Source organism: Thamnophis elegans, chromosome 5 (genome assembly GCF_009769535.1).
Source record: "Thamnophis elegans isolate rThaEle1 chromosome 5, rThaEle1.pri, whole genome shotgun sequence".
Classification (NCBI taxonomy): Eukaryota; Metazoa; Chordata; class Lepidosauria; order Squamata; family Colubridae; genus Thamnophis; species Thamnophis elegans.
Genome location: NC_045545.1, coordinates 84,044,491 through 84,331,598, shown reverse-complemented (window position 1 = coordinate 84,331,598; position 287,108 = coordinate 84,044,491). Strand labels below are relative to the sequence as shown.

At 41.8% G+C, this 287,108-nt stretch overlaps 3 protein-coding genes across 6 annotated transcripts; 1 reads left to right on the top strand and 2 right to left on the bottom strand.

The window, feature by feature from the left end:
• Positions 1-43,300: 43,300 nt before the first annotated feature.
• Positions 43,301-63,485, bottom strand: RAE1 (ribonucleic acid export 1). Of its 3 annotated transcripts, XM_032218121.1 has the most exons (14): positions 63,401-63,485; positions 61,268-61,364; positions 60,506-60,610; positions 59,768-59,860; positions 59,166-59,252; positions 58,249-58,335; positions 57,397-57,468; positions 57,026-57,133; positions 56,401-56,507; positions 56,213-56,288; positions 54,346-54,540; positions 51,910-51,995; positions 49,583-49,616; positions 43,301-44,345 (listed from the first exon to the last, which is right to left on the bottom strand). In XM_032218121.1, the coding sequence occupies exons 2-13, from the start codon at positions 61,355-61,357 to the stop codon at positions 49,613-49,615; spliced, it is 1,110 nt and encodes a 369-aa protein (XP_032074012.1). In that variant the 5' UTR covers positions 61,358-61,364; positions 63,401-63,485; the 3' UTR covers positions 43,301-44,345; positions 49,583-49,612. The 3 variants fall into 3 exon arrangements, with proteins under 3 accessions (XP_032074012.1, XP_032074013.1, XP_032074014.1); XM_032218122.1 differs by lacking the exon at positions 49,583-49,616; XM_032218123.1 differs by lacking the exons at positions 43,301-44,345; positions 49,583-49,616 and having other exon boundaries at positions 51,908-51,995.
• A 1,809-nt stretch (positions 63,486-65,294) lies between these two features.
• SPO11 (SPO11 initiator of meiotic double stranded breaks) lies at positions 65,295-88,451 on the bottom strand (the record flags this gene model as incomplete). The annotated part of the gene is made up of 13 exons (XM_032218608.1): positions 65,295-65,414; positions 66,793-66,904; positions 68,812-68,888; positions 71,058-71,095; positions 71,579-71,678; positions 74,949-75,058; positions 75,266-75,299; positions 76,280-76,366; positions 77,365-77,473; positions 78,683-78,749; positions 80,301-80,389; positions 84,074-84,187; positions 88,327-88,451. Coding segments are annotated over 13 exons (1,182 nt in total), but the record flags the coding sequence as incomplete, so codon positions are not given.
• Positions 88,452-139,302: 50,851 nt separating this feature from the next.
• BMP7 (bone morphogenetic protein 7) lies at positions 139,303-255,304 on the top strand. 2 transcript variants are annotated; one of them, XM_032217334.1, is made up of 7 exons: positions 139,303-140,460; positions 221,052-221,244; positions 233,457-233,605; positions 238,738-238,935; positions 241,353-241,429; positions 244,872-244,982; positions 253,714-255,304. In XM_032217334.1, exons 1-7 carry the CDS (start codon positions 140,034-140,036, stop codon positions 253,861-253,863), a joined length of 1,305 nt encoding a protein of 434 aa, XP_032073225.1. In that variant the 5' UTR covers positions 139,303-140,033; the 3' UTR covers positions 253,864-255,304. The 2 variants fall into 2 exon arrangements, with proteins under 2 accessions (XP_032073225.1, XP_032073224.1); XM_032217333.1 differs by having other exon boundaries at positions 238,738-238,950.
• Positions 255,305-287,108: the final 31,804 nt, after the last annotated feature.

Below are 287,108 nucleotides of genomic sequence, written 5' to 3'. Positions count from 1 at the left end.
GACCCTAAAAGAACAGGGGCCTGTCAGGGCGGTTACGGTGGCTGGAACCCATTGAGTAGCCCCTGAGAATGCCCGGGCCCAGACTGCGTCCCCCAGTTTAAACGAACGGGGAGTGAGAACCCCCAGGTTGCTCGGCTGATCCCCTGAATAGAGCGGGTGAAGCCTATCCAGGGGAGTCCGCAGACGCCGGCCCATCAAGAGCTCCGCGGGGCTTCGGTTGGTTGTTGGGCAGGGAGTGGAATGCTGGCTTAGCAGGTAAGCCGCCACTCTCGCCTGCCAGTCGCCCCGGTCTATGCGGCCCAGGGCCTCCTTTGCTGAGCGGACCGCCCGCTCCGCCCGGCCATTGCTGGCCGGGTGGTACAGGGCTATGGGCGCGTGCCGGATCCCTTGCTCGGCCAGGAACTCTTGAAATGTGGTGGACATAAATTGGGGCCCATTGTCCGAAACTACTAGGTCTGGCAACCCGTGGGTTGCGAATAGCCTTCTCAAGGCCCGGACCGTCCTCTCGGCCGTGGTGGAGCCCATCAGGACCAGCTCCACCCAGCGGGAGTAGGCGTCCACCACAATCAAGAAATTCTGGCCGTGGAAGGGACCAGCAAAGTCAATGTGGAGGCGTGACCATGGGCCTCTCGGAGCCTCCCACTCGCGAGCAGACCCAGCGGGAGGGTTGGGCCTGGACTGTTGACATGGGGTGCAGCGGCCTACATAGGCCGCTATCTCTGAGTCCAGCAAGGGCCACCAGACATAGCTATGGGCCAATGCCTTCATCCGCGCTATGCCTGGGTGATCCTTATGGAGCAGAGACAGAACTTGTGGTCGAAGTGCTTCGGGGATCACTACTCAATCCCCCCAAACGAGGCACCCCCCGTGGAGGGAGAGCTCCGCTTGTCTAGATTTAAAGGGCCGGAAGCCCTCTGCCACCTTGTCTGTGGGCCATCCCCTCAAGACCCAGGAAGCGACCTGGGAGAGGATTGGATCGGCCTTAGTGTAGGCCGCGACATCCGCGGCAGAGATGGGAAGGCCGGAAGACGCGATGGTGAGGATAGAGAGGCTGGGCACAGGGGCGGTATCTGTCTCCGGCAAGGGGCAGCGGCTCAGGGCATCAGCGTGCCCTAGCTGCTTGCCCGGACGGTACTGCAGCGTATACGAGTACGCTGCGAGGAACTCCGTCCAGCGAGTCATGCGGGGGGAGAGGATGGGGGGGTCGGCTTGTCACCCGCCAGAAGCCCAAGGAGTGGCTTATGGTCAGTGACAAGAGTGAAAGGCCGACCATAGAGGTAATCATGGAACCTCTTAATCCCGGACACTGCAGCCAGAGCCTCCTTGTCGATCTGGCTGTAATTTCGCTCCGCCGAGGAGAGTGTCCGGGAATAAAAGGCCACGGGGGCCTCCGAGCCATTCGGGAGGACATGGCTCAGGACCGCCCCGACCCCGTAGGGGGAGGCGTCACACGCTAACGTCAGGGGCATCCTGTCATTGTATTGAATCAGGACTGCCGCTGACGTCAGAGTTTCTTTGACAGCCGCGAACGCATGCGCTTCGCGGCTCCCCCAGCGCCAGGCCGTGGATCGGTCGAGCAACCGATGAAGCGGCTCGGCTAGTGACGCCTTGTGAGGTATGAAGGGGGCGTAGAAATTCAGGAGCCCTAGGAACGCCTGCAGCTCCGCCTTGGAGGTGGGTGCCGGGGCGTTCCTAATGGCTGCAACCTTTGAAGGCGTGGGGTGGATGCCTTGGGCATCAATCATGAAGCCCAAGAATTCCACCCTAGGGACAGCAAACGAGCATTTGCTGCGCTTAAGTTTTAGGCCCGCGCCCCTGAAACGACTGAGGACCTTCCTGAGTATCTCGATGAGTTCTGAGCGGCTGGAAGCAGCGATCAGAACATCATCGAAATACGGTACAATGCCCGGTAGCCCATGGAGCAACTGCTCCATGAGGCTCTGGAAGATCCCCGGGGCTACGGAAACGCCGAATTGAAGGCGGCGACAACGGAAAGCCCCACGATGGGTGACGATGGTCTGAGCAGCCGCCGCATCGTCATCCACCGGGAGCTGTTGATAGGCCTGCGCCATATCCAGTTTGGTGAATGTGCAACCCTGCCCCAGGGAGTGGAGCAGGTGTTGCACTACAGGGACTGGATAGGGGTTTGCCTGAAGGGCCAAGTTGATCGTCGACTTGTAGTCGGCGCAGATCCTCACCGACCCGTCTGGCTTGATTGGGAGGACAATGGGTGTCTCCCAACGAGAATGGTCCACGGGCTCGATGACTTCCTGCGCCAACAATTTATCAAGTTCGGCGTCAACCTTGGCCCTCAAGGCAAAGGGCACCCTGCGGGCTTTCAGCCTAATAGGAGCAACCTGAGGATCTAGGCTTAAAGAGATGGGGGTGCCTTTATAGCAGCCGAGCTGGCCATCGAAGACATCAGCAAATTCCTTTAATATGTCTTCTATGGAAGAGGGGACTACCCGGTGCACCCCCCCAATGGACAATCCCAGGGCAGGGAACCAATCCAGGCCCAGGAGGGCCGGTAGGTCGTCCCTAACAATTAGGATGGGCAATTTCCCTTGGAATGGCCCGTAGCGCACTGATATAGGGAAAGAGCCCAGAGTGGGAATTAATTTCCCTTGGTAGTCCCGCAGGGAAACCTCCGCGGGCAGCAAGTGGCTCTATCTTCTTCTCTCCGGTCTGGGTGAGCGGAAAACTCCCAAAAAATACTAACGACCCGGCTCGAGACTATGCAGGAGGGAGCCCCAGCGGGAGAGCGACATTTGGGGTACCTGAACCATCGTTTATTTGGAGAGTTGTCGCGACTGAGCAGCCTCCGGGCCAGGAAATCACCCGCAGCATTTCTGACAACGTTCGGCGGCATAAACCAAGATCATGGCGGCGGCACGCTGACGGCGCCGTCTTTGGAGGCTTCTTTTTACAATCTTAGCCCCGTTCCCTCCGTCGACTATGAGGAGCCTTGGAAGGTGCTTGGCAGCTGTGACTCTAATTTTGGGGAGGCGGTAGGTGATTTGAAACGGCGCTGGACGAAGCTGGGCAGTCGGTTTGCTTGCTGCGACCGCTGCCTCTTTAAGCGCCCCCCCCCCCCCTGTTCTATCGGCTCTGCTGGCTTGCGAAACGCGGCGCCCTCGGCTCCTTTTGACAATCTTTGTTTGCTCTCTTATGCTATATGAACTTTAGACTATCCCAGAGAAGGGGCTGGCTTGGCAGAATATTGGGCGAGATTGGGGAGTTGTCTTTGCTGCTTCCATGGCCCCTTTTGGATGCCCCCCCCCTTCGCCCCATTTGAACTGGCCTTCCCTTTGGTGTGGCCTGTCCTGTGTGATTTTTCCACAGCTTCGGGGCCTCTCTGCCACCTGGCCCCCTTTATTTATAGTAGCTGGATGCCTGGACTTGCAATCTGGCCACCTAGTGGGTTTATTATCATCTATGGAGGCCCAGAGATGTCATCTCAACCCTTTCAGAGGAAACCCTTCCGGCTTAGGGCACAGTTTCTGGGACGTGGAGGAAGGGAGAGGGACGGAATACCCCTCTCTGGACTGCTCCCCCCCATTGAACTGCTCCCCCCCATTGAACTCAATGAACTCTTGCCAGAACTCCCACCAGATTTGTAGAAGAGAAGACTAAGACAATTAAGACCTTATACAAGCCTTATACGCTTTTTGCACACTGCGCAATTTTTAATTTTTAAATTTAAAATTTTTTATTTTAAATTGGTATGATGAGTGTATGAGACTGCATGTGACTGAGTGAAAGCGCCCACTTTTATTATCCTATATTGTTGTATTTGTGTGTTTTTAATTATCACGTGGGGACTGTCTGAGTGAACGAATGAGTGTGTCTGATTCGGAGGGCCTGACCGGGAATGCGGGAGCTATAGGTGTGGTTGGGGGAACCACGGACACGGGAGTGGGTCGGAGCATTACGGTCATAACGGGGAGGGGCAGATATGGCGGGGACTTTAGGGCTGGCCATTACCGGGGAAGGAGGGTTCGCTATGTTGCAGCGATCCCTCCTTCCGGCCCTATGGGTCCCACTCCGAGGCCAGATGGCGCGAGTAGTCAGGACCCTGGTCTCCGGCTGTTGTCGCTAAATGCCAGGTCTGTTGTTCACAAGGCTCCCCTCGTCCGAGACTTAATTTTAGACGAGGGGGCAGACCTGGCATGTATTACTGAAACCTGGCTGGGCCCGGAGGGAGGAGTCCCCCTCGTAGAGATGTGCCCAGAAGGATTTCAGGTGCTTCATCAGCCGAGAGCTCAGAGAAGGGGTGGGGGTGTGGCTATTGTCATTCGGGAGTCTTTGGTTCCTCGTAGGATCCCTGCTCCGGAGCTTGTCGGGTGTGAGTGCCTGCTGGTGAAGCTGGACCTCAAGGGTCAAGTGGGTCTGCTGCTAACGTACCTGCCTCCCAACAGCGTTGCAGCAGCCCTCCCCTCGCTCCTCGAGTTGGTAGCCGAGCTGGCAGTTGAGTTCCCCAGGCTTATGGTCCTGGGGGATTTCAATTTGCCTACGCTCGGTGAACACTCGGATGGGGCGCAGGAGTTCATGGCTTCCATGACAGCCATGGGCTTGACCCAGATAATTCGGGGCCCAACTCACTCTGCGGGTCACACGCTCGACCTCGTATTCCTCTCGGAGCAGTGGACTTGTGATCTTGGTCTGAGGGGTAATGAGATCATACCCCTGTCGTGGTCAGACCACTGCCTACTGAGGCTTGACTTCCGAAGACCAAACCCCCACTGTAGGGAGGAGGAACCGACCAAGTGGTTCCGCCCCAGGCGACTTATGGACCCTTTGAGGTTCCAGACGGAGCTTGGGGTTATTCCTGATACTCTCGCCCACAGTCCGGTAGAGACTCTGGCTGCCGCCTGGCATTCGGCAGCATCGGAGACCCTCGACCGGATTGCGCCACTACGGCCCCTCCGAGGCGGCGGATCCCGGAGGCCTCCTTGGTTCACCGAGGAGCTCCGGGAGAGGAAGCGCCGGAGGAGACGCCTAGAGCACCTGTGGAGGTCCGATAAATCCGGACCGAACCGAGCACTTTTAACAACCTGCACCAAGGATTACATCAGGGCACTTAGGGCAGCAAAGAGATCTTATATTGCCACCTTGGTTGCGTCCGCCGAGTCCCGTCCAGCCGCCCTGTTTAGGATAACCCGCTCCCTCTTAAATAAGAGGGATACGGGGGACCCCTTGCAGGGTAGGGCTGAGGATTATGCCCAGTTCTTGGCGGACAAAGTTGCTCGGTTTCGGTTGGATTTGGACTCCACCTTTGCAGAGCCAGCCGAGGCACGAGAGGACGATTTGGTTGACCATCGCTGGGTTGAGTTTCAGGATGTTACTCCCGGGGACGTGGACAAGGCCATGAGGGCTGTGAGTGCCTCCACCTGTGTACTGGACCCGTGTCCCTCCTGGCTGGTTGCTAACAGCAGGGAGGTGACACGGGGCTGGATCCAAGCGGTTATTACCGCCTCGCTTCGGGAGGGGCAGTTCCCCGCCGCACTTAAAACGGCGGTGGTGAGACCCCTCCTGAAGAAACCATCTTTGGATCCAGCCGTACTTAACAACTATCGTCCAGTCTCCAACCTCCCCTTTATTGGGAAGGTTGTTGAGAAGGTGGTGGCCTGCCAGCTCCAGCGGTCCTTGGAGGAAGCCGATTACCTGGACCCCTTCCAGTCCGGCTTCAGACCTGGTTACAGCACAGAAACCGCTTTGGTCGCATTGACCGATGATCTCTGGAGAGCCAGGGATGGAGGCTATGCCTCCATCTTGGTTCTCCTCGACCTCTCGGCGGCTTTCGATACCATCGACCATGGTATCCTTCTGCGACGACTGCGGGAGGTGGGGGTGGGAGGCACTGTTTTACGGTGGTTCTCCTCCTACCTCTCGGACAGGTCGCAGTCGGTGTTGGTCGGGGGTCAGAGATCGACCACGAGGCCCCTATCATATGGGGTGCCGCAGGGGTCGGTCCTGTCCCCCGTACTATTTAACATCTACATGAAACCGCTGGGCGAGATCATTCGGAGGCACGGGATAAGATACCACCAATATGCGGACGATACGCAGCTGTATCTGTCCGCCCCGTGCCAACTCAATGAAGCGGTGGACGTGATGAGCCGGGGTCTTGAAGCCGTTAGGGACTGGATGCGGGCTAACAAGCTTGTACTCAACCCAGAAAAGACCGAGTGGCTGTTGTGTTTCCCTCCCAAAAATTTGGCTAGTGTTCCAACGATCAGGCTGGGGGGTCAAAATTTACACCCCTCAGACAGGGTTCGCAACCTGGGAGTCCTCCTGGATCCACAGCTGACTTTTGATCACCACCTGTCGGCTGTGACCAGGGGGGCATTTGCCCAGGTTCGCCTGGTGCGCCAGTTGCGACCCTACCTGAATCGGGAGGCTCTCACAACAGTCACTCGCGCCCTCGTGACCTCTAGGCTGGAATACTGCAACGTGCTCTACATGGGGCTGCCCTTGAAGAGCATTCGGCGGCTTCAGCTAGTCCAGAATGCGGCCGCGCGAGTGATCGTGGGTGCACCTCGGTTCGCCCACATAACACCTATCCTCCGCGAGCTGCACTGGCTACCTGTTGGCCTCCGTGTGCGCTTCAAGGTGCTTCTTACTACCTATAAAGCCCTTCATGGTAGTGGATCTGCGTACTTGGGAGACCGCCTTCTGCCAATTACCTCCTCTCGACCCATAAGATCCCACAGATTAGGCCTCCTCCGAGTGCCATCTGCCAGCCAGTGTCGGCTGGCAACTACGCGGAGGAGAGCCTTTTCTGTAGCAGCTCCGACCCTCTGGAACGATCTCCCCGTGGAGATTCGTACCCTCACCACCCTTCAGACCTTCCGCACAGCCCTCAAGATCTGGCTATCCCGCCAGGCCTGGGGGTAAAGACCATAGTTTGCCCCCGCCCGAATGTTGAATGAATGTTGTTTGATCTTAACTACATATTGTATTTTTATGTTATTGTACGTCTTCCCCTCCCATAAGTTGTTAGCTGCCCTGAGTCCCCTCAGGGAAAAGGGCGGCCTATAAATAAACGCAACTAAACTAAACTAAACTTTTGGACAGAGGCGGGAGAAAAGGGACCAGGGCAAAAGAGACCGGGAAGAGCCAGAGTCCACCTCCATCCGGCAAGGCTGACCTTCCAGCTGGACGGAGGCTGCGACCTTCCGGGCTCCCGCAGCGGCTTGGTTAGCTAAACAGTCAGAAGCATTCGGCTGACAGGTGGAGTAGCAGTCTTCAGCCCGCCGAGCGGGCCGCGGCTGCTGGCGGCGCGGCTACGCCTGGGACCGTCCCGTAGGTTGCAGGAACGACGGTGCCGGCAGGAGGGCCCTGCAGACTTTAGCCAGGTGGCCTTCCCCCTTGCATCTGAGGCAGATAGCGGTGCGGAAAGGGCAGGCCGTGCGGGTGTGACGGCCACCACAACCGCAGCAGGGCACATTCGTAGCGGGTTGCGCTGCTGACTGCGGCTTGGGCTTTCGTTTAGGCTGTGCCCTCATTTGTCCCACAACGTCTTCCTCCGGGTCTTCAAAGGGCAGCTCGTCATCAATCATATGGGTTTGCGTTGGTGGCTCCGGAGGTGGCCGGTCCGGCGCAGCAAGCTGTAGCCGCTCGATATCAGCCGTGGACTGCTCCGAGAGCTCGGCTGCTCTGGCAGTCTCCACGGCCTGGAGCAAGGTGATATGGTGGTTGCGGAACATGCGGCTCCGCAGGTTGACGTCGCGGACCCCGCACACAAACTGTTCCACAAGATTCTCCTCTAAATTAGAAAAGTCACATTGAGCGGTCACCGTGCGCAACGACTCGAGGAATTGACTTATGGATTCGTTTTTCTTCTGGACCCGGCGGCGAAAAGCAAAACGGCGTGCGATGACAGATGGGGTGGGAGCGTAGTGGTTTTTTAGTCTTGACATAAGTTCGTCCCACCCCAGCTTGTATGCTGGCCTCGGGGCGGCCAGGGCTCTTGCGGAGGCGAACATTGTAGGTTCGCAGCAGGAGAGGAAGAAGCTGCATTTTTCCTCCTCAGTCTGTGCCTGGTTTTTTGATGCTATCAAGTAGCATTCAAACCTCTCCATAAAACCCTCCCAGGATTCTCCGGCAGAACCAAAGGGGGCGAACGGAGGAAGCGCAGAAGTCATCTTGGTGGCGAGAGAGATGGATGAAGGGAATGGAAAAAAAAATATCTTTCTTCTTCCGAGCAGTGTTCGTTGCCGGCTTTGAGCGGCAGCAGCTAACTACCCCTCTCTCTCTCTTTCACCCTAGCGTCGCGGAATCGCCAATCCCATCCTCGTCGCCAGTTTTGAAGACTGAAGGAGGGACGCGACAACCAGGGTGAGAAACTAACTTCTTTTATTCACAGGCAACTATGACAGCGATTCGAAAAGGCGCGGTGCGGGCTTCGGGGGGAGGAGCCTGCCGCCGTCGGGAGCTCAACGAAGCTCCTGTCAGGATTCTGGTTCGTATATCTTATAAGATCTATAGATATCTCCCCTTTCTGGCAGAAAGGGGCAGGGAGAAGGTCAGTCGTTAGGATCTCTTTGTAATTCATAGCTTTTTTTTGCTGTGAATGGAGAAGAGGTTCAACATTAGCTGAGCCTTTACTCCGGCCAGTTTTCCGCGCTGCCTTTTTGCAGCCCTAGGCAGATTGCCCCCCCCCCCAGGACAAAGCTAAGCTATTTAAAAGTCAATCCGGGCGGGGACCATTCCTGAGGAATTTCTTCTATTACTATCTAAAATACCAGCTTCAATTTCGCAAAAGGCTCCCTTTCTTTTTTAGCTGCGTCACAAGATGGCGATCTTGTAGCTTTTGTGTTTGATGTGACGTACTTAGTCAGCCCTACCCTCCTGAAGGCTTCTCCGTACTAATTGCTAAAAGATTAACTGAGGGGAGCAGAGACTTTGATTTTTGGCTCGCTTGATTGCTTGTCTTTTATTTTTACTCTGGAATGGCTCCCAAATCTAAACAGAAGCGCTTCCTTAATAACATATCTCCAAAAACTGCTATGAAGCCGCTACCCTTGCCTCCTACACCCTCCACGGGAGATTTGTTAACACAAGAATTTCTTCTCAAAACGCTTAATGATTTCAGACAGGAAATTAATCAACTGATATCGGATTTATATGATCAATTTGATGCTAAAATTGCTCAGGCAAAGAAGGATATGATCGGAGTAATGACAGTCATGACAGATTATATTGCTGAAACGGAGGACAAATTGGAACTTTTGGAAGAAACTAACCTTAATTTGATATCCAAAATTCAAACGTTACAACAGGAAATTGAAAATGCTCAAAAACAACTTGTCATGATAAATTATAATAAGACTGCCTTTGCAATAAGAGTTAGAGGACTGTGTGAAAACCAACAGGAGAATTTGAAACAGATCTTCTTTGAGGCTTTCAGCCGCTTGGTGGGAAGTCCGGGATTTAACTTTGATTGGCAGATTCAAAGAATTTACCGCCAGAATTCGTGGGTAGCAAAACAGCGACAGCTTCCGAGGGACATAATTATATACTTTACCACAAGGGAATCCAGAAATGAGATAATACAGAGGCTTTACAGCAAGAGGTTGAGAATTGATGGACAGGACTTGATTGTTTTTAAAGAGATACCATCTCAAATATTAAGAACAAGGAGAGAGTACGCCTTCTTAACCGAAGAACTCAGAAATTCTCAGATTCCATACAAATGGGAAGTCCCAGCTGGTATTACAGTTACATTTGGCAACCAAAAACACCGCATTAATTCTGTCTGTGAAGCCCGAGAATTTTACTACGAGACCCTGAAGGCGGGACTTCCTGATTCATCCGGACCTGGAGAGAGACAAGGAGAAGGAGAAGACAAACAGCGAGACACGTGGCTACAAGGCGGAGGGTGTTGCTTTCCTCTTCCGGAAGGGCAGAAGACTAAAGAATAAAGACTTAGCGATGTTCTTAAAGCTTTATGATTTCCGTCTGGGGAGACATGGAGATTGAAAGAAGCGTTGCTGATTGTGGACACATATTGTATATAAGATTTGTCTGAACTCTAACTCAAATTGCGCATGAATTATTTTCCTAGGCGAGGAGAGCGGAGATTGCGATCTTTTTGAGTTGTGGTCTGGGACGAACGGAGTTGGGAGGCGCGTGGGAGAGGGAAGGGTAGCGAAAGCTTAATTAGACTACCTGGGGCTAGAATGCAAGCTGATGTTTGTTTGAGTTGCTATTTCAATATAAGGTCAAGAAAGATTGGTCGGAGAGTCTTCAGGAAAGTGGAGTAAATATGGGAGGAGCAATGGATGCGGATAAAATATATATGTCGATATGGATAAAGGCAGGGTGGAAGGTAAAAAATTTACATGTGGAGGTGGGTAAGGATAGAAAGGGAGGTGTTGGAAATGAAAAATGAAAGAAGTACTTGAGTTTAATGGTTTTATAGAAAGGTTTGGATATTCGGATAAAAAAGAGATAAATTAAAGGTCTGAATAGATAGACAAAGCAATGAGACTTTTAGTTGGGGAATCCTAATTGATCAACTTACCTGGCTCTAATACAGTTTGAAACCCTGCAAGTAGTAAAATAACCGAAATTTGGAATGAGCTACATTGTTTAAGATTTACAGATAATGGGAAGCTGTGTTAACGTAGTGGGTTTATTGACCCTTCTTGTTTCTCCTTTCTTTTTGTGTGTGTGTGTGTGTGTTTTTTTATTTTTTAGTTTTTACTATTCTCTTTTTTTTTTTTGGCTTTACTTTTATTTTATTTTTTTAATTTTAAAGTTAGCTGGCCTTATTATACTCAAATGCTTGTTAAAGAATTATGCCGGGTATGGGACCTGCGAAGCCGTAAGGGGGTTAGGGAGGGGGGATTATAGGGGGGAGGGGGGAGGGTGGAATTACAGTTTCAATTCTTAGAACAATAAGAATTCACTTGTATACTGCGGCTTGTTTTTCTTTTTTCTTTTTTTCTTTTTTTCTTTTAACAAACTGAATTGTATGGATACACCAAAGCGAGGAGAAGAGGGAAAGAGGAGGGAGAAGTAAAGAGGGAGTGAGAGGGAATGTAAGGAGGGTGAGATGGAGGGAGGGGGAGATGTCTGAGGGGGAAGGGAAGTAGAAGAGGGGAATGCTGGAGGGGTGAAATGAAAGTTGGAGGGGGAGAAGAGAGGGTGTATGGGGGAATGATGTTGGGTTTTTTTTTTTCTCTCTTTTTTTTATGCACAGTATATAAGTGATTGTATAAAATGAAAATGAAAATGAAATAAATAAAATGTATTTAAAAAAAAAAAAAAGAAAAAAAGAAAAGGCGCGGTGCGCGCCAAGGTATTTATATAAACACAATAACCAATAGGAACCCGGGACTTGGGCAGCAACTGCTGTCAAGTCCCGGTCCAATCAACAGTAACTTTCGGCCGGCAACAGCTCCTGCTGCGTCCCGGCCAATCAGGAAGCAGCAGGCTGTTGCTGGCCTCCGAGAAGGTGCTGAACTAGCTGAGCCTAATTTACATGGCTCATTAATATTTAACATATCCAAGTAGCTTCTTCAGTCTGCGCAAGTTGGTTAGGAGAACTCCATTACATCCCCACCCCCAAATGGTTTCATTTGTCACTTAATTTGAATAGGCCCATTAGGTGAGTAGACAGAAAGTCATTAAGAGTCATTGCTCCTAACTCCTTTCTCCTAGGTGTGTTAGGGAAGGAACACCACAGGACCAGAATCAGCAGTATACCTTCATTTAAAGACAAGGACACTCTTTTGAGGACAATAAAGTTCATATTTTGGACACAGGAGACAGATGGTTTAAGAGATGAGTGAAGGAATCTACTGATGCCAAGTAGAAAATCATGGAGGCCTCAGACCCAACCTGTCCCCCTTTTTAATACTGTTTTTTCATCATTCCCTGGGAAAATTAAGACGACTTCACGCTGTAGGAAGAAATATCCATCTGGTTCAGTTCCAAGCTGGAAGAAAGACACTGGAGACAAAATGGAGGCTGGAGGCTGATTGGAAAGAGGGTCCATTTATTGATGAAGCAAAACCACATGAGTTCTGAGCAACTGACCACATGGAGTTGAGAGTGAGGGATTTTTTTACCTTCTCTTGGGCTTTGCACTTGAGCTTCCTGTTCCTGTGCAGGAACATGTATTCTATTGGCTGTTGTCAGATTCCTATGGCACCATGTAGGGGTTATAGCTGGCTCTATAGGTTAAAGTACAAATCCTAGGAGTTTGTCTGAGCACCCAGGTTTGATTGAGGTTTCTTAGGGTGATGCAGTGAAGAGGCTTGTATTTTGAAAGGGTAATTCCTATTGTGGCTTAATGATTTTTTCTTATGTTGGATCTTGGGTGAGGGTATTTGCTTATGAATAGAGCTATCTATCTCTTAAGTGTTGACATTTGCTGAGCGATATGAAGAAAGGTGGGGGCTGTTTTCTCCCTCCAAAAACATGTTTCTCCATTTCTCATCCAGGGAAATATAATATTCTGCTTTTTAAATATTTCTCAAGATATTTCATTCTTCTAGGGCGGTGGGTGGCTTCCCACAACAGGTTTACCAGAGAGGACACACCTAACCATCCACCTAGGATAAAGGATTTAGCAGACTCTTAATGACTCTCTGCCTACTCTCCTAGCAAGCCTATTCGGATTAGGTGGGAAATTAAAGATTCACATAGGGTGGCCCTAAACAGACTACTCAGAAGCTACTCAGATAAGCAGGAAATGTTTCAAACCAAAAAGGAGAAGTTCAGTCGCTATGACTCAACTTTAGACAACTCCACCTGGATGACACAAAAACTTCACTGACGTGTTTCAGAGAGGTGCACAAATGGGATCACTGAACCTGAAGCAGAGGCTCCTTGGTAAATCAAACTGTGTGCTCTAAAATAGAACTGATGCAGGGGAAAAAAATGGAAGAAAAATAAAACGGGCAGAGGAACCCTGAAATATGAAGCCACGTTTGGTCATTTGACACAGTTCCCCTATCTATCGTCCCCAAGCCGCCCTCTGTGCTAGTTGAGCCTTGCCTACTTCACAAGATAGGGTAAGGAGATGGCGCAGGAAATGGCGCAGACACGTGTACCTACATTTCATCAGGTTTTATTTATTTATTTTTATTTATTATTTATCAAGCATATATAAGATAACAGATATAAGTGTAAACATGATTATGAATACATGAAATGAATATGAATACAAGAGAATATTAGGACAGGGATGGTAGGCACACTGGTACACTTATGCACGCCCCTTAAAGACCTCTGAGGAATGGGGTGAGGTCGACAGTAGAGAGTCCAAGGTTAAAGTTTTGGGGGTTTGGGGGAAGAAACCACAGAGACAGGTAGTGCATTCCAGGCATTGACCACTCTGTTACTGAAGTCGTATTTTCTGCAGTCAGGTTTGGAGCGGTTTACTTTAAGTTTGTATCTATTGTGAGCTCTTGTTATTGTGGTTGAAGCTGAAGTAGTCATTGACAGGTAGGACATTGCAGCAGATAATTTTAGGTACCACGCTTAGGTCGGATCGAAAATGGTGAAGTTCTGAGTTGTCTTAAGGCCAAAATTTCAAGCCTGGTTGCATAAGGTATTCTGTTGCGAACAAAGGAGTGGAGCACTTTTCCTGAAATATCTCTGTGCTTGCTCAATTGTATTAATTTTTTGATACAATTAAAATTAAAGAGCCCCCTTTTGTGGAACGAATATTTATGTGAACGGGGGGTGGGGGAGGGAGACAATTGGCTTTATATGCATGCCAGATAACCCGCACGTTGAACAGTAGTGGGACATTCTCCAATTTACAGCTTAAAACGGAAAACGATTTGAACGGTTGGACTTTCCCGCCTGCGGATCATGGACTCTCCCGCTGAAACTACATTCCCCAGCAGCCACCGCGAGAGCGGCTAGTCTCCTTTCCCCCACTTCGCGAATATGAAAGCCGAGAAATCAACGGAGCAATTTGCAAGGAGGCGGGAGAAGAGGAGGTGGGGAAGGAGCGCCTAATTTGACTAAGAAATGCACCTTTTGCAAAGCAAATTGTGAGGGGTTTTTTGGTCGAGAAGCCTGCCGTTGGAAACCGCCTTAGGAGAGGCTTTGTTTGAAATCATTTTTTTTTTTGGGGGGGGGGGGGTTAAAGGGGAAATTTTGCGGAAATCGCGATGCCCAATATTTGCATAATATTTGGAGAAGGTCAAAGGGAGATTTTGGCGGGACGGGGATCGCGAGGAGAGGCTGCCTCCCCCCCCTTTAATTATAAATTAATTACAAAGGCAAGAGAGAAAGGGGGAGCTGCCCAAAGCGTATTTTTCCTACAGGGCTTGGTATTAAAGAGCTGAAATTATTTATAAACTTACTATATGGTACAACATCACGTGAACTTTTAAGAAACACACAAAAACACCGAGGGAAAAAAACCACCAACATTATTTTAAGAGAATAGCACTTCCTCTTAATTTTCTTTGGGTTCACACGGTGCTCTAAAACCACAAAGTAATCATGACCTAAGTGCACACCTGGCTAGGGAACAAAACCATTGTTAACTAGTGTGGTTGATTGTGTAAACTCAAGCTGCCGTTTGGCTTAGCCGGATGTATGACTCCAGGAACAGAACACACATTTAGTTTTTAACTTAAGTCTGCTCAGCTTGTAATGTTCAGCCATTTTTGCAACTTATATCTTTTGCACTTAGTGGTTTGTGTCAACTCATTTTTGCTTAATTCAAACCTATGATTAAGATCCCAGAGCTTAGTGTGATACATGACTTACTGCCTTGAACCTGTTGGAATAAATGTCCTGGGTTCAGCTCCAAGTGGGGAAAAAGACACTGGAAACATGGAGGCTGTTTGGAAAGATGGTTTAATGGTAGACAGGATTACATGCTTCCAGATGTTGGGTGAATAAGAAAAGAGGGCGAGATGCTGAAAACTCCTGGTTTTATGCCCTCTCTGACCTTTGATCTTGATCTTGCATTCTGATTGTTTTCAGACTCCCATGGGGCCATGCTGGGACAACTCTCTAGGCTGTGTTTTGAGTCCAAGTTTGGTTGAGCATTGCTTCTTCCCAGGTGCCCTGTGGTGAGATGGGTAATACTATCATGCCTTAATCCCATCACTTTAGGAAGGGGGAGATCTTTGTTATGTAGAATAGACTGCCTCAGGCCTTTTAATGGCCCATTGACAAAGGTGGGGGCTATTAAGAGTGAGTCTGTTTCCTGTCTTATCCAGAGAAATATAATATTCTGCCTTTTCAATATTTCCCAGGATATTTCATTTTTCTAGGAGAAGGGTGGGTTTTAACTTCCTGCAAACCATTTGCACTAGTTTTTGGGAGATAATTTTCGAACTTCTTTCTTTTGTCTAACTTGAAGAAAAGTTGCAGCCATCAGGCATTGATGGAACAGACTTAGGGCACCTAACTAACCAACTAACTTAATATGGAGGTTTTGGTTAGTTATTGCCTTGCATGACTTATTAAAAAAAATCTAATTTGCAAGCAAGAATGGAAGTCCTGGGATGATCCGGCCCTTATGCATGTCACGAAATTGGCTGTTATGGGACAAGGATGAAACCTAAGTAAACATCAGGCACAGCTTCAAATCTTGATTAGAATTTGGATATGGGACATCATTGCTTCCAGACATTGTGAATACCCCAACACTGGAAGTCTTTAAGATGATGTTGGATAGCCATTTGTTTGGAACGGTATAGGGTTTTCTGCCTAGGCCGGGAGTTGGACTAGAAGACCTCCAAGGTCCCTTCCAACTATTGTATTGTATTGTATTGTATTGTATTAGGTAAACTGGATCTGGGTGGATGTGGGAACATCTTAAAAGAAAATAACAATTTCTCTATTTTGCCAAGATCCCAAAATGGAAGGGTCATATGTAGCTTGATAGAAAGGGGATTTATTTTTTCCTCCTCTGCCATGGGAGGGACAGGCTCCAATGTTTAATTGGCGATCTAAATAGTTTGCTTGCCAAAGACGTTTGAGACAGGCTATGTGAAATTGAGGGATGCGGTGGCTAAGATGCTGAGCTTGTCAATCAGAAAGTTTGGCAGTTCGAATCCCTAGCGCTTGTAACGGAGTGAGCTCCTGTTACTTGTCCCAGCTTCTGCCAACCTCGCAGTTCGAAAGCTTGTAAAAAATGCAAGTAAAAAAATAGGGACCACCTTTGGTGGGAAGGTAACAGCTTTCCGTGCGCCTTTGGTATATAGTCATGCTGGCCACATGACCAAGGAAACATCTTCGGACAGCGCTGGTTCTTTGGCTTCGAAACGGAGATGAGCACTGCCCCTTAGAGTCAGGAACAATTAGCACATCTGTGCAAGGGGGAAATTGCTATAGTTCTTAGTTTTACACATCTGCATAATGCACGGTTTATGTAGCAGAAATCTAGGACTTTGTGCTCAGCAGAAAAGAGTGCTTATAATTTACTTACATTCCTGGCTGCAAATCTTTATAATTCTTCATTTAAATCTGCCTTCCTGGGATTTATAGCCTGAAATGACTGTGTTTGGATGAAGAAACCAGTTTCTTCAGAAGAAGAATAGCTGAATCAAGTTAAGATCGCTTTAATGCTTTTTTCCCCTCTTTCTAGTTCACAAACCAGATTTTCCCCCATCATTATTTATAGCAGCAGCATTGAGATTTCAAAGGGCATAGTGCATTTAAGGCGATCTAGAAAAGCAGAGACAAAAAGAAAAAACCCTTGGATACAGCAAGGCTGCTGCTTCAAACTGAAAAGGATTTAGAGTACCTTTTTTCAAGATGCCTGATAGCCTGGAGACTAACATCCATCTAGATCTCCTGTTCTTCCCACTAAATACAATACAATACAATACAATAGCAGAGTTGGAAGGAACCTTGAAGGTCTTCTAGTCCAACCCCCTGCCTACACCACTTCAGACAAATGGTTATCCAACAAACATCTTCTTAAAGACTTCCAGTGTTGGGGCATTCACAACTTCTGGAGGCAAGTTGTTCCACTGATGAATTGTTCTAACTGTCAGGAAATTTCTCAGTTCTGTTGCTTCTCTCTTCGATTAGTTTCCACCCATTGCTTCTGTTCTACCCTCAGGTGCCTTGGAAAATAGTTTGACTCCCTCTTCTTTGTGGCAACCCCTGAGATATTGGGACACTGCTATCATGTCTCCCCTAGTCCTTCTTTCTATTAAACTAGACATACCCGGTTCCTGCAACCGTTTTTCATATGTTTTAGTCTCCAGTCCCCTAATCATCTTTGTTGCTCTTCTCTGCACTCTTTCCAGAGTCTCCACATCTTTTCTACATCGTGGTGACCAACACTGAAAGCAGTATTCCAAGTGTGGCCTTACCAAGGCATTATAAAATGGTATTAACACTTCACGTGATCTTGATTCTATCCCTCTGTTTATGCAGCCTAGAACTGTGTTGACTTTTTTGGCAGCTGCTGCACACTGCTGGCTCATATTTAAATGGTTGTCCACTAGGACTCCAAGATCCCTTTCACAGTTACTACTGTTGAGCAAGGTACCACCTATACTGTACCTGTGCATTTCGTTTTTCTTGCCTAAATGTAGAACCTTACTCTTTTCCCCATTGAATTTCATTTTATTAGATAGTGCCCAATGTTCAAGTTTGTCAAGATCCTTCTGTATCTTTAGCCTATCTTCTGGAGTGTTGGCTATTCCTGCCAGCTTGGTATCATCTGCAAATTTCATGAGTTCCCCATTTATTCCCTCATCCAAATCATTGATGAAGATGTTGAAGAGTACTGGGCCCAAAACAGAGCCTTGTGGTACTCCACTGCATACTTCCCTCCATGAAGATGCAGTTCCATTGAGGACTGAACGTTGAGTGCGGTTAGTCAGCCAGTTACAAATCCATCTGGTGGTGATGCTGTCTAACCCACATTCTTCTACTTTATCTAGTAGTAGTTATGGTCTACCTTACTGAAGTCCAAGTAAACTATATCGATGGCATTCCTCTGGCCCATTAATTTTGTCACATTATCAAAGAATGCAATAAGATTAGTCTGTCATGATCTGTTTTTGACAAACCCATGTTGGCTTTTGGCTATTACTTTGTTTGCTTCTAGGTGTTCGCTAATTCGTTGCTTGATAATCTTTTCCAGAATCTTTCCTGCTATTGAGGTCAGTCTGTAGTTTCCTGGATCTGTTTTTTCCCTTTATTGAAGATGGGAACCACATCAGCTCTTTTCCAGTCCTCTGGTAGTTCCCCAGTGCTCCAGGATCTCTGAAAGATATAGTTCAGTGGTTCTGAGATCTCGTCTGCCAGTTCCTTCAGAACCCTGGGGTGTAATCCATCCGGTCCTGGTGATTTGAACACGTCTAGGGTAGACAGGTGCTCACTTATCATTTTCTTCCCTATTTCAATTTGTGTTCCTAATCTGATTTTTGTGGTGCAGTTTTTGATAGGTTGGACTGTTTTATCCCTTTGTGTAAAGACAAATGCAAAACACGAGTTAAATAGTTCTGCTTTCTCCCTGTTGCTTGTCACCTTCTTGCCACTTTCTTCCAGCAATGGACCAATTGTTTCCTTAACTTTTTTCTTGTTTTTAGCATGTTGGAAGAAGCTTTTTTTGTTATTTTTTACTTTTGTGGCAAGCCTTTCTTCATTGTGAGCCTTAGCTTTCCTCACCTCATCTTTACAGGCTCAGGCTATTTGCTGATATTCTGCTTTAGTTATGTCCCACCCCCTTTCCACTTTTTATACTTATCTTTTTTGTCTTTCAATTTGTCAGATAGTTCTTTATGCAGTTTTTTCTTTTGGGAGATGTTATTTTTCTTCTTCATTGGTATTGTGCTAGACTGGGATTTTGTAATCTCATTTTTCAAAATTTCCCAAGCTTCTTGAGTTGTTTTCCCCTTGAGGATTCTCATCCATGGAATTTTTCCCAAGCTCTCTCTAAGTTTATTGAAATTAGCTCTCTTAAAGTCCAAGACTCTAGTTTGAGTTTGTTCTACTACTTGTGTTTGCATAGTGTTGAATTCCAATATTGCATGGTCACTTGCCCCCAGGGTTCCTGTGGCTTCTATCATTTCTTCTCTGTTAGTGAGAATTAAGTCCAATATGGCTGATCCCCTTGTTCCCTTCTCTACTTTTTGGGAAACAAAGTTGTCTGCTAGGTTTGTTAGGAACCTGTTGGATCTTCCACTTGGTGCAGAGTTTGTTTCCCAGTTGATGTCAGGGTAGTTAAAATCCCCCACTACTATTGTGGTGTGCTTCCTACATACCTTAGTTAGCTGACTAGCAAAAAGTTCATCTATTTCTTCTGCTTGGTTGGGTGGCCTGTAGTATAGACCTATGGCAATGTTTCCCCCCCTCCCCAACCTTTAATATTGACCAAAATGCATTCAAAATAGTTCTCATCGTTGTGCTCTATTTCTGTAGAGAGGTAAGTATTTATTATATATAGTGCAACTCCACCTCCTCTTTTATTTGGTCTATTTCTTTTAAATAATTTAAATCCTTCTAGCTGTATGTTCCATTTGTCGGTTTCATCCTACCAAATTTCTGTAATGGCAACAATATCGTATCTGCCCTCTTTTACTTGAATTTCTAATTCGCCCTGTTTATTCCTCATACTCTGTGCATTGGTGTATAGACATTTGAGTCCATTTTGATTGACCCTGTGTATACCGTCTACATAACCTGTGTTATGCCTGACTGCCCCTATTTTCTTGCCACTTGTATGATTCATGCACATAGTATGGCACTCACTATTAAATGCTTGGTTTTGCTTGACAGCGGGAGTGATAATCTTACCCGCACAAACATCTATGTTACATGCACTGATAACCCTATGAATTTTAGATTGCTGGGGACAGAAATGTTCTGTATCAATTAATTCTCTGTCCCCGCTGTTCAGTTTAAATGTTTATCCAGAAAATCTGTGAATTTAATGCCAAGTAACTCAGTCCCTTTCTTGGATGGGTGCAAACCATCTCTTTTGTACAGTTTTTCATTGGACCAGCTGCAGACATCATAACTAATACAACCAAAGCCTTCCCTTTTACACCACTCCTTTAGCCACACATTAAACTCTGCTACACACTGGCCCTTCCCTTTTTGTTCCTTATATACTGGTAAAGCCTCTGAAAAGATAAGCCTACAACCTATACTACTAAGTTCATACCCCGAGCTCTGGAAATCATTCTTCACAGAAAGTACATCTTTTTGGGACAGATCAATAGTGCCAAGATGTATAATAGCAGCAACATCACAGTCCTTACTTGCATTCTTGACTATCTTAAGAATACGCCTCTTGTGTCTGTTTGCAGTAGCACCTGGCAGACACCTGACCTCTTTTAAAACCTCCATATCCTTTCCTAAATTTATATCCCTTATGATTGAATCACCAACCAGGTGACTTCTCTTTTTGCATATCTTGCTCTTCTTGTGCGACTGATGTGTGATACCTGGTTCCCCATTTCGCCTTTCCAAAGGAAATTCTTCATTTTGGACCACGATCCCCCACTTATTTGAGTCATCATTATCACAACTACCTTGACTTGTCTCTTTAGTGTCCCCATTAGGGTCAGCAAGGGCGCTATATCTGTTATGCTGGGTCACAGCAAAAGCTTTGTGTTTATGGTTCACAGCTCTCACCCTGCCAGATCCCACGGTTGTCCAGACTGCTCTTCTCCTGCGGGATCTTTGCGGTAGGGGGAGCTGATAGCGCGGCATCTCCATAGAGTGGAATGACCGAATTGGACACCTAATTTTTGCTTAAAGAGCACAGATTAGAGATTTTAGATAGATAATCTGTCTATGTAGACTAGTAATTTGTTTACAAAGGGTACAATATCCAAATTTGGAAAGAGTACTGCGAATGACAGGTGCAAGACAGCTATTACATTGAACTAAACCGGTCATTTTGAAATAAATAAAATCGCAATTTCAAGTGCCCTAATCCAGAATGTATTATTACTATTTTGGTTTATGGACATATGATTCACGGGCCACTACCTACTCCTCTTTTTCTCTCTGCTTCTCCCCCCCTTCCAGCCAGCAGCTCCAGTCACCAGCCACAGGAAAGTTCAAATGAAATGAGTAAATCTTGTAGTGGAGTTCATGAATAAATCTCGTAGTGGAGTTCATAACTGCTGCCCCTGGGGTTATTACATCATTATAGTCTTACATTCCTTTTTAGGAAAGAAATCTAGTGTTAGAATTTGGGGCTGTGAACATGTGAAGCTTCCTTGTAGATTCTTGGAGAAGTCCTCTAAAGATGGAGGAAAGACATTAGGAAAAATAAACCACACTGAACATACGGAAGAACTGAGGGGTTATGTGTGGCATCCCAGTATCTCTGTGGGACCCGTTTGCTATTGTTTGCTATTTTTTAATAGCTCGTTTGCTATTTTTTGGCTTCTTCAAATTATTTTAATTAACAAATTGACAAGCTGGCATGCTGCAAAATGAGAGTCGGTTTGGTCAGGGGTGAAATCAACTTACCTTCGCTACCGGTTCAGGAATATGAGCGAGCAAACACTCCTTCCTCTCCTATTTCCCCACCTCTGCGCGTGTGCAGGACCTTCGATTTCTGACAATCAGCTGTGACACACAATTTAAATTAGCTAGAAAGCAGGAAATCCAACCTTCTATCTAATATAAATTGCGCGTCACAGCTGATCGTTGGAAATACTGGTTCGCCTGAACCATTTTTTAAAACTGCTGCTTCAGGTGAACTGGTAGCATTTTTACTACTGGTTCTGGCGAACCGGTCCAAACCAGTAGCATTTCACCCCTGGGTTTGATATAGTTTGATATAGTGGTTTAAGATCCCAGCCTAGCATGAAAAACCATCTGGATGACTTTGAGCCAGTCATTCTCTCAGCCTAATTTATCGTTGGGAAATAGGAGAGGAAGGAGTATTAGGTATATTCACCACCTTGAGTTGTACAGGTAGTCTTCAACTTACAACAGTTCATTTAGTGACTGTTCGAAGTTACAACAACACTGAAAAAAGTGACTTGTGACCATTTTTTCACACTGATGAGTTTTGCAGCATCCCTACAGTCTCGCGATCAAAATTCAGACACTTGGCAATTGACTCTTATTTATTATGGTTGCAGTGTGCCAAGAAGCTGTGATCCTCTTTTGTGACCTTCTGACAAGCAAAGTCAAAGGGGAAAGCCAGTTTCACTTAACAACTGTGACAAGAAGGGTCGTAAAATGGGGCAAAATTCACTTAGCAAATGTCTCACTTAGCAACAAAGTTGGGGCTTAATTGTGGTCGTAAGTTGAGGACTACCTGCATATGAAAAGAAAGGTGAATTTCATAAGGTTTCTGAATAAATAAAAATGATGGATGGATACAATCTATTGCTTAGTTGGGTATGTCTACTTACCTAGAATTAAGACAGATGAGCAGGTGTAGTAGAATATGAGTATAAATGTTTGGGTATGGGAATATGTGGGGGTATCATGACAAACCAGAACTTTTGAATTCTGTAACTCATGTCCAGGGGTGGGATTCAAATTTTTGTATTACTAGTTCTGTGGCCGTGGCTTCGTAGGCATGGTGTGGCTTGGTGGGCGTGGCAGAGGCAGGATAGTGCAAAATCTTAATTCCCTCCCGACTCCTTGGGAAGAATACTGCAAAATCCCCATTCCTCCCCAGCCAACTAACCTGTTTTCAAAAGCTGCAGCTGCAGGGCAACAAAAGAAGACCCAGCTGATCAGCTGGGACTCGGGAGGCAGAGAATAGATGAGGGCGGGGCCAGCCAGAGGTGGTATTTGCCAATTCTCCGAATTACTCAAAATTTCCGCTTTTCCGGTTTGCGAAAACCAGTCAGAACCGTCTGAATGCCACCTCTGCTCATGTCTGTTGTTATCTGAATGGGAACATGCCACCAAGGCCATTTCACGGAGGACCCATAATGGTTCCTGCAATTTGAGATGTCTTCATTTGAAAATCAGAGACCCCTGTGGTTTCTTTGCTCTGCTTAATGTGAGGGAAGCAGGTGATTTCACCAGCCCACTATGAAGAAACAATTAACTTAGGAGTATCTAGCTGAGAATCTCCTTGGCTTCATCCCCCAGCCTCATTTTACAACTGCAAAATAGGTGTTTTTGCCTTTCCCCAGCCCTGCTGAAGCCTGCAGAGTGCTGCTGGGGGCTGGGGAGGCAAAAATGCCTCAGTTTTCTGTCTGTTTTTTTGCAAAAATGGGATGCAGGGGCGGGGCTTCGGGAGGCCGAAAATGGGTGTATTCGGTGTATAAGATGCACCAAGATGCATTTCCATGCTCTTTTTTGGGGGGGGAGGTGCATCTTATACTCTGAAAAACACGGTACTTTGGTGATGTGAGAAGCTCTATATCAGGTAGGACAAAATTGCCCGTGCTGTGGAAAACGTGGATGGAAACCCCCACCCCCCCATTCATAAAGTTAGAAGTTAGGGTTAGTTGTCGCTGTGGGCGGTTATATGATCAATAAAGAGAAGTTAAAATGCTATGGTCAAGTGGTATCTGCTGACTTCAAAGCGAGATGGGGCTGCATGTAGCTATTGATCTTGACAGCTCTTTCTTATGAGAAAAACAGGCATTCCTGGAATACCAACAGCTGAAAATCACCCATGGAAGAGACGTTTTTAACCCTCCTGCCTATATTGGTGAGCTTTCTGAAAGCATCTAGCTGACTAATGTGAGACACCATGCTGAGTTAGATTGTCTGTTAGCCTAACACAGCAGGACTCCGTATGTTCTTACAAGTTGGAGATGAGATTATTATTATTTCTTCTTTAAAACCTTCAGAGTCTCCTTTTCCTTCAAATAATTCCTTCTGCAACAAAGGACCTAGTTACTGAATGTGTATGGAGATTCTCAGTCATCCAAGCAGTGACGTGCAGTCAGGGGAGGCAGGGGAGGCAGAGCCTCACCACTATCATCATGAAAATAAAAAAAATGTAAAAGGAAAAAGATTGAGGTAGTTGCTGCCAGAGTCACAGTGGATGACTCTGCTTAGTGCTTAACTGTTTAAAAAAGCCTCTTAAAAAGTGCCTTCTACAGGAGGAGGCGGGAGAACCACGTGCCTCATTTAGTCTGACTTTATGATCACTCGAGCAGAGTTAAGCAAGGGTTAAAATCCGAAAAATTCCTTATGTAGATGAGGCACTTGGTTCTCTTGCCTCCTCCTGTAGAGGGCATTTTTTTAGAGGCTTTTAGTTAAGCAGAGTCATCCATTGGGAACTCTGGCAGCAGCTAACCCAGCCTGACCTCAGCAGCTCTTGCCTTTTTCCTTTTACATTTTTACATTTTCATGGCGTCAGGCAAGAGCAGAATTGAAATTCTCTGTGATTGTGAAACAGCTGGAAAAGGTATGTGGGTTGGAGGGACACCTCTATGTCGGACATAGTGCCGGGTGGGGCCAAAAGCTGCTTTCTTTCTTTTTGCCTCACCAACCATAAACCTCACTGCATCACTGCATCCAAGTCATGGTTGTCCCAAAGGTGCTTTTTTTTTTCAAGAGGCAACTGGATTGGACTTTCTGGTTTTTCTTTGAAGATGTTTCGCTTCTCATCCAAGAAGCTTCTTCAGCACTGACTGGATGGTGGGGAATGGAAGGATTTATACTCCTTGCAGACAATTGACCATTTTTATGTTCTTTTAGCGAGTCAAGTTGTTAAGGCTACCTGGAGGTTTATCTGTGTCATCAAGGACACCTGAGTGATGCAAATGGGTGTGTAGCCTTCTTGGAACTGTTGAAAGGACTGTGTTGTAGACTGGAGATAATGATGTCGTCAGATGATGATAAACGTCTTCAAAGAAAAACAAAGTCCAGTTGCGTCCTTGGAGGGGAAGAAAAGCTCCTTTGGGACCTAGCTGCTGAGGATCTGGGCTATCATTGGGGGTTAGCTTATCAATGGGGCAGGTTCTGTACCTTTACCACACCAATATGATGCTTTGTTAATTATGCTCTGTAAATGCTTTGCGCTTTGCCTTTATTTTAATGACCCCAGATATGCACCAAAGTGTTGAGGGAAGCAGCAGGAAAGACCCTTCCTTTCTCAAGAATTCCACCTGATTTCCGGAGCCTAAAAGAACCGTCAAATATCTTCAGCTGGCAATGTTGGGTGGAGTTGCATCAAGGCTTTCCTTCCCTCTATCGACTAAGAGAGATGGGCTATGAGAAAACGGCTCATGGGTCCCAGCGTTAACTCCGTTACTCCCTACTAACTTTTCATGGTCTGAGGTTGGCTGCAGTGATCTTCTCTGGCGCTTCCTCTCCCAGATGCTTTTGCGTGGCTTATTGGAATCGCTGCCCCCGTGGACTGCAGGGCCTTGATTACTGCCGCCCCTGCTCTGGTTAAGGGAGATTTTGTTCTCCAGCATTTCCTTCCTGGAGATGGTCTGAGAGGTTGGAAAAGCTGGGTTGGGTTGCTCAGGACGGTGTTCTGCTCTAGGGTGGGGTGGACTGACCAGATAGACATAGACCTCTGCTTGCTGTGCGGCTGGCAAGTGCTGATGCCACTCTAGGCCAAGACGAGGTTGATGACCTCTGGGAGAATGTGGGTAGACATATTCCTCAGCATTGAGGTGGGTTCTAGATGCCATATCTGGAGCAAAGGTAGAATACAGCACCCGCCGGGGACCAGGTAAGATTGGGCTGGGGATGAAATTGGTCTCACTGGTTGGATGATGAAAGGGCTCATGGGGTTGAGTCAAGTGGTGGGGAGCAGGCCCATCTGTGTTTAGGCCCACCGAGCGAGTCAAGAAGCGTTGCCCATGGGAACTACCTCCTGTCACTTCCGAACTCTGCAGCTTATCGCCTGTGGCCCTTTGGTGACTCCTTGCCAAAACGCCATAGTTGGCTGAACTGTTTACCGTGTCAGGGGTGCGTACTGGTGAGCTGAAGCTGAAGCGGACCCAGGAAGCCACCGATCCCACAGGACACGCTGGCTGGGGAGTCTCGGGGTCAGACAAGTGGGAGCTTCCTTGGCTGTCCTGGAGGTGTTGTTGGCTCTTATGCCAACTGGCTTTCTTGTCATCTGTGTCATGGTGGCTTGACCATTCCCCAGAATAGTAGGCCTTGTTTTTCCTTCCCAGCTGAGTGCAGAAGGCTTTGGACTCGTGCGGGTTGCCGATTTTCACAGTCACTTTCACAGGATCTACAATGCAACGGAAGCGCAGGGTTGAGGGCTTTTTCTGGCTCCTGAAAAGGGCCGATTCTTTCCATAGCCTCTTGCTGCTGGAGAGAATCTTCATGGTTTTGAGCAGTCGGCTGCCTGCAATCCAAGGAGAAGCAGCCTAAAAAACCTTGAAAATGGGCAAGAAAATCACGAAGGGCGTCTCCCGGATAGAGGTGTGTGGTTGTCCCAAAGGTGCTTTTTCAAGAGGCAACTGGATGTTTCGTTTCTCATCCAAGAAGCTTCTTCAGCTCTGACAGGATAGTGGGGAATGGATGTCAGAGCTGAAGACTCTTCTTGGATGAGAAGGGAAACGTCTTCAAAGGAAAACCGGAAAGTCCGGTTGTCTCTTGGAAAAAAAAAAGAGATGCCTTTGGAATAGCTAGAGGTGTAATTCAGCAATATCCTTGCTGAGTTACCTCTCCCAGCATCTCTGGGAACTTGCCTGATAAAGCTGTGTACCCACAATTTATTGAATTCTTGACTGAGCAATAGTCAAGAGCTAGTCAATGAATGTGAGATTGGTGGGACAGGAAAGACCATTTTTTCCTAGAATTCTCTGGAAGAGCAGTGAAGAGAACGCGAAACAAACCCACAGTTGATCCATAGGCTCAGCAGGGTGATCTCCCTGGACCTGGGGGCGGGGGGGATCATGTGCTAAGCCACCTACTATCCCGATGACCCCTAGCTGTGGGGTTAATTGCTGACTGTGGAAAGTGGCTATGAGCCACCATTGGAAATTAGCAAGTACAATGTAGATACTTCCTTATTCACACTCTCTGAATCACTCATGTGCTCGTTCTATTGTTCTAACCAGTCAGCTGGCTAGGATGTGATGGGCATTGTAGTCTAAGCATCTGCAAGGCACCTGTGTGGCAAAAGTGGATCTTAACGATTAGCTCACAATCTAATCTTAAGGCCATTTCCCATTTGCACCTAACCACAATGTCAAACATTGTCAAGCATCCTCCCCTCCCCCCGCCCCCGGCTTTGTCCCCTAAAACCTTTCCAATCTTCTCCCTCACTCATGAGTGAGACAGCTGTGTGCCATCCTTAGCTGTGCAGTGAACAGTTATTTCCCCTATTCAGATAGACGTTGTGCATGATCTATTACGCTTCGTCACCAATCATTGTCCAAGGTGAACAACTGTGGGTAGAGTTGGAATTAATTTTTATTCTTTCAAGCTAATGGGGGGGAACTCCTCCCCCCCCCACTCCTTGACCAGCCTCATCTGCCCCATTATTCTACTTCCAGAGAGTAGAAACATGATGATGCCAGTAGCATTACATTGTTCAGCTGGCTGTGTGATAAGTGCTTTAAAGCAGGGGTCTCCAACCTTGGCAACTTTAAGCCTGGTGGACTTCAACTCCCAGAATCCCCCAGCTGGGGAATTCTGGGAGTTGAAGTCCTCCAGGCTTAAAGTTGCCAAGATTGGAGACCCTTGCTTGAAAGGCCATAGCTAAAATAGTAATAATGGAATGACGGGACCAAACCCTCCTGACCCTCACCTCCCCATTGCCAAAATACTCATAAATTTGACATTTGTTGCCTAGATGAAGAAAGGTGTGTGTTTGGGTGTGAATTGAATAGAACTGAAGTATTCTAAATAAGCATCCCTATGACTCAGCTGCCTTCATTACTCTGACTTATTTTACTCGCTCTTTCAAACAAGTCAACTTTATCCAAATGGAGTGAAGGGGAGACTGAAGATGACAGGGCCCTGCAGCCACAGACATTTCTCCTGTTCTACTGCAGCCCCATGATTGGCGGATGTAAGCAGGAGGAGAAGAGCAAAGCCCGAGGAATCAGCCACTTGCTGCTGCTTATCACACGCAGAGACAAAATCAGGATGGCACAGTTCATCAGTGAGTCAAGGCAGGATAGGGATCTGTATTAGGGATAACTACCTAATTTTTTAATATTTTTTTTTTGCCATTTCAAGCAACAGCCCTTTGTATCAGCAGTAGAGAAAGGCCCTCGGGTCATTTTCCCCAATGCATTACACCTGGTGGTGACACAAGCATGCGTTGGCAATCTCAATTTTGTTTCCAGTTCAAGGATGAGATAGTTTTGGGATTTCATTTAAAGGGAAATATTTTCAGTTCAGGGGTGAAATGAGGCTGCTGTCTCTGAGCTCGGTTGTTTGCTTGCAGATATTTCATTACCCAAACTAGGTATAACCAGTGATAGCAGTCTTAATTCTTTTGGGTTTTTTTGTAGGTATTGTGATCTGTCCACAATAACCGTGGTTCAGCCTTTGCTAGTAGGATGATGATAGTCTGCCCCCCCTTTTTTTTTTGCTTGTGAGGGCTGCTCTATCCTCTGCTGTAAATTGATCCAGTTCTCGTCATCTTTCTGGTCTGTGGAAGGATGATTTGTCTCAGGGGTGAGTTCCGGCTGCTGCTCCTGCCGGTTCGTTCTGAGATGCGCTGTGGATGCGTACGTGCTTTGTGGTGCTCATGCGCAGTATTAAAAAAAAAACAGCTTCCGCGCATGCGCAGAAGCAAAAAACAAGATGGTGGCGCCATAGGCCAGTTTGGGGGCGTGGCAGGCCAAGTTACTACCTACTCGGCTGAACCGGTCTGAAGCAGTAGGAGCCCACCTCTGGTTTGTCTGATGTTTTCTTGGACCTCTGGGAAGTTTAAGCAGTTTTAAATGCTCCTTCTAAGGCTGCCAAGAATTTCAGGTCATTGACATCGCCTCTGGTTATAGTGGAGGCCTTTCGGTAGAATTCTGTGTTCCGCAGTGGAGAGTGGGCGGCTGGACTACTAGCTCTGATTAACATTTTGGGTAATGAAATGTTTGCAAGAAAACAACTAAGTTCAAAGCACCAAGGACCCCTCATCTTGGGTTTTCCTTAGCTTTACCCATGGTTAAAGTCAGGGGTGGGCTTCAAAAGTTTTAGCAAGGGTGGGTGTGACCATGGTGGGTGTGGCTTAGTCGGCCTCCTGTACCACGGTGGGGTGTGTGTGGCATTTTTGCCCTCTGGAGACTCCAGAAACTTTCCTCAAGCCTCTGGGAGGGTGGAAATGGCCTCCCCAGGTTCTGGAGGCCTCCTCCCCGAACTTCCAGTAGGCCCGTTTTTCGTTGTCCCCAAGCCTCTGTGCACACCCTGCACCTACCTGCATCCAAAACGGGCCAGGTGGAGACTCCTGAGAGGGGCGGGGTGGGATTTGGGGGTTCTCCGAATTGCAAAGAATCTTAGCTAGAGGTTCTCCTGAACCCCCGTGAAGTAATGTACAATTTCCTGAGACTCTTCACTCCTCAGCTGTTTCTTTGACTAGGATCTTTTGGTATTTTTGATTATGAATTGCCCGAGTTTTCTGTGACCTAGTTCATAGCTTGTATTAAGCCAAGTTTACTGAATGCTGTATTGAATAAGTTACGGTTGTGTGATTTTGTGCAGCATGTTAAAGCAAAACCCACTAGAGCTCATTACAACTTCATGTCATATGTGAGTTTAGCTGATGATTTTTGAAGGCTGGAGAGAAAAGATTGGCTGGGGGAAAAGAAAAGGGAATTTGGTTGCTTCCCTCCTACTTTTTATGCATCTATAAAGTACCTTTCTTGAAGAAAGAGTCATATATTTTCCTCAGGAATGGGGGAAAGGTAATCCATAACTGAAGAGAGAGAGAGAGAGAGAGAGAGAGAGAAAGCATGGCATTAAATTAAGTAACTTAACATATTGAAATATTTTAGGCCTTTCCCAATGTTTCATTGCTCATCAGACCCCTAACCAAGTTTTCTGGTGCTATTGAGTAAAATTGGAATAACTTAAGTCAAACTATATGAGATGATGCTGTGGTTATTTTCCATCTAGCTGACTGCCCAGAACTCCTGCAATTATAACATAAGAATTAGCTGGAATAGGAAGAATAGGCAGCCCAGAGAACAGGCCTTTGCTGACTTCCAAGGCTTCCTCCTCCTATTCATTTCCTGAGTAGAAAGCAAATACTATCTTCTAATAAAAAGGACAAAATATAGATGCTGTTGGAGACCGGTGTTGTGGCCAACCAGTGGCCAGCAGAGCTGGCAGCAGATTCGGACAGTGAGGAGGTTGGGGAGGAACGTGGGCCAGTCCTGGAGTCTGGGGAAAATATACTCTATATATTCCCATCCTTTGCCCGGATCTGCTATTTGTCTCTTTGAGTTGAGCAGCTGTATAAATGCAGTTGGCTTATATTCCTCTCCTTTATCTGGTTCTGTTTCTTCTCACTTTAATTCCTATTCATATTTTTGCAGGGCCAAAATGCTGGCAAATCGAAGCCTGTTGTGTTAGAAGCTTTTTGTGGGTTAGAGGAATAGTGTTTCTGTAATTGTTGAAAGGCTAACATACTCTTAATATTAAATGTCCATCTCTCTTGACTCTCATAGGTGAAAGCAAAGTGTAATAGGTATCTTAGTAGTCAGTCAGTCCTGAATATTTTTTAGAAAATTGAATTATTGGGCAATCTGTGCATTTATCTCCTATGTCTCATTTTTTTTGATTCTGAGGCAATTCAGAATTTTCTTTGTAAGGAAAATCTTTATTAGAGGTCTTTTTAGCAGAACCCCTTTTTCTTATTATTGTTTGTTTAAAAAGTAAAACTTTGTTGGGTCAACTTGATACTTAGAACTTCAAGTCCCCTTTGCCTTCTTGGCAGCCATTTAGAAGTGGTTTTCATCGCAATCTTGCCAAGTTTCTTTCACTCCCCATTCTAGATCTATTGTGCTGATCCTCTAGTGCAGGGGTGGGTGTCAAACTCACGAGCCGGATGTGTCACGCTCTGGCCACACCCGCCTCTGCTTTAGCAAAGAGGGGAAAAAAGTTGTGATATGTCACGTGACGACGTCTCATTGTGAGTTTGACACCCCTGCTCTAAATGATACGTATCCAATCAGGTCTGAGACCCCTTTTTTTCCCCTGGGATTAACCAAATTGGCTTCCTGTTGTAATATGCTGCAGATTGATCGTTGTTAGTGCTCACCAGTGGTGGGATTCACTTACCTTCCCTATGTGAGCAAGCGTGCATGCGCAGTGCTCGCACATTACATCAGGGCGGGTGGGCGGAGCCTCCTGCAGCCACCACTACCAGTTCTCCCAGATCAGAGAGAACCCGCTGAATATCACCTCGGATGCTCAATATTTACTTGTTTTGTAATCCCAGACCTAATTCATGCCTTCACCACCATCACCCAGGAAAGAACAAACCTTGTTTTAACTATGATTATTTGCTTGTAGAAGAAACCGCTCAGCAGAAAGGCTTCTATCCAGAAGAGAGATCCAGTAGAGAAGCTCATAGACGCCTCAGTGCCTTAATGCCCAGTGACACTCACCCAATGCCCACAATTCGGATGGCCATATTCCCTGCAGCCCATCCAGCTTGTGAGGACCTGCGTTAACACCCACCTGATTCATTTTGCTTACCAAGGCAATCAGTTTAACGGCATATTCCAGTAAAGCAAAAAGGCCCAACACAATCAGAACGGTGGCTAAGAGTTTCTGATGGGTCTCACCAAAAGGGAGGCAACTGTTGTAAATCTTGTCCCCTGGCACAGCCATGGTTGGTAAGGGAAGAAAAAAACAAAAATGGGCAAGCTGAGAATCAGAAGAGCATCTTCCTTATCATGGCTGTGTTGCCAGCTGCAGCCACAGCGCCAGCTGGCAGCCGTGGAAGCTCTCCAAAGGGTGGATAAGTCCAACCCTCTGCACAAGCCTTTGTGACAGATTCCCTGTGTCATTTCTTCACTGGTGAGTCAAGCCAGAATTGTCTTGGTTGACCAATCAGAAGTCTTCTGCAAGGCTACAAGAGGTCTTCATCCATTGGATAAGAGGTCATACCATATAGGTCTTTGAAGCTTAGGGGTTGGTGGACAACCTAAGGGGACGTTCTTTTCAAATCATGCTAAGCCAGTGTTTCTCAACCTTGGCGACTTTAAGTCCTGTGGACTTCAACTCCCAGAATTCCCCAGCCAGCTATGCTGGCTGGGGGATTCTGGGAGTTGAAGTCCACAGGTCTTAAAGTCGCCAAGGTTGAGAAACACTGTGCTAAGCTGTAGTGACTGTGTTAACATCCCGTACTCAAGGAAGAACCCCATCATGTGAACCACTGAGGTCAGGAGGAAGCGTCATGTCCACTTACCGTATTTTTCCGTTTACAAGACGCCCCCGTGTATAGGATGCGCCCTACTTTTCTTACCCAAAATTCAGAAATCAATATGTTAAACATTAAGTAGAAGACATTTATTTTGCAGAGTAAGACATTCGCTTACCGGTACCTTTAAAAAAAATAAAAAATCTAACATTTTTATGGGCTCAGAACACTCTGACATTACCGCTCCCCGTCGCCTGTGGCTACATGCGCTCTGTAGCATCAGTTGACATCAGTTATAACAAGCTCATGATTGGAGGAAACCTGTTAGCTTGTCTCTGCAATCAGAAGTTTCGCTCGGGAGGCTACATAATCTCAATCTCTGTTCTCCTGAGAAATACTGCTCTGGAAGGTGTAATCTCGTCTCCAACTCCCTCGGCTTCTTCCCTCCTTTATTTTTTTTTATTAACAAACATGTAAAATAAACACACACAAAACTTAGACGTACATCACATTTACACAATACAATATGAACAGGAGCTTCCTGTTCTTTCTAATAGCAATTATCAATCGATACCACTCACCTTATACTATTTCCCCTTCTATTGTATTTCATTTGGATTTCACCATTCTTAACCCTCTTATTTTATTCATAACTATTATTTTTTGAGTTTTGTTATGTTCCTTCATTGATTCTTGTTTCTTTCCTCCATCCACCTATACCATTTATCCCATATCTGGTAGAATTCTGACTCTTCTTTTCCCTGGATTTCTTTAGTTAGTTTGTCCATTTCAGCACAATCCATAACCTTTCTTATTATTTCATCTTCGCTTGGAATTAATTTATTTTTCCATTTGGGCAATGGAATCCTTGCCGCTGTAATTACATACTGGATTTTTTTTTTTTTGTATTTCGCAGACATTATTCCTAATAATAAAACTTCAGGTTTCCATTCTATTTTAACCCCCGTTATTGCCTCCAGCCAATTGTTGGTCCTTTTCCAAAACTTTTAGCCTCCTCACTGGTCCACCATAAATGGTAATATGTTCCGTGTATTGATTCGCATTTCCAACATTTTGGTCCTTCCCCTCCTTTAATGCCTCTTTCATATCTTCCCCAAGGTCCTCTCTCAATTTCTTTACAGGATCTGCTTAATAGGCATGCCATTCAGCCCATGTCTAATGAGTATACTAATTAAAAGCTTACACGGAATTTGTCAATTTTATTTTCATTTCCTTATCTTGCCTTACCTCATTTGGATGGTAAGATGACCGGGAACAAATCTGAGACTGGTGGCCTCAAAATGGTGCGGTGGCCTAGAGATAGAGCTCTCTCTGGGCACAATGAGAATATAACTGCTGAACAAAACTCCACATTGGTGACAGGAAGGGCATCCGGCCATTAAGCACTCTGTTAACTACATTCAGTTGCCCAGACTCCATCCTGCAAAATATTATGGGGTCGTTAAAAGATGGTGATGATCCTCTGCCTCACTCTTCATTGGCCTTCAATTTTGCTCCAATCATTTTGGCTAGAGATTTCCAGAATTTGTAGCCAGCCAGCACCCCAACTGGAGATCATTTTAATGGGAAACACTAAAGATGTAAAGCAACTGTCATTCCTGCTGAGTTTTAGATCTTTGCCAGAATAGCTTTTTAAATGGGTTCTGCTTATTTCTGCAATTCTTTTGTTATTTGTCTGTGGTCTATTTGCTTTTAAACATTTTTTATTTATTTATTAAAAAAACATTTAAGAAACAAAATGAGAGACGACGTAAAAGAAACCAGAAAAAGGCACATCGTGGATGGTAAATAAAATAGAGAATGTACTATTGACAAAAGATTTAAAATTCATTATTCCACGGATTGAATATATTAAACTAGATTTAATAAATCATCTTGAGAAACCACTGGAAATCACTGCGAAACACTAAACATTCATTCCAAGATGCTTCTGGTGCCCAAGCAAATCTGTAGGCCTATTTAAAATGATTTGATCGTGAATTGTGAAGCCAGCCTTATAAATACAGGTAGTCCTTGATTTACAACAGTTCATTTTGTGACCGTTCAAAGTTACATCATCGCTGCAAAAAGGGACTTAGCAATCATTTTTCACACTTACGACCATTGCAGCATCCCCATGCACACATGATTTACATTCAGATGCTTCATGAATGACTCACATTGATGATCACTGCTGTGTCCCGGGGTCATGTGGTCCCCTTTTGCAAAGTCAAAGGGGAAACCAGATTCTCTTAACAAACCTGCTACTTGAAGAGGCATGGTGGCACAGTGGTTAGAATGCAGCACTACTTTTGCTGACTGCCGGCTGCCTGCAATTTGGCAGTTCGAATCTCACCAGGCTCAAGGTTGACTCAGCCTTCCATCCTTCTGAGGTCGGTAAAATGAGGACCCAGATTGATGGGGGCAAATATGCTGACTCTGTAAACCGCTTAGAGAGGGCTGTAAACTACTGTGAAGTCTAAGTGCTAGTGCTATTGCTATTCAGTATTTTACTTAACAAATGTGGCAAGAGAAGCTGTAAAATGGGGCATAAAATTACTCACTTAAAAAATTTCTCGCTTAACAACCTAAATTTTGGGCTCAATTGTGGTCGTAAGTTGAAGACTACCTGTATGATGAAATCTCTTTCCAAGCATCATACTGAATCAAGCTGAAATTTGCCCCAAATGTCTGCGCAGAAAAAGGGCCTTCACTATCAATGAGCATTTGCTGAGCATTGATATCTAGCTGATCCCAGGTTTGTTCCATTTTTGGTTTCCACTTTTTAGGAGTTTGTACAGGTAGCCCTCAACCACAATTGAGCCCACAATTTCTGTTTTTAAGCAAGACAATCGTTAAATGGGTTCTGCCTCATTTTGCTGCCTTTCTTGCTGCAGATGTTAAGTGAATCCCTGCAGTTGTTAGTTCATAACCTGGTTAGCGAATCTGGCTTCCCTATCAACTTTGCTTGTCAGAAGGTCGCAAAAGGAAAACACATGACCCCGGGACACTGCAACCGTCATAACTACATGTCAAGTGCCAAGCATCTGAATTTTGAACACAAGATATGGGAATGTTGTTGTGGTCATAAGTGTGAACATGGTCATAAGTTACTTTTTTCAGTGCCATTGTAACTCTGGTTACTGAATGAATGGTTGTAAGTCAAAGACTATCTGTATTACATATCATAAATACATGTTTTTTTTTTGGGGGGGGGGAAATAGGCATTGCATATTTGGGATACAAAAAGCTAAGTGACCCTGATTGACACCAGAGAGTTTTAGTGTCTCCTTACTGCCACCTCATGAGCATTCAAGTGTTTGCAGTTGAGGTATGGCAATACCTACAAAAATAATCTAGTTGCTTAGATAAAATAGAACGAGCTGGAAGGGACCTTGGAGGTCTTCTAGATCATCCCCCTGCTCAAGTAGGCGAACCTATACTATTTCAGATAAATGACTGTCCAGTCTCTTCTTAAAAACCTCCAGTGATGGAGCGTCCACGATTCCTGAAGGCACGTTGTTCCACTGGTTAATTGTCCTCACTGTTAGGAAGTTTCTCCAAATTGCTTCTCTCTTTGGTTAGTTTCCAACCATTGTTTCTTGTCCTGCCCTCCGGTGCTTTGGAGAATAATTTGACCCCCCCTCTTCTTTGTGGCAGCCCCTCAAATACTGGAATGCTGCTATCATGTCACCCCTAATTCTTCTTTTCTTTAGACTAGCCAGACCCAAATCCTGCAGCTGTTCTTCATATGTTTTAGTCTCCAGGCCTTTGATTATCTTAGTTGCTCTTCTCTGTACTTTTTCCAAAGTCTCCACATCTTTTTTGTAGTATGGTGACCAAAATTGGTTGTAGTATTCCAGGTATGTGGTCCTATTAGGGTTTTATAAAGTGGAACTAATACTTCATGTGATCTTGACTTTATGTCTCTGTTTATACAACCCAGGGTTGTATTAGCTTTTATGGCTGCTGCTGCACACTGCTTAAAAGACCACCAATGTATATTAGCAATTTTTACCCTCTCAGGCTTGTAACTTTTGGTACGTATTATCGGGCTTGCAATATCATTTGTAAGTCAAGCACAAGATGCAACAGCTGGCATTGTTGCCTTCCTAAAGGGAAGAGTTGTTTAATTACTTAGCATATGCATTCATCTCAGGGTGACATTACTTACTCAGTGCTTATGTAGAATGTTCCTTTGTCTTTCAGTTCCTTCAGATCAGTGATTCTCAATCTTGGGAACTTTAAGATATGTGGCCGTCAACTCCCAGAACATTGAATTAAAGTTCCCAAGTTTGGAAAAGACTCTTATTGTATCACTTGCAAACCAATTCCTGATTTAGAGTACATAATGCTTCAAAATACTCATACCACACAGACATCTCACAAAGTGCAAGAGCTACAGGAGATATCTAGTGTGCTGTGACAGGGAATTGGGAAAAGAAATCCCAACATTCAAGCCTACTTGAGCCACCAAAGCTTTTAGTAGGAGAGCCAAGCGAGTCTATGGTGGTATCTTAGGGTTCAACATCAACTAGCCAGACTAGTCATTGTATTAAGTCGGCTGCAGAACATGAAAGCTTTCACCTGTTCATTAAATTGGTCATGTGGAATAGAAGCTACCTGGTCGCGCTTGGAACAGTTCTGCTCTTAGCCCAGCCTAGTTCACGGAGTTGATGGTGTGTGGATTACAAGACCCTCAAGGTCCCTTCCAACTCTCTCTCTCTCTCACTGTGTGTGTCTTGGAGGAAGGTAATATGTGGGAATGCCTTGAGACAAGAGAAAGATCTATAATCTTTGTATCATCAGCTCTCATTTAGCTCTCATCAGCTAGCCATACACTTACTGGGATTCAAATGAGAGCTGATGAGAGCTAAATAGCTTGAAATAGATCTATACTAGTCTCCCTTTATTTATTTATCAGCACAAATATAACACAAATATAACAAAGGCAACAGTAAAAATATTGGGTTTCTGTCGTGATGGACTCTTGTGACGAGCCGATTGACAGATAATGGAAGCAGTTAGCTAGCTTCCTCCCATAATTGGGGCATACCAGGGGTTGTGACACTATATATATATATATATATATATATATATATATATATATATATATATATATATATATATATATATATATATATATATATATATATATATATATATGTATGTTATATTTATGCTGATAAATAAATAAAGGGAGACTAGTATAGATCTATTTCAAGCTATTTAGCTTTAATAGATCTATACTAGTCTCCCTTTATTTATTTATCAGCATAAATATAACAAATGTAACAAAAAAGGCAACAGTAAAAAAATATTGGGTTTCTGTCTGGATAGTCTCTTGTGACGAGCCTAATGACAGAGAGTGGAAGTGTGACCTTCCTCCCATACTTGGGCATACCAGGGGTTGTGACTTTAAATATATATATATATATATATATATATATATATATATGTATGTATGTATGTATGTATGTATGTATGTATGTATGTATGTATGTATGTGGTGTGTGTGTGTGTGTGCATACACACGCACACACAAACATACATACATACATACATACATATATATATATGTTTTTTATTTGTGCTGATAAATAAATAAATATCAGCACAAATAAAAAGCACAAATATAACAAAGGCAACAGTAAAAATATTGGGTTTCTGTTGTGATAGACTCTTGTGACGAGCCGATTGACAGAGAATGGAAGCAGTTAACTTCCTCCCATAATTGGGGCATACCAGGGGATGTGACACTATATATATATATATCCCTAACAAAACATTTTCTGGATCTTGAGCCTATCTTTCAAAGTGTTGGTTAGTGATCTGCAAATTGGATGAATTCCCCTTCTACCCCATTATCTAAATCATTTATGAAGATATTGTAGAGTACTGGGGCTAAGATAGTACCATACTGCATACTTCCTTCCACATAGATGTAGGTTCTATTGAGGACTACACATTGCATATTGTCAGCCAGTTACAAATTCATATGAAGATGCTGTCTATCCACATTTTCTCTTATCAAGAAGTAGGTTGCGGTCTACTGAAATCCAAGCATACTACATCCCCCGCATTTCACTGCCCCACTAATTTTGTCACTTTGTCAAAGAATGCAGTAAGATTTGTTTGGCATGCAAACATCTTAGAAGGGGCATTTTTTAGTTTCTTGTATTATAAAGACAGGGTTGGGGTGAGATTTATTTTCAGTTTTGCAAGATTCTCTTAATATAACCTTACAATCAAGTGCTTCTGGGTATGCTTTTTGTCTGGATTACCTCACAAGGCAGACAAGGAGTGAAATTGAAGAGGTTTTGAATGAAAAGCAGGATATAAATGTAGCAATATCCCAAATTACATTTGTAATTATAAAGGGCATTTTGTTTTTTACTTTCCTGAAACCTGCGTTTCTCACACAAGTACATACACACCTCTGCTGATAACAAATGCATGCCCTTTTAAGTTCTGATGTTTATGTACTCAAAATGGCACTTCCAATGCCAAATGGCACCTTGACAAAAAGGAGGAAGTGAGTGTTGCATGCTGTTGTGGAACTATAGAAAATGTTAGGAAATGAGAAAGGACAGAGGAAGTGCTCTCATCTCTCAGTCAAATGAAGGATATACGGCTTGCTATTGGGATTGTCTAAAGTTTGGAGGGTTGGGAATGGAAAGCTATGTTGAAAAATCTTTGGCAGGCTGAACATATCACCTCCCAGTATTTCATTGCAAGTTCAGCATGTAAATAAAACAATTCTTCTTTTGAAGAAATTACTGTGTCTCAAGACACAGTAATTTGAGAGTAAAGTTGAGAGAAAAGGTTATTCTTATAAATAGCTTTAGGAGGTATCTAAATTCATCCTGGAACACCAGAAGGAAGCATCTGAATTTGCTGAGACTGTCGTCTTTAATTACCAGGAAAACCAAAACAAGGAATCTGACTTGTGGGTGGTTCCAGCTTCCTAAGCTTGATAAGCACCTAAAGCAGCTGGAGTTTTTAATTTTAATTTCCTGTAGTTTTATTTAACTTTTATTAGTTTAAGCTGATTAGGCCAAGCCTTCCAAACTTTCCCTTTTCAACCTGCAATAGATACAAATGCTGCCATCTTCCGGCTCAAGTAAAGTTTACAGTATCAACAATACTTCTTTTAAAAATTTGAAAATTCTTTAAAACATTTTTTTATCATTCATCCATATTTTTTTTGAAATTTACAGAGTGGGCAGTTAAATTTCTGAAAAACGGTTTTTCAGTGCCAGGCCAAATATCACATACACACGCATATATAAAAAAACAATTTCATAGAAAAGACTACCGTAATCAAAAGAAAAAAAGGAGAGAGAAAAGTGCATTAATCTACTTATTCATGCTTAGAAGGCACACTGCTTTCTTAGAAATTACGTTGCTTAGGAAGAACGTGTGGCACTTGCATGTTGCTTGAATCCCATCCATCACTTGTTTCTCTATTGGTTAAAAGTTTTTAATATCTATATAAATTAAAATGTAAATGTTCGTTTGTTCAAAATCTTAAATCTCTGAAAGTTCTTCATCAATTGCTTTGAAATTTTGATACAATGCTGCATTCGAATATGCGCATTTTTATATACCTACTATTATATAGATGTCACACCCGTGACAGGTAAAAACATGTTTTGAAAACCAGCGCCATCTGTTGGACGTAAAAGCAACACACACTATACTAAATATTTCACGATTCCATTTCAATGTTTCTGATTGCATTGTTATATTGAATTTTCATAGATTTCAATATATTTTCATTTTGATTTAAATATTTCATGTGACATTGCATTGGAATTGAGCTGTGTCGTTTACCATAGCGTTCATTTCGTGAGTATAGTATATTCGGAACAGTTCAGCCTCTCTCCAGCTTCGTCCCGACGGTCCCTTTATATGTGTGGCTGGGCTGTGGCCACACCCTTTCCCCTTTCTGCCCCACCTCCAATGAGCTTCGGCCATTTTCGCCAAGGGGAACCAAAGTCCTTCGGCCTCCGCCTCCCCTCTCTCCTCTGGCCAGGCCTTTGCTGTCTGTGGCGGGGCGGCGCCTGCGCCATCCCTCGGCCACCTCTCCCCGCCCTTAAGCTGGCTGGCCCCGTGTGCTCTCCACCCCCCCCTCACAACGAACGAGCTACGGCCTCACCAAGGCTGCTCTGACGGGCGGCGGTGTCAGCCTGAGGCGCAGTGGGGCTGGGGTGGCTGCTGGGTGCCCCGTGAGGCAGCGGCTGCAGCATCTCTGGATTGGGCCACAGCTGGTGGGGGCTGCCTCGTGTCTGTATCGCCAGGGGCTGTTCCTTCCTCCTCCTCAGGGGACGCTGGATGCCTCCTCTCACCACTGCCACTGAGGGAAGCTGGGGTGGGGGCCTCCTCCTCTCCTTCTCAGCTCAGCCGGGGCGGCACCTGAGGGAGGCATCACCATCATCAATGGCCGCATCGGGCCTTCCTCCCGCAGGCCCCAATTCAGCAGCAGCTGCAGCAGTAGCCTGACTCAGCGGCAGAGGCCCGAGAGAGTAAGAAGATGGTGCAGCCTGCGATGCTGCCTCGGTGGGCTGGCAGCAGCAGCAGCAGCACTGACTTGGAGGACTTCCCACCTGGCCTGCTGGCCCAGCCGATGCCGCCTCCACCACTGCCTTTCTCGATCCCCTCCTGCCCTTCCGGGATGCCTCCGCTGCAGAGCCCAGTGCTGTTCTTGCAGGGAGGCGTCGTCGGTCCAGCAGGCTCCCAGTTGAAGTGTGGCTTTCAGATCACCAGCGTGACCCCGGCACAGATCTCGGCCAGCCTCAGCTCCAACAACAGCATTGCCGAAGACACAGAAAGGTACGACGATCTGGACAAGTCGCACACCAAGGACTTCTCCTCAGAGATCCTGGACATCTTGCTCTCCTGGTCCTATTTGGGGGAGCCTGAGCGCAGCTCCTCCGAGATGCTCAACAACTTCCATGAGGCCGACACACCCAGCACCGTCTTCCCCACCAGCCTCGACTTGCCAGCAGCCCCGGGGCCTGACCAATGGCAGCACCCACCCGCCTACACCACTACACCCACAGGGGACACCCCCAGCCTCCCTCCCATGCTGGGGTCCCCCCACCCATGCCTGGAGGGGCCCCATCCAGCCCGCCGTTCCAGAGGCTGACCGTTGTGGGGAGCTTGGAGGATGCCAGGCAGGGGCCTGTGGGAGCATCCTCCATGGCAGCTCTGTAGATGTAGGGGGAGCCATGGCCGGTGCAGCGAGTGGCAGGGATCGCCTGGTGGGCAAGACCCTCATGAACCTTGCCACTGTTGGCAACGGGATGGCCCTGCCTGGAGGGAACCACCATGGGAATGTTTCTTTCTTCACATGCTGTTGGTAAATGTGCCCGGTCCAACGTCTTTCCAGCAATTGAAAATTGTTTCTCACATGGACAATTATATGTTGCGTGTTCTAGAGTTGGCAAACCAGACAATCTCTACATCTGCACAGACAATGGAACAACAAAAAATATTGCATACCCACAAGCATTGTGAAATTAAACATATTAGAAACTTGTGCTTTCTTTTTTCCATTTAACCAGACTGGGCCACAGCAACGCGTGGCCGGGTACAGCTAGTAGTTATATAAAAACTCCTTTTATAACCCTACAATCCTTGCTCGGGATAGAATTGTGGCTCCTGGATGGAGCTGAACATTTACTGGCTGGATGCCCTTCCTGATGCCTACACATAGATTTACAGATATTATCACCTTGCTTTAGTGGAAATTCCAGTTTTTAGTAAAGTTGTAGTGTTTCTGATTTGATCCTTAAAAGTATCTCAAAGGGATTGGGGTTTGCACAACTGATTTATTTATGTAACATTTTCAGTTGTTCAAGCAAAGCTCACTGCCATGTTGTATACCAGTTAACACAAATATCTGTAACAAAATGAGTATCAGTTAAAAACAAGTATAACAATTATTCAATAAGTGTAATGATTAATTGGCCTCATATTTATTGTGCTCTTTCAGTCGCTGTAATCATTCTGTCCCAAAAGCCCAAGGACTCTGCAATGGCTTAAAACAGCTACTCCTACTATGGAATTTGTACTTACCAAAATATTGGGGACACGTGTAGTCAAGTTGGGACTGGAATTTTGGTTATGAAATGATTCAGTCATTAAATGAGTCATCATGTGACCAGACCCATTTTGAATGCAAAGTTCCCAGTGGACTTTGCTTGTTGGGAGCAGACTGGGAAGGTTACAAATCGTGGTCTTGTGATTGCAGGACTCCACAACCGCTGTAAATGAGTTGGTTGCCAAGAGCCCAAATCGCCATCAGGTGACCGTGGGGTGTGGGTGAAGCGATGGTCATAACTTTGAGGACAAGTCATCGCCTTTTCCAAGGCTGTTGTAACTTTGAACTGTCATTGAATGATCTTAAGTCAAGGACCACTTGTACAGTTGAATGGCAAGATCAGCAAATGTGTATTAAGTTGATGGGGCAAACTGATTTCCGAAGCAACTTGAATGCAGATTTAAACAATTAGTAGAGAAAGGATAACATTTTTTCTGGGACCTTGCCATTTGCGATCCGTCTACAAGAAATCATCAACAGAGGAAAAGTTATACTGTAGATTTCTTCCAATACCTCTCTATCCAGATAAAGAAGAGTAAGTCATATGGTCAATCACCTACAACGAGGAAGAAATATTTTTATTCTATTTGCTCTTCATGAGACTTCAGTCTGCTTATACTACACATAACACTAGGGTGCAATGCTGGTGGTAGAAGAGCTCTATTAATCCTTGTTTTGTCAGCAGTGCCCCAAAACTGCCATTTATGAACATGTGGGAGGAATTATTAAAATTATCGCACTAGCAGTCCCTATATAATATTTTTAATACCTAGCAAGAACTGATCAATAAAAGATGAGTGCCAGAAACAAGAGGAAAAAAGGCAAGTTATTGTTTTGTGTGTGTGTGTGTGTGTGGTAAGGTAACAAATTCCCTAGGAAACAACAGGGTATAGAGTAGAATCCTCATGGTGAAAATTGTAAAATAAAACTTTTCTGCCATAAGCAAAACCAATATTTTTGTGAAATCATCACGCAGGTTCATCATTTCTCCACATAGTTTTGTCATAGTGTGGCAACCTATTTCAGAAATGGTTAATCTGCATTTTCTAATTTATTGTCTTTTCTGTATCACTTTGGGGCAATTAAGAGGTTCCGACAAGATGCCCAACTTTTATTTTAAATCATGGACCACTTGCAAATTGTTAGACAGCTTAGCGAGCCTCTTAGCAAACAGTTCAAATTCCAGCATGTACATATCTCGTATAGAAAAAAAAAATGCTGCTTTATTCAGTAGCACCATCATTGTTGAAAGAAACGTGTGAAAACCTGGGGCCTGAAGTTTAAGGGTTAATTCAACCAGGCTATGAAGTCTGTTCTGAGAAAATAAATCAAGGCCAAAGCATAAATAATAGTTGACTTTTCGATAGATTTCTTGAATGGAGTTCATTGGACCACAATGAAAAATCACCACTGAAGACACCTACACATTGTGCTGAAGATGATCAATGATAACAACCAGATAAGGACACTTGCTTAACTTTCTACTGCAATATACATCAAGGTAAACTTTTAAAGAACTTATAAAGATGGTATAAGAACCAGAACCAAGTTGGGGCAAAAATGTAAGAATCCCAACCGTGGTGAAAAGAACCGAAAATATTTTGTTCATGATTTTATAACTGTTCATATAATATGAACCTTTGAGAGATCTAAAATAAAATATTTTAAGCTGCTGTTTTTTTCCTGTTAAATATTCCACAATTCTGTTGGAGGAGGGAGGCAGTGCTGTTGTCATGCATAGTGTGATCCTATGCATAATTACTTGAAATTATGCCACAGGTTATAGGCCCACAGCCTTCAAGTACAGGTAGGAACAAAATGGCCAATGTACAACACTTAAAGTGAATGCAGTTCCCATAAAAAGAACACATTTTTAAAAACGAGGGAAAGGAAGAGACAACTGAGCATTTCTTTCTTTTCTTTTCTTTCTTTTTTTGATTTTTCTTATTTTGGCCTCAAAATAAGGCCGCACAAGGAAGAAGCCCAACTGACAGGCACGGTTAGTTAAGTTTCTGGTAGAAATTCCTTCCTCAGTTGAAGTTCTTGTGGCACCTTCAAAATAAAAAGGAACACAAGGATTTGTAAGAAAGGTTGCTTTAGAAATCATCTAATCCAAGAATGGGCACAAGGGTCCAAACATTTATTTTATGAACCAACTAACTCACAGTGTTAGAAATGGAAATGATAATTATTATGCTAAGATAAAACTGATCAATTCATTCCTACAAAATCTGTAACATTGTTTTGTTAAGATTCATTTATATATAATAATACATTATAAGAATAATTTTATTTAGCTTTGATGGTAATACTCTACTTCACAACTCCAAATTGTACTCTCCTATTACAGGTAGTCTTCAACTTACAAATATAGTTGAGACCAGAATTATCTTAAGTTGTGCAGGCCATTAAGCAAATCGTCACATGATCAACTAGATTTTCTGACATTTTTGTGGCAGCCATTAAGTGAATCAACATGGTCATTAAGTGAAAGCCACAGTCATTAAACAAATCCATTGTCTACAATAGGAATTCCCCCCCTGGAAACTGGGAGTAAAGGCCATCTGGCAAAGTCATAAATCAGGGTCATATGACAACAGGACACTACAAATCGCTACAAATGTGAGCTGGGCACCAAAAATGGATTATGTGCACAATTGTTGGAACTTTGAATTCTGGTCATAAGAACATTTGGGGGGGGGGGGGGGCTTACATCAAACATTTGCTAAGCAGCTGGTCATACATTAAGGAGTACCTGCTTAACAGGGCTGAGAAATATTTCAGATTTAAAAGGGAAAATCTTCTTTGGAACATGGTACCTGTTGGCAACTCCTAAAACTAAATACATGAAGCTCAGAGTGGAAGAATGATTCTTAGAAAAGATGTATTTTGCTGAATTAACTACAATTACTCAGTATGTTCCCCGCTACCCTTGATTTACCAGCAAGCGGTGCAAACTAAAATTTTGGGCTCTTTTGAAGATCTATTATTCTGAGATGCACACAAATAACTGATCTCTAAGCACATGCTTCAGCACCTTTTCCATGAACCTGAGCAGCTGCTAGAAAAATATAAAGAACAAAGCACAATTTTCAAAGCTGACAATATTATATACACACAAACACATTCATACTAAAAAGCTCAATTAAAAGGGTCTCACAATATTGTGAGTGCCTTTTGTTACTTTCTTTACGAAACATCTTAATTTGGCCTTAAGAGCACCCAACGTAGCATCGTAGATGCATTTACATCCTCAATGAAGCAAATCCTTGTTTTAGCACGTAAGTGAAGCTTCTCAAAATCATTCTTCAGAACTCAGCAATTAAAAAAAAGGAAAGAAACCCAGTCTGCCAAAAGCTTTACATCAGAAATGTAAAAGAACTTGAAATATATGAATTCCTTTAGACTGTTCTAATATTGTCCAAACATATATATGAGAAGGTACAGCATGATGCAGGGCACCTTTGAAAAAAAGCTTTGTGAACAAGCTTTTCTTTATGGCTACAGAACATTTTTGCAACATAAATGCTAGCAGAAACACACACATAATAAGCCAGTTTTAAAAGACAAAACATAATCAAACCTATGATATTCAATGGTAAATTATACTTTCAAGAAGATGTATTTTTAAGATGAAACATTTGAAAAGAAAATTGGCAAAAATGTAATTTAAATATCGCTCTTTTCTAAGTCCACATACTTACAATTTAAATCAGTCCATGTTGATGTTCTTGCTGTATCTCAAGTACTCAATACACTTTATAAAAAAACAGTATTTCTCCCTTGCTTCCAGTAACAGTATGTCAACCACGTATTAGAGTAAGTAATTCCAATTCATTCTCTCTCTCTCTCTCTCTCTCTCTCTCTAATCTAATCATCTAAATCTATCTACAGTATCTATGAACTGCACATGCTTGCGCTTGCTGACTTTTAAATGATTGACCTCAAATGAATAGTAATATTGGTTGTTCTTGCTTAACAATGGTAATTGGGACTCACCAGTGCAATAGTAAAGCACAATATCACATGGCAGTGTCTCCATTTACCATCAATAAGCAAGGACCACGCAGCTCATTAAGTGAGGCCCTCAAATGGCCGTTGGCTTCCAACCTCCCGCCAGCTTCCTCCACTGACTTTGCTAATGGGAGGCCAGGAGGAAAGGTGAAAATTGCAATCACATAAAAATGCATGACACTGCAGCTGTTGGAAATCTGGGTCAGTTGCTGAGCGGCTGGATCGTGATCACGTGACTGTGGGGCGGGGGGGGGGTATACTATAATAGCTAGAATTTCAAGCACTGGTCTTATTCAGTGCTGTTACAAGTTTCAACAGTCACTAAATGAGTGCTCGTTAAACAAAGACTCCATTGTATAGTTTACATTATTTTAAAAAGCACATTTAAGAAAACGCACACATACACAGAGTCCATGGCATGGCCTTAACTCCAGCATTTGCTGTATTGGAGCAAAATAGGCATGCTCTCCCCTCACATGTATTTTCCAGATAGACAAAAACTCCTTGAGAACTTGAGGAGGAAAGACAGAAGAGGAAACATTTGGTTTCTTTTATTTTCTCTCAAGGGCTCAGCTCCCTCCCATTATGGGCGTGTTGGAAACTGATGTCTGAGACACCATTTGTGATTTTTATCAGTACTCAATTCCCTATTCCATCCATTTGTCATTGCTCGGTATATTTGGCTACGTAATGTTAAATAGATATTGTACATTTTCTTATTTTTTTAAAAAATATTGGTGCTTTTGCCTTCTTTTAAAAGCAGGGGTAACTATTTTCTGTCACACATCTTAAAAGTTACTAGGCCCTGCAGATGATGCTACAGAACTTCCTATTCCATTACTACCAGTATTAGTGCTACTACTACTACCACCACCACCACCATTATACCTGGTTTTCAGGAAAGTAACTGCTCAAATTGAGATGCTCCCTCTCTCTTGTAAGCCAATACTAATGGAAGAAGAGCCAGCTCACATCATTTCCTTCCCTTGGAAAGACAACTGGTGGCAGTAGAAAAGTACTATGTAAGTGGTGCACCAGAAAATGTAGACCCTACGATGTTATCACTCTTAGACAACTTTTGAGAAAGGAGAGAGATTTTTCTATGAGCAGTCACAATCTGTCATGGCATCACAGAAAATATATCCTTTTCAAAAAAGGAAGAAAAAAATAACTAACAAAAACAACAATAATGAAGAAAACTAGACTGTAAAAACTGAAGTTCTATTAAATCTTTTCATCGATATGAAAAAGGCCAATTGAATGTTTCTTTAGAGAAAGGATTCTTCTACCTTATGAAGCAGTGACTTGATCCATTCACCTTATTTTAATAGATGGGAGTGGCTAGACTCCTGATGAAGATTTTACAGAGAAGACAACCATGCATAAGAAATAATGATATTTAAGGTATCTTGGTTCCGCCCCATTAAAGCACTTCACCTAGCACTTTCCCTAGAAGCCCAACAAATCATTGGTAGCCCAAATTAATAATCTGCCAATCTGCTTCTAAACCATTTGTAGTTTCAGAACCATTTTAAAAAGCAATGAATTGCAGAAGTTGAAATGAGACGTGACAAAATTGCAGGCAACTGTGGTTAAGCTCTCAGTTTGGAATTATAGTAGCACATGGCACATCTGCTGACATTTCTTAATGACTGTAGTAAATTAATAAGCATTATTGTTAAACACTAACTTCCATTCATTTGATGATAGCCTACTCCACCAATAGCATAGCAACTGGATTCTGGTTCATATTTTACTTTTGTTGTTTACCTAAAAGTGCCATTGTAAAGAAGCTATGTCTTAAAGTCAAATACCTGGAATTTATATTTGCAAAAAAGTAAGGCTGATACTACAATGCCAAAACTTAGTATCATAATTAGCTTTTGAAAAAATAGCTATCAACATAATGCCTGATTTGTCTATTCGTTTATTTTGCATAAAGCAAAGTTATCTTGCAAAGCCTGTTACAATTATTAATAGTTCAAATCTCTTGAATAAAAAGCACTATATTAATTGTGTGTTTTATAATGTATTACTCTAAAAAAACCAACTTTTACATAAATACAGATAGTCCTCAACATGGCAGAACTTCCATCGCTAAATGATGTGGTCATAAAGTGCAACCACATTGCTTAGCAACAGCAATATCTGCATGGATCACAAAGGGTGTGCAAGAGGCGGGGCATGGGTCATGAAGCATAGTGTGAGGCAGTCAGGAAGAGTGTGTGAGAGAGTGAGGAAGGGTATGGCACAGGTCAGGGAGGTGCAGCAATGGTTGGGGAATAGTCCCCTGAGCACGAGTACAGAAGGTCTGGGGAGGTTGTTCAGGGGAAGGAGACTTACCCCAGTAATTTGCAACCTTCCTGTTGGCTTCTCCACTGACTTTCTGAGGTAGCCGTCAGAGAAGGTTACAAATAGCAATCAGGAGGATCCAGGGCATTTCCAACTGTGTGAAACAGTTGCATAGCATCCAGTCTGCGAGAATGATCATAGGGATGCTGCAAGGGCTGGAATAACCATGATATAATTCATTCAGCGTAGCTGTAACTTCAAATACTCGCTGAATGAATGGTCACGGGTAGAGGACTATAACTATAGTCTAGTGCAGTGATCCCCAACCCCCGGTCCGCGGAGTACCTGGCACCGGGCCGCGCAGCGGCCGGGGGCCATGATCGCTTCAGCGGCCGGGGGCCATGATCGCTGCAGCGGCCGGGGGCCATGATCGCTGCAGCGGCCGGGGGCCATGATCGCTGCAGCGGCCGGGGGCCATAGTTTCTTTCTGTATGCAAATTAGGGCTAACTGGCACAAGGGGTGTTACTGGACCGCTGGTGGCACTCTGACGTCACCAGCGGCCCACCTCCCCCCTGTGTCCAGCGCCGCCCTTCTCATTCCTTTTCAGCGCTTCAGCGCTGGCCGATTCCTGAAAAAAACCTAAGAGCGCCTGCGCAGCTACGTAGGGCTAGCGTAGACAGCGCTAGTAGCGTAGCCTTGCACTTTATATTTATGTAATTGTATTTTATTTTGTAAGGCATGTTTAAATACAATAAAATAAAAATTGTTTAATCAAAACAATCTGATATATAAACAATCAATGTGTTGTCGCGAACAACGTCCCCCCACCCCTGCGCGCGCTCAGCGGGCCACGGTAAAATTATCAAAGGCTGACTGGTCCGCGGCGATAAAAAGGTTGGGGACCACTGGTCTAGTGAAACCAGGAGTACAATGCTCTGCATGAGTAATAGGGGTCACACACATAAACACAAAGAATGGTTACCTGCTAGAATCATAATGACTTCCATAAGATTTAACTGCAAAAATGAAAAACGCTTTTTTTATAATCAGAAAGAGTATACATTTAGTCTATATTACATTAGTTACAGTTCAGCACTCCGACACAAACATTTAAATATTTATGAGCCACTGTCTATGATCTAAAACAGCGCAATCAGATTCTTGCCATAAGCAGTAGATTAGGGGGCAGATCTGTTCTTCCTAAAAGCCTACTGCATGCAAAGCTGATTTCAAAATATTGGCATATACAAGTATTGATGCAGTCAGAGCTTCAGCATGCCAAATATGCATTTTCTTGTGGCCTTCACAGTGAAACTCTGGATTGATTTGAACAAAATACCGGGCATGCACATACCTGCCTAACTGCAGAAAGAATTCTCTGTAGTCCTACATCTAATCTCACAGATTCACATCAAAACAATCTATGGCTCTGTTGGGAGACATTTATGTTATGTGAACCTGAAGGTAACCTTTTAACAGTGGGTAGAAGAGGGTCATTATAGGAGATGCTAAGAAATCAAGAATCCTTGTAAGATACTAAACAGCATGAAAACATGTTGATTAAATTTCTTTCAAATTCAATTCTAGCAAGCACCCTCAGTTAAAACAGTATTAGCTAACATTGTTCTCATCAGATCCCTTCTAATCTCAACACAAATAGGAGATAGTATTGGGATGAACTGTCTGAAGCTGCACAAATTAACTTTTTAACTTAATGTTAGCCAACCAGGAACAACAGACATGCACACTTTATGTAGTAGCACAACCGTGTAGTTATTGAACTGAAAAGTGTAGCAAGATTACACGATGCATAGATAAGCATAGACTTCTCATTTACAGTGAAGTTAGTGATTGCCCTCTCTTAGAAGCAGATATATATATTAAAGAAGAGTCTGCTAAATAATTAGTAAGAGCAATTGCCAGCTGCCTTTATTTCACTGCCTAACTCCAGATTATAAGCATTTGACCATTCGCCTATTAATGTAAAAAACATATTAATTCAAATCAGTTTTATTTAAATAGTAGCAAATATTACAACATATGAACTTACAGAGATTGAATTGACAGAAATATCATCATATACAAGTTCTACAGTTTTGCTCCCATTCTTTATAAATAGCTACAGCATCAACCTTGAAAGAACAGTCCTTTGGCAGTCACACAGAAGATTCCAAAATGAAAACAAACCTCAACTGAAATAACATTATAAAAGTCTCCAAACCATTTCTATTTGGTGGTATTCTGATTTGATCCCCATGCTTGATGATGTTGAAACTGGCATAAAAATGCTGAGGGCAAACTGTTATTCTACTTGGGATATATCTGCGGGGATGGGACACCCCTGCATTTACAGTAGGGCACTGATTGGTTTACAGAAATAATCATATGCAACTGAGTCACAGAAGATATTCTAAAACACTGGTCCTTCATTTTTGTTGATACCACACAAGCATGGGCACAGTGCAATGTTAACATCTGTCCTGTTCATTCACTCATTGTCACTTAATGCAGACCCACAGAAATGGAAGGCAGGGTTCTAAGATTTAAAATTTTACAAAGATATACAGTATCATATGCTGCTTCTACATGATAAAGAGCATCAAGGCCAATAATTATCCTTTAAGGCATTGCCTAAAATTTCCAAGTTATGGTTGCATGCTAGAATTGCCCTCATCTCAAATATATATAGGCTTGGTCTAGCTTGGGATTTTTAATCACAAATTTATTGTTCACATTCATAGGTAGAAAAATAATGTATACAGAATAAAAATAAGAACACATTATTTTGTTCTAAGTGGACAGTCGTTTAATATTAAATTTTACATTTTCATTATAAAAAGAAAAATCATTGCCTTGAGATTTCATTGAAATAGAAAGCTGACCTATAAATATAACAATAAAATACACAAAAAGACTTCACTCACAACTGTCTTTTTAGGTTTATTTCCTTGATCCCAATTGTTAGCCTTTCTTTTATGGAATTCCATCAAGGAAACAAAAAAGAAAGGTGGGGATCTCTCAGATTTTCTGCAGTATTCATAATATGTTTTTCAAACTGACAAGTACCTTTAAAAGATGCAACTATTGTCTCTTGATCCAAAATGCAAGGATTTTGCCTCTATTAAGAAAAAGGACACATCTTCATGCACATGTCAGGCATTCCTTGCAAGGTAATTTTCCAGCCAACCAAATGTGCTTTGATGTTAGTTACAGAATGTCCTGCAAAGAATGAATAGGCAACTCCAAGGAGACTAAAGGAGAACAGGTGGCAGGAAAACAACATGGAATAATGGACAGAGTTATACTCACTACTTTTTATTTCTAGGTTTTAGTTCTTCAGCAGCATTGCGCAGAAATATATAGTTTTTCTTTTGGGGATTATAGAATTCATGTCCCTGGGGAGTAAAAAGGTTGAACACAACATTACATATAAACCTGAATCACGACATTATAAAATCAGGCACACAATATTTGTGATATTCAATTAAATTTTTCTTCATAATTACTGAGCAATCATTAATGCTATAGAAACCTTTAACTCAGAGTAAAGACCAGTTGTTCCTCAACTTAAAACTCTATGTGAAAATATATATTTGAAAAGTGGTTCCCCATTTAAATATCCATGTAAGGGCATTAAGAGATATTCTAATTGTAAGAGAAGTTAAACTCAGACGGTCAGCTAAAAAGCAAGATTGAAGAGAAACTAAGATTGAAGAGAATAAAACAATTGCTAAGTGACAGAAATGCCAATCCCAATTGCTGTTGTAATCTGAAGACTACCTGAGATTCTATCACCAATAGAGTGAAAGGAAAAGGAGAAATTATGTATTTGTATATAGTAAGAAAGAATAGATCTATTCATACTATGGCTAATGTACTAATTTTTCCAACAATCCTTGTTATCTATCATCGGAATACATAACACAACTGTAACAGATCTATAGGAGGTTTGGTATTTTCACCTTCTTACCTGTGCCACTTGTTAAAATTTGCAATTAAAACTTAATACTGATTTTCTACTTGGTACCAGGTCTTGCGCCACCTTAAGATGGGAGTTCAGTGGCATCAAAATGTTGAGGTGGAATCTGATGAGAATTCTTTTCTGAATCATGTACTATGCTTAATGCCTGTCATTAGCAGACATCTGAAAAATAAGTTTTCCTTACAAAAATGTGATTGGTATTCTGGAAGATTTCACATTTGCTAACGTAGTAGCTAATCACAATATTCTGTCATATTAGCAGTTATACAGGTAGCCCTCACTTAACAACCACTGTTCAGTGACCATTGAAAGCTAGGACAGCACTGAGCAATAGGTATTTATGACTAGTTCTTGGAGTTGTGACCACTGCAGTGCCCCCATGGTAATGTGGTCAATTGCTAGTTGATACCGTGTTTCCCTGAAAATAAGACAGGGTCTTATTTTCTATTGACCCCCAAAATATTGATTGGGCCTTATTATCCGAGGGGGGGGGCACTTATTGTTTTGGGGTTGCCGGGTAGCTGCTCTCTTGCGAGCAGGAGCCTGAAGAGCCAGGCACAGCCTCAGAGGCAAACGGTTGTGTTGCGCCGTTGCAGCAGCATAACATACCAGCCATGAGGTGACTACGCTCACGAGCAGCCACCTGGCAACCCGCCTTTCCAGCCGATCAGAGCGCCACTCACAGATGCAATGATATCCCAAAGGTGGTAAGCCGAGTGGTGTTCTGCCCTCCCCCTAGCTCCCACGGCTTGGCGCATTCAGGATACCCTTAGGTCAGTGCATGGCACTCTGCCCAGCTGGAAAAGGAGGCTGTTCCCCAGCTCGTGTGCCTCCCAGCCTCACCATGCCCTGGCCCAGCTCTCCCTGCAGGGCCAGGGTGCCGCAGCACTCCGAATATAACCTATTCTCTGGCTTCTAAACTCTGGAGATCCGCAGCGGAATCTTCTGGCAGCGGCCGCTCTGGGAGTACGCTCTAAGGTTGTGGGCTAGCTGGTGGGAGAGCGTATTCCCAGAGTGTACAACCATAGAGCGTATTCCCAGAGTGGCAACTTCCAGAAGACTCGGCATTCTACCTCCGTGCTTTGGGAGCCGCAGAAAGAGTCAGGTAGCTGCGGCGGCAGCAGAGGTGCCCTGGCTCTATAGGGAGAGTTAGGCAAGGGCATCGTGAGGCTGGGAGGCACACGAGTGGGGAGCTGAAAACCCACTTGTGCAACCCCCCTCTCCAGCCATGCAGAGCCCCAGTCACTGACCTAGGGGCATTCCGAAGGTGCCAAGCAGCAGGAGCTGGAGGGCGGTGAACAGCCGCTCATGCGGTTTGGTGATACCCCTAGGTCAGTGAATGGCACTGTGCCCGGCTGGAAAGGGGGTTTGTCGGGCGGCTGCTGCAACACGCAACATAGCCATTCGACCCTGAGGCTATGCCCGGCTCTTCGGGAGCCCGCTCGCAAGAGAGCAACCCCCTGGCAACCCCCCTCTCCAGCTGGGCACAGCACGACTCACCAACCTAGTGGTATCCTAAAGGTGCCAAGCAACGCGAGCCTTTGCCCCACTCCCACCCCGTTCCTGCGGCTCGGCACCTTTGGGCTACCGACAGGTCGGTGAGTGGTGCTCTGCATGGCTGGAGGGGGGTTGTCCAGGGGGTTTATTTTCAGGGGAGGGCTTACATTTTTGCCCACCTGAAAAATGTGGCATTGCCTTATTATCAGGACATGTCATATTTTTGGGGAAACACGGTAGAAATTATCTTAAGCAAACTCAATTACCTTTGACCAGTCATAACTAGAAGCATATGCAAATATGTTGCCATTATGGTTGAAGCAACAAGCAGATATCGGCTGGTCTAGCTGTTCAGATGTTTTTAGCTTTGTCCGCGCATCTTTATCCCAGAAACTGAATCTGCCATCAGACCCCACAGTTGCAAGAGTGCCGTGGGCAGGATGGAAGGCAATCCCATTTACCTGTTAAGTAAAAGTTAAAGTATAATTTGAATGTTCACATGCTCTCAGTAATGAAGATTGAAGCCCCACCTTACCAAGCTTATAATTTAAAAAGTATGAGAAAAAAGCTTTGTAGTTGTGGCACAAAAAAGTTCCAAATAATAGCTCCACTTTACTCTGCAACAATCAAATCCAGGTCCAATTCTGGCACTTTATTTTAGGAAAGATTTACAATAATTGGAATCAGTTCAGTTAAGTGAAATAAGAATGAACTGGAAACCTAAGAGAGACAGAAGGATCTGAAAATATTTAACCTCGGGACAAGACTAAGAGTCATATGGCAGCACTCTTCAAATACTTGAAATGATATATCACAAAAGAAAAGCACAACCTGTTATCTACTATTTCGGAATTCCACCAAATAGTGGATTCAATATACAGAAAAGCAAAGCCCAAGCGAATGTTAGGGAAAAAAACAACTCTTCCTAACTGTTAAAGCAGTTTGATAATGGCTGCAATTGCTAAATACAGTGGCCTCTCCTTGCTGGTTGCGTTCAAGTGGAAAGTAGACAGTTATCTGTCAGAAATACTTTAGGTTAGCTTCCCATGGATTCAGAGTCCATCTCATGGACTGGATTCAGAGAATACACCTTTGAACAACATGATTCTTAAACAGCCAGTATTCTTCACAACTGGTTTAGTAATCTGAGTTTAGATTCAGCAATATATGGTAGGCTGCCAACTGCAAACTCTGCTTTAGACAATGAGAGACAGTATTGCTTTCCCATATAGAGTAGTGATTAAAGCACTCACTTCCATTACTTTTCTCACCATATTTTATTCTTGTAAAATGATTGCAATTAATTTATAAGGGAAAGAATGATGGGAGCCATTGGTCAAGTAATGCAAGCATTTGAAGTAGGAAGGATTGTTCTTTTCATTTCCTCAAGCTAAAGCATAATTGCTTTATCTGTAGAATTTTAATCAGAACCAAGGCATACTGTAACTTCTTTTTCTTTTGTATTAGCAAAATTCTGAATCCTACTTATCAAATAAATTAGAGCAGTGATGACTAAACTTTTTGCTGTTGGGTGCCAAAAATGCGAGTGCACCCATAATGCAAATGCCCTGCCTCATGCGTATGTGCACACAACACCCTCCCATGCTCCCCCCCCCCCCCCAATGCATGCCGCACTACTTACCTCCAAGCTGACCTTGGTATTTCCTCCTGGGGGTTGGGGGAGGCCATTTTTCACCCTCTCCAGGCTTCAGGAAAGCCTCCAGAGCAGCTCCCCTGCCCCCTGGAAGCTGGAAATGGATCGTTTCCGAACTTCCGGTAGGCTCGTTGGGCCCATTTTTGCCCTTCCCTGGCTTCAGAGGCTTTCCTGAAACATGGGGAGGGTGAAAATGTCCCCACCCGCCTTCTAGAAGGCCGAAAATAAGATGGCGGCAGGTGCATGTACTTGTGTGCCGACAGATATGGTTGTGTGTGCCACCTGTGGCACGCGTGCCATAGATTTGCCATCACGTTACTAGAGCTTGTCAGAGTAGGTTTCCACTCAGATGTGTGATACTAAGTGAAAATGTACTGATTTGAAAACAGCAATTCTTTTTGTAATTTATTATAAATATCCATTTTTCTCCTTTAATTTGTCCTAGAGGAAACTTACTGTACAACATACAAAATACTTACTGCATAGATATCCTGAGGCGCAGAGGTGTTTGTACCATTGGATCGATGGCATTTGAAGGTAAAGTTGTCTTTGGCGCTGAAAAAAAATGCATTCTTTCACTTCACATTGCATGCAACACAGAGTTATTCTAAAAGCCTGCACTTCTTGGAATTCAAAAGTAAACAGGAGATCATTGCCAAATACTTACGGATTTGGTGGATTAATATAATGAATGGCAACTCTTCCTTCAATACTTCCAAGGGCAAAGCCTGTTGGTTTGTTCACTTTGTCTTTGAAAATAGCCACACAGCGATGCTAAATAAAAGGGACTGTATTTTAATCAGTACTTTCATATATGGCAGTTACAGCTTTCTAATTATCCCATTAGAAATAAGAAACCAATGCTAGCATTCAGGTAGTCCTTAATTTACAACAATTTAGTGACTGTTCAAAGTTACAATGTCACTGAAAAAGTGACGTCATCCACACATACGACCATTGCAGTATCCTCAAGGTCAAGTGATCAAAATTCAATTGCTTGGCAACTGACTCATATTTATGATAGCTGCAGTGTTCCGGGATCATGTGATCACCCTTTGCGACCTTCTGACAAGCCAAGTCAGAAGCAGATTTACTTAACTGTGTTGCTAACTTAACAACTCTAGTGATTCACTTAACTGTGGCAAGATAGATCGTAAAATGGGGCAAAATTCACTTAACAGATGTCTCTCCTACCAATAGAAATTTTAGACTGAATTGTATTTGTATGTTGAGGACGATCTGTTACAATTAAAAACAAGCCATACTGGGGAAATCAAGAAAACTCAGGTTACCTGATGTTTAAGTGGAGAGTCTATCCTTCTAAATTCAGAAGGCTGATTCTCTAACTGGTAAACTATCAAGCCCCTTTCTGCAGTAGCAACAACAGCCATGGGATATATCTAAAACAGGAGAAATTGTGTGAGAGTACAGACAGAGTTATGTAGTAAAAAGTGTTTTATTTCACATTCACACCTAAACAGGAAAGTATTTAATACAAAATTCAATCACATGCTTTTTTCCTGCAGTAACTGTACATCTATTTCATTATCATAACACATAATACAAATACCACTAATTACCACAATATAGAGAAAAGACTGATAGTCAAGCATGGCATGATTCTAACAAATCAAGGCCCGAAGGCTTCTGAAATTCATCTTACCACATCAGCACAATAGCATCGTTCAGGCAACTGTAGCATCATCATTGGAGTGGGTGTTCGTGTATCCCAAAACTTAAAAAAAAAAAGTTCAATAAGGCCTCAACAAATTCTTTTATATAGTAGCAGAACGATCATTCATCATTTCACTTTGAAAAGCCTCCAAACCCTAACCAAAATTGATTCAGGAAATATAATATAATGAATGTGGGAGGCTGAAGGTACAAATGAGCAAATGGTTGAATAAGTCATGCTTGGGCTCAGTTCTTACCTTTTCAACTGAATGAATAAGGATCAATTCAAAAGACTTGCAAGCATTTTTTATATTGGAATTTGATATACTTAGATAAGATTCTTTTTGGTGGAACTCTCAATATTGACCTCTACCATTTGAAGTGCTTTAAGCATGGCCCAGTTTCTGAAAATGTACTTTTTTATTGATATAGATAATTCTCTGGAGCATTCATCTGTATTTTTTATTATGCTTAAAAAACTGCATTTTTAAAAAGCATTGCTAAAAAAGTGTTACAAATATAATAGACAAAAACAATTGCTCCTAATTGCAAAAAGTTCAAAGCATTTCATATATATCCATTATAATACCCAGAAATATATTGGCACTAACTTGGAAAGAATATGTTAAATGGATATTGTGGAATAGAGACTTCTCTCAATAAATTACTTGAATCAACCATTAGATTTCACCCTCAAGTACATTCACTTGGAAATAAGCCTGACATTTACAGGAATGCATTACACTTTATTCTAGTACGTACTAGCAATTTTTTCCATAATAATTATTACACAGAACTGCATAAAACCTTTTTACACATCAAAAAAACATACAAGTCTTACCTTTAATGTTTTATCCCAACTTCCAGTCATCACACAACTATAATTTGGTGCTTTAATCCAATGGATGGTCTTTACAGGAGCTTCATGCTAAATAATGTTTAAAAGAATTCTTTAATCAATTTCCATTCATGCAATTACAGATTTCACTTTTCTGTAAAAAAAAAATGGCCTAGCCTTGCTTTTGTAATCCCTTTGGTAAGGCTCTTACTTCTTTCCTGTGCTCTTCCATTTAATATCGACTTGTTACATTTTTGGTCCCATTAAAAACACATCACGTTTTAATTCAAACCCACAGATCTCACTCCATTAGCACCAAGTTCATTATATTTAAGTTCATAGTTTTCAAATATCTGGAAACTACCTCATAGAGAAGGAATAATTTGAAAAGTGTATATTACATTCCAATAAAAAAATATAATCATTTTTTTATTCCACTTAAGAAAAAAGTGTCTTAGGGATAAGACTGTGTAATCAAAGCATCATGTATACTTTCTTCCCACGCAGTTCCATCATTTAAAATATTGACAAAGATTTGTATCCTTTCTTAGAAATTAGAATTAAGTGAGGCCACTTTAGTATACATCAGTGGTCCCCAACCTTTCCTACTCCAGACCGGCAGCAGGGGGGTGGGGTATGGTTTTACGCATGCACCCTAATCCTGCGCATGTCAAAATGGAGCTTTGTGTGCTTGCCCGTTTGGTTTCCAACAGGCAACAGACTAGTTCTGATCCACAGACCAGAGGTTGAGGACTCCTGGTATGCACAGTCACTCAGTTTGAGTATTCTGCATTCTGCAAGGAAACTTTTAAGTACTGTTTCTAATAAGCTGTCCCCCTCCATTTTGTGGGAGAAACGTTCATCAAAAGCTTTGTGTTGAATTTGTTACAAAGAAAACAATGTCCATTTGAAAATTGTACCTGTGCGATTTGTATTGCTTGATTGCTGTTAAGATCCCACATTTTGGCAGTTTTATCACAAGACCCTGTGAAAACTTTACTTCCGTCCTATTAAACAACAGAGAACAAAAAAACCCTATGTACTCCATAATGCATACTGAGGGTGGAGACATTTTAAAAAGAAATACAGGTAGTCCTCGATTACAGTTCATTTAGTGATAATTCAAAGTTACAATGGCACTGAAAAAAGTGACTTATGACTATTTTTCATAGTTACGTCCTCTGCAACATTCCCAGAATCATGTGATCAAAATTCTAAGAACCATGTTACTAACTTATTAACTGTATTGATTCACTTAACAACTGTGGAAAGAAAGGCCATAAAATGAGACAAAACTCATGTAATAAATGTCTGTTATTTGGGCTCAATTGTGGTCATAGGTTGAGGACTACCTGTACTGTGATTTTCAATGGTTAAACCTCTAAAATAGGGGTGTTTTTCTCATTCCAGGATAATTTCCTCCACTATTGCTTTCAGACAGTGGTTTTGATCTCACACGCCTCCTCCTCTGAAAACCACTATAAAATTTTAAGTACATCTCTTCCAAAATAATGGAACTTACATCACTCCAGCAAACATCTAGTACTGGTCCTGTATGCATCTGTTGGGCTTTTGGAATAGTTTGCCCGTTGTCTTGGATTTCCCAACAACGAACCTGAAATAAATGGAGACTTTTGTAAATATGAATTAAATAGCACTTGAATGTAAGTATTTTACCCTGTCTTTTTAACAATTAAGTACATTTAGCTTTATAAAAATGCAACAAGGTGTTAAGATTACACTACATCCCCCCCACCGAAGCTCAATTCAAGGCCTTTGAGATCAATTTATATAGTAACTGGGCCACACTTCTCTTAGTAGTTTTCCATTCCATGAGAGAATGGTTCATTAAATAGAAAACTGAAACTGGTTTTTTGATGAAACAGATACCAGCTCATAGAAGCCCAAGCAGCAATACCACCTTGCTCCAGATTTAGATATTGTAAACTATTTTTCAAATTTAGTGCATCAGTTAATAGAAATTTGATGAAATGAAATCAATTAGTAGTCCAGTCCTGAAATTTTTACCTAACTCATTTCCATTTTACTACTTTAAAACAAACTATTAAATTGCAGCACTTCTTCACTGCTAATACTTTGCTACAAGCTCACTTTGTCTCATAGAGGATGCAGTTACCTTAACCATTTCCCACTTATGGATATCACATTTTGTCTGCTAGATGCAGTCATTTTCCTTGCCGGAAATGCAGGGAAAGCTGAACGCATGATATGCCTCTATCTATTTTCATTTGTTACTTACATCATTTGCCCATGATCCTGCAATAAGGAAATTACCCGGCAATGTTGGTGGGCTGAAAGCCAAACAACCTATGCTGTCATCAGGTGGAGAAGTAACTTCAATATCCTGGAAAAAAGTCAAAGTTAAACATGTTGTAAACACATACACTTTTCAAAAATCCAATTAGAAGAGTCAAATTGAGAGTACACTTCTACAATGGGAAAAAAACCTTAGAAAAATAAAATTACAGTTTTCTCCAATAAATATCATTGTATCAAAAATGATATGCTACAGAAAACATACCCACATAACCTAAAATTGATGTTTTGTAAGCAAAAGGTAAATATCAATTAAATATAACACTTTATAAGATCAATATACTACTCTTTCTCCTTTCCTTTCTTTGGTCAAAGAACCTATTAAATTTTTTAAAGCTATCGAAGTTTGCATACTTCAAAAGTAAAATGGAAATATGAAATGTCAAGCTCTTTTAAAAAATAGCAGAGGCTTGTGTCTTTGTGTGAGGTCTAAAGCACTTTTTTCTGAATATTCTTAAGGCTCTACAACTGTAGTAGCTATTTGAATGACAGTTCTAACAGCTACTTTATTGCAGTCTCAAAATCTCACAGCAATAATGCATAAACTTAAACCAATATTTGAATTCAGCCAAAGGAATTATACACATACACTAATAGGCAAACCTGCCATCTCTTAAATTTAATAATTTTCAAAATATTTATGTGAAGTGATTTAGTTTTTCTCATGGCATCCAGAACTTAATACCTTCATTGGGTTGTGATTATCTGTAGCAGTGCTGCCAAACATGCTGGTGCCTCCAGTTCCAAATCCTGATGTTGACCCAAACAAACTCATCTTGGTCCTGTTATAAGAATGCAAATGAATTTCTGGAAGTTATTTATTATACAGGGTGTTCAAAAATCAATATAACATATTAAATAACTCTTATTGATAATATAGGCTGCTTTTATAATTGAAAACAGTTTACATATAAATAAATGTAAAAACACCATCACCACATGCCTCATTTTTCATCTGCAGTTACTCTCTAGACAGGTGATATCTGTCGTAGGCTTAAGGCCCTTTCCAGCACATTATTATTTACAGTACTTGTAAAATCTTTAGTCTGAAACCTTATCTAGCTTAAACTTCAAAGTTGCTTGTTGTGAGACATACATGGGCTTAAGCACTCCAGTATCTTCTACAACCTATTTAATCTTGGGTTTATACTTTCAACTGAAATTTATTTAATCTGTATATACTAGCCACATTATCTTTTTATTTTTAATGGGGAGAGCTTTCTTTACAAATTTTAATGTTTCTTAAAGTACATTATATTACAATACATTCTAGGACAGCCAATAAATAATACTTCGCTGAATGGAACATGTCCTTGGGCAGAATCATAAGGGTATTCCTTAGATGGGAATTAGAGCTACTTTGATGCAAGGATTTGAGTACTGGGAGACAGTGAGTTTGAACAGATCCCACTCCCTCCCCTCTGCCTCTGCCCCTCCCCTCATGTCATTAGATTTTAATGTTTGGTTTTAATTTATTTATGTTTTAATGTATATGTATACATTTTTTATGATTGTGAGCTGCCCAGAGTTACCCTGTGGTAAGATGGGTGGCCAATAAAAAAGGAAGGAAGGAAGGAGGGAGGGAAGGAGGGAGGGAGGGAAGGAAGGAAGGAAGGCTCTCTTAGGCATGTCCCAAAAGTGCTTTTTCAAGAGGCAACTGGACTTTCTTGTTTTTTTTTCCTTTTTGAAGATGTTTTACTTCCTTTCCAAGAAGCTTCTTCATCTCTGACGGGATAGTGGGGAATGGAAGGATTACTATCCTGTCAGAGCTGAAGAAGCTTCCTGGATGAGAAGCAAAATGTCTTCAAAAAGAAAAAAACAAGAAAGTCCAGTTGCCTCCTGAAACAGCACCTTTGGGACCACCATGACCTAGATGACTGAGAATCTCTACAGACTCTCTTGGGCATAAAAGATTGGGTGACGTCTGGTCAGTCACTCTCAACGAAACCCACCTCATAGGAGAAGTAGTATTTATATATTTCTCATCTTGAGATAGATCTATCTATCCATCCATTTATTTTTTTAAATTTGGCAACTTTAGAATGGCAAGACCTCGACTCCCAGAATTTCCCAACCAGCAATCAGGCTGAAGAATTGTGTTAAAGTTGCCAAATTTGGAGGAAAAAAAACTGGTATAGTTTTGGTCCCATTGCAATCAATAGGGTCGCCCTTCTGAAGCGATGTGGATGTTACCATTAGATCATTCCGGTATGGACTCAGTAGTACTCTTGACAGCAGGATTTTGGGTTTCCATGGGAACCAAAATGTCCCGTTGGGTGGCCAATTTTACAATAGAATAGAATATTCTGTTATTTTAATTCAGAAAGTCTCCCTTCAGACTCAGCGAGTCTCCCCCCCACCCAAACCCAGCCCTTTGCCTGACTGATGGACAGCGAGGACCCAGATCGTATCTGTCTTCCTATCTCGCCACGAGTGGGGACTGCAGGTCCAATAACCTCAGGTGAGCCGGCTGGGAATTATGGGGAGCGGTCCAACGCACCGAAAGACGGGGTGCCGGTTAAGGGAAGAGCACGCCCGACTAGGATGCGGTAGAGGGCAGGCGCCTGCTCTCTTCCGATCAGAGTTGGGGAAGTAAAGGAAGCTATTTAGCTCGTAGTTTTAACGGCGCGCCATCCGCCTCAACGGTCCTCAGAAAAGGACAGGGACCCAGAGAGCGAAGCAGGAGGATGGACGGAGCCCTGGCCGACGTTAAGCCGCCTCGCCTCTCTCGGAAACCATTTTCCGGAGGGGAGACTTATCCGAAGAGGCAGACACGCGACTCGGCCCTGCCGAGAGGAGGGAAAAAAATTACACCCACCTATCAATCCTCCACTTCCCTCAAGCCAACACGCCGGTCGGGACGGTTGGGATTATCCGCGAAGCCTAGGCCCTTCTTCACTGCGCATGCGCCAAGCCAGGTTCGTTCTCATTCGTCCACAGAACTGGCGGGTTAGTGGTGGGGCGTGACGTGTCGGCGTTTGTCCATTTCGCTGGGTGGGCGATCTTCTTGCTGCGCGTGCTGTAAAAGTAGCTGGTCAGACTTGGGGTCTCGGGCTGTGCTAGATGCTCACTCTCTCAGCCTCCTGACCCGCCTCACAGTGCTTTAAAGCCCTCTCTAAGTGGTTTACAGGGCCAGCATATTGCCCCCAACAATCTGGGTCCTCATTTTACCCACTTCAGAAGGATGGAAGGTTGAGTCAGCCTTGAGTCGGTGTCCCAAAGGTGCTTTGTCAAGAGGCAACTGGGCTTTCTGGATTTTTTTTGAAGACGTTCAAAGAAAAAAAGAGCTGAAGAAGCTTCTTGGATGAGAAGTGAAATGTCTTCAAAGAAAAACCAGAAACTCCAGTTGCCACCTGAAAAAGCACCTTTGGGATAACCATGACCTGGATGATTGTGAATCTCCAGAGACACTTGAGTCGGTGAGATTCGAACTGTGGATGCTAATGATTCCATATGTATCCCAAAGGTGCTTTTTTCAAGGAGCAACTGGACTTTCTAGGGTTTTTTTCTTTGAAGACGTTTCACTTCTCATCCAAGAAGCTTCTTTGGCTCTGGCCGAATGGTGGGGAATGGAAGGATTTATACTCCTTGCACACAGCTGGTTATTTGCATTCTTTTTACAAAGTTGTTGAGGCCACTTGGAGCTTTCTTCAATCAGAACAGAAGAAGCTTGGATGAGAAGCGAAACATCTTCAAAGAAAAACCAGAAAGTCTAGTTGCCTCTTGGAAAAAAGCACCTTTGGGACAACCATAACCTGGATGACAGAGAATCTCCATAGAGGATTGCATCTGAAGTGTGTTAATGGATCTTTCACCGTTGCTTCACTATTGTCAAAAGACATATTAGTCACAGGTAGCCTTTGACTTACAACACTTCATTTGGTGACCTTTTGAAGTTACATAGGCACTGCAAAAATTGACTTTGACCATTTTTCACACAACCTTTGTAGTATCCCCATGATCATGTGATCAACATTCAGATGCTTAGCAACTGCTTCATATTTATGAACGTTGCAGTGTCCCATAGTCATGTGATCACCTTTTTCAACCTTTTGACAAGCAAAATAGGAAAGCCAGATTCACTGAACAACCATGTTATCAGCTGCACTTAACAACTCTAGCAAGAAAAGTTGTAAAAATGGGGGAAATGCATTTAACAAATGTCTCACTCATCAACAGAAATTTAAGGCGTAAGTTGAGGACTACCTGAATATAACTGTTCCCTCCTTTTGGAAGAAGGGTATAGTCACAAATTTAAACTAGGGGGAATAATGATAAAGACTTTCTTACTTGATTTATTATAATTTTATATCATATTTTTAAACTCAATACATTATAAACAAATCCTTTTTATTAATTAGTAAACTGATAAAGCATTTGTGAAACAATATTACTATCCTTTTGTCATCTGTATTTTTTCTTTGAAACATGCAATTATAAAATGTGAAAACTAATTAGAATAGATCAGAAATCATTCTTCCTATCAAAAAGGAAAATTAAAGAGAATACTAATTCACATAGAAAATATTTTACATAACTGAAAATTTTGTATGACCTGCCTTAACACCTCTGAAATAAATTATAGTCCATTAGGAATGTAGTCCATCTATACCTTCTCTTTTGTTTCCTTATATGTTCTACATCTTTTCACTTTTTTAATATTTATATTCTGTCAAAATACTCATTAAACATCTTTAAAAGTGTCCTGGTATTCATATCCATCCACCGAATTGTAGCTTGTTTGGCAAATATATCCTGGAAAGATAATCTGTTGAAAATGAAGCGAGAGCTTGAATTTCAGCCTTCATTTTAGATGTTTCCATAATATCTAACTGTAAAAGAAAAGCATTGGAAATTAACATTTCAATCAACATTAATATAGATGCATCATTCAAAAGACAAGCATTTTATGCTATGTATTCCACATTATAAATATAAAATGTAAATTACAAAATAAAACATAAAAATACAAAAATACAGACTATCAGAGGTTATTTTACTACAGTATTGTGCCAGATGAATTGCCTGTTGCCTCTCTGTCCTCATTTACATCTTTTAAATCTAGCACATTGTCAGGACAAGTCAAGCCTATACATCTCAGACATTTCCTTTAGCCATAGGCAGCTACTAAATGCCAATGTTCTTTGCCTTTTTAGGTAGGCATTTAAGCCTCAACTGTGTTATAGCATGAGACAACTTTCCACTGTCCTCTTCTACACTAGAATATGTAAAGTCCTCTGGAAGCACACCTTGTTTTGCCCTTACGCAGGAAGGCATGTTTAGACCTGCTTCTAATCATTAAGACATTTTATCCAGTTCAAAGGTGCTTAGGCCAAAGCTATATTATGCAGATCTGTTTTTAAACTATTTCTTGATTCAAATATCAAAATTACGTTTTTTAAAAATTATTTAGGCTGGCGAGCTAATGCTTATGTTGAACAGCAGAGAGGAGCACCTGAGTTCTGGAGTTCTTTTCAATTCTTTTCTAATACTAACAGAGACAAGTAGAATTCCATAAACCCAGCGGTATTATCCTCTAGGTCCATGAGGCAACACAAACATGTCAGCATGGATTTTCTGTGTCTGTATTGCCAGACTCCCACAATTTACCAGCACACTTTACAAGGGATCTCAAGTGGATAGTCTACTTCTGTAGCTATGCTAACATTTCACACTAGGCTGCAGCTCTGGATGTATCAAGAAGACTTTCCCACTAAAACCAAGGGCTGCCATCACATGTAACGGCTGACGTGGATGTTGACACACTGTATAAAGGATTTGTGGGATCCCTGCATAGAACACACCATAAGGGAACATAACTTGCCAACATGGCTGCTGGCATACTGTTCAGAGGAGAGTGGACTGGAATGACATACATGCCCCAGTCAAGTAGCCAATAGATGATGGACAAATTATTGTATAATCAGTTCATTGCTGTCAAATGCAACATATCATCTAAGATCAAAGAAACGTTGAAGAAAACACTAGTTAAATTTCGGCTCAGAGCAACCAGTCCCTTGACATCAGCTATGGGCTGAAGATAACAGGAAGGCTCATGTGGAGTTATTTAATTAGTCATTCTCAAGTTAAAGAGGGCACATATACAGTAGTTGCATTACGTAATAGAACTCTAACAGCAGAATATAAATGAATCTGCTGTTAAAACTGCTTACAATATAAAATACAGAATTTATTATGATCTATACTTACTTCTTTTTTCCAGGCTGACTCATGAGCAGTGTATGGTCTTGCCTGTAAAGCAGTTAGTTTACTCTGATCTTCTTTAGTCAGTGGAATTAGTGCACTCTTAGGAACATTCAGTCTAAAAAAACAGTTTGATTAGTCTGTGCTTATTTTTACAGTTAAAGCTTATTTTTATTTTTCATAAATATGAAACTGAAATAAAAATCTAATAAGATTAATACTGTCAAATATTAATGTTCAACTAAAGCCTTTGCACATTTTAGGGACCATGAAGTGTTACTTACCAGTAGCTTATCATATAGTTGGAACACTAACATACTTAATGTGTCTCCTTGCCACGTTTCATTAGTTAGTGCTTGCCTGTTTTGTAATTTTGCTACAGGGAAAGGAACAAAGGAGGATGATAGTTCAGGATGCTTCATATCTGCTCTAATACTCTTAGAAACTGGTGTTGTCTTTTGCTACACATTTGGGACATTATCCATTTTTCCCCTCATCCAGGCATTGAGATAGAGTCACTAGTGCTTCTTAAGACCTAGATATGATAAAATGGTAGATAATACTGTTCTACAGTGGAACGTGTGTTTAAAATTTAAATTAAAGTGGGCAGAGAAAGCCCTCCTGTCATATCTCCAACATGCAGAAAATCAGATAGAGCATATCTGTATTCTTGCATGAACATACTGCCCAAATGGCAGGTTTTTAAATTGTATGATTATTCCTTAAATAATTCATTTTTACAGTCTGAAATACAATTATTAAATGAAAGCCTACTATTTGAGCTGCATATTTTAATGTTTGAGCAAAAACAGATTTGGAAATGAGTTGATAGCATTGTTCCAATATTTGAGGAGTTCTTACAAAAATGAGAGGGTCAAACTATTTTCCAGGCAAGACAATGGTTGGAAGCTAACCAAGGAAAGAAGCAACCTAGAACTAAGAAGAAATTTCTTAATGGTGTGAGCAATCAACCAGCGGAGAGGCTTGCCTTCAGAAGTTGTGAGTGTTCCATCACTGGAGACTTTTAAGAAGAGACTGGGTAGCCAATTGTCTGGAGAGGTGTGGGGACTCCTGCTTGAAGAGCGGATTGAACTAGAAGTCTCCAAGATCCCTTCCAACTCTATTCTATGTTCTATCACTCAGCATTTCATGTTATTTGGAAGAGACTTGGAAGTTCTGGAAGAAATCTCTAATAGATCAGAATATATATTGTAAGCATGGGACTTGAAATTCTTAAGTTAAATTGGTATGTATTTACTGTTTATTTCTACATTTATACAGGTAGTCTTTGACTGAGCCCCAAATTTATGTTGCTAAATAAGACAGTTGAGTTTTGCCCCATTTTACGACCTTCCTTACCACAGCTATTAAGTGAATTACTGCAATTGTTAAGTTAGTGACACGGTTGTTAAGTGAATCTGGCTTCCCTATTGACTTTGCTTGTCAGAAAGTCACAAAGGGTGTTCACATGACTATGGGACACTGCAACGGTCATAAATATGAATCAGTTGCCAAGCTTCTGAATTTTGATCATGTGACCACGGGGGATGCTGCAATGATTGTAAGTGTGAAAAACCATTATAAATCACTTTTTCAGTGCCATTGTAACTTTGTACAGTCATTAAATGAACTGTTGTAAGTCTAGGACTACCTATACTTATTAAATCATGGAATATACATAGTTTTATATGCCACAACTGAATGAAAAATTGTAAATAAGTCAAAGCTCCAGTCAAGCAAGACTCTTACATGTATGAGGGTCTTCAGAAATTGTGGGTGCTCCATCACTGGAGGTTTTTAAGAAGAAGCTGGACAGTCACTTATCTGAAATGGTATAGGTATTCCTGCTTGAGCACTAGAAGACCTCCAAGATCCCTTCCAGCTCTATTCTAATTATCCTGCCGCCTTGTCCCTTGTAAATTTGTGCAGAATAAATCAATAGAACTCTTCTAACTATTAAGAAAAAAATGAACTTTTTTTTTGCTTTTTTTAAAAACTAAAAGTATGATAGTTAGAAAAACTAACCGATAAACGTCAGATGGAAGGAGGCCAAGCCATCTTACAGCTGGAACTGTGAGGCGATGGGCTTCAAACGACATTGACTGAAATGTGAAATCACAATCTTTTTGCTCAATATATCTGTTATAGTAGACTTAATATAAAATAAGGCTTTTAATGATTAATATCATTGTAGGCATATCTACTCTGATTGATTGATTATTTGCCATCAAGTCATTATTGACACAGCATCCAAATAGATACGTAGATTGATACTCTCCATGAGCCTCTCCTTAACTTGGTCCTTCAGTTCTTCCAATTGTGTATACACAGCTGGTGTAGCTGAGTCTATCCACCTTGCTGCTGGTTATCCTCTTAGAATTGTCTACTTGGAAATTTTATTATTTTTATCCTCCAAATTGTGGGAGTGCTAATTGATTAGATAATGGGAGAATCAAGTTCTCTTTTTCACTGCATTATTTGAATCAACTCTTTTAAAATTTCGTGATAAAAATTATGGGTTACATCCATTTATGAATTAATGTGTTCTGTATTAGACCAAAGCAAAACAGAAAGCATATTCAAAATAAAATAAAAAACCACTTCTTTATGTGGCAATAGCAGTTAAATTAGCCAAAGGGGACAACAACAAATGTTACAGTATGCAATGGAGCCTAATTCTCTTCTTCTCTGATGTGCAAAGTGAGCATTTGTGGGGTGAGGCAACATGTGGGAGTGTGTATATTCATTTCTCTCTCTGCAAGATTTTGATGAACTGCTTTTACACCACATCAGATGTAGAAAGATATCTGCTAATCAAGTAAGGAAATACAGTTAAGGGGAAGGGCTGTTGAAGAAATACCTTCCATTCCAAGCTTAGGTATTCTAAATGCTTCCAGTACCATAGGCATGCAATGCTGCAGCAAACATTATGGTTGGGTATTCTATATTTGTGGCTCAACTTGTTATTCCTTACCGAAGGGAAGAGGGAGTTAAGCATTTTCCCAAAACCGTATATTGATGTGTCATAGCTAACCTTGTGCTTGATTATTAAAAAAAAAAAAAATTGGAAAGATTTGGGATGGAATGATATTTACCTCACAGACTAGGAGTGAAATTGAGCTATACCTCAGTTGAATAACTACTATAAATATGCCCTAAAAGTTTTCTTCACTGAAATATTTAATAACAAAAATGGTTTCATGTTGTGTGAACACTTTTTATACTTATTCTCTTCTCAGAATAGAGAAGATTGGGTGGTCCCAAGGTTGAGGCACCAAGAACACCCAGGTTTTTCTGTCTATCCTTTTGTAGATTTTAGACTTTGGGCCAATGACTGTTCCAACCCAGAAGTGTTGAGGGGAAAATAGGAGAAAGGAATATTATGTATACCATCTTTAGCTTCTGAGTATGAGAGCGGTATTCTGTAATCTAATAAGTAAACAATAACATATTAATGACACATAGGATAAGTGTTTTTTTTGAAGTACCATAAATCAATGTGACTCTGTTTTGCATAAGTTTTCCGTCTTCTTATTTTAAGACCTAGGTGTTGTCGTGATACAAATTTTAACCAGTTAAAACTTTTTTTATACTTTCCTATCTTTAATCCATCAACTTTTCAATCTAATTTTGTTTCGCCATCCATGCAGGCTTAACATTCTCATTATATCTCTCAGCCTGCTCTTTTAAAATTCTTTTACCCTTTTTATTCTTCAACCATAACAGTTAAAGTATGACATGCAATTCAACTCCCCCCCCCCCATGAAAGCATAGGCAAATAGTTGTCAACAAGATACAAGTGTTCTCTTGATTTGTCTCTCTAGAAATCTTGTGGTTCCATAGATTAAGATATGACTGTAGTCTGAATTGGAGTTTCTCCTGGCTTCCATGTTACTACTGATTATTGTCCCCCACTCCCTGCCAAGTTTATTTTTATTTTTTAAAAACATACTGATTATTTTTAATGCCAGTAGGAGTCTCTCTTGCTCTGAATGAACTGCCAGTATATTTTTGACCTTTTTATCTAACTTGCAATTCTACCTGCCAGAATTCTCAACATATGAATTGATGTTCTAATTGTGTGACCAATCCCAATCAGTTTGGTTTCAAACCAATTTTGCAATTCCAAGCCAAAATATGAGAAAGAGATAAAGTATGTGTGTGCGCGCACACATGCGCGTGCGCACACACACACACATGTGCAAACACATGCTGTTACATTTCATTCACTGTGAAATAATATGACAAGTTTAAATTTAATAAAAACTTACCACAGATCCATATTTGTAGATACTCATTATTTCAATACCTGTACAGAAACAATATTTCCCAGTTATTTTTTACAATGTTTTAGCAATGAATTCCAAATGAATTAATTAATTCCAAGTATATGCATGACAAAGTTGTCCCAGAGAAGACACAGAGTTTTAAAGTTCCTAGTCAGTAGCAATGGAGAAAAAGAAAAAAGAAATGAAAGAAAGTGAAGAAAATAGAATATAGTAGAATGTCTGAAGGAAGAGAAAAAGACTCTTGTATGAAAAAGTATTAGTGATGGATTAATCTCCCAATAGAATGAACTGTAAATGAACTGGCTAATTTGAAGCAGAATGAAAAATGCATTCCAAAATGCAACAGAACTATGTTGAATGGGAAGTATGGAAAAAGTGGCATGTAAAATAAAGATGAAAAAAATATTAAGCAAACAGCAAGATAATTTGCAAAATCTGAGAAGTGCAGTGTACTTTTTACAAAGGGTATAGAAACCCTTTTTGCAAAGGGTATAGAAACTTACCATGTGGGTCAGCATCCATGAGAGCAAAGATTGGTATATGACAAGTATCCCATAATTTTCTGATTAGTAGTCTTGTATTGATATCTGGTACACCTTTTCCCTGAAGAAATAATTACTATATTTACAACAATGACACATTTTTCAATATCTGTTTAGACACAGTTGTACTACTCAGCAAAATCCTTCATTACAGAATTCCCAATTCAGCTTCCAATGAGTATAATCTTTTTTTTTTTACAATTGTTCATATTAAATGAATGAAACATTAATACAAATACATTAAAATATACACCAATAAAATTAATTTCTAAAAGGTGTATTAAAAATGGTGAAAAACAGGAATTAAGACATAACATACAGTGCTAATTAAAAGAATTTTTAAAAATCTAAAAAGTAAACCTGCTTTTAGATACAAATCAGGCAGGTATCACCATTTAGAAGACTTGCAAAAATTAAAAAAAAAAGTATTTCCACTGTCTCAAAGTACATATGGATAAATGCCAAGAGGATTTCATTGTGTAATGCAGGTAATGATAAGGTGATAACCCATCTGAAAGGTTTGCCTTGGTCCCCACACTGCTCTAGTCAGGGTCTGGATGGGAGTGAACAAACTCGCACTCAATCCTGACAAGACCGAGTGGCTGAGGATGTTGCCCCCCAAGGACAGTCCAGATATTCCATCTCTAAGCCTGGGGGTGAAACTTTACACCCCTCAGAGAGGGTCCGCAACTTGGGTGTCCTCCTGGACCCGCAGCTGACATTAGAACATCACTTGTCAGCTGTGACTAGGGGGACCTTTGCCCAGGTCCATCTGGTGCACCAGTTGAGCCCCTATCTGGATCGAGAGGCACTTCAAACGGTCACTCACGCCCTTGTCACCTCAAGACTCGACTACTGTAACACGCTCTACATGGGGCTGCCCCTGAAAAGTGTTCGGAGACTACAATTGGTCCAGAATGCAGCCGCATGAGCGATATTGGGTGTACCAAGATACACCCACGTTACACCTATCCTCCGCGAGCTGCACTGGCTCCCTATCGGTCTCCGAACGCGTTTCAAGGTGCTGGTTATTACCTTTAAAGCCCTACATGGCCTAGGACCCGGATATCTGCGAGACCGTCTTCTGCCGCATACCTCCCAATGGCCAATAAGATTACACAGGGTGGGCCTTCTCCAGGTGCTGTCGACCAGACAATGTCGTCTGGTGGCTCCCCGGGGGAGGGCCTTCTCTGTAGCCGCTCCAACCCTATGGAATGATCTACCCCCAGAGATCCAGATCCTCTCACGGCCTTCTGAAAGGTTACCAAAACCTGGCTATTCCGGCAGGCCTGGGGCTGTTGACCTCATGAATGAGGTCCAGCCCCGCCTAGATTGAGTGCATGAAGTGATCTTCTAATCTGTTTTTTTTCTCTATTTTAAATTCTTTATTTTAAAAAAAAATGTATTTCTGTAAGCCGCCCGGAGTCCTTCGGGATTGGGCGGCCTATAAATTTATTAAATATTTAAATACATACTTAAATACTTAAATACTTAGTCACACCCCTGACTAGAGATAGTAACTCTTCCCACATATTTTATATCCACTAAATTCTGAATTCAGAGCATATTCACACACAATGAAAACTGGAATTCTGCTCTGCACACACCAGCTTTCTTTACCTATGAACCTACTGGTCACTGTGGACAATAGACACAGAGACAGTCATTGGAAGGATTCTGTACGTTTATCTTCATTCCTTCTCTAAAAAGACCCAGTTAGCACATCTCCATGTAACATATATCCTTTTGATTAGATTAGCATTCTCAGGGATTTCATCACTTTATTTTCTCTCTCTCTCTCTGTTCTCTTTTTCTTTTCCCTGTGATCATACACTTCAGGTACTTCTCTGGGCCACTCTTTTTCCATAATGTAAGCTCACATGACAAATTCTTATCCATAGATAAAATAACTAAGGCTTTTCTATCACAGAATTATTTTCTAAATAAAGCTTATCTTTATTTTCTTTCATACAAGCACCGGTCTCAAGAATACCTTCAGTTACACTCCTAACTTTAGTGTTTCTCTTCCCATGCATTCTTTCCACTATATAAAGCTCTCTGCTATCCAACAATGCATTGTTGTTGGAACTAATGGAGGCCAACTGAAGCCAGTTAAATCTCTGTTAAGTAGGAAAGTGCTTTTGTGCCTTAATGACAAAGATAAATCTGCAACCCCTCCAAAGCGTGCACTTGACCCTTAGAGCAATGTGGCATTGCTGATATACTGTAGGTTTTTTCCTATATTTTCCTGGATAGGCAAACCACTAAGCTTCTACTTTAACTAGACTCAGCTTTAACTCGTCAGCTATCTGTCAGTACAGTCCCACAATCAAACACTATTGATTAAGGTTTTCAGATGATATATTTCTGTCTGCAGCTAAGTCTTCAGAAGATGAAAAAAGGAAAGGTGACAAAACTAGTCTAGGGAGACATAGCTCTTGCTATTTTAGCCTGAATCAGAACCTTTTTTCTATTACTTCTGCAGAGTATGAGAAGAAGTATAAGCCTTCAAGCTGACCGTGCTACTGTGTGAAAGCCGTGTAAATATGAGGCTGAAACCCTGGCTTTGGGGGAATAATGGGCACCAGTTATTACTTAATGATATGGCTGGACTTGTGTGGTTTGACCATAAATAAACAAATGGTTTACCAAGCAAATGGTTGGAGATAACACTTGCAATCTCCTGTATTACCTCTCCTGACTTGGAAAACCAGACTTGTTGAGATTTACCTGTTCTTGCTGATTATTGCTTCTTCCTGACTTCTTCCAACATGAAGTGCTACTAGGTACATCAGATTTGGCTTAACAGTACTGCTTACATTATTCCTTTGGAATGATTTTGTGGTGATGACCATGTTGTCATTTTGGGATGATAGGATAATCCCTCCATGTTACCCCAGGAATAGAACAGAACAGCCTATGATCACCATGCTGGTGCCACTGCATGCTTAACATCTGAATTACTTCACTTACCAGTTTCACATGGCATGGAAAATAACATAACAGCCCCAAAGCACAAATGTCATTGTGGTTGAGCAGAAATTTAGCACCATTTTCTCAAAAAATAATCTAGCTATCAGTAGAATCACTATAACATATTAAACAAGGTATTTACAAGAAGGGCATAATTGATAGCATTGAAAATTGCTGAAATGAATTCAGGAGACTTTTAACAGGATTATGCTTTCAGATTATATTGGTAGTAGTCCACCTCATAGTATGACCAAGGCAGTTTTCCTTCTGAAACCAGATACAATTGAATTGAAATGCATCTGGATAATTAGGTTTATTTGAAATGATTGGATTTGCTTAGAAAAATGTAAACTTGTACCGTAATTATTATACTTGGGGACATTTTACAGCAGAAGTTGTCATCTAACAGTCTCTGAAAAGTTGCATCTTTTTCTATAATTAGAATAAATTTTGCATCTGTAATCAGATCTGTAAAGTTAAAGGGTTCAAGAAAATATACTGGAATTTAATTGCACTACATAAAGTATTGGAAATTATATAATTTTCTGTTACTATAATGTGAACAATTATAGCATCAGCGATGCCACTTTATATGGAATCTTTAGTAAATTTTGTATTCGAGTCTTCATTTTGTTTTTTAATTTCTTTAATCTATACATTTTGCTTAAAGGATACTTCTTATTCCTTCTACATTAGATGGTACAGGTGTCTAAAAAAACAGACATCAAATTGTTTTAGAAACTGAGGAAAATCATTCTTTCAAATAAATTAGACAATAAAAAGCAAAAGTAAATTTCTAAAAGTATTTTCCAAAACAATAAACTATAATAATTCTTCATTACTTTGTAAGTGTTATAGTTTTATATGTTAACACACTAATTCTAACCATCCTTCAAGAGTTATTACCTTATAGTGGTGATGGGGCTAATACATTAGAAATACTTTATGAATTGGGATTTTATTTGATTAAATAAAATCCATTGGAGAAAGAAAAGCAACCCTCTCTAGTATTTTGCTAGTAAAATAGTAAAAACATTCACAACTCAGAGGTAAGGTGAAGACTGCATAATTGCAGAAAAAGATTTTTCCACAATGTGCACTAATTAGGTACAAGTTAAAAAAGTACAGATAGTCAGTTCAGTAAAATTATATCCAAGCATCAATAATTTGATTATCATATTAGACAACCAATGGATATAAATACTGGTTTTTCTCTTATTGAATATATACATGGATGCCATGAACTATTTGAGAGCTAAAGTATAATTTCTCTAAATTTGGGATAATTCAATGTGAATTCTTTCTCTAGAGATTTAAACATACTATACTTAATGCTATTGTAGATTGTCATATTGAAAATAATTATGCAGACTGCACTAATTCTATCCATTTTTGATGGAATGGATGAACAACAATAATTATACAATATCTACAATATAAACACTGAGAATGTGTTTGCGATCCTGAATTTACCAGCAATTATGAAAAAGAGGATTTTTTGTAATTTTGCAAAAAATCATTTTTGTCTATTTTTTTTAAAAGACCTGAAGTGGGAAATGTTGCTCCTGAATAAAAAATTACAGGGCCTCATAATGCATTGAGCAAAAACATGTAATCTATGTACTTCAACTAGAATAAAGAAATGTGCACCTTATATAAAATCGCGAAATAATAATGAATTATACATACTGTGGTACTACAAGTACAATTTACTTTTGTACCATCCTCCTCAATATAACTAAGATTACCAGCAATACACCCTTTGCTAGTGGAGAGCTGCAAAGAAAAAAAATAGTAATTTCAGATAATAATTATATAGTCACCAGGATAATATATCTAATCATTATTTATAGGCTAGATGGGAAAAAATGTTTATCCTAAATGAACATAAATGATGTGATAGTGTTCTTAATTACTGTAGTCACAGGAAATTTTATCAGTTCTTGGATTGGCTGAATTTAATATTGCCTTAGGGAACTATTTCCTCAGGTTCATAAATAGCATGACTTATTTCCATACCAATTTGACATTTATAGAAAATTGACCACTATCCTCCAAATTGTCTTTTCTATACAATATTTAAGTTCTTTAATAACCGATCCCTCAAAACCATGCAACTGCATTTTTTTGTTTAGCAAATGGGAAAAGTTTAGGAAGTTTTCTGGCAGTGACAGACTTGCTGGAGCATAGGAGGATGATATCTCCCTTTTGAACTATAATACTTAAACAATAGGCTGAAATGTTTCTTTTTCAAGGTGGATTATAGTGTAAGTGAGCAGTCACAGAAAGAGCAAATAAGAATTATTTTCTTTTGGCTATACTGTATAATTTGCTTCCGGAGTGTCATTAGAGAAAGGAAATGACAAAAGACCACCCCATATTTGTTACATATTTTTATATATATATATATATATATATATATATATATATATATATATATATATATATATATATATATATATATATATATATATATATATATATATATACACACACACACACACACACATACATATTATATATATATATATATATATATATATATATATATATATATATATATATATATATATATATATAATACACACACACACACACACACACACACTTTATTCCCCTTTCTGTGATTTGCAACTGCCAACAAATCTATTCTTTAGATATGACTTTTCTATTTTTATTTTATCATGTCTATCTGTGTTTACTATTGTGGAAAATTAATAAAAATAGTATTTTGTACTTATTATAGATCATGTAAGAGATATTTAATACTTAACAATATGTAGAGTCCTTCTGGGTATCTTGATCATACAGCAAATGTCATTTATAATATTGTCCACAACCCTCTGGTTACCAAAAAGTACTGTATCAGTGTAAAAGATATCTCTGTCAGAATAAAATGTAGTTTTAAAATAAAATAATGACAGTCTCAAGAGATTTCAATGCTACTTAGAAAATAGTACTCATGAATATTTAGCAAAGGGCATCCCATAAGTATTGCCTGTGGACATTGTCCCACTCTTCTGTCATCTTCTTTGAATTTTATGTTTTGTCTCTTCTAAATGGAACCCACAATAATTAAAAATTGTAGGGAAAATCCCTAAGGGAGTGTTCAGGACTATTCTTATGCAGAATATTTCAACAATGATTTTTACAAGTTGTCAGAGTTTGTGGAGTTAAGATGCAACCAAAAAAGGAGCTGGTTACTTTCTCTTCTACCATGAGAGAGGATAAAAGCTTAGGAAGTGACATGGAAAATGATGAATCCTGATTTGAGATGCTTAGAGAAAAATTTAAATGTAATAAATATTATTTTTGATGTAGGCTAACTTACTAAACTGCTCTTGTGGCATCTGTAAAGTTTGGATTTGATTATGGAATAAATGATTCCTTTCATTCTCTTATTGGTAATCATTAAATGAATAAAATTTGGTCAACCATACTAATTTATCTGAAACTTGAAACAGCTATTCTGGCGTCATAAAAACACAGCAGTCTTGTAGGCTAATTAGATAATCTCAGATGTAATATATTTAGTAGAACCACTTTCAAAAATATTTCAGAATGGTGAAGTAGATTTTGTTTCAATGAATAACTTTACTGCTTCAATATTTCAAACAATATCATGGTAGTGAAGATCACAATAGAAATGCTATCACAGAGGCTATGTTTGTACAGCACAAATAAGCTTTTATGAAATTAATTCACTTTTGCACAATAAGTTCACAGGGTAGGAATCACATCATAGGCGTCTGTTACAAGCCACAGCATCAAAATGTATAGTATATGTCAATATACTAATGATATAGAATTTTTGCCAAGACATCTAACACAAGTATTACATAATTTTGTGTGATGTCGTTAAAATGCAAGTATCATTTGATACCTCTTGAAGTTGTTTCTATGAAATTTTAATTGGCAGTAGGAATAACTGAAGAATATTCACTACTAAGACAATAGTTCTATAAAAAGGCAGAAATGTAGTTTGAGTAAGTTTCCCAGACTTGACTCTCACTAATTCTCACAAAGATAAAGTGAATAAATATTGTATATGTTTATTTTAACCTTACAAATACATATAAATATGATTATTACCTTTTTGTTGCATACGTGTTTGTCTGAACCATCTTGTAAATTATAGATAATATTTTAAGACACAAAGCTGAAACATAAAGCAAAACCTCATACAGTTGCCACCTGAAACATTTGCATCCCTTGTATTTTATCTTCAAGTTCTTGGCATACAAATTATTTCTCTTACTGTTGGCATTATTTGCAAAGATATGACAACCTAGTCTAAATTTTATCTGACAGTAAGGCTTTATGTCAACACCTCAGTTGATGAAAACCACAACAAACAATGGAAATCAATATTTATTCACTTACTCGGTGACAACCATAGCATAGAAAAATTGCAACCTGTAATAAAAAGGCTTAAATGGTAAAGAGCATGAATTAATAAATGAAATAAAAATGAAATGAAAGAAAAATACTTATAGTGTGTGTTTGTGGAACTAAGAGAAAGGGAAAGTATATAATCAATCTGAAGAAAGGGATAATATAGAGTACAATTGTCGAATACATGCACAGAAGTGAAGGTATTCGAAGATTTAATTGAATAAAAGAACTAAAAGATGTCAGAAAATATGAACTGAGGTAATCAGGATTATTGTAGAGGTATAAGTTGGAAACACTGTAGAGGAATCCATAGGTTGGTAATAAGTTTATGTTATCCTCCAGGGAATGGTGATAATGGAAGAAGTTTTTTGGGGAAAAAAATATTCCGAATAAATGTGATCCGGAAGGGAAAAAAAAGAACCAGGTGACATGAAGAGCAATAGCAATAGCAATATAGCAATAGCAGTAGACTTATATACCGCTTCATAGGCCTTTCAGGCCTCTCTAAGCGGTTTACAGAGAGTCAGCATATTGCCCCCAACAATCTGGGTCCTCATTTTACCCACCTCGGAAGGATGGAAGGCTGAGTCAACCCTGAGCCGGTGAGATTTGAACCACTGACCTGCTGATCTGGCAGTAGCCTGCAGTGCTGCATTTAACCACTGCGCCACCTTGGCTCTTGAGAATAGGAATACCTATGGGAATGATATAAAAGTGTAGAAACAGTGACTGAGGCATTTGGAGATCTAGAAGCTTTGTGTGAGAAACATACATTGAAGAGTTTGTGTCAAATAAAACAGATAAAAAGGAAGTTATAAATAATGTGAGAATGTTGAAGAATGCTAAGGCTTCATGTGTAGATGGCGTAATGGAAAATACATTAAAATATGGAGATGGATTCACTTTGGTATGGCTTATGATTTCTTTAAAATATATACAATGACTGCATCTCTGCTTATCAATAGGAACAATGCCATAATTATACCACTATGCGAAAAAAGAGAAACAAGAATGCATGCAAAATTACAGGAGGATTACCTTATTATGTACATCCAGGAAGTTTTAACCCAAATATATTTTAGCAACTCGCTTATTTCTTTATTATTCTTACTAAATAGACTTGCAAAGCTTTGGATTTTATGAAACAAAGTTTATGCTTCAAATCAAAACAAATTGTTGTACAAGTTATCGTGACACAAAGAGGACAAAAGTGGATCCCAATTAAATGATCAGATTCATTTGTGCATTCTTTGAATTGGAATGAAATGTTTTTGAACTAAATAGCTCAATATATTGCTGAGTTTCTTTAACTTACCAAACTTTGGTGCTGATTTAGGACTGTCACTTCTTATTTGCTGTGTGGTGCAATTAGATATCATCTGCAAACCTACAGCCTCTGTAAAACTAATTTTGAAAACCAAGCAGGAATTTAAAATAAGAACTAATAATCTGATATTTTATTCATCAGGATTGGTAGTATTACATAAAAGTCAAGAATATTTTTTGCACTAAAGATTAGAGGAAAAAAGATAAAATGTGCAGGTAATCCTCAATTTATGACCACAATGGAGCCTAATATTTCCAGGCCACTAGATGGCTATCAGTAGATGTACTAAGCCTTAAAAGCAGGGAAATATTGAAGTTTCATTGTATTTACCACTTCAAGTTAATTCTCAATATGGGTTTTGAATTATAAAAACCAGTTTGTCTTTCTCTTCATCTTTCTCCAATGGAGCTCCAGATGTCTCACCTGGTGCTCCATCTCCCAATCAAACAAGATCCACCCCAAGACCAACACCCAGGGAGTACACAATGGGTGTTTAGGGAAATGCACAGTATAGTATAATACAGGGAGATACACAGAGAAAGGCTTCATAGGGATGGTACAATCCAAGCCCCTGCCACCACTATTCCAAGAAGTGACTAAAGCCTCAGTCAAACTGCCCTCCTCAGAGAAAATCCCCAAATCTCAAACTTTCTCTGAAATTCCACAGGATTCATAAATGTAGGGACAAAGATTCTCTCCTTGGTGGAGAGAAGCAGTTACCATTACCTACACAAAAGGGTCTGAAACATTTTTAAAGTCCAGAATGAAACACATTCTGTACACTCCTGTTTATTTAATGGATTGAAATCCTGTTTATATCTGTTACTTTGCCTATAGACATAGACTTTGTATGGATAAGTATAATGAAATATGGGGCTCATTTATACAAAATATTAGGAAACAGTTATTAATGCTGTGTTTTGCTATTTAAAGTCACTACTTTTTATATCCTTAAGGTGGCAGAAGATACTACATTATAAAATCATAATAAATCTTCCAGTCTTAGAAAACTTGTGATTTCTCAAGGTACTGAAATGAATCCAGAGTAAGTTAGTCATCATGTTTAATTTCATTTTACTTCAGTGGTTGCATAGAAAACTCTTGTCATTTAAATTTGATACAAATTACAGTCAAATTTCAGTTTTCCTTATATTTAGAAAGAATGTGATTAGGTAACATGATTAGGTAATAGCATTACATATAAAATTATTTTGGTTTGCTTTATTATGTATATAAACAAAAATCAAGTGAATCTAAACTCAGAAGTGGGTTATTTTCTTTCTACTTATTTTCTTTGGGCTTAAACTTTGATTTCCAGTTAATTAGTCCAGCTCTTATTGTATTTATTTCATAGTACTCAAGGAGGTGAACAGACTTCAAAATTTCCTATTCTAAAATTCACAAACCCAGACTAAATTAACTCCAACAAAACATGTTAGCAAAACTTTTAGTTATAGATGGAGCTAGAGTTGCAATGTTTAATCTATCATGTAGCTGTCAACCCTGAAGCTGACCTGGCTGAAGCCATCTAGGAGCTTCAGTGCTGCCACACTGGAGCGAGGGAAAGAGGGGGCGGGATTAGAGATAGCTGGGGTTCTGTAGTCAAAATAAAATTCTTTCGCCTGGGAACCAGGGACGTTCTCACAACTGGCTGGAGGAAGGAGGAGTGATGTCACCAGACGAGCAGATGCTGCATTGATTGGGCCATGTGACTGATTGTTTGGGGTTGGGGGAAAAACTTTTAATTAGGTGAAAACCAAGGGGTTGCTCAGAGTTGGTTTTCACCACATATGTGCCAATTTGATATTTCCAATAAAGCTATTCTTTGAGGATTCCAAATGCCTCGGAGTTTTGCTTGCGACGGAACTATTTCTTGGAACCCTGACATTAACTTTTGGTTATGCAGCAGTTCTTGAAACTTCTAATTGTGAAATTTTATTCTATCATCAATGTGGTCTTTCCCAAATTTTAGTAGACTAAAACTGAATATATAAAATTGAATAATAGCAATAATAATTTTCACATTACCAAATGTAATACAGTTTAAGTCAATTGCAAATTTCTGAATTTTAAAATTCAAAAACATATTATGTAGCTGCATAATAAACGAAGTGAAAACATAGAATAAATTCTTCACTAGTATTATACCTCTTGGATTTCTGGTGCCCTTTCTTCTTTCATAGCAGTTAAAACATTTTTTTTTTTAAATAGATAATAAAAAAGACACATCTATTAACAATTCTATATTTTTAGATCTTTATTGATGAGATTCAGGAATAGTTCTGTCATACTGACCTGCCTATAATCTGTAAACCCTAGTATCAATATTCCACACTATCATTTAAAACAATTCTTTGATTTACTAGATTTTTTTTTTCTTTTCTGTCAGTCATCTCCATTGCCTTCCATATTAAGCTAACAGTTGGAATTAATATTTAATTTCCTGAATAGTGAGCACTTAATTGGCAGCTGATTTGTTTCCATGTCATTCCTTGTTACTAAGAAGTGTTACAGAGGTGGTATTCAGCAGGTTCTGACCAGTTCTGGCGAATCGGTAGTGGAAATTTTGAGTAGTTCGGAGAACTGGTAAATACCACCACTGACAGGCCCCGCCCCCATCTATTCTCTGCCTTCCGAGTCCCAGCTGATCGGGAGGAAATGGGGATTTTGCAGTAACCTTTCCCTGGAGTGGGGTGGGAATGGAGATTTTACAGAATCCTTCCCCTGCCATGCCCACCAAGCCACAGCCACCAAGCCAAGCCACACCTACCAAGCCACACCCAGAGAACCAGTAGTAAAACATTTTAATCCCCCATTGGTGTTACTAGTGTCACTAATGGCACTTCCATGCTTTACCTCCTCTTCTCCTGAGAACATCGGTCAGCTGGCTAGTACAAACTCAAATAAGCTGATCATTAGGAGTGTAAAAAGCAGAATTTGATCAATACCCACTCCAAATTACACAAAGTTCTGAAGTTTCAAAAAAGCTCCTATTTTCACCTTACACAGATATTTGTCAACCCTCAGTTCTGTTGATAAATTGAACAGCTCCTGCCAGGAGGGGAAATTCCTAAAAGTGTCAGCATAAGTAAGCCCTGCAGTAAGGATTTGGGGTGAAGCAAAAGGGAAGAATACCTGTTCACAATTTCTGTAAAGCATCAGCATTTCAATGGAAAGACTATTTTAGTGATACTTTAAAATATGCTGCAGGTAAACCAGAAATAAACTGAAGCTTTGCTGTTCATGAGTAGGTACAGTACAGTGGTGGGATTCAACATAGTTTTTTTTGCTACTGTTTCTGTACGCCTGGCTTGCTGCTTGTGGCAGGGGAAGGATACTGTAAAATCTCCATTCCCACCCCACTCCAGGGGAAGGTTACTGTTAAATCCCCATTCCCTCCCGATCAGCTGGGACTCAGAGGCAGAGAATAGATGGGGGCGGGGCCAGTCAGAAGTGGCATTTACTGGTTCTCCGAATCACTCAAAATTTCCACTACCAGTTCTCCAGAACTGGTCAGAACCTGCTGTATACCACCTCTGGTACAGAATTAGATTCTGATTCAAAAACTATAGAATTGCTTGAGTCTAATCTAATCCTTGAGAATGTAGGTTGTTAACCAAAAGTTTTCATGTTATCTTTGGCACTTGCAATTTAAATCAAAGGTTGCAAATTTAATCAGATGTAATAAATATATAAATATACAATTCGTATTTTACCCATCATGTTTGCATAAAATACATTAGCAAGCATGGTTTACTTACTGTATATTTCCCCAATCAGATCTGTTTCTTAAGATAAGAATAGGTGCTTTATTTCTGGACAAACTCATGATAACATCTTCAATAACATTTTCTATTGCTCTCAGTACCTCGGAGCTGAAAGATGTTACAAGATATAATTTCATACAGATGGTATATCATTTCCCAAGTTTCCCAAAATATTTTTCACTATTGCCTTCTAACTATTTTTTTTTGAGATTGCTGAAGATTCTAGAAACATTTCATAGTGCTTTGTCTTGCTTCCAGTAGTAGAAATCAGTTCATATGTTTAAGTTTCAGCCTTAAGAAGTACATTTCTAGCCAGTCCTCACAAGCTTTTTTCATCAAGCCAAATATTTGGATCAACTGATTTAAAACAACTATGATTAATGTTTTTCAATCATATGATGTAATATTAGCTTTGGCCAGAGTTTGACTTAACTTGTTTTTAAATGCTGTAAACTTAAAATAAAAGTTCAAGGATATAATATAAGTACTTCCTCTCTACCATAGCACATTAACCTTTTGATCTGACACTTTGAATGAGTGCCTGTGGTTTTTAATTATATGAAGGTTTTGGCTGGATAAGAACATTGTGTGTGTGGCAGGGGGAGGCGAAATGTATCATAAGCTGAAGTAAGTGCATTAGTACTGCTCTCTCTCTCTCTTGTGTATGTCTGTGGGTATATTTTGATGGAGGGGATAGGCACACACACACATACACACACACACACACTGTATGTATGTATGTATGTATGTATGTATGTATGTTACTTTCTTAGATGGGAACTCAGCAATTTAATGAATGACCAAATTTAGTGTTTCTTCGCTGCTATTTTTGAGTGCTTTTTAAATATAATTTTAGAGGTATTGTTATGAGGACTAATATTTGTAATAATATTATATTTAAAAAGATTAGGGGATAGCTTTCTCTACTTATTGCTCATGTTTTAGATTGAAATGTTTTGGAATAAAATTGAGTTAATAGAAATGGACAGCCCTGGTATTATTGATTAGCCACTCCTTTTTCTAAGTTATTTCACTTCTTTCAGTACTTACAGTTATAATAATTAATGATCCATGTATAGTAAACAATATTATTGTTCTCTGTAAACCACATCATTTAACCAGACAGATTTCTATTTAATCTTTAGAAATGTGTAAATAAGTAATGAGGTTCAGATGGTAGATCCAGGTTTCATGTGCAGGCTTAAGATCTAAGGGTTTTGGAGCCAACAAGTTTGAGAGCATTTTAAATATAGGAAGAGAAATATTTGATAGACATACTCATTCAAACAAATTGCACAAGTTCCTTCCTACGTTTTAGCTCTCACTGCTTAAAAATGAAGTAATCCTCAATAAAAAGTGATATGACTAGTCAAAGAAAAAGTTAAAAAGAAAAAAAAACACAACACCTCAGCAGTAATTAAAGACAAATCTAAACTGTTGAACGGCAAAGAACTACAGTGTATATCACACAAGGATAAAGCTTGTCAGCTCATTTCCAACAAGTCACAGCATGAGCATTATTTTTCTTTTGGCAACAGAAATAGAAATATTATTTCACAACAGAAATTTTAAAAGATGCAGAATTAATCTCTTGTAATATGTTTGTTTCAGTAAATCTGGGTTAGGACTTATTATTTCAAATTAAATACTAAAATATTAAATTGTTCGTGGCAATTGTATCAGATGACAAAGTCCTTAAATTAGAAAATAATAGCATTCCCAATTTCATTTGGGGAATGCAAATTTTCAAATGATTTGCTTGTATGTGCAAAAAGAATAATTCAAAGCATTAGAGCTGATTATGTATAATTTATTTATTTATTTTTTTATTAATATAAATAGAAAGAGCAACATGTTCAAAATCCATAAAGACAGTATGTTGTCGGGTTACAATTATTTTGAGTAATATTCATCATGATAATAATAATCATCGTATTCTCTAATAGTAATTTCATAATGACAGTTCTTTTCCCTCATAATATTAATGCATATTAATTGTTAATATTAATAAAATTAATAAGTTACAGAAATCAACCCTAATATTAAAATTAATATTTCTCTTGTACTTTTAGGGAGTTCTAACTCCTGTTTCTCTCATTTAGCCATTTATAAAACAGATTCCATACCTCAAAATATTCAGTGCCTCCCTTTTCTTTAATTTCAAATGTTAGTTTATGTACAATTAATATAGCCAATCATTACAGATGTTACAGTGAATAATGCTAATGAAAGTAACAAATGCAAGCTATATTTCAAATAGAAATCCATATTTCAATTTTTACATTTATTTGATTTATTTATTAAATTTTTATGCCACCATCTCCTCTACAAGGTGAATCTGGACAGCTTATTATTTCTTTGTTGGTATACCTAAAAGCAAAATTATTTACTAGATATTGAAGATATTTTCAAAAAAATTTAAAACAATATCACTATTCGGATCGTATGTTATTGTATATATTTATGTTATAGCTAGTGGGTTTAATGTTGTTATTTTACATGATTCAATCAATCTTTTATGAATGCATTAATTTAAATTTTTAGGGTGATAAATAATGATAAATATAAACCATATAAACAGAAGCTCTTTGAGGGTCCCCCCTAATTTTTAAAAGTAGGAAGGGATCCTAAGAGCAAAAAGCTTAAGAAGCATTGTGCAGGAACTCCTTGACTTATGCCTACAACTGAGCCCAAATTTTATGTTGTTAAATGAGACATTTGTTAAGTGGGTTTTGTCCCATTTTATGACTTTTCTTGCCACAGTTGTTAAATGAATCATTACAGTTGTTAGTAACACAGTTGTTAAGTGAAAGTGGCTTCCCTATTGACTCTGCTTGTCAGGTCGCAAAAGGGGATTACATGACCCTGGGACACTGCAACCGTCATAAATACGAGCCAGTTGCCAAGCATTCCTATTTTAATCATGTGATCATGGGGATGCTGCAATGGTCATAAGTGAAAAATGGGTATGTCACTTTTTTCAGTGCTGTTGTAATTTTGAATGGCCACTAAACGAACTGTTGTAAGTCGAGGACAACTTGTACTAAGGATTGGAAATGGATAAAAAGCAAAGAAAGCTTGCAGATGTGGTACTGTGCAACTCCATGTCCTAGCATAGAGTCTTTCTCCATTTTCTTCCTCCAGTATTTACTAGTCATTTATAAATGACACTGAGAATTTGCAAGGGAGCCTCACATTTTCAAAACAGAAGCAATAATAAAGCAGCCACTACAATACAGAAACATAGAAAACTGATGTTAGGAAAAGACACAGCAGTCCGTTGAGTCTTCTTTTGCGGGTTTTTTTTCCCCTTATTATTTTTATTTTTTATTTTATTATTTTAATTTTATTTTTTTACCTTTTTTTGTCAAATGATAGACTTGTGTTTATCCATTATCTCCACTGGAAGTTGTTTCCCAGCTTCCATAGAATAATAGACACAGATTTTAACAGAAACAGATTTGAACTGATTTAAATATCAGCTATTTTTTTAAAGTCAGCATACTTTTTAGAGCATGTTGTTAAACTAACATTTTACACTTCCTGGAGAAGAAAAAAATCTCAACTGCCTAAAAATTGAGCTTTTAAGACCTAAAGTGTTTCAAATAAAAGCTTTAGAAGCAGCGTAATAAAAATTGCTTTTGCTGTTCCCAATCATGGATATCCTTGTATGCCACGAAAGTGTGAAAATATTTATGCGTAGCTGATGCATTTTCACCAGACTAAACTCATTAAATCCTCTTACTTCAGAACAAGTACAGGTAATCCTTGCTTGGCGACTGTTCATAGTTAAGACAGTGATGAAAAAAATAACTACATGATGAATTCTTGCATTTACAGCATCCCTAACTCAGTAAAGCAAAGAAAAGTTGATGTAAAACGAAGCACAGTTGCGGTTACACTTAGCAACCATCTTCCCAGTCCCAATTATGGTCAGTAAACGAGGACTACCTGTATTCCTGCTATTATGTGGTAACAGAAAATTGGGTTCCTGCTCTATCTTTTTGAAGTAGCCTCTGAAGGATGTCAATCCCTTTGGTGAGGTCTGACATGGTCTGTTACCTGGAGTGACAGACATTTGTGGGTTATTTTTTGAGGCAGCCATGGGAATTTAATGAGGATGCTAGTGAGAAAGGGCTTCAGCAACAACTAGCCACTTCAACCATCTTTTGACAAGATTCTCTCTGTCTTGGTTCATATCATAACAGACTCAAATTATAATCTGGGTTGAGTTAGGATGACATTACCTAGGGATTTCACAACTGAAGCTGGCCACATGGGGTGGTTTTGCTGAAGTTTTCCTGAGGGCCAACTGGTGTTGATCCAATAAAGTGAACAAAGACCAGTCTGTCTCTGTCGAACAAGCCATAAGGAAATAAACAACAATTTAAACCAAAAACAGGAGAGAACAACTTGTCACACTCAACCCATGGAAAAAAAGCAGATTCAGACTGAAAGTCTGGCTCTATCCTTATCTCTCTATCTTGCCTCAGAAAAAAAACAGCCAATCAAATCATGGTAAAGGTGGGCCTAGTCTGCTTGCTGGGTGCAGTGTGGACACACCTGGTTATACTCTGAGGGCTGAGGAAGATTTTTTTAAAAAAAAAAAAAGCCTTCAGTGTTACTAGCGTATATATTTCCCAGATGTGGTCATCAGGGCCTGGATTAACCATGGCTGTAGTGAGTTGATTGGGGGGGGGGGGGGCTCCTGTTCTTTGCAGGGGACTGATTTGGCTAGTATTTGCAGTGTTCAGGTCTCTGTTATCCCATACTTTCTAGGATACATGCACATTCTTTTACTTTTGTAAAGATTTAATCTGTTTAGTCTTTCCTCCTGAGGTAATGAAAGCCATAAAGCTTTGGCTTTCTTCTTTCAGAAGTTGGGGAGACATTTGCAGCTCCAATTCTCCCCCACCTCAACTTGCTTCAGAAGAATTAGTACCACACAGTGTTTCTTAACACTGGCCACTTTAAGTCGGGTGGACTTCAACTTCCAGAATTCCCCATACTGGCTGAGGAATTCGACAGCGGACATCTACACTTCTTAAAAGTTGTTGAGGTTAAGAAAAGTTAAGATAAAATGGATTGACTATATACAAAATAAATACGGGACCAAGAAACTCCAGTTAGCCTATGCTTAAGATCAGAAATGATTTAAATTGTTTAAAGTTAGTTCAGCAAGAAGAAGCTAAGGTCAATGTAGAATGTCATTAATTTCTTTATTTCTTTTTTTCCCAATAGATTTTAGACTGTGTTTGTTAAAAATCCATACCGTGTACGGGTTCTGGGAAGTCGGGGGGGTAAGGAGGAGGGGGGTGGGGGGGAGGGTGGAGGGTGGAGGGGTATGCATTAGGCTAGACAAGAATTTGGTGGTAAACTAGAATTATTTTGACACACAAAAAATTGTACTTCGATCTCTTACTGATTAAGGAATGATGAAATGTTTGTTTTAAAAGAAATAAAACTTTTGAACCTGAAAAAAAAAAGTTAAGATAAAGAACGATATAGCGAGATTAAGTGGGAATGCCACACACGTCTCTGAAATATGAGCTATAAATGTCTATTTAAATAGACCCTATCAACTGTACTTTTTATTTGACACAGGCATATTTATTTGGTTGTTTACTTAAAAAAACAAATATTTGCCCTAAGGCCCTAAAGTACATGAATCTTCAGATTTAGCAGCAACACTTGTATCCTGCCACAGAATCATCCCTATTGTGGATGAATTATAATATTTTAAATAAATACATTAAGAAAATACTTTCCCCCCCATCCTTGCCATTTTAACTGTTAGTTTCTGCCATAAAAGAAAAGTAAAAGTGCAGTTAATAAACAGCTCAAATAAATGAATACTTTTATATTTTACACACTTGCATCATTAGATATAATCAGTAATGACAGGAAGTATTTATTAAAGCCCCTATAGTCCTTTTTAAGAACTCATTCACTCTCTTCCTCACTTTCTACATATACAGATTTCCTTGATCTACAAACTGATAAATATGTGTCAGGAACGTAAATAACAAATCGACAAATTAAGGAGGCGGTTTGAAGATTTCTGTTGCATTGTGTTGTCAGTTATCATGACTCCAATGTGGAATATCATTTCCTGCTTTCTTGCCCTGAATAGAGTAAATATCAATACAATATGTATTTAAATTATTGTTCCAGCTAAACCTGAAAATATAAAGATCAAATGGTAGAAAAATATAAGTGAAATGGTTTTCATTACTCAGATTACAGAAGTCAAGTGTGACCTATTTAACTTCCTTGTCCAGCAATGGTAATTCTGGTCTCAATTGTCATAAATTGAAGGCTACCTATATCATGTACAATCCATAATTTGTTAGATTAAAGAATATATCAGTGTAGAAACAGTTTAATTGCTTGACTCATCTTCTGTACTAAAATTGTGATTACTGTTTGCCAAAAGAATATTGTTTTTATGTTCACAAGAGTTTCCTAATGAGATCTGAAGAAATGTAAAGGAAATCCAACTGATAACCATGAAATCTTCATGACTGTGAGAAAAGTCCTCCATTGCAGTAACATGATTTGATTGAATAAATTAGCTGCGAATGGGAACTAAACTTATCACTTGCTGCTTATGTGGAAAGAGAGATGCTGATCTTTTTAATGAACAAAGCCTCTAGTATAGAAAAAGGAGACAAAAAGTCACTCATAGCAAAGAGCATAAAACAGGCATATCCTTTCTGATTTGACATGCCTCGCTTAAAGAAGAAAATCCAATATATTTTAAGATTACCCAACATTTGAATGAGAACCACCTGCAAGTAATTTAGTAATGGCAGCGAAGCCAATACAATAGATTGACTTTATTTCCAGACCATTGTTCTTGGTTTTATATCTTTAAACCACTTACAAATCTAACATGACCTTTCCTTAACAAAAAGGAACTTTATGCTTATCTCAAAAATGCAAGATACTTCCACTACTACGTAGCATGAAAATATATCAAGGCGATAGTAATGTTAAAGGAACTATAGGAAAATATATATCTTCACAGCAGTTTGCAATGTTTTGTGTGAAATAATACATGTTCCCACTTTTCTGAAATTTAAACAACAGTGTTTTTCATTGTTCCTTTTTGCATCATGAGATTAAACATTTTAGAGTTACCAAAGACTCAAGCCACACCAAATATGCAATGTACAAAGCATATTTCTTAAGCTTTTCAAAATTTTAATATTGGATGACTGGAAAGATGGAAGTGTGAAATTACACAATTTAAAACAATTGGTTTAAATTCAGCAGACTACAGGCCCTCAACTTATGATCACAATTGAGCCTAACATTTCTGTTGCTCAGCGAAACATTAGTTAAGTGAGTTTTGCCCCATTTTACAACCTTTCTTGACAGAGTTGTTAAGTGATTCGCTGCTGTTATTAACTTAGTGGAATTGGCTTCCCCGCTTGTAAGAAGGTCACAAAAGGTGATCACATGATCATGGGACATTGCCACCATCATAAATATGACTTAGTTGCCAAGCATCTGAATTTTGATCACATGACTATGGGGATGCTGAAAGGGTCACAAGTATAAAAAATGGTCATAAGTCACTTTTTTCAGTGCTATTGTAATTTTGAATGGTCACAGAATGAACTGTTGTTAAGTCAAGGACTATCTGTAGATCCTTAGCATAGTGAAGGTTACAGTAGAAGACTTTTTTCCTCACAGCAAAATCCACTTACAAATGTTTTTGATTAATGGATTCTGAAGTGAAATGAAAATTTTACCTGTGATGGTTTAATGATGCGTTCTCATCAATAAGCAACCACAGGTAGTCCTTGATTTACAACCGCAATTGAGCCCAACATTTCTCTTGCTAACTGAGACATTTGTTAAGTGAATTTTGCCCCATTTTATAACCTTTCTTGCCACAGTTGTTAAGGGAATCACTTAGTTGTAAGTTATTAACTTGGTTATTAAGTGAATCTGGCTTCTCCATTGACTTTACTTGTTAGAAGGTTACAAAAGGTGACCACATGATCCTGGGACACTGCAACCATCATAAATATGAATCAGTGCTAAACAGCAGCTGAATTTTGATCACATCACCATGGGGGATACTGCAATTGTCATAAGTGTGAAAAATGGTCATAAGCCCCTAATTGTAGTGCCACTGTAACTTCAAATGGTCAGTTTGCAAAACTGTATTAAGAACAGAAATATCTTAAATGGAAATTTCAGCAAACCGGCTTTTTTATTGTAAGGAAAGCTGATAAACTTTTTGTTATGGTGGTTGTGTTATATCTGTCTTTTATTATGTTCTTTTTTTCAGTTTCTGTAAGTTGGTGAAATATAGAATTACTTCAAGAATTCAAAATTGTCCAAAATAATTTCAGATACAGGCTGCTTGCAATTATACTTGTATCAAATCGCTGAAATGAAGGGTGTGGTTCTGTTAGAATTTAAACACTCAGAATTGAGGGTGGAATAGAAACTTGCATTACCAACTACCTAATAATGCCTGGAGAAATCAAGCTAAAATAATGCAACACCCTAGATTGGCAACAATGCTTTGCAGGCCTTCAAATAATGAGCAAGGTGTGGTGTCTATTAAATCTAGATACATATGAACTTTGTTCAAATATATGTAAGGCAGTCCCTTTTAAGTAGGAATATTAGTAACATAAAGAGACACCGTTGAATTGAACCAAATTCTGAGTCACTACACGGACAATTTTTTAAAAAATCAATGCAGAATTAGTTTGTCATTAATTCATTTAGATTAATTAAAATCCTTCCAATCTAAGTTATAGTCCTGGGATTTCCTTGTGGTCTCCCATCTACGATTTTACCAAGTTCTGACTCTATTTAGTTTTTCACAATTAGCCAAGACTGGGTAGTTGTTGTCACTACTTAGTCAAAGGATATAATTGGGCAAAAAAATTAGACAATTGTGCAATTGCTCCGCTTCATTCACAAAAATTTACAAGTAATTATATGGTGCCTTCTGTCTGGTGAGGAATAGTTCCTCTGGAACATCAATTGGGGTTTTATAAATAAGGTATGCTATTCTGAACCCCTAGAAAAATGCCAAAATATTCAGTCAACATCTTGATTTGTGGAACAGACATGTACACAACTATGAAAAAATGTTTGATATTGCCACCCCCTTGAGAGAGACCATGTTAAGGAACGGTTACTGCAAGGATTCCAGGAATGCTGCTTTACTGTTATGGGATGTATTAATAGAATTTTCCATCAATTGCTTCAACCCAGTAGCTTTTTTCATTTTTTTATGACCTGGTTTAATTGCAGAACCACTTGCAGTTGATGCTGCAACAATGCCTCAAGAGCTTCTTCTACAGACAACAAGGTACTCCAAGAACCCCTTGCCATTTTGAAGGTCTAAAACAGGGTGTCAAACTCAAGGTCCATGGGCCGGATTTTGCCCATGTTGCGCTTAGATCTGGCCACAGGGCTGTCCTGAAAACAATGAAGAACTGGCCCGCAGTGCTTCTGCCAGCAAAAACGGAGTTCGTGAGAACCATTTGCAGCCTTCACCAACTCTGTTTTCGGCTGTGATGACCTCCTGCAGCCCTCTGCCAGCCAAAACTGAGCCCAGGAGGGCTGTGTGCAACCCTCCCAGGCTCTGTTTTCACTGGCAGAGATCTGCAGGATGTCAAGCTGCCCATGCCCACCCTAGTCATACCCCCTCCCCCCCTCCCTGAGGTCAAACACAACCCTGATGCAGCCCTCAATGAAATTGAGTTTGACACCTCTGGTCTAAAAGTATGATTCAATGCCTCTCTGATCAGAGAATAGTGAGTTTTTTCAAGTTGGATAGCCACCCTTTGAGATAGGCCAGATCAAAAGTAGACACATGAGGGGATACTAGAAATGCTACTTGAATCATTGGAGTATATATTATCAGGATCTTAAAATCTTTCCTCAAAACCTTCACTGCCTATTTTCAAGAATAACGAAAGTGGGTATCAGTCCTTCAAAATAGACCAGATCAGGAATTGGCTACCACGAGGAGTACTTAAATTTTACTTTATTGTTGCTAGACAAGGCATCATAATTTTGAGAGCCTGCCAGAATTCCTTTTGTCCTCTCTTACTACACAGAGATTCAAGGTTGGGTTATTTTGAGTATCTTTCTTGCGCTTCTTTCACAGGGCTGAGATTTACTGTTGCTTTTATCTATGAATGGCTCTGCATTCCTTGACTATCTGCACATCCCTCTACCCCGAAGCCATTTCTTTTCTCATGCTTTCTACTTTCCCAGGGATGAATGACCATTTTCTCCCTCCTTCTTCCTTCTTAAGGTGAACACTAAAGTCCTCTATAGATACCTTCAAATTTTTCATTTAAGCAAAATGTTAAAGGAGGAGGTTGGGAACCAGGAACAGCTTGGCTTCCAGAATTCTTTCTAAATTCTTAATAATTCCTCATTAGGGCTTAAGAAAGGTGTCGGCACCAACTTTCCCAGGCAATGAGTCACTCAAAGGATTGTTGGGAGATTTCCACATACACCCCAAATCTTTTTTTCTTTTTGACAACTCCTAGTTAGCTCTAGTGCAGTGTTTCTCAACTTTAGCCTCTTGAAGATGTGTGGACTTCAGCTCCCAGAATTCTGGGAGATGTCCACACATCTTCAAGAGGCCAAGGTTGAGAAACACTGATCTAGTGTATTGTAGAGTCTGTGCTTACTGAGCTTTGTCGTTTACTTGTCGACATTTCATTACCCAACTAGTTAACATTTTCTGAAGAGAGCACTAAGTCGTCTTCTTCTTCTTCTTCTTCTTCTTCTCCTTCTCCTTCTCCTCCTCCTCCTCCTCCCTCCTCCCTCCTCCCTCCTCCCTCCTCCCTCCTCCCTCCTCCCTCCTCCCTCCTCCTCTTCTTCCTCCTCCTCCTCTTTTATCTTCTTCTTGAATTCCCGCAAGTGCAGGGTCCAAAGAGCACTAAGGATTCCATGTTTCAATCTAAACTACAAATATTCTCTTCTATTAATCTAGTATATTTCAGGTCGCAATCTTCCTTATGTTTGCTTCTCTCTCAACACAAGATTTGGTAGTGTACTTTTCAATTTTTAGAGAGTTGTTCTAACAAACAAAAATAATTACATAATTTATATAAAACTGATTTGGAAAGAATAAAAAAAAAAGTGAAGAGGAAAGAAAGAAGGCATGACAATAACAATAGCAATAGCACTTAGACTTATATCTGTATATTGACAGTGCTTTTACAGCCCTCTCTAAGCGGTTTACAGAGTCAGCATATTGCCCCCAACAATTTGGGTCCTCATTTTACCCACCTTGGAAGGATGGAAGACTGAGTCAACCTTGAGCCTGGTGAGATTTGAACTGCCAAATTGCAGGCAGCCGGCAGGCAGCAGAAGTAGCCTGCAGTACTGTACTCTAACCACCTCATCATCATGGCAGAATGATGGTATTAAAATCAGTTAGACTTTCATAGTTAAGAATCCTAAGATGAACAAGGGGAAGAGAAACATTTGAATAAACATCCTATAGATTTAAATTTGCACCAGGCACAATGTGCATATGAAAGCTCATGTGGCTGATTCCACATAAAAAAAAAAACATTCCGTAATTTTTTTGAATTTATCATTTTCAATGCTAACTAAAATGTGTACAATGGAGCACAAAGGAAGAGAGTTGTAAGAAAAAGGATGGAGATTAATTTTGTATGAAGTAGTCAGGAAAAAAATCTGTAGAGGTCAAACTGGAAGGGTTGGAGGGAGGTTTATTTTAGCTTGGTTATCTTTATACTGCAATAAAAAGTACTATAGGCATTTCTCACCTCATCCTTCAAATAAATTTAAAACTGGGGACTTTGAAAAGTTGAAATCACACAGGAAAAGCTTCATTATTTCATTTAATTTTTCAGAGGCATTACCAAAAAATGCATTTCAATCTGCTGAGACACCTAGATATTAATATCCTTTTTGTTTAATAAATGCTTGGAATGTTTTCTTGAGTACCGTTTTTAAAATGAGAGGAAATACGTTTCACTTTCACTTTTTAGAACAGACTGTTTTTTGTCTGTCTGTAACTCTTTCTTTTCTCCCGGCTTAGAACAAACACAAATGACTCAGACAGATGTCTTTGTTAAAAAACATATGCCATATATGGACTTGAAGAAAAGCATGACTTTTCTTTGTGGTTGACAGTGGGAAACTATGAGGGAATCTGGACTGATTAGCTCCATGAATTTTGCTTTCAAATGCTATTTTTTTCCTTGAATTATTAACTGTTCTATCATGAAACTGCTATAAGGCCAATATAAAGACAAAAGATTGGTGCGTTGACCTCTTCATTGAGGTCAAGAAGCTCAACACACCTTCAGATTAATCAAGTGTATCTCTAATCCATGAGCTAGGTATTTCATCCAAAGTTTAGATTTGATTTGATCAGGGTAATTCAAAACACAATGTAATTTTCATCTAACATAGAATAGAAGGACCTGAAACAGCTCCTTTAGATTCTGGATTAAGATAGAATTAAGATGGGATTCTGAACATGTATTTATTTAAATAAATGATTGTGGATGGGGGGTGGGGAAGATTGCTCAGATATACAGTATTTCAAAGGCAGTATGTACTTTAATAGTCATGCTAAAATGCATTTTTTTAAAATTTACCAGCAGCATAAGTAGCAAGCTACTGAAGTTGTTTTGTGTGTCCTGTGTGTTGTCTTAAAGAAGTTTTGTCCCATCCTGACTTCAGTTTGAAATGAATACTGATTCAGGGGATGTATTCAATTCCTAGAAAAAAAAAAGCTAAGAATATCAATCAATCAGAATAGAGCTGGAAGGGATTTTGGAGGTCTTCTAGACCAACCCCTTGGTCAAGCAGGAGAGCCTATATAATTTGAGACAAGTGACTGTCCAGTCTCTTCTTAAAAACCTCTAGGGATGAAGCACCCACAATTTCAGAAGGCAAGGTATTCCACCGGTTAATTATCCTTGCTGTTAGGAAATTTCTCCATAATTCTAGGTTGCTTCTCTCCTTGATTAATTTCCGTTCATTGTTTCTGCTCTTGACATATGGTGCTTTGGAAAATAAATTGATCAGAAAGTAAATATTGATCAGAAAATAAAGCAATTCACTTATTTAAAACGTTTGCATTGCCCACATTATACCAAACTCTGGGCATCTCCCAATCAAGAATTAAAATATAAGAAAACCATATAAAACTATTAAAACGTTAGACATTAAAAACAAAATCCTGACACCAAGTCAAGCTTCCGAAATGCAGGTCACCTCATCCTATCATCTCATCTTGGGTGAGAAGATAAGCCATTTATGGGTAAAGAGTTAGAATAAACAGGTCCAAATCTGTTGTAGATCACTGTGCAACTTCTTTTTTTTCCGTCAGTTCTGTTAGAGTGTGGGCATGGAGGTTGGCAAGTATCAGTTAGTGTTAGCAGAGTACAGTGATTAACATATTAGACTAGGTTCAAGGAGACATAATCAAAACTCCTTCAGTCATGATGCTCATTGAATTACTTTGAGTAAGACTCAATTCAACCTGCTTCATGAAGTATCTTTGTGTAATAAACCTAAGAAAGGTATCTATACGTAAAAACTTTAATATATAATAAATTGGATGGATGGATGGATGGATGGATGGATGGATGGATGGATGGATGCATGGGTAGATAAGACAGATAGAGATAAGGTAAATGTCTCTATCACCAAGGGTGCTTGAAAAAGCAGTAGGTAGGTAGGTGGGTAGGTAGATAGATAATCAATCTTAGTCCTTCCCTATGTGTGTGTGGTTTCTGGCAGGTATACAAACAGATAGACTTATACAGGTAGTCCTCGACTTACAACAGTTCATTTAATGACTGTTCAAAGTTACAACAACACTGAAAAATGGGACTTATGATCGTTTTTCACAGTTATTACCTTTTCAGCATTCCCATGATCATGTGATCAAAATTCAGATGCTTGACAACTGGTTCATATTTATGACGGTTGCAATGTTCTAAGGTCATGTGATCAGCTTTTGTGAACTTCTGGCAAGCAAAGTCAATGGGGAAGCCAAATTCACTTACCAACTGTATAACTAACTTATTAACTGTAATGATTCACTTAACTGTGGAAAGAAAAGTGGTAAAATGGGGCAAAACTCACTTAAAAAATGTCTCACTTAACAACAGAAATTTTGGGCTCAATTATGATAATAAGTTGAGGACTACCTGTTATGAACAATTACAGTAGTTTCAGTTGGCGTTGTCTGTTGTGATGGGTATTCCAGAGAACTTTTGTCTGTATTTATTCATATATATTTTTTGTGGTGGTGATGATGGAGAAATTATCATTTTGGAGCATTGTTCTTTTGGGTAAATATAGGAAAAACATATTAAGGTTCATCCATATTTACTATAAATTGCATTAAATACAGGTAGTCCTCAACTTACAATCACAATTGAACCCATCGACTTTGCTTATCAGAAGGTCACAAAAGGGTGGCGCAATACTGGAAGAAGGAAGATTTGCCTACTATTCAAGAATGGATATTGAAAGTAACAAACCTAGCTGAGATGGCTAAAATATCAGCATATCTCAAGGACCATTCAAACGAGAGATATAAACTGGAGTGGAGAAGATGGATTGACTATACTCAAAATAAATATGGGACTAAGAAATTTCAGATAGCTTATGACTGAAGAAACAAGGAATGATATAATCTGTTTAGAGCTAGCCTAGCAAGGAGGAGTTAAAGCTCAAATGAAAGATGATATTAACTTTTTTAAAGTTTATTTTAGTATGTTTTTGTTAAAGATTTATACCCTGTAATGGTTCTGGGAAGTCGGGGGGGAGGGGGGTTGGGGGGGGAGGGAAGCACCAAAATACAAATTCCTTGTGTGTCCAATCACACTTGGCCAATAAAGAATTCTATTCCAAAAGGGGAACACATGACTCTGAGACACTGCAACTGTCATAAATGTGAATCAGTTGTCAAGCATCTGAATGTAATTCACATGGGGATGCTGCAAAGATCATAAATGTGAAAAAAATGATCATAAGTCACTTTTTTCAGTGACCTTGAAACTTTGAGTTGTCATTAAATGAATGGTTGCAAGTCGGGGACTACCTGTGCTTCTTCTGCAAACTGTAATATAAATTATAATTCTGGAAGACATGCTGCTTTGAAATGTAGTACAGGTTCAGAGAATTGTAAATGTGACTCCCAAAGACTGGATTATACATTCATTGCTTCAATCATAGCAAGTAATGTGCAAACTAGATTATTCATCAGAATTCCATACCACACAAGTGCTATTTGATTCCTGGTAAAAAATAAAATTTTTTTGGATTTGGATTTTATTAAACATTTATATGCCGCCCTTTTCCCTGAGGGGACTCAGGGCGGCTTACAACAATGGAGGGAAGGGAGTGCAAGACAAGACTTAAAAAGAAAAAGAAACGTGAATAAAAGAAATTAACCATAAAAACACACCATTAAAATTCAAATTGTTGACTGAATCGGTCATTGTTGTAATGACATATATGAAGATATTTAACCCACTAAAACATAATCTAATTGTTATCAATTTGGCAGAATTTTCTTTCAAAATAAGCTTATAACCCCTTTAAATTGAATTTAAATTAAATCAAGAAAATATATTGTCACACTGGAGGTCCTCATTACTTTCTGGGATCTGAAAAGCTCTTCTAAAAAGCATTCTTCATCTCAACATCCTCCAGATGAACTGGGACAACATTTCCAGCAGAGTGCCAACCTCCCCCATAATGGGAGGGATAATGTGCTAAGCATATGTAGCAGCAGGAACTCTGAATTATATTGTTTCTAGTATGGTTGACATGTCCCTGTGCTTGGCTGCTATGTACATACCAGGAAATGTTGGGGCTGTCCTGCAAAAAGGCCTCCTACAAGCTCAGTGCTAGGACAGAGAAACAATCAGTAGTAGGAATGAAAATATTGAGACTGCCCTAACAGCAGAAACGTTTAGAAAGACGCTGGGAAAAGGCAAACTCTTAATTTTACATTAGCATGTTCTCTGTCCACACATCTTTTACATGGACCTACTTGAAGCTTCTTTAAGGCAATATTTAAACCATGTGGATTAAAAATAATGGTAAAATCTAATGCTAATCGGATGGCTTATATTAGCAATTTAAAAAAAAATGCAGTAATGCTTTTACACATTCCTAATCTAAAGTGTAACTGAATTCTATTCTATTCTTTAGATTAAACTATGAGCATCAACAATTAACAATTAACTAATAGTGATACTTTCTTTCATTAACATATTCCTCTGAAGCAGTGGTGGGCTGCCGCCGGTTCAGACTTGTTCAGGCAAAACGGTAGTGTCAACGATCAGTTGGCCGCGCCCACCTGCGCCATATCCTGTCCTATATTTCCTTTTTTCTGGCTGGCTCAGCTGATTCATGCAGCACAGCTGATTTCCATGGCTCCGCTGTTCTACTTACTAGGGATTCCTTAGAAAGTAAGTAGCTGAGCTTCAAATTATTGTATTTTGAACGCTGTGCGCAAATGTGTTAGGTGCGCACATGCGCAATCACCGAACCGGTTGTTAAACCAGTTTCAGTTCACCCCTGCTCTGAAGTACTGTTTATGGTATCAGTGGGAAAGTTTCTGTTGTTTTTATTACCGTGTTTTCCCAAAAATATGACCTGTCCTGAAACTAAGGCCTTGCCACATTTTTCTGGTGGGCAAAAATATAAGCCCTCCCCCGCAAATAAGCCCCCTGGACCTCTGGCAGGCAGAGTGCCACTCACCAACCTAGCAGTATCCCGAAGATGCCAAGCTGCGGGAACCAGGGGGGGCACCTCTGGCCAGGCAGAGTGCCACTCACCAACCTAGCAGTATCCCGAAGATGCCAAGCTGCAGGAACCAGGGGGGGCAAAGGTGATCACGTTGCTTGGCGCCTCCGGGATACCCTAGGTAGGTGAGCAGTGCTGTGCCCAGCTGAAGAGGGGGTGCCAGGCAGCTGCTCTCTTGCGAACGGGCTCCCAAAGAGCCAGGCACAGCCTCAGGGGCGAACGGCTGTGTTGCGCTGTCGCAGCAGCACAGCACAGCAGCCATGAAGCAACCACACTCACGAGCAGCCACCTGGCAACCCCCCCTTTCCAGCCGGGCACAGACCTAGGGGTATCGCCAAGCCACATGAGTGTATGCTCTGGGAGTATGCTCTGCCGGCAGCCAACTCACAACCATAGAGCATATGCCCAGAGCAGCAACTGCTGGAAGATTTGGTTTGGAAGCTGCCGAAAAAGCCATGCTGGGATGGTGGCGGCAGTGGCAGCGGAGGTGCTCTGGCTCTGCGGGGAGAGCTGGGCCAGGACATCGTGAGGCTGGGAGGCATGCAAGCGGGTGTGGAACAGCTGCTCACACAAACCCCTCTCCAGCTGTGCAGAGCGCCTTTCACTGGCAATTCGAAGGCGCCAAGCTGCAAGAGCCGGGTGGCGGCAAACAGGTGCTCACGCGGCTTGGCGATACTCCTAGGTCAGTGAAAGGTGCTGTGCCTGGCTGGAAAGGGGGTTTTCTGGGTGGCTGCTCCTGAGTGTGGTTGCTTCATGGCTGCTGTGTTGCGCTGCTGTGACAGCGCAACACAGCTGTTCGCCACTGAGGCTCTGCCTGGCTGTTTGGGAACCCAATCACAAGAGAGCAGCCACCCGGCAACCCCAAAACAATAAGCCCTTCCCTGATAATAAGGCCCAAGCCATATTTTGTGTGTAAAAAGAAAATAAGACACTGTCTTATTTTCAGGGAAACATGGTATTTCTAGTATTTAAAAGTGTAAGGCATCTGGAGTTGTTTTGGAGTTAGCTGGCCTTTAAAATCAATCAATCTAAATAAATAAAAATCCCAAGATTTGTTGATACAAGCTCCATGTATTCCAAAAGAGTTCTCTAAGGGATTTAGATGCTAGTTTATAAGTGGAGGCTTGTAAATTGTCTTCAAAATGGATTGTTCACAGTTTCCCCAATCTGCTGTAAATCTATAAATTCTTTATGTGGAGCAAAAAAATATATCTTCTAACAGAATTTATCCTGTCTGAGCTGAGAAATATCCTTTGAAGATATAATCTTTTCATATATAACCCAAATAAAGTACACATGGGAGATCTTTGGACATTAGTGTTTCTGATAAATTGGTAATTTATTTCAACTATTACCGGTAATTCCAATTCCCAATTCCAATTTGAATTGTAAACATAAGCCAAACTGAGTTCAAAGGATTGACTGTTGTGTATGTATTTAGAGTCTCTAAATGTACACAATCTTTTCTGAATAGATAAGAAAGCAATTCTTGCTATAACTATTCCGAAAGCAGGTATTCATTCTTAAACATTTAAGACAATCAAAGATTTATCCATAAAGAAATATGAAGTTTTCTACAGATGTATAAAATAAAAATATAATAAGTAGATTAAAGCATATTGATTTATTTTAATTATATTTAACTAGATATTTTATTCATTCCAATTTATTTATACATTTACATTTTATCTAAAGTGTGTCTTGAACTCAGAAATGAATGGCAACGTAATATTTAAATTTAATAAATTAAAATCAGTTATTGTTTCATGGCATCTTGTCTGCTGCAGTGGTGGGTTCCAGGCAGTATGGCCAGGAACGGGCGTACCGGTGGCAGCCGACCACCATACCAGAATGGTGTTTCGGTGGGCCACTCACCCACCTGCATTCCTTACCTCTTTTTGAGGGAAACAGGCCAATTGCACACACACACAGAGCATACGGCGCCTGCGTGACCTTTCCGAGAAGCTGGGGCATCGCAGGGTGGTGGCATGCGCATGAATGCACAGCACGTGTGCTGGTTGCAGCGCACCGGTTGCAACGGGATCCGGAACCCACCACTGGTCTGCTGGATTGAGAGACGGCTTCAATAAAAGTTTAGATTCCTATAATTAGGTGCTATTCATTTCTGGTGATTCTTGGCCATGGCCCCTATTTTCTCTCTAGTATTTAGTTAGTAGTTCAGATTGAATAAAACTCTGGGCTTCATTTTTAAAGAAATTTTGATGTGATTAGGATAATAAAACAATTAATCGGTAGTTTTTTTCTTCTTCTTCGCTCACTATCCATGGGAAGAAATTAGACAGATTGCTCCATCTTCTTGGTTGATGTCCTTCACCGATATAAACTGTAGGGGGCACCTTGTACACTTTGTTGGAAAAATCTAGCTGGTAGAATACATCAAAACAAGACTTCTACAAAATTAAATGGAATATTCTACGTGGTAATTCCATGAAATGATCTGAGATAGTAAGGTTTCTAATGAAACAGGGACTACCTGCAAATGGTTTGCAGTGGATGATCTCCTCTTCTTATTTAAGTAATAAATTTATTTAATCCCAGTTCAATATTATTTCATCTTGGATTTCCTTCAGTTTTCAATTACTGTATATAATAATATAAATTAGACTGGATTGTCCTTGGAAAAGTTTTTCTTGGGCATCCTCTTAGTGTTTTGTATTGTAGTATGCCATTTTATTGCAATGTCTGTACTTTAACTCTTTTATTGTAGAAGGGAATGTAAACTGCTAAAGGTCCTGTTGAATTGAAGTAGCACAGAAATTCCAATAAATAAATAAAAATAATAATTGGGTTGCCAGGTTTTTTTTTATAAAGTGTCTTACATAATTAACTCATTATTTTTTAAAAAATGAACTGTTACTCTGAGAAATGGGAATTTATGCCTGTCACATATATTAACCAATCAGCGTCATGTATGATTTTTTAAAATATCAGAACAAAAGTAACAAGCACATAGTGGGTCAGTTCAGTAGCCAGTAAATTCTTAAAAAGTTTAGATCACCTTGTGACAAAAGAGATATTGCTTATATTAGGATCCTTATATTTTAATACATACCTGCTTTTCTAATCATGGGCCATGCGATGCCTCAAGCCAACTTTTTCCCTAAAATTCAAACTAACAGAAAAAGGAAAAAAAAACCCATAAACCCTTAGCACTAACTTCATGTTAGGAGGAAATTGCTACAGAGATCAAACAGGTTAGATTCACTAGGAGACAGCATTGTTTCATCTGGATAAAGCTATTCTTTGAATACCTTTGGTATCCCATTTTTTTGAAACTGGTATACCTTTTACAAGTGACAGGCTAAATTGTAAAATAAAAATGAAGAAAAGATGTAGAATAATTTGAAATGGTATGATTCCTTAGGAGCAACGTAGAAGCTATCAACTGGATATGTAGATACTTAACCATTATTACTCTACAAATGATTCATAAATACTTTTAAGATTTTCATGGTTAGACGTTTGATTAACAAATGCAGCATATATAAAATATATGTACATATCACGGCAATATGCATAATAATGTAAGATTACAAGACTGGATATATGTTTGGCTCAATGCAAATCTATATCTACCAAAAGTTGTTTCAAAACCAATCTGGTTCAACTGGTTTTCTCCCCCCCCCCACTCCACTTAAAGTCATTCACCTCATTCAGCGAAGTGACGTTCAAAGTAATACAATGCTAGCTTAGGAAATGAAAAGAGGAAAAAAAGGGGGGGGGGAACCCAATTGTGTATGTCGTTTCTCCAGAGCACAATTTGCCATTGAAAACAGGATCCTATTATTTTACAGGTGAGCTGGTTATCTCCAGTGTGTTGACTAAATAGGGAAAAGACTCTTAGGTGGTTTGTAGAAATGTCTAAATCCTTCACAAACCCTGTGGCTGTAAACTACATTCCAGCCTGTGAAACCAGGAAATATATGAAAAATAATTTCTTACCTTGGCGTAGCTTATCATATTTTTTAAAAAGCACAGCCCCCCCCCCCCCCCGTTTCCTCCTCAAGGCTACGGTAATTCAAGGCTCACTTACAAAAAAAAAAAACCCTCAATAATTTGATAATAAATTAATAGGCTAAGCTTTCAGTTGCACAATTAACAGATGTCCTGAAAGAACATTGCTGGGGTTACAGCCAAAGTATTAGTAAGGTTACGTCTTTTTCAGACAATCCCCTTTTCTGTTTTACTCTAATGCTCAAGTAATCCTGACCAAAACAAAGAAAATCACATCGGACCAAAATCAAATAGGCCAGTTTGTAACTTGGTCAGTTTTCTGAATCCAACATGGCTATTTATTTGATAATTCATGAGTCACCTAATGTGAAATACGAATCCAGTAAAATGTTTTGTCCCTACTTAATGGGAATCTTGAAGAAATGTTGATGCTGCATGAAAAACTTATACCTCTGGCTTTGTCTTGCTGCTATTCTCTTCTATCCATCTATCTTGTTACCCCTCTAGCAAGTGGGGAATTCCCTAGGGTTGAAATGTTCAGCTTAAAAAACTTTTTTTTCATCATGCATATTATTTCCCCCCAGAAATCAATAAATTCAGCCCTGTAACTTTACCTAGACAAACCATAGAAATACATTTAACTATTGTGTTGCAAAAAAACCTTTTTAATAGAGAAAAAAAAAATCCACCAGTTGTACCTGGTGGTTAAGGCATCAGGCTAGAAACCAAGAGACTGGAGGTTCTAGTCCAATTGGCTACTCTGATCCAGTCACTCTCTCTCAGTCCAGCCAACCTAACAGGGTTGTTGTTCTGGGGAAAATACGAGGGGAAGGAGTATTAGTTATGTTGCTGCCTTGGGTTATAAATACAAGTGGGATAAAAATAAATAAATAATGAAATACAGTATCACTATTTAAGTTGTAAGGCAGTAATATAAATTAAAATGAAAATAATAAATAATAATAATAATAATACCAATTGTGATTGGAATAGCACCTAAAGGACTTCCTCAATATCTGGAAATATTGAATTTATCAGACCTGAACATCCTAATTTTACAAAAAAAACAACAGCCCAACAACAACAACAAAAATCCCTACCTGCCTATATTAGATGTTACTTTAATCATTCTTGGGTCCTTGGTTAGAACTTGCATTATTAAGTTTCCACCAGTCTTAGACTGTTATTCTGTTATGGATTACCCACCTATAATAATGCTTTTCATTTTGAATCATTATAATGAGGCTAGTACTAATTACCTATACTGATTGCAGTGAAGGAAAACATCTCCCCCTGAGCTAAAATAGATTCCTTGTGATTATAGGGATATCTTCATGTAGTTCTTTTGGCAACAATTCAGAAGTGATTATTTTACTACTTTCTTCCAGGATGCTCCTCCTCCCCCCACCTTCCAGTTTAATAGATTGTTGCTTGTATCTTATAATTTATACTGATGTTTCCTAGTATGATTTGATTGCTTATTTGTACCCTATGACTATCATTAAGTTTTGTACCTTATGATTCATGATGAATGTATCTTTTATTTTATGTCCACTGAGAGCATATGCACCAAAGACAAATTCCTTGTGTGTCCAATCACACTTGACCAATAAAGAGTTCTGTTCTGTTCTGGTCTAGTCTAATCTAGTCGTCTATCCTATCCTATCCTATCCTATCCCATCCCATCCCATCCCATCCCATCCCATCCCATCCTATCCTATTCTATAGTGTCAGCGTTCCAAATATCATGCAGAATTAAATCAGAGTCCAAGGCAGAGCTATCCTTAAAGTTCCAATTTAATAAGACAAACATGTTGGCAACAAACTGTGGAATCCCAATTCTAAAAGCTTCCTGGGATTCCACCCAGTTGAAAGTTCATGATCTTATCCCCACACCCATAAATCCATCACATGGTCCAATCTTCTTCGGCCACGCTGGGATCTCCATCCAGCTGGTTCTGGTCAGGTGCAGAGGTGCGGAGACAAAAGATGACCTTGGGTTTCTAGAAAGGAATGACAACAACACATTCCATAATTCTACTCCTGTCTATTCCCCCTCCAATTACTACACTAATGAAACAGCATAATGAAATAATAGAGTGTGTGGCAGGCTAAAGATCTTAAAAAGGAATATAACTACAGGCCTGACATATAGATCTTTGAGATTTTCTGGTATTCCCTTCAGAATCTTAGTCAAGTCCACCAATACTAACTTTTTCAAGATCGCTCTGTCAGCTCAATGCTACCACCGATTCTAAATGTGATAAATATTCTGAAATCTTAATTTTTTCTATTCATGTTAAATATTGCTGAATTTGCTTAAACCAAGAGAGAGGGAAAACTACAAATATATATGATAATGTTGTGACATATGTTCTGTCCCATATTTGTTTCTGATCTCATGATTTAAGATTGGGCATGTCTTCTGTTGTGATGTCATAATGTATGTTGCATAATTTTGGTGTTACCGTAACTAGGAATATTCACAAATGTGTCAAAACTTGAGTTCAATCAAGCATTCCACTAATTCTAGATAATCTTTAGTTTGTATTTTCAATGTAATTCCCACCGAAATGTTATTGATCCAAATATCTGCAATAGTAATATTTTAATATTACTTTTCCCCCTGTCCCATCCCACTCCAGATGTTGGATTCTCTACATTTTAGTACATCTACTTTTACATAATTTCTTTTTATTAGAGTTTATTGTGATATAGAATACAAATGGAAATAAAGATCAGTAAACGAGGGTAAGGTAAAAAGAAAAAGTTTTTTAAAAGCAGTGAATTTCAACTCTTTTTGGTGCAGTAGAATACAAAAATACAGTTACAAGCACACATTCTTTGCTTTACATTTATGATATATACAAGCCATTTCTACAACAATGAAGTTAATTTAGTCGTCAAAACCTAAGATCCAATTTTCATTTTTCTCTTTTGAGCATAAAGCCCAGAAGCGATTTCCAAGTGGAAATGAAACCGGATAACTCCGCCAACTCCAATACTTTTTCTATCCATTCTTCCATTCTAGGAATTGACATGTCTTTCCATCTTTGCATATATAAGATTCTCGCCGCTCTCAATATATACAATAACAAAGTTCCAAATTTTCTTTCGTGTTCTTTATCCAACACCCCTAAAAAAGAAAATTGGTATCAGCTTTACATTTTTTCTGAATTAAGACAAAAATTTGGCCCCGGTATTTCATAACTCACTACATCTTCTAAGCTGAAGGGAAGTTTGAATTCCTTTGAAAAAATACCTCCAAATTATTTTCCTTTTTATAATTAACACTGTGTTCATTGTTTACTTAGTTAAAGCACAGCAAGGATACAGAACCCACATCTGGTAAACCACAATCTGGTAAATCAGAGCTGAAATGCATGGGGATTGATTCTTTGAACAAGTTGTAATGATATTCCTTTTCACACTTTTTTCCACCAGATGTGAACTAACACAAATGTTTTGCAGATAAACCCGCTTTTTCTTATTAGGAGCAAGATTCCCCATTAAGGCTTGGTGATGATAAAATCTCTGAAGGTGCTAAATATGACAGGGATGATCAACTGATTATGTATAGTTACAGATTAATAAGATACAATGATTGCTTTGATATGGATTTATTACCTAATTAACTATTTACCTTTTTAATAAGTTACAGGGGCACAAAAGGTGATGAAGGGCCCCCCCGCAATAAAATAGTCCATTAAGATAATTCATTAACATTACAAAGAGGGCTGCAGCTTTTATTGGTGCCAGCCAACGTCTGGGAAAGTGTAAGCTGCATTACCACAGGAAATTCTTTATGCCAAATGTGTGCTGATAGAATCTAAAAACTGTTTTCCATAGATAATATCCTCCCCTTTTTTTTTGACATGTTACCCAACCAGATTTACATGAAGGCTTTGTGCAGTTTTTGTGCCTTGGGCCCAAAAGAGAGTTATCTTATCTTCCTAACACCAGAGATATTGGAGGAGGGTAATAATATAATTCAAGCGTTAAAAATTCATCGTTCTCTTTGAAGCAGCTCAGATGGAATGTCGAACCACTGGTTGCACTAGCAGATAATTTGGGGGAGAGTGCAATAAACAATGGATGGTGGCTACGAAGGCCAAGACTTGATTAAATATATGCAAAATGAAAAGAAGTATAATGTGATAATTTCTGGACAAATGATAACAGGTAACTGAGGGGGTTTCCTTTAAAAAGCAAGAAATAACACCATGCTTTTAAACAGTGATTTAGAACTCTACAGGTAGTCCTCGACTTACAACCACAATTGAGCCCAGATTTTCTGCATTTGTTAAGTGAGTTTTGCCATAGTTGTTAAGTGAATCGCTGCAGTCAGTATGTGAATAACAAAGTGAATCTGGCTTCCCTGACGATTGTGCTTGTCAAAAGGTTGCAAAAGGTGATCACATGACCCCAGGACATTGCAAGCCTCATATATGCGGGTCAAGCATTTGAATTTTGATCATGTGAACATGGAGATGCTATGAGGGTCAGAAGTGTGAAAAACGGTTGTAAGTCACTTTTTTCAGTGCCATTGTAACTTTGGTCACTACATGAACTGTTGTAATTCAAGGACTACCAGGTGTATCCTGCCTTTGCAAAGCTTGGGTTACAAATTGATCAATCTTTCCATAGTATTAGCCAACAGGACTTGTTTTTCATTCTTGTCATTGCAAATTCCTGTGCAGTGTACCAGTGACTTTCAGAAAATATAATAGAAGAAGGCATTTTTGACTCTGCTTTTTGGTGATCTCTACTCTGGAGCACAAAGGAGAATTCTACTTATGGTTTCCCAAAACAGAACTTAGCATTGACTAGTGATTTTGTTGAAGATATTATTTCACATCCCAAGTATAAGGCTCTAAACCAGGGTTATCTAACCTCGGCAACTTTAAGACTTGTGGACTTCAACTCCCAGAATTCCCCAGCAAGCAGGGAGTTGAAGAGCACAGATCTTGAAATGGCCATGGTTGGACACCTCTGCTCTAAACCATAACACAAGTTATTTGGCTTAGTATGCTGTGTAAATCCATCCCCCAATTTTTATAAACCATATTTCCCAAGATAGTGTGTTTCATAATTCCTCTCATCTGGTTTAGTCAATAATAATAATAATAACCCTGCTTAATGGAAATTAGAATTAGAAAATTCTTCATTGGCCAAGTGTAATCGGACACAAAAGGGTGGGCAGGGATAGACAATGATTGGACACACAAATGATTTAACTATCTTGAATCTCAAGTATAGTAAGACAGATATAATTTGAGTGTCGACATTTAAAAATCTTGCCCAACCCATTTTCTGGGTGATCTTGAACTAATCATTGTCTTTCAGCCTAACTTCATTCATATAATTGTTGGGAAGGACATAAGGACTAAATGACTATTTATTATTTCATTGTCTTTTGTACAAAGCAGGCAGTCAAATGTTCACCACTTCAATCTGTCCCCAATATAGAAATATTTATCAGCAGAGGGATCATATTCTGATGATTTAGGAGGGTTGAAATCAGTTGGACCTTTTATACTTGAGGAAGTCTTTGAAAATGATCCTTACCTAGAGTGGCAAATTGATGTTGAACTGATATACCTTAACTAATGATGATAGTACATTGGATCAAAGGAAGAAGTCCATAATACCCAACAGGCAAATGACTAAACAATAACTTAGGCCTATTGCTGACATTCCTTTTGAATATAGATCAAAGAGATAAAAAGAGGTGCTTCTTTTTTTAACAAAAGAAAATGATAACATTTAAGAACCCTACAAATTTAATTTCATAATTTTGTCCTGAATAAATTTCAAATTTCTGTGAGCTTCTCTGACAGTTTTTTGTTTTTTTAAAAGAAAATATGGTAAAGTGTTTTCAAACATATCTAGAAATCTGTCTGGAATTTCCAAATTGTCTTTGAAGCCAAAGCCAACAGACCGTAGTCAAGTTTAGTCAACCATTTATCAGAAAGCTTCACAAGTAAACAGCTGTCTTTTGGACCAAAGACTTTGAAGTTAAGAGAGGCAACAGGTGACATAGTTTAATCTTAGAAAGCTATAATATACGACACCTTAACTGGTCCATTTTGTCCCCAAATAAATTATAAACGTATACAAATGAGCATATTGCTGCACAATACAAAGCCTCTGAGCTTTTTATATTAAATGGAATCAGCCAGCTGTGTTGTTTGGGCCTGATGACTCTGCCAACTATTCATTTTTGTCTTCTGAAGTGAGGCCCCATCCATTTTTCAGGCATCATCTTCAGATCTGAGAGCTCACTTCCTGTCATAGTAGCCCTTTCAAGACTGAAGTCAAAATCTGACGCATTCAGATTTTCATGCAGAGAGATTATGGGGTCCTTTTAGCATAGTGTTGCATGCTTCCAGATTAATTGTAGGTGATTCTTAAATATTCACATTTTCTACTTCCTCCCCCCACAACTTTCTAGTAATTAAAGGTAAAGGTTCTTCTCATACGTATGTGCTAGTTGTTCCTGACTTTAGGGGGCGGTGTTCATCTGAAGACCATGGTCATGTGGCTGGCATCACTAAATGCCGAAGGCACACGGAACGCTGTTACCTTCCCACCAAAGGTGGTTCCTATTTTTCTATTTGCATTTTTACCTGCTTTCGAACTGCTAGATTGGCAGAAGTTGGGACAAGTAACAGGAGCTCACTCCATTACGCAGTGCTAGGGATTTGAACCACTGAACTGTCTTAGCCACTGAGCCACTGCACCCCTGTCATTCTACTATTCTTTCTTCTTTCTTTCTTTCTTTCTTTCTTTTTTCTTCTTCTTTCTTCTTCTCTCTCTCTCTCTCTCCTCTCTCTCTCTCTCTCTCTCTCTCTCTCTCTCTCTCTCTCTCTCTCTCTCTCTCTCTCAGTTCTAGTCCTTACTTATTCTCAACCCCCCATCAAAAACAACAACAAAACCCCAAAATCCAATGTCTGTCCATCTCTATGATTTTCTACTCTGCCTACATATGATTTATCCTTGCCATGAGACTGGTCTTTGTCCTCTTGATTTACATCTCCATCATCCTGTGGTCCTGACTTGTGCTGCTTCCTTAAACTGTAACATTAACCACAGACAGAAGCTGGGAGTATTTCAAACATAACCCCATCTTAACAGGTCCGTTCTAGCACAGACAATCTGCAGATACAGCATGATCTCACCCAGTTTTAGTCATCATGCTGCAATATGAATGCAAGAAAAGCTACTGGTATTTTAAACCGTCTGTAAAACTGGACACATTTAATCTCTGAGGCAAGGCATATTGCAAACATCAGATCTTGAAGGAATTATTCACACAGTGAGAAAGAAGTGTGTAGTGAGTCAGTTCGTGTCCTGATATAAACCTGATTATACCAAGCAACTGGATCTCATGAGTTCACAACGTTCCTGACTCTTTTCTGAAGAAGTTAGATTTTTCCTACGGCACTTTAAACCAATGGCAGTTCATCTCCCATCCAAATGAATATACCTATCATTAAATCAATCATCACTTCTTAATCACTGGGGAAAAAAAACAAGACATTCAGGTATGAGCTTCCTTTCTCTTTATTTGTCTTTGCAAGGTCACCCTGTTCATTATTCAGAAACTTCTATACCATCAAACAAGAATGGGGGTTAAGTGAAAGTTATTCATCAGCTTTGTAATCCCTCTATTACATAAATATCGATTTCTCTGACAGGTACTAATTTTCTATGGAAAATGGGCATGAATTCAAGTCATGAGAAAGCTTGGATTTGACAGAAGTTAAACAGTCTGAGTTGATCTATGTAGGCATCTATTTTCCTATAGATTTCTCTACACCCAAGCACCAATTCCCATTTCATTCTTCCTCTTCCTCTAATCCAGAGGTTGCTCTATATTCGTGATGGCGAACCTATGGCATACATGCCACAGGTGGCACAAGGAGTCATTTGTTGGGGCATGCAAGGCATTGTCCTGTCAGCCCCAGTGTGCATGTGCAGGCTGGTCAGCTGACTTTCGCCTTCCGGAGGCTTCCCTGAAGCCTCTGGAAGGAGATAAATGGTCCTATGGGCAACCCGGATGTTCAGGAGTGGACTTTTGGGTGGCCCATAGGGCCATTTTTTTCGCCCTCCGGAGGTTTCAAGGAAGCCTCTGGAGGGCCTCTGGGCGAGCTGGAGAGGCCGTTTTCACCCTCTCCAGGCTCCTAGAAAGCCTCTGGAGCCTGGGGAAGGCGAAAAACGGGTCAATCGATACAGAAAGTGGGGGGGAGGGCAGGGATCGCACATGCATGCGTGGGGGGGTCAAGTGCACCACGGGGGTGCATAAACAGAATTATGGTGTGGGCACACCCACGCACGACCTCCCTGCGCTCCCCCTGCTTTTGGCACGCGATGGCAAAAAGGTCTGCTCTATATCCTTTGCTTAATTTCACTGGTCTCTCATTTATCATCACGGAAGACTCAAATGCAGGAAGTCCCCAATGGCACTTGAGCAACATCTGCACATCAGCACGGAAGACTCAAATGCAGGAAGCCCCCAATGGCACTTGAGCAACATCTGCCCAACAACGTGAACATCAATTCCCAATGGAAACCAAATGGGTCGCTGAACACTCAGTTATAGGAAAACATGTAAATGATACCACAGAAAGGTGCCAGGCTTTGAACTGCCACATCAGCAACAGACAATCCTGAACAGGATTCGCACCTCACATGGCGTCTGCTGGGACTCTCCGTATAAATGGGGCATAGCATCCTCCTCTCGGTGTGACTGTGGGGTCCCACATCAAACTGTAAATCATACACGTCTGTAAGTGAGACCCTACACTGCACCAGTATCTGATTTTTAAAAAATATAATGATACTGCGCTTCAATGGTGAGATGGCCTAGACCATGATGGCTAACCTTTTTGACCATCAAGGAAAGAAAAATCACTTATCTGGATCCCCAGTGTTTGAGATCACCTTGTTTCCTATGTGATTATTAGCATTAAATTCCACATGCCTTTACTTGCAGTCTTTTATTTAAAAGTGAAATGAAGGCCCTAAGGCAAAATTTTATTTATAGGATGATTTACATTTTCCCCCTTTTGCTCTTGGCTTTTGGAACCTATTTCTCTGTACCCAGTTTATGAGACCACCAACATGGTGTAAAGAGCTAGCAAACTCTGAGAGTTTCTACTTCGTGTTCTGCTCTGTTTGGCCTTTTGAAAGGGACTTAGTGCAAGGCCCTGTGAATTAGTAGCACTGCTGGTACAGGAGATCATTAGCAATAGTTTGGTCTGAACAAAAGGCGGTTTGTTCCCATTGTCTTGTCACTGGATATCTTAAAATGCAGAAGAATCATATTAATTGTCTAACTATATAAATTCGCCTACAGTGTTCAAGGAAAAGTTACCACTTATTACTGAAAAGCTGGATACTTTATTAAAGAAGAGTTCCATATAGTAAGTACGGTTCTGTTTGCTGGTATTTTATAAAAAATATATGAAAAAAGTGAAGAACTCTACTTTTGTAAACGAATTTATAGGTAGCCGGATCACTCTCTCTTATACCACACTTCAATGTGCACAAAGATAAAAGCTCTCTACATTTTACATGAATTACAGTAACAAATCAGACAGTAGTGCAGACATTATGCTGAATATTTCCCCCCGATAAATTTCTTTAACTACATAACTAAAAAAAGATACTTCAGGTTGTTCCTTTCTGTAACCAACCACTTCCTTTAGGCCAGGGTTGTCAAACGCGCGGCATCATGTTGTCATGTGACGTATCATGACTTTTTCCCCATTTGCTAAACCGGGGTGGGGTATGTGTGGATGGCCAGCGCATGATGCATCCAGACCATGGGCTGTGAGTTTGACACCCCTGCTAAGGGGTGGAAAATGAAGACATTATGGACTAGTGCCTTCCCTAAATACCTGTTACAGAACTTATGTGTATCATATTCACATCATACCAATTTTTTTTAGGGCAAGCAACATTATACAAAAAATAGAAAAAGAAACAATTAAACAAAAGAAATTAAAGCTGTAATAGAAAGGAAATGGTAACATAAACATCTTTTCTCCAACACCAGCCTTGGTGCCTCTCTAGGTCTATGTTTTATCTTTGCAGACTGTCTTGTTTCCATCATGTCTGTACCCGAATTCACACACTGCCTTCTGTTCTTTAAATATAAAACTTCTGAATAGATGAGCATTTTAAAATGGTACATGGGCCAAAGATTTTTTTTCTTTTACGACTCTATAATTCCTTTTATCAGAGTGGAATCAGGGCGACTGAGTGGAGCTGAGCATTTACTGGACAGATGCCCTTCCTGATGCCTCTGTGGAGTTCACAGCAGATACTTTCTCTTTGTATCCTGATAGAGAAACATCTGTCACTGCCTAAGATGGAACTCTCAACCTTCCAACTGGGAGGTGAGCATCTTTACTTCCAGGCCAACGTGCCACTCTACCTTCATAGATAAAGAATAAAAGATGAAATTTCATCACTCATTTGCACCTCGTATACTTTTTCCTTTGCTACTGAAAGGGAAACATCTTTTTGATTCAACTCTAATGGATTATCCCTACAGGCAGCAAAATTTTTCATTGGGAAACAAAAAGCTTAGAAAAAAGAATAAGAATTAATCAGCTGAACTATTTCATTTTATACCGTAGGTGAATGTTTCAACTTTCTTAGTACCACAGTTACCCCCTCCCCACACATTTCAGATTATAAATCTTCAAGAAGAAGTAATATACAATTTAGATTAAACCAAATTAAAATGTTAAAAATACAGCCAATGTTGCAAAGTATTTTGAACAAACCTCCTCAGGATGTATTCATTCATTTTCTATTCCCTGCATATTCACCATTACACATCCACAAATCAAATCTATAGAAGCACAATGTAAGTCTCACTTAAAACAATAGGAAAGTATGATAGCATCCTGTACAAATGATGTGGGCAAAGCAAAGATATACTCTCCCAAAGCTTATCAGAACAGCCACGTTTTAATATCTTTATGGAAGATGACTAAGCGAAGGCCAGCTAGATCTTAGAAATAAGATTGTTGGGACAGCAATGAAGAAATGGTGTTTTCATGACTTATCTTAAACTAAAGGTACCTGGAGTATCTTTCTTCTTTTTTTTTTTGGTTCAAAAGTTTCATTTCTTTTAAAACAAACATTTCATCATCAATCAGTAAGACATCGAAGTACAATTTTTGTGTGTCGAAATAGTTCTAGTTTACCACCAAATTCTTGTCTAGCCTAATGTATACCCCTCCCTCCCCCCCCTCCCCCCTCCTCCTTCCCCCCCCCGACTTCCCAGAACCCGTACACGGTATGGATTTTTAACAAACACAGTCTAAAATCTATTGAGAAAAAAGAGATAAAGAAATTAATGACATCTCTACATTGATCTTAGCTTCTTCTTGCTGAGCTAACTTTAAACAATTTAAATCATTTCTGATCTTAAGCATAGGCTAACTGGAATTTCTTGGTCCCGTATTTATTTTGTATATAGTCAATCCATTTTTTCCAGTCTCATTTATATCTCTCATTTGAGTGATCTTTAAGATATGCCGATATTTTAGCCATCTCGGCTAAGTTTGTAACTTTCAATGTCCATTCTTGAGTTGTAGGCAAGTCTTCCTTCTTCCAGTATTGCGCCACCAACAGTCTTGCTGCCGTTATTAGGTGCAGAATCAAGTTAGTCTCTACCACTGTAAAGTCAGTACATATACATGGAGTATCTTCTTAGGAGCAAATGGAAAACTAGTCAGAAGCTACTGGCCCTGAAGTTCCAAAATCAGTGCTAGGGTCTTAGCTTTCTATCACTACATGGATACACAAAGCCTAACCACCACCACTCCACCTTGTGGGCTGGATTCCTAAACCTGGGCTGTTGTTTTGTTTTGTTTTTAACGTTTGGAAAAATTTTTTTTTTAAAAAAGCAGGTCTTTACAAGTGGTTCAAGTCTTCTAAGATAAAAGGGAAAGCTTGTTGGCAGGAAAATCAGTGTCTTATTTATTTATGAATAAATGGTAGGGATGATCTGGCAGATGCAAATCGGGAACCAACTTGATTATATCTTAAAGCTAATTAGATTCAAGTTGCCAAAATCCAGACCAAAACAGATGGCGGCTAAAAGTGAATTTCTGCCATCTAGCAGTCCTCCAGATATTTTCAGTCCCAATCTGGCAGCCTTATTCTTTATATGGCCCTTCATGAGTTTAAGAAACACACTTCAGTGATCAGCCTTCCTACCCAAGGTCATGGGAGGACAGGTAAACTTGTCTAGAAACCTAAACATTGGTTAGAGATGTGTAAATGTTAGATCCTCAATTAGATCCCTATACTTAACATGAACCTGACTCATACAAATGTTGCATCTTTTGCGGTTCTTTTAGTTACACAGAAGAAAAATGTACGCTTTTTTCTTTAAAGAAAGCAATTCCTGCTCTTTATTTTTTTAAAAAAAAAATAATCATCCCTTTTAACCTGGGATGTACTTCCAGATGAAATGTTGATTGTGTAAGCAGTCTACATTGTACAGCATAGATACCTTTAGAAGTGAAGTGAAGATGACAGGGCACTGGGGTCTTATGAGGGTGAATTTCCAATATTCCTTTACTTTGTAAAAAGAAAAAAGAAAAGAAAAGAAAATGATACATGAAAAATAGAAACAGCTAGTATATGGAGCCATCAACCTGAAGGATGCTCAAGATTGTGTTATTGTTACCAGTGCAATAACAGGCATGGTAACTCCCATGGTAAATAGTAACTATTTCGCTGGTCACTTAATAATTTTGCCTTCAATCCCTTCTTTGAAGGATTCTCTAGATGGGGATATCTTGTTCTGATAATTAGCAAACTTTGCATTAAGCTTGTTAAAGTAATTATATGCCTACCGCCAGTGCTTCCCATAGGCTCTTAAGGCCTTTCCTATGTAAATGTCTTCCAATGAAAATGAATCCATTTGAGCTCTTTTGATCTCAAAAACTGGGAAAGGCAAGCACTCCGTTTTAGATAAGTTTGAGATTGGTGTGCAAAAAGGGGAAATATTTAAGGACATTTGTTCAGGTGGTTCTCCTTGTTATTTTGAAATGCATCTATTATTTATTAGATTTGTATTCCACTTTTATTACTTTATAAGTAACTCAAGGCAGCAAATATACCCAATATTCTTTCCTCCTATTTTCTCCACTGCAATAAGCCCGTGAGGTGGGTTGAGAAAAAATGACTGTCTCAAGGTTATCCAACTGGCTTCCATGCCAAAGGCAGGACTAGAATCCTGGTGATTGGTCCAAAGTGACGCAGGTGGCTTTCATGTCTAAGGTGGGTATACAACTCAGATTCTCCTGGTTTCTAGGACATCACCCTAACCAAAATGACTCTTATCCTACCGCCGACACATGGTTGATGTGAGTGAAACATCACTCACACTTTACGGTCCAATGGAGGGAGTACAGAGCTGCCTGCACACTGCAGAAGCAAAATAGGAAGCAATCAGAATTCTGAAACAAAACGGATGGTCGGGTGGGAGCAGTGGTGGGTTTCAAAAAATTTTGGAACCTACTCTGTGGGTGTGGCCTCCTTTGTGGGAGTGGCTTGCCGGCCATGTGACATAGTGGGAGTGGCTTGCTGGCCATGTGACATAGTGGGAGTGGCTTGCTGGCCATGTGTTTTCTCTCCTCTCCTTCCTTTTGTCTCTCTGTCCCTTTTTTCTTTTTTTTCTTTCATCTCTCTCTCACTCTTTTCTTTCTTTTTTCTTTTTTCATTTCTTTCTTTCTTCCTTTCTTTCTCTTTCTCTCTCTCTGTATCAGTCTGTCTGTCTGTGTGTTGGGGGGGCAGTGGTGGGTTTCAAAAAATTTTGGAACCTCTTCTGTAGGTGTGGCCTGCTTTCCGGGTCCACTGGTGGAACCTCTTCTAACCGGTTCGGTAGATTTGACGAACCGGTTCTACCGAATAGGTGCGAACTGGTAGGAACCCACCTCTGGGTGGGAGGGGGCTGAGTAGCCTCTTTTCCCATCATGGGTTTCCTTTAGGCAGGTTATTTTTCCCAGCAAGGACTTTGCTATTAGAGCTAATCCCTGGAAGAAGGAGAAAGAAGGAATTTGGGAAGGAACAAAGAAAAAGAAAGAAAGAAAGAAAGAAAGAAAGAAAGAAAGAAAGAAAGAAAGCGAGCCTATTTTTTTACGTTATTGTTTTATTTGTAAAGTTTTATGGCTCCTACTTTTTTTTCTGGGGAAATCCCATTCTTCAAAGCACATGTTTGCTTGCAGAAACAAGTTTTAGGGAAACTGTAAAAGTTTTGAAGAGGTATCATTTTACCCCAAATGATTAAAGAAGTCCTACGGGAGAGAAAATATAAAATGGTCCATGGAGGTAAGAATCTGATAGGTAGCTAGCTGAAAACTGGCTGATGATTGGAAAGATGAAGCAGAAAACCAGGAGTGGCGTAACCTGGAAAAAGGCATCGTGAAGTCAGTTGCACCCTGAGGAGTAGCACTTTAGATTTCACTGTTTTGTGGATAGCCACAAAACTGTGTACTAACAGGTGTCTGCGGGGTACAATAAAAAAAGTCAAGCTAGTGGCCACAGTGATGCCATCAAAAGCTCTGCCTGCAATGCTGTTGAGCTACCTTTTTTTTTAAAATCACACCTGTGGATATCCTGGTTTCAAAACTGAGCGTTCAAAAACACTTTCTCGGTCTCTAATGTTCAGTTGTGAAATCACAACAGTTATTTACCCTTCTGTTACTAGTCTATAGTCTTAGCTTTAAATATATTAGTTATATTTCAATTGATTTGATTTTGATTTCCCAACCTTTATTTTTGACCAAAACAAGCCACCCTACAGTACATATTTTAAACATCAACTTCTGAGCTTTCAGTTCCATTTAAAACTGTTTCTACTGGTAATGAGATTTAACTGCCTTTTAGTGTGGGGTAGAGTTGGTAGGGGGAAATTCCCACAGCTCCATTAGAAACAGAGAACATTCAGCTATCACCTTTGAAAATGTGATAGCCATATTTCCAGTAGTCTAACCCTTGAGTGTTAGTCAAGAGTGGTTGTCTTGGGAGTTAATGGTGTGCAGATTCTCTGTGAGATTATAGCATAAATGATAAACATGACAAGTGTTGCATGAAGAATGGCCATCACCCCCCACCCCCCTGCCATTATGGAGCTTCCTTTCTTCAGAAAGCCAGTCTTCACTTGTCCAGGGCATCTAAGAAATAAGCCAACATCATATACTGATGTAGGATGAAGGCAAAGAATAAGGGGTTATTGCCTGCAATAGAACTAGATAAGTGGCAGAAACTATCAGACAGAAATGTTAAATTGATTATGTCAACTGCATATAAAAAAAATGTACAAATATTTTATAGATGGCACTTTGCAACGGCAAGATTGGGTAAAATTTATAAAAATAGATCTGCTAAATGTTGGAAATGTAATCAACCCTAGGTTCATACTATCATATGTGGTGGACCTGCCCAAAAGCTAAAAGGTTTTGGACAAAAACACATACTCAGTTGGAAAAAATGATAAAGCAGCATATTCACCTGAAACCTGAAATATTTTTGGTGGGCATTCTACTGGAAAAATATGAAAAAAAGACTATATATCTGGTTTTAGAGATATCAACTGCAGCTAGAATTGTATTTGCGCAACGATGGAAAAATGACGAAACACGGTCAGATGAGAGTGTAATTAAGAAAATATTAGAACACGCAGAAATATACAGATTAACGCTCATTATTAAGGATAAAAAAGAAACTGAATATTTCTTGACATGGGAGGTATTTTACCAATGGTTAGACAATAGAAACAGAAGTTAGAAAGGAGGAGATATAAAAAGAGGAAATGTTAATGTGGAGAGAATTTGATGATGAAGATGTTATTTACTACTGTAATTATATTGATATATAGTTATATTATTAATATTATTGTGATGAATATTATAACAAATATGTGGATTTTGATTGTCCAAAATCCAGATCTCACACGGTTTGGTGGAAATGGAAAGTACTATACTTTTCTGAATATAAGACACCCCCTAAAAGAGGGTGGAAATGTTGATGTGTCTTGAATACGGCCATTTTTGGCCTCCCCAGCCTCGGCCCACGTGTCCAGTTTTCAGCAAAAACGGTGTGCACAGGGGGTTTGGAAGGCCTGCAGAGTGCTTCTGGGGACTGGGGAGAGCAAAAATGACATACCTGGGGGGGGGGGTTGGGAGGGCAAAAACGGGCCCATTTTCACCCATTTTTCATAAAAAATGGGACTCCCAGAGACTTGGGAGGCCTGTAGAGTACTCTTGGGGGCTGGAGTGACCAAAAACCGGACACACAGAGGCAAAAATCTATTTTTTTTTTCTCTTCAAAATCTTGGTGCGTCTTATAATCCAGTGCGTTTTATAATCCGGTGTGTTTTATAGTCCCAAAAATATGGTAATATAAATAAAATAAATAAAACATGAAATTAAGAATAAGATCCCTGGGGGAGGGGAAAAAGGAAGTATTGCTGACCTGGTCATATGGCCTGAGTGAACTCTGCACGGAGGCAGTTCAGGGCTGGTGTTTGTAATCTCTGGGAAAGATCAGAAATAACAACTGCCAGCTCATGGGTTGCTTCATCTTGGAAGACACTTGGAGAGGGCTAAAAAGGAAGGTGGTACAGAAGAGAAACTGGTTTTCTCCTGTTGTTCTGGAATGAGTTCATGGATGTGTAATATTCCCAGTGAACTGCTTTCATTGTCTGGAAGCTTATGAGCGAGGAATGTTTCCCAATTACTGCTAACAGCATAAATGCATTCTTACAAGTTTGAAAACAACTTGGGAAAGACATAAACAGGCTTTGTGTTTTCTTTTAAGTATACCTAGAAGTGCACGTCTCCCCTACAAGTAAATTGCTATATCTGATTAATTCTTATTCTTTTTTCTAAGCTTTTTGTTTCCCAATGAAAAAAGAAAGTGGGTCTCCTGTCTCTTTAAGAAAACTGTCCCTAAGCAAATGTTAAATGCTAAGGGATGGAGTGGCTCAGTGGCTAAGATGCTGAGCTTGTCGATCAGTTCAGTGGTTCAAATGCCTAGCGCCGCATAACGGAGTGAGCTCCCATTACTTATCCCAGTTTCTGCCAACCTAGCAGTTTGAAAGCATGTAAAAATGCAAGTAGAAAAAATGGGAACCACCTTTGGTAGTGTAGGAAGTTATCACCCAGCCCTCTCCCAGAAAAATGAAATATCCTAGGAAATATTGAAAAGGCAGAATATTTCTCTGGATGTGAAAAGAAAGAAACATGTTTTAAAAGACAGAATGGCTGCCTACAGCTTCCTACCCATCCCCACTTTGTCAATGGGCCATTAAGAAGGCCAAGCTAGTCCCTTTACATAATAAAGACCTCTCCACTTCAGCTCCAGGGGGATGGGACTAAACCATTATAATATTGGCACTTTACCCAACTCACCACATGGCATCTGAGAACTCAACCAAACCTGGTTTCAAAATGCAGCCTAGAGGGTTGCCCCTGCATGGCCCCATGGGAGTCTGACAACCAATCAGAATACAAGCTCAAGATCAATGGCCAGAGAGGGCATAAAACCAGGGACTCAGCATCTCCGTTCTCCCTTCTCTTTTCTCCACCAACATTGAAGCATGTGATCACCTTTTCTGTTCAGGACTCAAGCCATGTGGTCCTGTCCACCAATAAACCATCTTTCCAAGCAGCCTCCATGTCTCCAGGGTCTTTTTCCCCACTTGGAGCCGAACCCAGAAGGACATTTCTTTCATCAGTAGGAAGGTAATAGCGTTCCTTTGGCGTTTAGTCATGTTGGCCACATGACCACAAAGACATCTTTGGACAGCACTGGCTCTTTGGCTTTGAAATGGAGATGAGCACCGCCCCGTAGAGTCAGGAATGACTAGCACATATGTGCGAGGGGAACTTTTACCTTTAAGCAAATGTTAAAGAGGTGCAGCGAGACATGTAAGCCAAGCTTGCTCAAATTTCTTTTTCTAGAAAACTATTAGAAATGCTGTATATCTGTCTCTATCCTGCTGAATAGGCAAGATCTAGCAAAACTACACATTTAGGAGTGTGACCCGTCAAAACCGCGCTCGACTAAGCCGCGTCCGATTAAACCGCGTCGCTGACGTCATCAACAGGGCGACAACAGCCAGCGCGGAGAAAGAAGGGCGCTTTAAATAGCGCTTTGAAAGCAAGCCGATTCAACTTAAGGTAAGGGTTAGGTTTAGGGTTAGGTTTAGGGTTAGGTTAAGGGTTAGGGTTAGGGTTAGGGTTAGGGTTAGATTAAGGGTTAGGGTTAGGGTTAGGTTTAGGGTTAGGTTAAGGGTTAGGATTAGGTTTAGGGTTGGGTTAGGTTTAGGTTTAGGGGTTAATTTTAGGTTTAGGGTTTACAGCGTGCTTCTGTCTCCGCGCTATTGTCGCCCTGTTGATGACGTCAGCTACGCGGTTTAGTTGGACGCGGTTTAGTCGAGCGCGGTTTGTGGTGGAACCATTTAGGAGAGTTCCATAGAGAAGGTTATTCTAGCACATTTGGTTTGGTGTCATTTTGCTATTGTTTCTAAAACTCCACAAACCAGACTGGAAGCTCCTAATGTAAATTTTATAGCAGTTTCACTGGACTGGAGACATGGCCTGAGGAGATATGAAGCTACTGAAGCCAGGCCTATTTTGGTCTCAACAGGAGATCATGTGTGAATTGCCAGGAAGGCATCTTGGGAGCCAAAGCTTGGGTATAAACCCCAAAGATGCTTTTTCAAAAGGTAACTGGACTTTGTTTTTCCTTTTGCTTTTTGCTTTTCATCCAAGAAGCTTCTTCAATTCTGAAGCTTCATAACTGAAGATGCTTCTTGGATGCAAAGTGAAATGTCTTCAAGGAAAAACAAAGTCCAGTTACCTTTTGAAAAAGCACCTTTGCGACAACTGTGATCTGGATAACTGAGAATCTCTGTAGACCCTTGGGTATTAACCGTGGTGGGATTCAGTCAGTTCGCACCTATTGGGGAGAATCGATTGTTAACGTTCTAAGTAGTTCGGAGAACCGGTTGTTGGAAGAAATATCATTTTGTTTTTTTCCACTTTACAGGGCTAATCCTGTAAGGAAGGAAAGATTCTGGTGTTGTTTCTAGCCTAATCTTTATTGCCCTGCCTACAGAAACTCCCTCTCTGGTTAACCCTTATTACATTGTCACAGCTGAGGCGAAGCACCCATCCAAGTGAGTGATGTTGAGTTGGCCACACCCACCTAGTCACATGACCACTGAGCCACACCTACCCAGCTGGTCATTAGGTGTGGTTTGGTTTATTGGATTTATATGCCACCCTTCTCCCAAGGGCTCAGGGCAGCGTACAACATAAAAAAAAAAACAATATTACAAACGTTAAAAGAATTAAATAGAATATAAAAAAAAAAAACCCAATTAAGATTAACAATAACATTTTTTTAAAAAAATCGATTAAAATTAACAATTAAATTAATCCTTTATTTTATTCTGTTCAGGCCAGGCCGGCTTCCTGGAAAAGCCAACTTTTTAGGGCACGTCGGAAGGACCGGAGGTCGGGGATTATACAAAGCTCCGGGGGCAGCTCATTCCAGAGGGAAGGCACTCCCACAGAGAAGGCTCTCCCCCTGGGGGTCACTAGCCGACACTGTCTGGCCGACGGCACCCTGAGGAGGCCAACTCTGTGGGATCGCACTGGACGGTGGGAGGCTACCGGTGGCAGTAGGTGGTCTCGCAGAGAACCGGTTGTTAAATTATTTTGAATCCCACCACTGGGTATTAATGAATAAACCTTTCTGCAAAGTGCAAGAGGAGATTATGAATTCTGGGTTAAAGAACTTTATTTTTCCAATTACCAACTTTTCCTGCTCAATGTATATGGTTGCCTAGGCTGCTACTAAAAGCGCAAGAGCAGAGCCAGTAAATAGAAAAGGGAGCAACTTTGTCTGCAAGCTATTACAGGATTCTTTCCCACCTGGTGACTTGCAGATGTGTTTGGCTGTAACTCTCCAAAGGCCCAGCTCACTGGGAATGTAGCTGCTGAAAACATCTGGAGGACACCAGATCGTGGAGGTTACTTTAGCAGGCAGAGTTGAGACATCCCTCAGAGTATTATTTCTCTCCTGCATTGTACAGTAAGATGAGAAGAAAGGGAGAGCCAACAAACTCTTTGCTATTCTCCCAGGATAACTCTCTTAAAGGTAAAGGTTCCTCTCGCACATATGTGCTAGTCGTTCCTGACTCTAGGGGACGGCACTCATCTCCGTTTCAAAGCCAAAGAGCCAGCGCTGTCCGAAGATGTCTCTGTGGTCATGTGGCCGGCATGACTAAATGCAGAAGGTGCGCAGAATGCTGTTACCTTCCCACCAAGGGTGGTCCCTAATTTTCTACTCGCCTTTTTACATACTTTCGAACTGCTAGGTTGGCAGAAGCTGGGACAAGTAATGGGAGCTCACTTTGTTACGCGGCACTAGGGATTTGAACCGCCGAACTACTGACATTTCTGATCAACAAGCTCAGTGTCTTAGTCACTGAGCCACCGCGTCCCTACTGGATAACGCTCTTATCCAGTGTTAAGATCTTCTTTTTCCCCTTTCTATAATTTTAGCTGGATTGGGCATAATATTTCAAGGGCACCAGGCATAACAGAGGCAAATCTGTATTTGTAACAAGCAAGCCAATAAAATAAGCAGAAATATAATCCCCAATCTTGGGAAATAAGTATTCCATTCTATTCCCAGATACTCTATTGTCTACTTGACCCTCTGTATTGACCCAATCCTAGGTTTAAAGGGCAACAAAGATAACCAAGGAACTGTATATGGAATCATTCAATAAAATGGAAAGACCTAGGCATTTTAGCCTTGAGAAAAGATGGATGACTACAGCCATAACAGCACTCTTCAAATACGTTAAAGGGTATCAGTAGAAGATCATCTGCCTTGTTCTCTTTCTTTCTAGAGTCTAAGATTAAAATAATAATGCTAATTTACTGGATTAGAAAATCTTCCAAAGCAAATTAACATTTTTACAATGGAATCAACGTTTCATAGAAGTGTTTGGCTTTCCTAAAAGCATGGCTATATGTAAGTGGGGGCTAAACAACCATCAGTATTAAAATGCTTTAATCTGGATTTGTCCCCTGAACAGAGGATTAGACCCAACGTTCCTTCTATCTCTATGAAGGATCCACTTCTGGTACATTTCATTACATAGTCATTGTTTGTTCCATGTTCTTTTCTATCCTTGAAGGCCATGCATGAAATAAGAACATATAGAGTAGCCTTATAATGGGCGAGTTCATAATAAATTACTAAGGTATGGACCATAAGTTTTCCTAGGTTCTCATACCATGTGGTCTCATAAAACACAGATTACATAGTAGCAAGGGCATATTCACATGAGAGAAATCAGTTGGTGCCCAAAGATACTTTTTACAAAAGGCAACGGGGCTTTCTTGATTTCTGTTACTTTGAAAACATTTCACTTCTCAACGAAGAAAATTCTTCAGTTCAGACCTAAGAAGCTTCTTGGATGAGAAGTGAAATCTTTTCAAAGGAAAACCCAAGAAAGTCCAGTGGTCTTTTGGAAAAAGCACCTTTGGGGCAATCATGAGCTGGATGATTGAGCATCCCATAGACGTATGGCAATGTACAAAATACAAATTTGCCTATTATCATTTGGTTGACAGTGGCTTTCCAAAATGCAATCCAAATTCTTTTTCAGGGTTAAACTTCAGACCCTGGGGCCTAATGTTGGAACATTAATAGGCAAAGTATTCCTTCATAGTACTTGATGACATCTGTTTGCTATGCTAATATAGAATTCTGAATAATTCTAGTTTATTGTGAAAAACTTAATAGTTCTTACTTGCCCGGGCTGGCAATGGGAATACTAGTTCCTTGAAGTTTGTTGGGTATGGTGTACCTAAGTGAGAATTGGAATCAAAAATAAAATGGCTTCCGGTTTTGACTTTTCAGGAAAACAAAGCAGAATTTCCCAAATCATGCTAAACGGGGAAGTAAATTTTTATATTGTCTGGATAAAACTGATCTAGTTGCAGCTGAGGAGACACTAGTTAAAATGTTTGAGGATATCAGATGGCTGACTTTTGAATAGATAAACCACATCCACGACTTGTTTAGCAGCTACTCTGAACATGTGAAAAATATTCTGCATTTAGGCAGGAAAAAAAGATGCACAGGTGCAAGGTCAGTGCTGGTATTCAGCAGGTTCTGACCAGTTCTGGAGAACCGGTAGCGAAAATTTTGAGTAGTTTGGAGAACTGGTAAATACCACCTCCGACTGGCCCTGCCCCCATCTATTCTCTGCTTCCCGAGTCCCATCTGATCAGGAGGGAATGGAGATTTTACAGTATCCTTTCTCTGGAGTGGGGAAGGAATGGAGATTTTGCAGTAACCTTCCCCGCCACGCCCACCAAGCCACACCACACCCACCAAGCCACCCCCACAGAACCAGTAGTAAAAAATTTGAATCCCACCACTATGCAAGATTGGTGATACCAGGCTTAGCAAGTACCCTTGCTAGAAGGATTTGGTTGTCTTGGTAGACCACAAGTTAAGCTGAAGCCAACAATGTGCCATGGCTGCCAAAAGATCCAATGCACTTCGATTTAATAGAGCTGTCATGTCAAAATCATGAGAAGTGATAGCACTGCTCTGTGTTGCACTGATTGGATCGCACCTGGAATACTGTGTCCAGTTTTGGCTGCCACAATACAAAGGGGCATTGAGAACCTGGAAAGATTGTGGAGAACAGTGAAAAGATGGTAAGGGATGTGGAGGCTAAATCTCACGAAAAGCAGATCTTTGGTAATGTTAAGCTTAAAGAAGAGAAGGGAGACATAATAGCAGTCTTTCATGCATGAAGTGATGCTACACAGAAGACGGTGTGGATTTATTGCCTGAGACCACCTCAGGGTAAAACAAGAACCAATGGATGGGAACTTCACAGGGGAACATCCAAACTTGAAATAAGGAGGAATTTCCCGTCTGGGAGAGCTAGTACACAATGGAATCAGGCTCTCCTCTGAAGTTGTATGTGCTCCATCAACAGACATTTTCAAGAAAAGATTAGATGCCCATTTGTCTGGGATATGCAGAAAGATTCCTGCATTGGGCTGGGGTCGCAGTAAAAAACCTCCAGGGTCTTCCAGCCCTATGATTCTCCTGCGAAGAGGATGAGACAAATGGCTAAGCAGTATGGGTCAGCAAGATGATCAATCAATCAATCAATCAATCATCTTTTATTGTCTCTCTTTAGAAATTGTTGTATGTCACTACATGGGATCCATTATCATGATGGTAGTGTTTCCAAACAGTGCATTAGATATACAGTTAGTAATCCCCTATACCAGGGGTCTCCAACCTTGGCAACTTTAAGACCTGTGGATTTCAACTGGATTCAACTGTGGATTTCAACAGCCGGCTGAGGAATTCTGGAAGTTGAAGTCCACAGGTCTTAAAGTTGCCAAGGTTGGAGACCCCTGCCGTAGACAATCTGTTAGAAAAATAGAATAGTAGCTATAACTATGACATTCCAGCTCTAGCCCTTTTTCCACCTGTGTCATGTAATTCATGTAAACAAAGAACAATACTTTGATCATACAGTGGTGGCTACTATTTGACGTATTTTACTTCATGCCCCACCCTTACCCCACAGACACCTTTCTGCTCTCCAAGGTGCCTTTTAGGTGACCACAAAAATCAGATTAGAAAGCTCTTTTGGCTTTGCACTGGGATGAGGAAAGATAAACTACTGCTGAACTTTTTATCAGGCACATTAGTCAGAAAGCTGGGAACTGGGCTATGAATACATTGGTTGCAGTGTTGCAAGCCAATCAATAGTTAATGCTTCAGGACATGTGTGGCATAATATATTTACTCATATTGGCTGGTGTTTATTTTCAGCATTTTTCTATTCATTGGCAGAAGAACTAATATAAGAAATAGTACATATCAAATCCATTTATTAATATTCCAAAGCTGTCTGCTTCAATTGATAGTAGTTTCTGAAGTCTCAGGGAATGGCCTTCAAGGCCATATAGAGGTACGGGTAGGGCAGAGTTAAATGAATCATTAGCAGTGGTGAAATTCAATTTTTTTTATTACCGGTTCTGTGGTTGTGGCTTGGCGGGCTTGGCAGGAGAAGGATACTGCGAAATCCCCATTCCCTCCTCACTCCTTGGAGAAGGATATTGCAAAATCTCCATTCCCACACCATTCTGGGGCCAGCCAGAGGTGGTTTGCCGGTTCTTTGAACTTCTCAAAATTTTCGCTACCGGTTCTCGAGAATCTGTCTGAACTTGCTGAATTTCACCCCTGGTAATCAGCCTAATCCTTACGTTCCCACTAATGGTGTAAGTCCAACCCCTCTTGAAATCCGTTGACCTTATCTGGCACCAATTTAGCATTGAATTTTAACAGATTAGATTCTTTGTAAAGGCTTCAGCAATAAATCTTCTTAATTGCAACTTAACTTTTGATCCTGATTCTTTGTGCCCGTCACAACTGTAATTGTTGGCCTCCCAGAGTTGTTCTGTAGTAAGATGGATGGCCAATAAATTTAATAATATATAAGTTGAACCTGGCAATTCAAGAGATTGTAAACAGGGATCTATTTTTCTTCAGTTTATTAAACAAATGCAATGGCCTTAAAGATCATGTTGCAGTTGTTAGCAAAATCTGGCAAAATGATCATAAAATCCAGTCACATGTGCAAGGGGTGATATTGGACCTTCAAAACTGGGTCATAAGTATCTTTTTGTGGGTCTGTTGGAACTTTGAACAGTCACCAAGTGACCAGTTGTAAGTTGAGAATTACCTGTATGCAAATGTTTTTGAGGTGAAATTGTCCAACAGTTGAAGCATCTTTTGAGCCTCAGAACATTTGATCTGGCCTTTTAATGAGTTGTTCTAACTTCATTGGAAGACTTACAGGCTCACAACTTTACAGTCAGAATGAGTTGATTTGAGGTCAGGACACTTCCATTAAGTCAGAAGAGCTTCTTCTGATCTCAGAACATCTTTGGTGAAGTCAGAACCGCTAAGGTTGAGATGAACCATTTCAAGGTTGGATCCAATCTCAGCATATTTTCTGCCTCAAGTATTTATTCCATTGCATAGGATGTCTAATCATTTATAGGTATTTAAATGGTTAGGCTCACAAAAGGATTAAGGGAGTGTTTTGGTTATTACTCAGTCAGTTGCAATATTTTAAAGGCAATTATAGAACTAAATATGCAATGTCTGATCATGAACCAAAGAATGGGTTCTCACAGAGGTTAACAGTCATGGAAAACTATGTCCTTAGAAAACTGGGAAGTACCAGAAACCATGGGTCAATTCTTCTTGATAAAAAGATTATTTCTCAGCAGCCTTGATGACTAGAATTATGTTACTAAACAATTCAGCATTTATCAACATGGTGCAAAGAACTGGTGACCTTTGTAAAACATGTTTAGTTTGTATGCCTAACCTGACAGGAACATGGAAAAAAATGACATTACACCAATTTTAAATTCCACATTTTGTCTAGATTATTGGGCAATGCAGTCAGAAATGAGGGTCTGAAAGAAAATGGGAAATACTTAGGCCTGCTCATGTTTCCAATAATCCAATTTTATAATTATTAAAGTAGATAAACCTGGCTTCTACTACCTATGTCCTGTTTCTAAATATTGGAATTCCAGTTTAAGGAATGAATGATCAAAGGCTGGAATTCTGTTTCGTAATAGTTTCCTAAACAGTGTTTCCTAAGAATTACATCTGAGCTTTCTGGGAAAAAAACTTTAATAGGTCCAATTACTTCAAACAGTGAATTCAAGCACCAATTACGTCAAGGGGAAAAAAAGAAATTGGTTTATAGGAAGTACAGTAATTCTGCATGAACACAACTAGGGTAAGGATATTGAGAGACTGATCTGTAATAATCTGATCAGGTTGGCCCAGAATGTGGTTAGCCCATGCTAACTTTAGGCACACTGCAGTGACATTGCTCAGTGGTGGGTTTCACATTTTGTTATCACTGGTTCGCCACGCTTGCTCGCTTCCATGCATGTGCCCGGACTTCCGTGCATGTGTTTTACTCATGCGTGCACCTTCCCACATGCGCCCCGCCTCAAAAATGTTCCTAAATAGGATGGCATAGAGCCGGGGGGGAGTGGGGGAGGGCCCACCGCGATTTCTGCTACCAGTTTGGGCAAACCGATCCAAACCGGCTGAATATTATCTCTGACATTGCTGCTTTGTGAGTTACAGTGGCTCCCATTTGGGTGCAAGAAGACCAGAGTGGGTTCCTGCCAGTTCTGACCTTTCTATAGAAGAGGTTCCACAACTCTACAATGCCATTTAGAACCGGTTCCAGCTGCCTCCCCCCACCCGTCCACACATAATCAAGATGAAGAGCGAGAGGAGGAATTCTGGGAGTTGAAGTCCACAAGTCGTAAGCTGTCAAGTTTGAACACCCCTGGGGTTTTTTTCCCCAAAGGGTTAGGGGTGCAAGGTTGTAACTTGACAGCTTTAAGACTTTAAGACGTGCTTCAAACGCCAGAGTTTCTGAGCCAACATTTTGGTTGCTAAGCAAGAGCGTTAAGTGAGTTTCACTACATTTACAAGTTGGCCACGGCCACCTAGTCACATGGCCAGCAAGCCACTCCCACAAAGCAGGCCACACCTACAGAAGAGGTTCAAATTTTTTTAAACCCACCACTGGTAGGCATGGGACCTACATGGCATGGGACCAAGTTATTTGTGGAGCAAACTAATCCTGGTGGTTTCTTCTGCCTGCCAGATCCAGCAGAATGGGCAGCTCTGGGACAGGGTTGCCTTGACTCCTTGGAAGCGTGCCTCCTCTGCCATGATGCTTGCCTTATGGGGGAAAAAAATTCTCCCAGACATTTGGATAGCTGGAAGGTTTGGAGACCTGGCTGGGATACTAATGAAGCTCAGCAGACATGTGTAGGATGTATTGGCAAGCTGTTTTTACAGCTTGGTCTCAACGTGACTGTTTTAATTGATATGTGTGTTCTGTTTAATTTTTTTGTTTCACTGTGACAGGCGAATGCCAACCCGTCTTAAATCTAAGATTTACAGACAACCATCCTCCCCTATGGAATGTGAATGTTCCATGGATATTGGGCATCTCCCTTCTTGACATCACAAATGACACCACTCGACCATTTTGGTGTGGCACCAATTATAGAGAAGTGAGAGAAGGCCAGTTCCACTGGTATGGACATGTCCTGAGAGCAGCACCTTCCATCATTGCCAAAGTGCCTACCAACTAGAAGTCAATGGCCGGTGACCTCGTGGGGCGTCCAAAACAGAGATGGCAAGACACCATCAACAAAGATATGCACGCTGTGGCCTGCGCCATGGGGATGCAGCTGACATGCAAGTGGCACTCAATGATCCGAAAAGCGGACCCTGCACTTGGGAGAAGAAGATTATTTATTTTATTTTTGTTTACTGCCCGGAGCTGCAGTACAATACAGATCCCAGATCACATCGGGAGGAATTCCCTTCGTATTTATTTGCGTTTAGATATGTATGTATTTACTCATGAAAAACCCTGGAGAAGGAGTGAAGAGACACTGGAAGAGTATAAAAAGAAGAAAGGTGGCCAGTTATTTAAATTCAATTTCTCCAAAGTTCTATAGGAATTTTCAGATATATATATATTAGATATATATATATATATATCTAATATATATATAATATATATATATATATATATATATATATATATGAATCAATCTATCTATCTATCTATCTATCTACCTACCTACCTACCTACCTACTACCTACCTACTACCTACCTACCTATCTATCTATCTAATTAAGTCACAACCCTGGTATGCCCAAATATGGGAGGAAGTTCATACTTCCATTCTCTGCTTCATTCGTCCGTCACAGAGACCCATCCAGACAGAACCAATATTTTTAACTATTGCCTTTTTGTTACATTACCAACTTAGTAACAATGATTGCCTTTGCAGATGGTTCAATAGATTTGAAATAAGAGGACAATGGGTAGTAATCCTTAAGGGTGACCTGACTGAGAAGTCTATAATCATGAACAATAGGAACTAAGCTATCACTTAGAGATGAACATTGCCAATGCAGATGCCAAAGATTTTGAAGGGAGAATAAACCCCCTTTTGAAATTGTCATCAGGATGGCTAACTTGAATACACATCGGAATCCAGGATTCCGGTTTTAATTTAATAGTACAACCATGTGCTTGATGAGGAAGCAAATGCATTGCCTCCTCCACAAATATAACAGCAAATTGTGACTATTTGTCTAGAACATCAGCCCCCAATCTTTTGGGCACAAGGGACCGGTTTCTGTGGAGAGAGGTTTTCCCCAGATCTGCTGCCGATATTTCACGTGCTGCCTGCATCCTGCAAATGGAGTTTCACTTCTTTGCACGGCCTGGTTTCTGGCATGCTGTGGCCCAGAGCAGGTCCACAACCAGGAGTTGGGGACCCATGGTCTAGTAGTATAGCCTTTATTGTCGTTGTACATCATGTATACAACAAATTTGTTTTAGCCTTACTGTCCATGACAATAAATATAAACAACATAAATAGTATAAATAATAATCCCTATGCAATAATAGGGGGGGGGGAAGAAAAACTAGTCATACGTTTCCGCATGTGCATGGAGTGATTGTGGTAAGGTAGAAGAGTCTCTGTGCTGGGCCACTGGAGGAAGAGCAGTGGCCTTGCTATAGATGTTGAGATTTTGTGGATGACAGAGAGAAATACTTGTGCCTAGACCATGTCTAGAATATATAACTGCAGCCACTTGATTCCCAAGGCAACAGGTCTTTGCTAGGAAGCAGTTTTATACAGTGCAAAAGCTTTGTGTGATCTTCTATCATCAACTGCAATGGGTTAGTACACCACAACACACCTGTTGTCTGGGGGCATTAATTTAACTTCGATCTATACAATTAGTGGTTGTTCCTCTGTCTACAAGAAGAGAAAGTTGTCCTTTCTAACCTGAATCTAAACAAAGAAGAACAGGGACAATAAAGTGTGCTTGCCTGCTGTTGGCCATCTGAGCTCTCCTTAATTGTTTCCCAAGAGTTCCAATTGTCCTTGGGAACTCTTGAGAGAAAGAGAGGCCTATGACGTTTCCTGACACTGTGCTGTTGAAGCAAGTGGAGTATTTGCTATTGCTTACTAGCTATATGACCTGTAGATCTCTGCAGGATCTGATTATACATACCTGAGAGCATCAAATAAAATCATAAACCTGGTTCCCTTGTTTCTTTCTTGATGACAGAGATCTTTTGATTAATCCATTTTCATGGATTACACTGGATTCCCAAGAGGTCATTGAGAGGAGATATGGGAGAAGGGATAACCTAAAACCTTGCCGGTTCTCCCCTGCATCAACTCAGCCATCAATTATAACAATTCATCCGAAATTATCTGGGGTGCCCTGTCTCACCAGTTCATCTCTCAATTCATCAGCAAGCCCTTCTCTAAATCGGTCACTAGAGCCAAATCATTCTATCTCACATATTTGGAAATAATTTAAAAACCGTTATATTCAGCTGTACTCCACATTGCAGATTTCATGGTGGTGGCCACTCGTTTCATGGCATTTTGAAAGAAATGTCTAAATCTTTGCTTGGCATTTTGATAATTCTCCAGCACGTAGATGATTGCCCTCAAAAATAGGTATGGCCCATTTGGCTACTCTTCATTCAGCAACTGAGCACAAAAGTCACTTTAGTGTGATTAGTGTGACCAGGGAGAAACTCTGCTGGCCAACCAGGGGTAGGTTGCTAATCCCGTTCCAACCGGTTTTGGTTGGAACGGGGCCGGCGGCGTCCTCGTGCACGCGCGCAGTCACGCACATGTCTTAACGCCTGCGTGATGCTCCAGCTGCTCGCGGAGACTCGCGCAGGCGCTGTATGTGCCATCCACCTGCTCGCGGAGAATCACGCAGGCGCTGTATGTGCCATGCACCTGCGTGGAAGCGCAGAAGCCTTCAAAGACCGGTAAGGAGCGCGGGCAGGTGGGTGGGCCCTTCGCCGTTCCTGGAAGTTACTTACTTCCGGGTTCGCCGACCAACCTGTTCGTGGGGACCGCCGCAAACCGGTTGAAAACCCACCCCTGTGGCCAACCTACTATAAACAGTTCATACCGAGTAGTGAAGGTCAGGAATTGGTCCTGGTCTCCTCTGAATTTCTCTGATAAAGCTCCCATGAGAACTCACAAATGCTGGTGCTGTATGGCTGGCTGCTATGCTGCTGCTGCTGACTGAGGTTAATCCTCTCCCAACTGTTGTGGTAATTGCATCATGGTATTTTGCAAGTTAGTTACTTATCTGTTGTAGGTGTTGCAATCGCACTGTAGCAAGGTGCTCAGCAGATAGTGGGGTGTCATGAGAATTGGTGCCATTTCTACAGAGAAAACTGAGATCTTATGTGTCTTATATAAGAGCCTTGCAAGATTAAAGTTAGCTCCACTAAGTAGACCAGCCCAGAAAATCAACTCCATAGGAAGATTAGAACTACCTTTATTGAGACCGAGTACAACAATAGGGACATGGTGGCTCAGTGGCTAAGACGCTGAGCTTGTCGATCAAAAAGGTCAGCAGTTTGATGGTTCGAATCCCTAGTGCCGCGTAATGGAGTGAGTTCCCTACTTGTCCCAGCTTCTGCTAGCCTAGCAGTTCAAAGCATGTAAAAATGCAAGTAGAAAAATAGGAACCACCTTTGATGGGAAGGTAACAGTGTTCCGTGCGCCTTTGCTGTTTAGTCATGCCAGCCACTTGACCACGGAGACATCTTCGGACAGTGCTGGCTCTTTGGCGTTGAAACAGAGATGAGCACTGCCACTTAGTGTCGGGAACGACTAGCACATATGTGCAAGGGAACGTTTACCTTTACACCAATATAATTTTGCAAGTCTAATTATGTATATCTCTTCCCACTTCTTATACCACAGAAAATCAAGGGTGGTATCTGTCTGAGGTGCTTCCAGCTATTGTATTAAATTCTCAGGGATTAAAACATAAGTGTAAGTAACAGTTCTTGGATCTTTCCATCAAAGTCATCTCCCTTACTTTCCATAATTCCTTCCCTTTCTGTAAAAAACCATCAGTAGATTTAATAAATCTTCATCCAAGCTGAAAAAGAGGACTTTCCCTTCTCCTTTTTATGGAAAGTTGCGATAGAAGGTATTTCAATCCAGTTAGGATATAGTAGGATATAATAAGATGACAGTCCCAACATGCTTTTTCAAGAGGCAACTGGACTTTCTTCATTTTTCTTCAGTTGTGAACTGAAGAAGCTTCTTGGATGAGAAGCAAAAACGTCTTCAAGGAAAAAACGAAGAAAGTCCAGTTGTCTCTTGAAAAAAGCACCTTGGGACCACCACCATGACCTCGATGACTCAGAATCTTCACAGATACTAAGGTGGCACTGATCACACATGTAGATGATCTCAGCTTTCCTTTCCAACTTTCCTTAATATCTTAGTACTCTTCAATATCATTAGTCATGATATCTTCCTGGACCAGCTCAGGCATGAGATAGTAGGGCCTCGTTTTGGAGTCCTTCTCTTCCTTTATCCAAGGTCAATTCCTGTTGGTGTTCAGAGTCAAGAGATCTAGACTGAAGCTTCTGCTCTACAGAGTGCCTCATTCTCTTCCATTCCTACTCAGTAACAATATGCAACCTCTGGGGAGATAATTAGCATGGGCTAAATGTATAGATAATTCAAAGTTATATATCTCAACCCCTAGCTGACCAGATGACGATGTTAAGGCTCTTTCCTGAATCTGGAGGCTCTGCATGAGGAAGAAACTCAGTGGCTGTGTGTTTAGGAACATTCTCCCCCAGGAGAAACATTCACTGTTGGTTCTGGATTGGGTACCATTCTCTCAAATAAACGGGTGCACAATTTGGATAACTTATTGGACCCTTGAAGAGCAGATGGCAAATGCAGCCAAGAGGGGCTTTGCACAAATCCATTTTGAGTACTTATTGCTCTTCCCTGGATTAGGAGGTCCTGCTCCACCCACTTCTGCCTTGGTCATAGGTCTGCAATTGAAGACTAGTTTGAGTTTGAGTTTGATTTTATTTATATGCCGCCCTATTCCCTGCGGGACTCAGGGCGGCGCACAAACCCAAGGAGGGAAAGGGGAACACAAAAACTACAAATACAAGGCATTAAAAAAACAACCAACAGCCACACGATTCGAGAGGGGAAGGGAACTCATCAACCTCAGGCCTGCCGACACAGCCGGTTTTTAACGGCTTTTCGGAAGGCCTGGAGAGAGGTGAGGGTCCGAATCTCTGCGGGGAGTTCGTTCCAAAGGTCCGGAGCTCCCACAGAGAAGGCCCTCCCCGGGTAGTAGCCAGATGACATTGGCTGGTGGACGGAACCGGAGGAGGCCTGCCCTGTGTGATCTAATGGGTCTTTGGGAGGTAATTGGCAGCAGGCGGTCTCTCAAGTACCCAACTACCTAGAACCTACAATATTGGGTTATTGGTAGAGCTGCCTATTTCAATTTATCCCTGGTTTTTCAACCAGCTGCATCAATGCTTTCTTCTTCCTTTTTTAATTTGTATCCTGCTTTTCTTATTTTTACAAATAATATTATTATTGTTACAAGGAGGTGAACATACCCAACACCTACCTCCTCCTATTTTCTCCACAACAACCACCTTGTGAGGCGGGTTGGGCTGAGAGAGAATGACTGGTCTCAACCCACCCAGCTGGGTTTCACGGCTAAGACCAGACTTGAACTCATATCATCTTCTGTTTCTAGCCTGGTGCCTTAACCACTAGACCAAATTGGGTCTCTTTGGGGCTCCTCTTTGAAACAAAGCCATCTGACGGGACCGTCTCATGTTGTAAGACTGGTCCACGGAGAAGCAGATGACCTAAAGTGCAGATGGTCCCAATCCTTCTGTGCTTTTGCAAGGCTCTTTTTCCCTGGGCACTGGAGTGGGTGGTGGGTGGGATTGATGAGCTTATTCTGAAAAAGGGTAGCAGTATGATTGGATTGCCTTGATATTTTTATTATTTTTGGAGGGGGAAGGGGGGCTGTGACTTCTTTTTAATTCAATATTAAAAGTTCCAAGTCACGATTGCAAGTGAAGGATACATGTACATTTGATGAAATGAATTCCCAACTTTAATTAACTGCTAAGAAATATATTACTAGGTGATAAACCACTTTCAATAAAATTAACTTGTCACCTAAATCTTATTTGGCAAATAGCTCCTAAACTTGGCACCAATGAAGCAAAATTATAAAATGTAAAGGTGTGTGTGTGGGGGGAGAAACCCTCATATCACCACACATGTTTAATCATAACAGCATTGGAGTTTAAATAGCTCCATATACATTTTTAAGTGTAAGTCGACATAATACTTTTTAACCAAAATTCGAATTCATTCTCACTTGGCAATGTAATTTATTAGAAACATATAATCGAATAAAGAAACTAGACAGAAAAGGAATGAAGAACAAATAATAATAATAATCAGCTAAATTAATCCACTGCTCAGTATGTAAAAATATGCCCTGCCTATATCTGAAAAGTCATGGGAACAACACAAAGTGGAAAAAGTTACTGAAAATGTGACAGTGAAGATCTTGTGGGACTTTCAAATACAAACAGATCGTCATTTGGAGTACAACATGCCAGATATCACGGTTGTTGAGCGCCGAAGCGTACAGTTTATTGATATCGCTGTTCCTGGAGATACCAGAGTTGAAGAAAAAGAACTGGAAAAAAATCATGAAATATCGCAACCTGGCCATCGAAACTACACGGCTATGGATGAAGCATGTAACAGTGATACCCATTGTCATCGGGGCACTTGGTACCATGTCCAAGAATTTTACAAGATACATCAACAAAGCTTCCTGCAATAACATCAGCGGAACTGCAAATAACTGCACTACTCAGAACATCATATATTTTAAGAAGATACTTGGTTGATACCTAGGACGCTGGCAGCAACCCGTATCAACCATTAGCACTAGTCAATGGTATTTGTGACACATCTTTAAATGTTCAGTTGATTGAGTTTCATGTTTAATGAATAAAAGAATTAATAATAATTAAAAAAAATAAAATAGGACAATTTTTTTTAAAAAAAGAACGCACTTTACAAAAAATCAGGCTAGCTTGTCAGTAAAGGAAGAAAGAAAAGAAAAATTACATTTAGAGAGAATTCAGGTTCTTAGCAGAACAGCCAAAACATCCCCTTCCTGCTCTGGAGAATCAAGTCCTGCGTGGAACTGACCGCTGGTTCAGCGCTTCCCCACCCCCACCCCACTCCAAACCCTGCCGCCCACGACGCCCGCCCACGCGCTCACCTGGGAGCAAACTACGCAAGTGGGCTTCGCTCCTTTGGGAACGCCCAGGGACGGGCTGCGCGCATCTACAAAACAAGTGTCTCTCTTCCCTTTCGCCAGATGGGGCAGGCCCTCCACGGAACCACCCGCCACGAGTTTGCGTGTGCGCACCGCGCTCATTATTATCCAAAGCCAGTCGGGGTATTGTGTGTGTGTGTGAGAGTGAAGGACCGGAGGCGGGGAAATCGAGAGGGCTCGCTTGGAAATGCCTCCCAGCCAACGTCGGAGCCCGGCGAGGAAAAAGACTTGACTCTCCTCTCCTGGCGGCTTTTCTCCCAGACATTTTGGGGAGGCAGCGAGGAAGAAGCCAGCTCCGCCCCCTGAGCGCCCGAGCTGCCGCCTGTTGCTTCGCAAAAACTTCAGCAGTTCAAAAACTCCTGGACTGGCGGCCAGACGCGCACAGGAGTGGAGCGGCCGGGCGAAGGAGCGCGGTGCCCGCCAGAAGCGGCGAGGTGGGGTGGGAGGCGGGGATCGGTCGATCGCCTTTCTTTACCCCCCCTCCCCGTGTATGGATTTTGCCAACTGAGCCGCTTCCCGCCGCGATCGCCCGGGCTTATCATGTGCGCCTCGAGGTCGGCTTCCCAGGGCAGCTCCCGAGCCGAGTGATCCCTCCGCGGGGCGCTCCGCTCCGCTGCCCCCTTTCTATTTTAATGGTCAGCTTTTTCCTCCGGCCGCCGCCGCCGCCGCTCAGCCCGTTGTCTTCCTAGATCTACACGCACACACACACACACCCGTGACGGAGATGCACGCGGCGGGGTGGTTCAAGCAGCTGGCCGCTGCCTCCCGGATCGTCTGGATCCTCCTCTGGACTTTGGAGCTGCGGTGCGCCCTGGCGGACTTCACCCTGGAGAACGAGGTGCACTCGAGTTTCATCCACCGGAGGCTCCGGAGCCAGGAGCGCCGGGAGATGCAGCGGGAGATCCTGTCCATCCTGGGCTTGCCCCACCGGCCGAGGCCCCACTTGCACGGCAAGCACAACTCGGCTCCTATGTTCATGCTGGACCTCTACAATGCGATGTCGGTGGAGGAAGAGGGCCCCAGCGAAAGCGGCGAAGGGTTCTCCTACCCTTACAAGCCCATCTTCAGTACTCAGGGGCCACCCCTGGCCAGCCTGCAGGACAGCAATTTCCTCACCGAGGCAGATATGGTCATGAGCTTCGTGAATATGGGTGAGTCGCTGGCTGATGGTGGAAAGGGGTTTCGGAGCGCTTGGTTAGAAGGTGGTGGAGGTAGGAGGTGGTTCTTGGGAAGCCTGATGGAGGTGGGAGCAGCATCTGGTCCTAGGAACCCCAAGGCTGGTGACCTACCAGAGATCTTTGGGCACTGAGGATACTTGTCCTAGATTCCCAGGTACAGGTCCCTGACTATCTGGCAGAGGCAGCCATCTTCTTCCCTGCCCCATGCTGATCTGAGGTATTGTGGGAAACAAAAATGACCCACAGTAATTGGGTCATTAAGGGCCTGCTTAAACCTGAACCTAGCCTTCCAGCAACCTTCTTTTTTCCTTATGGCTGGCATGAATCAGTCAGGAATTGTTGTTTATCTTCCTTCCAGACTTTTACTTCATTACTCACAGGTAAAAAAACTGAACTTTTTTTTTTAAAAAAAAGATATCCTTTCTTACAGCTTCTTGGATTCTCTGTTGAGTAAAAAGAATTTTGTTGGGTATTTTTCAAATGCTTGGATTTTCTCACCATTATAAAGTTAGCTTTATCTCCAGGACATTTCTAATCCTCACATCAACCACATTTGACAATAGTGTCCCTATAGATATATTTGGCATGGTGTCTTCAGTGTATATATTTCCTGATGTTGTGAAGGCCAAATCTGTGAATTGGGACCCCTGTCCAACTTGGCACTTAGAAAGGAAAGTAGAACTAGCGTTTATGTTATTTCTTAAAACCACAATTAGATCAAAAGGGTGGATATTCCCAAGTTTGGTTGGGGTCATGAACAAATAGGGGAGATATCCTCTCCAAAATCTTTTTGTAAATCAATGTGAATTCTTACTGAGGTGCATTTAATCCAACCATATATCTTGTACAGTGATAAAAGGGTTGACTTGTTGGATTTGTTGAATTTCAGCAACTTTCCCCTCTAGATATGAGCCCTATTGGATTAATGGGTAACCAATTGTTGAGTGATCTTTAAGTGCTCTTCAAGCCTATTACAATTTTTTCAAACTACCCCTTGAAATCTTGCAATTAGTTGGCCTTAAAGGACCTTATAAAGTGCACCTGCATGAATCTAAAGTTGCAATACCACACACATTAATTTGGGAATCAGTGGCGCTGCCTTTAGTGTATGAAAACAGAGGACTGAGACGGATGGCAAATGGCAGGACTTTAACTAGTGAAATTAATTAATTTGTAATAACTGAACCCATTATGTTGCACACTTGCAATAAGGTAGCCGGACAAACACTTCACTTAGTCCTTGAGTCATCCAATGGACAGGTGACATTTTCTGCATTTTAATAATGAATATTGTTGGGTTAGAGTCTTCTGATAATGAAATCTTGACTATGCCCCTCCTCCCCCCAAACATTGAATTTCTTCTACTTAAAATATATGAATATAACATTCAATCTTTGTTGTGGAGAAATGTGATGATACCATAGCCTCATCTAATCCACTGATTTAGATGTCCAGTTTAGGATTGTTAAAATAGCCTCATATATGTTAAGTGTGAACAAAAGTTTGCTAAGAGATAGCAACTGCTTATCAAGATGTTTGCGGAATTAGTAGCTCCCAGTTTTATTTGCTGTCTTGAACTGTTGTGCATCATAAATGAATTAATCACAGTTTTATGAATACACTCTGGAAATTGCTCAGAGATACATTTGCATAAGATAACAGTTGATTATTGTTATCTTACACATTATCACATATGCACTTCTAGTTCTCTCCCAGTAGTTTTGCAATGATGGTGAGTTCAATCCTGGGTCTGAGATCCCATGGTTTAGGTCATAGCTTGTAAGTGTATGTTAAAGGATTTGGATCATATTGAAGAGCAATGGAGTTGTTGCAGAAGCATCTATAAATGGAAAAGTCCCCATGGAAAGAAGAAAGCTCAGAGCTGTTCTAAAAAACTAGCTTGCTTTATTCAATGATTTTTTTTTCAATCTGGTTTTTAGTCCACAAATTCATAACATATGATGCACCTTTTCAAATGAGGAAAAAGGTTTTGGGGGGGGGCAGGGGGGGGGAGAGACGAAGCAGGTTGTTGATTTGGAACTTAATGACCTTAGAAAAATTTCCTGATAGTTCCTTGTTTGCTGTGGCTTTTTATGAGCAAAGCCTGAGCACATGGCATTGGGCTTAAACAAATTAAAGGAAACTTTTCTTTTTGGCTAGGCTGACTTTTGTTTTAATGGAGAGTTATTATTCATGGGGGTTTCTCTTCGTTTGTTAATGGGGTTGAATAAACCAGCTGGATTTGAGTAGAATACTCTTTAGGGCAAAGTTCTATTTAAAATGTATAATTATAGGTACGAGTTTCTGTGTATCTGTTTTTAGCCTAGATCACGTGTTGTCTGTGAAACCACCGCATGTACAGATTGGATGTCTCTGAATCCACACCAAATCTTTCTAGAAGTTCAGAACAGAGGGAACTTTAAACCATTCCCCCTTCCCCAACCACCCAGCTTGGCCTAAACAAAATCATAAAGAGGGACACACCCTTTGCATATGAAATGCCACAAATGATAGCCGGATTCTTCTTTCTTATTGCAACATGAGGTGCAGCGGCCTAGGGCTTGCTTTCTGATTCTCCAAATGTCCACCCAGCTAAGAAAGTTGACTACCACAAGATCATTTTGGAAAATGGTACATGGACAGTCAATGAAGGGAAGAGGGCTTAAAGGTCAGAAAAGCATGAGGGAATTTAAAGCTGGGTGGAAATTCTGGGAGATGAATACCTGGTCAATACTGGGCCGGGGAAAGTTGCTTTAAGAATGCCTATTTGAGCAATGAAGTCAACTAACCACATTATGAGTTAACATGTGTGAACTTAGCCTACATGAAAGTTTAAGCAATTTTTATCACAGCATACTAAGGAATTCTGGTAGTTAAAGTCCATACATCTTCAAGCGGACAAAGTTGAGACACACTGCAATCAACCAGTAAAAACTGTTTGTGGTCTGAACCAACGGTCACCAACTGGTGGTCCATGGACCACTGATTATCCATGAGAAAATTTTGGTGGTCTGCAGAAAAAATTATTTGCATTTTTTTATATTGCACTAAATACTATTCATCTTTTAAAAAAGTCATATTAGTGGTCCGCGGGATTTAAAATTATGAATTTAGTGGTCCCTGCAATCTGAAAGGTTGGTGACCCATGGTCTGAACTAACAGCCTATATGAATTTGGATGGGGAAGGAAATCCTTGTTCGTAAACTGTTTGCTCAGATTGTGTGTGAATTATTCTAGTAATGAATGCACTTTTACTATCACACAATCCAATGAACCAAACATAACCCAACGTGAACACGCGGCTGGTGAAGCCACACATACAGATACATACATCTTTTAAATAAAATCTAAAATTATCCAATTTTATGATGTCATGTTAACTGGTCATTTAACTGAATTAAATGTATGGTGTGAACACAGTTCTAGGAAAAAGTAGCACAGCATAGCATTTCCAGCATAGCTGGCTGGGAAATTTGGGGGAGTTTCAGTCCACACATCTTCAAACTACCAAGGTTGACAAGCACTGTGTCTATGGGAAATCATCTAATCATCTCCCCTTTTCAATCCATGAAAAACTACCATTCTGTTATGTCACCGATATGGATCGGACTACACGGTAGCAGGGAATATGCTATTCTGGAAATAATGATTGTATCATAGTGGTCTTTTTTAGTGTAGTTTTTCATCCGTAAGCCGATAGGAAAGATTCAGTAGTTTTCACATAGGCAGGTGGAATGAAGTGAGTTTTCTCTGCATGGGTTTGTTCCCTTGTCAAGAATGCATGCCAGGACATGTTTAAGAAAGGACATAGATCTCTAATAGCTTTCTTCATCCTTGTGTACACCTTTCATCCCATTATAGCTGCAGGTCTTTCATCTCTGTAGGACAAAGGCCATCTTGTTTATAGACTTGTTAATGAATTAAGAGTTAGACTCATTGCTCACCAGACTCTATAGTCAAGCCCAGCACCTGTTTTTGGAGCCTACAGATTTCTGTTGACAGTGAAAATTAGAAGATCTATTGTCAGGAAGATTTCCACCCCTCTTTTAATTGAAAGCTTTCCATAGCAATCTTTCAAAATTTCAGCCTCAGTATTAAACTGTGCCATGGTTGGGAAAAAAGATACCCTTGCGGGCATTGTGTTTCCCAGGTTAGGGTCCTGTTACATATGTTGAACTATTGCAGCAAGGAAGCGTCATAACACAAAACCGAAAATGTATTGCCGTGAGGAACTGTTATAGCACTAAAAAGGTGGTATGTAGTTAAAAGGTTGAAACAAAGCGACTCTATATTTGAAATAACTCAGTGTAATTTATTCTCTCTCTCTTTGTGTGTGTGTGTGTGTTTTAAATTAGATCTTTTTCTCACTTTTCTATGCCTCAGCTACTAAAAGCTAAAGAATGAGTTTTCAAGAAGGTGCAAAGTGGGTGAGCTTTGCAGGGATTGGTGAAGATTTAAAAGATTTTGCATTAGGAACAAATAATCCTTTATAAAAAAGACAGAGTGGCTTTGTAAGTTGTAAAGAAGCATCAAAAGATAAAGAAGGAATAAATGGTGCTTATTTTTTCTCTTGCTATGGTTAAGTAATTCTGTAATGCACTGTAAGATACATTGCTTTTCTTATGCCACTAATTTCTTTGGTCATTCATATTGTGTCATCCTTACCAGATAGATCAGACAGAAAACACCACTTTATTGTAAAATTACATGAACAGAATCTTGCAAGTCTGAAAGCACATTGCTCCCACCATCTTCTTAATACATGTAGTCCTTAACTTACAACAGTTCACGTAGTGACAGTTCAAAGTTACAAAGGCACTGAAACAAGTGAGTTATGACCATTTTTCACACTTATGACTGATGAAAGAAATGTCCTTTTGGGTTCGGCTCCAAGTGGGGAAAAAAGACACTGGAGACATGGAGGCTGCTTGGAAAGATGGTTTAATGGTGGACAACACTACATGGCTTGAGGTGATCACCTGCTTCAATGTTGGTGGAGAAAAGAGAAGGGCTGACTAAGATGCTGAGTCCCTGGTTTTATTCCCCTCTGGCATTTGATCTGAGCTTGTATTCTGATTGGTTGTTAGACTCCCATGGGGCCATGCAGGGGCAACTCTCTAGGTTGCATTTTGAATCCAGGTTTGGTTGAGTTCTCAGATGCCATGTGATGAGTTGGTAAAGGGCCAATATTATCATGTCTTAATCCCATCCCCTGGAGCTGAAGGGGAGAACTCTTTATTATGTAAAGGGGACTAGCTTGGCCTTAATGGCCCATTGACAAAGTGGGGATGGGCAGGAAGCTACAGGGAGCTATTCTGTCTTTTAAAACATGTTACTTCCTTTTCACATCCAGAGAAATATTCTGCCTTTTCAATATTTTCTAGGATATTTCATTTTTCTGGGAGAGGGCTGGGTGATAACTTCCTACATGACCATTTCAGTATCCCCATGGTCACGCGATTTACATTCCTGAGTCATGTGATCACCCTTTGCAACCTTCTGACGAGCAAAGCCAATGGGGAGACCAGATGCACTTAACAACAGGCTACTAACTTAACTGCAATGATTCACTTAACAACTGTGGCAGGAAAAGTTGTAAAATGGGGCAAAACTCACTTAACACATTTCTCACTTAGCAACATAAATTTGGGGCTTAATTGTGGTCATAAGTTGAGGACTACCTGTACCTGAGAAACTTAGGGAGAATCCCTTCTGTGCCTCTTGTCCCACCCATTATTCAGCTGCAGGCTATGCTGTCTTTTATCTGATTATTCCCCAGGCAGCCTCTCTTCATCCTGTCTCCCAAGGTCTTTCCACACACCATTACACATTGGTTTGCTCAGAAGGGAATTATGTGAAGAGAATACATGCATACAGTGCATGATTTTTTATTTATGGAGATCCTATCATACAGAAACCCTTCCAACTTCCTTATTTATTTCATGCTTTCCATCTTCCTTGCCTCCATTATAACTTCAGAATGAGTTTGTGTTTGGGGAGTTCTGAAGGTTCTGAAACTAGATGTCCTCAGGCATAGTTTGAGTCACTAGTTCAAAAGCAGGGAACTTATAATTCTCCAGACCTGAGTAGTCCTAGCATGTAAAGAGTAAAGGAGGATGATCTTGATGGTAAATATGCATATACAATATTTCCTTAGCTTTTTTTTAAAGTGCCCATATACCATTGCATATACTTGTGGATAAGTGCATCAAAACAGAGGTTGAGGATCAAATCAGAGGTTGAGAAGAGGACCAAAACAGAGGTTGAGAAGAGGGCCAAATCAGAGGTTGAGTAGGGGACCAAATCAGAGGTTAAGAAGAGGACCAAATCAGAGGTTGAGAAGGGGATCAAATCAGAGGTTGAGAAGAGGACCAAATCAGAGGTTGAGAAGGGGATCAAATCAGAGGTTGAGAAGAGGACCAAATCAGAGATTGAGAAGGGGATCAAATCAGAGGTTGAGAAGAGGACCAAATCAGAGGTTGAGAAGGGGATCAAATCAGAGGTTGAGAAGAGGACCAAATCAGAGATTGAGAAGGGGATCAAATCAGAGGTTGAGAAGAGGACCAAATCAGAAGTTGAGAAGAGGACCAAATCAGAGGTTGAAAGAGGACCAAATCAGAAGTTGAGAAGAGGACCAAATCAGAGGTTAAGAAGAGGACCAAATCAGAGGTTGAGAAGGGGATCAAATCAGAGGTTGAGAAGAGGACCAAATCAGAGGTTGAGAAGGGGATCAAATCAGAGGTTGAGAAGAGGACCAAATCAGAGATTGAGAAGGGGATCAAATCAGAGGTTGAGAAGAGGACCAAATCAGAAGTTGAGAAGAGGACCAAATCAGAGGTTGAAAGAGGACCAAATCAGAAGTTGAGAAGAGGACCAAATCAGAGGTTGAGAAGAGGACCAAATCAGAGGTTGAAAAGAGGACCAAATCAGAGATTGAGAAGGGGATCAAATCAGAGGTTGAGAAGAGGACCAAATCAGAGGTTGAAAAGAGGACCAAATCAGAGATTGAGAAGGGGACCAAATCAGAGGTTAAGAAGAGGACCAAATCAGAAGTTGAGAAGAGGGCCAAATCAGAGGTTGAGAAGAGGACCAAATCAGAGGTTGAGAAGAGGACCAAATCAGAGGTTGAGAAGAGGACCAAATCAGAGGTTGAGAAGGGGACCAAATCAGAGGTTGAGAAGGGGACCAAATCAGAGGTTAAGAAGAGGACAAATCAGAGGTTGAGAAGAGGACCAAATCAGAGGTTGAGAAGAGGACCAAATCAGAGGTTGAGAAGAGGACCAAATCAGAGGTTGAAAGAGGACCAAATCAGGTTGAGAAGATCAGACTTGCAAGATTCTGTTATTGTAGTCCACCTTAATAAAAGTATGTTTTAGACTTCTGTACATTTGGGGTAGTCTACATTGTTGGACTGAGATCCAGAAAATACAGGGATGTAGAAAGAAAAAATAGTCTGCCAGGTAGAGAGAGCTACAAGTTATCCAGTCTCATCACATTGGCAGTGCTTCGTATAAATTGGCGAAGAGAACATCACCTGGATTGTTGCTTTGAAATTCCATAAGAACAGAAAGCAAGTGCTTGGCTGTTACCTCGCAACCATGGTTTGCTTCCTTTACCTCAAAACAGCCCCTAAGCAATTCTTCAGATCGTTGGCTTTCCCAGAGCCGCAAGGAAACAAAACTTTTCCATGAAAGAAGAGACTCATACCACCTGCACCCTCCATAGATAATATGTAAATAGCTGGAAGAAAACAAGATGTTTCTTTTGCATTCAAGAGACACCCAGATTGAAACCTATACACTTTCTGGAATCAGTGGACGCTTGCAATGAATTTGGTTCCTTCAATCTGGTGTTCTTTGGATATTGGACTTGTAGTCAAAGAACTCTTGGGGGAACCGGCTTGAATGAAAGTGGTCATTCTTGAGAATCCAGCCTTCTTCCCCCCCCCCCCCCCCGCACAATACAACAACCGCCAAGCAAATGTGTTTCTAATTCATATTCCAGTATAAGCCTTTCTCAATCTGGTGTCCATGCTCGGTTGGGATGATGGGAACTGGAGTGTGAATCAGTGCTTCTCATGGAGGGAAAATCTCATTGTAAAGGCCTTCTGGAGAAATCCATTTCCTAAAGGGAAGAATGCTGTACTAGAAAGCAAAAGCGGTTCCATAACAATAACAGTAACAATAATTCAAGCCGTAACTCCATCGTGCTTGCTCGGAACAGAATTCAAAATGTCTTCCCGAATTCTTCTACAAACGTAATGCAAAATATTAAAATTTAAATGCTAAGATCGGAAACTAAAAAAACACAGATCTTAGAGCCGTGATGGCGAACCTATGGCATGCATTCCACAGGTGACATCCGGAACCCTCTCTACGAGCATGTGAGCCGTCACCCAGTTCAGCTTCATTCAATATAAAGTTATACATTTATATTGTGTGTGAACAGAGTTAATTCTGGGTATCACTCATATTAATCCAATTCCCAATAACAATATTAGTAATCTCTTACCACATTTCTCAAATTTAAGTAATCTTTATTATATTGTCCAAACATATATATTCAAAAAATGCGTAACTCTTCATCTTTATCTCTACCTTCATCTATATCTTTCTTGTTCTATCTAAACGTTTCTCTATTATATATGAACAAATGTAACTAAGTTTCATTTATATTGATCCAGTTTATGCTAACATTGTTAATAATTTATCAAGTTTATATAATCCTCATTATATTATTTATATATCTCCTCTTTGGTACTTCAGTTCTTATCCATTTTTCCATTTTAATCCAATTCACAATAACAGTATGTACAAAGTTAACCCAATATCACATTAACACATTAACATTTATTATTACTATTATTGTTGCCTTGGAAAAGGCAGTTGAGCATTGTAAAACACTCTGTGGCAGCAAGTTCTCCCCGACATTACCAGCAGAAAGCCTCGTAGCAGGAGTGTCCATTACTGAATCAAGAGTCAGACTGAAGCCAAAATTTCCGGACTACAGGTTCTGTCATTTGGAGCAGGTGGGAAGCTGAAGTTTGTGAGTATAATGGTTGTTATCACTGGTAATTATTGTTTTGCCATGGCTCATGGGAACCAGCTTGGACTTGCCCACTAGAAAAAATACAGAACAACAGAAGGAAAGGAAAAATGATTGCTTCTTAGAGGAAACAGAAAAATCCTGAAATTGTACAGCAGAAGTGAAAAGCAGTTGTTGAGAAGAAATCTCTTCCGGCAGGAGCGAAATCGTCTGCAATGACAGAGATGACCTAATAATGTTGAAGCATCCCAAAACACAGGGTCTATGAAGATGCCTTTCAGAAGGTCAGGGGGGTTGGAGCTGTCCGAATTCTGTTGGGAAGCTATTCCACAGAACACAACACTGCGACAGAGAAGCAATTGTCGAGAGTCAGTGAGTACAGTAGTTAAGATGTTGGACTAGGAGTAGAAAGAACAAGATTCTAACGATCCTTTAGGCTTGGAGCAGGCAACTGAGTAACTTTGGGCCAATTATTCTCTTTAATAGCAATAGCACTTAGACTTATATACTGTTTCACGGTGCTTTACAGCCCTCTCTAAGCAGTTTACCGAGCCTTCAACTTTCACTTTCAACTTTCACAGCTTTGAAAGTTGGACCATAAGAAAGGTTGAGCGCCAAAGAATTGAGGCCTTTGAACTATGGTGCTGGAGAAGACTCCTGCGAGTCCCTTGGACTGTAAGGTGATCAAACCAATCAGTCCTAGAGGAGATCAACCCTGACTGCTCTTTAGAAAGCCAGATCCTGAAGATGAAACTTAAATACTTTGGCCACCTAATGAGAAAGAAGGACTCACTGGAGAAGAGCCTAATGCTGGGAACAATTGAGGGCAAAAGAAGAAGGGGAGAATAGAGAATGAAGTGGCTGGATGGAGTCACTGAAGCAGGTGTGAGCTTAAATGGACTCCAGAGGATGGTAGAGAACAGGAAGGCCTGGAGGAACATTGTCCATGGGATTGCGATGGGTCAGACACGACTTCGCAACTAACAACAACAAGAATCATCTGGGTCTTCATTTTATCGACCTTAGAAGGATGGAAGGCTGAGTCAACCTTGAGCCAATGAGAATCGAACTGCTGAAAAACTGCGGGCCTGCAGTAGCCTGCAGTACTGTATTCTAACCACTGTGCCATCACATCTCTTTTAAGCCCTACACGGGGAAGTTGCAAACTATCTTAGCTACCAGCATACACTGGACCCAATGTGATAAATTATAGTCCATAACCTTCAAGGGAAGACACCCTCATGGAATGATCGGGGATGATGATGATGACGAAAGAAAACAGATTTTTCTGCCTCAGCTGGAGACCTCATGCAACAGATCTAAGAACTACGCCTCATTATTTTTCATTACTAATAAAATAATAATATAAGCTCACACAGGTGATTTTAGTGATCTGCTTGCAATGAGATATCATCCTGGCAGATTTATGAATGGTCTTTGATGTTCTGATGAGCCCCTTGTAAAGGTTTGCTAATTTTTTTGCTTTGCTTGAGCAAATCTAGTTTTGTTTGGATTGAAAGAAGATTGGTATGGAGGTTTTTCCCCCTCCCCTCCTCATTCCACAGCCTTCTTGGTTTTACATTTAACAAGGCTTCCACCAACAGCTGCCTGCAGTGCTTTCCCACCTGCTTGGAGCTTTCCCACCTGCATGTCTTTGATGGTTTCCTTTCAGGCCCAGTCTCGGTGAAAAATGCTGTCAGTTCCAGTCGCTTCATTGACAACTCTCAAACTCGTTAAATGCGTGATTAAGTCAGTAAGTGAAGGAGGTGGGAATGGGAAAATTAGTCATTCTTGGAAAGAGCATAGAAAAGTGGCTTTGGTTCATGTGAACGAAGATGCTTAAGAAACCCTGGAATTTCAGTTTACTTCATACGAGTGGTGGGTTCTGGATCCCGGTGCAAAGGGGCCGGGTGTCCACCACATAAATGTGCGCGGCACGCGTGCACATGTGCAGCACACACATTTCATTTCATTTTATTGAGTTTGTATGCCGCCCTATTCCCAAGAGACTCGGGTGGCTAACAATAAAAAAGGGAGGGGATACAAAAAATAAAATAAAAACAACAATTTAAAATTCTACAACAGCCGTAACCTCGAATGGGGCTGGATAGTTCAACAGCACCAGGCCTGCCGGAACAGCCAGGTCTTAACTGCTTTGCGGAAGGCCGGAAGGGTAGTAAGGGTCCAGATCTCCACGGGGAGATCGTTCCAGAGGGCCGGAGCAGCCACAGAGAAGGCCCTCCCCCGAGGAGTCGCTAGCCGACATTGGCCGGCAGATGGAATTCAGAGGAGGCCTAGTCTGTGGGATCTAATAGGTCTTTGGGAGGTAACTGGTAGGAGGCGATCTCTCAAGTACCCAGGTCTGATACCATGTAGGGCTTTAAAAGTGATGACTAGCACCTTGAAGCGTGTCCGGAGACCAATGGGCAGCCAGTGCAGCTCGCAGAGGATAGGTGTAACGTGGGTGTACCGAGGTGCACCCACAATTGCTCGCGCGGCTGCGTTCTGGACAAGCTGAAGTCTTTGAACACTCTTCAAGGGCAGTCCCATGTAGAGCGTGTTACAGTAGTCCAGTCTTGAGGTGACGAGAGCATGAGTGACTATCCGAAGGGCCTCCCAATCCATGTAGGGCCACAATTGGTGCACCAGGCGAACCTGGACAAAGGTCCCCCTGGTCACAGCCGACAGATGATGTTCTAAAGTCAGCTGTGGATCCAGGAGGACTCCCAAATTGTGAGCCCTCTCTGAGGGGCGTATAATTTCACCCCCCAGGCTGAGAGATGGAATAGCTGGACCATCTTTGGGAGGGAGCATCAATAGTCACTCGGTCTTGTCGGGATTGAGCGTCAGCTTGTTCGTTCCCATCCAGACCCTGACAGCCTCCAGGCACTGGCACATCACTTCTACCGCTTCACTGAGTTGGCATGGGGCGGACAGATACAACTGTGTATCGTCCACATATTGATGATATTTAATCACCCAGCGGCTTCATGTAGATGTTGAATAGGAGGGGGGACAGGACCGAACCCTGCGGCACCCCATAATTGAGGGGCCTAGGGGTCGATCTCTGCCCTCCGACCAACACCGACTGCAACCTGTCCGAGAGGTAGGAGGAAAACCACCGAAGAATGGTGCCTCCCACTCCCACCTCCTGCAACTGTCGCAGAAGGATACCATGGTCGATGGTATCGAAGGCCGCGGAGAGGCCAAGAAGCACCAGGATAGAGGAGTGACCCCTATCCCTGGCTCACCAGAGATCAGCGATCAGCGCGACCAAAGCAGTTTCCATGCTGTAACCAGGCCTGAAGCCGGACTGAAAGGGATCCAGATAATCGGTTTCATCCAAGGACCATCGGAGTTGAAAGGCCACCACTTTCTCAACAACCTTCCCAACAAAGGGGAGGTTGGAGACTGGACGATAGTTACTCAAGATGGCTGGATCCAGAGAAGGTTTCTTCAGGACCGCATCCTTTAGGAGGTGCGGGAAGGACCCCTCCCGGAGAGAGGTGTTAACTATCATCTGGATCCAGTCACGTGTCACCTCCCTGCTGGCCGAGACCAGCCAGGAGGGGCACGGGTCCAGTATACCAGTTGAGGCACTCACCGCTCCCATGGCCTTGTCCACTTCCTCAGGAGCGACAAGTTGAAACTCGCTCCATAAAATTCGCTCAAGACCTTACCTTGGTGTACATGCGTACTTACCACCCGCTGTGCTCTGCGACGCCTCCGCAGTGCTCCAGCTGCTCGGTGGAGCGTCGCGCAGGAGCCATACGCTCTGTGTGCATGTGCAGAAGCCCCGAAAACCTCAAATACCGGTAAGGAGCATGGGTAGGCGAGTGGGCCCTCCGGAGCACCATACCGGAACGGTACCTGTAGCTCCCAGCAGGCACCGGTATGCCCGTACCGGTTGTAACCCAGCACTGCTTCATACCATGTGGCAGCCTCTTTCTCTCCCCCGTCTTTTCCCCCAGGTACAAGTATTTGGCATTAGAAAATCCATCTTTTTGCCCCATTTAATAACAAGCTTATAACATGTAGGGTATTAGAGTTTTCCTTCTACAACCATGTAGGGCAGGGGTGTCCAATCATGGATATTTTAAGACTTGTGGACTTCAACTCCCAGAATTCCGTAGCCAGGCTAGCTGGGGAATTCTGGGAGTTGAAGTTCACAAGTCTTAAAGTACCAAGGTTTGGACACCCCTGGTGTAGGAGAAAGGAGGGGGGGCACTCTCCTTTGGGGATTATTTTGTGAAGGGAATGTAAGGGGACAAGCATTTGCAGCTGTAACCTGGCTTGTGTTAAAATTTGGAAAAAGCTGCCTTGCATTCCATCTCACTACAGGCCTTCCTTGGTGTACAGCCAAAGGTTAATATAGATGTCGCAAAGTTTCTCTCCCCCTCAAAATCCTCCTCCCTCCCCACTTTAGAGCGCTTCAGATATACGAGTATGTATACAGCTGTGTTTGTAGTAACCCTTTCATATTCGCCCTTTTTAAACGGCATTTTCTTGCTTGTATAAATCAAAAGATTTTCTGAAGGATATTTGACCTGCATTTGAACTTATTTGATCTTTGCGCATTTCCCACTTGAAACAAAGCAGATTAAATCTTGGCCCTGAAAAGGCCAAGGATCACATGATGTGGTCTATACCTCAGGATAAACATCCCCCCCCCCCCACACACACACTCCACCCACCCCCCTGGCTATCCTTTTAAGCTTCTCTGCTTGTTTTGAAAGCATGGACGGTTGAATCGGTTCCTTATACCCTGGGGTTTATAACCCCCTAGAGATTTAAATGAAAGAGGTTCAGTGTAAAATATTATGTTATCATTCTAACAGAAGGAATGATATTAATAAGAATAAGTCAATAGGTACTTTTGCTTTGTGTCAGAATGTAGAAATCATAAGAACTCAGAATAGAGGAAAACTTCACGGTGTGTGGTTCTCCAGTGTTCCTGTGTTTGCAGCATTTACCTATGTATGTATTAAATTTATATGCCTCCCATCTTACTCTGAAAAGTGACTCTCAACCCCTTGGTAATTTCCATTTATTGCTGATAGGATTTGGATTCCAACTACAATCTAGAAGTCATCAGTTTCTCAGTCCTGGCTTGGGGATAGGCACTTAGGAAGCAGTGTTCCTTAGAATCACGATTCCTATAAGATTGGAGTTGGATCATATAACTCCGCTCTGCACCAGGTAGTAAAACCACAAATCTGATAGGCAAAATAAGTAAGGAGTAAGCTAAATGAGCAACACTGTCATGCGCCAGGAAAATCAGGAGATTCAGGCAGTTCAAATGAATATAAAGATTTATTGCAAGCTCTCTACAAGAATCTGATCAACTAGTAGTCAAGGAAAATGCCTGGGAAATAAGAGAGGCATTCAAGATGGGCTGAACTTAAATCTATTGTGGGCAGCCCTTTCCTTGGACTCAGCCTGGTTGTCATCTACAAACACATTAGATTGTCTACCATTTTTATTTTATTTTTTTGCTTTAGAACTTCTGGTGAAGAAGAGTTTTGAGACTTGGAAAGAGTTATGAAGTATGTTTGGACCATACTGGAAAAGATAAATATGGCCAGACTAACTCATGCCTTAATCAGTACTCAATTCAGATGTTCGATACAAGAAACCATACAGCGAATTCAAAGGGCAACAGCAAAATGCTTTCCAGGATATGCCAAACCAGATCATGTTAGGCTGGTCTGATATTATCTTTGGTGATCAATGTCACCTTTATTTTGTGTGATAATAATGAGGTACACAAACATGACTTGATGTGCTGTATATTACTTGTTTTTTTTAGCATGTGTACTTAGGTGGCAATAGAGTTAAATTCGCATCTGGTGTTAGCTTATCCAAAATAAATCTTTAACATTTCAGAGAATATATGTTTTGAATGTTCTGGGCTAAAAATGGGACAGCTTACCTTTTGCCCTCAGAGTAATTGGTTGAACATTTCAAGGAAAAGAATGAGCAAAGTTCTACGCACACTTAACGTCAAAAACATTCTGACTTCAAACCATTCCCATGATTGGGATGAGGCATCCCATGTAGATTTTTTTCTCCTTGTAATGTCTCAGTACAGGAATTATTTTCCATATTTTTAACACAAAGGAAAGCCCTGAAATACTTAACAACCTCATCCTGCGTTTTTAACAGAAATGCTTCTGCTTTTTCCCCCTGTCCAAATTCTTTTCCCTTGCTCTCACATAGCAGTTCCAGTTCACCCTATGATAATCACAGAATGGCATTTATCTTCTCATTTTCTGATATGAATTTTTTCCTCTGTAGAAATCACTATATTAATAGATTTGATAGACCTTGTTCAGTATTTTCTTTTGAAATTTTGCTTTGGAAATATTGCACTGGGCATCGGTTCTGATATTCTCACATTTAAAAAAACTGATAAAATAAACAGTTCCCTGTGTTGCATGGAGAAGGGAAGCAATGAATAACTCTTTGGTGGAGATGATTGCTGCTTCACACAAAATTAGCAAGGTGTGGCAGAAAAGGTTGCCATTGTTATTATTGGTTGATTTTAAAAACACATTGCACTATCAAACCACAGCTGGTGTGTACATCCTTGGGTGCTGAAATATCTAAAATTTAAAAGAGCAGTTTGTTGAGTAGAAAAAGGTTGCCTTAGTTGATGGTTTAGGTAGTTCCACTAGCTTGGAACTAGGATTAATCATGGTCAATGTAGAGCCTTTAAATCAGTGGGCTTAAGGTGGCTTTATTGATTTCAATGGATACATGACTAAGGAAGGATTGATATACCAACTAAACCACAAGCTAATTTCACAGTCTTGGTTTATGCCAAGGGTGGGGAACTTTGGCCCTTTTATGACTTATGGACTTCAACTCCCAGAATTCTAGGACTTGAAATCCACCATAAAGGGGCCATAGTTCCCCGCCTCTGGTTTACACAATAAGGCTTAATATATTCCCTAAATAGAGGGCATTATGCTATTCTCTATATAGGTTGTCTGAAGGGTGCTTCACATAAGCATTCACAAGAGAAGCAACCATCATAGCATTCCTACGGAGCCGAGGTGGCGCAGTGGTTAGGGTGCAGTACTGCAGGCCACTTCAGCTGACTGTTATCTGCAGTTCAGCGGTTCAAATCTCACCGGCTCAAGGTTGACTCAGCCTTCCATCCTTCTGAGGTGGGTGAAATGAGGACCCAGACTGTGGGGGCAATTTGCTGACTCAATTTGCTAAAAATCTGTAAACCGCTTAGAGAGGGCTGAAAGCCCTATGAAGCGGTATATAAGTCTAATAAATAAATAAATAAATAAATGGTCAAGTGATCAGAAATAAACTACTTGGGAACTGATCTGTATATATGACAGGATCACCTGGCTGCCATTGGCAATATCCTATGATCGCCTGGTTGCCATTTGTGACCTTCCCAGCCAGCTCCTGACAAGCAAAATGGAGGAAACTGGATTCTCTTCTATCAGTAACTAGTTTCTTTGATTCAGTTATGTGATATGATATCTATGGGAAATAGCAATAGCACGTAGACCTACCGTATATACCACTTCACAGTGCTTTACAACCTTTTTTAAGCTGTTTGTAGGCAGTATATTGCCCCCAATAATGTGGGTTCTCATTTTACTCACCTCGGAAGGATGGAAGGCTGAGTCAACCTTGAGCCTGGTGAGATTCGAACTGCCAAATTGCAGGCAACCGGCAGTCAGCAGAAGTAGCCTGCAGTACTGCACTCTAACCACTGCGCCACTGTGGAAATGTCCTCGTTTAGTCATATTAGAAGTAAAATTACTATTTGTGACATGTTAATGAGGTGTAAATAACTTCAAAAGAGGAGTAAATATTTTTTTTAAATGGTCTTCATACCAGCTTGTGGAAGAGAAAGAAGAACAAAACAAATATAACAACAATTTTTCTTTCAACAGGTGAGCATCCATTTCAGAGTGAAGGTGGCTCTAAGTTAGAATGAGATGAGAAAAGGTTTGAAAGAACTAATAGAAATATTTCATTAGGACCAAAAGTGAGTCCAGATAAGTGGAAAAATCTTGCATATTGTCTCAAAAGGAAGTAAATAAGTGAGTTTAGTCTGCATTTAGGATTGCCTCCACATGGAATCAAACCCATTGTCTTGGGGGGGAAAAGTTGACTTGACACGGATTGACCTAATCATTATCAATCTGCTTTGAAGTGGTTTTTTCCTTAAATCCCTGCACTTTTATCCCTCTCATTCATCTTTTACCTGAAAGTGCTTCGGTATATGCCTTCTCCTCAAATGAATAACTAATTTGAATAGACATTATACTTACGAGAAGGATCCAGGTTGAGTAATGCCAGTTAATGTAGAATTTGAAAAAAACATTGGCCCAGCTTTCTTTCTTTCCATCATGACATAATGATCATTACAGCCAGGCAATAGTGAATTAATGCTTATTGTAGTCTGTAACCCATGCACTGGCACAAATGACTTATCCCAAAATGAAACCACAACTTTTGTAATAGATTGTATTCTTTGACACCAACTAATGAATTTCTGCAAATTAGGGGCTTGTTTTTTTGAAAATGATTCTGCTCAAAAGATAGTTGAACTGCGGTTCTAACAATTTACATTAACATGAAGCCCAAATAATTCAGTGGGGCTTAACTTTCAAGCAAAACACTGCAGAATTACAGGCTAATTCATTTTGGTTTGTACATAAAAACCATGGTAGGTTTGATTTTGTATGGGACTTGGTTAATTTTGCCAACAGTAATTTTTCAGTGTTTCCAAAAAAGGTGAATTTGCTTGATTATCCTCGGTGATCTAATTATTTAACGTGTTTGTCTAGGAGTTGGAAGGCTCAGATTCCTGTTTGATCTTACCTACAGAAGAACATTAGGTGAGCTACTTACCGTCTCAGCTCAGTCTACTTGGAGTGGGTACTGCATATCATATCTTAGTTTCTGGAAGAGACCATTACTAATCTAAGATACAGTAACATATTTTCTAAAATGATTTCCACCACACTTGTGGATTCAAAGTGCTAAGGTGAGGCTACCATATTTTTCGGAGTATATGATGCATCTTCTTCCCTCAAAAAAGAGGCTGAAAGTTTGGGTGCGTCTTATACACTGAATACAGCATTTTTTTGCCTCCTGAAACCCTTCACTAAAACGGCTGTGTATAGCTTGTAGGAGGCTTTCAGAGAGCTCCTGGGGGCTGGGGAGGGCAGAAATGAGGAAAAAAATGGGCCGTTTTTTGCTCATTTTGCCCCCCCCCCCCCAGAAACAGTCTACAAGCCTCCTAAGGGCTATTCATGCCCTTTTTTTGAAAAAAAAAAACAGGCCTGTTTTTGCGAAAAATGGTCCATTTTTGGGAGGTTTGCACAGTGCAAAACCTTTTTTAAAAAATTTGCCTGTTCAAAACTTTGGTGTGTCTTACACTCTAGTGCGTCTTATACTCCCCAAAATATGGTGATTAAAAAGTGGCTTCAAATAATACTCTGTCTTGAAACCTGTTACAAGATATTCATGTGGGGTGCCATCATATTGGTGATTAACAGCTAATGATGGACTCGGTCACCAGCTGGAATGGATGTCAAAGATGAGGTGATACTATTTCATATGAGTTTGGGATAGAGTTTTATTGCAAGACTCGCAGACGTGCTGTGTTGTGTTTCATGCAATTGTAGCTTATTCAGCAGTTATTAAGACATCCTTCTTTTGTTAATAAAAAATTACTCAGTTTGGAACATATTTGAGAAAGGAATGGCAGACAGGAGCAAAAATGGTTGGGAAGATTCCTTCCCTCCCCCCTCCCCCCCAAAAAGCTTATTACTATCAAAGCTGAGTCAAGATCTGTTGACAGATTTCTTTTTAAACGGGACATGTTATGTTTCAGTTTAATACATTCTGGCAATGTCACGGGGGTTAAAGCTAATGCAGAGATGTGTGGATCCTGTCATGTTATTGTCAGGAAGAATGTGGGGATTAGGTTTAAAAAGGGCAGTGGGTGAGTGGTGCAGCTGTCTATACATATTATTAAAGAAAAAGGGGGGTTAGATCCCACTGCTAGAATCAATATATTAAATTGCAAGAATCTCTGGTTTTAATTAATCAAAATAAAATATGTTGTTAGAGCTCTTATGGCTTCCCTCCTTGAACCGCAGTGAGGAAATGCTAATATTTGTACAGAAACTGTTAATTTGTGGTTAAAATGATAACATCTTTAGTTTTTACACAACTCAGCCTTTCTAATGCAACAAAAGCCCAAAGCAGCTGATGTGATTGACTGATAAAAATCAGGTGAACCAATGAATTCAAGAATTTGCACAGTAGAGGCGAGATTATTTATTTATAAGATTTGGATAGCCACCTAGTTTATGTAACATAACCCTGGGTGACTCAAAAGCAAAAGCAAAAAACCCCAGAAGCCACCAAAACCTTTCTGACACCCCAAACACAATATATCCCTACATGTCCTGAAGAAAATGTAGTCCTCTCCTGGACTCCCGCCTCACTACCCCAAACCTTCATGGCTTTCTGGAAGGCAAGGAGTCTTCTGGATCTCATGAGGGAGGAGATTCCAAAGGTCCCAGATAGCTCTGAGAAGGTGTGCAATAAAGATCCTGCTAGGTGGCAACATTTAAAGGAAGGAATCTGGAGTGCCCAACCCCTTATTTGACCTATTGAAAAGAACAGATAGCAATAGCACTTAGACTTAAATACTGCTTTACAGTGCTTTACAGCCCTCTTTAAGCGGTCAGCCTATTGCCCCCAACAATATGGGTCCCCATTTTACCTACCTCGGAAGGATGGAAGTCTGAGTCAATCTTGAACCTGAAGATACCTTCAGGGAGAGATAGCCCCACCAATAAGTTGTTGGCATCAGTCAAGTCTGGTGTTTCTGTTGGTTGTGGTCAATCTCAAGATTGCAACTCCCAACAGCCATGGGACAGAGGCATTGTTATTTTTATACATGCTGTGTGCTTGTATGTTAAATGAAACATTGAATCCTTTTATCATGGTCACTAGATTCGCTTTTTCTGACCACGCTCTGAACACATCTCTTGCTTAAGAAATGATAATTACTAATTTACAGAGAAATCAAATAGTACATGGGTGTCAAACTTGTGATGTCACATTGTCGCCATGTGACGTTTTGTGATATTTTTCCCCTTTGCAGAGCTAGTGTGGGCGTAGCCTGCGCATGACGCATCCAGTCCACGGGTCACCAGTTTGACACCCTTGAACTAGTGGCAATTAGCTTTGAATACCAGATCCAAGCCCTCGCTTTAATAACCTGCAACTTATGGCCATTGGGTTGACTAATGTGGAAAGCAGGGTATTGAAACTAATAAACTGAAGCCCTGGTCTATTAAAGCCTTCTTATAATAGTCTAATATAGACAGACTGTACTCTAATACAGCCGTCCCAAAATGTTGCATATGTTGCATTTCTGGAATGGTAAGAATTGCAGATTGATTGATTCAATTTTTGGCAAAGGGCTGGTCAAATACATCTCAAGCACCTTCTTTTACTTCAAAAGATGGCACCAATAGGAAAAAAAAAACCTTTTCTGAATAGAGAATTCATTGACCTTAAGAAAGCTACCTCTGAAAACAGCTGACAGTTGCTGGTGAAGTCGATGTTACTGTTCACTGTTATTAAGGTTGTTTTGTGCTAAAGTTTAGGTTAAAATATTACTAGCAATTAGATAGATACCAGAAATAAAAAAGGACTACTGGTAAGAGTTTCTTTTTTTGCAATACAATCCTCTTTGTTTGAACGTATACATCACAACACCTCAATTCTGTTCATGAGGTATTCTGTGTTCTCTGCTTTGGAAACACAGTCAATATATTTTGGCAGGATTACTCAGAATCTTTGAAAGAAAACTGGCATTATGGTTAGATGAATGATGGCAGATAAAGTTACAATAGTGGCCAAATTGTGGAAACCTTTTGATAAAAAGTGTATTTTTGAGGTTTGATGGCTAATAACACCACTTTTTTTTGAGTAGTACCATAAAATTATATATCAATGGAAAGATAATCAAGAATGTAATGCAACGAAGTTTGTTCAATTATCTGTATTCTATGAAAGGTTATAGCCAAATATAAGCATCAATAAAACCCAGTTAATAGAAGCAATCATTCAATCTTGTTTCACATTATAACAGCTGCAGAACTAAAAGACTCATGGGAAGACGTTTTAAGGCCATAATTCATGCTAAAAGTTACCAACTAAGTATTAACTGACGTGATAATTTTTCTATATATCGTTTTTTCTACGTGTTTCAATTTTCTTCTTCATAACTGCTATTCTAAGAGCAAATCCTTCATAAAGGTTATTGCATTACATTCTTGATTAAATTATCTTTCCGTTGATATATAATTTTATGGTACTACTCCCCCAAAAGTGGTGTTATTAGCCATCAAACCTCAAAAATATTGTATATTTTCCCCCCAAAAAATTCCATAATTTTGGCCACTACTGTAACTGCTAAGCTCTAATCTTAGAGATATATTAAGCATGAGTGTAACATGTGTAATATATAGTATAATATATATATAGTAGGGGAATCCATGTTTTGTGATTATAATTTCTGATTGGAAAAATAGCTTTTATATTACTGTATAGGTAGGTTCACAGCAGTGGTGGGTTATGACTGGTACGCCCCGGTATGGGCGTATCATTGCCTGCTGGGAGCACCAGGTACTGTTCCGATATGGTGCTCCGGAGGGCCCACTTGCCTGGCCACACTCCTTATGGGTATTTGAAGTTTTCGGGGCTTTCACGCATGCGCACGGAGCGTACAGCGCCTGCATGATGCTCCGCCGAGCAGCTGGAGCATTGCGGGTGGTAAGTATTGTACACATGCTGCACGCATTCATGTGCGCAGCATGCCGGGCCGCGTTGCACCGTACTGGTTGCAACGGGATCCGGAAACCACCACTGGTTCACAGAGCCTTGGGTTGTAGACCTTCAGCCAGATGGCTCAGCTCTCTTCCTCTGTTACAAACTCACCTGTATGATACATCTGCTTGCAATCATAGATACTTTCCATTATTTTTGTTTGTTGAAAAGTGATATAGGATAGTTTGCAATAAAACTGATTTCCTTTTAAATGGTACTAATATATGCATCCTAAGAAAGGCCATTATTAAAGTGATACTCAGAGAGCCAAATGGAATTACAAGGGTAAGATTTTTCCAGCTGGCTTGGATTTTTTTTCTTGAGGTAAGAGTAGAATAAATGTCTTTGTTACAGCTTTAGATAAAGGTTACGGCTTGTTACAGCTTTAAGTAAAGGTCTAGTGCTGTGATGGTGAACTTATGGCACACGTGGCACGTGGAGCCATCTCTGCGGGCACGCTCCACTGCGCATGCTTGCGTGCTGCACTTTCAGCTCCACTGCTCATGCTGCACTGTCAGCTCCACTGCGCATGCCTCTGGCCAGCTGATTTTTGGTTCTCTGCTGGTTCCCAGTTCTCTGCTGGGAGACACGTGTACATGCACGGGGGTGGGGTCATGCACATATCCTCGGGGGTGGGGATGCAGCACCCCCCATGCCCCATTTTTGGTTTCAGGAGGCTTCAGGGAGACCTGTTAGCACCAAAAGAGGGGGGGGGGAGCATGGTGGGCGGTCACGCACACATGCTCAGGGGGAGTGGCCTGCAGGGGGCATTGGATTATGGGTGTCAGCACGCACACGTGCGCTATTACATGCACACTTTTGGCACCTGAGAAAAAAAAGGTTCTCCCATCATTGGTCTAGTGGTTGAAGAAGCTGGACTCAAAACAAGGTGACTGTGAGTTCTAGTTCTACCTGAAGTGTAAAAGTTGCTGGTGACTTTGAGCTAGTCATTCTTTCCTAGCCCTGAGAAGAAGACAAGGGGGGGCAAACCACTTCAAAAAATGCTGCCAAAAACCTGCATGCCATTGTCATAATCTAATTCCATAATAGGCTGAATTTGTACATTATACTAATCAGAACAAATGGAACGGATCTGAAGTTCAGATAGTTTTTAGGTAAATGTGGATGTACAGTGTTGTACATAGTTGGAGACATAGATGAAGATTTGTGTGTCTGGGTAGCTATAAAGGTGATACAGATATGGATTCATATAACACAGAATGTTATAATGAAATGTAGTGCAAGTTTCCATCCCATAGCACCTTTTTAATCTTTTTTTATTTTTCTGGTGCATATGTTGGAGGATAACCTGAAGGCATTTCAGAGAGCAACACAATTTTCAGACACAGCTGAATTTTGCAACAGGATGAACGAAAGATACTATTTTACACCGGGGTGGAAGAAAGTAAATAACTGAATATTTATGAAAGAGTTTGGAAATTTGTCATCTATTGGGACAGAACATTGGTCCATCTATCCTACAGGCTGGGGAATTCTGGGAGTTGAAATCCACACACTTTAAGGTTTGCAAAACTTGAGAAACACGGTTTTGCTGGTGCCATCCAAAATGCTTAACAGACTCTCTCCTGTCTGAGCTCTTTCTGACTTTAAATCCCATAGGTTAAGTTAGGGATTTAAGTGCTGTAATACCTCTGCTATATAGAAGGCAAGTGCTGTTTTCTGGAAGGGGGAAAAAAAACCCTAAATTCTATTCTTAATTAAAGTCTTCTCTCTGTGCACTGGGTAAACAGCTAGGAATGGTTCCCCCCAGCATTCTACAAACAATTTTGGTGTTGCTATTTTTGAACGAGACATTCAGTTCCATTAAAAAAATTTTTTTTTTTCGTAATTCTATAATCCCTACACTTCCCGAACAATTCAGATCTCGGTGTACTCAGTTTTGAGGCTGCAAATCTTAGTGTACTTGCTCTATTGTTTAAGAACCAAGATGTTTATAATCTGGTTCCTGTGCAAACATGCCGAATGTGTGTTAATGTGCTTCAAAACCAGACCCCTTCAGCAAAATCTCTGCTTTTCATTAATTGACATCAGTAGCACATGGTATTTCAAAGTGCCGGCCAAATCTGAACTGTGTTTCCAATTTCTTGACTTTTCCTGTGCTTGGAATGCCAATGTTAATTTGTTCCCATGGAAGAGCCAGACATGGCTAACTATCATTTTATGTCACTGGCTCTGGTGTGTAGAACTGCCAATGTTAAAATGATATTTGGGGGTGGGGGGGAGAGGGCATCTTTTGGCTGCGCTCATCAGATTTGGTACCTAACACTGGGGCATCAAGTAAAGACAGGATACAGTATTGATATAGAGAGGTCAGCTCCTTTTCCTGAAGAAAAGGTTTAATAGAAAAGGCTTATTTTCGCTTAATAATTAACCAAAATTACTGAAAGGGTTCCTTAAATGAAGTAAACCCATGGAAACAATGACTATTCCCATATTTTCCAAATTTTACCCAAAGGCACGGAAACTTGCAGGCTAATCCCTGGATTTACTTGATTTTAGTGAGATTTTATATGAAGCCAGTACATTTAGAAGGTCAGTCTTAATAGGTACAATATGTAATTCATGCTTTACCTCTATTCCTTTTCAGGAGTTTAAAAATATACAATTTTACGTATCATAGCGCCCTGTCCAGTTCTTTCTGAAATAACTATGGTGTTCCCTGACAAACAGGGTGGGCACAACTTTTTCATAATATTATCCAGCTGGAGTGGATTTTGTTTTTATATGCATGCCTTTGGCTGCCATAAAGGCATGTCCACAAAGCATTTATCACTATCCCGTTTTAAACAAGTAACTAGTACATTTTAAGAAGACATTATGTGATGCACCTCTCTATATAATGCATTTTTCAAATTTAATATATTTCATGCCGCTTCCCTTATTTCAAAGTCAGCTAACATTTTTTGAAAAAAAAATCAAGATTGTATCATTTGCATTAAGACAAATATAAAATATTCATTAAACATTCATTAAAAAAGGTGTGGAAGAGAAACAATGTGGAAGGAGAGAGAGAGAGAGAAGAGAAAAGGAAGAAAAAAACAAAATCATTCATCCATAAAGGACAGAAAATATAGTTCAGCTTTTTCCCATTATGGCTCTTTGTGCATTATCTCACAAAGAAGAATTGTCTGTTCAATAAAGTGATTTACACTGTAATTGGGTCCATGTCTTTTCATAAGAAAATGCTATTAACATCTGTAGCATTTCTCCCAAATTACCATTGCAATCTTGGAACTCTGTAAATCAAATGGTATGCCATTCCAACAAGTTTTAAATAATTGGTTAAAATGTAAAGGTAAAGGTTCCCCTGCACGTGTGTGCTAGTTGTTCTTGACTCTAGGGGGCAGTGCTCATCTCCATTTCAAAGCTGAAGAGCCAGCACTGTCCGAAGACTTCTCCATGGTCAGGTAGCCAGCATGACTAAACGCCGAAGATGCACGGAACGCTGTTGCCTTCTCACCAAAAGGTGGTTCCTATTTTTCTACTTCCCTTTTTACATGGTTTCGAACTGCTAGGTTGGCAGAAGCTGGGACAATTAACGGGAACTCACTCTGTTATGTGCACTAGGGATTCAAACTGCTGATCTCTCTGATCGACAAGCTCAGTGTCTTAGCCATTGAGCCACTGCGTCCCTAAATAATTGGTTATACCAATACAATTTTCTGCTAGCTGGATATTCTTGCAATGTAGTTTCAGTTGTAACTGGAAATGACCTTATTGGAAGAGTTTGATCTAGTAAGTTGTTCATGTGAACAATGTAACATCTGAAGTGAGTTTTTAGCGAATAATGTACCAGCTTCTTTGGTGGTTCTAAAAATTCCAGTCTGATTTTCCCCCCTGTTTTTGTAGGAGTGCACATATTAAACATAAATTAATTCAAAGAACATCTTAATGCAATGCCAGCAAAACATCTTCCTTCCTACATATTCTGAACTGCTAAGAAATATATGGAACAGCCATGGAAATGTCTGAAAACAACAGACATTTGGTCTTTTTTAATAATAAGCCATTGAATGTTGGATAAGCCATGAATTTCTTCCTCCAGATTTCCCTCTTTCCAGCTCTCAAATAAGCAGAAGGAATATACAAGTATTTCTCGATTTACAACTGTTCATTTAGTGAAAGCTCAAAGTTACCACAGCACTGAAATGAATGACTTATGACCATTTTTCACACTTATGCCTGTTACAGCAGCCCTATAGACACGTGATCAAAATTCAGATGCTTGGCAACTGATTCTTATTTATGACGGTTACAGAGTCCCAGGGTCATGTGATCCCTTTTTGTGTCCTTCTGATAAGCGAAGTCAATGAGGAAGCCAGATTCACTTAACAGCCAGGTTACTAACTCAACAACTGCAGTGATTCACTTAACAAATGTGGCAAGAAAGGTGGTAAAATGGGGTAAAACTCCGTGGCACGACAAAACCGCGCTCGTCAAAATAGCGGTGATAAAATCGCGTCGCTAAAGCCGCGACGTCATCACCGCCGCGACAACAGCGCGGCAACAGAAGGGCGCTTTAAAACGGCGCCGTGGCAGAAAGCCGATTTCAATTAAGGTAAGGGTTAGGATTAGGTTTAGGGGTTAGGTTTAGGGTTAGGTTTAGGGTACTGAGTGCTTGGGAATGCGCGGATTTGCCCTCCGCGATTATGTCATCGCGGTAGGGTCGCGTTTTTCCTTAGCGCTTCAAACGGCGCGAATTAGTCTTCACGCTTATGTCTCCGCAGATAAGGGCTTCGCGGATTTGTGGTGGAACCGTAAAACTCACTTTACAAATTCCTCTCTTAGCAACATAAAATTCGGTCTCTATTGTGGTCGTAAGTCGAGGATTACCTGTACTGAAGTGAAGATTCCAGACTGGTTATTCTCCCAATGTTATTAACCAAGACTAACTGCTAATGGCACTCCCAAAGGTGCTTTTTCGAAAGGCAAATGTTTTCCTTGAAGACGTTTCGCTTCTCAGCCAGGAAGCTTCATCCTTTGTCCAATTGCCTCTTGAAAAAGAAACACCTTTTGGACATGACCTGGATGGCCAAGAATCTCCATAGACATTTTCCTATTGGCACTGAAATTATGAAACAGGCGAGAAGAAGGAAAAACTACCAAAAATACCTTAAAAAGTCATTTTGATTCGTTTCAAATGAAATTTGAGATGTTGAGAGATGCTAAACTGTTCTCAATTTTTGCTCTTTCTATCTGCTGTCGCAAAGCAGTTTTATCCCTTGTATTAATCTGAAAGAAAGATTATATTTTCCTACAATAATTTACTCTTAAATTCCGAAGGTATTCTCATTGAAAATGCAATAATGAAGTCTAATGAGGATTCCCCCCCCCCCCCTGTTTATTTTTCCTTTTTGGAAGAAAGGAATCAATCCCATTTATAATGGTTTTGGATAAATTTGGTCTTATGGCTGTAGTCCTCGATTTAACAACAGTTCATTTAGTGACTGTTCAAAGTTACAATGACCACTGAAAAAAGTGACTTGCGTCCGGCTTTCACACTTTAGGACCATTACAACATTCCCATCGTCACATGATCAAAATTCAGATTCCCGGCAACTGGTTCATATTTATGACGGTTGCAGTGTTCTGGGATCACATGATCAGCTTTTGCCGCCACCTGATGAGCAAAGTCAATGGGGAATCCGGATTCACTGATCAACCAATGCAGTGATTCACTTAACAACTGTGGCAAGAAAGGGCGTAAAATGGGGTAAAACTCACTTAACAAATTCCTCTCTTAGTAGCATAAATTTTGGACTCCGTTGTGGTCATAACTCAAGGACTACCTCTAACACGAGCATCCATTTCTCCCACCTCACCTCAGATTTCCATTCTTTACCATCCGCTTCCCAACAAACACAATGTTTGTTGCACGTCTTAAGTAACTGTAGAATAAAATTCTTAGGATTCTCAGAGAAAGTAATGATTTTTTAAATAGTATCTTATTATTATACTATATGTTAAAAGACTCTTTTAAAAGAAAGAATTTTATTTTATGCAGAGCTCAGGACATTGTATAGATGACGCTAGTTTTTAGATAATCTAATCTCATTCTTCTGCTAGATCCATTTCTGCAGATAAATCTTTAGGCATCTTCTATCGAAAATGTCCCATCAGTTGAGTTAGACCATTGCAGGAGATTCATCTTATCCTCAGGCAGTTTCTCAAGCCAAAACCCCTTTTTCTCTCATTTAAATGTATTAAATCTTGCCTTGACTTTTGGGCCTGGAGAACACATCTGTCTTCCGATTTCTGAAGCGTCTCCTGACTCACTCAGCTTTCACCAGGCTTAATATCTTCCGTTCCTTCAATAGTTCTTCAGAGAATCTCTCTTTTCTATTCCACTGACCAACTTAGATTCTTTCCAGTTCCAATCTGCCCACTTCCTTCTTAAAGTACCTCAGTTGTGGTGTGACTATTAGAGAATAAGTTATTTTTTCTGATGTCTTCAAAACTATGGACATGTAATTATATAGTTTTTGATTGTATTCACCTCTATTAAATTATTTTCATGATGGTAGGATGCCAGCGTTAAATTTTATCAGCTGGTTAAATGTAAAACTGTAAACCACTTAGCATGAATATTTTGTTGTTCATTGAATTGCTTATAATTTTCTTCACCTGCCATAGTAATTCGTTCCTGACTCTAATCTTAAGAATCTTACAGATCAAAGCTTAGCTAGTCCAACTTTTTTTTTTTCAAATTGGCCAACTAGATCCTAGGGGAAACATACAAGTAGTTGGGAGTAGTTGTTCTGTGGTTCTCCACATTTATTTTGGCTTGCAGGGTAGCTTACAAATATTATTAGTAAGATGTGGTTTTCCTTGGAAAAATGTTGGGGAGAAAAAAAAAAGCAAGCTAGTGCCTGAGCTAGTTTTTTATGTTTTTTCTTCTCTTTTTCCTTTCATCTTATTTTTTTTTTCCAAGGAGGAAGATTATTTGCACTGCTTCCTAACTAACAATCGGAAAAATTGAAAAGTAGACAGTTCCTAAGCAGAGGTGACCACTGTTTCTCTTTCCGCCTCCTCTTCTGATTTCTATTTTGTTTGCCAGATTTAAATCTTATCTTTCAGTGGTGTGGTGGCCTAGGGGTAAAGACTTGGAAAGTAGAGAGTTCAGTTCTGGGTAGCAGCAGATGCTTCTCTCCTAGGGCACAAAGAAAAAAATATCTGCTGTGAACTCTGTATGGCATCAGGAAGGGCATCCGGCCAGTAAATACTCCGCTCCATCCAGTTGCCCTGATTCTACCCCAAATTAAGGGCTTACACAGGGTCATAAAAAGGCAGTATTTAGATCTCATCTTTCTTCTAGACACTCAAGGCAGCACGAGTAGCATTCTCACCTTCAGTTTCTCTCACAACAGTAAATACATGGGGTAGGAAGGGAACATTCCTGGTTGAAAGTGGAGAAATAGGGAGATAAACCATTCCAGCCTGTGATTCACATGTAACACACAATTTTGCTTCCTCTCACTCTGGCTCACTATCCTGCTGTGATTTTCCCTTTGTCATTCCACAATCACCACCAGAAGCTACTAGTCAGTGGTAGATTATCTTCTCCCTAATAGGTGTCCTATGCCTTACCATGGCCTTTGGCTGAGTAGTGTCCATCAAGGAAGTAAGAATCAATATGGCAGCCACGGCCATCTTTGTGCCTGCAATCTCAACTCTTATTCAAGCAGCCCCAATTGCCACTTGACTTTTTAAACCACCATCTTGCAGACATCCCTGTTTTGGCTGTAATGGCTGGGAGTTGCAACAGATGCAATTCTAAGAAATCTGGACAATGTTACTCTGAGGAAGACTGCCTTAAAAGCAAAATATTCTAAATCTGCCTGTATTGAAGGATGCCCCATTCACAAAACATTGACGTATTATGGAGTAAATTTACTTTCTGAATCTAGTAATTAGTGATTGCTTTCAGACGGGGGTTAAAAGAAAGACTGGACACTATCTCAGGTTAAGAAATTTCCAGACCGCTTCCTAGTATTTCAAGATAAAAATAAACATTAGAAAAGAAAAATAAAGGAGGCTGGTTATTTAGGGCTTCTCTTCTGATGGCTTTTCCACATTCAGTCACAAATTTAGAAGCGTACCACTGGATATACAGCTGGATAAAAGTGTCTGCACAGAGAACAAAATTAAACGCTTAGCAGTTAGACAAAAGGAGAACTAAAACAATTTTAACAAGAACCTGCATAATTGTATAAAGCTATTTATTTCAGGGCTGCCTTCTCATTAAGCCAAGGGAAAAGAGTAGATAGTGCTTAAAATGTTTTAACAAGTTTCCTAGAACAATAAAACCAAGAGCAGGTTTTCAATGGAAAAAGTTAGCTTAATTTCCCAAGCTAAATAGATCTGAATTTAGAAACTCTACTGTGAAAAAAAATGGAATTCTTCCACTTCCCTCAGGAGTTTTAGGTCTTCAGTTTTTCTCAAATACATTAACTTCACTATATCAGATCAGATGTCACAGAAGGTAGCCTGGGTCGTTTTAGTTGTATTCTTTTGGTTTTTATTTTAGAACAGGGGTTTGAACTCGTGGCCTCTGGGCTGGATGTGTCATGCCCTGGTGTGGCGAAGGGGAAAAAAGTTGCGATATGACACGTGGCGATAACGTGTCGGCGTGAGTTTGACACCCCTCCCTGCTTTAGAACATGCTCTTTTCAAAGGTATGGAAGAGATTACGTTGTGATCTTTTTGTTAGTTTCCCCAATCTAGGGGAATCGGCTCACTTTCCAACTTTGAAAATTTGCACCACATTTTTCTATTTTAGGAGGAGAAAACCATGTTCCTTAATGCACCGTCAGATGGAATACATCTAGACAATAGCAAACGAATTCCCCTTAAAAAAAAAGCGCTCAAAGAGATACAGATGTTTAGAATACACAATGCAAATATAATACTAGTTGGATAGCTTCCTGGTCTTCTGCCCCCCCCCCCCCCAATTTTCTCCCTCCCTTTTCCCTAAACAGTTTTAGGAATATTTGAAGGCAATTTTCTAGAAGCCTTGAGTGACAAAACTCATTACTTAACAGCCTTTTCCTTGCCAAGCACTTTCTGCATTCTTTCACTGCTTTGCTCTCAAGAGACTTTTAAATCCATTGACCCAAAACAGCCCTCGCTTTTTGCTGGCTTAGGAAGATCCTGGCAGAGCTGTTACTGGCTACACCTGTTCCAATAAAACAGGAGATTTCAACCCATTTGGTGTCTTTATGAAACCTAAGGCAGCCTGTACTTTGATAGCCTTCTCAGGAGAGGTAGAAACAGGGGGAAGAAACCATTTGTTTATGTCATGCTATCCTTTTAACAAAAAAAGCAATATACTGGCTTGCAGGGCTTGATCCGACTCTTATAGAAAAGAGAACAGACATGCTTAAAGCTAAACATGAACACCTGCAATTTTCATGTCTTTTTTTTTTCCTTTTGGGAAAAGAGGTTAACAGTTTTGTTTTTCTAAGGATCCCTTTTTACATCACTTAACATCATGGGGATGTGCCTTACTTAGCTTGTTATTCAAATCATACCCCTAGGAAGCCTGTTACCCAGCTATCAACTTGGATAACTTTAGATCAGGCCTGTAAATGTCTTTCTAAGACAGGGGTCTCATGTTGTCTATGTGATGTATTGTGACTCCCCCCCCCTTCGCTAAAACGGGTGGGCATGTTGCATCTGACCCGTGGGCCGTGAGTTTGACACCCCTGTTCTCATGATTAACCTAGTGTAGACTACTTTGAGCCAAAAACTAACCTAACCTAACCTTAAACACAAACTTAAACTTAAGAGACGCCTATATCCTAACGTCCTGCAAAAGGCTTTTGAAGTTAGCTCTGGGTGCTCAATTGTGTTTCGGAAGGAACTTAACAAATCCATGGAGGATAACACTCTCTGTAGCTCTTTATCATGATGGCATGATACCCCAAGGATCAAAAGCAAAGCAAGGAAGATCCAAAGTCAAGTGCACTCTCAGCCATGGAAGTCCTTTTTGCTTCTTAGTGCCTTCTATAGTCCCTATACCTCTTTGGCAAATGGAGATGTTGTGAAGCCTCTTTACAGGACATTAGTGGTGAAGGGCTGATGAGATACTGTGCATTTCTTGAAGAAAGTGAGTCAAGATTTTATTTCCCCAAAACAGCAACTCTAGAACAAGTTAGTGTCATTGTTTGCTGAGAGGCAACTTATAGGAGATGACCGGGCTGAGCCCAAGGAAAGGGTCAAGTGCATCATTATCTCTAGTTCCTTTGGGCTCACAAGAGATGTATGTCCAGCCCACTTTGAATTCCATTGAGTCTTATCTACCACCAATTTGCTTTAGCTGTTAGTAGTTCAGATTCATATAGCAAGTATTAGCATGCAATAAACTTGCATTTATTTGAACTGCTTTGTTTTCTGATTCCCTTCTTTGAATGTATGAATTCTTAAAAGATATGGCAGCATTACTTGCTTTGTGGGAGTGCATCTCTTGAGCATATCAAAGCATAGTCCATATTAAGAGTAAAAGTCAATGCCATTTTTTGCTCATGTAGGCAGTTGCCACTATCTCTATTTTGTCTTACTCAAGGAATCAAAGAGAAAGCCCCATTAGAATAATAATGTCAGTCCCCCCCCCCCAAGTTGTCCACAAAGCTATAGGCAGTCCTCGTTTAGCAACCACAGTTGAGCAAATTGGATGTTCAACAAAGCGATCATTACCTGGAACCATGACTGTGCTTATGGTCTTTTCCAGCTTTCCTTTGCTTTAGATCAGGGGTGTCAAACTCAAATTCATTCATCAGCCAAGTTGGCACAATGGTTAAGAGTGCAGGTTGACTCAGCCTTCCATCTTTCCAAAGTGGGTTAATTGAGGACCCAAATTGTTGGGGGCAAATATGCTGACTCTGTAAACCGCTTAGAGAGGGCTGTAAAAGCACTGTGATAAGTTTATGAAAAGTATATAAGTCTAAGGGCTATTGCTTTTGAGTCCTGCATATAGTCGACCACGGGGGTGGGGAGGCATGGTCGTTGGGTAGGTGTGGGTACCTTGACACCACTCACTGGGCGTGGCCGACTGGGTGGGCATGACCAGCTTGACGCCACTCCCCAAACTGCTGGCATGTTCCTCTTCACATTGGGTAGACCAGGCCGAAGCGACCCTGGCTGGCCTTTTACATTTATCAGGTTGGCCTGTGGGCCTTGTGTTGGACAACCCTGCTTTAGAGGGTTGGAAATGCAAGGAATGGTCGTACAGTTAGTTTTTCATCACTGTTGTAATTGCAAATGGTTGCTAAACAAGAGAGTCCATAACTGAAGACCAGCTCTACTTGGATACCCTTGGTAAAAGCTGCAGGACTTAGGTGTTCTAATTATTGTTCTAATTTCAGCTTTTTCTCTGCATGGAGGTTTTGTTACAATTTATTCATGCAGATACATGCATATGACTGCAGTACTTCAGATTCTGGCCCTTAGTCGGTTGTTGTTCCAGAGGGAATTAGACATACTTCACTAGGAGTGCAGCTACTTCATCTGCCTCCGCCTCTAATGCTGCTCTGGTAATCTGATGATCTTCCAATCTCCAAGTCAGATGCTGTTTGGCAGATGTGTTCTGCAGAAAGCCCTTCTACTCATTAGCCAACATTCTACAAATCTTTCTTCGCAGTGGGACAACTTTGGTATGTGCTATGCTGGGATATTCTCCGGCACTTATAATAAAAAGAGATGTTTGACACAGAGTGAAATATCCACTTTGTGCAGTGGAAGGAAGACATCTGGCTCTCCTGTTGTTGTTGGTATTGACAGAAAGGTTTTCTATTTTTCTTCTCTTTTAAATTGTTTTCCTCCTTGATTCTATTATTGTTCTTCTTGTGTGTTGAAGCCCTTTTGGGGTCGTCTTTAGAAATGGGACAACTTGGTCTTTTTTCCTACGATAAGAAACCAATAATGTTGGTTTCTTTCTGCAGTAAGTGTTCTTAACGTACAATCATTCATTCAGCAATTGTTCAAAGTTATTATGAAGCTGAACAAAGGGTGATTCTAACAGGTCCTTGGAGTTCTGACTTTCCCAGCACCTTCATGGTTAGATGATTGTAACCTGAATGCGTAGCAACCAGTTCACACCAGGGGTGGTATACACTTACCTTCCCTACTGGTTTGCAAATGGGAGAGCGTACATGTTCACCTCCACGCATGCGCTTTTGCCAAAAAAAATGGCCTAAATGGGATGTTGTAGAGCCGGGCGCAGGTGGGCGGAGCCACCTGTTATTTCTGCTACCAATTTGGGCAATCCGGTCCGAACTGGTAGAATACCACCTCTGGTTCACACTTAAAATAGATTGCAGCATACCATGATAAAATGACTTTCCTTGCTGACTTCTCTAGAAAGTCATAGAGGAGTCAGCAAGGCAGGTTGCAAATCGTTGTGGTAAGTGTCCTTTGGCTTCACTGTGTTTTTGCTGTGCCATTCACTTAACGCACCTCTCACTAACCCTTACTGTGTCTCCTGCGCAGCCCTACAGGCCCTCCCGAAACATCTCTGTGCTTCTCCCACACACCTTCTTTGACTTACCTTCGTAAGACAAGAACTACCAATAAATGTATAAGTTGGTAACTGGAGAAAATGCACCTTTGCCATCAGTCCAATTGTTTACTTATCTATTTCAGTAAGTAGCTGATGGAGGAATAGATGATTTTACCTCTTTGCTTTGATAAGGATGTATTATTGTTTTTTTTTAAAGTACTGACTCTTTTATTACCAATTCTGTGTTTTGAAGGTTTTTTTTAGAAAACATTTCTAGTAACGCTTATTTTTATTTAATTCTCACAGATAAAATTAGGCCTTGCTTTTTACCTGTTGTATCCTAGAATGGCATTAAAAAAAAAATCCAGAATAGACATAAGTATCTTGAAGCTTACACATGTATGCACACAAGAGGCGATATAGTCAATTTGCTTTGTGCACACAGCTACTCCAAATCATACATGAAAGCCCTTTCAAACTGAAGAGTACCGGTACTTCCTTAATGTCCAAGTGAAACATACCCTTATCTGAGTATACCTAGATATTTATCTGATTTGCTGCTTAGAAAGGTATGTTTGATTTCAGCATACTTAATTTGAAAATCATAGCCAGAGGTAGTTTTGCTGGGATATTTTGACAGAGAATCTAGGCATATTCTCAGGGCTGCAAGATGACATCAATTGGCCATGGACTATGCCATAATCCCTTATAAACCACAATGGCTGGGTTTGCACTCCCTGCTAAGCCATAATGTTTATGTTGTGTGAACTCAGCCACTGGGTGCTACTAAGTCTTGTCTATTCAATAAAGGAGCAGGTTTTATATTTTTAGACAAGGTGCAAGCCAGCAGGATAATTGTGTCCGCTATGATTCCTGTGTGGAGCTGTGCCAAGCAGAGGAGGCAATAAACTGCTACTGACTTCATCGCGGATCTCTTGAACATGCCTCAACAAAAGATGTTGGAACCTGTGAGTTTTGCTAATCCGAATTTGGCAAAGGGCATCCTTTGCCCAAACAGAGAAAAGCTATAAATATGTATTCAGTTGATTTGTTATTTCTAAGAAATGATCTGTATGATTTCCACTTATGTAGTAACATAATTTTTAATAATTATTCTTGCAATTGGTATTATGTATTAATTATTCTGGCAATTGGGATTAAGACCTGAATTCACCTTCCAGTAAAGTGAACACCCTACATTGCTGGATCATGATGTTTTACAAGAACACGATGCTAAACGGAGCCTCCGGGAACCCATATTCCAGGCTCATACAGATCAAGATAGTCCAAGTCTTGAAAATATTTGTCCTCCAATTCCTGATTGTTTCCCAAGTGTGTGTAGTAGTTTGGGATGAAATTGTTGTGTTTTATATTTTAATGAGAACTCAGTTTGTACTTGTTCCATAGGCTTTGAGTAGACGCCACAATAGCATCATTCATCTTACGGCATATTCATGCATACGATGCCAGCTATGGAATTGGAATACATTAGTCAGAATGCACTTGTGTTCTCTAAACTTTGGTTTGCAAATGCTGTCTTGATATACACACAATTTAGCCAGGATTGCCAATGACCAAATGTAGTGCGACATCACATGCAAGCTTATGGGTTGAAGACTTGGTTGGTTTCCTTAACTGAATCACAACTTTTTGGGTTAATAATCTAAACAGAATATGTGCAGGTGCATGAGGGTGGGACAATTAATCCATGGCAATCTGGATGCTCTCCATGCTTTTGCTGAGATTTCATGGGAACTGAAGTCCGTATATCTGGAAGGGGCCCAAGCTAGGGAAATGTGTTCTGTCTTTCATTTCTGCTTTTGTCCCTTTTTTGACAACTATAGGGAATGAGATGGTGGGGGGGGGGAGTTATAAAGGAATTCAGTTTTCCCCTTCCCATCTATTGTGAGTCTGACTTACATGAGGTCATAACTGTAAAAAAAAAAAACAATGATCCAAGGATATTTTGCATATCACATAGTTTATCCATGGTTTGCATCAGATTGGAAGTTACAGGTAGTCTTCACTTACGGCTACAATTGGGATCAGAATTTCTGTAGTTAAGCAAAGGAGTTGTTAAGTAAGCCATGTTTACAGCCTTTTTTTGCCATGGTTGTTGAACAAAATGCTACAGTTGCTAAGTGAATCATATAGTTGTTAAGCCAGTTTCCCCCATTGACTTTGATTATCAGAGTCCAGCTGTTCTAAATACATGTCAATTGCCAAGCATCCAAATCTTGATTGGGGTGAGTGGGTACTGCAATGGTCATAAGATTGAGGGTTGGTCATAAGTTACTTTTTTCAGTATCATAATTTTGAACGCCTCCTAAATGAATGGCAGTAAACCGAGGACTACTTGTACATATTATGTGATCCTAAGGGGCTCAGTGGCTCAGATGTTGAGCTTGTCTATCAGAAAGGTCAGCAGTTCAGCGGTTCGAATCCCTAGCGCTGCGTAATGGAGTGAGCTCCCGTTACTTGACCCAACTTTTGCCAACCTAGCAGTTCGAAAGCACGTAAAAATTCAAGTAGAAAAATAGGGATCACCTTTCGTTGGAAGGTAACATGGTTCCGTGCACCTTCCGTGTTTAGTCATGCCAGCCACATGACCATGGAGACGTCTTCGGACAGCGCTGGCTCTTCAGCTTTGGAACGGAGATGAGCACTGCCCCCTAGAGTGAGGAACGACTAGCACATATGTGCGAAGGGAACCTTTACCTTTATTATGTGATCCTATTACATGTATTTCATTTTCCAAGCAGATAATCACAATATTGGCTTGCACTATCATTTAATTTTACTCCAGAACTAACTAGAATATAAGCTGTGGCTAATGATAGCAGTTTAATTAAGCATTCTGACAGTGTTATTATCCTATACATTGAGGAAGGGTGATAGATAGATTAAAAAAATATATATTGGCTTTTATATTTCAAGGGTTTATCCCAGGGACAAGATTTAATGCTGTTTTGGTGGTAACTTTTTTATGTGTGTGAAATCCCTCATCTTCTGAAGATTCTTAATCCCTATTTTTTTTCTTGCTATAAAAATGTGTTTTTTCTCCCCTGCTTTGCCTATCTTTGCTTATTGGATTTTTTTTTTAAACTGATGCTTCTGATCGAGTGATGTTTTAAATTGTCCTGGATTTTAAAAAATATATAGTTTTAGGTGAAATGAAATAACTTTAGAGCGTACCAATTTGCAATTCACTTTTTTGGCCAGTACAAGACCCACTAAGATCAAAATTTGTAGTAATAATTGTTCTCAGCTGATATATAATTGTAATTGGTTTTAAGTTATTTTAATGATTGTTCACCACCCAGAAGCAGTTGTTTGAGAATGATGGCTATAGAAAGGAAGGAAGGAAGGAAAGAAAGAAGGAAGGAAGGAAGGAAGGAGATAGAGAGAGAGAGAGAGAAAGAAAGAAGGTTTTCTCTCATTTGTAAATAATAACCAAACCAAAAGAGCCATTAAGCCATTAAGAAGACCCTCAGTATAGCTGTCTTTTTAACCAACATACAGAATAGAGAAGGAAAATATCTCTGAAGTCCAGGACTTTCATTTTTTTGTACACTATGATTTTCATAAAATTAGTACATGAAACTTTAGTACCTTTTTTCAGGTTTATTATGGCAAGGAGCTGTTGTTTAGTATTATATCCACTTCACTTCTTTGTGTTCTTTTGCCATTTTAATTGGAGTCTTGAGTCCTGATTGCACGTCTCCCAAATAACTTTGGATTGGGATGAATCAAATTACAAGCGATGAGAGACCTGTGATTAGTCTGTTGACTATTTGTGCTAGGGTGTGTATACCAAATTACAGTAACAGAAGGATCTGAGTTCAGTTGGTTGTTTTTGTGTGTGGGCATATACATAAGAAATTAAAAGACGCTTGCTCCTGGGGAGGAAAACTATGGCAAATCTAGACAGCATACTAAAAAGCAGAGACATCACCCTGCCAACAAAAGTGCATATAGTCAAGGCTATGGTTTTCCCAGTTGCAATGTATGGCTGTGAAAGTTGGACCATAAGGAAGGCTGAGCGCCAAAGAAGGGGGGGCCTTTGAACTATGGTGCTGGAGAAGACTCCTGTGAGTCCCTTGGACTGCAAGGCGATCCAACTGGTCAGTCCTAGAGGAGATCAACCCCGACTGCTCATTAGAAGGCCAGATCCTGAAGATGAAACTCAAATACTTTGGCTGTCTGATGAGATGGCGAAAAGCCGAATGCTGGGAAAAATTGAGAGCAAAAGAAGAAGGGACAACAGAGAATGAGGTGGCTGGATGGAGTCTCCGAAACAGTTGGCATGAGTTTAAATGGACTCCAGAGGATGGTAGAGGACAGGAAGGCCTGGAGGAACGTTGTCCATGGGGTCATGATGGATTGGACATGACTTCACAACTAACAACAACAACAATATACATAAGTATTTGTGCTATGGTCCCATCTCCCCCCAAATTTAAGTGAGTTTCTTTCTCCTCTTCTTGGGAAGCAGGTAACTTTCACTTTTAAAAAGAAAGAGTTAATCTTAAACTCTTCTTGAAAGAAAGAGTTAATCACATATTCTCCCCAATTAAATTCATAACACATTCTAGAGTTTAATCTCCCAGCATGGTTTCTTTTGAGCCATGGAGCTCCCCGCATCCCATGTAATTTAATCCTGATCTAAGACTTTGTGGCACAGGCTCTACAAAAACATTTACAGCGATTTAAAAATCCCAATTGGATTTTAATAATCCAGCGCAGCTTCTGATGTTGTTTTCCCTAGATTGGTTTTCCCTTTGCAGGTGTGGACTGCAGTCTCTTTCATCCCAGCTGGCAGGTTCAGTGGTTATATTAGCCAGAGAGCACCACGTTGAAAAAGACGACCTAAGAAACAGACCTGTCTAAATGAACTGGAGCAGGTGTCTGGAGGTTTAGACTTTGACAGGGGGGGAAATCTTTTTGTACTGTAAGGAGCCTTGCTTTTCACACAAGTCAACATCAATTTAGAAAAGAGCACATTCCACCGATAGCATTAACCCATTAGAAAAGACTTGTCACCTAATCTCCTGCTTTTAAGTGTTGCTGGTTGATGGATGTACCCATACTCCGTGCTTGCGCTTTTGAAGGACTCTTATTCTGAACTCAAGACTGTGGTATTAAGGAAAACAGAGCAATCCTTTATGTAGCTGCACCTGCATCTTAACGCCTAATGAGTTTAGTTTGATGGAATCCAGAGCTCAGGAAGGATTATAAATTCTCGTTTGATTTCATTTACTTCTGAAATACCTTAAACCAGCTGTACCAGTCTGGAATCCAGTTGGCTCTTCCAGGCTGCTTCCCCCACCCCCCCTTCAAAGACCTGCTAATCTATTACATTTATAACTTTAACTTTCTAATGACACGCAATAAGTAAGAGCAGAAGGATGGTTAAAGGAGGCGGAAAGTTGTGAAGAAATAAATTAGACGTGTATAACTTTGAAAGCAAATATCTTCTGAGTATAAAAGAAGCTTTAAAAAAACCAACACACTGCACTACATTCTTGTTACATTAGGCATCCGAAAGAAGATGTTTTATTTGGGAGGGCTGAATCAGTGTTCTAAGCCAAGAATGATTAAACCATGATTTATTGAATCTGGTACAATGGTTGGAATCACTTATTGCACTAAACCCAAATCACAGATTGTAAACCATGAAAAGTTTGGCTGGGATATATGAAGCTAGGTAAGGTTTTAATACAGTATTTAAAGTATTAATCTGTTTGATCTAATTATAGCCCCATCTCCTTGCTTCATTAGCTACTCTTACCTCATGTTGCTTAGAAAAGTTCTCTTTGCTTCTTTATTTTGCATAATGATGCTTCGTCTTTGCTGCTGGTAGTTCGTACCTCCAGCTGCAATTCTGAGGTACTCCAGGTGGGGCCCCAGTACTCAAAGAGAAGCTGTGGGTTTTTCCCTTTGAGGTCTGTCCATAATGATGTCTCCACTGGTACAACATCTTCCATCTCTCTCCTGTCAGAAAGCTAGCTTAGACATCAAGCTGATGCTGAAGCATATACACACTGGGTAGATCGGGCCAAAGCCACACAGACCCAATGTTTCCTGCTTGCATTGGATAGACTGGGCCACAGCCATGTGAGCCGGCCTCTTACATTTTCCAGGACAGCCCTGGGGGCCAGATCTGACCACATCGCAGGGCAGATTCGGCCCACGGGCCTTGTGTTTGACACCCCTGTTCTATTTACAAGAACTTGCCAGACTTACTGCATTAAAATCTCTTGGGAAACAGACATAAAGACTTTGGGAGACTGGCCTCCAATGCTTTCCCTCACAGAGTGACATAAGCTAGACCGCCTCTTTACACCACACTTTACCCACAGATTCCACCACACTTAATTGTGATAGGGCCACCTCGCTGAGAACATTTTCTGAGGTTCACTCTTGAAAAACATAAACATTTTAAAGTACAAATACATTTGTATAGACCGGTATTCTTTAATCCAGTTTCTGCCAGATATGTTGAAGTAAATTTCCCATCATCTCCTCAGTATTCCAAGAATTCAGAATTTATAGTCCAATGCATCATGGTAAAATTGACAGAGAACAAATGGTCTCCGGCCTTTGTATCAGAGATGAAGACATTGTTAAAATCTTAAAATGAATGACTGCCCTTGAATAACATATTCCAGCTAAAAACGATATAGATCAGTGATGGCGAATCTTTTTTGGATTGCGTGCCAAAAGCGGGGGGAGCGCAGGGGGTTGTGCGTGGGCGTACCACACCCATAATGCTATGCACACGACCCCAGTGCACATACATGCACGACCAGCACTCCCCCCCCCATTTTTGGCATGGTTTTTTTTGCCCTTCCCCAGGCTCCAGAGGCTTTATAGGAGCCTGGTGAGGGCGAAAACAGCCTCCCCTGCCCCCCCCAGGTCCTCCGGAGGCTTTAGGACCTTCTCTGAAGCCTCCGGTGTGCAAAAAAATGGCCCTATGGGCAGATTGGAGGTTCAGAAACGTAGGGTCGTTTTTTTGCCACGCGGAGTCTTCAGGGAAGCCCCCTGAAGGCTCCGGAGGATGAAAAACAGCCCTACGACCAAAGTGGAAGTATGTTCCTGAACTTTCGGTTTGCCCATAGGACTGGTTTTTCGCGCTCTGGAGACTTCAAGGAAGCCTCCGGAGGGTGAAAAATGGCCTCAAAAGAACGCCTCGCATTCCCTGACAAATGGCTCTGCATACCACCTGTGGCAAGCATGCCATATGTTCGCCATCACGGATATAGGTGAACAAAACTCTTTCAATGCCCGTACAACCCAGTGGAAAGATGGGCGGCCAATTCACAAGTAGTATAGTATAGTATTATAGTATTATAGTATAAGTTTATTTATAGGCCGCCCTTTTCCCTGAGGGGACTCAGGGCGGCTTACAACTTATGTAGGAGGGGATACATACAATGACGTATAGAACAATACATAATTAAAAAAATAGAGCAACATTCATCATTCGGGCGGGGACGGATTATAATCTTTAACCCCAGGCCTGACGGGATAGCCAAATCTTGAGGGCTGTGCGGAAGGTCTGGAGGGTGGTGAGGGTACGAATCTCCACGGGGAGATCGTTCCAAAGGGTCGGAGCTACTACTGAAAAGGCTCTCCTCTGCGTAGTTGCCAGTCGACACTGACTGGCAGATGGAACTCGGAGGAGGCCCAATCTGTGAGATCTGATAGGTCGCGAGGAGGTAATTGGCAGGAGGCGGTCTCTCAAGTGTACATACAACTTTACATTTATTTGTTACTGTGTTACACATAATAACAAAACAGGAATAAAACACAAACATAATTATGACAGAAATTCATACTTTGTCAAAGAAAAAAGTTCATAGAAAGTACTTTAAGATGACTATTATAACAGTAAACAACTACAGTTTTAAATATACTTATCTAATGCAGATATTACTTAAGTACAGATAGTCCTCAACTTAATTGAGCCTAAAATTTATGTTGCAAAATGTGAAAATTATGATGTGAGTTTTGTCCCACTTTTCGACTTTGTTCACATCACATTTGTTAAGTAAATCATTGCAGTTATTAAATTAGTAACACAGTTGTTCAGGGAATCTCGTTTGATTTTACTTGTCGGAAGGTGGCAAAAGGAGATCACCTGACCCTGGGATGCTGCAACCGTCATAAATGTGAGTTAGTTGTCAGTGGTTGAATGTAAATAACGTGTTAAAAATGGTCATAAGCCGTTTTTCTATGCCATTGTAATTTTGAAACACCACTAAGCGAACTGTTGAAAGTCAAGGAGTACTTGTATGCATATATTTCTAATTCATTTATAGAACTAGAGAATCGTGCTTTTTAACCTGTATTAAATGATACATACACAACTACAAGTGCAGCCAGATAGGTTTGGAATTTCATCATGACACAATACACACAGAAAAAGCATTTCCTGAAACTGTGTTCTACAAAGTTGGCTAAATATGGATACAGAGGAAATAATGTTACCAAGGGAAGGATATGCAATATCTTCAGAAAGCGGCAATGGCAATGCACACAAAACCAGCATATATTTTATACGCCAAACCCTACAATCTGCGAACATTTACGTCAGACAGACCTGTTCCTCAGATAATAGGACTGTGGTTACAACATACACATTAATTCAATGCTTAAATTTTTCCTATGTGGGTAGCCATCAACAGCCCTTCAGCCTATTACTCCCTGGCTGATTTTTGTGGAGCAAAACTCCTTCTAGTAATGTTGCAGTGGCCACAGTTAGAATTAAAATAACTTTCCATTATACAACTTTTGTATTTCTAGAACGTATTTAAGTTGTTTCTTTTTCAGATCGACTGGCATTGAATTAACAAACAAACTAATTTTGCTCTTCTAATCACCTACAACTAACAAGATTCCTTTTCACAACCCATCTGTTCTGGACCCATTTATCAATATATATTTGGTATGTTGTTTTGTCACTAATATAGAGACGCGGTGGCTCAGTGGCTAAGACACTGAGCTTGTCGATCAGAAAGGTCAGCAGTTCGGCAGTTCGAATCCCCAGCGCCGCATAACAGAGTGAGCTCCCATTACTTGTCCCAGCTTCTGCCAACCTAGCAGTTTGAAAACATGTAAAAATACAAATAGAAAAATAGGGGCCACCTTTGATGGGAAGGTAACAGCGTTCCGTGCGCCTTTGGTGTTTAGTCATGCTGGCCACATGACCACGGAGGCGTTTTTGGACAGTGCTGGCTCTTCGGCTTTGGAACGGAGATGAGCACCTCCCCCTAGGTTCGGGAACAACTAGCACATATATGTGAAGGGATCCTTTACCTTTTACCTTTGTCACTAAGTCAGTTTTTGATTAAGACATAATAAGTGCAGAATAAGGCAAGTTAAGCTATCCCAGGGCTGTGTGAAGCCATGATTCTCCTGACATCCTTCGAGAACATGACCATTGTTGAAGAATATTGGTAGTTGTAATTCAGGAAGTTCTAGAGCAGTGGTTTCCAAACTTGGCAACTTTAAGACTTGTGGACTTCAACTCCCAGAATTCTCCAGCTAGCCAAGTTTGGGAACCACTGTTCTAGAGGACCACATATTCCCTACCTCTTTTCTGTGTAAAGATGGTATTTCTGCCTCATAATTGCAACCTACCATAATTGCAGCCTATTTTGACCCAGGGGTTTTAATCTCTAGCCATCGTTTTATGTTTGAACTCATTATTACATTTTTTTCTTGGCAGTTGGGAGAGAATAAATATATGCAAAACATACCATTCTGGGAACGAGCTCTTCCAAGAACTCTGTTCTGTCTCTCCGCTGGATTTTGCTAATCAGCCTGATCTGGAGGATGATCCAGTGGTTTATAATGTTCTGGCCGGGATTACAGCTTCTGCTTTGAAAGAATAACTTATGAAAACTGCTCGACCAACACCAAACAGTAGGTTGAGTGTGATCTGAAAGAGAAATTTAAAATTAAGGAGTTTTATGGAATGTTCCCTCCCCTCCCAATCAGAAAATACAATCCACCTCTGTAGAAGAATCATACGAGAAGAGAAGTTTGTCTCCATAACCTAAGAGCATCCAGAAGCATCTTGTGAACTTTTGTGACAATTATCCTTGGTCTCTTGCAGCAGAGTTATTCTTATGAAATGCACTTCTGCGTGAAGATTGATATATCGGCATCCAGCAGACGAATGCTAGCTCCCATGTGCCATGGACATGGGACCAGTGCTTAATCTGAGCCAGAGATGTCAAACTGGGTGCCTCACAAGCTGGCCACACCTACCCTGGTTTAGTGAAAGGGTGGGGGGAGTTTCAATATGTCACGTAATGACAATGTGACGCCGCGAGTTTGACACCCCTGATCTTAGCCATTGTCACAATCTCCAGCTTCCATGAGTGCTCTGAAGACACTAGAAATATTGTTGGTTCTATCAACCATACATACATATACTGCCTGAGGCTTACAAAGGATTACAGTATTTTTTGGAGTAGAAGACGCACCGGAGTATAAGATGCACCGGAGTATAAGATGCAGCAAGGTTTTGAAGAGGAATAAAAGTTTGCATTCTGCAAAGCTCCCAAAAGCAGCCTGTTTTTCGTGAAAACAGGCCCATTTGTTTTCAAAAAAAGGGCATGAATAGCCCTTAGGAGGCTTGTAGAGTGGTCCGGGAGGGTGGGGGGAGGCAAAAATGAGCAAAAAATGGGCCATTTTTTGTGAAAACAGGACTGTTTTTTGTTTTAAAAAGGGCATGGATAACTTTTAGGAAGCTTATAGAGTGCTTCTGGGGGTTGGGGTGGGGAACAGGACTTTTTTGCTCATTTCTGCCCTCCCCAGCCCCCTGCCCTCCCCAGCCCCCGGAGCTCTCTGAAAGACGTCTAAATGAGCCAAGGTGGCGCAGTGGTTAAATGCAGCACTGCAGGCTACTGCTAGATCAGCAGTTCAGCGGTTCAAATCTCACCGGCTCAGGGTTGACTCAGCCTTCCATCCTTCCGAGGTGGGTAAAATGAGGACCCAGATTGTTGGGGGCAATATGCTGACTCTCTGTAAACCGCTTAGAGAGGGCTGAAAGCCCTATGAAGTGGTATATAAGTCTACTGCTATTGCTGTTGCTAAATGCTACGCACGCCCATTTTGGTGAAGGGGGGAGTTTCAGGAGGCAAAAAATGCTGTATTCACCTGTATAAGACACACCCAGATTTTCAGCCTCTTTTTTTGAGGGGAAAAAGGTGCATCTTATACTGAAAAATTCGGTAATTTTAGCAATATAATGGACCTGCCTGTTTCCAGTTGTTTTCCAATCATATTTCTTCTTCTCATAGTTCTGTTCCCAGCCCATTGAGAATTGTTCTAGTGAGTAAGTTGGCTCAAGAAGAATGAGAAAAGAAAGCTCATGATGCATTAAATGATGGTGTTGAGAGTTTTGACTGAAATCAACCTCACAGAACTCTCCAAAATTGGAAATTAGGCATTTGCATAGCTCTCATACTGCAGTTTCTATTGGCTTTGCGTCATTTTTCCTTGAATCTGCTGACCATTGTTTTTGGTTTCTTCTTCCTGGAGAACCCTCTCCGCAGTTTACAACATTGTAAATTTCATTTTATAAGTATGCGGTGGCTCAGTAGCTAAGATGCTGAGTTTGTCGATCAGAAAGGTTGGCAGTTTGGCGGTTCGAATCCCTAGCGCCATGTAATGGAGTGAGCTCCCGTTACCTGTCCCAGCTTCTGCCAACCTAGCAGTTCAAAAGCATGTAAAAAATGCAAGTAGAAAAATAGGAACCACCTTTGGTGAGAAGGTAACAGCGTTCCGTGAGCCTTTGGCATTCAGTCATGCCGGCCACATGACCACGGAGACGTCTTCGGACAGCTCCGGCTCTTCGGCTTTGAAATGGAGATGAGCATCGCCCCCTAGAGTCAGGAACAACTAGCACATATGTGTGAGAGGAACCTTTACCTAGATTTCATTTTGCATTGCTTTTTCCTGCATGATTGTTAAGGCTTCTTGCAGGTTCTATGAAATAGTAGTATATTATGTTTTCTAACTTTAGTAGTATATTATATAAATAGTATATGACCTACTGTACTATTACATAGTTCCCAAACCTTTCTGGGTTGGTGGCCCTGGGGGAATGGGCTGGTACATTTACGCACACATGTGCACGCATGAACAGTGGCGGCAAGCGTGGCGAGCATGTGCACTGGCCAGCCTCTCACGTGGACCAGTGGCCAACAGGCCAATGTCTGGTAATGGGTTGTTGCCCACAGGTTGGGGACCCCAGCACTAATATATTATATAAATAGTTTAAAATGCTTTCTAAGAAGAAGCTGCAAGGCAGTTATTCAATATTGGGCAACTCAATACAAATTTATTTTGACATTGGCTTGAAAAGATACTTCCTCTAAAACATACACTATTCTTTTCCAAGAGCAAATGTAGGAATGGCTATTTCAGACTTGCACAGATTAGTTTTCTGGGCTTTGATGCTATTTAAGAAGAACTCTTGAGAGTTCCAGAGATAATTGGATCCACCTTCTTTTCAGCTTTGTCTTGTTGGGTTCCTACACAATGGTACTTTTGTTCACGGGAAATATGTTGATGTTAAAGTGTTTAATCTAGTACTACAGTATTTGGGGGGTCCCTCTAACATCTGTATATGGTAAGAAATGGTTTGTATTAAGAGGATTTGTTGACAAAGTAATAGCTAATGCTTATACATGAGCAGATGGGAAATCTCTCCCCTCCCTTATATTCAGCAAGGAGGGGCGTTCCTTCTTTCCATTCGGGTTGCAGATGTGACATGCCCCATTGTTATAAAATCTGTCTTATTTTATTTGTTAGTGAAAAGTCTGTGTTGGGTGGGAAGAATGCTAAAAAACTCACTCACTGCTCTGTTTTAGACTCTAGATCATTTGGTTTGCCACGACAGTTATTTATTTATTTTATACAACATACAAATACAGTCGGGCGAGTCCAGAGATATTTCACGAGAAGAGTCCTCCACTCATGACAGAATACCTTATACCACCTGGCTTGAAATTTTGGGCTTAGACAACTTAGAATCGTGATGGCAAACCGAAGACACGCGTGCCACAGATGGCACGCAGAGCCCTCTTTGCGGGCACTCCAGCCGTCGCCCCAGCCCAGCTCCATCGACCATGCATGCGTGCCTACCTCCAGCCAGCTGATCTTCGGGTCTCTGCCGTGCATGCGTGGGGGCAAGGCGCATGCAAGGGACACGTGCACACATGCACAGGGGGACGCATGTGTGGGTGTATGTGCTCACATTGCATTTTGGGGCCTCACGCAGGGCCCCGCGTCCTGCTTTGGCTTTTACATTGGTGCAGGAGGCTTTCCAGGCCCAAAATGGGGCATGCGCAAGGAAGCAGGGCACAAGGGGGGTGGTGTCGCACATTGCACTATGGGAACGGGCATGCACGCTTTTGGCATGTGACAACAAAAAAAGTTAGCCATCACTGACTTAGAATTACGTCGCCTTCGGTCTGACCCGAGTGTAGTACATTATCTGCTACAATGTCCTACCTCTCAATGACTACTTCAACTTCAACCGCAACAATATACAAGCACACAATAGATACAAACTTAAGGTAAACTGCTGCAAACTCAATTGCAGAAAATGCAAGTTCAGCAACAGAGTGATCAATTCCTGGAAAGAACTACCTGACTCTGTGATTTCTTCCCTAAATCCCCATAACTTTAACCTTAAACTATCTACTGTGGACCTCACCCCATTCCTAAGAGGTCTGCACAAGCACACCAAGGCGCCTACCATTCCTGTCCTAGTGTCCCCACTTATTCGTATCCATTTCCTGTATTCATAATCATGTTTATACTTAGATCTGTTCTCTTATACATGCTTGACAAAATAAAATAAATAAATAAATTAAACAATTTATCTTTAACTGCCCACTTCCTTCCTTCTGGAAAGAAGAAAATGCAGCACAAATAGCAAAAAGTAAAAATTGCAAATATTAAAACATTCAATTATTAAAATCTTCGGTAAATTAATATAAAAATAGAATCCCCTCCTACACTGTAAGAGGTAGAAAGTTTGCCTCAATCCTGGTGGACAAGTTTGTTCCATTGTAATGAAAATTTGAGGACAAAATCTCTTGGTTCAAAGTGCTAGGTTTTAGATTTCTGAAACTGAGGTTAGTCTAATTGGTTAATGCTTTAGATGAACTTTTCCAACCCAGCCTTTCCAGATGTGCTTCCTAGCCAACAGATGTATGATTCCTGGACATGATGAAGCTGTCATGCTGCATCTGGAAACCCCTGTATTGAAGAAGGCTGGAATAAGCTTTGCTGCTCCTTTGGAAGACCCTGTGGGTGTGGTTGGGGGAGAGCTCTTGGAAATATACTGTATCTCAAGAATGAATTTTAAATCATTTCATAAAAGGGAATGTTATTGAATTTGCATTTGTTTGACTGCACTACAGACTAGTTTCATTCGTGTGTGTGTGTGTGTGTGTGTGTGTGTGTGTGTGTGTGTCTATAAAAAGATAGAGGTACAGATGGATACAATTATTTAATTGGATCAGTTTTCTTGCATTTATTTCACAAATGGGGATTGGGGGGGAGGAGTAGAACCTTCTATTATGATTGATTGCCTATTTATCTGTATTTAATCCAATATTCGGTATGTCTAGTCTACTGAAAAAAAAGGACTAGAGGTGACATAATAGCAGTGTTCCAATATTTGAGGGCTCCTACAGAGACACATGGGTCAAACTATTCTCCAAAGCACCTGAGGGTAGAACAAGAAACAATGGATGGAAATTAACCAAAGAGAGAAGCAACCTAGAACTAAGGAGAAATTTCCTAATGGCAAGAGCAATCAACCAATGGAATAGTTTGCCTTCAAAAGTTATGGGTGCTCCATCACTGGAGCTTTCAAAAAGAGACTGGATAACTATTTATTTGAAATGGTACGGGGGATCCTGCTCGAGCAGGAGGTTGGACTAGAAGACCTTCAAGGTCCTTTCCATCTATTCTATATTCTATGGTTATACAGGTAGTCCTTGCTTATCAACTGTATAATTTAGGCCATCATTGGCTATTCATAGTCCTATACATAAGATGATCTCCTTCCTTGTTATTTCATCTTTCTTTAAGAAAACAAGCACTTTTTTCTCAAAAATTAAATATGATACAATTTTAGACATTCAACCTCTCTCCTAAGTCAGGATTTGATTGTATTTTCTTGTAGAAATTAATTTTGCAAATTCTCTTAGATATATTATTGTGATATATTTAAAATTTACTCAACAATATTAAGCAAGAAGAGAGAGAGAGAGAGGGAGAGAGGGAGAGAGAGAGAGAGAGAATGTGTGTGTGTATTGTGTCACAACCCCTGGTATGCCCAAATATGGGAGGGAGCATACTGCTTCCCTTTTCTGTCTATCGATTCACTCTGGGAGCCATCCAGGCAGAAAGCCATTATTTTTATGTTGCCTTGTTACATTTGTGTTGCATTTGACTAATATAAAACACATGTGTATCAGAGGTGGTATTCAGCCAGTTCTGACAGGTTCTATAGAATTGGTAACAGAAATTTTGAGAGTGGGGAGGGAATGGGGATTTTGCACTATCCTTCCCCTGACACTCCCACAAAGCCATGCCTACAGAACCGGTAGTAAAAATGTTTGAATCCCACCACTGATGTGTATGTATGCATAGACATGCTTACTACATTCATATACCTACACATGTGTGCATAAATACATATTTACATACATAAGTAAATATGTATGTAAATACAGAGCAAGCATCTCATCTAGCATTATATTTTGTTTGCCACTCAACTGTATAAGGTGTTTAACTTTTGGATGCAAAAGAAACTGATAGTACTTCTAGTCTTATAACATTGATAAAAAATATTGTTGGTAAAAAAATAGCATAGAAATCATGTATTTTAAGGTGTCATTAGTTCTTATGGACAGTAGAATCCACATATTTTCATTTTTAAAAACATCCTTTAATAAGCAAATATCAAGGTTGCATACAATTATTTTTGCAGGCTACTTTCTGCTGTTTTTGATTGACATGTATAAGTGGGCAATTGTTCCTTCGCACTGCTTCCATCATGACTGGCTTCTGTTTTATAAGATCACACATTGGCTTTTTCTATAAATGGCAATTGAAAGCTTCAGTTACTTTATTGCCTGTATTATAGGATGCTGACATGTACATCAAAACATCCAGATAGAAATGACAGCAATTTTGTGGCATTCTTCCCATTTCTGTACTCACGATTTTATTCCTATAAAAAGTGCAAAGGATGTTATTGTGTGTTTTCAATCAGAAAAGTTGAGTTCCATTAGATCAGTGGTTCCCAAACTTTTTCAGTCCACCGCCGCCTTGGTGCTATAAACTGATCCTCAGTGCCCCCCACCAAATGGTGGAATTCAATTTTTTTTACTACCAGTTCTGTGGGTGTGGCTTGGTTGACGTGGCTGGGGGGTTCATATGACTGGTTTGCATGATGGAAGGAAGATAGTAACAGTAAAATTCAAAACTGTAACAATTAATTGCACATTTATTCAAAATCCAATTTAAAAACCTTTTTAGTTAATGTTAATTCAACAAAATTGTTGAACATGATCCAGTGATACCAGGCTTTCAAAGTCTGATAGTCATTTATCAAGAACCTTAGTAAGTAGTAACTTAGTAAACTCAGTAAAATTTAGTAACTACTTCACTGTTCAGTAAATTCTTAATGTGATGGATGGGCTTGATGAAGTGATACCAGTTTCCCAATGTCTGGTTTTAAGTCACTTAGCAGGAGTCTTAAATCACCACGTTCAGTAATCTGGAGTTGATTTCTTTGATTGGAGAGAAGTTGAATGACCACACTGAAGCCACGTTCCACCATATATGATGTTGGAAATGCAGCAAGGAGCTTCTTAACCACTCTCCATAGTGCAGGATAGCCATCAGAATTTTCTTTCTGTAACCAAAACTCTTGGTACGATTTCTTAAACTTTGGCTTCAGCTCAATGTCATTTTGCAGCTCTATGAGATGTTCCTCCACTACCCCATCTTCCTCAGTATCTGAAAATGGATTTATCATCCAATCTGGAATTTCCATCAAAAGAAGATCCTGATATCGCTCAGACATATCTTTATGCAGCATGTCCAAATGATCACAAAAAAACTTGAAGATCATCATCTTGTATCCCACCTTTCTCTTCTAGCTCAGACAAGATCGGAAATTTGTATAGCTCGCAATGGCCTATATTGCACTTGAATAGAGTTAACTTTGAAATAAACGTAGAGATGACAGATTTGGCCTTAATAAGATTGACCTCATTTCCTTGCAACTGCAAATTCACTTCATTGAGCTTTGCAAATAGTTCTGATAAATAAGTAATGTCATGCCTGATCTCTTTGAGTTCACCACTGAGCAAAGCATTCTTGTCTTAAAATAACTCCACAACCGTGTCAAAAAGATTGTAAAAGGGTCTCACACAGTTGCCTTTTGATAGCCAAAGAACTTCTGTATGAAGCAGCAAACGATCAAGTGGAGGATTGCCCAGGCTGTGCAATCCTCCACTTGTTATGGAGCGAATGAAGAGAAAGATAAATTGGGCGAGGAAGCAGGATGGCCAATGGGGCAGCATCTGCAGGACAGAACTGCACGGGGAAGGGCCACAGCTGGCCATCCAGCCCGGCACCCACCGCTCCAGGCGAGCTGTCAGGAAAGGGAGGGACAGGGCTTGGGTAGTATTGTCTACTTTTTGGGGATAAGAGCCGTGGCCTCGGGCAGCTGCCCGCCTCCTACCCTACAAACTCATGACAGACTTGGAAGGGACTTTATAGTTCATCTAGTGATCTAGTCCCTTGTCTCTTAGTGCCCCCCCCGCTGCCCCCCTTGCCTCTTAGCACCCCCCTGCCACCCCCCTTGCCTCTTAGCGCCCCCCTAAGTCATCCCACCGCCAGGGGGCAGTACCGCCCACTTTGGGAATCACTGCATTAGATGCTCTGGTTTCCCTATTGCTGTGTGTATCATTTCAGATTAAATGTGATTTTCACAAAAAAGATAAGTTAGTACTACTACCTGCATAAGGCAAAACACAAGTCTTTATTTGCAAAAGCAGGAGAACCAATTTCCTTCTAAGCTACAATTCTCAGGAATGTGCAGCCAGCGAGGGAGATGGGTGAAAAATCAGATACTGGTAGAAACTGAATTGCTTTCTGCTAATGCAAAACCTCTCTCCTTTAAGGAGAATTCCACAAGTCAGCAACTAACAACCTCAAATCTAATCTGTCCCTAGAGGAATAGTGCTTGGCCTAAAGGTAGAATGACTTTATTTTGCAAGTGAGTGTGGAGGTAGTCCTCAACTTACAACCACAATTAATGTATTTTTCGGACTATAAGACACACCTTTTTCCCTCAAAAAAGAGGCTGAAAATCTGGGTGTGTTTTATATACTGAATGCAGAATTTTTTTGCCCCCTTCACCAAAATGGCTATGCTGAGCCTTTAGGAGGCTTTCAGAGAGCTCCTAGGGCAGTGATGGGCAACCTTTTTGGGGTGGTGTGTCAAAAATCGGCAAAAAATCGAGCATAACTCGCGTTGTGTGTCACTTCGACAAAAACATAATTTTGCGCAATTTATAGTTTAAACTACAAAAATATATAATTGCAATATAATTGTATTTAATAAACCAAAAACAAATTATTTAACATACCTGCTTAGTAACTTCTTTGTTCATCAGTCACTTTTTTCAATGCCATTGTAACTCTGGTCACTAAATGTTTTCCCCCTCCTCAAGACTCCTCACTTCTTCCTTCATTCCTCTTGCTTATCTACCTTCACCTTATCTGTCTTCTGCTCTTTCCCTCTCTTCCTTCCTTTCTCCTTCCATCCTCTCTTCTTTCCTCACTCACTCCCTTCCTCCTTTCCTCTTCCTTCCTCCTTCCATTCTTTCAGCTTCATTTCTTTTGCCTATCTACCTTCTCTGTCTTTCTGCTCTTTCCATTTCTCTCTTCCTCTTCGCTTCTGTTCCTTCCTCCTTCCCTCCTTCCCTATTTCTTCCTTCTTCCTTCCTTCTGCCTATCTACCTTCACCTTCTCTGTCTTTCTGCTCTTTCCCTGTCTTCCCCTTTCCTCCCTCCCTCCCTTCTTTCCTTTCTAGTTCCATCTTTTCTTCTTTCCTCTCTCCCTCCCTTTTTCTTTTTTCCTTCCTTCCTCTTTCCTCTTTCCTATCAACTTCATCCTCTTTGTCTTTCTGCTCTTTCCCTCTCTTCCCCTTTTCTTCCTACCTCCTTCCCTCTTTTCTCCCTCCCTTCTTCTTTTTCTTCTTTTTTTATTCCATCTTCCTCCTTCTCCTCCCATTCTTTCTCTTTCCATCCATCTTTTCTCCTTCCATCTTCTCCCCCCTCCCTTCTTCTTTTCCTTCCCCCCTCCCTCCTTCCTTCCTCTCCTTCCGTTTCTCGCACACAGGAAGGGGAGGGGAGGCTTTCTAGTCGCTTTCACAGCATAATTTCTTTATCTAACTTTTAAAAAACAGTGTGCAAATCAAACTTGAGATTTTCGTAACCTGCGAAGCACCAAGTTATTATCTTCTGTTGTTACAAATTCGCAGCTACTCCATTCTTTCCGATAGGGAACTGCATTTCCCAAGATGCCTCAGGTCCTCAAAGCGCTGAACGCGGTTTTGCAATTGACTCCAGCGAGGCCCGGTAGCCGCCGGCTGGGGTGGCTGTCAAGGCGCTGACAGCGGAGCAGACGCGCCGTTTGTTACTGCTTCCAGCAATCGAGACGGACGAGGGAAGCGGCGGTGGCGGACGTCAGCAGCGACTGTAACGACCGCGCGGGCGAGGTGCAGAGGAAGAACGGAAGGTCCCTCCCGCCCGCGACGACGGCTCCAGCCATGGACGAGCAGGCTGGCCCCGGCGTCTTCTTCAACAACAACAACAACGCGCTGCTCTTGCCGCCACCTCTGGGTGGGAAGCAACCACGCCTTGCCAACTCGCTTCCCACCTCAGCACAGGGGCCGCACAGGCGTGGTTGCTTCCCATCCGGAGGTGGCGGCAAGAGCAGTGCGTTGTTGTTGTTGGGGCCAGCCTGGTCGTCCATGGCTGGAGCCGTCGTCGCGGGCAGGAGGGACCTTCCGTTCTTCCTCCGCACCTCGCCCGAGCAGTCGTTACAGTCGCTGCCGACGTCCGCCACCGCCGCTTCTAATTAATATAATTCTCCCTCTCTTTTTCACTCTCTCTCCAGCACACAAACGCAAATGCATAGGGCAGCCCACCTCACACACAGGTAACTCCGGGCAGCTTACAACATTATGATGCACGTCTCCCCATAGGAGAGGAGATGGGGAAGCCGGGGGCCCGGAGATCACCCGGGGGATGCCGAGGATGCCTTACCAATCGAAAGCCGGCGTACCTCGTCATAATGGGGGATGGATTTCTTGCCAGGAAACGCGAGGGTTGGACAACGGCGGAGGCTCGGGTTTGTTTTTTTCCCCGGGAATAAAAGTGAACATAAGACTTCTAAATCCCCAGCAAGAAAAGAAATGCAACTGTAGTGGTCTCTCCCCCCCTTCCTCTAAAGAACAAATGTTATCCTGCCGCAGAAGCGAAGAAATCTCAGATTTCGCCCTTCTGCAACAGCCTCCCTCGGGATCCCGCTCCTCCGCTACAGATGCATCGCGTCCCAACAGCGGAACGTCTGGTCACCTTAGGGATGAATCCTGTGCGTGTCACCCCAAATGGCTACGCGTGTCAGCACTGACACGCGTGTCATAGGTTCGCCATCACTGTCCTAGGGGTTGGGGAGGGCAAAAATGAGCAAAAATGGGCATGTCCAATAGCAAAAAGTGCCATTGGAATGCCTGTGACGATACCACGGGTGGTCCTCAGCTTACGACCACAATTGAACACCAAAACGTCTGCTGCTAAATATTATTAAATTTGCTAAGTGAGTTTTGCTCCATTTTACGACCTTCCTTGCCACAGTTGTTAAGTGAATCACTGCAGTTGATAAGTTAGCAACCTGGTTGTTAAGTGAGTCTGGCTTCCCCATCGACTGTGCTTGTCAGAAGGTCGCAAACGGGGATCACATGACCCTGGGACGCTGCAGCCGTCATAAATATGAACCAGTTGCCAAGCCTCTGAATTTTGATCACATGACCATAGAGATGCTGCAAAGGTTGTAACTGTGAAAAACGGTCATAAGTCACATTTTTCAGGGCTGTTATAACTTTGAATGGTAACTGGATGAACTGTTGTAACTCGAGGACTGCCTGTATTCAAAGACCTCAGTGTTTCCAAAAGAGCCACGTGTCAGATTAATTTACTGGAAACCAGGAAAACTGCATGTTGTTTTCCTAGTGCAAAGCCTCTTTCTTTCTTTCTTTTTTTAAAATCAATTCCCTTTCCTTTCAGTGTGTTCCAAAATAATCTAATCGGGCAAGGGAGTTGATGCCTATAAATTTTGACAGTGTCAGGCAAATTCTGTTTTAACAGCATTAAAGAAACATTTTCCTGTTGGTTGCACAGTGTGGAGCATTTGCTGTGCTCTCTTTCCAGAACCCCTTATTTATAGCATCGGGGAAAAATAAAAACTAAAAAGATTCAAATGCTGATTCAGCTCTTGTGGTCAAGTACGTTAATTCTTTTTACTCGAGGGAGTTGGGATGAAGAAAAGCAAAGTTGCATAACAATGTTGTGTTGCCCATTTTAATTTCGTTGCAGCAAATCCACAGAACGTGTATCACGGACATAACTGAGCTAGAAATATATTCTAGCTTATCCAAGTTGTAATCACAGAGGATTTAGCTTTGCAAAGTTGTTAGTCTGCGGAGAATTTAGACATGAACTGTTGTATTCTTTCCTATGTCAGAATTGTTTAAAAGTTATCTGGAGTTGCAGTCGATGATGAATCTAGGAGACTTTGTAGGGGCTTCGCTTATTACTGTGTTTCCCCTAGACTGGGTCTTATTTTCTTTTGGGTCCCAAAATAAGCACTAGGGGTTATTTTGGGGGGGGGTGTCTTATTTTTTCCCCATGTATGGGAGGCCCACTTCTTCTGTTTGCTCGTAGCAGGACAGGAGGCCGCGCAGCATGCCAGCACCACTGCTGGAATGGAGCTGCCCCACGTGCCCCACACCGACTTACCTCAGGGCCCCTGCAGCAGGGCCATCCGCCCCTCGACACCTGCTTCACCTGGCAGCCACGGCACCAGCACATGACTCAGCCTCCTGCTCTGTTGTGGCCATGAACATTCAGAAGAAGTGGGCCGGCGGCTGCCCATGGCTGTTGGTGGTGCAACTGCGACGCAGGTGTCGGGGCATGGACGGTCTGGCTGTGTGGCCTCTGAGGTAAGCCAGTGCTGTAAGTCGAGGACTGCCTGTAGTCATAAAAATGTTCTGATTGTTCTGACCTAGGCTTCCTAGGCATGAAACAAACTCCTTGTCCTGACAAAAAACCCTTTTATTAATTTACTGTGAATTCTGCTCATTCACATCCAGCAAAGTCTTTCAAGGGAGGATTTACAGTCACTGACCTTATCTGGCTTGGAGAGCTGCCAGGCCAATATCTGCAAAACTTGGCAAGGAGAGTCACGAAACAATTAGGTGAACTAATTGTCTCCTGCAAACTCCATTCCCCTTTCGCTCCTCTTTTATTTCCTCTGGGAGGGCCATTCATCATCCACCTATGCCTTTACTCCCAAGTTGACTCCTTTTCTTTAGCTGTTCCCTTCGTCTGACAGCTCTGCACATGCGCACATTGGGAACAAGCTCCAGCTGTTTGTCTGCCTCACTGATGTCTAACTCTAACAACATCTGATAACTGTCAGAAAGCTCTGGCCCCCTCTCTGCCTCCGACAGAGTCCTCATCAGTGTCTTCCCCAGACTCCACGACTGGCCCATGTTCCTCCCCAAACTCCTCACTGTCCGAATCTGCTGCCAGCTCTGCTGGCCACTGGTTGGCCACAACACTGTTTTTGGAAGCATTGTTAATAGATTCAGCTCCACAAAACTTCTAGCATATGGAAGGACTTAGTTTCCTTGTACTCTGATCTTTAGTCAGGTGTGATGAGAATTAGAGTAGTGCATTTAAACTCCCTCCCTGGTGGAGAGTATCTGGTTTAATCTTTTGGAATCTACTTTCTCTTAGGTTCTCTTTGAATCTCAGGAATTCGCTCAAGGAGATTAAAATCTTCTGCAAATCCCCCATGGCCTTTTCTGGTGAGGAGAGCAGTCACAGATATTTAAATGTACATTCCTAATGGTGTAGCTTTTTATATGCATTTGCATGAAGCGGGGGTTTCCTCCTTAAGGCAATAGCTATCAGGGCCCACTTTTCCATAGGAATGGAAAGAGAGCCACTGTTAGGAATATTTACAGCCTGACTTGTCAACCAAAGATTTCTTGAAGAGCTAAACATGAAAATACATTTGTGAAAATACAGAGTATTAAAGAATCTTTAGTGCCCTGTAAAACAGCACTCAGATCTTTAGTGAGAGTGTGTACATTAATCTTATCTTTAACAATAGTAGAAAGTATAGTGAAACTGGGACGCGGCGGCTCAGTGGCTAAGATGCTGAGCTTGTCGATCAGAAAGGTCAGCAGTTCAGCGGTTCAAATCCCTAGCGCCACGTAATGGAGTGAGCTCCTGTTACTTCTCCCAGCTTCTGCCAACCTAGCAGTTTGAAAGCATGTAAAAATAAAAATGCAAATAGAAAAATAGGGACCACCTTTGCTGGGAAGGTAACAGCGCTCCGTGCACTTTCCGTGTTTAGTCATGCCAGCCACATGACCACGGAGACATCTTTGGATTGCGCTGGCTCTTCTGCTTTGAAGCAGAGATGAGCACTGCCCCCTAGAGTAGAGAGCGAACAGCACATGTGTGGGGAGCCTTTACCTTTACCTTACAGTGAAAACTACCAACTGCTAATTAGAATCATGTAGTTAGGTTTTATTATCTGTCCCTCCCTCTCCCTCTCTCTCCCTCCCCCCTCTCTCTCACACACACATACGGAAATTTCAGATCCTGGAAATTATGGGAAACTAACTTACATTAAGTGAAATCTAACTCAATCTTTAGCTAGATCTTTAGACTCTAGAAAGAGTACAGAGAAGAGCAACAAAGATGATTAGGGGACTGGAGACTAAAACATATGAAGAACGGTTGCAGGAACTGGGTATGTCTAGTTTGATGAAAAGAAGGACTAGGGAAGACATGATAGCAGTATTCCAATATCTCAGGGGTTGCCACAAAGAAGAGGGAGTCAAACTATTCTCCAAAGCACCTGAGGGTAGAACAAGAAGCAATGGGTGGAAACCGATCAAAGAGAGAAGCAACAGAACTGAGGAGAAATTTCCTGACAGTTAGAACAATTAATCAGTGGAACAGCTTGCCTCCAGAAGTTGTGAATGCCCCTTCACTGGAAGTCTTTAAGAAGATGTTGGATAGCCATTTGTCTGAAACGGTATAAGGTTTCCTGCCTAGGCAGGGGGTTGGACTAGAAGACCTCCCAGGTCCCTTCCAATTCTGGTATTGTATTGTATTGTATTGTATTGTATTGTATTGTATTGTATTGTATTGTATAGTATTGTATACTATAGATCAGAAGTATCCTATGTAGAAAATTGTTTCCATAAGCCAAGCCACCTCCAACAAAGAATTGTGGATTGGGAACAATCTGGTGAGAGGCAGCTGTTTAGAAAATTATCCCGGGGTCTTTGGCCTACAGGCAAGTTTTATATTACTAAGTTAAGGTTGTCAGTCTGCGGAGAAGAACTCTCCCCTGCAAACGTCCATGATGTCTGGACAGGCTCATCTTTAAGTGAAACCACCTGGCTCTCAGATCCAGGCCATGTTTGAAATGCAAGGAAGGAATATTTATCCAAGCCGTTTAAATTCAGCACATACTTTCCGATCTGAAATTCGTGAGAATATTATATATTCTTATATATTCTGGTGCATGTGCCAAAATGATTTAAAAATCACAAGATTGTGGCATCTCTCAAGTTCTTGGCATTACTATTCAAAATCTCACAATTTTTTTTTTGTGGGGTGACATCACTTTCCTGTCAAAGCTGTCCTTAAGATAGTTCTTAGTGATATATTGCCACTAAATCCTAGAGATATTATGTAATCCACCTGACTAAGAGCAGTCAGTAAGGCTTTCTGTTGAGTGATAAAGTGTAGAATAAACAGGAATGAGATATATAGGATTCTTTAGGTGCTGGACTATTGGGAGAAACTTTGAATGACGAGAATTAATGGTGGCGCAGTGGTTAGAATGCAGTATTGCAGGCTAATTCTGCCGACTTCCAGCAGTTTGATTCTCAACAGCTCAAGGTTGACTCGGCCTTCCATCCTTCCAAGGTGGGTAAAATGAGGACCCAGATTGTGGGGGCCATAGGCTGACTCTGTAAACCGCTTACAGAGAGCTGTAAAGCACTGAAGCGGTATATAAGTCCAGGTGTTATTGCTATTAAGGGACCTGTCTTGTTCCTGAACCTTTCCACAGGTCATTGCCATTTTTTAAAAAAATGGTTGAAAATACCATTCCCTGTCCAATTTTATGGCATCATAATATCTTCTGCAATAACCCCGTTTATTTACAGGCTGTAAATAAAAGTGGAAATTTAATTTTGGCATCCACTCCCTTCCCCCCCAAAAAAACCCCTTCATTAACTTTACTACACATGTGAATTTTTAAAGGTAGGAATTCTTTGCAAAGGTATCAGCCTTAGAGTGGGTGAATACATAAATAAACACCTTTTTAAAAAAAAGTTGATAGCAGAGCAAGAATATAAAGACATGGTGCTGACTGTTAGACCTGTGATGGTGAACCTATGGCACACATGCCCAAAGTGGCACATGGAGCCATGTCGCCTGGCATGTGCAGCCTTACCTGTTTGTCTTCTGGGTTTTTTGTGTACATGCGTGCATGGTGATCAGCTGTCCGTCATGAATGTGGCAGTGCTAAAAACCAGTGCGCGCAGGCCAGCTGATTGTTGGGTGGGCATGTGTGCAGAACCCAGAAGTTCTGGGAGCGCCACCCCTTTGCACACGAAGCAGTGCCGAAAACTGGTCTGTGTATGCATGCTAGCCAGCTGATTGTTGGGTGTGCATGTGCTCCAGAACCCGTAAGTTTGACTTTTCTGGAGCATGATCCCTTCGCGTGTGCGGCAGTATCAAAAACCGGTCTGCTCATGTGTGCTAGCCAGCTGATTGTCAGGTGCCCATGCAAGCTAGAACCCGGAAGTTCAGCTTTTCCGGAGCATGGCCCCGACTAACGTGTGTGCATCTGCGACATTTCCGCAAGACCTTTTCGGCACTCAGTGCTGAAAAGATTAGCCCTCACTGTGGTAGACAATGCAAACCACACTTGTCTTTGTTTATGCATGTTTGAGTAGTTGTGTGATATAGTATTATTGTCTGGGAGACCAGGGAGTGTAGTGGAGAAAATAAACCTAGCAAACAAAATGAAGGTGGAATCCCTTTCCTCCTTGTCCTTTAGAAATAACCATGGTTAAGCACATGTTCTGAAAAAGAACTGAAGAAGCTTCTTGGATGAGAAGTGAAATGTCCAGTTGCCTCTTAAAAAAAACAATTTTGGGACCACCATGACCTGGATGACTGAGAATCGCCATAGACCTTGTTAAGCACAGTTCATCTCTTTGCCTAATCTCATCAGACCCAAATTGACCCTCCCTGTCCAGACAAAGCCCTCCTCTGCAACTCCATCAAGAATAGAAGTCTTGTCACCAACTCGCAGTGTAGCCCAAAGGCTGTCCTTATAAGGAAATTGCAACCTAGAGCAGCAGTCAGCAACTGGCGGTCCATGGACCTCTGATGGTCTGTGAGAAAATGTTGATGGTTTACAGAAAAAATCTTTGCATTTTTGCATTATTTATATTGCACTAAATCAAGGATCATCAAACTACAGCCCCTGGACCGGATACTGGCCGCGGAAGCAAGTACTCCCACTCGCTGACAGGATGGGGTCCTTCAGGCACTTGGCATGGTTGCCTGTTTAGTAGCTCCAGCCCTTGCCTCCCTGGGAGTCGAGGCGCTTCAGTAAGTGTTGTGTGAAACTTTGGCCGGGCTCCGCGAAAGATAGTATTTGCAGGGGGCCGATCTAGCGTCCAGGCTGGCTACAAGACAAACATTCGTTCTTGGCTGTATTTGAGATTCCTAGCTGCCATGGACAGCAAAACTAGAGTTGACCCCGGGCGCTTCTCTCTGCTAACAGGCAGCCAAGCTAAGTGCCTGAAGGACCCCATCCTGTCACTAATTCATATTAGTGGTCCACGGGATTTAAAATTATGAATTTAGTGGTCCCTGATGTCCGAAAGATAGGTGATCCCTGACCTAGAGAAACCCTAACTGTTTTATCCTCCATCAGCTGATGACCTCAGTGTTCCATCATCTTCACAATGAACTTCCCCAGCTCTGCTTTCCTTCTGAAAAGTCCATTTCCCTGGTACACTGATAAGGACTAACTTCCTCAAATATGCCTAAAACTTTCCACCTTATAGACCTCAACTTCTATTAAAAAAACCTTCTTTTTCAAAATCCCTCTTTCTTCTAAATCAGAAAATAAAGTTAAGTTCTTCTATGCAATGTTGTGCTCCTTCTTCAAATCAAATCTATGATGGGGAATGTGCGCTAAACAATTTTCCATTTTTCTTCCGTAAACCTTAATAAGGAAGCATTACAATGTTTCCTTCAGGATACAAGCCTCAAAACAGCTAAAGCTTAATCGCTGCTAGAAAGTTAAAATACAAAATTACAGCAAAAAAGGAAAACTAGGAAAGCGGGACAACAGGAAAAATTTAAAGTGACACAAAAAACCAAAACCAAAAATAACATTAAAAAGTTACTTCCAAATTTCTTCAATACAGATATAATTATGCAATAAAATACTCTCTTGCTTACTTTAACAAATAAGCACTAAAACTAATAAATAAGCACTAAAACTAAAGTATAAAAGATGCACATACCAATTTTTAATTACAATTTTATATATACTATACTATTTGTTATATAGCAAATCCAGTATTTAATTCTACACATAATTATGGCGGCGAGGATTGCCTTCGCTCAGAAATGGAAAAATAAATTGATACCAAGCGAAGACAAAATAATAAGAAAGGTTATGGACTGTGCCGAAATGGACAAATTAACAAAAGAAATTCAGGGAAAAGAAGAGACAGAATATTATCAGATATGGGAAAAATGGTATAGGTAGGTAGAGGAAAGAAACAAGGGTCAATGAAAGAAGCCCAAAAATAGAAGCTAAGGAGGATTACTGTGTATATATGCACTCAAGAGAATTTAAACTTCTTAGAGGTAATCACACAATATATCAGATAGATAAGTAAAATAAGAGGGTTAAAAATGGTGAAACTCAAATGAAATATATTAGAAGGGGAAATAACATAAGGAGATTTGTACCCATTTGAAACTGCTATAAGAAGGAATAGGAAGTTCTAATGTATGTGTAAATGTACATTACACGTACAATGTAAATGTAGTTTCAAGTCTTAAGTTTTGTTTTTGTATATTTTGTATGTTTGAAAAAAAAATTATAAAAAAAGATGTACATACCAAACTGTCACATAATAACAGAAATATATAATATTATATTCACTTAGTCTAAATCAAACATAATGTATCATAGTAGCCATTCCACCCACATATTACTAGACATTTCTAAAATTAAATATCTAAAATAAAACTTCTTTTACTTTTAGTTTAAATAAGTACATAAAAACACAGAGTAAAATAGCATTGTCTAACTCCTAACAAGGATACTATTCCAGTGGTTGTATTCCAAATATTAAAGCTGGGATGACTCGGTTTAGTAAACAACTGGCATGGGAATTCTATTGCTGCATCATTCCCATATATCATGTGACTGCTCATGCATAAACAGGAACTTTTTATTGTTGTTGTTGCAGTTCAGTTGCATTATTGGCATGAGAAGTGACAAAAATCTTCCAGTATTAAGGTGTAGTCAGACTGGTTAGGTCATGATGAACTTTTACTATATCTTATTAAGTGTTTGAAAGTCACTTTGGTCCTGTTAATTGAGTGCTGGTGCAAATGTCAGTGGAGAGATGCTGATCCGTAGATTTTTGAGATCCAACTCTTGAAATGTTAAAATAAAGCCTTATACAGGTAGTCCTTAACTTACAACAGTTCCTTTAGTGACCATTCAAAGTTACAATGCACCAGAGATGGGTTCCTACCGGTTCGCACCGGTTCGGTAGAACCGGTTTGTCAAATCTACCAAACCGGTTAGAAGAGGTTCCACCAGTGGACCCAGACAGCAGGCCACACCTACAGAAGAGATTCCAAAAATTTTTGAAACCCACCACTGCAATGCACTGAGGAAGTGACCGTTTTTTCGCACTTATGACCATTGCATCATGCCCACCATCATGTGAGCAAAATTCAGATGCTTGGCAACTGACTCATGTTAAGGACGGCTGCAGTGTCTCGGGGGTCATATGAACGAACACCTTTTGCAACTTTCTGACAAACAAAATCAATGGGGAATCCAAATTCACTTAATAACCATGTTCCTAAAGTAAAAACTGCAGTGAATCGCTTAAATGTAGCAAGAGAGGTCATATAATGGGGCAAAACTCACTTAACAAATATCTCACTTAGCAACAGAAATGTTTGGCTCAATTATGGTCATAAATTGAGGACTATCTGCGTAGGTTTGAATCTTGAAGTTAGAGGCCAAAAGGTAGGTTGGTGCGATTAAAATATATCTGTATATGTACATTAATATATGTATCACCCCTCCCAGATGTTATATCTTATATCTACGTCAGCTTATAATATTACAGAAAGTAATAGAATAATATCAGTAATTGTAAAAAATAAAGATGCAGATTATTTACCGTGTTTCCCCCAAAATAAGACAGGGTCTTATTTTCTTTTGACACCCCACCCCCCGAAATAAGCACTTGGCTTATTTTCAAGGAGGTCTTATTTTTGAGGTTCAGGAGGCGGCGAGCGTGATCACCTCGTGGCTGCTGCTGTGCTGCAATATTTTCAGGGAGGGCTTATTTTAGCACATGCACTCAAAAGCCCAATTGGGCTTATTATCCAAGAAGATCTTATTTTTGGAGAAACAGGGTACTGTTTCAAGTTAGTGCTAAGTAGAACTACCATAAGCAAACATGCGCCTTTAGTGGGTGCCATCTGTAAAATTTGCAGTTCTTAGGGTCATGGCCATTGACTATTTAAAAATAGGGGCTTGAATTTAGAGTTGCAGAAAAGGGGTTTGATGTTATTATTGTTAAACTTCTCTGGCTGTCACTGGAATATAACAAGATAACACTTGGAACCGATAAATTCATTGGTGTTTGTTTGTTTGTTTGTTTGTTTTGGTTTGGAAGTCACAGTAATATTGGTAGATGTTACAAAAGATATCGGAGAAATCAGGAGCTTATTTGCATATGTCACTTTTTGGTTGGAATGTTTCCATGCAATTATCCTCTATTGCATATTTGCAATTTAATGAAGGAAAATTCCATGGGATAATACTCTGCAGGGGCAATTTCCATGCTAATCTTGGGTCATAATTTTGAGCTTGGTCACGATCGCTGAATTTTTTTTCAAGAAAGTGTGTGTGATTACTTCCTGCTGATACTTCCTGCTAATAAACAACAACAACAACAAAGGTGGGTTTAACTAGAGAAGATGCAAACTCTGTGGACAGGTTCTCAGAAGTCCGTGTGGCTGTTTTTGGTTTAAGTAATCAAACAAGAAGGTCAAGTGGGGATTTGTTGATAATGTATGTGTAACTTCCCAGAGTTAATTGTTAATTGGATAGCACAGGAAGTGTAAATGAGATCAGCAGATACAAGCTTAAGCCAAACAAACACACAGAATGAGTTAAGTACACAGTGTAGCCACAAATGAGTGATTAATTATTGGGAGATTTATGAAAACACTCAACAGCAATCGGCATCTCTCTTCTCTCTTCTTAGCTTTCACGTCTAAGACCAAAATAGATATGATGGTGGCCATGTGAGCATTCCATGCATGCCTCAGCCCCCATTTAAATAAAATCCAACTGCATTGTGTTAGTTATTCTCATAGGAATCTACAGTCCCAAAGGAGTATAGTGTTGGTAACAGCTTTATTCATGGCCATCATTACAGCAAACTTTCATTTCAGTAAAAAATTGTGGAAGCTTTTAATTGTATCCTACTTTCATTTTCATTCATGTATTTAATACAATAATACAATAGCAGAGTTGGAAGAGACCTTGGAGGTCTTCTAGTCCAACTCCCTGCCTAGGTAGGAAACCCTATACGGTTTCAAACAGATGGCTATCCAACATCTTCTTAAAGACTTGCGGTGTTGGGGCATTCACAACTTCTGGAGGCAAGCTGTTCCACTGATTAATTGTTCCAACTGTCAGGAAATTTCTCCTTAGTTCTAAGTTGCTTCGCTCCTTGATTTGTGGAGAGAGGATATCAGTGGTTCCCATTAATATGAAATTCGGTGGTGATCTACTCTTAAATGGCTACCCCACCGTTGGCTCATTTTGTTAAGAGTTGGCTCAGGATGCTGAACCATGTATGTTGGGAAATCTAGATTCAGGAAATTTCGGAGGAAGAAGAATGGATAAACTAGGGTGGCACAGTGTTGGACTAAAACTGGGAAGACTTAGATCACAGATTACCACTTAATTGCAGAGATTGTAGTTCCCAGAATTAAGACTATCATCTACACTTCTGAATGGCATTGGTCTAAGTCAGGGGTGTCAATCTCAATTTCATTGAGGGATGCATCAGGGTTGTGTTTGACTTTGAGGGTTGATGGCTGGGGGCATGGCCAGGGTGAGTGTGGTCAGCTCATCATCACTTGTGCCGGGGCACCAGTGGTGGCCCCGGCAAGGCTGGGGGGAAGAGCATTGTCTCCAGAGGAGGAAGGCAAGACCAGGAAGATCGCAAAACCCTTGTCCTCCAGAGGAGCCTTGTCTTCCCTCTTAGGCCACGCAGAGTAATCCCAGATAGTGGCACAGGCTGTCCAGAGCTCTAGGCAGTGGAGGGCAAATGCCCAACCTGGCCCTCAAATTCCCAGGGCACCGGGACCCCACAGCCCACCTGTGTGTGGCCCTCCTGAGCTCTATTTTTGCTGGCAGAGAGTTGCAGGAGACCGGCGCAGTCTCCCAAGCTTCATTTTTGCTGGCAGAGGCACTGCGGGCTGATCCTTCATTGTTTCCAGGGTGGTCCTGTGGGCCAGATCTAAGCACCCTGTAGCCTGGATTGACCACGAGCCTTGAGTTTGACACCCCTGCTGTATACCATTGCTAACAGGGTTCTGTAGGGAGAAAGTGGGGGAGGGGAATGTATCCAAATCAAATGAGTGAATTGCACCTTTACAACTTGCACAAATCCTATTCCCATCTTACTGCATGGGTCCGTGCATCCCAACTGTTTTGCTGACAGTTTTAGTTAATGTGTTATCTGTGCAGAGAACATGGGATGATCTCCAAAGCAGCTGCATAAGGACAAGGGTGCTTTAACAGTTGGAGGAGCTGGGCTTCCCTTAAAGTAATGAAAAGAAGGACTGGTGGTGACATGATAGCAATATTCCAATATCCCAGAAGTTGCCACAAAGAAGAGGGAGTCAAACTATTCCCCAAGGCACCTGAGTGTAGAACAAGGAGCAATGGGTAGAAACTGAACAAGGAGAGAAGCAACTTAGAACTGAGGAGAAATTTCCTGACAGCTAGAACAATTAATCAGTGGAACAACTTGCCTCCAGAAGTTGTGAATTCTCCAACACGGGAAGTTTTTAAGAAGAGATTGAGCAACCATTTGTCTGAAATGGTTTACAGGAGGTGGGGGATGCACTTGAAGACCTCTAAGGTCCCTTCTGTTATTCTCTTCTATTCGGAAACTACCAGTAAACACATTTGTACGCTAACTTCTAATAGATATTATCTACATAATTTAAATTTGCTCCCCCCCCCCACATCACTTTTAAATTAATTTGATGTGGCCCTGTGCTTTTTTATGCGCAGCCCTTAGTCTATCATTCTAAAATCAGCTGAACAAAGAATATATTTCTTTGGGTTAATATTAGGAAACCAAAACTCATCATGAACTTCACTCTGGCTTACTGTGTATTCCAGGGAAAAGAATTCCCTTCTTTTTAGGGTGAGCATAAGAAGCTGATTGTTAGGTGAAGTGGATCAGACCACCGTGGAAAGCAGACCAAGTCCAAGGGAGTCAAAAACACATACGTATGTAATCTGCAGTTGAGACTCAAGGTAGTAACAAGCAGGGCTAGAACTCAAGCCAAGTTAGGAAATCCACAGACAAGAGAACAATTGTTGAGATTAAGTGCCAGTCACTTAGAAAGCTGCCTTCTTGTATTTTTGCCAGACGGATGAATGAGATAGAGAGAAAGGCTTCCCTTGAAGGTCTGACAAACTGGGCAAACTCACAAAGAAAATGCATTCTTTCAAAATGCCTGATCTTGAGTCCTGTAGAATTTTATTGGTCACATTTAGCATTTGAATGGTGACATAATACAGTAGGTGGTGAAACTGTATTAATAGCAAGCTCCTGCTAATTGGCCCCAAGCAATAGCCCTGCTTTTAAAGTATTCTGAGCCAGTTCAATCTCTTTTTCAAAAGCCAGTAAACTAAGCCAATGTTTGTGAATTCTTGGCTATTCCCAGAGGGAGAGTTTTCAGGATGATAAGATGCATAGTAGCGTATTTTTCAGAGTATAAGATGCTGCGAAGTATAAGACACGCCTAGCTTTTGGGGAGGAAAACAAAGGGGGGGGGAAATCTGCCTCTGCCTCCCAGCAATTTGCTTCCTTGCAGCAAACAGCAAACAGTACAGACGATATATACTGCTTGTGGTGTTACATTTCAGACTATACTTGTACAGATGCTGTTAAAATTGATGTGGCTTTCTGGAAGTATACGTTATTCTCTGCTATTTAAAAGAAGATACAATAGCACTGTGCCTTTTCAGATCAAGCATTTATTTTAAAAAGCTTCTTCATTTTGTTAAGTTGTCTAGAACAATAATAAAGCAGTCTTTAAAAAATAAGTCTAATAATCTGAACATTTTATAGACATTTATAATTATTGACTTACCTCCTCGCAGGAAACGGCAAACAGCCTGTTTCAGTTTAGCCTGATTATCACAAGGAAAAATAAATCTGCCTCTGCCTCCCAGCAATTTGCCTCCTTGCAGCAAACTGCAAACAGCTGTTTTACTTTCAGTTTCAGTTTCAGCATGGGCCTCTGGATGATCAGCTGTTTCAGGCTACAGGGATTGCCATAGCCTACTGCCGCCTCCGCAAGCCCCATTTTCGCGGTTTGCTGCAAGGAGGTAAATTGCTGGGAGGCAGAGGCCAAAGGGTGGGGGCCGGTGGGTGGGTGGGGGCTAAGATGCACCCAAATTTTCATCCTCTTTTAGGGGGGGGGGAGTGTGTCTTATACTTCGAAAAATATAGTGATAGTTTGATTTGAAAGCATTTGTGAAGTATTAGATTTTTTAAAAAATTCTAGAACTCTTTTCTTCTTTCCATATGGTTGATTGGATCTTCAATCCAATTTAATTTATTAAGGAGCACAATTCAGCGGTAGAGTACTTCTTTGCGAAGGGAAAGTTCAATTCAAGGACAAGGATAGGGCTGAAATCTCTCTTAAGATCCCAGAATGTCTCCCCCAATCAGATTGGACAAAACTCAGTTTCACAGTCCAATAGTCTTACTTGATATAAGGCAGCTTCCATGTCAGTTTGGCTCTGGGATATTCATTTATTTTTCCTTGTTAGGTCATTTCACTTTGAATATGCTTTTGCATAATACACCACTCATTTAATCTTCAAAGGGTTTAATAATGAATTCTTCCAGCCCAGCCCATAAAGAAGGAGTGCTGCCTTAGCAGATGAGAAAGCTGGCAAAAGGTTGATAAAGAGATTTCCCATGGATACCTCTTGAGTGTTGCAGTGAGGGCTGGATCATGGACTTTCTTGGCGCAGTAAATCTGAGCTGAAGAAGGGAGGAACAGAATTATTAATGGAAATATTTTCTCAAGTCTAAGCTGTCTTTCCTCCTAATACTATTTGCACCATCACATCCAGGGAGATGGTTGCATCATTTCAATAAATGATCGGCTTATTTAAAGCTGTGTTGGTGTCATGCTATATCTTTGTAAAGTCATCTCCTTCGGGTTGAACTTGACACTGCAGTTTTCTTGGCAACAGTAAGGAAGTAGTTTGCAACTAACTTTTTCAGGATTTTTAATTCCTGTTCTAGTCAACAGCCATCGCATTGCATGGCACCCACCCAGTACCAAATAGGCAGAGATCCTGCTTAGCTTCTCAATCTAGACAGAATCAATTGACCAGTTGCTGCCACCTGCTGTGGACTCATTAACTAACTAAACTGAAACTACGACTTGGACAGTAATGCAAATTCTACTCTTAAGGATATTCTGGGGGGAAAATAATAGCTATGAACATATCCTTGGTAAATTGCATCAGGATTCTTTTAGGACAGCATATATTCTTGCTCATCTTGCTTGAAAAAGAGGGAAATAATAACCATTTGTAGGAATAAATGAAATTCCATAGTTTCACTTATACTTTTTCCATACAGTCAACTAATCATCTTCAGAGTGATGGGAATGGGCAACTAGACTTTATTGAGCAGACTGGGTATCGTCCATGTACAGGTGAAACTCGAAAAATTAGAATATTGTGCAAAAGTTCATTTATTTCAGTAATGCAACTTAAAAGGTGAAACTAATATATGAGATAGACTCATTACATGGAAAGCAAGATAGTTCAAGCTGTGATTTGACATAATTTGTGATGATTATGGCTTACAGCTCATGAAACCCCCAAATCCACAATCTCATTACATACATATTGATTACATGCAATCAATAAAGCAAGGATTGTACATAGAACAATATTTGACCTCTGAAAAGTATAAGCATGCATATGTACTCAGGACTTGGTTTGGGCCCCTTTTGCAGCAATTACTGCCTCAATGCGGCGTGGCATGGAAGCTATCAGCCTGTGGCACTGCTGAGGTGTTATGGAAGACCAGGATGCTTCAATAGTGGCCGTCAGCTCTTCTGCATTGTTCGGTCACATATCTCTCATTTTTCTCTTGGCAATGTCCCATAGATTTTCTCTATGGGGTTCAGGTCAGGCAAGTTTGCTGGCCAATCAAGCACAGTAATCCTACGGTCATTGAACCAGATTTTGGTGCTTTTGGCAATGTGGGCAGGCGCCAAGTCCTGCTGGAAAATGAAGTCAGCATTTGCCTGCGGAAGGAAGCATGAAGTGCTCCAAAATCTCCTGGTAGACAGCTGCGTTGACCATGGACATAATGAAGCACAGTGGACCAACACCAGCAGATGACATAGCTGGAATTAATAGTTTTCTCTGGTGGTTTCTCTGCTTGCTTTGTGACTATTTGGCTTTTCTGGATCCTATTCTGTCTATATAAGTAAAAAGATTGTTATCTGAACCCTTCCATTTTAATGGCTATTGACTTTAAATAATTAAAACAAATCAACGGAGAACTAAAATGTGTGAAATCAAAGCATAAGCACGAAGCACTTAAATACAGGCACTATTATGGTACAGGAAATAATCTTACTAATTGTGGTTCATAGTTGAATGGCATAATATCCAGATCTGTAATTTAAAACCTAGAATTTTCGAAACAATGAAGAGAGCAGAAGAGGCTTATATGAGTAACTTTAGAATAGAATTATGATATTAGAAGAACGTTAAGTTGTTGCAGTGTATACATTTAAATTATATCCTCCCCTCTCTTTTTTAGTTTAGTTTTTAACTTTTTAATTGGTATTAATGGTTAAATTTTGTCATTGCTAATTTGAATTCTAAATGTGATTGTTAATTTGAATTGTAAATTCTAAATGATCAGGGTCACATCTCGCGATGCTCCGCGGAGCAGCTGAAGCATTGCGGAGGCGCTAAGACACGTGTGCGTGTGCGCTGCGTGCATCAATGTGGATGCCGCTGAGTACGTTCCTACTGGATCCATAACCCACCACTGCCCCAACCCCCAGGAGCTCTCTGAAAGCCTCCTAAAGGCTATGCATGGCCATTTTGCAAAGGGGGCGGGGTTTTGGGAGGCAAAAAATGCTGTGTTCAGTGTATAAGAAGCACCCAGGTTTTCAGCCTCTTTTTTGAGGGGAAAAGGTGCGTCTTATACTCTGAAAAATATGGTATGTATGTACGTATATTCTTTTTGCTTGTACGTTTTGATGTTTTTTTTCCTGATGCACTTCAAACAGTACAATTAGAACATATTGTAGTTAGGAAACTACACAGACTACTACGTGAGAGGGTGGGATAATACCCTGACAAGGTTCACTTGGTATCTATGACATGTAACTACAGTCCAGTCATGGTCACTGTGCCTGGATGCTGGCAGGGGAAGAAAGCTGTATCATCTCAGTGACAAAACTTTGTGGTGAGTTTGGAAAAATGTGATCAAATACAACTCAGACAAAGAACATCTGGATTACCCCTCCCCTCCACACACAAAGCAAATGACTAATAGGCAGCTATGATGCATAAAATGGGTTGCTTCGAAAAACTCAGGATGAAATTTCTCTCAATTTCTGCTTCTTGTGTAAAGGAGAGCACATGTCGACCATCTTATTTTGATGCAATGTGGAAGTGTTTGTGAGTTGAAAGCTGTTTTTGCTGATTTATTTTTTTTTAAATAGTGGGAATAGGAACACTTGGTCAAAGTTTCCAGAAAAGATGATTTAGTGGACAAAGTGAAAGCTGGGGAGAAAGTGATCCTGTAGGAATTCTTAGTGTGATGGGAAACTTATGCTGAGTGTAACCAAATGCATGTTTTGAGAGACCACTTTTTAATAAACTCAAAAGAACAGTAATAATGCCATGGCAGGAGAAACTAATAGGGAAAGAAGGCCAAGGTGGGTAGGAGTTCCTTAAAAAGGAGCTGTTGAAACAGTTACAAAAATATAGTATAAGAATGGGACAGTAGAGGAAGGTAGTATGTGTATACAAAAAAGATTAATGGAAGACAGGAGAAATAAAAGAGATGGAAGGAAGAACAAAATATCATGCAGGAGGATATACAAGTAGTCCAGATTTGTTGACATGATACTAAGAAGATTAACGCTTAAAGAGATTGGGGTTGGTGACCAATGGTAAGACTAATCAAAATGACCTTTTCTAAATAAATAAGTAAGTACCATGTTTCCCCGATAATAAGACTGGGTCTTATATTATTTTTGCTCCAAAAGATGCATTAGAGCTTACTTTCTCGTTAGGTCTTATTTTGGGGAAAATATGGTACTAATTGCATCTGTCTGGCTGATGATCTTAACTGGTGCTTTTATGACGAGCATCCTGAAAAATCATGCTAGGTTTATTTTCCGATTGGGTCTTATTTTGGGGAAAACAGGGTAAGTAAAGGAAATAAAGAAAAGAGAAAAGGAAGGAAGGAAGGAAGGAAGGAAGGAAGGAAGGAAGGAAAGAAAGAAAGAAAGAAAGAAAGAAAGAAAGAAAGAAAGAAAGAGAGAGCATGCCAGTTGCCAAATGGAAAGCAGCTAGAACATTAAGAAAAGACAAAACTACTTTAATCCTATTAAAACTCAATTTCAGTGTACATGTTTTCTCCCTGGCAATTAGGAAAAAGCAAGATTCAACCTTAAAGTTGATATCCTTCCTTCCAGAATACTTAGGGACTTGGATTCAGAACTCGGGGATTTTATTCTAAGATAAAAGGACTTTCTAAGTTTGTTTTTCATCAAATTTTAAATCTGTTCATCTCCCTCTCAGAAAGACTCTTGGGATTGTACAAATAAAACAGAATAGGTAGTCAGATGACTTGTGACCACAATTAAACCCAAAATTTCTGTTTTTAAATGAGACATTGGTTAAGTGAGTTCTGCCCCATTTTACAACCTTTCTTGCCTCAGTTGTTAAAATCACTGCATTTAAGTTAGTTACCCAATTGATAAGTGAATCTGGCTTTCCCATTGACTTTATTTGTCTGAAAGTCACAAAAAGTGATAACATGACTTCAGGACATAGCAACAGTCATAAGTATGAACCGGTTGCAAACATCTGAATTTTGATCATGTGACCGTGGGGATGCTGCAAAAGTCATAACTCCGAAAAATGGTCATAAGTCACTTTTTTTCAGTGCCGTTGTAACTTTGAATGGTCATTTAAGCAAACTGTTGTAAGTTGAGGACTACCTGCATATAACATTTAAAAAGAAGCAAGGATGGTTAAAATTTAATATTAAAAATTAATTAAAAGGCAGGGAGAAGGCTTTCAGGGTGCTAAAGTTGAGAATCCCTTTCTGCAATTAAGATAGAAATATTTTTAAAAATCAGATTGTGCAGGATTGTATTTTGTTGTTAAACGTTCACAGTAGGAATAGTTCCACAGCAGTCAAGTTTAATAGAAAATAAATCTAATTGATAATAATTGTATTCAAATCTGGAATACCCAGAAGGCGTAGAGATGATTATTGTGGAAATCCTAATAAGTTAATTCGGTGCAGAGCAATTTATATATACTGTATTTAAAGAAGGTTGCTGGCAAATAACAGGGTTTGGGTTTTTTTTTTATTTAACAAAAATACCATGTAGATGTATTGAAGTCCAAACCTACCATCTCCTGCAATTTTTGTACTAACTAGAGCCTATGGCACATCTGCCAGAGGTGGCACCCAGAACCCTCTCTGTGGGCACATGCGCCATCGCCAGCTGCTTTTCTGGTTTCCAGCACACACATGCACACTGACCAGCTGGTCTTTGCAGGCACTGGAGCACTGGAAAAATGGCCTGAAAACAGCCCCCCAAATGCCCCCAAAATAGACCATTTTCCAAGCTGTTTTCAGACCATTTACGGCCTGAAAAACGGCCTGAAAATGGCCTGAAAACAGCCTGAAAAACTTCCTGAAAACGCCCCCCAAAATGGCCAAAAAACAGGCATGTGCACACTGGTCTTTGGGTTTCCGGTGCATGCACGTGCTTGTATGGACGTTCCACTTTGGGCACTCGATTCCAAAAAGGTTCGCCATCACTGAACTAGAGTGACATGCTTCTTGCCCAAAGTGTTGGAGGGACAACACATTGGGCAAGGCTGACATAGAATAATGAAGGGGGAAAAAACCCCATTAAAGATTGACAACTGTAATGTGTTGTCATGGACCACATCTTACGGCCTATTTTCCTTTGGATAAATAGATTTGAGTTTTGAACTTTTGATGAGCAACTTCATTGCTCATAAATGCATTTCTTTAAGATAAACTATCCTTGTGTAAGGTAGGAAGTAGAAAACCACATAGAGAGTTTCAGATGAAACAAAAATGTTAAAATCAACATGACCTTCAGGTTTACCACTATTCATTTCTGATTCAAGCAGTATAAGATCATGGGAAGCAATAGACAATGTTATATGAGTCACATTGTTCATACAGCTAGCTGTAGCAATAGCACTTAGACTTATATACCACTTTATAGTGCTTTACAGCCCTCTACGCGGTTTACTGAGTCAGCAAATTTTCCCCAACAATCTGGGTCCTCATTTTATCCATCTCGGAAGGATGGAAGGCTAAGTCAACCTTGAGCTTGGTGGGATTTGAACTGCCAAATTCCAGTCAGGTGGCAATCAGCAGAAGTAGCCTACAGTACTTCATTCTAACCACTGTACTACCAAGGCTGTTGCTAAATGAAAATAGCATTAAATATGTCTGTTTTTATAGTTTCCTTACATTGTGCACTGTCTAGTGAACCATACTTGATTACCTGAGAGCCGTGGTGGCGCAGTGCTTAGAATGCAGTACTGCAGGCTAATTCGGCTGACTGCCGGCTGCCAGCAGTTTGGCAGTTCGAGTTTCACCAGCTCAAGGTTGACTCAGTCTTCCATCCTTCCAAGGTTGGTAAAATGAGGACCCAGATTGTTGGGGGCAACAGGCTGATTTTGTAAACTGCTTAGAGAGGGCTGTAAAGCACTTTCGAGCGGTGAAAATCTTGAGTGTGTCTTATACACTGAATACAACAAAATCTTGGTGCGTCGTATACTCTGGTGCATCTTATAGTCTGAAAAATATGGTAAGTGAATCACTGCAGGTGTTAAGTTAGTAACACGGTTGTTAAGTGAATCTGGCTTCCCCATTGACTTTGCTTTTCAAAAGGTTGCAAAAGCTGATCACATGACCCTGAGACACTTCAACCGTCCTAAATATGAGTCTCCAAGTGTTCAAATTTTGATCACATGACCATGTGATATAAAGGTCATAAGAATGAAAAATGGTCATGAGTCACTTTTTTCAGTGCATTGTAACTTTGAACAATCACGAAATGAACTGTTGCAAGTCGAGGAACTACCTGTATAACCATATTAAATTAGTTTAAAACCCTATGTAGTCAAGCATCTTGGTTTTTAACAGTGGCCTGCCAGTTATTGATGGGAATGTTTGTAATTCTTTTCTCACTCTATAACCACAACTGTATTTTTGGTGTGTTGCAGTTGTTTGTATTCCACTAATAATTATCATCATCTTAGAGAAAGAACTGGAAAAAATACAAAATGCAAAGAATAGCAAATAGAAGTCGAACAATTGTGGCAAAAGAAAGCAAAGATAGTACCAACAGTAATCGGTCCTTTAGGTGCACATCAGTGGTGAGATACGACCAGTAGGCCCCGGTACTGGTGTACCGGTGCCTGCTGGGAACACCAGGTACTGTTCTGGTACAGTGCTCCGGAGGGCCCACCTGCCCACCCTCCTTACCTGTATTTGACTCCTCCTAAAGAAGCCATCTTTGGATCCAGCTGTCCTTAATAACTATCGTCCAGTCTCCAACCTTCCCTTCCTCGGGAAGGTTGTTGAGAAGGTGGTGGCCTTTCAGCTCCAGCGGTCCTTGGAGGAAGCAAACTATCTTGACCCCTTCCAGTCAGGCTTCAGACCCGGTTACAGCACAGAAACCGCTTTGGTCGCATTGACCGATGATCTTTGGAGAGCCAGAGATGGAGGATTTTCCTCCATCCTGGTTCTCCTTGACCTCTCAGCGGCTTTCGATACCATCGACCATGGTATCCTTCTGCGACGACTGCGGGAGGTGGGAGTGGGAGGCACCGTACTGCGGTGGTTCTCTTCCTACCTCTCGGACAGGTCGCAGTCGGTGTTAGTGGGGGGGCAGAGATCGTCCCCTAGGCCCCTAACATATGGGGTGCCTCAGGGCTCGGTCTTATCCCCCCTACTATTCAACATCTACATGAAACCGCTGGGAGAGATCATCCGCAGGCACGGGATCAGATACCATCAATATGCGGACGATACTCAACTGTATCTGTCCGCCCTGTGCCAACTCAATGAAGCGGCAGACGTGATGAACCGAGGCCTGGAGGCTGTTATGGACTGGATGCGGGCTAACAAGCTTGTGCTCAACCCAGAAAAGACCGAGTGGCTGCTGTGTTTCCCTCCCAAAGATTCCACCAATATGCCATCTCTCAGGCTGGGGGGTCAAATTCTATACCCCTCAGAGAGGGTTCGCAACTTGGGAGTCCTCCTAGATCCACAGCTATCGTTTGACCACCACCTAACGGCTGTGGCTAGGGGGGCATTCGCCCAGGTTCGCCTGGTGCGCCAGTTGCGACCCTACCTGAATCGGGAGGCACTCACAACAGTCACTCGGGCCCTTGTGACCTCTAGGCTGGAATACTGCAATGTGCTCTACATGGGGCTGCCCTTGAAGAGCATCCGGCGTCTTCAGCTGGTACAGAACGCGGCCGCGCGAGCGATTGTGGGTGCACCGCGGTTCACCCACATAACACCTATCCTCCGCGAGCTGCGCTGGCTACCTGTCGATTTCCGGATGCGCTTCAAGGTGCTATTAGTCACCCATAAAGCCCTGCATGGTAGTGGATCTGGATACTTGAGAGACCGCCTTCTGCCAATTACCTCCCTGCGACCAATTAGATCACACAGATTGGGCCTCCTCCGTATTCCATCGGCCAGCCAGTGTCGGCTGGCAACCACAAGGAGGAGGGCCTACTCAGTAGTAGCCCCGACCCTTTGGAACGAACTCCCCGTGGAGATTCGTACCCTCACCACCGTCCAGGCCTTCCGCACAGCCTTGAAGAACTGGCTAGCCCGTCAGGCCTGGGGACAGAGATAGTTGCCCCTCCCGAATGATGAATGCATGTTGCCTATTGTTTTTATTACATGTGTCTATGTTATTGTTTGCATTTCCCCCTCCCTGATTTTATGTGAGCCGCCCTGAGTCCCCTCAGGGAAAAGGGCGGCCTACAAATGTCAATAAAATCACTAAAAAAAAAAAAAAAAAAAAAATCACTAAAAATTGATGGGAATGTTTGTAATTCTTTTCTCACTCTATAACCACAACTGTATTTTTGGTGTGTTGCAGTTGTTTGTATTCCACTAATAATTATCATCATCTTAGAGAAAGAACTGGAAAAAATACAAAATGCAAAGAATAGCAAATAGAAGTCGAACAATTGTGGCAAAAGAAAGCAAAGATAGTACCAACAGTAATCGGTCCTTTAGGTGCACATCAGTGGTGAGATACGACCAGTAGGCCCCGGTACTGGTGTACCGGTGCCTGCTGGGAACACCAGGCTGTTCTGGTACAGTGCTCCGGAGGGCCCACCTGCCCACCCTCCTTACCTGTATTTGAGCCGATCGGGGCTTTCGCGCACAGAGCATAAGCAGCTGGAACGTCGCGGGCAGTAGGCATGCACATGGTAGATGCCCGGCCCCGTTGCAGCGTACTGGTTGCAACCGGATCCGGAACCCACCACTGGTGCAGATCCCAAAATATCTGACGCACCGCTTGAATACCATCGGCATTGACAAAATCATCATCAGTCATTGCAAAAGGCAGCTTCACATCTTGTGACGATACATTTGACACTATCAAACAAAAACATCTGCCTATCCCTAGTCCTTGGGAAGAATCTGATAGGTGGATAAACATTCCAACCATAATAATAAGAAATATTGATGTGGCATTCACAAGGAAATAAGCTCAATTCTCACTCCCAACAACCATATGGAGAGCCATACTGTCTCCATTGTCTCAGCAGGTGGCAGCACCTGGTTGATCTTGTCTGAGCTCAGAATATTAGCAGGATCAGGCCTGATGAGGGCTGAATAGAAATCATCCTGAGAATACAAAGATTACCCTGGGTAATCCCAGAAGAAGCAATGGGAAACTATTTCCTTACTGTTGCTAAGAAAACTTTATGGAGAGAGCCATGAAGTCATCAGAAGTTGAGTTCAGATTGAGGGAAATCATAATTTGGGGTAATGCATAGCTCTTGTGATTAGTTGCTAGTATGAAAGTTAGTTCTCACCCAGTCAGAAAAAATAAACTATGATAACTGATCTACTGATTGCACAAATAAAGGGCAGTTAGAAAGAACATGGCTTGTTGCCAAGTAGTTACCTAGCACAAGGAGGAGAACATGCAAGAGAGTTTGAATACTGTTCCTATAGAGAGAGGGGCTGTTTTTGAATCCTAGCAATTGTTGAAATTCTGGTGATTGTTTCTATTACTTTTTCCAATACATATGATTCATCTGTCACCAGACAACTGTTGAGAGACAGATTTATGGAGAATAACATAAGAGTGTTTATAGAATAATACCATATTTTAAAGCCATCTGTGTTAATGGCCATGGTCTATATATCTTCTAGAAGCAAATTCCATAGTTTAAGCATGAGTTGCCTGAAGAAATATTTCTTGGCAAAAAGAATGAAGTGGTGTGTTCCATCCCCTCCTTTTTTCCAGTATGTTTTGTTTTTCAATTTCTACTCTAGTCTTGAGATTTCTTATATTCTTTTTCTCCAAGTAGGGCTGACCCTATGTAGTTTTGTTGAGATTAGCCGCAGCTAGTTAGCTACCATCATCAGTTGTGATTCTGCCCCATTTTAGTGCTCTCACAATGTTGACCAAAAAATAATAATAATCCAGAATTCCTTTGCATTCCATCTGGTGGTCAAAAGAAAAAAAATCTAACTAGAAAGGCTGGTAATACCCTATATGCCAGGGGTGTCAAACTCAATTTAGCAGTTAGCAGTTAGACTTATATACCACTTCATAGGGCTTTCAGCCCTCTCTAAGCGGTTTTACAGAGTCAGCATATCGCCCCCACAGTCTGGGTCCTCATTTCACCCACCTCGGAAGGATGGAAGGCTGAGTCAACCTTGAGCCGGTGAGATTAGAACCGCTGAACTGTAGATAACAGTCAACTGAAGTGGCCTGCAGTACTGCACCCTAACCACTGCGCCACCTCGGCTCTCACCTCAATTTCATTGAGAGCTGCATCATGGTTGTGTTTGACCTTGGGGGGCCGGGAGGGCTGTGGCCAGGGTGGGCATGGCCAGCTTGACGTCACTTTTGTCTGTGCGTCTACAGTGGCTTGAGATCTCTGCCAGCGAAAACAGCTCAGGAGGGCCCTCAGTTGCCCTCCCACTTTTGCTGGCAGAGGAACCGCGGGTCGGTCTTTCACTATTTCCAGGGCGGCCCCATGGGCCAGATCTCAGCCCCGGGCCTTGAGTTTGACACCCTTGCTATATGCCCTCTCAGAAATTGCAATGAGAGCGGATATGAACAACTTTCTAAATAAACCCATTTCTGCCTGCCCACTATATGGGAATAGCAATATTCTAAAGTCTACAGGAGATCCAGAGATGATCAGTAATGTATATCTTGTTTATCATCCTCTATATTGTACTTTGTATTATATACTGTATATTTTTTAGCTTAATTAGAGTTTGTGAATCCGAAATACGGACTGGATTGGCTTGGTTTCTCAATCAGGGAGCAAGAGTGAACAGATCCTTCCCAACATCTGGCATGTCCATCTAATTTGAATAACCACTCCGCAAAGTTTCTGCAAAGGTTTAAAATGTGTTGTGAGTAGTAATATCCTCGTATGGATACGTTGTCTTTTCTACCAGACATTTTCTTTGTTAATGCGTAGATGATAATTCTGCCATTGGATATTGTACGGGTCGTTGAAAAATTATTGGAGCCAGTCATTTGCTTTTCTTTCTGCAGTGGAACATGACAAGGAGTTCTATCATCAGCGCAGTCACCGTCGTGAGTTCCGATTTGACCTCTCTAGGATCCCCGAGGGTGAAGCAGTAACTGCAGCTGAGTTTCGAATTTACAAGGACTACATTAGAGAACGTTTTGATAATGAAACATTCCAAATCAGCGTCTACCAGGTCCTCCAAGAACATCCAGGAAGGTGAGTGACTAAAAGACCTCATTTGAGTTCGTCCTGGAAGCCCAAGAGACTGTAGAATGAAATATAATTCAGTAATGCCTGTAACTGTGTGTTTGTGTGTGTGTGTGTGTGAGAGAGAGAGAGAGAGAGAGAAAGAGAGAGAGAGAGAGTGAGTGAGAGAGAGAGAGAGAGAGACAGAATGAATCTGTGATGCTTCTTATTTAGTATCTCCTCATCTAAAGACTCGGGGCTGAATGTGTGAAGTGATCTTCTGAAACATCCTTTGTTGAGATGGAAACTCTGTTTTTAGCACTTGACTTCCAGAGGCTGTTTCTGTTCAACTTAATTATCCCCCTTAAAATGCAACTATACTTGGGTATTTAACATGTTTAGCTTTGAAGTGATAATCAAGAATTGAAGTTGTAAGCCTTTGAAGAGCAGTTGGTTTAATTAATGTAGAACTTGCTTATGAAACAGGTAGCAAGATTAGGCCCATTTCCATGCGGAGTGAAAGACTGCTTGGTGACTCTGTTGCTTCAACTGGATCGCCATAGAGGACTCATTTTGCTAAACTTTCAACATGGTCTTATTTTCAGCCTTGCAGAGTTGCCGGATCTCCTCCAATCTGGATCATGTTGAAAGCATTTGCCTTTCTTGAGGATGGCTTAATATGGTGGACTTTAGCAGTGGAACTTCAAAGGCAGATTTAAATAATAGGATTGCAAATTTCAATTGAAAGTTAGAAAACAGTAACAGAGCAATGGACCATTTTTTCCCCATACTGGTTCACTTGTGCATGCGCAGAAGCATCTGGGCAGGTGCCGGAGCCTCTCGCCGCCGCCACTACCAGTTCGCCCAATCTAGGCCGAACCAGGAAAAACCCACCTCTGCAATGGACACTGGACAGTGGAATCAATTATCCAGATAGATGATAGATTCTCCATCACTCTTTGAGCAGAGGCTCTGTCATTCTATCCCTCACTGAGGAGTCAATCAGAATAGAGCTGGAAGGGACTTCGTTTCGTTTATTGGTTTTGTATGCTGCCCACTCCCGTAGGACTCCGGGCGGCTCACAATGAAACAGGGGAGGGGATAAATAAGACAAAACAAACAATATTAAAATGCACAACAGTCACAAATGAGGCGGGGCTGGATACTTCAACAGCCCCCAGCCTGCCGGAACAGTCAGGACTTGGTAGCTTTACGGAAGGCCGGGAGGGTGGTAAGGGTCCGGATCTCCACGGGGAGCTCGTTCCAGAGGGCCGGAGCAGCAACAGAGAAGGCTCTCCCCCGGGGGTCACCAGCCGACATTGGCTGGCAGATGGAACCCGGAGAAGGCCGAGCCTGTGTGATCGGATCGGTCTTTGGGAAGTAATTGGCAAGAGGCGGTCTCTCAGGTACCCAGGTCCGATGCCATGCAGAGCTTTATAAGTAATAACTAGCACCTTGAAGCGAGTCCAGAGACCAATGGGCAGCCAGTGCAGCTCGCGGAGGATAGGTGTAACGTGGGTGTACCTGGGTGCACCCACAATCGCTCGCGTAGCTGCATTCTGGACTAGCTGAAGTCTTCGAACACTTTTCAAGGGCAGCCCCATGTAGAGCGCATTACAGTAATCCAGTCTTGAGGTAACGAGGGCGTGAGTGACTATTTGAAGTGCCTCCCGATCCAGGTAGGGTCACAATTGGTGCACCAGGCGAACCTGGGCAAAGACCCCCCTGGTCACAGCCGACAAATGGTGATCTAAAGTCAGCTGTGGGTCCAGGAAGACTCCCAAATTGCGAACCCTCTCTGAGGGGCGTATAATTTCTCCCCCCAGACTGAGAGATGGAGTAATTAGCCAATCTTTGGGAGGAAACATCAATAGCCATTCAGTCTTGTCAGGATTGAGTGCAAGCTTGTTCGTTCCCATCCAGACCCTAACAGCCTCCAGGCACTGGCACATTACTTCTACTGCTTCACTGAGTTGGCACGGGGCAGATAGATACAATTGTGTATCGTCCGCATATTGGTGGTATTTAATCCCGTGCCGCCATATGATCTCACCCAGCGGCTTCATGTAGATGTTAAATAGGAGGGGGGACAGGACCGAGCTCTGCAGCACCCCATAATTGAGGGGCCTAGGGGTCAACCTCTGCCCTCCGACCAACACCGATTGCGACCTGTCCGAGAGGTAAGAGGAGAACCACCGAAGAACGGTGCCTCCCACTCCCACCTCTCGCAACCATCGCAGAAGGATACCATGGTCGATGGTATCGAAGGCCGCTGAGAGGTCAAGGAGCACTAGGATAGAGGGCTGACCCCTATCCCTGGCTCTCCAGAGATCAGCGATCAGCGTGACCAAAGCAGTTTCTGTGCTGTAGCCAGGCCTGAAACTGGACTGAAAGGAATCCAGATAATCGGTTTCATCCAAGGACCGTCGGAGTTGAGAGGCCACCACTTTCTCAACAACCTTCCCTACAAAGGGGAGGTTGGAGACCGGACGATAGTTACTCAAGATGGCTGGGTCCAGAGATGGTTTCTTCAGGAGGGGTCTCACCACTGCATCCTTTAGGAGGAGCGGGAACGATCCCTCCCGGAGAGAGGTGTTAATTATCATCTGGATCCAGCCACGTGTCATCTCCCTGCTGGTCGAAACCAGCCAGGAAGGGCACGGGTCCAATATACAAGTGGAGGCACTCACCGCTCCCATGGCCTTGTCCACTTCCTCAGGCGCGACAAGTTGAAACTCATTCCATGACTTGGAGGTCTTCTAGTGCTGAAGCAGAAGATTCTACCATTTCAGACAGGTGACTGCCTAGTTTTTTCCTTAAAGTCTTTTCTTTAAATCCCCCCCCCCCAGTGATGAAGCACCCACAACTTCTGAATGCAAGCTGTTCCATTGGTTAATTGTCCTCACTGTTACGAAGCTTCTACTTAATTCCTGGTTGCTTCTGTCCTTGATTAGTTTCCATCCACTGTTTCTTGTCTTGCCTTCTGGTGCTTTGGGAAATAAATTGACCCTCTCTTCTTTGTGGCAGCCCCATAAATGCTGGAATACTGCTATAATGTGACCCCCTAGTCCTTCTCTCGAGACTGGCTGAAAACAACAGTCTCATCTCATTCTATGATTCCGTTTACTTGAAGTGTTGCAATGCCTGTAAGACATTCTAATAATGATGTGGTTGGTGGCATGTAAAATATGGATGGAAACTTTAGCTATTTGTTGTCTGTTCTGTAACCAGGTCAGGTTTTCAGATCAGTTACTTATATCAGAGCCAGTAAGCAATCTAGAGTTCATTCAGGAGTTCAAACAAAGGGTCGAACTGTAAGCAGACTCTAAAGCTAGGCCAAAGGTCAACATCAGTGTATCAGCAGCTAGGATGCTCAACTGGAGATCTGAAGAGAAGCTTTTGCAGAGTTCCCACTGATGAGTAAGCCTTTACTCTCACACCGATCTGTTTCTCAAGAGGGCATTCCTTTGAAGTCCTTGGTGCTCTCTGAGCTCGGTGGCTTTGCAGGCTTCAATCTGGTCGGTCCCCAGGGACCAGAGGCTTAATCCTCCAAGCTTTTGGATTCATGCTGGAGCCCATCTTCATCCAGCTGCAGCACAAGTCTGAAAGTTGAGGAAGCTAAACTTCTGGTCCCTATGACTGACCCAGATTGGATCCTGCAACATTATCTTGGGACATGTATATTTGCCTTCATTAGTAGTTTTCTTGTAAATGTTTCATTACCAAACTAGGTAACACCGCAGAGCATGCCTAGCAATTACCATCTCATTTGCTGCCCATCATCCCATTGATTTTATCCCAACAAAAGAGCTCTGTCTCAGGAAACAAAGATGAAGGATCTCCTCTGAGTAAATAGGAGCTGCCTACTCCAATTAGGGGGTCATAGTGAAGGTATATCCGTCTAATGTTCCTCCAAAGAGAAATCCTTTGAGGTAAGAGGAGACTATGCTGCTCAAACCTTCCTATGGTTTACTTCTAAGCAAGTCTTCTGCAAATCAATAGATAGATATCAGTAGCACTTAGACCCTTGATGCCGAACCTATGGCACACAGCACCCTCTCTGTGAGCACGCGAGCCATCGCCCCAGTTCAGTTCTGCCATGCACGCCTCACCAGCCAGCTGGTCTTTGGGTCTGCCACGCATGTGTGGGGGCGTGGTGCATGCAGGGGTGCACATGGATGTAGAAGTGATAGCGTGCTGCAGGGGTTGCGGGGGTGCATGCGCATGCACTGGGGTACATGTGGGGGTGCACACACATTGCCTTTTGGGGGTTCAGGTGTGCATGTGCATATTCGCACGCTTGCGCGCATGCCTTGGATACTCAGTCCAGAAAAGGTTAGCCATCACTGACTTAGACACTGCTTCACAGTGCTTTACAGCCCGCTCTAAGCGATTTTACGGTGTCACCATATTGTCCTCAACACTTTGAGTCTCTTTTTAATGATCTTGGAAGGATGGAAGGCTGCGTCAACCTTGAGCCGGTGAGAATCAAACTGCTGGCAGTCAGCAAAATTAGCCTGCAATACTGCATTCTAATAACTGTGCCACTATGGTAGGTAGGTAGGTAGATATTCAATGTATTAATTGGCATACCTTTGTAATTTATCTTTGTTTTAAGTCTCATGAATGAACAATAAATTGTCCAATTTTGGGGTTAAAAACAGGAGATGAAGCAAACAAACGATTTAGATTGGAATGACTTCCATAAAATGGACCCTCTTGTTCCAAGACAGCTAGTCCATTATTGCTGCTGAGTATATTACGAGATACCAGGAGAGAAAAGTTCCAAATAAATGTGGGAAAGATGATTCCCTTTGATCTCTCTTCCTGAGGGGGTTTCCCTCCAGACTCATTGCGTACACAGGAATCTAAGTCACTGCGGGAAAACAGATGCATTCTACCGCTTCCCAGCTGACTCATGGCCGTCACTGAGCCATGTTATGCCTTCATTTTAACAAGGGAATGGAAATGGAAAAAAAAGGGAAGGGGGTAGTAATTTTCAAGAACTGTCTGTTTGCCCCATTCCTCAAAAAGTAAACATCCTTGAAGTAGGCTTGTGAGTAATAGAAGATAGTTGAATCAGACAAGTCAAGCCAAGTGAAATTCCACATCAGATCTCAACATTGAAGGCTTGAGTGTAGTGCTTTGTCATCCATGTTTCCTGTTATTGCTCCTTGATTTGAAAGGTCACCAATAAAATTCAACATTAGAGCCTGGCTGACGAGCAATGAGGTCTTGGCACAAATTGGCCAAAAAGCTTTTGTCTGCTTCTAAGTTGACTTAGGGGACGCGGTGGCTCAGTGGCTAAGACGATGAGCTTGTCGATCAGAAAGGTCAGCAGTTTGGCGGTTCGACTCCCTAGAGCCATGTAACGGAGTGAGTTCCCATTGCCTCAGCTTCTGCCAACCTAGAAGTTCGAAAACATGTAAAAATGCAAGTAGAAAAATAGGAACCACCTTTGGTGGGAAGGTAACAGCATTCCATGTGCCTTCGGCATTTAGTTATGCTGGCCACATGACCGCGGAGACGTCTTCGGACAGCGCTAGCTCTTCAGCTTTGAAACGGAGATGAACACCGCCCCCTAGAGTTGGGAACGACTAGCACATATGTGCAAGGGGAACTTTTACCTTACCTTAAGTTGACTTCGTCAAAGGCCCCAATTTTCAAAGGGCCACCCAAGAAATATGGAAGAATGTCCCTGATCAATTATTCCTGAATTCCTACTGCTCTGTCTGGTAGCAGAATTCATGCAGTTGACTTTCTTGTTACCTTACAGGTAATGTATGAAGAGGCCAGATGAGATTGGGTAGAATTGGGTTTTTTTACCTTTATCACTAATTACTTTTACTCTTAAATCTGGGAGGGGGTGTAGATACTGTTACTATAATAAAATAGAATTCTAATATTTCTTGTGATGTCTATTTCTTCGGGTGGCCTGCCTTGAAGGGCTAACATGGAGTTCCTTGTTCGTGCGTGTATTTATTTTAAGAATATACAGGGCACTTCTGTTCCATTTGCAATGCAAAATATTCTCAAAACCGTAAATCTTCAGAAAGTCTCTAGCAGCCAACAACTGTTTTAGTAGGGGCTCCCTGATGAGATGATCAGAAATAGTTGCCACATTTTTTTGAACAGTGACTGGCTGATGGACCATAACCAACTCTTTCTAAGATGCAGCTGTACCTGGGTGACCCCTGCTGCTTACAGACCTTGGGGCTCCCGAGGCTGCGTATGCGATCTGATTTGTCTAAAATATGATTTTAATTTAAAAAAGAGAGTGAAATGATAGCACACCGTAAAGCAGATTGCCAGCCTGAAGCACAATTCATTTCCAGGAATGTTTCTGGGCCCCACATATATAATAAAATGGTTATAAAGTAATGAGCAACCATGGCGCAGCCATTTATCTCTTTCATAATTTCAGGCTTCTCCACAAGCCCCAACGAGGTTATGATCTTAAGATCTTGTCTTAAGATATGCTTTTTATTAAATCAAGGTTGCCGTTCAAGAGTTAGTGCTTGTCCTTCAGACTTCCCAAATATGCATTCTGCAGTGTACGTAACATCTCTACAATAGAGTAGGATTCTTTTGAAAATGGAGAAGTACCATATTTTTCAGAGTATAAGACACACCTTCTTTCCCCCCCCCCAAAAAAAGAGGGTGAAATTCTGTGTGCGTCTTATACACTGAATACAGCAAATTTGGTCTCCTGAAACCCCGCCCCCTTCACAAAAATGGACATGCAGAGGGTTTGGGAGGCCTGCAAAGTCCTCCTGGGGGCTGGGGAGGAAAAAAATAAACTGTTTTTTGCTTGTTTTTGCCCCCCACCAGCTTCCAGGAGCATTCTACAAGAATCCCAAAGCCTATGTATGCCCTGTTTTTTGTTGTTGTTGCAAAAAGCGCCTGTTTTTGCAAAAAGTGGGCCTTTTTGCTCGTCCCCCCCCCAGCCCCCAGGAGCACTTTGCAGGCCTCTCAAACACTCTGCATACCCCATTTTTTAAAACAAAAAATAAAAAACGAGTAACTGTCAAATGCAGAAAAAGTTCTCTGAAGATTAAAAAAGTGGGCAATTCATTGAGGATAGATGGGATTCCGACGGTATTAGGGAAATTGTTAATTATTTTTCACTTTGATCAGATTTGCTGATCCAATTGATTACATCCCATCACTTTATCTTCTGCTTCAATATCTACAGAAAGATCTTTCATTTGTGGACTTAGAACATTTCCCCAGCTACTTAAAATTATCCTCTGGTGGCCAGCTGTGATATGAGGACCAATGTCACAAAACATAACAAAAACTTCTCAGAGATCAGTTTGGCATCTCTGCTCTAATTATCCAGAGTTGTGAGCAGAGGTGGGCTGCTCTTACCTTAACAATCGGTTCACTGGTTGTGAGCGTGCAAACACTCATTTCGCTCACATGCGCCACTTCAGGGCGGAAACAGAGCTTCAAATATGCAGCTAATCAACTTAGGCAGCTCCAGTGAGTACAGCAGCTGCGGCGCGGAATTTAGCTGGCCAGCGTGGGTGGGGGGAACGAGCCAGAAAGTTAATTATAAATGGAAAGGATAGTGCAAGGGGCAGGCCCAGCCACTGATCACAACTTCACTTATAAAGCCCTTCATGGTATTGGACCTGGGTACTTGAGAGACCGCCTGCTGCCAATTACCTCCAATAGACCGATTAGATCCCACAGATTCCTCCTCCGAATTCCATCCACTGGCCAATGCCGACTGGTGACCACTCGGAGGAGGGCCTTCTCTGTGGCTGCTCCGGCCCTCTGGAACGAGCTCCCCGTGGAGATTCGGACCCTCACCACCCTCCAGGCTTTCCGCAAAGCCCTCAAAACCTGGCTGTTCCGACAGGCCTGGGGCTGATGAGTTCCTGTCCCCGCTCGAATGGTGTGGCTGTTGATTGTTTTTAAAATTGTGGTATTGTTTGTCTATGTCTTTTTTTTCCCTATTTGTATCCCCTATCCCTCCCCCCCCCCCCCGACTTGGGTTGTGAGCCGCCCTGAGTCCCTTCTGGAAAAAGGGCGGCATAGAAATATAATAAATTCAATTCAATTCAATTCAATATTGGTTCATCCGAACCGGTCCGACCAGGCAGCAACAGCCCACCACTGGTTGTGAGGGAGAGAAGCGGTTCTAAAGATGGATAGACACACAGGTAGAAAGACAGACAGATCTGAGTCCTAGGGTGCCTGGATATGAAAGCAGATACTTAAATTATCACCTCCTGTTCTTGATCTGAACTGCATCCATGACATGGACCAGCAACACAGAAAAGCGTCTCTCTCTCTGCTGCCATCTTCTGACTGTCCAGAATTTGCCCAGATGTAGGAGCCCTAGAGATGCCCCCTCATTCAGCTGGAACCTGAATTAAGTAGAGCAGGAGATCTATTTCTCAGTTCTAAAATAAGTCTCAGTGTTAAAATAAGTATCTCTTACTCAGGCCCAACTAGTTCACGGTGCTAGTAACCTCTACACAAAGTACCGTACTCGTAACAATGCAGGGAGTCAGAAGGTAGACTATCCAACTAAACAAAACGGCACTAAAAGTGAATTTAAAAAAAACATCCTGATACTTCTGTCTATTCTTTCCCTATCAAATTTACTTTTCTCTTGGGGTTTTGAAGCAAAGGGCCTGATCTCATTCAGAAAACCTTTTAGCTGCTTTTAGAAATTACAGCCCACCAGACAGAGGGTAAAAAAAAACAACCCAGATGGTCATTTTCAGTCCAAATTCTCCCAAGCCCTGCCTCCTGTCATTGGTAAAGGACAGTGGGCTTTAAGTATTATAAAATATTTAGAGTAATCATCCACCCTGCAGCAATCAACAATGATTAGACTAGTTGAAAATTCTGGAAATTAATTATCTTGGTATCTGGAGGCTTCACAGGATATAGAAAGCTAGTCTGATCCAGAATAGGTTTTTTTTTTAATATATTGCCTTGCAACACAGCTGTAATTAGCCTTTATTTGTTCTAAAGAGGCCATTGGACTATCATTGCATGCATTTATATTATAACCTGTCCAACAGTCAAATTAAGCTGAAAATAATCTTTCCTCCAAGATTAAGGTCAGGTATACTTTAGCAGTTAGAACAAGAAGTGATACCACTCCAGCAGTTTCTTTCTTTTGGCTTTCTCATCAGGTGGTTTTTTTTCTTGGCAAACTGAGCAATGTGTTGTGGTATCATCAGAATGGAATAAGAAAGACACTGCAGTGATTTCTTTTTCTTCCTTGCCTGTTAAAATCTAGGAAGCTGTTAGAAGATGAATTGGTGTTTAAAATTCCTGATGTTGTTGGATTTGATTTGTTTAAAGCATAAAGATGTTTTCAGAATAGGTCCATTCAGGTCCAAATAACCTCATTATGGTAGATATAAAGTCCCATCTTCTATATTTTCAAAACTTATTGTGTATTTTTTTTTAAAAAAAAATACTCACTAGGACATTATTGTGCATCTCTTCCCCACATATCCAAAAATTCTGCCAATTTCTAAAGAATCCTATGGACTTTCTATTACACTTAGAAACCTGAATATTTACCGTATTTTTCAGAGTATGACACACCTTTTTCCCTCAAAAAAGAGGGTGAAAATCTGAGTGCGTCTTATACATCGAATACAGCATTTTTGGCCTCTCAAAACCCCTCCCCTTTTGCAAAAATGGCTGGGCATAGCCTTTGGGAGGCTTCCAGAGTGTTCCTAGGAGCTGGGGAGGGCAAAAATGAGCGAAAAACAGACTGTTTTTTAGCTTGTTTTTGCCCCAGCCCCCAGGAGCACTTTAGAAGCCTCCTAAAGGCCATGCATGCCCTTTTTTGACAAAAAAACAGACCCGTTTTCATGAAAAATGAGCCATTTTTGGGAGGTCTGTAGAGTGTACAAACTTTTTTAAAAATTTGCCTCTTCAAAATCTTGGTGCGTCTTATACTCTGGTGCATCTTATATTCTGAAAAATACGATAGATGGGGATTTTAGGTGGGCCAGCCTAAAACTATGATGGAACTGATGAGATAAAAACTTTATCCCTTCATTATTTTGGTCCTCTGGTATGTCAGAGGGTCTGTTCTCGGTATTTGGCAGATTCCATGCTTAGTTCAATTACTTTTAATTAAAAATCACATGTAACAATACCTTGCTGTAAAGCCAAGCCCCAAGCCTCTTGCCCCATTTAAAGACTATAGTCTCAAGAGTGCTTCTTGATTCTTCATTTACTATACTGTGGAAACATTCTTATGAAATAAAATGATAAAGGAGTTTGCAACCCAATACTTGATCTTCCCAGCATAGGACAAGGTCAAAAGAAGAGGCAAGGATCATGCAAGAAAACTAAAGCAGGTGCTTGGGAATATTCTCATTTGTTTGCCTTCTGGTCAATCCCATTTACAACGCCTGGTAATTTCTGAAAATGCCCGTAAAGTGCTTTCAGAATCTACCCCCCCCCAAAAAAAAATGAATACCTCTGTTCGGCCAGATGGTTGAGTATTGGTGTGCCACCCATAAAACCTTGATGATAATTGCCTCATTAGTTTTTATTTAAAAGGCTGAAACGAGAGAGCTTACTAGCCGGTTTAGGAAAACTCAATTGAATTTAGTAACACTTCACCCAGACTTAATTTCAAACGGGTAAGCTGTTGATCACAGCTGAATTTGCTTAATATATTCCTGTTTGAAAACTTGCAAGAGAAAGTGCTTACCGTCAAGTCGCATACTCTCCTACACCTGGTCTTGAGGCAGCCCCAGATGTGAGACTTTAGGTTTGTTGTAGAAGATCCAGAAGTTGCTCTGTTCAAGCAAGGAACTCGCATACGTAACTGCCCAGATTAGAAAGAAGTAACCTAGATATTGCTTTTCTTGCTTGAACTTTGTGCTTAACTCTTGAGGTTGCTCTAGTCCTTTGTTGAATGTTAAATTCCCCACCTCTGCCTTTTTTTTTTTTTATGAGTATGCTTTGTGGCTTGGTGCTTCTTTTATCTATAAAACCCTTTACTATCATTCTGCTGATAGTAGCAGTAGTAGTTCAAGAATTTATAAAGCGCCCTAAGATTTTCATAACCACACAGATGGGCTTATCTTTGCTTCAGTTGGAACCCACACAAAGTAATTTAGTTACGCAAATATCTATGCAAACGTGTTCACGGGACGTTTGGCAAGATGGTGCGTGCAAGTCAGCAAAACGGGCTTGTAAATGAAGCTGGCGTGTTGGTGTATCCAATTATCAACCTTGCACAAACGGTTGCAACTCCCAAGTGGCCCATATTAACTACAAAATGGATTTATATGAGGAATGTATAATTTGTCTGGGATGGGAATTTAGGACACTGTTAAGCTCCAGAATAGCATATGGGTCACCACAGTCCAAAAATGAGCATGAACAAGGACATAGAAGTATGATATGCTATGACGTGCTATAACATGATACAGTGTATGATACCATCCATAGAGTTGAGAAAGGATTTGGTAGATTTTTTTTAATTTTTGTTTTAGGGTGGTGCTTCCCCTTGATTCCTGTCAACTATCAGGATTAGGGTTGGGTTTAAGGCAGCACTAGAATTTATAATCTCCCAGTTTCTAGCCTTGTGCCTTTAACCATTATTCCAACCTGGCTTTCAGAATTTTGAATAGACAGCTTTATATTTAGTAGGGCTACTTGTGCTTATTCTATAAATAAGCCAAAATAACTCGAACTGAATATGTGGGAGAAGAGGGACTCATATTAGAATCAATAAATTGTTTGTAGTTTTACTTTTAGACAAATTAACTACATTTCCTGCATTAAGGTTCCAGTTCATTGAAAATTGTATATATGGGTGGGTATGTATGTATGTATGTATGTATGTATGTATGTATGTATGTATGTATGTATGTATGTACATTCAGTTTTCCCTGTCAAGATTGCCCAAAGATAATTTCTGTGGTCATGTGGCCAGCATGGCTATAGGCCAAAAGCACTTGAATGCTATTACCTTCTCACCAAAGTGGTACCTATTAATCTACTTGCATTTGCATGCATTCAAACTACTAGGTGGGCAGGAGCTGGAGCAAGGAACGGGAGCTCACCCCGTTGCATGGCGTTCGGGTCTCAAGCTCGGACTATCAGCTCCCCAGCTGGCAAGTTAGTGTCTAACCACTGAGTCATCGCAACACACATAAAGTACATACACAATCTTAATTTTAATTCTAGAAATTTTGAAAGATGTTATCTCCCATTTTCCTTTTATTTTGTGTCTCTAGGGATTCAGATTTGTTCTTACTTGATACTCGTACAATTTGGGCTGAAGAAGAAGGTTGGCTGGTATTTGACATTACAGCAACTAGTAATCATTGGGTGGTAAATCCACAGCACAATCTTGGCATGCAGCTATCAGTGGAGAGTATAGATGGTGAGTATCAGAAAATAACATTTTGGCAAATCTTTTACAATTTGTGCTTGGGCTAATGACCAGTTGTATTTAGAGATGGTGTCACTTTCATGTGTCCCCTGGTAGAGAGGATCGTTGTTTATTCAAAGGTATCCTCTGTTGTAAGGCTGCCCGACATATATCTGGATGAAGATTCATTAAAAGGAAGGCAAAGTCCTTGGTTGGTTATTGTCTTCTTCACTGATTTAGCTTTATGAGCCAAGGTGGCGCAGTGGTTAAATGCAGCACTGCAGGCTACTGCTAGATCAGCAGGTCAGCGGTTCAAATCTCACTGGCTCAGGGTTGACTCAGCCTTCCATCCTTCCGAGGTGGGTAAAATGAGGACCCAGATTGTTGGGGGCAATATGCTGACTCTCTGTAAACCGCTTAGAGAGGCCTGAAAGGCCTATGAAGCGGTATATAAGTCTACTGCTATTGCTATATTCTACTTTATCTCTCCCAAAATGGTCTTCAAACCTTGGTTTAGACCAGTGGTAGTCAACCTGGTCCCTACCGACCACTAGTGGGCGTTCCAGCTTTCATGGTGGGCAGTAGGAGTTTGCTGTAACTCTGCTTTATAAATTTTATAAAGTAAAGTTACTTCCCTACTTTATAAATCACCATTACTGTGGAACTGGTGGGTGGTTAGAAAATTTACTACTAACAGAGATACAAAAGTGGGTGGTAGGTATAAAATGGTTGACTGCCCCTGGTTTAGACTTTCCATTGGCTCTCCAAAGTTTATTACGTGTACCTGGAAGTCCTCTTAGATCAAGTCATTTCTTGTTTTGTTTTTGCTTCTGGCGATACAAAGAAACTACCAGAATCTGACATCTTCCTCCTTAGACTGAATGAAGACTAAGAAGAACAAGCTAAATTTGTTAATGTAAGAAAAGTACATGGTGGCATTGGCTTGAATTTTATGACCATTTCATTTGCCCCATGGAGGTTTGAGTCTAGATGGGATGGTTTGGAAGGCATTTTGAACTAAAACATAAGCTCGCATTCAGCAGGAACTAGACAACTCATGACCTATTTGGTCATCATTTCAGAGATATTTTCTTATTTAAACAGGGAAACAGAATGACCAAGGGCAGAAAATCAGTGAGAGTGGAAATGACTTCTGACTTCCTGCTAGCTTGGTCATAGTTTGACAGCCATTAGTGGGATTGATCTACCCAGTCTCCAGAAAGCTGGGATGGGACTGGTCTATTGAACTTCTGGATGGCCATATGTCAGCACTGAAGTTACCATAATTTTTCCAAATTTCAATTCTATGGGATTTTGGACACATTGCTAAGATAGCCCAGTTGAGTTGAATTGGTTCAAAATTTGTCGCCCTATAATGCACTGTTTTACCCAGGTTAGGTTATAGCATAGTATATAGATCACAATTTCTGTTCTTTGATAGTTAAATCCAACAATGGTAGATGGAAGGAAGGAAGGAAGGAACAATGGTAGAAAGAAGGAAGGAAAATAAAGAAAGAAAGAAGAGAAAGAAAGAAAAGAGAGAGGGGAAGAAGGAAATTTTAGTGGATTTTTGTTTATTCTTAGAAAGTTTAGTTAAATGAAGCAATGCAAGAAAGGCTAAAGTAATCCATTAGCCTCAGGCATTCTGTTATCTTATAAGTCAATGAATGCTTTCCTTCCTGACATTATATTGGAGCAATAGCTGACTTTTATAAAGTTAACTCGATTTCTTACATACTCGTTCATATCCTGTTTGTCTCATTATGGTGGCAAGTTGAAGAAAACTCGTGTGCAGCTTGATTCTAGACATACAGTACATGTTTGGCAATAAATCCTGCGCAATTTATTGGCCTCCGTAGCTAAGGAAATGTTCAATGAATGTAGATTCTGAGCCATAACTAGTTTAAAGCATATTTGCATCTTTTCATCTGAATGAAGGGTATTACTTTAAAATTAATACAACTATATTCTTCTCTAAAATCTTTGAGAGAACCCATCAGAGTGACTGCAAAGGAACTCCCACTATAATGAGTTAGAACCCAAGATAGGGAGTTACTACACATAGGAATAAGCGTGGCACGACAAAACCGCGCTCGTCAAAATAGCGGTGATAAAATCGCGTCGCTAAAGCCGTGACGTCATCACCGCGCGTCATCACTGCCACGACAACAGCGCGGCGACAGAAGGGTGCTTTAAAACAGCGTGGCGGAGGGTTAGGTTAGGTTTAGGGTTAGGTTTAGGATGCTGAGTGCTTGGGAATGCGCGGATTTGCCCTCCACGATTATGTCATCGCGGTAGGGTCACATTTTTCCTTAGCGCTTCGAACGGCGCGAATTAGTCTTCGCGCTTATGTCTCCACAGATAAGGGCTTCGCGGATTTGTGGTGGAACCGGAATAAGAGCTTTTTTTTTTTTTTTTTTTACTTAAAACAGGATTCCCCAACCCCTGGGCCACAGCCCACTACCAGGCCGTCACCTAGTCGGAATCAGGCTGCATGAGAGGTGGGCTGGTGCACATGTACGCATGCAACTTCACTCGCACCAGTGGCGGCTTCATATGCAGGCATGTGCGCCAGCCCATTGCTTGTGCGGCCCAGTTTCCCTCTCCCCCCCCCCACAACCAAGCACTAAGCTGCGATGGTTTGACTTAAAAGATTTATTAAATTAAATTAAATCTATTTCTTAAATTATCTATAAAATACTGTTTCCACAAAGAAAACAGCGGCTACTCAATCCTTTGTCAAATTTTCCAAATCTTTACTTCCAGTATTTCAAAATGAATTACTGAACAACTTAATAGATTAAATATTATTGATATTATAAGCATTTAAGTAGCTAAAAAATTGCCACATTTCTGGTGACCACCACATGCCTCAGAAATCCATTGGATGCTGGTATTATTTGGAAGTAGTATGAATAAATTTCCTCTGAAAAATCAGTCCGTTTTGTGGTCCTCTATCCTGGTCAGTTAAATGATGGTGGAATTTTGGAAGTGTCTCATGAAGTGTTGATAGGATCCCTTGCACTATTAATTTGGCGGCTAGATCTCTAAAGCATTTAGAGCATTCATGTATCCTGTCCCACCTTTGCTTGCCTAACTACTAAGATGGACTTAAGAGGTCTGTCTGATTTTCAACAAATCTTAAGTCCCTCAATACACTCCAGTTTCATAAATCTCTAGAAGACTAATCTAGGGGCCTAGACAGGAGTCTAATCTAGCTTCCAAGCTGAGGTTGTTTCACAAACAGAAGCCATCACAGATCTCCAGGCGTCAACTTTCCTTCCCCAAAATGGATCGCCATTAGCCGCGTCTTTTGGGATGCTCATATTGGACAGATCCCAATAACACTTGGAGCTGAGCCCCAAAGGGCTTCATAGGATGCAACCTGCAGTGTGAATTGTACCCAGAAATATATTTGTAACATATGGCAGGACCATTAATGTAGGTGCATTCACCAGCAAATGGGGCGCTATATTCTGAGCCAACTGCAGTGTTAAAGTGGCTTTCAAAGTAGCCCCATGTAAAGATTGTTTTAATAGTTCTCAAAAACATCTTTGTTTACATAAGACTAAAAAAAATGATTGTGATGTCTTTTAATAAGGAAATGTTTCTATTTACCATGTTGCTCTGAAAATAAGACAGGTTCTTATTTTGTTTTGCTCCCCTTCCCCTGAAATAAGAACTTGGCCTTATTTTCGGGGAGGTCTTATTATTTTTGAGATGCAGGAGGCGGCAAGCGTGGTTACCTTATGGCTGCTGTTGTGTTGCAATATTTTCGGGGAGGATTTTTTTTTCAGGAAAGGGCTTATTTTTTTCAGGGGAGAGCACATGCACTCAAAAGCCTGATTGGGCTTATTATCTGGAGAGGTCTTATTTTCGCGGAAAGAGGGTATCTCTCAAATGGATGTTTTCTGGAAACACACGAGCTTTTATTTTAGGACATTTTTATTTTAAGCTAATAACTTTCCAAGGAGAATTTAGTGTTCTGTTGGACTTCATTTTATGGCTCTTTAAAAAAAAAAAAAGTAGGAGCACATTAAATTATAAATGGTTGAACTCAAGAAACTTCCCCCACCCCCCACATATTCATTTTTTTTAAATAAACCAAAGAGTAGGAGAACTTAATATTGAAGTTTAACTGGAGTAACATAGCTTTCAATAGAGGTAATTGCTCCAGGAATGACAGATTTCAAAATGGAAAATGTTTTTTTTTAATTGAGCCATTTCTTGCATGAAACGTCTTGCATTGATTTCCATGTCTAATAGCAATGGCACTTAGACTTATATACTGTTCCATAGTGCTTTACAGCACACTCTCAGTGGTTTACAATGTCAGCATATTGCCCCCAAGAATCTGGGTCCTCATTTTACCAACCTTGGAAGGGTGGAAGGCTTAGTCAACCTTGGTCCCCATCTGTATCGAATTCCTAGCTGTGGGCAGAGTTAGTCAGCAGTATTGTGTTCTTGAGAGGAAAGCTATGGCAAATCTAGACAGCATACTAAAAAGCAGAGACATTACCCTGCCAAAAAAGTGTGTATGGTCAAAGCTACGGTTTTCCCAGTTGCAATGTATGGCTGTGAAAGTTGGACCATAAGAAAGGCTGAGCGCCAAAGAATTGAGGCCTTTGAACTCTGGTGCCGGAGAAGACTCCTACGAGTCCCTTGGACTGCAAGGCAATCAAACCAGTCAGTCCTAGAGGAGATCAACCCTGACTGCACTTTAGAAGGCCAGATCCTGAAGATAAAACTCAAATACTTTGGCCACCTAATGAGAAGGAAGGACTCACTGGAGAAGAGCCTAATGCTGGGAAAGATGGAGGGCAAAAGAAGAATGGGACAACAGAGAATGAGGTGGCTGGATGGAGTCACTGAAGCAGTAGGCATGAGATTAAATGGACTCCAGAGGATGGTAAAGGACAGGAAGGCCTAGAGGAATGTTGTCTGTGGGGTCACGATGGGTCAGACACGACTTTGCAACTAACAACAACAATTATATTCTAACCACTGTGTCACCATGCATGTTCTACCTTCCTGCACATTGGAGCCTTTCATTATTATTGGAATAACTGGGAAATAGGCAACATTCATCTGCGAAACTGATTTGCCTCATCTGCATCTCTTCTCTTCTTTACCTTTCCACTTAGGACAAAGCATCAATCCCAAATTTGCTGGTCTCATTGGAAGGCATGGTCCACAGAACAAGCAGCCGTTTACGGTGGCCTTTTTCAAAGCCACCGAAGTGCATCTCCGAAGTATCCGTTCTGCAGGAGGTAAACAGCGGAACCAAAACCGTTCAAAGGCACCTAAAAATCAAGAAGCCTTTCGAGTGTCAAATCTTGGAGGTACGCAAACATTAGGTTTGTGATTTCCATACAATTAATCTTGGGGATTAAGTTAAGAAAATGAAGTTGTTTCTGGTAGTTTTGTCTCTTTCCTAAATTGTTTTTATCTTAGCTGACAAGAAACGAAATAAGCATTGCTTTCTCTGCTGTGAATATTCTTAGATGTTGAGAGGTTTGCAAAAATGCTTCTCTGCAACCAACTAATTATCAAACACAATGAAGTGCAGTCTGGGGTGGGATTCAGCCGGTTCAGACCAGTTCAGGCGAACCGGTAGCTCCAACAATCAGCTGAGAGTGAACCGCTTCGCTCCGACGATCAGGTTCCCACACACACACACCCTTGGGCTTTACTTACCTATATCCTCTCAGCTGATGAGCGTGGCAGAGCGGATTGCCATGTCAGCTGTGTTACTCCCCAAGACGTAACATGGAAGGTAAGTTCTGGTAAAACTGTGCACGTGGGTGCAGCGTGCATTAGGCGCAGGTGGGCGCGAAACATGCAATCACCAAACCGACAGGATCCCACCACTGATTGCAGTGCAAGTTGGAGTTTGTAAAACTTTCTTATGTCAAAACAGCCATTTTGAGCATTCTAAATCTGAAACAAAATAACCCTTTGAATTCAGGACAAAATAAGGTTTTTGCTATGAGTGTTCACTCTAGAAAAGAAAAAGTATCTTGCTCCCAATGTTTCATCTGGAGATCACTTTCTTATAGATAAGAACTACATCCTGGGCTTCTCAGGCATGATACTTGGAAAAGTAGACCAAGGGGCTGAATTTTATTGTCACACAGTATTGCAGCCATAATAAAGACAGGAGTCTCCAACTTTAGCAACTTTAACATTTGTGGACTTCAACTTCCAGAATTCCCCAGCCAACATTTCCGGCTGAGGAATTCTGGGGGTTGAAGTCCATATGTCCTCAAGTTGCCAAGCTTGAAGGCCCCTGATATAGACAATGTCTGTATTATGGAGAGAAAGCTATAGAACCGTGTTGGCGAACCTATGGCATGCGTGGCAGAGGTGGCACGCACAGCCCTCTCTGTGGGCACATGTGCCGTCGCCAGCAGCTGTTCTGGTTTCCGGCGCACACATGAATGGCAGCCAGCTGGTCTTCGCGAGGGCTGAAGCACCAGAAAATGGCCTGAAAATGGCCGTTTATTGGGCTGTTTCTGGGCTGTTTTCCAGGCCGTATTTGGGCCTAAAAATGCCCTCAAAATCTACTGTAAAACAGGCCAGAAAATGGCCAAAAAGCAGGCATGCCCACATTGGCCAGCTGGTCTTTGGCTTTCCGGCGCTTTGTTGCGAGAAGTAACTTGTGGAGGCGCTATGCCCCAGTACGGGAGTACTGGAGCGAGCCCGGAGCACCGGATACCGTTTTGGTACGGTGCTCCGGAGGGCCCACCCACCCGTCCTCGCTTCTTACCGTACTTTTACGTCTTCAGCACTTCTGCGTAAAGCGCCTGCGCGACGCTCCACTGAGCAGCTGCAGCATCGTGGAGGCTTGCAGAAGCGCCAATATGCATACACATGCTGTGCGCGTGTCCACGTGGGCGCCGGCAAGCCTGTTCCAACCATACTGGTTGGAACGGAATCCACAATGCACCATTGATATGTACCCAGTCACACATTAAAGCAGTGTTTCTCAACCTTGGCAACTTGAAGATGTCTGGTTGAGAAACACTGCATTAAAGGTACCTTACCAGTTTTGGTTTTTAGTGCATGGCAGTTTTATGATTGGCCAGCACCACATTTTTGTGCTTAGGAGGGAGGAAGGGAAGGAGGGAGGGAGGGAGGGAGGGAGGGAGGGAGGAAGGAAGGAAGGAAGGAAGGAAGGAAGGAAGGAAGGAAGGAAGGAAGGAAGGAAGTTATTGTATTTAGGAATTGCACTGTGCTACAGTGTAGACATGGTATGCTTTCTGAAATTTTCTTCAAATGCTTTAACTTTCTACTACATCTGTTGTTTAAACATTTATAGAATTCAGATCAATATATTAATGTGTTGGAATAATATTAAGGGACCATTAAAATGTAGGTTTTATGGATTAATTTTTGGCGTCTTTTTTCTCTCTTATTTATTTATTTATACCCCACTTTTATTATTTTTGTAAATAACTCAAGATGGTGAACATACCTAATACCCCTTTCTCCTCCTATTTTCTCCCCAACAGTAACCAGTGGGGTGAGGTAGGCTGAGAGATACATAAATCGTTCTAGGGTTGCATGGAATTTTATTACACTGTTTATAGATATGGTCGTTGTTTTAGAAAAATATTTCAAAAAATCATGTGTGAATGTAACTACATTCCCTCTGCCAGTCTATGCATTATTAATAAAATTGTCAGACTGATTGCTACAAGATAGTTAATCTAACTTTGCTTTGCCTTCTTTTTCTGCCCAACGCTCTCCAACTCAGAAAACAGCAGCAATGATCAGAGGCAAGCTTGCAAGAAACATGAACTCTATGTCAGTTTCAGGGATCTTGGATGGCAGGTAATGCTACTTTTATTTTACTTGGAATTAGAGATCCCCATTGTGCTTTAAGCCTACTTATTCTCAAGTGTGTAATGTCACTTCCTTTTCCTATTATGTCCACTTGTAGAAAGGTAAAAGCCAAACCTGTTTTGGCAGATAAGAACATGCAGGTCTCCATGTTGCTTGCAAATAATTCCAGGGCAAGCATTATTTCCTTATACCCTATTTTCCCGAAAATAAGCCCTAGCTTTTTGTGTGTGTGTGTAGTATTAGCCCTATCTCAGAGCCTATGCAGCCAGCCGTCTGGCCGCCCATTTTGTCTGGTTGCTCGTGGGACTGCAGCCACGAGACAAGGTGGTGTGGTGGAGGAGCTGCTCCACATGCCCCGTAGCGGCTTACCTCAGGGTCCCTGCAACCAGACCACCCACAACCCGACTCCTGTCTCACAGCGGCAGCACCAGCAGCCATGTGCAGCAGGAGCCTATGGGGCCGGCAGCTCACTTCTTCTGCTTGCTCACAGCCACAATAGAGCAGGAAGCCTGGTGGTGTGTTGGGGCCGGGGCCGCGAGGCGAGGCAGGTGTAAGCCACTAACCCAGTGCAGGGCATGTGGGGCATCTCCACTGCTGCGTTGCTTGGCATCCTGACACCCATCCCCCTGCAAGCAAGCAGAAGTGGGTGTCCTGTACATGGAGGGGGGAGAATAAGACATCCTCCCCCCAAATAATCCTTAGTGCTTATTTTGGAGGCCCAAAAGAAAATAAGGCCCGGTCTTATTTTTGGGGAAACATGGTAGTAGATTCAGTTCCACTAATTTATTTATCTATTTATTTTTAATTTCTACTGTGTTTCCCCGAAAATAAGGCAGGGTCCTATTTTCTTTTGACCCCCAGAATAAGTGCTTGGCCTTATTTTCGGGGAAGTCTTATTATTTTAGGGTGCAGGAGGCGGCAAGCATAATCACCTCATGGCTGCTGCTGTGTTATAATATTTTTGAGGAGGGCTTGTTTTTGGGGAAGGGCTTATTTCAGTGCATGCGCTCAAAAGCCCGATTGAGCCTATTATACGGGAAGGTCTTCTTTTCGGGAAAACGGGTTATATCAAATTTGGAGATCACCCATCTCCCTTGAAGAGCCACTCTGAGTAGTGTACAATTGTAGCCATGTAAAAACCATGTGTGTTATATTCCAATAGGAGCAGTGGTAGGTTTCAAATTTTTTTAGAACCTCTTCTCTAGGTGTGGCCTGCTTTGCGGGAGTGTCTTGCCGGGCATGTGGCCAGGTGGGAGTGTCTTGCCATCCACGTGACCAAGTGGGAGTGGCTTGACAGTCATGTGACTGGATAGGCGTAGCCAATTTGAAAAATGTGGTGAAGCTCACTTAACAACGCTCTTGCTTAGCAACCAAAATGTTGGCTCAGAAACTCTGGCATTTGAAGCAGGCAAGTCTTAAAGCTGTCAAATTACAGGACCCTTGCACCCCTAACCCTTTAGAAAAAAACAACCCAGGGGTGTTCAAACTTGACAGCTTTAAGACTTGTGGACTTCAACTCCCAAAATTCTTTCTCCAGTCATGTTGGCTCAGAAACTCTGGCATTTGAAGCACGCAAGTCTTAAAGCTGTCAAATTACAAGACCCTTGCACCCCTAACCCTTTAGAAAAAAGCCCCTAGGGGTGTTCAAACTTGACAGCTTTAAGACTTTAAGGTTTAGATAGGCCTCTTAGAGGCGGGCGAGGTGATTGGTGAGCCAGCCTATCAATGAGCAGTGGGCGGGGCAAGCCTGGTGCAGACAAGCAGAGGGAGGGAGCTGGAACCGGTTCTAAACGGCACAGTAGATTTGTGGAACCTCTTCTATAGAAGAGGTTAGAACTGGCAGGAACCCACCCTTGAATAGGAGTCAGTTTAAATGGGAATGAAATAATTAAAGTTAAAAAGTCAGAGGAAGGGGCCTTCAAGGCACTGAGCAATACCAAAGTTGTGTGTCTATGGAGATTCTCAGTTGGTTTTCCTTGAACAATACCAACGTTGTGTGTTCCTCTGCGAACCCCAGTCAGCAGAGCCAGGTCTTCAGTTTCCATGCCGAGCCAGGGAGGCTGCCTCGTTTCTGGGGGTGGGGGGGAGTATTCCAAAGGGCAGGAGTGATGTGGAAGAAGGCGCACTTCCTGAACCGTGCCATAATTTTAAATTTATTTATAAACCAAAAGACTCAGTATTTTTAAAGCAACCTTTAGTGCAGTGTTTCTCAACCTTGGCAACTTGAAGATGCCTGGACTTCAACTCCCAGAATTCCCCAGCCAGCATTCGCTGGCTGGGGAATTCTGGGAGTTGAAGTCTGGACATCTTCAAGTTGCCAAGGTTGAGAAACACTGCTTCAGTGGGTAGAGCTGAGAGAAAGAGATTGGCTCAAAGTCAACCAGATGGCCGTCATGCCTAAGACGGAACTAGAACTCGCAGTCTTCCAGTTTCTAGCTTGGTACCTTAACCACTGATGAGGAATGGATAGAAATCTAATAATAGTTTGGTTTTTTTAAAAGTCATTCTAATCCAATGTTTATTCACCTCAGCAACTTTAAGAGGTGTGGACTTCAACTCCCAGAATTCCCCGTTCAGCATTAGGGGAAGCAACTAAAGTTAACTGCGAATGAGAAACACTGCTTTAGGGGAAATGAAAGAAAATCCACAGCAACCCCATTGGAGTTGATACCCTTTTACTGGGTCTAGGGATAAATTAATGTGCCTGTGGCAGGAAATGAAGGTTAAGCTTTGTTAACCTTCTCTTTGATCTTTAGATGATAGCAAAAACCAGAGACATTAATTTAGGCCTACATAATCCCTAAACTGTTTTAAGCTAACGTAAACCTCCGCTAACCCCCATACCTTTTACCATCGTTCTTTTATTGCAACTTTTAAAAGGGAAAGGGAAAATAGGGACGCAGTGGCTCCGTGGCTAAGACACTGAGCTTGTCGATCAGAAGGTCAGTTCAGCAGTTCGAATCCCTAGCACCATGTAACGGAGTGAGCTCCCGTTACTTGTCCCAGCTTCTGCCAACCTAGCAGTTCGAAAGCATGTAAAAATGCAAGTAGAAAAATAGGGACCACCTTTGGTGGGAAGGTAACAGCGTTCTGTGCACCTTCTGCATTTAGTCATGCCGGTCACATGACCATGGAGGTGTCTTCGGAAAGCACTGGCTCTTCGGCTTTGAAACGGAGATGAGCACTGCCCCCTAGAGTTGGAAACAACCACATATGTGTGAGGGGAACATTTACCTTAACAAGGGAAAAAAGAATCTACAGAAATAAATTAAAATAAAAACAATATTATCTAACCAATTCAGTTTTAAATCCCCAATTTAAGTGAATGTCCTATATGTATGCAGATGAATTGCAAGATTTTTTTTGCAGGAAAAAAAGATGTTGTTTAGCTTATTAAGTCCTCTCCATCTCTCTGCCTCACCTAACCCAGGATTGGATCATCGCTCCAGAAGGCTATGCTGCCTATTACTGCGAAGGTGAATGCGCTTTTCCATTGAACTCTTACATGAATGCAACAAATCATGCTATTGTGCAGACACTGGTAAGTTTATCTTAAAGTCTTTTGCAACAGTTCTCTAGTCTGATCAGTGTCATTCCATTAAAAGAGAAATTACAAGGCAGGTGAACTACATGGATTTCAGGAAAGTAAAATAACCATTAACTACACATTAGCATTTCTTCTATCTTCAATTTGGTAATTTGTCTGGTACCAGGGTGGACGGTATTTGGTGAACTGTACGGAATCCTTGGTGCTCTCTGAGCTTGGTGTTCCATTACCAAACTAGGTAACATCATCAAGTTTAAATCATTTCTCCAGTGCACTGCTCAGAGAGCCCAAATGCTGGGTTAACACAGCCTATCTGCCCTTGGACTGAGTGATGTTTTTCTTGACCACGCCTCCCTTTGCCTGCACATGCTCAATTCGAAAACTCAGTCCGCCCGAGTTAGGGCTGTTTTGGGAGAGCTCCAGTCTAAGAGCAGAAAGGCTGGAAAAAGTTTCCCAATTTGGACCACGTTTAAATTCTCAGATAGAGGAAATCACGCTTCTACATCAGGTCTGTCTATTTGCCTCCAGTGAGGCTTCCATCGCTTTAAGAGAAGGGCTGCCGGGTTTTCCCTGCTGTTGCTAATTGCAAGCACTGCAGGGGGTTGAAAAGGCTTGCACAGCGGGGGCTGGCTAGCAAGGGAGCAATTAGTGGGATAAACCAAGTTCCCTGTTGGAACAGGGGCGTCCCAGGGGGAGGAAAAGTCCAGCAAGGCTCTGAGAAGGCTCTAAAGCAGGTGAGCCGGATTGCTAGGATTCCCTCGCCTGCTCCATTTTGCCCGGCAACAGCAGCGACGGCTGGAGCCTTCGCGCGCCTTTCAGGGCTGGAAAGAGCGGGAAGCGGCTGCGTGCGCACCCCCCGCCATTTTGGATCGCTCCGACTCACTGGGCAGAGCGGCAGAGCTCAGAGCGTGCTAGGAACAAGGCAGCAAGAAGAGCCCAGCCAGCCAACGGAGCCTCAGCGAGCCCTCAACGACTGCAGAACGCCGCGGGGAGGCTGGGGGCTAGTCTGGGAAGCCAGCTAGTCTCTCCCTCCGGAAAATAAGCTAAGTCTCGGGGAACCGAGGGCGGTGAGAGGAAGGAAATCCGACCCCAAGGCGGCCCTTCCCTCCTGGAGATTCTGCCAGCGCTTTTGGACTGCAAAGGCCAGCGCGTGCCCATCCCAACTCCAGCTATCTTCCAGGCCTCATGGGGACCTGAAATGGCTGAGGAATGCAGGGAGGCCTTAGGGGATCAGGTGGGGCCCTCCAGCAAGCGCTGCAAGCTGGATCCCTCTGTAAATAAAGGCAAAGGGCACAAAGGCTCACTTGAAAGGTCTTCTCCAAGAGCCACAGTGGATCCCAGGGAGGTTTCAAGGCCCCTTCAGCCAGAACCTAGCCCAGACCGTCGCAGCAGGGAGTCAGCTTCCCCTGATCGTGAGGCCCAATCCCCCGGGGACAGTGAATTCTTGTCTGGGGATAACTATGCATCCAGGGATCCATCTCCTGAAGCATCTTGGGGGTACCCCGACTCCCCTAGCTCCTCCATCGGAGAGGAACGAGATTCTGTCCAGAATTCCCCCTTTGGGAAGGGTGGATCCAGCTCAGGCAGGCCTAGCCAGCGCAGGACCAGTAAGCAAAAGAAAAAAAGGGGGAAAAGTCCTGCTCTCTCGGATGAAATGAGGGATGTAATTGCCTTAGCCATCTCCCAAGGGATAGCTGAAGGCATTAAGCGCAAGGGCTCTCGCAAGGGCAAGGCCCCAAAGGAGAAACGCAAACCTCGGGCCTCCACCTCTAAGGAGCCTGTATCCTCCTCCCCATCTTCAAGCCCCTCTCACTCTGGGTTATCAAGTTCTGAGCAGGAAGAAGGGGAGATTTTCGCCCTTTCCGAAGACGAAAACCCCACCCCTGACAAGCCAAAATTCTCTGGCCTATTTCAACCGTCATTATTCAAGTCTATCTTGCACAAAGCCATGACGGCCACAGAGTTAGGCCCCACCTCCAGGCCTGAGGCCTCTCAGGCTTCCACAGAAGTAGATGCCCCAGTCGTGTCTCTGACTTCCAATTCCAACCTGCCAGCTGAGCTCCTAGAGGGACTTAAGGCAGAAGATAAGAGGTCAGAAAAGGCATGTCAGAAAACACACATGGCGTCTGCCTGGGCCATCAAGGCATCCACCTCTGCCTCCTTTTTTATTAGGGCCACCCTATTCTGGCTGCGCCAACTCAGGTCCAGACCCCCGCCTAGGAAATCTAGGTGGCGCCATGAGCTAACCAAGATTATTACCGCTGTCGAGTATTCGGCGGATGACACCTTGACAGCAGCAAAATTCTCTTCCAGAGCTCTAGCTTCCAATATCACCTCCCGCCGCCTCCTATGGCTCAGGCACTGGCAGGCCGAAATGAAGGCTAAATGGAAGCTGGCATCGGCCCCATTTAAAGGGGGCTTTCTGTTTGGAGAGGCCCTGGACAAGTTTGTCACCGAAACCAAGGACAAACGCAAGATCCTTCCGGCAACCTTTAAAAGGGGTGACCGGAAAGGGGCGGGGTCCTTTCGTAAGAGACCCTACAGGAGCCAGGAAACAGGGCAATCTTCTCACCCTTCCTCCTATCAGAGGCCCTTTCAGGCAGGGGGGGATAGGCACCAAGACAGATCCTTCGGGGCTCGTGCCAACCAATCCCAGTCTTCCTTTCGGAGACCATTCCGAGGAGGAGGAAACAACAGTGGTGGATCCCGGCCCTTTCGTAAGGGAAAGTGACGGTCACAGGGATCCCCCCATCGGGGGTCGGCTACGGCTGTATGCCGACAGGTGGGAGGAGATAACATCGGACAAATGGGTCCTCAACACCATTCGCAAGGGCCTTCTCCTGGACTTCCTATCCTTTCCCCAAAGAAAGTTTATCCGCTGTCCTACCCCCAGGAACCCAGAAAAGAGGGAACGCATGAGGGCAGAAATCTGCCATCTCCTAGAGATAGAGGCGATAGAGCCAGTCCCCAAGGATCAGCAGGGGAGGGGCTTCTATTCGATCCTCTTCCTAGTGCCCAAAAGTTCAGGGGGGTGGAGGGCCATCTTGGACCTCAAGAGCCTAAATCAGCATCTGGCTTACAAGAGGTTCAAGATGCAGTCACTCCACTCCATCCTGGGCTGTGTGAGGGAGGGGGACCTATTGACATCAATAGATCTCAAAGAGGCCTACCTGCATGTCCCCATCCATGTGGCCCACAGGCGGTTCCTGAGGTTCTACGCGGAAGGGAAGCATTTCCAGTACAGGGCTCTTCCCTTCGGGCTATCATCTGCGCCCAGAACATTCACCAAAATTCTGGCAGTGCTAGCGGCTCATCTCCGCAACCATCCGGTTCGTCTGGAATGTTATTTAGACGACATAATCATTCACTCTCTCACCACCAAGCAGGCACACCGCGATGTTTCTCTAACTGTGCAGACCCTGCAGTACCATGGCTTCTCTGTCAACATGGAGAAGAGCCAGTTCCGACCATCCACCTGTATACAGCACCTGGGTGCGGTCATCAACTCCACCTCCTGCCAGGTATTTCTTTCGCCAGACCGGCTGTCGAACCTGAGACGCAGAGTGAAGCACTGCAGCCTTGCCAGGTCGGTACCCATCATTCAGCTGTCCCAGCTCCTAGGGATAATGATCTCGTGCCTGGGGGTGGTTCCCTGGGCTCGCCTTCACGCCAGGGAGCTGCAGTGGTTTCTGCTGCCAGTGCAGAGGGCCAGGAACAGCAACTCACTCAGGCGGGTTCGGCTCCCACGAAAGGTGATCCGGTCTCTGGCATGGTGGAGGTCCAAGGCAGTCAGGAAGGGCTGCCTGTTCAAGGAGCCGGAGAGACTAGTTGTCACCACGGATGCCAGCCTCCTGGGGTGGGGCGCCCACTGTCAGGGCCACCTAGCCCAAGGCCGATGGACTCAGAGGGAGGCCGCCCACAGCATCAATTGGCTGGAACTGAGGGCAGCTCGCCTAGCGCTGAGAAAGTTCGCATCTCTAGTAAGAGGGGCTCATGTACTGTTGATGACAGACAATGTGGCGACAAAAGCGCACATAAACCGGCAAGGGGGCACTCGATCAAAGGCCCTCATGCTCGAGGCAGAAGCGCTGGGCAGGTGGGCGGAACGTCATCTGGCTTCTCTCAGTGCAGATCACATCTCCGGCGTAAGCAACCGGGAAGCAGACTGGCTGAGCCGCCAACGCATCGACCACTCGGAGTGGCGCCTGCACCCGGACCTGTTCCAGCAGATCGTGAGGAGGTTCGGCAAGCCACAGGTAGACCTGTTTGCCACACACAACAACACACAGCTCCCACGCTTCTTCAGTCGCTACCACTCGCCCCAGGCGGAGGGAACCAATGCTCTGAGGTCAGCGTGGCCTCAGGGACTTCTGTATGCCTTCCCTCCACTTCCGCTCATCCCTCAAGTGGTGAACAAGCTCCTGACCGAAAAGGCAGACCTCATTCTGGTGGCTCCCTTCTGGCCCAGAAGGCCCTGGTACGCAGACCTGGTCAGCCTCTCAGTTCAAAGACCTTGGAGAATCCCCCGGGACAAGATTGCCCTCAGCCAGGGGGCCATCACCCATCCGGAGCCCCAGTGGCTGCAGCTAGCCGTTTGGCACTTGAAGGGGAGCTCCTGAGAAAGCAAAAATTCTCTGACCAGGTCATTCGAACAATCCAAGCGTCCAGGAAGCCCTCTACGACTAGAATCTACGATGCCACCTGGGCCGCCTTCTCACGGTGGTGCAAGACTAGGAACATAGAGGCCTCCTCAGCCTCGATCCCCCAGACCCTAGACTTTTTGCAAGAGGGTCTGGATAAGGGCCTTGCAGTCAGCACCCTCAGACGCCAGGTTGCAGCGTTGTCTACCATCCTGGCAAAGGGCTCCTCTCGCTCGCTGAGTCAGCTCCCCCAGATCAAGAGCTTTCTCAAGGGAGCAGCGAACATCAGCCCTCCAACTGTTCACCGGTATCCGTCATGGGATCTTCCATTTGTGCTTAAGGCCCTGACCAAAGCCCCATTTGAGCCTTTGAAAAAGACCAGTCTGCGCTACCTCACCATCAAAACCGCGTTCCTGGTGGCCATTACATCCGCTCGCAGGGTAGCCGAGCTTGCTGCGCTCTCTGTCAGGGAGGATTTGTGCGTAGTTCACCCGGACAGAGTAATATTGAGACTTGATCCGTCATTTGCTCCGAAAATTAACTCCCTGTTTCACAGGACTCAAGAACTTATTTTGCCCAACTTCTGTCCCCATCCTTCTCACCCTAAGGAGCGTGAGTGGCACAAGCTGGACGTGAGACGAGCCGTGCGCACGTATGTAAAGAGAACAAAGGACTACCGCCGGTCAGAGGCTTTCTTTGTCTCCTTCCTCCCTGCGTCCCTGGGCCGCAAGGTCTCCTCTCACACTGTGGGACGTTGGCTACGTGCTTGCATCAAACTGGCATATGAGCACCAGGGCAAGACGGCTCCGAGACGAATCAGCGCTCACTCCACCAGGAGCGCTGCAACGTCTGCAGCCTGGGCAACCCAGGCCTCTATCCTAGACATTTGTAGAGCGGCCACCTGGGCTTCCCCCACGGCCTTTATTAGAAACTATAAGATTGACACCTTTGCCTCAGCCGAAGCCTCCTTTGGCAGAAGAGTATTACAAAGAGTGGCTGAAATGCCAGAGGCTTCGGCGCTTCCCCACCCTGGGACTCAATAGCTTGGGCATGTCCCAGCATTTGGGCTCTCTGAGCAGTGCACTGGAGAAAGACCGTTGGCTTACCTGAACGGTCGTTCTCGGGGCACTGCGAAGAGAGCCCAAACCCACCCGGGTGTTTGTATTTTGAACGATGTGGCTGTATTGACTGTAATTGATTACAGGACGGTTCCTTCGTTTTCGAATTGAGCATGTGCAGGCAAAGGGAGGCGTGGTCAAGAAAAACATCACTCAGTCCAAGGGCAGATAGGCTGTGTTAACCCAGCATTTGGGCTCTCTTCGCAGTGCCCCGAGAACGACCGTTCAGGTAAGCCAACGGTCTATCTCCACATTTTGCCATCTTTAGATAGAATGGCATATTTCTGTCCACTCCTGCTCTCGCCTGGTTAATATGTATGGGTATGATTACTGCTTTTATTCATGCTAAGCAAATGTATCTACTAGACACATTTTTCTTATAGCAATATACGTACTTCTCATATTTCCTCAAAAAATTGACGTAAGAAAAATTTGAGCAATATTTCCCATCATCACAGATTATAAGGAGCTAAAATTCCATGTATGGGAGAGGATATTGGGTTACTCCAAGATTATAAACTAGATCTAATTATTAATTAACACTATGAGTAAAGAACTTGCAGCTACATTGACAGTTCAGGAATAGCTAGTTCAGCTACTTTGATGGTGGTAACCTGTCTTCTTCGGGCAACACCCAAAGTTGCCATGCAATCAGAGGAAATCAAGTGTTGGTAATAATAGGTGCCAAAACTGGATCTTCTGGTTGAATAATTGGAGGAAACATTGACAGGGTGGAAGAATGTGAAGCTCAACCAATTAACGTGTCTATATGTATTTATAATTCACTATAAAAATGAAAAGTGAATAAAAGTAAATTATTTTACCTTTTAAATTATATTTTCACCAAGAATGAGAATTTGAAAAGTACTAAGAAAATAAGGAAGGTACGCAGTGGCTCAGTGGCTAAGACACTGAGCTTGTCGATCAGAAAGGTTGCCAGTTCGGCAGTTCGAATCCCTAGCGCCGCGTAACGGAGTGAGCTCCCATTAACTTGTCCCAGCTTCTGCAAACCTAGCAGTTTTAAAGCATGTAAAAATGCAAGTAGAAAAAATAGGGACCACCTTTGGTGGGAAGGTAACAGTGTTACGTGTGCCTTCGGCATTTAGTCATGCCGGTCACATGACCATGGAGACCTCTTTGGGACAGCACTGGCTCTTCGGCTTTGGAACGGAGATGAGCATCACTCCCTAGAGTCAGGAACGACTAGCGTGCATGTGCGAGGGGAACCTTTACCTAAGAAAATAGTTCAGATATTTGAGAAACACAGTGCTGTATTTCTTGGATACGAAATGATCCAATGAAAGCTTTCCCCACAAAAGAGGAGGAGAGAAAGGAGGAAAATGCAGAAGAGAAAGCTTATATCATATCAATATCAATATCATATCAATAATTTCTTCATATCACCAGGTCCCAATACCAGGAAGAATATTTAAAGAACAGTCACAAATCCACAGACTAATGCTTTCTATGGCTGTAAGAGCTGCATTAATGATAGTGGGCTGTGACTTGTGTGCATGCCCCACATATAACCACAATACCCACAAACCCGCACATATATTGCAAATAACATTATCCCTAACATTTACCCAGAAAGCCTTTTATCCTCACTCTTCTTGTTCACTGCTCTTTTATGACTTCTGTATGTAACAAATCTTGTTGATCGTCTGCAAAACCTGTTTCTTCTAAGCCCAATAATCATAGTCTTCTCAGTGCAGAAATCAAGGTATCAGATCTCCTGGCTCCAGTTCCCATAGAACTTCGTGGTAACTTTGTTCAAAAACCCTGTTCCACTGTGGGTACTAGACTCTGTGGGTCTAGTATCCACAGAATACTTGCTCAAGTCAAAGTTCAAAAATGCCTTGTTGATTCTTAATTCACAGGGATCACCAAATTTGTAGAAAAGCAGACCTTTCAAATATAAGTGGTAGTGGTTATAACAACAATGTGATAGAAACAGGGAAACAGATATGGAGGGAAAGAAAACCATAGTGCATTGCTGGAAAACCATATTTTAGGCTGCCCAATTCAAATGACCACTAGATGGCAGCAAGGAGTTCGTCATTTTCAGTGTCTTTTCTGCCATCTAGGGTCCTCCTGGATTCCTACAGTCTCTCTGGTGGGTCCATCTGTATGTCAGGTTCCAAGAAACACCCCCAACGAAATAAAGCTCCAAGGCCTGAATTTCCTCAAAGTTCTAATTTATTATTATTTAGAGATGTCATGTCGTCACTTCTGGGAAAACCCGAATCTGAAAGCTTCCAGGTTTTCCCCACCCTGCTCCACACCCACAAGTTCCTCACATGGTCCAATCCATTCTTCAGACTCGACTGGAGACAATCCCCAGTCACTCCCATCCAAATGCAGGCAATTGTCCTTGACTCCCAGAGTAAGGAATGTTGTTACGGCTAAGTTTTCACTGCTCCAAAAAAACACCTCCCAATTTCCCAGCCTAAAGTAAGTGGCAGCCAGGAAGCTAAAAAGAATAATGGCTTCCAAATCTGACACTGTATTTGTATTGTATTTGTATTTACCATATTTTTCGGACTATAAGATGCACCGGAGTATAAGATGCACCCTGATTTTGAAGAGGTAATTTTTTAAAAAAAGTTTTTGCACTCTGCAGGCCTCCCAAACCTTCTGCATGTCTCGTTTTTTCCACAAAAGGGGGGGGGCATGCAGAGCTTTGGGAAGCTTGTAGAGTGCTGCTGGGGGGGGGGGTAAAACCGAGCAAAACGGCCCATTTTTTCCTCATTTTTGCTCTCCCCAGCCCCCAGGAGCACATCCATTTTTGCAAAGGGGGCAGGGTTTGGGTAGGCCAAAAATGCTGTATTCAGTGTGTAAGAGGCACCCAGATTTTCACCCTCTTTTTTGAGGGAAAAGGGTGCGTCTTATACGCCGAAAAATACGGTAATATTCAGCTTCCATTCTTGTAAACATCCTGATGTCTCGTAACTTATTTGCCTCCAGGTTCACTTTATAAACCCCGATACCGTGCCGAAGCCTTGCTGTGCCCCAACACAACTCAACGCCATTTCCGTTCTCTACTTTGATGACAGCTCCAACGTCATTTTGAAGAAATACAGAAACATGGTGGTACGAGCCTGTGGCTGCCATTAACAGCCTAGGCAGGAAAGCTCTATTGGGATTTCAAAATGTGCGGACGGAATTGTTTGTCTAAAATAGTGAGGTTTTTTTTTTTAAAGAAAAAAAATGAGGAAAAAAGAAAAGAAAAGAAAGCTATCTTAGGAAGAACATTTCTAAATGGGCCAAAGGTTCAGGAATGATTTTTGAGATGCAAACGCTTCTTTGAGCAAAGTTGACTTTAGAAGCATCTCGGATGAAAATAAGGATGGATTCTTCTTTTTTCCTGCAAGTGCCTTGTCAAGGAAACAGACCTCTTTTATTCCTTACTTTTCCTTCCTGTCTTTTTTTTAAAAAAACAAACAAGAAAGCTATTTGAGGTGTATACGAATGAGGAACACATCTATGTGTGCTACATACAGATTTATAGATCTCCTTCCTAAAGAAATGCACCACATGAATTAAAATGTATGAATGAATTTATCTGAATCCACTGGGTCTCTTGACCACATTACAAGGAAGATGTGAATTTTGACTTCTTTTTAAAACAAAAATTCCACGGCCTTACATGTTTCTGATGTTCCCTGCCAAGGCAGCTATAAAACTTTTGCAGTGATTCCAGACACTGAGCATTATGTATATATACTGTACTTCCTGCAGCTGGATCTCCTGTTTCCCATTCGAAAGGAGCAGGCAGCCTTACAAATCCAAGAATCAGGGCTGTACATAATATCCTTGTATGGCCATGCATAGTGCTCCATATACAAGCACAGAGACCGCAAGATAAACGGCATACAGATTGGAGTTGCAGTGGGCTGTGTTCAGTGTAATTCATGGAATTGCACAATTAAGCTTCCCCTATTTGAGAAAACAGGTTCTGACAATAGCATTCACTAGAATACTGACAATAAAATTTTGCCAATCTATTTCCCAAGCCATGGTAGCAAACATGCAGATTTACTGTAATCATTGTTTTAATCACTTTTTTTCTGGCAAGATTTCTTCTTTTCCTATGCTTCCTATGCAATCCAATTTGATAAGCAAGAGAAACATCTTTAACTATTCAGAAAAGTGAATCACTTAATGTGCAGGAACATTGCATTCAGCCAATATAGAGATCTTTTGTTTCTGAAAAGTGCCTTCTCCCTTTTCTGTTCTGGCAATGCTCATTTAAATCTTCCTCTAATCTGGAAGGGAACAGAAAGGTATAAAAAGTTAATATAATAATTGCTGTTGAATTAAAAGGCTACTATTTATAAGCTACGTTGGTCAGATGAATTTGGACTAATAGGTGGACAGCTTATCAATATTTCCACAATGCTAAATGACGTGGAATTTCAACTCTGTCGAACAGTGATAAGCATTTTGTGAACTCCAGATGCTACTGAACTTTTAAGTGTCATGTTTCATGATCACCCAGCATTGCCCAAGTATTTATTTATAGGGGGAAAATATCCGGACCAAATGTAATTTCTAATGTTGGATTTTCCTCCTTACCAGAGGAGGAACACTTACCTTGTGGAGTACTGTGAAGCTATTACCATGGCAACTCCACTGTGCTGTACAGTAAAAGCCATTTTAAGGCACAACAGGCTATATCTTAACAGAACACAGACCCCAAGGAGTGTTAGGGATGTCTTACCCCCACAGTATTTTTTTTCCAGAGAGTAAGTCATCTGTGTACCAAGTTTGATTGAAATTGCTTGAGGGGTTGCAGAGCTGGAACACACACACACACACACACACACACACACACACACACACACACACAGATATGTGGCTCAGAAGCTGGAATTCAACATCTGTAGATCCATATTTCTGCATAGACCGTGCACACAAAATTATTCACTGGATAGAGCTGTTGGGAGAAAAGTACAAAGATAAAGATTGGATAGAGAGGACCATTATGGGGAACAAGGTAAATAATCCAGGTTCTATCATCAAGTAGAATTGTTTCCAAAACTTGAGAATGTTATGATACGACTTTCGATTGGGTTGTATGTTGTTTCAAAAAGAATTTTGACCAATCAGGAAACTTTCACAAGAGAAGATACCAAGATAAGAACCTACATAGGAAGACTAAAGGCGCTGAGCTCCTAAAAGTGTTGAATTTCAAGCAGCAAGTGTAAGTGTATACAATCAGCTAAAGCTACATAAATACTGTACTTGTAATACTGGATGAAGGTCCTAGTTCAAAAAAGGATATTGTGGCTGAAAAGTGACTGAAGCCATTCAGTTTGTTATAACTGGTGCAAGGTTGCAGATAATAACTCTCAATCACTGGACAAATTCCCATGGAAAGCCATATCTAATCATCACTTACTTCAAAAAAAAGGTTTTTGCTGCATCGAAAGATACTAATGTAGCAGAATCTGTTTTATCCTCGGCTATATGCAGTATATCACTTAATAAATGCAAATCATCTGATGCCTGAAAATGTTTGATAAAGCCCAACTGGGAAGGATGAATTATATCTGGTAAGATCTTTTGCAAGTATCTAGCCAGTAGGATAGTTAAGAACTTGGTGTCCACATTTTTGGTGGGTCTTTTACTTGGTTTTAAATCTCATAAAATTATGATAGTAATGTATCAACCTTAAAATTTACCTCATTGTATACCGCCCAAAGAATAGAAACCAACAAACCTATGTATGCCTTATATACCAGTGCTTCTCAATCTTGGCAACTTGAAGATTCATGGACTTCAATTCCCAGAATTCTCCAGCCACTATAACTTTTTGGGGGTCTGTCATAACTTTCAATGGTTGTTAAGTGAGCGGTCATAAGTTGAGGACTAGCTGTAATTTTTTCCCCTGGTCTCCCTGAATATGAGAGAGATGTTTCTTCCATTCTTCCTGCTAATAAGGCTGCCTAATGAAATTAATTTGCCACAATAGAACATAGGAAGTATTTTATCACACACTGCCTAAGTAATTTCTGGGATTCGTTCCCTCATGATGAATTGCTGGTTTTTAAAATGGGAGGAGGAACAAACCATATTGATTCACATTGCCTTGATATGTATGAAGTCATGCATGGAAATGTTTTAGACTGGGTGACTGTTATGTGGAAAAGGCCCAAAGTGGACTTTATGCTGTATGAAACCAGCTTGTTTCATATACCAGTAGGTAGAATGGTTGTGGGGGTAGATCCCAATGGGAAACTAAAGAGACTAGAGTGGTTTTCAAGCATCCCTCAAATCAGAGCTGATTCTAATCCTTACCTTTTCTCTCAGTCAGTATATTTTTGGATCAGATTAACTTCCCTTCACCTACTGATGAAGTCAGGAGGTCAGAGTCCTAGCATATTTTTATATAGATGCTTACAACAGCTTCAAGGGAATCGAAAGGTTGGTAGTTCGGCAGTTCGAATCCTTAGTGCCGTGTAACGGGGTGAGCTCCCATTACTTGTCCCAGCTTCTGCCAACCTAGCAGTTCGAAAGCACGTAAAAAATACAAGTAGAAAAATAGGGACCACTTTGGTGGGAAAGTAACAGCGTTCAGTGCACCTTTGGTATTTAATCTTGCCAGCCACATGACCACAGAGATGTCTTCGGACAGCGCTAGATCTTCGGCTTTGAAATGGAGATGAGCATCGCCCCCTAGAGTTGGTAACGATTAGCACATATGTACAAGGGGAACCTTTACCTTAACTTTACAACAGCTTCATATATCTTTCTAGGGCAGGGGTGTCAAACCCGCGACATCACGGTGGCGTCACATGACTAAACCGGGCATGGCCATCGCCAGTACGTGACGGCTGCGAGTTTGACATCCCTATTCTAGGGTTTGATGAACCTCCTTCTGGGAACTCTTTTTTTAAATGCTATACTAGATAAAAGAAAAAGAAATTGTGTTCTTCCTGAGCCCGTTACCTTCAGGCTGTGTTGGGGCAACAGACGCAGGATTCTTGGCCATCATGTGATCATCATTCTGAACATTGTAGTCCTAGTTTGTACAGAGGACACCAACTTAGGGGAGACTGCCTTATGAGTATGTATATAATATATGGGTGATCTGTAGTGTCTTCTTTTCCAGATTATGTTGGTAAATATTCTGGAAGAAAACTTTCACAAATGTGTTCAGCCTCTTTATGTGTATTAGGGGAATAATATTCCTAGGATCGTTTCCTTTCCCAACCTTTAAAAATAAATAACCTTTTTTTGGGGGGTTAATTTCTGTTTAAGTTCCATTCTTTGTACATGTTTTTTTGTAAATAGTTTTCACAAAAGCCAAAAAAAATTATTTATTTCAGCCTCTGCATTTCTTTTCTCAGTCACATTTGGGAAAGACAGAACCAACCAAGTAATCGACACACACACACAAAAAAACCCTCTCTTATTTGAAAACATGTTATTTAATAAAATATTTATTAACAACTGCTGGTGAAACAAATAAACGTTTGGGGACTTTTTATTTCCTTACAGCAGTTGTTTTTAGATGGTTGTTTGTACAAATTAATCAAATAAATCATTGCCCATTTTATGTGGCTTTAAAATGAAGCCTGCCTTGTGGTGTTTTTGTGTGGTTATTGCACTTCCTTTTCTTCTTCACAAGCCCATCCTGTAAATGTTCCTTTGAGTTCAATGGGTTTCATTGTCAGGGCAATGTAATCCCATTCAAAGAGGCACAAATGAATGGAAACAATTCCTTATTTATGTACTTCGGTATAAGCTCCATGTAACAAGGAGATTTTCCTTCGAGTAAAGAATGGAACAGAATTCTTTATTGGCCAAATGTAATTGGACACACAAGGAATTTGTCTCCAGTACGTAAGCTCTCAGTGTACATGCAAGTAATAAGTGATAAATCATGATCATAATCCTCATAAAAAGGCATTCATCAAAACCATAAGATACAACACTTAGTGATACCCATAGGATACTAAATAAGCAACCAACATAAATCATACTAGGATACTAAATAAACAATATAAATAGTAAGATACAAGCAACAAAAATATAGTCAGAAGAAGATGAGATAGTTAATAGGAAAGATGAGAAGAAGAATAGTAATACAGCCTTACTAGGTAGTTTGACAATGTTGTGAGAATTAGTTGTTTAGAAGAGTGATGGCATGGGAGGACGGATGGACTGTCCTTGTGTCTCATTCCGGTGTCTAGTACCCTATAGCAGTGAGCAGTTTTTGCCAGTGAGTGCCCAAACTGGAATGCAGGTCCGTGCGCGCGTGCACCAGAGCACTGGAAACCCAAATACCAGCTGGCCAGTACGTACATGCCTGTTTTTTTGGTTGGTTTCTTGGCTGTTTTTCAGGCCATTTTCCTGCTGTTTTCAGGCCAAAAATAGCCAGAAAAACTGCCTGTTGTTTGGCCATTTTTCAGGCTGTTTTCCGGCACTCCAGTGCTCACGGTGGTGCACACATACCTGTTTCTTCACTGTTTTTGAGGTCATTTTTCTGCTATTTTCGGGTGAAGAACAGCCTGGAAAACGGCCTGAAAAACAGTTGAAAAATGGCCTATTTTTTAAGGCGTTTTTCAGGCCATTTTCCAGCACCCATGAAGACCAGCTGGCTGGCGCACATGTCATGCCAGATACCAGAAGAGCAGCTGGTGATGGTGCGCCTGCCCACAGAGAGGGCTCTGTGTGCTACCTCTGGCACATGTGCCATAGGCTTGCCATCATGGCCCTATAGCATCATTTTGAGAGTACATAGAAGTTAAAGAAGTTTATGATCAGCATGTGAGGGTTCTGTAGATATTTTCACAGCCTTCTTTCTAGCTCGTGCAGTATACAGGTTCTCAATGGAAGGCAGATTTGTAGTAATAGTTTTTCCTGCAGTTCTAATTATTATTATTATTATACAATTGTATCACAGCGGCCAGTTGTTTCGCCGGATTTGGCATTGGTTACTAGTCAGGCCCCACCCAGGGGCCTAGGACGTCGTAACGTATTTTCGTAATATGCGTGCAGATCCAAGCAGTGCGGCTTTTTGCATTTGACTGATGGTGATTTTGTCAATTTTTAACTGTTTTAAATGTAATTCCAGTGCTTTTGGAATAGCACCCAGTGTGCCAATTACCACTGGAATTACCACTGCTGGTTTGTGCCATAGTCGTTGAATTTCGATTTTTAAGTCCTGGTATTTTGCGATTTTTTTCATGTTCCTTCTCGGTGACCCTGCTATCCCCTGGTATTGCGATGTCTATGATTGTGACTTATTTTTCTCAACCAGTGTGATGTCTGGTGTATTATGCGCCAGTATTTTGTCTGTTTGTATACGGAAATACCACAAGATCTTGACCATCTGATTTTCGGTGACTTTTTCAGGCTGATGTTCCCACCAGTTTGTTGCTGTTTTAATATTATAATTTTTGCACAAATTCCAATGGATCATTTGTGCTACTGAATTGTGCCGCAATTTATAATCAGCCTGCGCAATTTTTTTACAGCAGCTGAGTATGTGATCAACAGTTTCATCAGCTTCTTTGCAAAGTCTGCATTTGGCATCATCAGAGGATTTTTCGATTTTGGCCTTCATGGCATTTGTGCAGATAGCTTGTTCTTGCGCAGCCAGGATTAGTGACTCTGTTTCTTTCTTTAATGTACCTGTTGTTAACCATAACCAAGTTTGTTCACTGTCCACTTTATCTTTTATTTTTTTCCAGAAATTGGCCATGCAGTGTTTTGTTCTGCCAACTCTCCATTCTTGATTTTATCACATCTTTTCTGTATTCTTATTTCGTCTGTTGGGCCTTCAGTAGTTTTTTGTTCTTTACTTCAATTAATAGATGTTCTTGACTTTCTTTTAAATAATCAGCCAGTGCAAACAACTGTTTGCTTCACTTGTAATAATCCTCTGCCACCTGATTTTCGGGGCAGGTAGAGTCTATCAGTATCAACACGTGGATGTAAACTGTAGTGCATTGTCATTAGTTTCCTGGTTTTTCAGTCCAAAATGTCCAAATCAGCTTGTGTCCAGTTAACTATACCAGCTGTGTATCTTATAATTGGTATTGCCCAGGTATTTATGGCCTTGATTGTATTTCCACCATTCAATTTAGATTTCAAAATTTTCCTAACTCTGTTGGTGTAATCTCGCCTGACAATAGTTTTTACTTCTCCATGCTTGATGTTATCCAACTGCAGAATGCCTAAGTATTTGTAGGCTTCATTTTCGTTGCATTTAATTAGTTGGCCATTGGGCATTTCAATTCCCTCACATGCAGTGATTTTGCCTCTTTTTATGGATATAGTGGCACATTTTTCCATGCCAAACTGCATTGAAATATTGGTGCTGAATACTCGGACTGTGTTTATCAATGATTGGATTTCTATTTCTGACTTTCCATAGAGTTTCAAATCATCCATATATAGTAAATGCGAAAAAATTTTCAGCTTCTTTGGCTGTTTGGTAGCCTAATTTCATTTTTTTTAAGATTACCGATAGTGGGATCATTGCGATGATGAAGAGAAGAGGTGAAAGTGAATCACCCTGGAAAATTCCTCGCTTGATATTAACCATTCCGTAGATCTCATTCCCTACTGCCAACTCAGTTCTCCATTGTTTCATCGCCTTTTCAGTAAAGGATGTAATATTTTTGCTAATGCCAGTTGTTTCTAAGCATTTTATGATCCAACTATGTGGCAGTGAGTCAATCCAGAGCATATTCAAGTTCGTTTTTCTGTTCTTACAATTTTCTAATATCATTTTATCAATTAGGAGCTGATCTTTTGTGCCTCTGCTCCTTCTTTTGTTGCCTTTTTGCTCTACTGGCAAGATGTTGTTTGTTTCCAAATAATCCATCATGTTATCTGCAATAATGCCTGTGAGTAATTTGAAGGTTGTTGGCAAGCATGTTATTGGTCTGTAGTTTTCAGGTGTTGTTCCTTTAGTTGCATCTTTCTGAATCAAGTATGTTTTTCCAGTTGTCAACCATTCATCAATTTGGCCCTTTTGTAAAATTTCATTCAGTTGCCTGGCCAATATTGCATGTAAATTGGTCAGATATTTGAGCCAGAAACCATGTAATTGATCCTTTCCAGGTGATGTCCAATTCTTTACCTTTTTTACTCGATTTTTGACCATCTCAGTTGTTATTTCTAATACTTGCATTTGTTTGTTGCCAATGCTTTTCTCAAAGTCATGTATCCACTTTGCTTCCTTATTGTAGTCCTTTGCATTTTCCCACAATTCTTTCCAGAATTCAACTGTGGCCTGCTTTTCTGGTTTTTCACTTTTGGTGTCACCATTCACATTAAGACTTTGATAAAAACACCTTTGGTCTGATCGAAATTGCTGATTTTGTTTATATTGGACGATTCGTGCCTCGTATCTTTCAATTTTTCTAGCTGTTGCTGTTATCCGCTGTTTTACAATCTCTACAGCTTCGTTGATGTTTCTTGTATCCAATCTATATCTTCTGATTAGCTGATCTATGGTTTTGTTGTTTTTAACCCGTTGCTCATGCATATTCTTTAAGTTACTAGCATCTGCCCTTAATTTTTTGACTTTTTGTTCTAATCGGATTTTCCACTTTGGCTTTGATGCTTTTTCTGTTGTGTGACTAGGTACTTTGATTTTAATGCCTAGTTCATTAGTGACTATTACAGCTGCGCTGTACATTAATTGGTTCGTTTCCAAGATGGATCCTGATTCAATTGTTGAAAACACTGCATTAACCATTTTCATGATAGGGGCCAAAATGTTCTTAGGCACAGTTTTTAGTGATGGTTGCCTTTCCTCATTAAGCAGAAAATGCTCCATGATCTTATCCTTCAATTCTTTTTGTTTTTGAGTTAGTTCATCAGTTGGTTCAGTGATAACTGGTTCTAGTGGTGGTGGTGTTATTTCCTCCCCAAGAGCTTCTTCTGGGAGTTCTATTATAATGTCTTTAGTTGTGTCTTGAATATCAGTTATTTCTGCTTGTGATATTGTTTTTTTGGTTTTGCAATTTGCCTGAATTTCCTCAAGTTCAACTTCACTAAACACTTTATTCTGTATAATAAATCGCCTTTGATCTGCTAGTCGTTGTTCACTAACATTTGAATCTGGATATTGTTCTTTCCATAATTCATACATTCGCTTTAAATAACCTCTTTTTTCTGGCTCTGAGTTGTAGTAACAGGCCATTATGGCACGATTTTCATCTGCACTATATTTTTGTCATTTTGTTGGCTGGTCCACTTGTAGCCCACTTGTCGATGGATGTCCAGGGACCCCAACATCCGCCGCGGCCCTTGTTAACCCGCGCGACGACCGATGCGGTATAAATTTTTTATTCGTTTCTTTCACCATATTGTATGGGTTGGCGGGTTTTTTTTATGGGGCCAGTTGCCAACCTGACCCCAACCCTCCTCCTTTCTCATCCGGGCTTGGGACCGGCAACGGCGGAGTATTATTATTATTATTATTATTATTATTATTATTATTATTATTATTATACACATGCAAATAATTATTCTGCTTATTTGCGTGTGGATAGTATAGAAAGATTGAAAAAAAATTGAGACTCAGTTTTATCCAGAATTAGGCTCTGTATTTATATTCTGCATTTATTTGAAAATATGTCTGTTCCACTTTGACTTTCAGGTCTTCCATATGGCTTATGACAAAACAAATCAACAAAGTCCACGACAAGGAAGATACAAAATTGTAAATAAAGAGATAGAGGGGGGAGAATCAGTTGCAAAGGAGGATAGATTCCCCCCCCCCTTCGCGGCTGGGTTTACTTATTTTATGAAGGAGAATATTTAAATTTCCCAATACCCAAATTTTCTTGGTAATTTATAATAAATACATTAAAAGAATCAATTTTTGAATACAAATGTACAATAAAATGTAAGATAAAAACTTGATAACTAGGCAGCTGAAAGACAGTCATTGCAAAGCTAAAATAATGCAGTGTTTCCCTGAAAATAAGACCACCCCAAAAATAAGCCTGGGTGCTTATTTTCAAGGCCAAAAGAAAATTAAGACCAAGTCTTATTTTTGGGGAAACACGGTATGAATTAAAATACGAATAAAAATCAGCTAAGAAGCCAGGACAAATAGATCTTCACCTGGCAACAAAATGATGCTAATGTGAATGACATGCCAATCTGAAGAGGGAATTTCACAAATGAGGTGCTTTGTTGTTAGTTGCGAAGTTATGTCTGATCCATTGCGACCCCATGGACAACGTTCCTCTAGGCCTTTCTGTCCTCTAGCATCCTCTGGAGTCCATTTAAGCTCACGCCTATTGCTTTGGTGACTCCATCTAGCCACCTTATTCTCTGTCATCCCATTCTTCTTTTGCCCTCAATCTTTCCTAGCATTAGGCTCTTCTCCAGTGAGTCCTTCTTTCTATTAGATGGCCAAAGTATTTGAGTTTCATCTTCAGGATCTGGCCTTCTAAGGAGCAGTCAGGGTTGATTTCCTCTAAGACTGACTGGTTTGATTGCATTGTAGTTCAAGGGACTCGCAGGAGTCTTCTCCAGCACCAGAGTTCAAAGGCCTCAATTCTTTGGTGCTCAACTTTCTTATGGTCCAACTTTCACAGCCATACATTGCAACTGGGAAAACAATGAGGTGCCACCACTACACAAAAAGATCTCCCCTTTGTAGAGGTCCATCTCCCCACCTTTGGTGAGAGGATCTGGAGAAAGCCTCATTAGAAAAGCTTAAGGTCCAGGTAGGTACATACAGTATGAGGAAAGATACTCCTTCAGGTAATCAGGATAGGTTCCCAATTTACCCGCCCGAGTGTTGACTGTGGAATGCAAGTTGTGTTTTATTATTTTATTTTGTTCACTTATTGTTTGTTTTTTGGTATTGCACCCCCTTCCCTGTGATTGTAAGTCGCCCTGAGTCCCCTCGGGGAGAAGGGCGGCCTATAAATCTTAATAAAATGTGAAATGTGAAATGTGAAATCTGGTCCTAAACTGATCTGCATTTTATGGCCCGTGGGTTACATCCAGCCCTTTGGCTGTCCCTGTCTGGCCCACATGGATTGCCTTTATTTTGAAGCTGCTATCTTTTTTTTTTTTTAAACATTTACGCATATTCTTACGTATGTACACACCTTCACAGCCCTATTGGCTCGGTTCTCCTCAACAGTCCCAGTTTCTCATCTGTAAAATTAATTGCCCATCCCTTGTTTAGGGCTTTAAAGGTCAAAACTAGCGCAAGTCTAGGTAGGTACATACAGTATAGGAAAAGGTATTTCTTCAAGTAACTTGGTCCTAAGCCAACTAGGGATTTAAAGGTCAAAACTAACACTGAACTGAGTTTGGAAATGGACCGACAACCAGTATAGATAGTGAAATGTTCATATCGGTCAATCTCTGTGAACAGTCTAGCTACACTCTTTTGAGCTAACTGAATTTTCTAGACTGTTTTCAAAGACAACCCGACATAACAGCACATTGCAATAATCCAACTGGAAAATTACCAGACCATGAATAACTTTTGCAAGGCTATCTCTATCCAGATAAGGTCGCAGTTGGTAAATCAAGTGAAACTTGATTTAAAAAAAAACCTACTCTGTACAATCAAGGTCACACCTGGGCCTTAGTGACAGTGATGGATGTGGGAGCATCTCCCAACTTGCAAACCTGCTCCTTTAGGGTAAGACCCCTCCGGGACAAAAATGCATCATCGAATAATAGTATCTATATCTTGTCTGGTTTCAGTTGATTGCGCCTCCTTCAGTCTATCACCCTGTCCAAGCAGTGGCTTAGGACATGATCTGATTCAATCGGTGTTAAATGCAATGGGGAAGTACGATGGTTTTTTTAAATAATTGATTATATGCTTCTGAGAACCAGACAGATTTTCTCCACAATGATCTGTCTTTATAGGTCTTCCAACAGTCCGTTCACCTCATTGTGGGTTGCTATACCCTCTGCCCTTCTACCTTTCCCAGCATAATACCCTTTTGCGGAGAGCTAGATATCATTCATATGTGGATGGCACCTTAGTCCACACTCCCAGATTACCTTTCCTAGTGGTTTCTTGTACATATTTAAAAGCATAGGATATATAACATAATGTTGAGGGACTCCATAAGCCAGTGGTATCAAACTTCATTTCATTGAGGTTATGCTTGACCTTGGGGGGGGGGGGCAGGGGGCATGGCCAGCTTGATATCACTCATTTCAGGAGTGGCTGTGGTGGCCTTAGCACTCTGCCAGCAAAAACTGACTCCTGAGCTCCATTTTCGGCTCCCTCCTGCAACCCTATGCCAGTGAAAATAGCACTCGGGAGGGTCATGTGTGGCCCTTCTGAGCGCCGTTTTTCCTGGCAGAGGCACCACGGGTCAGTCTGCTGTTTCCAGGGCGGCCCTGTGGGCCAGATTTAAGCACCCTGTGGGCCAGATCAGGCCTCCGGGCCTTGAGTTTGACACCCCTGCCATAAGCCAACCACCAGGAGGAATAATAGGAACCCCACAGCACCATCTTCTGGAAATGTCCATCCGAATAAGAATGGAGCCTCTGTAACACATGGTCCTCGGATCCCGACTCCAGAAGGATACTATAGGCAGCAGTGGTATGAAAAGCTTCTGAGAGGTCTAAGAGGATCGACCAGAATGAAGTCCACATTTTTCCAAGCACAAGTCATTCTGCAGGGTGACCAAGGCAGTTTCTGTTCAATAGCTGGGGTAGAAATGAATCTAAAAAATCAGTTTCATCTGCAAGAATCCAGAATCCCACATCAGGTTAAGCTGTAGTTTGATTAAACATGGTTTTTGAATAAACCACCACAGTTTGCTTGATTTGGCATTACAGGTGTAGGAGGCAACTTGCTTTTAAGAAAATCCTATCCTGCCTTCTTCATACCTGAAGAAGTTCAGGAGCAAAGGTACAGAACAAAATGTTAACAGTTTGCAGTAAAATTGCAAATGAGAGACGAAGTACTGTTAAAGAGCAACATATATCAAACTACATTCCAAGGGACTACAGCATAGTTTACAAATATCCCAAATCTTTTAAAGTCTTGCTTGCACCCAGGTTAAAATGCTTCACCTGGTTGCTAGGCACATGCACCCAAACATGTTAGGTACAGTAGCTCTAAGGCAGGGGTCGGCAACCCGCAGCTCTGGGGCTGCATATGGCTCTTTCATCCCTCTGCTGTGATTCCCTGTCGCAGGTTGGCTCCACAATTGATAGGGCTTTTGTTTAGGACAGGTAGAGAAAAAAGGACGCCATGCTAGGAGGAGACTCTATGGTGAAGGAACCGGACTTCAGTTGCCAGAGGAAAAAGGACGCCATGCTAGGAGGAAACTCTATGGTGTGGGAACTGGACTTCTGGTTGGCTCCATAATTGAATGGGGGGCTTCCAGTTAGGACCTTTGTGGCTCTTTGAGTTTAAGGTTGCCGACCCCTGCTCTAGGGCCAGCTTTAGGCTAAGATACTAGTTTAGAGTGCTAAACCTTGGATCCACCAATGCCAACTTTTCTTTTGGGGGAAAAAGTTATTCTAAAAATGCAAATCTTTGAATCGCTAGGAGGCCTCAGGGCACCTCAACCGAGTGCTGAGTGTATGCAACATAAATGGCCGTTGCAATTAGCATTTCAAAAATTTCCACCCCACTCATGGGGGAAGGATACTGTAAAATCTCCATTTCCACCCCACTCCAGGGGAAGAATACTGTAAAATCCCCATTTTCACCCCACTCATGGGGGAAGGATACTGTAAAATCTCAATTTTCACCCCACTCCAGGGGAAGAATACTGTAAAATCTCCATTCCCATTCCCACCCCATTCTTGGGGGAAGGATACTGTAAAATCCCCATTCCCACCCCACTAACTTGATTTCTGTGCAGGGCAACAAAAGAAGAAGCATTTCTGATTTCTGTGAGTTCTGTGCAGGGCAACAAAAGAAGATCCAGCCGATCAGCTGGGACTCTGAACAGCTGGGACTCAGGAGGCAGCGAATAGATGTGGGCGGGACCAGCCAGAGGTGGTATTTGCCGGTTCTCTGAACTACTCACCTTTTCCGCTATCGGTTTGCCAGAACTGGTCAGAACCTGCTGAATACCACCTTGACCTGATCTTTTATAAAGGCCATATTATATGTTTGAATAGCTACAAGTTACCTGTCCTTATTAGCTTCCTATATGTTTACATGCATGCTATTTTTTTTTCCAATTTGACTTTCTTCCCCTTTCCGTCTCTCTCATTCATGCTTTTCAACTACACAACAAAGCCTCTTCCAAATTGCTCAGCTACTGTGTCTTGGTTACTTGTCAACGTTCACTGCAACAGCATAAATCTAAATTATGCAGCATTATTGGGATGTAGAGAGAGCTAATGGGGGGGGGGAGTGAAGATTCCAAGAGCAAAGATGCTCAGTTGATTACAGCACAGCTGTCAGCAGCTGTTTCAAAGAAGCAGGAGGTAAATTAATTCTGTTTACTGCTCACATAGCTTAGAGATTTAGTCATCCCAGTAAAATCAGAAGCACAAGAAGGGGGAGAGGTACTTGGTTAGAAACTAAAGAACCCTTAGCCAAGAAGTCGATGCTTCCCCCCCCCCCCCAAATTATACGGCTATAATATGGGTTTGGCAGATGTTGCCAGCATCAAACTTTTCTCCTGCCTACATAATATTGTTACGGAGGAGCAGGAAAGAGCCATACTGGAAAAAATAATCATTAGTATTTGCCTGCCTACATGGAATACAGCTGCCTACTTGCCCATCATACTAGAAAGAGCGTTGCACAGCAGATGTTGAGATGCCTCTACAAAAGAAAAAAGAAACAAAGGATAGTCTACATCCTGAGTCCCTGGGCTAACAATGTTTGCCTTTTCCTTTCCTCCGCTACTATTGACTTCAGCAACCACTGCTACTCTTGACTTTAACTACATCAATCGTGTGATGTGCTTGGCTTCAACTTCAGGCATCTGGGGTCTGGTGGTTTAGCTATGAAGCACATCTGGTGAGTTAATCTCTATTGGAGATTAACAGAGTTGGAAGAGACTTTATAGGTCATCTAGTCCCTCAAGCAGGAGACCCTACACCACTTCTGATAAATGGCAGTCCAATCTCTTCTTGAAAATCTCAAGTGATGAAGCCCCCCCCCTCCAACTTCTGAGGGCAAACTGTTCCATTGGTTGATCGTTCTCACTGTCAGGACGTTCCTCCTTATTTCTAGGTTGAATCTCTCCTTGGCCAGTTTCCATCCATTATTCCTTGTCTGGCCTTCCGGTGCTCTGGAAAATAACCTGACCCCCTCCTCTCTTTGTTCAGAGGAACAAGCACAGCCCTAGCAATGAATGTAAAGGCACAAGGGTCCGAGAAGACTTACTTTTGATCAGGCTGAAACTCTGCATGTCCCAAATTGTGTTGATTGAAAATAACATTTTCCAAACCACCTGAAGGCAGGGCAAGAAGCAATGGATGGAAACTAAATTTCCCCACAGTGAGAAGGGGGGGCGGTGTCCTTGGTGCTCTTTGAACTTGCTTGCTTTCTTGCAGGCGTTTTATTACCCTAAGTCGGTAACATCATCAGTGCTGCTTGCTGTCAGTTTAGTTGTTCTAACAATTAATCGGTGGGATGACTTGCCTCCAAAAGAGTGCTCCAACACGGAATGTTTTAAGAAGAAATTTAACAACCATTTGCCTGAAATGGTATAGGGCAGTGATGGCAAACCTTTTAGACCCCAGGCCCCAACTAAATGGTGTGCTCGTGCAATTGGGCATGCACAAGTGTGGACATGCGCACATGCATAGCAGAGATCCAAAGACCAGCTTTGGTGGGAGGTGGGGCATCCCAACACTGGCAGCGTGGCAGCGCAGCAAGAGGTAAGATCTTTTTTCTTTCGTGAGCTTCTGTTTCGTTGTTTGCAGGGAAACAGACGCTCACAAAAAAAATGCCTCGGAGATCTGACCTGGGGTGACGGCAAGCGTTCCAGCAGAGAGGGGTCTGCATGCCACCTCTGGCACGCGTGCCATAGGTTTGCCATCACGGGTATAGGGTTTCCTGCTTGAGCAGGGGGATGGACTAGAAGACCTCCAAGGTCTTTTCTAACTCTTACTATTCCCTTATTCATTTTTGTAAGACCATTTTGGAGGCACCAGTGAGTTTTCTTTGAATGTGGTGCCTTAATCCTCTCATAAATCTACCTCATTTAAAAAAAAAACTTGTTAAAAAGAGTAAGAAAAGTTTCCCCAGATCATAATTTTGCTCCTGAATTTTGGCTCAGACCATGGAGGCTCATGTATTGACCCAGAAGATTATCCAGGAGATAAAGAAATATTTTCCCCTACTTAACTTCACTACAGTCCGATTCCTCCTCCTTTTTTGAAGAGAGAACTCATACTATGGAACAAGTGAGTGAGAACCACTGAAGTTAAGCAGGTATGTTTTCAGTATTAAAATGTCAGCATTAGGAAAAGCCATTCCTAGAGAGCTTCTGCCTGGCATAGAAATGATACAGATTTAGGAGCAACAAAATTAAGATGTATGTATAATTGTCCATCTGTGCTGGGATAAAAAAATTGTTTTACTACCAGTTATGTGGGTGTGGCTTGGTGGGCGTAGCATGGCTTGGTGGGCATGGCAGGTGAAGGATACTGTAAAATCTCCATTCCCTTCCCACTCCAGAGGAAGGATGCTATAAAATCTCCATTCCCATCCCACTCCAGAGGACGGATGCTATAAAATCTCCATTCCCTCTCCTCTCCAGAGAAAGGATGCTATAAAATCTCCATTCCCACCCCACTCCAGAGGAAGGATGCTATAAATTCTCCATTTCCCCCCCACTCCAGAGGAAGGATGCTATAAAATTCCCATTTCCTCCCCACTCCAGAGGAAGGATGCTATAAAATCTCCATTTCCACCCCACTCCAGAGGAAGGATGCTATAAATTCTCCATTTCCCCCCCACTCCAGAGAAAGGATGCTATAAAATCTCCATTTCCACTCCACTCCAGGGGAAGAATACTGTAAAATCTCCATTCCCTCTCCACTCCAGAGGAAGGATGCTATAAAATCCCCATTTCCTCCCCACTCTAGAGGAAGGATGCTATAAAATCTCCATTCCGTCTCCGCTCCAGAGGAAGGATGCTATAAAATCTCCATTCCCTTCCCACTCCAGGGGAAGAATACTGTAAAATCTCCATTCCCTTCCCACTCCAGTGGAAGGTTACTGCAAAATCTCCATTCCCTCCCAACCAGCTGGGACTCGGGAGGCAAAAAATAGATGGGGGCAGGCCAGTCAGAGGTGGTATTTACCGGTTCTCTGGGCTACTCAAAATTTCCGCTACCGGTTCTTCAGAACTGGTCAGAAGCTGCTGAATACCACCTCTGATGTTCATGTCAGTGATTTATAACGGCAAATCACAAGTTGTCAAGGTGTGAGCTCCAAAAACCTGGTGAGAAAAAGAAACGTAATCTGCTATCACCTTGACCACTGAAATAAATTTTTAGGTGCCTTTGCCTGCTGTAACATTTCCAACCCTAATTGTTCTGGCTTCGATACAAACTTTGACCCAGCTAAGGGAGTCACTCATGGTGGATTTTCCCTGATGTAATTGTGCTATTGATGTGTCAAGTTCCTTAGATGACTTCACATAAACTATGTGAATGTGGAAAGATTCCAAATCTGGAATGAGTTACTAAAAGGTCAAAGATCAGCTATGTTGTCTTGGGAACCTCTTGCAACTGAAACCATTTCCCTCCCTGCCCCCACTCCAGCACCAGTATTTGGGAATCTTATTTAACAGTGAACCCTAATCTTTAAAAACCATTTAATTTGGTGAATACGTCCATTGGGATCAGCAGTATTATTTTTGTTATTTTTAAAAAATTCAAGTGAACAAATGAATGCATTGGCAAGGCAGAATAAATGTGCTACTGGCTTTGTTTAAATTGTTTTAAAATATTTTGTTTTCGCTTATAAAGTAGGTAAAGGTAAAGGTTCCCCTCGCACATATGTGCTAGTCGTTCCTGACTCTAGGGGGCGGTGCTCATCTCCATTTCTAAGCAAAAAAGAGCTAGTGCTGTCCGAAGACGTCTTTGTGGTCATGTGGCTGGCATGAGTAAACGACAAAGGTGCACGGAACGCTGTTACTTTCTCACCAAAGATTTTTCCACTTGCATTTTGACATGCTTTCGAAAGTCAGAAGCTGGGACAAGTAACAGGAGCTCATTCCATTAGGCGGCGCTAGGGATTCGCATCACCGAACTACCAACCTTTGTGATTGACAAGCTTCTTAGAGCCTCTATATCCCTTCCAACCTACTTCCCGGGTTTTCTTAATTACAAGATAAGGATGGGTTATCGAAAATTGCTATAATAAATGAGAACACATGAACAGTGTAGTCTCACTGATTTCACCAAGCCTATCCTAAGCCTGGATCCAGTCCAATATGGACAGAGGTAGTCCGTGACCCACAGCCACAATTGAGCCCAAAATATTCAATGCTAAGCAAGGAAATTGAGTTTTGCCCCATTTTACGACCTTTCTTGCTAACAGTTGTTAAGTGAACCACTGCAGTTGTTAAGTTAGCAGGGCAGTTGTTAAGTGAATATGGTTTCCCCGCGGACTTTGCTTGTCAGTGTTGTGACTGATGCTTCTCAAGAGCATGAAGCAAACTCCTTGCTCCAGCAAAAAAACCCCTTTTATTAATTTACAGTGAATTCTGCTCAATCACAGCCAGCAAAGTCTTTCAAGGGAGGATTTACAGTCACAGACCTTATCTGGCTTGGAGAGCGGACAGGCTGATATCTGCAGAACTTGTTAAGGAGTCACGGAGAGTCACAAACGAATTAGCAAACTAATTGTCTCCTGCAAACTCCACTCCCCTTTCGCTCCTCTTTTATTTCCTCTGGGAGGGGCCATTCATCATCTGGCCTTACTCCCAAGTCGACCCCTATTTAGCTGTTCCCTTCATCTGGCAACTCTGTAAATGTGCATATTGGGAACAGGCTCCAGCTGTTCTTCTGCCCCACTGATCTCCGATTCTGAGGGCAGCTGATAACTGTTAGGTGGCCCTGGCCCTATCTCTGCCTCTGAAGCAGAGCACTTGTCTGAGGCTTCCCCAGACTCCAGGACTGGCCCATGTTCCTCCCCAACCTCCTCACTGTCTGAATCTGCTGTCAGCTCTGCTGGCCGCTGGCGGGCTGCAACAATCAGAAGGTCGCAAAAGGTAATAAACATGATACCAAGATACTGCAACTGTCATATGTACATGCCAATTGCCAAGCATCCTAATTTGGATCATGTGACCACAGGGATGCTGCAATGGCTGTGAGTGTGGAAAACGATCATAAGTATAACAGCATTTTCAGTGCTGTTATAAGTTTGAGTGGTCACTGAACAAATGCAATGTGCTCTACATGGGGCAGCCCTTGAAGAGCATTTGGAGACTTCAGCTCGTCCAGAATGTGCAGCCGTGCGAGCGATTGTGGGTGCACCTCGGTACACCCACGTTACACCTATCCTCCGCGAGCTGCACTGGTTACTGATTGGTCTTCGGATACGCTTCAAGGTGCTATTCGTCACTTATAAAGCCCTTCATGGTATTGGACCTGGGTACTTGAGAGACCGCCTGCTGCCAATTACCTCCCAAAGACCCATTAGATCCCACAGATTAGGCCTCCTCCAGGTTCTGTCTACTAGCCAATGTCATCTGGCCACTACCCGGGGGACAGCCTTCTCTGTGGCGGCTCCGGCCCTTTGGAACGAGCTCCCCACAGAGATTCGGACCCTCACCTCTCTCCAGGCCTTTCGAAAAACCGTTAAAACCTGGCTATGTCGGCAGGCCTGGGGTCGATGAGTTCCCTTCCCCTCTTGAATCCTGTGGCTATTGGTTGGTTTAAATGCCCTGTATTTTTTGTTGTAGTTTTTGTGTTTCCCTTCCCCTCCTTGGGTTTGTGCGCCGCCCTGAATCCCGCTGGGAATAGGGCGGCATATAAATAAAATGAACCTCGAACCTCGAATGGCTGTAAGTTGAGAGCTACCTGTAATTGATTCCACAATCAAAATTAGAATAATTTGGGAATAAATGAGAATAGTGAAACCTCATTGATTTCACCAAACCTATCCCAAGCCTTGATCTAGTCCAATATGGGTGTATAATGACACAATCTCCAGAGGTGGTATTCAGCAGGTTCTGACCAGTTCTGACTGGCCCCGCCCCCATTTATTCTCTGCCTCCTGAGTCCCAGCTGATCGGGAGGAAATGGAGATTTTGCAGTAACCTTTCCTTGGAGTGGGGAGGGAATGGAGATTTTACAGTATCCTTCTCTGCTACGCCCACCAAGCCATGCCCACAGAACTGGTATTAAAAAAATTTGAATCCCACCACTGCACATCTCCCTTAGTAAGGACAGTAACTATGCCGACTTGAGAAGGACGGTATGCAATATCTGTCACTTTCTTCAGCAGTTAAACATTTTCATTTGGAGCTGAAATGTTGAAAGTTGCAGTTCATAGTCACTGCTGGGATATTGAAGGAATGAGTATAAGGGACAACAGATGTCCTCTTCTAAAGTCAGAATCTTCAGGGGGAAAAAAACCTGGAGATATGAAACCTCCTCCAAGACACCCCACCAATGTTTGAGGCTAGGTTTTTTCATGTAATGTTATTGAAAATTTCAAACACAAGTATAAGACTAGTACAAATGAAAACAGAGCAAAAAAGTAAAAAGGAAAAAAAAAATTAAAGGTGTAAAAGAAAGGGTAGAAAAAACAGAGAAGAAAAAAGATTTAAAAAGTGGTTTCCGATCTTCTTCAGAGCAGTTATATTTATAAATTGATTATCTCTCTCCATCTAAAGTTATATCGTGATTCTCTTCTTTCCATAATCTATCAGGGAAACCATAAATTTGATGCTGGCTTTTTCAGAAGGTATTGAACATATTGCTTACTCTTTTTTCTTTCCTTCCCAATGACCCTAATGGAAAGGAAATGACATGATAGCAGTGTTCCAATATTTGAGGGGCTGCCACAAAGAAGAGGGAGTCAAGCTATTCTCCAAAGCACCTGAGGCAGAGGTGGTACTCAGCCGGTTCAAACTGGTTCACCCGAATTTATAGTGGAAATTGCCCATCCTATCCGCCCTGGGTCTATGCCATCCTAGTCCGTACATACGTGGAAGGTATGCGCAAGAGCAAAGCGCATGCATGGAACTCCGGGAGCATGCACAGAAGGGGCACATGTGCCTGTGAAGTGGGCACATGCAGGGCGAACCATTGGTAAGAAAATGTGAAACCCACCGCTGACCTGAGGGCAGGACAAGAATCAATGGGTGGAAACTAGTCAAGGAGAGAAGCAACGTAGAACTAAGGAGACATTTCCTGACAGTTAGAAAAAAATAATCAGTGGAACAACTGGCCTCCAGTAGTTGTGGATGCTCCAACAGTGGAAGTTTTTAAGAAGAGATTGGACAACCATTTGTCTGAAATAATATAGGGTTGGGCTAGAAGACCTCCAAGGTCCCTTCAAACTCTGTTATTCTATTCTATTTTTTAACATTTTTAATTATTATTTTTATTCTATTCTAAATTGCTATGACACCTCTAAGAGACTTGGAGAAATATGTTATGGGAACAAAGGTCTATCAGATCAACATTAACGCTTGCCCAATATTCCAATTGCTCTTGGAAGGCCTCCATTTGAAGATCCATTATGGACAGAATAGTGTGTTCCAATATCTAAAGAATTGCCAAAAAGAAGAGGATGTCAACCTATTTTCCAAAGCAGTTGAAGGCAGGACAAAAAGCAATGGATGAAAACTAATCAAGGAGAGACACAACCTAGAACTAAGGAGAAATTTCTTGACAATTGGAACAATTAATTGGTGGAACAATTTGCCTCCAAGAAGTTGTGGGTGATCCTTCCCTGGAGGTTTTTAAGAAGAGATTGGGCAACTATTGGTCTGAAATTGTATAGAACTTCCTGCTTGAGAGGGGGCTGAACCAGATGACCTCCAAGGTCCTTTCCAACTCTGTTATTCTGTTATTCCACATTTGTAAGGCATTCTATGGGAGTGCCCCACTGGAATGAGTGGTGTGAGAAAGTTGGCTCTGATGAGCGGCAACATGGAAAATTAAATTTAAAAAGGCAAGATGGCAATCATATCTTGTTTTTACAAGCTTTGCATGAATGGACACTTCTGCCCTGCAGATGTTCTTACTCAAAAGGTATTAAAAGAACACCATAAACATGACAGGTGTCCCTGCCCACCACTTCTGGATTAACTTTTAAGCAAAATAAACATAATCAGAATACCAAAAGAAGTGGGAGATTTTTCTCCTGGCTATCATGCCTTTAACTCTTTCACTGGCCTGTTAAAGTGCTCAATTTTAGACCAATGGTTTGTGATTGTCCTTATCTGCGGTATTTGGACTTGCATTGTTAAATTTGCATTGTTAAAAACAATGTTCAACATGCACTGTTAAATCTGCGTAGTTAAAAAAATTCTTTGCCATGATGAGCAACTACATTTTAACAATGGTTTAAAGCTGTTTACAATCATATTCATTATTTGATCTATTCCTAGCTTAATACCTATACCGTAAATGTGTAATACTCTAACAATCCTCTTTTGATTTATTTAACGCTATTAATGATATTAACTCTACTGATACATTTTCTAAATTTTACACCACCACTTTTACTTCTAATTCTCTAACCATTGATAAAATGGTTCCCATATAATATAATAATCAGTTTGTTCTTTCTCTTTAATTACCAGCGTTAATCTGTTCATTTCTGCACATTCCAATATTTTCCTAATCACATTCTCCTCTATAGGAATCTCTTCGCTTTTCCAATTTTGTGCAAATACAGTCCTAGCTGCTGTTATAACATGAATAATCAAATATACATTTTCTTTACTAGAAGTTTCTGGTAAAATCCCCAACAGGGTTAGGGTTAGATATCACATTTATTTCCATCTCATGGTGTGAGAGTTTTTCTTCTGGCAAGAGACATCATTGTTGCGTTTTGCTTAAGGCAGTGATGGCGAACCTTTTCGGGTGCCAGAAAGGTTGCGTGGAAGCGTCACACACGCGTGTTCGTCAGGGCCATGCTCTGGAAGAGCTGAACTTCTGGGTTCCAGCGCGCATGCACACCCAACGATCAGCTGGCTGGCTGGCATGCATGCACACACTCGTTTTCAGCACTGTCACATGTGCAAATGACAGCTGATCATCGCACATGCATGCTCGCTAGAAACCTGAAAGACAAACAGGGAAGGCCGGGCATGCCGGTGACATGGCTTCGCATGCCACTTTGGGCATGTGTGCCATAAGTTTACCATCACAGGCTTAAGGCATCGGTTGGCCCTAATTTGGCCCTCTGCCCATTAATGCTTCCAAGGTTTGATCAGCCTGACAAATGTTGTTTTACTTGACATCCAAATTTATTGAATATTAAAGCTTTCTGTTAAATATGAACCATGAGTATATTTTGTACTCCAGTTTCTCAACTCAGGGAACTCATTTTGTTGGGAAAAGATGTTATTTTTACTCAATAACAATTTGCACAATGTTTTTAGGAGGGCAAACAGTAAAATAAAACATAAAGTGACAGAATGTTTCATTAAAACACCCACACAGAAAATCCTGCCTTTACTTTACTTTTCATATTACTACCAAGAAGTCACTTGTAAAGAGGGCAAGGCAACGTGTGTATCAGTGGTGGGTTCAAGATCCCATCACAACTAGTACACTGTGATGGGGCCGGGCGTCCACCTCGGGCATGCGTGCTGTGCACGCATGCGCACCCACCACCCTGCAACACTCCAGCTGCTTGGTGGAGGCCGCACAGGCGCCGTATGCTGTGTGCACAAATGGCGCGGTTCAATTCAATTCAATTCAATTTATTAGATTTATAGGCCACCCAATCCTGGAGGACTCCGGTTGGCTTAATTTTTTTTATATCATTTTTATATCATTTTATTGAGATTTATAGGCCGCCCTTCTCCCTGAGGGGACTCAGGGCGGCTTACAATCACAAGGGGAGGGGGTGCAGTACCAAGAGACAAACAATAGTGAACAAAATAAAATGGTAAACCACAACATGCATTCAACAGTCAACACTCGGGCGGGTAAATTGGAAACCTATCCCCAGGCCTGCTGGGAGAGCCAGGTCTTGAGGGTTGTGCGGAAGGTCTGGATGGTGGTGGGGGTACGAATCTCAACGGGGAGCTCGTTCCACAGGGTCGGAGCTGCAACAGAAAAGGCTCTCCTCCGTGTAGTCGCCAGTCGACATTGACTGGCGGATGGAATTCGGAGGAGGCCCAGCCTGTGCGATCTAATCGGTCGGAGGGAGGTGATCGGCAGAAGGCGGTCTCTCAAATATCCAGATCCACTACCATGGAGTGCTTTAAAGGTGGTCATCAATACCCTGAAGCGCACCCGGAGACCGACAGGTAGCCAGTGCAGCTCGCGGAGGATGGGTGTAATGTGGGCGAACCGCGGTGCGCCCACTATCACTCGCGCGGCTGCATTCTGGACTAACTGCAGTCGCCGGATGCTCTTCAAGGGCAACCCCATGTAGAGCCCATTGCAGTATTCCAGCCTAGAGATCACAAGGGCTCGAGTGACTGTTGCGAGAGCCTCCCGGTTCAGGTAGGGCCGTAACTGGCGGACCAGGCGAACCTGGGCAAATGCCCCCCTGGTCACAGCCGACAGCTGATGGTCGAAAGTCAGCTGTGAATCCAGGAGGACTCCTAAGTTACGGACCCTGTCTGAGGGGTGTAAAATTTGACCCCCCAGCCTGAGTGTTGGAATGTCAGCCAAATTATTGGGAGGGAAGCACAACAGCCACTCGGTCTTGTCCGGGTTGAGTACCAGTTTGTTAGCGCTCATCCAGTTCTTAACGGCCTCAAGACCCTGGCTCATCACATCCACCGCTTCATTGAGTTGGCACGGGGCGGACAGATACAATTGTGTATCGTCCGCATATTGGTGGTATTTTATCCCGTGCCTCCGAATGATCTCGCCCAGCGGTTTCATGTATATGTTAAAAAGTAGGGGGGATAAGACCGAACCCTGCGGCACCCCACATGTTAGGGGCCTCAGGGATGATCTCTGCCCCCCGACCAACACCGACTGCGACCTGTCCGAGAGGTAAGAGGAGAACCACTGCAAAACAGTGCCTCCCACCCCCACCTCCCGCAGTCGTCGCAGAAGGATACCATGGTCGATGGTATCGAAAGCCGCTGAGAGGTCAAGGAGAACCAGGATGGACACATGGCCTCCATCTCTGGCCCTCCAGAGATCATCGGTCAATGCGACCAAAGCGGTTTCTGTGCTGTAACCAGGTCTGAAGCCGGACTGGAAGGGGTCAAGATAACTAGCTTCCTCCAAGGCCCGTTGAAGCTGAAAGGCCACCACCTTCTCAACAACCTTCCCAATAAAGGGGAGGTTGGAGACAGGACGATAGTTGTTTAAAATGGCTGGATCCAAAGATGGTTTCTTCAGGAGGGGTCTCACCACCGCCGCTTTAAGTGCGGCGGGGAAGTGCCCCTCCCGAAGGGAGGTGGTCACGACCACCTGGATCCAGCCATGTGTCACCTCCCTGCTGTTGGCAACCAGCCAGGAGGGACACGGGTCCAAAATACAGGTGGAGGCACTTACAGCTCGAATGGCCTTGTCCACATCCCCGGAGGCAACATCCTGGAACTCAACCCAGAGATGGCTTGCCAAGTAATCCCCCTGTGTCTCGGCTGGATCTACTGTGGTGGAGTCCAAGTCCGACCGAAACCGAGCAACTTTGTCCGCCAAGAACTGGGCATAGTCCTCAGCCCTACCCTGCAAGGGATCTCCCAGATCCCTCCTATTAAGGAGGGAACGGGTGATCCTAAACAGGGCGGCTGGGCGTGACTCGGCGGACGCAACCAAGGCAGAGATATGCGTTCTTTTGGCATCTCTTAATGCCCGGATGTAGTCTTTGGTGCAGGTGGTCAGAAGTGCTCGGTTCGCCTCGGACTTATCGGACCTCCACAGGTGCTCTAGGCGTCTCCTCCGGCGCTTCTTCTCCCGGAGTTCCTCGGTAAACCAAGGAGGTCTCCGGGATCCACTGGCCCGGAGGGGCCGTAGTGGCGCAATCCGGTCAAGAGACCCCGATGCCGCCGAATACCAGGCGGCAACCAGAGCCTCCACCGAACTGTGGGCGAGAGCGTCAGGAATTATTCCAAGCTCTGTCTGGAACCTCAAAGGGTCCATGAGTCGCCTGGGGCGGAACCACCTGGTCGGTTCCTCCTCCCTACGGTGGGGGTTTGGCCTCCGGAAGTCAAGCCTCAGTAGGCAGTGGTCTGACCACGACAGGGGTATGATCTCATTACCCCTCAGACCAAGATCACACATCCACTGCTCCGAGAGAAATACGAGGTCGAGCATGTGACCCGGTGTATGGGTTGGGCCCCGAATTACCTGGGTCAAGCCCATGGCTGTCATGGAAGCCATGAACTCCTGCGCCCCATCAGAGCGTTCACCGAGCGATGGCAAGTTAAAGTCCCCCAGAACTATAAGCCTGGGGAGCTCAACTGCCAGCTCGGCTACTGACTCGAGGAGCGAGGGGAGGGATGCTGCAACGCAGTTGGGAGGCAGGTACGTTAGCAGCAAACCCACTTGACCCCTGAGGTCCAACTTTATCAGCAGGGACTCACACCCGACAAGCTCCGGAGCAGGGACCCTACGAGGTAACAGAGACTCCCGGATAACAATAGCCACACCGCCACCCCTTCCCTGGGCTCTCGGCTAATGAAGCACCTGAAATCCCTCTGGGCACATCTCTACAAGGGGGACTCCTCCTTCTGTGCCCAGCCAGGTTTCAGTAATACATGCCAGGTCTGCCCTTGTCAACAATTAAGTCCCGGACGAGGGGAGCCTTGTGAATAACAGACCTGGCATTTAGCAACAGCAGCCTGAGACCAGGGTCCTGGCTACTCGCGCCATCTGGTCTTGGAGTGGGACTCAAAGGGCCGGAAGGAGGGATCTCTGTAATGTAGCGAACCCTCCTTCCCCGGTAATGGCTAGCCCTAAGGTCCCCGCCGTATCTGCCTCTCCCTGTCACGACCGCAATGCTCCGACCCACTCCCGTGGCCGTGATCCCCCCAACCACCCCGGTACCCCCCGCCTTCCCTAGCAGGTCCTCCGAGTCAAGCATACTCAGACACTCACACAACCAGTCCCCACGTAATTATTAAAATACACAAATACAACAGTAATAACAATAAAAGTGGGTCACTCACACACTTACATATAATCCCATATACTCAACATACTAAAGATAGAAGGAAAAGGGAGGAAAAAAAGAAGGAAGTAAGAAGAATAAAAATTGCGCAGAATTGTTAAAGTGCGAGTTCAGGGAGAGCCAAATAGTTCTCAGCAGATGGCTCTGCAACAGACAGATTCTGGGAAAATCCAGAAAGTCCAGAGTAGTTGAAGGAAGCAGGGGGCTTTCTTGCATACTGCGAGCACCCCCACTCATCTAGTGGTGGCGCTCTCTGAGGCCAGAAGTCCAGGGTGGTATCAGGTAGCAGTGGCCGTGCCAGATGGAAATGCAGTCCAGAAGCCGCGCTCAAAAAAGACTCAGATGTCGAACAGCAGAAGGCCCTGTAGAAGGCTCTGCAGCAGCGGCAGCCAGGTGGGGGGGAGAATTCACCGAAAGGAGGGGCCAAGCCGAAGGGAGAGGGAGGAGGGGGTGCCCAGCCGAGCTGGAATGGCAGCAGATGAGAACAGCCTCCCATTCTCTCCCAGTACTGTTCCTGGCTGACCACCTTCTCCATGGGGCGATGGCTAGCCTGGCGTGAATCTCAAATCCCTCACAAGGTGCAGCTGAAATGCCAAAAGCCGAAAAAGAAGGAAACATCACCCAGCAGTAGGGGGGGGAGGGCGAGGCTCTCTTAGCCAGCAATTAGAGAGGGCCAAAGCTCCCTCAGGTCAAGATTGTAGGTTGGCCTCGTTAAGAAGGCGCCGTTACTGTCTATTGTTCATGTGGTGAGGGGGGGGGGCGGCAGGGGGGGGCGGCAGGGGGGGGGCGGGGGGGGTGCCCAGCAGCCGCTCACCAGAAATTATCAGGCCACTGGAGCAGGCTCCTTCAGCCTCCCTCCAGATGAAAACGCCGCTCTCCCCGATAGAGACGCTGCCTGTTGGCTGAGAAACCACCATCCGCGGGGGGGGGGACGCCGCCCGAAGGCCGTCCCACGCTGTCCAACACCGCCGAGGCTCGTCCAAGAATGTCTCTGCCTTTCTCGCTCCACGCCAGCTAGGAACGCTGCCTATCGGCTGCCTCTCTCTGCCTCTCTCGCTCCACACCAGCAAGAAACGCTGCCTGTCAGCTGAAAAGCCACCATCCGCGGGGGGGGGGGGAACGGCGCCCGAAGGCCATCCCACGTTGTTCAACACCGCCGAGGCTCGTCCCAGGGCGCCCAAGAATGTCTTTCCAGCAGGCAGCCCTCAGGACGCTCTGGATTCCTCTCTCCCAAAGACTTCCATTTGAGAGGTCCAGCGGTCGGTAAAAGCACAGACCGGGTATTTTCTCTGTCTTCCAACCTGAGCGGCGAGCTCAGGCAGCCATCTTCCTTCGCACATCAATCCTGGCTGCTCTTTAAATGCAGGTAAGGAATGCAGGCAGGCGAGTGAGCTCTCCAAAACACCATTCTGGTACGGTGGCCTCTGCTCCCAGATGCCACCAGTATGCCCATACCGGGACATACTGGCCAGAACCCACCACTGGTGCGTATGAACAGAATGTTTAATCATAAATAGTGTCAGGGCATCTGGGTTTAAGAAAGAAGAATTAGCTTTTTGTCAGCACTGCCACTAGAGACGTATATTTTCTCAGACTTATGTCTCCCTTTTGGAAGAGGAGGAAAATGGTTGGAGAAGAAGTGAGCTGATTCACTTGGACCATGGACCGTTGTAGCATCCCCAGGGTCACATGATTGACATTCAGATACCTGACAACTGACTCACATTTATGATGGCTTCAGTGTCCCAGGGATATATGATCACCTTTTGCGATCTTCTGACAAGCAAAGTCAATGGGGAAGCCAGATTCACTTAATAGCTGTGCTACTAATTTAACAAGTACCATGATTCACTTAACAAATGGGACACGAAAAGTCGTAAAATGGGGCAAAACTCAACAAATGTCTCACTTAGCCACATAAATTTTGGGTTCAATTGTCATAAGTTGAGGACCACCTGTAGTCAGCCTAGTGTTTTAGAATCTCTTTTTGGTTCTTTAGGAGACCCCTGAAAATTGCCCTAAACTAAGGTATTTTTTTTTCCTATTCTTTATTCTAAGACTTAAAATACAGTTAATCTGATTAAAAGAACTCCAGAATTGCGACACAAAACAGCAAGACATAATCCTGCCCTGTTTATATGATTACTCTGTCAACTGCAACTTGTACCTTCTTGGGGAAAAAGTAAGGGTAGTATCCAGCTAATAAGTGCAGGAAAATGTCAAATTGCTTTCCTTGATGGCCCATGAATTAGTGAAAAAGAAAGTGGTACTGAATTGGCCAGGCGAAAGAACTTGAAGGGAACTTTGTAATAAGAATAGAATAGAGTTGGAAGGGACCTTGGAGGTCTTCTAGTGCAACCCTCTGCTTGGGCAGGAAACCCCACAGCACTTCAGACAAACGGTTATCCAACATCTTCTTTAAAATGTCCAGTGTTGGAGCATTCACAACTTCTGGAGGCAATTATTTATTTTAATTTCTTCCAGGAAATTTCTCCTTAGTTTTAAGTTGCTTCTCTCCTTGATTAGTTTCTACCCATTGCTTCTTGTCCTGCCCTCAGGTGCTTTGGAGAATAGTTTGACTCCCTCTTATTTGTGGCAACTCCTGAGATATCGGAATACTGCTATCATGTCTCCCCTAGTCCTTCTTTTCATTAAATGAAACATACCCAATTCCTGCAACCATTCCTCATACGTTTTAGCCTCCAGTCACCTAATCATCTTTGTTACTCTTCTCTGCACTCTTTGTAGAATCTCAACATCTTTTTCACATCTTGGCAACCAAAACTGAATGCCATATTCCAAGTGTGGCCTTAGCAAGGAATTATAAAGTGGTATTAACACTTCATGTGATCTTGATTCTATCCCTCTGTTTATGCAGCCTAGAACTGTGTTGGCATTTTTGGCAGCTGCTGCACACTGCTGGATCATATTTAAATGGTTGTCCACTAGGACTCCAAGATCCCTCTCATAGTTACTACTATTGAGCACTTTCATTGAGCACTTCTTTTCTTCCAAATTCTATCTGGGACAGAACCAATCAAAGCAATTGAAGAAGGAAGTCATAGCTAGTGAAACAGTATCCTACATTGCCTGTTTGAATTTTGATACTCAGTCAATAGATGAAAGGACACCGAAGGCATTTTTCAAAGAAACCTGCTTCTAATTTATCATAGAAAGCCCCAAATTTCATATATTTGCACATTGTGAAAAATAGGAAACACTAGTGTGGTTACAGTGTGATTGTAAGCCATGCTGCTTTCTGAAAATGTCGTGGTTTGACCACTTAGCCAAGAAACTGGGGAATGAAACCTTCAGCTTTCTTTGGCGAAACCACCAAACCACTGATCATAACCTCCCGGGATGCTGGGAGATGGAGAGATGGAGGCTGCCAAAATGTGTGGAATGTCCTGTGGAAACACTAGACCACAAATTCAAATCTTACCAAATCTGGCTCATGACTGCAAGAGAGGAGGGTGTTGCAGTAGTGCCTCTCTTCAGTCCTTCACGATGACGTCCAGACGTCCAGCTATACCCACCTCATGAGAGCTTGTATATTCATCTGACAGTAGAAAAACAATTATGTTAGATGAAAATCTCGTCCACACTTAGCTGAGATACTTTCCATTTTCTAGGAATGATAAAAACACACAGTATTAACTCCCCCATTAATCCTGATTGGCAATTGGAAATATGCACCTCTTGGGCTGTGGTAGACACCCCTGTGAGATTAATACACACATGCATGTGACATTTCTGTCATGAAACTCTTGAACAGAAAAGCTAACTCAACTGTTCTAACCAGAAGTGCACTGCTACGGGTTCACCCAGGTTCGGGAGAACCCGTAGCTAATGTTAAGTCCTCATGGTTACGACCATGGGGCGTCAATCAAAGAAGGAACCATTCCTATTGGTTCTGACGCGCAGGAAAATAACTCACACCCCGGATTGGTTACTCATCTGACAGTTAGGGTATAAAAAGCTGTCAGATGTAATGAGAGTTGTTCTAAGCCAGTGTTTCTCAACCTTGGTCACCTGGATGCGTGGACTTCAACTCCCAGAATTCCCCAGCCAGCTCTGCTGGCTGGGGAATTCTGGGAATTGAAGTCCATGCATCTTCAGGTATCCAACATTGAGAAACATTGTTCTAAGGTGTTAGTTGATTAGAGTTGTTCAATAAACAAGCAAATGTTATGGACGGTTTGGAGAACCTCCAAATCCCACCCCTGGCTGGCCCCACCCTGCCCCTCCCACCCTGCTCTGCCCCTCCCAGAAGTCTCCACATGGCCTGTATTGGATGTGAGGTAAGTGTAGGGCCCATTCAGGGAGGGGAGGAAAACGGGCCTCCTGGAAGTTCCGGAAGGGCGGAAACAGTCCCATTTCCAGCCTCCGGAGACCAGGGGAGGAAATTTTCACCCTCCCAGAGGCTCAAAGAAAGCCTCCGGACCTGAGGAAGGCAACCCCGCCCCCACTGTGGTGCAGGAGGCTGATGAGGCCACGCCCACCATGGCCACTCCCACTCAGCAACCGGGCAGGAACCGGTTACTGAAAATTTTGAAGCTCACCCCTGTTTCTAACACAATTTATAAGACTGTGCCATTTTAGGCAGAAAAATGACCAGCATGATATTTTTCTGTAAAGATGTCAGGACTGACCAATAACAGACTAGCCTATTTTATCATCAGAACAATCCTGTTACATTCTTCTGAAATGTAGGAAGTGGATGAACAACTAGGCTGAATGGGGATTTCAATTTGGATTTATGTACATTATGTCCATTCCTCTCATTCACTATATAGCATAGTTAACTTAGATTAAAAACTCCTTCAGTCTCTTATTCCAATAAAACCCTCCTATGAGGGGCTGTGGTGGCGCAGTGGTTAGAGTGCAGTTCTGCTGGCTGCTGGCTACCTCTGCAATTTGGCCGTTCGAATCTCACCAGGCCCAAGGTTGACTCAGCCTTCCATCCTTCTGAGATTGGTGAAATGAGGACCCAGATTGTTGGGGGCAATAGGCTGACTCTGTAAACTGCTTAGAGAGGGCTGTGAAGCACTGTGGGTACCTGAGAGACCGCCTCCTGCCAATTACCTCCCATAAACCGATCAGATCGCACAGACTAGGCCTTCTCTGGATCCCATCTGCCAGCCAATGTCGGCTGGCGACTCCCCGGGGGAGACCCTTCTCTGTTGCAGCTCCAGCCCTCTGGAATGAGCTCCCCATGGAGATACGGACCCTTACTACTCTCCCGGCCTTCTGCAAAGCCACTAAGTCTTGGCTGCTCCGGCAGGCCGGGTGGCTGTTGAAGTATCCAGCCCCACAGTAACTATGAATGTTGTGTATTTTAAATTATTGTTTTGTCTATTTATCCCCTTCCCCTGTTTATTGTAAGCCGCCTGGAGTCCTTCGGGAGTGGGCGGCTTACAAGACCAATAAACTGAAACTGAAACTGAAGTGGTATATAGGTCTAAATGCTATTGCTATTGTTATGCTACCAAAATAAAGTTTCACTAACCTTGAATCATTCCCCTCCCCCTATAAAATTAAACCACAAACTTTCATCAGTCGTTCCTCCAATCTATCAATATTAATTCCTGGGAAATGCAAACAAGCGGAGTTAATTCAACATATTTTAAGAAAAGCGATAATAACCCTATTATAATTTGTGAAATTCTTTCCAAACTTTTTTCCAACAAGGACTATTGGAATAATGTGTTCTCTTCCACGTAACAAAGTGTGATGCATCTTTCTCAACCCTTGCGTTTGCACCTCTGTATTGAGAGGAACATGGCGCTGTATTATTTTCCTACCCCCCAAGTCACATGACCAGGAGGGAGAAGGGAAAAGGCTTATTGTAGATCAAAGAGTTACATACAAATGTTAATATCATTTTACATAATTTATTTCTACATACCACTGGACTGGAAAGGAAAGGAAAGGAAATCACATGGAGCCTGGCTTCTGGAATTATTGCCATCTGCTGTTTACCAGCTGTGTTATGAGGTCATATGTTGTATCTTTGTGTGCACTTTCTCCCCAAGGACTAATCAAGGTGCATGCATATGTGTCACATCACTTTGCTGCCCCCTTGTTTGTGTCTAGACATGTTTGTGCATATAAATACACTGAAAAGCAAGGG

Bases quoted from the DNA above. Each gene is read 5' to 3' on its own strand.
- RAE1 (XM_032218121.1), bottom strand. From the start codon at position 61,357: ATGAGTTTGTTTGGGTCAACATCAGGATTTGGAACTGGAGGCACCAGC. The intron at 60,611-61,267 runs GTATTAAGTTCT...ACTTTTTTCCAG, and splicing joins ATAATCACAACCCAATGAAG to GATATTGAAGTTACTTCTCC. The intron at 54,541-56,212 runs GTAAGTATTTTG...TTTACTTAACAG, and splicing joins CGCCTCAGGATATCTATGCA to GTAAATGGGATTGCCTTCCA.
- BMP7 (XM_032217333.1), top strand. From the start codon at position 140,034: ATGCACGCGGCGGGGTGGTTCAAGCAGCTGGCCGCTGCCTCCCGGATC. The intron at 233,606-238,737 runs GTGAGTATCAGA...CTTTCCACTTAG, and splicing joins ATCAGTGGAGAGTATAGATG to GACAAAGCATCAATCCCAAA. The intron at 241,430-244,871 runs GTAATGCTACTT...CACCTAACCCAG, and splicing joins TCAGGGATCTTGGATGGCAG to GATTGGATCATCGCTCCAGA.